The sequence below is a fragment of the Mustelus asterias genome, chromosome 6, assembly GCF_964213995.1.
Source record: "Mustelus asterias chromosome 6, sMusAst1.hap1.1, whole genome shotgun sequence".
Classification (NCBI taxonomy): domain Eukaryota; kingdom Metazoa; phylum Chordata; class Chondrichthyes; order Carcharhiniformes; family Triakidae; genus Mustelus; species Mustelus asterias.
In genome coordinates this window covers 7,008,430-7,269,864 of record NC_135806.1, presented here as the reverse complement: position 1 = coordinate 7,269,864, position 261,435 = coordinate 7,008,430, and the positions used below count along the sequence as shown (strand labels likewise).

The window sequence follows — 261,435 nt, the reverse complement described above, 5'->3', positions numbered from 1 at the left end:
CTGTGAGGGGGAGATTATTTTTCAAACGCAATAAACAAGCTCACAGAGTGGACTGCACTCAGAGCTGCTGCTTTTAAAGCACTTCCTCAACTCGGATCTGGCTTCTCCCAGGGACCAGGAATGCGAGTGAAGTATCTCGGCAGAGGAACTTCTCTGAAGATCACAAACACTTCCGTTATGAAAATCCACCCGGGGACCCCGCGTCGCTTGCACCTGCTATATAAGTGGACTCTTGACATTCTTGCACAGTGGATGTGAAGTTAGTGGAAGCTTTTCTATCTTGTGTGTATGTCTGTGTGTTTTCCCAATTCCAAAATGTCCAGCCTAGAAGGGGTGGGGTGCTGAGGAATTGGAGTTCAACAGCTATTTAATTTGCATAGCAACCTCCCAAGACCCTCCCTACCCCTGTAGCCTCCTCCAATGTCTCTGGCTGGGGGGGGGGGGGGGGGGTCGAGAATAAGGAGTCCCTGGGGTGGAATTTTCCCCTCCCGCCCACCATGGGAATCGTAGTGGGTTGGGGGCGGACCATGCAAAGGTCTGTTGACCTTCTGGTTTTGGGGCGAGCGCAGCCGGAAAATCCCACCCACACTCTCAGGATACAGTGGCATAGTGGTTAACACTGCTGCCTCACAGCGCCAGGGACCCGGGTTCGATTCCCAGCTTGCATCACTGTCTGTGTGGAGTCTGCACATTCTCCCTGTGTCTGCATGGGTTTCCTCCGGGTGCTCCGGTTCCCTCTCATAGTCCAAAAATGTGCTGGTTGGGTGGATTGGCCATGCTAAATTGTCTCTTAGAGTCTAAAGATGTGGATTAGCCACAGTAAATGTGTGGGGATACGGGAGTAGGGCAGGGGAAAGGGCCTAGGTAAGATTCTCTGTCATTGTAGACTCAATGGGCCAAATGGACTCTTCTGCACTGTAGGGATTCTATGATACAGGGTAGGCCATCTAGGACAAAGATGAGGAGAAACATCCTCACTCAAAAGGTAGTGAACCTGTGGAATTCTCTACCACAGAAGACTGTGGAAACCAAGACACTGAATATATTTAAGAAGGCAATAGATAGATTTCTCAACTCTAAAGACGTCAAAGGGTATGCGGAGAACATGTCGTTGAGATAAAGGGTCAGCCATGATCATGTTGAATGATGGAGCATAAGGGCCGAATAACCTCCTACTAGTTTCTATGTCTATGTCAATGCCACAACTCTGCGGTCTCAGTGCTCTTCCAATTCTGGTCTCTTCCACATCCCCAATTTTAATCACACCGCCACTGGTTGCCATCACCTGAGCCCTGAACTCTGGAATTCCCTCCCTAAACCTCTCCGACTCACTGCTTCTCTCTCTTTCCTCCTCTAAGACGCCCCCTCAAATCTGCCTCCTTGAACAAGCTTTCGGTCACTTGTCTTAATATCTCTTTAAGCGTGTAAATGTCAGGTGTTGTTTGATGACACGCCTGTCAAACCTCTTGGAATGTTGAAGGCATCAATGCAAGTTGTTGCTTTCTGTCTGTTGCACATTGTGCATCTTTGGTCTTTGGAGAGACCAAACCAGGAATAGGTGGAGGAGGAGGCAACCACAGCTGATGACACAGCTGGGTGCTAACAGTGATCCTGAAGATTTTCCCACTAAAGCACCAATAAAGCCAGGGAGAGTCACACCCCAGACTGCTGCAGTCAAGTCTTTGCCTAAAGGGCGCTTCCCAATACATGTAATAGTTCTGTCCAAATCTATGTGATGCACATCTTCACCATTACCCTCTGCACATTATAAATACTTCACATACCCATTCCTTTGATCCACACCTTTCTTCCTTTGCTGTGGCTCTGTGGGTTCATCTCGGAGTCAAATCATAGTATCACAGAATCCTACAGTGCGGAAGGAGACCATTGGGCCCATCGAGTCTGCACTGACCACATTCCCACTTAGACCCTATCCCCATGTATTTACCCTAGCTAGTCCCCCTGACACTAAGGGGCAATTTAGCATGGCCAATCCACTTAACCCGCATATTTTTGGACTGTGGGAGGAAACCGGAACACCCGGAGGAAACCCACGCAGACACAGGGAGAATGTGCAAACTCCACACAGATAGTGACCCAAGCCGGGAATTGAACCTGGGTCCCTGGCGCTGTGAGGCAGCAATGCTAACCACTGTGCCACCGTGCTGCCCTGTTGTGCGTTCATAACCCTGCTCCAGAAACCTGAGCATATAGTTCATGTTGATATTCTAGCACAGTCCTGAGGGAGTGCTACACTGTTGGAGGTGTTGCTGCCTTGAATGTGATGTTGAACCAAGGCCTTGTCTGCCCTCCCAGGTGGGCATCAAAGATCCCTCGGCCCACTTCTTTGAAGAAGAGTGGGAAACCCCTTACTGGAGTCCGGGCCAATATTCATCCCTCAACAGATTATCTGTTTATTAACACGCTACTGTTTGTGGGATCCTGCTGTGCACACACAGGCTGCCAGCGTTTCCTACCTTCAAGCGATGAATACACTTCAATAGTCCTAAAGTTGGCTGCAAAAGTAGTTTGGGATGATATAAGTTTGTGAAAAGTGCTACAGTAAATGCAAGGGTTTTGTTGGAAAATAGCAAATAAAATTTATGGACAAAGTTGGAATAAAATATGGTGAATCTTTTTCTATCTGAGTGATCTGTTTTTATGCTGTAACTATTTTGTACTCAGTTGCTTGTCCTTGGTGACCGAGTATAATCATCTAAAAAATATTCTCTTGTCTCTTCTAGGTACTTCTCCAGTGATGAGGGGTGAGTGAGTTAACTTGGGCGCCAATGGGAGTCTCCTGGGTTTCAGGTGCTCTGATACTTCTTGGGTCATGAGATGACCTTACAACTATCGTCCATCATATCTACTATATTAGTTAAGGAGAGAGAGAGTCTCCAGAATGTTGGGGTATAGAGGGATCTGGGTGTCCTAGTACATCAATCACAAAACGTTAGCATGCAGGTACAGCAAGTAATTAGGAAGGCAAAAGGGAATATTGGCCTTCATTGTAAGTGGGATGGAGTACATAAGTCTTGCTGCAACTGTGCAGGGCATTGGCATGACCCCATCTAAAGTTTGTATGTAAGGAGTTGTGTTTTCGTATTTTCGGAGTGGTTGACCCAATTAAATAATACCCAGCAACAATTTTTTTTGTCAGTTTAAAAAAAAAGAGACTATTTATTATCACGCACTTGTCCTGGAAGTTACAACACAACATTCCACTCACTCAACTCAACTCACACTATCACACGCATAAAGAGTAGATAAAGATGAAGTTAAAACAATACAAATATAATTTATGATTAAAGGGCGGCACGGTGGCACAGTGGTTAGCACTGCTGCCTCACAGCGCCAGGGACCCAGGTTCACTTCTGGCCTCGGGTCACTGTCTGTGCGGAGTCTGCATGTTCTCCCCGTGCCTGCGTAGGTTTCCTCCGGGTGCTTCAGTTTTCTCCCACACACCAAAGATGTGCGGGTTAGGTTGATTGGCCATGCTAAATTGCCCCTCAGTGTCAGGGGGACTAACAGGGTAAATATTTGGGGTTATGGGGATAGGGCCTGGGTGGGATTGTTGTCAGTGCAGGCTTGATGGGCCAAATGGCCTCCTTCTGTACTGTAGGAGTTCTATGATAATTCCATGATAAGTCAGTCTCTTTCGTGGCAGGCCTGTAGTTTCTTAGCTGAGTTGATGTTTTGTTTAAGTGAAGGTCTTGTAAAGTATGGGGATTCTTCGTAAGCTGCAAGGCTGCTTGTAGTCAAAATTTCAGCAGATTGGTTGTTAGGTGAGGTTAAAGTTGGAACAGGTTGGCGAAAGTCCTTCTCCACTTTCAAGGTATTGCTGTTTCTAACCTCCGCTGCTTGTATGGCTTGCAGCTGCTTCAATGGCTTCCTAATGGGAGAATAGTTCCTTGTTGTTTTTTAAAAGCCAACAGAGAGTATGGCTTCCTCACCATGTGACCTCCAGAATTTCCAAGTCTTTTTCCAAATCAGATGGATGGTTATGTAGATTATATATCCTATATAGTGGCTTACACACCTTGAGAGTTAGAGACAGCCAGTATCTGAATGACCCATTCAATTAAAAATTATCCTTTGAATTAATTTCAGGAAAAGGCCTTCGTTATTATCAGTCTGGAATGTTCTTTTTTCCCCTCTTGAGACAGGGGAGTCATACAGTCATTGACATCTAGAGCACAGAAAAGGCCCTTCAGCCCATTGTGTCTGCGCTGTCCAGAAACAACTACCTAACTATTCAAACCCCATTTTCCAGCACTTGGTCCATAGCGTTGTGTGCCTTGGCATCACAACCGCACATCTAGATTTGTCTTAAATGTTATGAAGGTCTCTGCCTCCACTACCCTTTCTGTAAGAAGTCTCACAACACCAGGTTAAAGTCCAACAGGTTTATTTAGTAGCTCGAGCTTTCGGAGTGCCGCTCCTTTGAAGGAGCAGTGCTCTGGAAGCTCGTGATTCCAAATAAACCTGTTGGACTTTAACCTGGTGTTGTGAGACTTCTTCATGTGCCCACTCCAGTCCAACGCCGGCATCTCCACATCATGGCTACCCTTTCAGGCAGTGAGTTCCAGACTCCCACCACCCTCTGGGTAAAAAGGTTTTTCCTCACATCCCGTCTAACCCTTCTGCCCCTTACCTTAAACCTATGCCCCCTGGTCATTGATCCCTCCACCCAGGGGAAAAGTTTCCTCCTGTCTACTCTATCTCTATTAAATCTCCTTTCAACCTTCTCTTTTCCGAGGAGAGCAGTTCCAGCTTCTCCAATCGATCTTTGTGAGTGAGGTCTCTCATCCCACGAACCTTTCCGGTAAACCTTTTCTAGACAAAGAACAAAGAACAATACAGCACAGGAACAGGCCCTTCGGCCCTCCAAGCTCCCTGGTCCAAACCAGACCATTCTTTTGTATCCCTCCATTCCCACTCCGTTCATGTGGCTATCTCGATAAGTCTTAAACGTTCCCAATGTGTCCACCTCCACCACCTTGCCCGGCAGCGCATTCCAGGCCCCCACCACCCTCTGTGTAAAATACATCCTTCTGATATCCATGTTAAACCTCCCCCCCCTCACCTTGAACCTATGACCCCTCGTGAACGTCACCACCGACCTGGGAAAAAGCTTCCCACCATTCACCCTATCTATGCCTTTCATAATTTTATACACCTCTATTAGGTAACCCCTCATCCTCCGTCTTTCCAGTGAGAACAACCCCAGTTTACCCAATCTCTTCTCATAACTAAGCCCTTCCATACCAGGCAACATCCTGGTAAACCTCCTCAGCACTCTCTCTAAAGCCTCCACGTCCTTCTGGTAGTGTGGCGACCAGAACTGGGCGCAGTATTCCAAATGCAGCCGAACCAACGTTCTATACAACCGCAACATCAGACCCCAACTTTTATACTCTATGCCCCGTCCTATAAAGGCAAGCATGCCATATGCCTTCTTCACTACCTTCTCCACCTGTGACGTCACCTTCAAGGATCTGTGGACTTGCACACCCAGGTCCCTCTGCGTATCTACACCCTTTATGGTTCTGCCATTTATCGTATAGCTCCCCCCTATGTTAGTTCTACCAAAATGCATCACTTCGCATTTATCTGGACTGAACTCCATCTGCCATTTCTTTGCCCAAATTTCCAACCTATCTATATCCTTCTGTAGCCTCTGACAATGCTCCTCACTATCTGCAAGTCCAGCCATTTTCGTGTTGTCCGCAAAGTTACTGATCACCCCAGTTACACCTTCTTCCAGATCGTTTATATAAATCACAAACAGCAGAGGTCCCAATACAGAGCCCTGCAGAACACCACTAGTCACAGGCCTCCAGCCGGAAAAAGACCCTTCCACTACCACCCTCTGTCTTCTGTGACCAAGCCAGTTCTCCACCCATCTAGCCACCTCCCCCTTTATCCCATGAGATCCAACCTTTTGCACCAACCTACCATGAGGGACTTTGTCAAACGCTTTACTAAAGTCCATATAGACGACAATGCCCTCACATCCGTTCCAAAGTGGCAAGCAAGGCCCATTTCTACGTTCATTAAACAGGTGGGGCTCAAACGCAGCTCGAGGCCGAAATCCTTTCTGCTCGCCGCGCTTTGATTGACACCATTAATGACTGCTGACAAGTGCAGGGATATTAAAAGTGCCAGTCTGCTGCTGCGGTAACCATTGTAGCTCCTGATGGGGGGCCACTTACTCCCTCTGTCTGCTGGCTTGCCCATTATTGGAGTGTCTGCACAGCTGATACTGAGGAGAATGGATTACTTCTCCCTTTTGAATTGAGTTGCTAATTGGGCTGCTTCTTGAGACAGGGCAGCCACCGCGCTAACCTGAACAGGCCAGTGATAATAGAATTACTCGGAAGGTTTGGCTGGGAATGTTCCGGATTGACAACACGGAGGCTGCACAGTTACAACAGCTTCCTTTGACAGGTGGATTCACGTATGCTGTAATGAAGCAGATACGATAGACAAGGGGTTCGATTTAGTTTGGTTCTTATTAAAGCAAAACTGCAATTAATTACTCAAGAAATGTATTTAAATCCATAGCCAGGCAACCTAAACATGTGGTGGGTTTTCCAGACCTTACTGCTGACTGGATCATCCAGCCCCACCGAAGATGACTCCTCGCGGCGGGTTCCCCGGCCGCAGGACGGGCGAGCCACACAAAGCACTGTAGGCCAATGGCATGACACCTCCGCTGCTGGAAAACATGCCTCGGAGCCGAGGGGGGGGGGGGGGGACAGGGGGACTGGAAAATCCCATCCCGCAGAATTAAGTTCCATTCTCTGCAGTACTTTTGATTTGATTTGATTTGATTTGATTTGATTTGATTTATTATAATCACATGTAAAAGTATACAGTGAAAAGTATTGCTTTTTGCGCACTATTTAGACAAAGCATACCGTTCATAGAGAGGGAAATGAGAGAGTGCGGAATGTAGTGTTACAGTCATAGCTAGGGTGTAGAGAAAGATCAACTTAACGCAAAGTAGGTCCATTCAGAAGTCTGATAGCAGCAGGGAAGAAACTGTTCTTGAGTCGGTTGATACGTGACCTCAGACTTTTGTATCTTTTTCCCGACGGAAGAAGGTGGAAGAGAGAATGTCCGGGGCGCGTGGGGTCCTTAATTATGCTGGCTGCTTTTCTGAGGCAGCGGGAAGTGTAGACAGAGTCAATGGATGGGAGGCTGGTTTGCGTGATGGATTGGTTCTTCATGGGAGTTTGCTGTGCACAAATTGGCTGTAGTGTCTTCCGTGTTATGAGAGTGGGTTAAGCATCAAAAGCACTTCATTGGCTGCAAAGCACTTTGGGACTCTCTGAGGTTATGAAAGGCGCTACATAAATGCCAGAGTGTGAGGCCTAGGAGATTTTAACTCTGGGACCCTGGTTCTGAGTCCTCAGGAATGAACCTGGCTGGTAGAAGTCGGAGCTCATGAGAGAACCGGGGACACATCATACTTGGGGATTGAGGGAGGTTACACAGAAACCATCTATGGCAAGATAAGTCAAGTTTGGAGTCGGGGTGGCGGGGGAGGGGGGGGTGGGGTGTGAAGGCCCATGGTATGCTTATAGGGCCAAGAGAAATGGAAGGAGCCTTTGGTGAACTGCTGGGCCTGCTGGGAGCAGGGAACCTGTCTGCAAACAGCTTTCTCTGGCAGGTTTACACTGCACAGGATTTTATTGGGCCCATTGCCATAATGGTGTGTCCAATGTCATCATCAAGAGGCGCCTTTGACAATTAAGTCATGGCCCCACTTTGCTGCATCTTTTTCTTAAATATTAAATAGAAATGAAGTTAATGTAAGTAGTGCAAGGATCAGATCATTTTTTAGTTAAAGCAAATCAAGGCACAATACTGCAGATGCTGGAAATCTGATATAAAAATCAGAAAACGCTGGAAAAACTCAGCAGGTCAGGCAGCATTTGTGGAGAGAGAAACAGAATTAACGTTTTGAGTCCATTGTGACTCTTGTTCCGATTCTTTTCTGAAACCTGTTCTTGACTGATAAAACCCAGGTCTAAGCTCTTACACATTAAGCTGATTAAGATCCTGAATTCAAACAAGGTTAAAATGGGTGCAATGGGCGGTAGAGGGGGGGGGGGGGGGGGGGGGGGGATTGAAACCACTCAGAATGCACACGTTTCCCTCCACCTCTCAGCCGTTTTAACTCTGGTCGGCACCATTTCTGGAGTCAAGAATCAAACCTGATTTGTTTGATAATCTCAGCAGGTCTGACAGCATCTGTGGAGAGAGAATGGAGCCAATGTTTTGAGTCTGGATGACCCTTCATCAGTGCTCTGACGGAGGGTCACCCAGACTCAAAACCTTTGCTCTATTCTCTCTCCACAGATGCTGTCAGACCTGCTGAGATTTTCCAGCATTTTCTGCCTTTGTTGCAGATTCCAGCATCCGCAGTATTTGGCTTTCACCTGATTTGTTTGATCTTGGGCTTAACACTGCAATGAAGTTATTGTAAAAATCCCCCAGTTGCCACACTCCGGCGCCTGTTTGGGTACACTGAGGGAGAATTTAGCACAGCCAATGCACCTAACCAGCACGTCTTTCAGACTGTGGGAAGAAACCGGAGCACCCGGAGGAAACCCACGCAGACACGGGGAGAATGTGCATACTGCACACAGACAGTTACCCAAGCCGGGAATTGAACCCGGGTCCCTGGCGCTGTGAGGCATGATGTGGAGATGCCGGCGTTGGACTGGGGTAAACACAGTAAGAAGTTTAACAACACCAGGTTAAAGTCCAACAGGTTTATTTGGTAGCAAAAGCCACACAAGCTTTCGAGGCTCTGAGCCCCTTCTTCAGGTGAGTGGGAATTCTGTTCACAAACAGAACTTATAAGACACAGACTCAATTTACATGAATAATGGTTGGAATGCGAATACTTACAACTAATCCAGTCTTTAAGAAACAAAACAATGGGAGTGGAGAGAGCATCAAGACAGGCTAAAAAGATGTGTATTGTCTCCAGACAAGACAGCCAGTGAAACTCTGCAGGTCCACGCAACTGTGGGAGTTACAAATAGTGTGACATAAATTCTGATTCTAGGATCGCATGATAAAGACTCAGGAGGAAAAAAGCAGAAATATTTATGTGAAATAGTGTGACATAAACCCAATATCCCGGTTGAGGCCGTCCTTGTGTGTGCGGAACCTGGCTATCAGTTTCTGCTCCGCGACTCTGCGCTGTCGTGTGTCGCGAAGGCCGCCTTGGAGAACGCTTACCCGAATATCAGAGGCCGAATGCCCGTGACCGCTGAAGTGCTCCCCAACAGGAAGAGAACAGTCTTGCCTGGTGATTGTCGAGCGGTGTTCATTCATCCGTTGTCGCAGCGTCTGCATAGTTTCCCCAATGTACCATGCCTCGGGACATCCTTTCTTGCAGCGTATCAGGTAGACAACGTTGGCCGAGTTGCAAGAGTATGTACCGTGTACCTGGTGGATGGTGTTCTCACGTGAGATGATGGCATCTGTGTCGATGATCCGGCACGTCTTGCAGAGGTTGCTGTGGCAGGGTTGTGTGGTGTCTTGGTCACTGTTCTCCTGAAGGCTGGGTAGTTTGCTGCGGACAATGGTCTGTTTGAGGTTGTGCGGTTGTTTGAAGGCAAGAAGTGGGGGTGTGGGGATGGCCTTGGCGAGATGTTCGTCTTCATCAATGACATGTTGAAGGCTCCGGAGGAGATGCCGTAGCTTCTCCGCTCCGGGGAAGTACTGGACAACGAAGGGTACTCTGTCCACTGTGTCCCGTGTTTGTCTTCTGAGGAGGTCGGTGCGGTTTTTCGCTGTGGCGCGTCGGAACTGTTGATCAATGAGTCTAGCGCCATATCCTGTTCTTATGAGGGCATCTTTCAGCGTCTGGAGGTGTCTGTTGCGATCCTCCTCATCCGAGCAGATCCTGTGTATACGGAGGGCTTGTCCGTAGGGGATGGCTTCTTTAACGTGTTTAGGGTGGAAGCTGGAGAAGTGGAGCATCGTGAGGTTATCCGTGGGCTTGCGGTACAGTGAGGTGCTGAGGTGACCGTCCTTAATGGAGATGCGCGTGTCCAAGAATGCAACCGATTCCGGAGAGTAGTCTATGGTGAGCCTGATGTCTTGATGCTCTCTCCACTCCCATTGTTTTGTTTCTTAAAGACTGGATTAGTTGTAAGTATTCGCATTCCAACCATTATTCATGTAAATTGAGTCTGTGTCTTATAAGTTCTGTTTGTGAACAGAATTCCCACTCACCTGAAGAAGGGGCTCAGAGCCTCGAAAGCTTGTGTGGCTTTTGCTACCAAATAAACCTGTTGGACTTTAACCTGGTGTTGTTAAACTTCTTGCTGTGAGGCAGCAGTGCTAACCACTGTGCCACCATGCTGCCCCAAAGATAATCAAGGAACACCATTCTGTGATAGCACCAACATACGGGATCTGGGCATTGCTGGCAAGGCCAGTATTTGTTGTATATCCTTAATTGCCCTTCAACTGATTGTCTTGTTAGGCCATTACCACATTGCTGTGAGTCTGGAGCCATGTGTAGACTGAATGACAGACTCCCCCTCCCTAAGGACAGCAGTGAGCCAGATTGGTTTCACAACAATTGTTTCATGGTCACCATCGCTGGGACTATGTTTTAATTCCGGATTTATTAATCGAACTTAAATTCCACCAGTTGCCGTGGTGGGATTTGAACCCATGTCCCCAGAGCATTAGCTGGAGCCTGTAGATTACTGGTCCAGTGATGTTACCACTAGGCTGCTGTATCCCCATTTGGGTTAGTGAAATGCAAGATAGGCACAGTGGTTAGCACTGCTGCCTCACAGCGCCTGGGACCCGGCTTCGATTCCCTGTTTGGGTCACTGTCTGTGTGGAGTTTGCACATTCTCCCCATGTCTGTGTGGGTTTCTTCCGGGTGCTCCAGTTTCCTCCTTTTATTAACCAAACACTTCCAAAGAAAAGACATTTAGGCAGGTACATGGATGGGAAAGGTTTAGAATCCCTGCAGTGCAGAAGGAGGCCATTCGGCCCATCGAGTCTTTCAGGCTGTGGAAGGAAACTAAAGCGCCCGGAGGAAAGCAATGCTAACCACTGTACCACCGTGCCGCCCGAGTTCTTTGGGAAAACTCTCTGGTGCCAAAGTTATATCTCACTTCCTTTCAGTGGGATCTCCTACAAATTCCATTGGCATGTGTTAAGATCAGTTAAGTCCGACTGGTTGAGAGATGAAAAGACCAGAGTAGGTTTCGGTGTTGAGTTATCTGACAGCTGCCATAGGAGATGTAAACTGAGTTCCCTTTCAGCAGCATCTGTTTTATCAGCACATGCGAGCCCCTGAGAATGTGTATCGGGTTCCTCCACGACCCTTTCAGTTCCTGAAATCAGATTAATTAGAGGGTATTCCTTCCTATCAGGGCTCTTCCAGAAACTGACATGTACCCAACAAAAGCAGGACAAAAAAAGGATCACCAAGTTCTCTGTATAGACTAATAGTAATTCTTGGCTATAGACCCCCTTCTGAGTTTCTAACCCATTGTCTGTCTTCCTTCTCCCATCTAAGTCTTCAGAATGGGGCTAAACGCTCATCATGTTGAAGATGTCGGAGGGAGTGGCGTCAGAAACGTTGGCGACTGATCCCGTTCAGTAATTAGCGCGAGTGGTTTCGTAATCAATCCTATCTCCCTTTAAATAGTCACTGCCAACAACAAGTTGCATTTATATAGAGCCGTTGACGTTGTAAAATATCACAAGGCACCAACAGAGGAGTGAACAGCAAATACAGTTTGACTTACAGGCGGCACGTTAGCAACGGGCAGCACGGTTTCTCAGTGGTTAGTACTGCTGCTTCCCGGCTTGGGTCACTGTCTGTGCGGAGTCTGCACGTTCTCCCCGTGTCTGCGTGGGTTTCCTCTGGGTGCTCTGGTTTCCTCCCACAGTCTGAAAGATGTGCTGGTTAGGTGCATTGACCCGAACGGGTGCCGGACTGTGGCGACTAGGAGAATTTCACAGTAACTTCATTGCAATGTTAATGTCAGCCTTATTTGTGACTAATAAATAAATAAATAAACATCGGTCCGTGTAAGGAGAGGTGAGGACAGGTGGCCAAAAGCCTGGTCAAAGAGGAAGATTTTAAGGATCATGTTATGGGAGAAAAGAGGGAGACATAGGGAGATTGAGGAAGGGAACTCCAGGGCTTAAGGCCTTGGCACCTGAAGGTACGGTTACCAATGGTGTAGCACTGTTCACAATCTCAGGACATCCTATAGAGCTTCACAGTCAATGACTCACTTTGGAAACTTAGTCACTTGTCATTTTGTCGGAAATTTACACAGTGTGATCCCACCAACATTGATGAGATGAATGGCCATATCAGTGCGCAATACCTTAGAATCGTACATCATGGAAGGAGTTATTTTGCCCATCGTTTCTGTGCCAGCTCTCTGAGAGAGATATCTAATTAGTCCCACTTCTTTGCTATTTCCCCACATGCCAGCATTTTTTTCCTTTTCAAGTATATATCCATTTTCCTTTTAAAAGTTACTGCTTCCATCCCCCTCTCTGGCATCACGTTTCAGGTCACAACAACTCACTGAGTAAAAATAAATCTCCTCATCCGTCTCCTGGCTTTTTTGCTAATTCTCTGAAATCTGTGCCCTCTGGTTACCGGACCTCCTGCCAACGGAAACCATTCCCCCAATCTACTCCATCAAAACCCCTTCTTGATACTAAATACCTCTGGTAAATCTCCCAGAACAATCCCATCTTCTCCAGTCTCTCCACACTGATTTCCCTCATTCCCGGTACCATTCCGGTAAATCTCCTCTGCATTCCCTCCGAGGCTGTTGACATCCATTCTTAAAGTACATGGGTGTTTTCAGATTACAAACTTAGTCAATTGTTTACAAAAGTCAGTCTAATTCCCTATCGTGCAAGGATTTGGGGTGTTGAAGTGTCAATATACAACTAATCACAGCGTGTGACGCTCGCTTTCTCATGGCCATTGCTAGTTAAACATGTGACATTGATTGTCCAATAAACAGAAACCACTGGAACACTTTGGGGGAGAGCTTCTTGTAGGTTAGTAACACTGAGGAAGTGTCTTACAATAAACCTGCTTGAACTTGAAAGACCTGACAGGATTGATTCTTCCAGCATAGCCCGTTATTGTGAGTGACAGAAGACGAGGTTGTCAAAGGACTAACATTTACCTTGCGCTGCTAACATATCCGCATTTCTGCTGTCCCTCCAAGGCTTGTGGTACTTCAAAGATACTGAATGAAAAAGGTTTCCAAAGAGCAGGAATGGTGGTTTAACAGTGTGTTCAATGTTCCTGCACACCCGGGTCACCACACAAAGAAAATCTATTGGTACCAAGCATTGAAAGAACTGGCCACACACTGACATTTTACAGTGAACCTTGGCTGTTATTTGACTAGTAATCCAGAGGTCTGGACAAATGATCTGCAGGCATGAGTTTGAATCCTACCATGGAGCCAGGGAACTTACACTCAGTTTGCACCTTCTCCCCGTGTCTGCGTGGGTTTCCTCCCTCAGTCCAAAGATGTGTAGGTTAGGTGGATTAGGGGTTACAGGGATAGGGCAGAGGGGAGAGCTTGGGTGGGATACTCAATGGGCTGAATGAGCCTCTTTCTGCATTGTAATTCTATGGTTCTTAATGAAATAAATTTGGAATTAAGAAGCTAGTACTGGTAATGATGACCCTGGATGGTTCTAACTCCTTCTAGTTTACAAATCTCCTTTGCCCCTCCTTACCTGGCCTTGCCTACATGTGACTCCAGACCTACAGCTCCTTGATGGTCAGAAAGGGAACTGCCCACCACTATCTCAAGGACATTTGGGAAGGGCAATAAATGCTGACTCCTCCAGTGACACCTACGCGCCACGAAAAAATAAAGCAAAACAAAAAAGAGGCATATTTAGTATTTTAATGTTTTATTGTTTTCGGGAAAACAATCTATTCAAGGATAACTTATTCACAGTAACTTCATTGCAGTGTGGGCAGTACGGTGGCACAGTGGTTAGCACTGCTAGCTCACAGTGCCAGAGACCTGGGTTCAATTCCATCATTGGGTGACTGTCTGTGTGGAGTTTGCACATTCTCCCCGTGTCTGCGTGGGTTTCCTCCGGGTGCTCCGGTTTCCTCCCATAGTACAAAGATGTGTGGTTTAGGTGGATTGGCCATGCTAAATTGCCCCTTCATGTCAAGGGACTAGCTAGGGTAAATGCATGGGGTTACGGGAATAGGGCCTGGGTGCGTTGGTGTTCAGTGCAGACTCAATGGGCCGAATGGCCTCCTTCTGCACTGTAGGGATTCTATGGTTCTATGTTAATGTAAGCCTACTTGTGACACTAATAAATAAACGTATTGATAAACTACTTTTGTTGTAAATAATGATTAATATTTGTATTATGACCATTCATACTCTAATGCAAGATATATAATTTAAAACCCATCTTCCTTCTTTGACATTCTATCTGATATCAGTACATCACGCTCACCTTTTACAGCTCAGGCCCTTTCAATAACAAACTGCGCTGCTGTGTATATTTAAATAAGGATTAATATTGACTGCAGAGAATGGGAAAGTATGTAATGGGTGACGCTGGACAGTGACTGGGTTCTCAGTCTCAGCGGACGTTGCACTATTTAGGAGCCAGAAAGTTCTGGAATGACTTTCCCAACGCAGCACCCAGGGAGTGCCACACTGTCTGAGGGTTGAGGCATTACCACAAGGCACCAACTTTCCTCTCAGGTAGGTGTAAAATATCCAACTACGCTACTTTTGGAGACACGAACAATGCTGGCTAAAATTCATCTCTCAGGCAACAGCATTAAAATGGTTTACGTGGTCATTATCACACCATGGGATCTTGCTGTGCACCACTTTATGTTTCCTACATTACAACTTTAAAGGTAATTAATTGGTTGTGATTTATTTTGGGGTGTTCTGAGGTCACACGAAGTGCTGTATTGGTGCAAATTTATATCAGCCAGACCACTTAGATCAAGAGTTTGCAGTGAATGTCACAACGCTATCTATTGCACCTTCAGACAGTATTTCATTTCAGTTGAAAGCACAATGTGTTAATCCATTAACCTGGATCTCTATCAGTTCACAAGCAATGACACATTCTGTGCACCTGTCTCTCAATTGTAGAAGTTCTTGTCAGACTAACTTTCCACGGTTAGCTCTGACCTATCCCACTTTTCACCTCGAGAGTACATAACACAAGAAGGTACTCACTGAATAAAGCTGCAATCCAGTAATCATTGCACTCTCCCCATTACCAATTTTGGCCTAAACTTTCTCTGCTAATTTCTTGACTCATCCTGGGCAACAGTTACTAGGCTTCGGCCACTGTCCAAGTCAATATAAATTACAGCTCAGGCGTGCATCCGGTCAGCAGGTATTTTACACAACTGTTCCAAATCTGAACCCTAGTCACATCCAGGGAAGTGACGCTTCCTACTCGTGGTCGCTGTATAATGATTGGAAATGGTTGCTCTGACGCTTACTATCCACATCCTCTAACTCAGGGCAATTACAGAGGCCGAGGCTTTGTGTTTCTACTCCCCTCCCCCTTTAAAAATAAAGACAGCCTTGCATTCATATAGCTTGATTCAAAGTGCTTTGTGGCCAATGAAGTACTTTTTGAAGTGTGGTCACTGCTGTAACATAGAAAGTGCTGCAGCCAATTTGCGCACAGTAAGTTCCCTCAAACAGCAACGTGAGAATGACCTGATCCTCTGATTTTGTGATGTCGATTGAGGGATAAATATTGAGCGCGACACCAGGGAGAACTCACCCTGCTCTTCTTGGAACCAGCCTCCCATCCATTGACTCTGTCCCGCTGCCTCGGGAAAGCAGCCTGCATAATTAAGGACCCCACACACCCCGAACGTTCTCTCTTTCACCTTCTTCCTTCAGGGAAAAGACACAAAAGTCTGACGTCACGTACCAACCGACACAAGAACAGCTTCTTCCCTGCTGCTGTCAGACTTTTGAATGGACCTACCTCGCATTAAGTTGATCTTTCTCTACACCCTAGCTATGACTGTAACACTACATTCTGCTTCCTTCCCTTCTCTATGAACGGTATGCTTTGTCTGTAAAGCGCGCAAGAAACAATACTTTTCACTGTACACTAATACATGTGACAATAATAAATCAAATCAAATCAAAAATCTGTGGGATATTCTACAGCCACTGAAGAGAGCAGACAGTTTATAATCTCATCCAAAAAGAAAGCATTTCCAACAGTGCAGCACTTCCTGCTGTGGAGCATCAGTCTCAACATGATACTCTAGAGGGAGATTTGAACCCATGACTTACATGAACCCATGACTTACCAACTGTGCTATGGTTGGCACACACACAGACACTGGAGAGCATGACAAGAACAGTGGGTGCTGAGCGATGTGATAGGTTTGGGAGAGATGATTGAGACTACATGGAAGAGGCTTTCGAGAATGGTTTGAGGGGAGTGTAGAGAGGTGGCAGAGTGAGTTGGAGAAGATCAAAGCAACCAAAGGTTTTGCCACCAATGATAGAATCATAGAATCCTACGGTGCAGAAGGAGGCCATTCAGCCCACTGGCCACAATGCCACCCAGGCCCTATCCCCATTACCCCATGCATTTAACCTAGCTAGTGCCCCTGACACTAAGGGGCAATTTAGCGTGGCCAATCCACCTGACCCGCACATCTTTGGAGTGTGGGAGAAAACCGGAGCACCCGGAGGAAACCCACACAGACATGGGGAGAACGTGCAAACTCCACAAAGACAGTGACCCAAGCCAGGAATTGAACCCGGGCCCCTGGCACTGTGAGGCAGCAGTGCTGACCACTGTGCTACCGTGCTGCCCTGTGCCGCCGTGCCGCCCATGATGGTGGTGATGCACAGGATATTTGGTGGGGGGAGGGGGGGTGGGGGGGGGGGGTGGGACAAATGATTGAAGAGTGGCACATGGTCATGAGATGTTGCAGAATTAGGGAGGTAGTAGAAGAATTAAAAGAAGAAAAATTAGGTTTACAGAGAGACAGAGCAAGGTTGGAATGAATGAATCGCAGCAACCTAGTACATTCTTAATAGGCCAGCTAATCTGATCAAGGATTCACTGGCATCTTTCTTCCTGAGTTCTTTGCCTGAAAGCAGGTCCAATCCACAGCCAAGACCTTCCCCCTGGGTAAGGCAAGGAGGCATGTTCCTGAATCCACCTCAGCAGAAAAGGTTTACCAGGATGTTGCCTGGTCTGGAGGGTATTAGCTATGAGGAGAGATTGAATAAACTGGGATTGTTCTCCCTGGAAAGACGGAGACTGAGGAGCAACCTGATAGAAGTTTATAAAATTATGAGGGGTATGGATAGGGTGAACAGTTGGAAGCTTTTTCCCAGGGCAAAACTGACAATTACAAGTGGGCACAAGTTCAAGGGGGGGGAAAGGTTCAGTGGAGATGTGCGGGGGAAGGTTTTACACAGAGGGTGGTAGGGGCCTGGAATGCACTGCCAAGTGAGGTGGTTGAGGCAGATATGTTAGCGACATTAAGACTTATCTGGATAGACATATGAACAGACTGGGAATAGAGGGATACAGGTGGTTGGTCTAGATAGGACAACACAGGCTTGGAGGGCCGAAGGGCCTGTTCCTGTGCTGTACTGTTCTTTGTTCTGCTTTGTTGTTCAAACCCCCTAATGCTGGCATCAATCTGATCCACATCAGCTGTCCACCCCCACAAGGAGGCTGAGTTGCTTTGGCAACATGTACTTTTACATGCATGTTGCTGTGCAGAGCTACGTGGAGTGCTGATAGAGGCTCCAATGTCCTTTCCGTCACACGGCTGACCAGGAGTCCCTCCTGCTTTTCCTGCCATTTGTGTGTGTTGGTAGAATTTACAGGTCAATATTCAATGTGCTCAGTCACATGACGAACGCACCTTCCTCGGCCATCAATCCTGGAGGGGGACTTGAACCCCAGAGCTTCCAGCTCAGAGACAGGGGCATTACCCATTGTGTCACATGACCTCCTCCTTTCTAGCCTAAGGAGGGCACAGTTAGAGGTTCAGTGACCCTCTGAACTGTCAGGATAAATGCGAAACCTATTTCCCTGATTTCTCAGTTTCCATATTCATAGAATCCCTACAGTGCAGAAGGAGGCCATTCAGCCCATCGAGTCTTCACCAACCACAATCCCACCCAGGCCCTGTAACCCCACATATTTACCCTGCTAATCCCCCTGACACTAAGGATCAATTTAGAATGGCCAATCAACCTAACCTGCACATCCTTGGAATGTGGGAGGAAACCGGAGCACCCGGAGGAAACCCACGCAGACACAGGGAGAATGTGCAAACTCCACACAGACAGTGACCCGAGGCCAGGAATTGAACCCGAGTCCCTGGCGCTGTGAGGCAGCAGTGCTAACCACTGCGCCACCGTGCCGCCCATTCTTGTAAAAGTTCCATCCTTCAGTGTTATACTGAGGGAGGAACGTTCATGCCTTCATTGCTGAGTGACCTTGTAAATGAATCTGAGAAAGAGTATGTTTACAATGTCACTGTACCATGAACAATTTTTCATCTATTGATATCAGTCCACAGGCATGGTCTCTCGGATAAATATAGACTTCAGATACAAAGCATCACAATTCCAGTCCTCGTCCCTGTCAGCAAGAAAAAATATGGATGTCTGTACTTACCAAATTTCTGAGTGAAGTCAGCAAGCTGAGAAAGGAAGGAAAGAGAATGGAATGGACAAATTAATTTACAACCTCAGGATGTCCCAAAGCACTTTACAGTGAATGGGATACTTTCACAGTGTGGTCGCTGTTGTAATATAGGACAGACAGCAGCCAATTTACACGCAGCAAGCTCCCACAAACAGCAATACAATAATTCTGGGCAGCACGGTGGCACAGTGGTTAGCACTGCTGCCTGAGGGTCCCAGGTTCAATTCCTGGCCTGGGGTCACTGTCTGTGCAGAGTCTACACGCTCTCCCCGTGTCTGCGTGGGTTTCCTCCGGGTGCTCCGGTTTCCTCCCACAGTCTGAAAGACGTGCACATTAGGTTGATTGGCCATGATAAATTGACCCTAGTGTCAGGAGGATTAGCTAGGGTAAATGCATGGGGCTTACGGGAATAGGGCCTGGGTGGGATTGTGGTCGGTACAGACTCGATGGGCCGAATGGCCTCCTTCTCAACTGTAGGGATTCTAGGATCTGTTATTTTAGTGATATTATTTAAAAGACGATTATTAGCCGGGAAGATTTGGGGAGAAAACTCCTCACCTTCTTCCCCATAGTGCCATGGGATCTTTTACATCCGCCTGAGAGGACAGGTGGAGCGTCGGTGTAACATCTCATCCGAAAGGCAGCACCTCCAACAGTGCAGCACCCCGCCCCCCCCCCACCACCCCACCACCCCCTCCCCCCACCCCACAGATTGGAGATCGTGTGCATAATTTTTTGAAACCGTGCTTGATTGAACCAGCATTTTGCCACATAATCTATAAAGGGCTAGCAAAAATTTTTCTAATTAGTGAGCTTTAAGCAAATAGAATGTGAAAATATATATTTGGTCAAGAGTCAATAATGTCCCTTTAAGAAAAATATTTCATTTTATACTTACTTGAAGCAGGACTATTTAAAAAGTTATTTGAAAAAAACTGGAGGGTCTCCAGTTGTCCTGTTTAGTTAATTAGAATCCGTGCTGTCTAAGTGTTGTGTTGTGATACTTCCTGAAAGGATCATGTTATACAGCATGCCAGCTATAAATTGTAACTCCAGGCACAAGTGCCAATGTTCAGCTCCCTGGTACAGAACACAGAGTTCCTGCACTGAGCTTGCTGTTTATTTTTTACTCTGCGTGGAGCCTTCAAGGCCACTCACTTTCTAATGTCGGAGTAGGTGGGAGGGGCACAGAGGCAGAGAAATTACATTCATATCAGAAATCACTGGCGAACAGTGTTGGGAGAGTTTGCCTGTCAGAATCAAAGCATGAAAACCATTCAATTATTTCTGCTGTTCTCATCAAAGGCTGTGTTTTGTTCCAGGGTAATTCTTGTTTGTCGCGCTTGCAAAACTGAAGTGAAGGGGAAATCTTGCAATATTCACAAGCTCACTTGTCATACACCCCCGTGATTCCACCACTGGCATCTATGTCTTAGGTTGTCCTGGCCCCAAGATCTGGAATCGCTTCCATCCCTCCAACATGGTGGCACAGTTGTTAGCACTGCTGCCTCACAGCGCCAGGGACCCAAGTTCGATTCCTGGCTTGGGTCACGTTCTGTGTGAAGTCTGCACGTTCTCCCCATGTCTGCATGGGTTTCCTCCGGGTGCTCCGGTTTCCTCCCACAGTCCGAAAGATGTGCTGGTTCAGTAGATTGGCCGTGCTAAATTCTCCCTCAGTGTACCCGAACTGGTGCTGGAGTGTGGCGACTAGGGGATTTTCACAGTAACTTTATTGCAGTGTTAATGTAAGCCTACTTGTGACACTAATAAATCAGCTTTAAACTTTGGTAAACCTTTCCATCTATCTCCCTCTCTGTCTCCCACTTGCATCTTTGACCAAGCCTTTGGTCACCTGTCCTATTGATTCTTTATTTGTCTCGATGTCAAATTTTGTTTGTTGATCGCTTCTGTGAAGTAAGTTGACAGGAATATCAGTAAAGGAGGAGGCCATTTCCCACCCTGAGCCCGTTTTGCCCTCCGTTCACTCAGTTCATAGCTGATCTGTGACCTAACTCCATGTGACCACCTTTGCCCCATATCCCTAAATACCTGCGGCTAATAAAGATCTATCCCTCAATCTATCCATTTGGAGCGGCACGGTGGCACAGTGGTTAGCACTGCTGCCTCACAGCGCCTGGGACCCGGGTTCGATTCCGGCCTTGGGTCACTGCCTGTGTGGAGTCTGCATGTTCTCCCCATGTCTGCGTGGGTTTCCTCCGGGTGCTCCAGTTTCCTCCCACAGTCTGAAAGATGTGCGGGTTAGGTGGATTGGCCGTGCTACATTGCCCCTTAGTGTCAGGGGGCCTAGCTGGGGTAAATGCATGGGGTTATGGGGATAGGGCCTGGGTATGATTGTGGTCAGTGTAGACTTGATGGGCCAAATGGCCTTCTTCTGCATTATAGGATTCTATAAGTTGCAGTTAATAATTGCTCTCATGTCAGTTGTCATTTGCGAAAGGGAATTAGAAACTTTTCCCACCCTTGGTGTGTAGAAGTGTTTCCTAATTTTGCTCCTGAAAGGGCTGGCTCTAATTTTTAGACTATTGGATACTCAATTCCATTTTAACTTGGGGTGAGTTAGGGTGCTAAGGGGAGAGGCAAACCATCTTCCCCTTGGACAGAGGGCAGCAGAGAGATTTTAGCGCAAGGGTTTAATCAGCATCGTTAGCCCAGTGTGGCTAATATGGCTCAGTCCCCAAACCAACATGGTTGATTCTTAACTGCTCCCCAAGGTGACGTTGGAAATTACCCAGTCACAGCAGTTGGAATGGGCAATTAAGGCCAACCTTTCCAACGATGCCCACATCCCAAGAATGAGATTTTTAACATTGCCATAAACTTGAATGTTGCTCAAAAGACAGGTGTTGCCAAAGCATTTCATCCTGCACTCATCAGGACAAACACAAGTATGCCAAATTTTTAAACAATCACAACAATTTAAACTACAGGAGAAAGGGGTGCTGATTGGTTGCAAGTTGAATTTGATTGGCTGAGATGTTGTCATGGAGAGAGCAATAGGGAACTATAAGCTCCCCAAATTTCCGGGTAATTGAAAAAAGGTGCAAGGCTTGAATATGTTCCTTTTTTTGGAGAGAATGGGCCCCAGCGTGTGAATGTATGTCACTTCGAGCAAGTATAAAAAAGCCATGTTATGAGTTCAACTGATTACCATAACCAGCCAATAAAATTGCATCAATCATGTTCATAGAGGTTTACAGCATGGAAACAGGCCCTTCGGCCCAACATGTCCATACCGTCCTTATTTTTTTTTTAAAACCCCTAAGCTAATCCCAATTTCCCGCATTTGGCCCATATCCCTCTATACCCATCGTACCCATGTAACTATCTAAATGCTTTTTAAAAGATAAAATTGTACCCGCCTCTACTACCACCTCTGGCAGCTTGTTCCAGGCACTCACCACCCTCTGTGTGAAACAATTGTCCCTCTGGACACTTTTGTATCTCTCCCCTCTCACCTTAAACCTATGCCCTCTAGTTTTAGACTCCTCTACCTTTGGGAAAAGATATTGACTATCTACCTTGTCTATGCCCCTCATTATTTTATAGACCTCTATTAGGTCACCACTCAGCCTCCTATGCTCCAAAAAAAAAAGTCCCAGTCTATTCAACCTCTCCTTATAACTCAATCCATCAAGTCCCGGTAGCATCCTAGTAAATCTTTTCTGCACTCTTTTTAGTTTAATAATATCCTTTCTATAATAGGGTGACCAGAATTGCCACAGTATTCCAAGTGTGGCCTTACCAATGTCTTGGACAACTTCAACAAGACGTCCCAACTCCTGTATTCAATGTTCTGACCGATGAAACCAAGCATGCCGAATGCCTTCTTCACCACTCTGTCCACCTGTGACTCCACTTTCAAGGAGCTATGAACATGTACCCCTAGATCTCTTTGTTCTGTAACTCTCCCCAACGCCCTACCATTAACTGAGTAAGTCCTGCCCTGGTTCAATCTACCAAAATGCATTACCTCCCATTTGTCTAAATTAAACTCCATCTGCCATTCGTCAGCCCACTGGCCCAATTGATCAAGAATTGTTAAGAAAGAATAAAGTAAAAACTTGGAGAAATAAAATATAAAAGCATATCGTGAAATGAGGGAGAAATTGGATCACAGCAGAAAGCTAATATGGAGCTAGCACCATGTCAGCTCAATGGGCTGACTGGTCCATTGCTATGCTGTAATATCTAGAATTATGTAGCTCAGAACTGGTCCAATAAACACATTGGGTGGAATTCACCAACCTGGGACCAAGGGAGTGTTTCCCTCTGCAGAGGCTGGTGGGAAACCATGCCGTATCTTCCGGCTCCAATCTCATTAATTATGCACCTGGGGGTTTAGCACCATATTCTCAGCTGGACCAGGGTTCGAATCCCGCCACGGCAGATGGTGGAATTTGAATTCAATAAAATAATCTGGAATTAGGAATCTACTGATGACCATAAAACCATTGTCGATTGTCGGAAAAACCCATCTGGTTCACTAATGTCCTTTAGGGAAGGAAATCTGCTGTACTTACCTGGTCTGGCCTTACCTAGTCTGGCTTACCTGGTTTGGCCTGCAGGGCAGCGCGGTGGCACAGTGGTTAGTGCCAGGGACCCAGGTTCTATTCCGGCACTGTCTGTGCAGAGTCTGCATGTTCTCCCCGTGTCTGCGTGGGTTTCCTCTGGGTGCTCCGGTTTCCTCCCACAGTCCAGAAGACGTGCTGGTTAGGTGCATTGGCCGTGCTAAATTCTCCCTCAGTGTACCCAAACAGGCGCGGAGTGTGGCGACCAGGGGATTTTCACAGTAACTTCATTGTGGTGTTAATGTAAGACTACTTGTGGCACTAATAAATAAACTTTATACTTTATGTGACTCCAGAGCCACAGCAATGTGGTTGACTCTCAGCTGCCCTCCAAGGGCAACTAGGGATGGGCAATAAATGCTGGCCAGCCAGTGATGCCGATGTCCCACGAATGAATAAATTCTGTGGCGGTATGATAGCACACTTCTCACCATCATATCTGGATGTCATATTTACAAGGCACCCAACAGCACTGACCCAGGTGGACCTCTTGAGGCTTGATGATGGGCCTCTTCGATGGCACTGAATCGGGTACATCAACCTGAGAGGTGCTTCCCCACCCACCTCTGTGGTGTTCCAGATCCAGCATCGCTGGCAGCCTCCATCCCGAACCCAAGCATTGCCCAGATGAGTCCCGACTTCTGCACACCACGTTAGCCCAGACATGATCCCGCTGGCGTTGCGGAGAATCGGGCACGGGGTGGGGGGGAAACATTCTGACTCTTTATCTGCATCCCAATAGTGGGATGAAAATCAGTTTCACACCTGCCTCCTGCGGGTTTCCTGATTGTGGAGATGCCGGTGTTGGACTGGGACGGGCACAGTAAGAAGTCTCACAACACCAGGTTAAAGTCCAACAGGTTTATTTGGTAGCAAAGAACAAAGAACAAAGAACAGTACAGCACAGGAAACAGGCCCTTCGGTCCTCCAAGCCTGTGCCGCTCCTTGGCCAACTAGACCAATCGTTTGTATCCCTCCATTCCCAGGCTGCTCATGTGACTATCCAGGTAAGTCTTAAACGATGTCAGCGTGCCTGCCTCCACCACCCTATTTGGCAGCGCATTCCAGGCCCCCACCACCCTCTGTGTAAAAAACATCCCTCTGATATCTGAGTTATACTTCGGCCATAAGTCAAATACCATAAGCTTTCGGAGCGCTGCTCCTTCGTCAGATGGAGTGGAAATTTCTGTTGGGCTTTTCTGTTGGACTTTAACCTGGTGTTGTGAGACTTCTTTCCGGTTTCCTGATTCACCATGGGGTGTGCCAGCGGACGATTCTGCGGGAAATTGGAGATTTTTGCACTCCTGTCGGATCAATTCCACCCCCTGCCCCCCCCCCCCCCCCCCCCGCCCCCTACCTGCCATTGGGGACTTGGGAGAATTCAACCAGTTGTGTTATGAGCCCTCTATTATTTGAAGTCCCTGATGTAATATAGCAAAAAGAGCAGCCATTTTATGCACTGCAAGATCCCACAAACAACAATGCAGTAATTGGTCATTTGTTTTAATGTTTAGTGAGGGACAGCACGGTGACACAGTGGTTAGCACTGCTGCCTCACAGCGCCAGGATCCCAGGTTCAATTCCGGCTTGGGTCACTGTCTGTGTGGAGTCTGCACATTCCCCCCGTGTCTGCGTGGGTTTCCTCCGGGTGCTCCGGTTTCCTCCCACAGTCCAAAGATGTGCGGGTTAGGTTGATTGGCCGTGCTAAATTGCCCCTCAGTGTCTGGGGGGTACGGGAATAGGGCCTGGGTGGGATTATGGTTGGTGCAGGCTTGATAGGCTAAATGGCCTCCTTCTGTATTGTTGGGATTCTATGAAATATTGACCAAGTCATTGGGAAGAACCCCCCTGACTTTCTTCAAAATAATACCATGGAATCTTGTACGTCCAGCTGCAGGGGGCAGACAAAGGCCAGAATTTTACCGCCTCGCCCGCCCCGCCACGCTTGCAGAACGGAATGATACGTTGGCCTCGGGTTGGATGTTATGAGTCTCGCCCGAGCGAGGTCATAAAATCCCGCCCAGGGTCTCAGTTCAACAGGTTCACCCGAAGGTTCACCTGAAAGATGGCACTCTGACAGTACAGCACTCCCTCAGTACTGCAGCAGAAACGTCAGCCTAGACATTGTGCCCCAGTCTCTCGGGGTGGGACCTGAGCCCATAACCTTCTGACTCAGAGACAAGAGTGCGACCCCCAAAACCCCCAAAACCCCCAAAACCCGGGAAAGTTTCCGTTCTAACCGTGGTGCTGACACGTATTCATCATTTTTTAGAAAACTGCCTTGGATCAAATTTCCTTATCGTTATCCGATAAGGAATAATGAATAAACAGGAATGATTACAAAACAGTAATGCTATCAGGAGACTCGAAAAACATCATTAGACCACGAGAGCCACGATTGCGACCTCAGCCTTGAAGTTATTCCAGGAATCAAATTATTTGGGATCTGTAGAATTTTAGCGGCAACTGGCCAAGGGACAAGGTTCTGTTTTTCTCAATGCTGGGAACAACTTACCGTGCCAGTGCCCACAGCCTGCTTCATGCTTGGTAGGATCCACACATAGAATTATGTCGAGTTTACAGACCATTTGACCGAATCATAGAATCCTACAGTGCAGAAGAAGGCCATTCAGCCCATCGACCACAATCACACCCAGGCTCTATCCCCATAACTCCATGCATTTACCCTAACTAGTCCCCCTGACACTAAGGGGCAATTTAGCATGGCCAATCCACCTAACCCGCACATCTTTCGGACTGTGGGAGGAAACCGGAGCACACGGAGGAAACCCACGCAGACACGGGGAGAATGTGCAAACTCCACACAGACAGTGACCCAAAGCCGGGAATCGAACCTGGGTCCCTGGCGCTGTGAGGCAGCCCTGCTAACCACTGTGCCGCCCAATAAACTCCACACGTCAATCTTCAGAATTGAGTCACTCTGTGGAAAGGTCGGGTACCGTTCTGTGGGACCGACCTCTGCACTGAGAAATTAACAGTTCATTCAAAGGAATTTTGCCCCAGCTTCTAATCCCTCTGTGCCTCACCTCTCCCGATCTCTGCAATCTCCTCCAGCCCCTGCAACCTTTCCCATCTCTGCGCCCCTCTAATTCTAGTGTCTTCAGCATCACAGGTTTTAATCGCTCTACCATTGGTAACTGTGCCCTCAGTGGCCAAGGCCCCAAGCTCTGGAATTCCCTTCCTAAATCTCGCAGCCTCACTACTTCACTTTTTCCTTTTGAGGTGCTGCTTGAAACCTAGCTCTCTGACCAATCTTCAGTCATCTGCCCTAATATCTATATATGTGGCCTGTGTCTAATTTTGTTTTCCAGTTGGTAAGTTCCAAATTCCAGTGAAGAACCTTGGGGCACTTAATATGTTAAAGTCACCATATAAATGCTTGTTAGATGTGACATGCATTGATTCACAGGGATTCGTTCTCCGCAAACAAAAGGAACATGTTCAAGCCTTGCATCCTTTTTGAAATACCTAAGAGTTTGAGCAGCCAATAGTTTCCCATTACATTTTCCATGGCAAGCACCTCAGTTGGGTGGCACGGTGGCACAGTGGTTAGCATTGCTGTCTCACAGCACCAGGGACTTGGGTTCAATTCCTGGCTTGGGTCACTGTCTGTGTGAAGGCTGCACGTTCTCCCCATGTCTGCGTGGGTTTCCTCCGGGTGCTCCAGTTTCCTCCCACAGTCTGAAAGATGTGCTGGTAGGTGCACTGGCCGTGCTAAATTCACCCTCAGTGTGCTCGAACAGGCGCCAGAGTGTGGCGACTAGGGATTTTCACAGTGACTTCATTGCAGTGTTAATGTAAGCCTACTTGTGTAAATAAATAAACTAATAAACTAATCAGAGTCGACTTACCAACCAATCAGCACCCTTTTCTCCTGTAGAATAATTACCATGATTGTTTGAAATTTTTGTGTTTGTCCTGATGAGTGCAGGATGAAAAACTTCAGCAACATGTCCCTCTTTTCAGCAATATTCAAGCACTGTATAAATATACAATGTTGTGTGTATATGTGCAATGGTTCATGATAATGGATACCATGCTTAAATCCTACAGAGGTCCATTGCCTTCAGGAAATGCTCACTAATTTATAAGAACATGTATTCCCTGATAACACAAGCCCTAAAGGCCAGCAGGTGTTTTTGGACATGTCTTTGGAATGACATTCGAACCAGGGAAAGTATTCAGACCCCACTGAGAATTACAGCTCAAACTTTTGCCAAGCTAAGTGACAACCAGGAGCCGAGGCTGCAAGACTGCTTGCTGTCACATTTAGAAAAGTGCATTTATTGCGTCAATGTCACAAGTATCCAGCAATGAGATACACAAAAATGTAATCAGTCATTTAGAATATGAGAAGGGCGTAAAAATAGCTTTGTTAGAAAAGGTGAGGCAGTTTCCAGTTACACATATCGCAGCGTTGTCTGATTTTGCTTTGGGGCTGCCTGGAACTTCTCAAAGTGCTGCATTTAATGCTAGGATCATGGATTTAGGCCTTTCTCATCTCATACACTATGGGGTCTCACTGATGACCAGCAATGAAAATGTCTCAAGTAAGGACGGCATGGTGGTTAGCACTGTTGTCTCACAACCCCCGCACTTTCTCAGTAGCCCACTCCCTTTCTTCTTTCCTCTCTTTTTCAAGTGTCTAAGTCATGCAGGAGCCAACTCCTCTCTCTCCCCAGTCACCATCGATACAAAGTGTGAGTGTTTGCTTTGCACGCACATTGATGGACCTCGGAGGAGGAGCAATGGTCACAGTGTGAACCAGAACTGGAGTTGGGAGGGAATGGGCCCTGTGACACAATGGTTAGCACTGCTGCCTCACAGCGCCAGGGACCCGGGTTCGATTCTGGCCTTGAGTGACTGTGTGGAATTTGCACATTCTCCCCGTGTCTGCATGGGTTTCCTCCGGGTGCTCCTCCCACACTCCAAAGATGTGCAGGTTAAGTGGATTGGCCATGCTAAATTGTCCTTAGTGTTCACAGTAACTTCATTGCAGTGTTAATGTAAGCCTACTTGTGACTAATAATAAATAACTTTAAACCAAGATGTGTAGGTTAGATGGATTTAGCCATGGTAAATGTGTGGGAGTCGAGGGTCAGGGCAGGGGAGATCGCCTGGGTAAGATACTCTGTCAGAAAGTCGATGCAGGTTTGATGGGCTGAATGGCTTCTTCTGCACTGTAGGTATTCTATGATTCTAAGAAGGTCAATAAGCAGAGTGGAAAAAAATCAGACTGAGGGGGGAGAATAGAACCCTATCCATCCAGTCAGGATGCGATAGGATAGGGTACAATGCTCATGCTATACCCCTCCATCCCAATGTTATTTCTCGTTGAAGTCAGTGGAAAGCAATAACTGAAGGGGTGCAGTGCTGTAGTTGTACCTGCTGCTGTGAGAGTCACGTCCGGAGAGTTAGCACACAAGAAGGAGGGAAAGGAACACTAAGGGAAGTTTGGTTATCTACCGATAATGATCATATCAGCTTGATTCTGCTGCGTTCACAAGCTGGTCAGCACACTTGCCTCTCAATCAGAAGGTTCAGGCCTGCTCCAGTGAGTTGAGTACAGAAATGTAGGTCCATGTTTGCAAGGCAGTACTGCGGGGGAGCTGAGCTGCCAGAGGTGAATGAGAGTCCAATCTCTCATAAAAGAGATCAAAAATGAACAAGGACTCTTCAGTGTCCTTCCTAATTTTTATTCTCCAGCCAAAACATCACCAAAAAATACATTTTGATCCGTTCATTATTAAATCGGTGTTGCTGGGAGCTTGCTTGGTGCAAATTGGTTTCCTGTTCCCTGTAACACGACAATGTAGCACATTGAGATAACCTGAGCAGGTTGGGGCCAGGGAGTGGTTTGAAAACCAGCGGGAGCAGTGGAGGTCAGTGAGCACAGGGGTGATGGCTGAAGGGAATGGTTTTAAGGTTGCATTAGGGAGGGGACCAGGGTTCAAGGCTGGAGATTTTCCAGCACTTTCTGTTTTTATTTCAGATTTCCCACATCCAGAGTGTTTTGCTTTCATTACAATAACCTGGGTTTACCTCACCTAAAGCACTGTGGCACATAGAGTGTGGGCACCCCTCACATTGTTGAGTTCTGTGGCCTGCTCCAGGACACATAATTGGTTAGCAGAGCCTTGAATCTCCATCGTCACGAGCCCCTGTTCCATTTATGGACCTTACTCTGGACTGAACAGGCTGGGCTCTTTACTCCTGGGAAGGGAGGTGACCTTATTGTGGTCTTTAAAGTTATAGAATCATATAGTGCAGAAAGAGGCCATTTGGCCCATTGCGTCTACACTGACCACAATCCTACCCAGGCCCTATCCCCACAAACTCATGCATTTACCCTAGCTAGTCCCCCTGACAATAAGGGGCAATTTAGCATGGCCAATCCACCTAACCCGCACATCTTTGGACTGTGGGAAGAAATCGGAGCACCCGGAGGAAACCCATGCAGACACGGGGAGAATGTGCAAATTCCACACAGAGATCCAAGCTGGGAATCGAACCTGGGTCCCTGGCGCTGTGAGGCAGCAGTGTTAACCACTGTGCCACCGTGCTGCCCCTTTTGAAATATAGGCATGGAGTAAAGCCAAGGGCCATGAATATAGAATACTCTCTAATAAGTCCAATCAGGAATTTGGGAGGCAATCTCCTTTAGTGATGAAAATGTGGAACTTGCTACTGCAGAGAGTAGCTGAGGCAAATCATATAGACGCATTTACGAAAGGCTAGGTAGATACTTGAGGCAGAATGGAACATGAAAGGATAGGCGGATAAGATTCAATGGGGGCGGCACAGTGGCACAATGATTAGTACTGCTGTCTCACAGCATCAGGGATCCGGGTTCGATTCCCGGCTTGGGTCACTGTCTGTATGGAGTCTGCACATTCTCCCCGTGTCTGCGTGGGTTTTCTCCGGGTGCTCCGGTTTCCTCCCACAGTCGGAAAGATGTGCAGGTTAGGTGCATAAGCCATGCTAAATTCTCCCTCGGTGTACCCAAACAGGCACCGCAGTGTGGCAGCTCGGTGATTTTCACAGTAACTTCATTGCAGTGTTAATGTAAGCAAACTTGTGACACTAATAAATAAACTTAAATTTAAACTTATAAGTTTGGTGGGCAGAGACCAGTGTGTGGGCCATAAACACCTCTTTAGGCCAGTTGAGCCGAATATTTTTGTGCAGTATATACTGTGTAATGCTGCACCTTTAATGTTTTCAGAGGGATTTGATCAGAATGAACCAGTCAGAGCAGTGCCGGGTAGAGATTTTTCTCATTGCTATCTGTGCAGGCATGGCTGGATCTGCGAGTTTGACATCGCACCCCACAGATATTAATCCAGGATGATATCCGCAGTACAACTGCAGCATTAGCAACTGGTTGGATGAATCATGAATGATATTTAATATTTAGGGTGTAAGGTAATACATATTGGTTCTAAAAATAGACACAATTGATGACAAAATGAATGGTTTAATATCAAACCAGACCAATCAGCAAATAATGGATCTGAGGGCCAATGTTGACGAAAAGTTAAAATTAATTTATTAGTCACAAGTAGGCTTACATTAACACTGCAATGAAGTTACTGTGAAAATCCCCTTGTTGCCACATTCCGGCACCTGTTCGGGTACACTGAGGGAGAATTTAGCATGGCCAATGCACCTAACCAGCACACCTTTGGAATATGGGAGGAAACCGGAGCAAACCCACGCAGACATGGGGAGAACGTGCAAACGCCACACAGACAGTGACCCGAGGCTGGAATCAAACCCAGGTCCCTGGCGCTGTGAGGCAGCAGTGCTACCCACTGTGCCGTCCTATATGACATTTGGAATATAGCAGCACATTGTGCGGGGTTGGTTGTGACAGCAAATAAGCTTCTGAAACTTCTAAATACATGTTTTGAATACTAACTCTGAAAAAGGCTAATGGAACAGTGGATGGATTTTTCCATTGTGGAGACAATGGCAGGCAGGGAAGTTGGAGTGACTCATGTTGGGGGCGGGTGATGGGTGCACCGCACGATCTTTCGCTTTCCAGCTCATTAACTATGCATCCATGAGGAGCTTGGTACGTTCCGTGGCGGGATTGGGCAGGAAGTTGCCTGCCCCGTCGTTACCTCATGGAGTTGAAGGTCCGTACTTAAAGGGCACCCGGACAGACGTTCACTCATTCCAGGACTGGAGCTCCACGCTGCTCCTCCTTGTGGCTGCTGCTCGTACTGGAGAAGCTGGTAGCTGTGAACAACCGCATTATGGGACATATGAGGGGGCCTCTGGCATCTCCTTTTGCTTATCCCTAGCCAAGAGCACTGCCAGTGGTACACCCAGGGTCAGGTCAATCCTTACCATTGCGGTGCTCCATGTTCGCCAGCCTCTTGACCATATAGAGGCCGCACTGCCTCTTGCTCATCAGACCCTGTGCCAACCTCCTCATCTGGATGAGAATCATTAACCAAGGCAGGGTTGACTGGAGCCTGCAGCATCGATGCCTCAGTGGGTCGGTGAGCCAAATGAAGTGATACATTTGGTGAGCATATTCTTTATAGGTTTCCCTGCACCACAAAGTACTTCCCCTGGCCTCCATCTAACATAGCATCCCTATCCCACCTTCTCCAGATAGAAGACATCATGGAGGACTAGAGCTCCAAAGATGTGCTGGTTAGGTGCATTGGCCATGTCTGGGGGATTAGCAGGGTAAATAGGTGGGGTTATGGGGATAGGGCCTGGGTGGGATTGTGGTTTGTGCAGACTCGATGGGCTTGAATGGCCTCCTTCTGCACTAATATGATTCTATGTGCAAGAAACTTTCAGTAGACAAGTTCGCACTGGCTTCCACTACCCTCAGAGCTCTATGCAGAGATCACCGCTTTGGAAGCATAGACCAGCTGCATGATACCTTGTCAGCCATGACCATTCACTCGGGAGGATGGAAGTTTGGGGTCGTGAGTTGGCTGCCGTCCACCAACTGTGCCTCTTTGAGGCATTCCCCTCCCTCCCTCCCTTCATCCCCGCCTCCAATGCAGCCAATAACAAAGGGCAGAGAATGGACGGCAGCTCCACCCCTTGCTGAGATCTTGATGTTATGAGACCCATGAGTTGGGAACAGCCTTGTGGGCTGTTGTCTAGTTTTGTCGTGATTATTAGGGGCTCCCTTCAGTCGGCCAATTGTATTGATCTTGGAACTCCACCCACTTAAAGAGACCCTCCTCCCACATTGAGGCTTCATGGTTTTACATGGATTGGACAGATAGTCCGCAGAGCTTTCCAGACACCCTTTGTCACCTCCTGCCCTGTCCCCGTCACCAATCAGCATCTCCGACAGTGTAGCTCTCCCACAGCACTGCGCTGGGGAAGGTCAGGCTGCAGTTCATGCTTGAAGCCTCTGCTGTGGGATTTGAACCCACAACTTTCTGCCTGAAAGGTCAGCTCATTTAGATCATAGAATCCTTACAGTACAGAAGGAGGCCATTCGACCCATTGAGTTTGCACTGACTCTCCAACAGAGCATCTTACTATCTTCTATGTTTCTATAGCACTTGGGGCGAATGGGATCAAAGGTTATGGGGAGAATGCAGGATTTGGCTATTGAGTCTGACGATCAGACATGATCATGATGAATGGCAAAGCAGGCTCGAAGGGCCGAATGGCCTCCTCCTGCTCCAATGTTTCTGTGTTACCTAGGCCTTATCCCCATATTTAGCCCAGTAATCCCCCTAACCTACACATCTCTGGACACCAAGGGGCAATTTAGCACGGCCAATCAACCTAACCTGCACATCTTTGGACTGGGAGGAAACCGGAGCACCCAGAGGAAACCCACGCAGACACGGGGAGAAGGTGCAAACTCCACATAGACAGTGACCCGAGGCCGGAATCGAACCCGGGTCCCTGGCACTGTGAGGTAGCAGTGCTAACCACTATGCCACCGTGCCCATCCCCTCCCAACTCCAGTTTTGGTTCACATTGTGGCCATTGCTCCTTCTCTGAGGTCCATCAATGTGCGTGCAAAGCAAACACTCTCACTTTGTATCGATGGTGACTGGGGAGAGAGAGGAGTGGGTTCCACTTGAAAAAGAGAGAAAAGAGGAAGGGGAGTGGGCTACTGAGAAAGTACGGGGGTGGAGATCAAATTGGACTGGCATGATCATAGCAGATGATAGGTAGGATTTTATAAAAAGATTTTCTAAAGCACGGTGGCACTGTGGTTAGCACTGCTGCCTCACAGCGCCAGGAACGCAGGTTCAATTCCAGCCTTGGGTGACTGTGTGGAGTCTGCACATTCTCCCCATGTCTGCGTGGGTTTCCTCCAGGTGCTCCAGTTTCCTTCCACACTCCAAAGATGTGCAGGTTAGGTGGATTGGCCATGCTAAATTGACCCTCAGTGTCCAAAGATGTGTATGTTAGGGGGACTAGCCATGGTAAATGTGCGTGGTTACAGGGATAGGACAGGGATAGGGCCTGGGAGGATACTCTGTCAGAGAGTCGGTGCAGACCCAATGTGCCGAATGACCTCTTCTGCATGGTAGGGATTATTTTCTATTCCACAAACTTCAGATGCGGCAATACCGTTTTTGCAAAGAGCTCTGACCTGTCCCTGTCAGAGAATAAATAAACCAATAAGGAGGTTTATAAACCTAACTGTGGGTTTTGATTGATTCGTAGAAACATAGAAGATAGGAGCAGGAGGAGGCCATTCAGCCCTTCGAGCCTGCTCCGCCATTCATCACCATCATGGCTGATCACCCAACTCAATAGCCTAATCCTGCTTTCTCCCCATAACCTTTGATCCCATTTGCCCCAAGTGCTATATCCAGCTGCCTCTTGAATACATTCAATGTTTTGGCACCAACTACTTCCTGTGGTAATGAATTCCACAGGCTCACCACTCTTTGGGTGAAGAAATGTCTCCTCATCTCCGTCCTAAATGATCTACCGTGAATCCTCAGACTGTGACCCCTGGTTCTGGACTCCCCCATCATCAGGAACATCTTCCCTGCACCTATCCAGTCTTGACCTGTTAGAATTTTATAAATCTCTGGGATCCCCCCTCATTCGTCTGAACTCCAGCGAAAACAATCCTAACCTGGTCAATCTCTCCTTGTACATCAGTCCCGCCAACCCCGGAATCGGCCTGGTAAACCTTCATGTTTAATGTTTGAAAAATAGGAAAACATGATTTTTGTTCCAAATCTCTTGATTCTGAAGAGTTTCCTCATGGGAAGACGGGGTTGTCAAGTCTCTGAATGGTTAATGCTGATGAGGAGGGGACAAGAAGCGGTGATTATTACGGCACTGCTGACAAGCAGAATTGTGAAGGTCCTGTCGAATGCGATGAATAATTTCCAGCATAATTAAACTCGTCAATCGACTGTTGGGGGGCCAATAAAAAGCGATATTTTACATCAAAATTTGAATCATCGTGCACCTGTCTCCAGGGCTCCTGGTTAATTATAAACCTGGTAGGCATATGAAAGGATTACTTAATTCCAATTCCAAGTCACTACAGTGGAGAGCCATTAGCAAAAGCTTTAGTTACAGATGAGGCCTGTTGTTATGGAGGGTATGCACTCAATAGCACATAAGGAGATGAGCAAGGCCTCAGTAATTACATATCCCCTCACCCCACCCCCCGCAGCATAACAAATACAGATTTTTTTGTTGCTGCCAATACTGTGATTTCAAAGTAAAATGTAAGACCCATGTCATTCAGGGTCGATGTTGAGAATGTGAGTGAATTGTGATCATAGAATCCTACAGTGCAGAAGGAGCCCATTCGGCCCATTGAGTCTGCACCTAATCTCCAAAAGAGCATCTTACCCAGGCCCACATCCCCCCCTATTCCCTTAACTCCATGCATTTACCCAACTAATCCACCTAACCTACAAATCCCTGGACACCCTGGGGCAATTTAGCATGGTAAGAAGTCTCACAACACCAGGTTAAAGTCCAACAGGTTTATTTGGTAGCAAATACCATAAGCTTTCAGAGCACTGCTCCTTCGTCAGATGGAGTGGAAATCTGCTCTCAAACAGTGCAAACAGACAGAATCAAGTTGCAGAATACTGATTAGAATGCGAATCCTACAGCCAGCCAAGTCTTAAATGTACAGACAATGTGGGTGGAGGGAACATTAAACACAGGTTAAAGAGATGTGTATTGTCTCCAGACAGAACAGCTAGTGAAATTCTGCAAGTCCAGGAGGCAAGCTGTGGGGGTTACTGATAATGTGACATAAATCCAACATCCCGGTTGAGGCCGTCCCCATGTGTGCGGAACTTAGCTATCAGTTTCTGCTCAGCGACTCTGCGCTGTCGTGTGTGGTGAAGGCCGCCTTGGAGAACGCTTACCTGAAGATCCAAGGCTGAATGCCCGTGACTGCTGAAGTGCTCCCCCACAGGAAGAGAACAGTCTTGCCTGGTGATTGTCGAGCGGTGTTCATTTATCCGTTGTCGTAGCGTCTGCATGGTTTCCCCAATGTACCATGCCTCGGGACATCCTTTCCTGCAGCGTATCAGGTAGACAACGTTGGCCGAGTTGCAAGAGTAGGTACCGTGTACCTGGTAGATGGTGTTCTCACGTGAGATGATGGCATCCCGCTCAACACACGACAGCGCAGAGTCGCTGAGCAGAAACTGATAGCCAAGTTCCGCACACATGAGGACGGCCTCAACCGGGATGTTGGATTTATGTCACATTATCAGTAACCCCCACAGCTTGCCTCCTGGACTTGCAGAATTTCACTAGCTGTTCTGTCTGGAGACAATACACATCTCTTTAACCTGTGTTTAATGTTCCCTCCACCCACATTGTCTGTACCTTTAAGACCTGGCTGGCTGTAGGATTCGCATTCTAATCAGTATTCTGCAACTTGATTCTGTCTGTTTGCACTGTTTGAGAGCAGATTTCCACTCCATCTGACGAAGGAGCAGTGCTCCGAAAGCTTATGGTATTTGCTACCAAATAAACCTGTTGGACTTTAACCTGGTGTTGTGAGACTTCTTACTGTGTTTACCCCAGTCCAACGCCGGCATCTCCACATCGTAATTTAGCATGGCCAATCCACCTAACCTGCACACCTTTGGAGTGTGGGAGGAAACCAGAGCACCCGGAGGAAACCCACGCAGACCCAGGGAGAACATGCAGACTCCACACAGATAGTTACCCAAGGCTGGAATCGAACCTGGGTCATTGGTGCTGTGAGGCAACAGTGTTAACCATTGTGCCACCATGCACTCTTGCACAATCCCAATCTTAATCGCTTCACCACTGGTTGTTGTGCTTTCAGCTACCTGGGCCCTAAGTCTGAAATTCCCTCCCTAAACATCTCCGCCTCTCTAGGAAAGGACGAAAGGAAGACTTGCATTTATATAGCGCCATAGTTGGGGGGAGGGGGTGGCACGGTGGCACAGTGGTTAACACTGCTGCCTCACAGCGCTAGGGACGCAGGTTCGATTTCCGGCTTGGGTCACTGTCTGTGTGGAGTCTGCACATTCTCCCCGTGTCTGCGTGGATTTCCTCCGGGTGCTCTGGTTTCCTCCCACATTCTGAAAGACGTGCTGGTTAGGGTACATTGACCCGAACAGGCGCCGGACTGTGGCGACTAGGGAAATTTCACAGTAACTTTATTGCAGTGTTAATGTAAGCCTTACTTGTGACTAATAAATAAACTTTACTTTTACTTTACCTTTCATGACCATCCGGACGTCTCAAAATGTTTTACGGCCAATGAAGCATTTTCTGCAGTGTAGATACTGTTGTAATGTAGGAAAGGAGATACCTAATTTGTGCACAGCAAGCTCTCATAACCAGCAATGTGGTAATGACTGGATAATCTTTTCTTGGGATGTTGATTGAGGGATGTACAATTGGCAGATGCCTGGGGAGAATTCTTCATCGAAATAATGGCTGTGGGACTTTTTACACCCACCCGAGCAGGAGGTGGGGGGGTGGGGCGGGGGGGCTTCCGATTGATGGCACCTCTGACAACGCAGTACTCCCCCTGTACTACACTGGAGTGTCAGCCCTGTACTCGAGCCCTGAGTTCCAGTTCGCTCTCCTCCTTGTTGAAAACTTTCCACTCGGGGAGAACGTGCAGACTCCACACAGACAGTTACCCAAGGCTGAAATCCTTGACCACCTTTCCTAGTGTTTCCTTCCATATATCAGTGTTAAATGTTGCCTGATAAAGCACCCCAAGATGTTTTTATGACAGCGAGATCAGGTTGGAAAAGAATTATAAAATGGCGCTGGTGTTAAATTCCCGCACTGTCACACTCACCCACTCCTTCCAGGGGCCAAGGAGTTCCTCAGCACAGGAAGATCATCCAAGGTCATTCTTTCACAAATCACAGGGCAGGGCTCAGTATCCAGGCAGCCTGTCGGTTTGCTACTACTCGGGTTTGACGGGTTCTGAGATGGTGGATAAATCCAATGCATGATCTGCAGATTCTGCCACGTATGGGCAGGTGGTGTTTGAAGAGTTGGGTAAATGGGTTGCTTGGAGGTTGGCCTGCTCTCTCCGATGCTTCAATGTTACCTCTGCATGTCATAAGACCATAAGACATAGGAGTAGCATCAGGCCATTTGGCCCATCGAGTCTGCTCCGCCATTCAATCACGGTTGATATTTTTCTCAACCCCATTCTCCCCCCTTTCCCCCATAACCATTGATCCCCTTACCAATCAAGAACCTACCTATCTCTGTCTTAAAAATATTCAATGACCTGGCCTCCTCTGTGGCAATGAATTCCACAGATTCACCACCCTCTGGCTGAAGAAATTCCTCCTCATCTTGGTTCTAATGAGAACCAAGGCTTTATTCTAAGGCTGTGCCCCTCAGATCCTAGCCTCTCCCACTAACGGAAACATCTTCCCCACATCCACTCTATCCAGGCCTTTCAGTATTCTGTAAGTTTCAATGAGATCACTCCCTCATCTTTCTAAACTCCATCAAATACAGACCCAAAGTTCTCAAACACTTCTCATACGTCAAGCTTTTTATTCCAGGAATCATTCTTGTGAACCTTCTCTGGATCCTCTCCAAGGCCAGCACATCCTTCCTTAGATACAGGGCCCAATGTTGCTCACAATGTCCTCGACAAGATCTCTCGCTTAGGATGGTAATGTTGAGGTGCCTGAATTCCCAAGCTATGATGGCGGTGTGGCACTCAGGTCCATCACTGTTGGGGTTGCCCATGAGAGTCTCGATGTTCCAGTTCCCAAATGGTGAGTCGAAGATACCCGTGTCTAATCTTTTTTAACGTGGGGTGGTCATTATACCTCGTGTACCACACTGTCCCGGAAACTGGAGCCTTGGCCCGATGGCAGGGGGGTTCGAAGGCAATTGGAGGCCAGACATTAGCAGGGCCTGTACATGATCATATACAGAAGCATATGGAACCCTGTATGGATGAAGTTTGACTGGTGATTATCCCCTGCCGTGGGACAAAATATCACTTAAAATGTGCAATCTCAACAAACAGAAAATAATAGTGTCAGTCAACCTGGATATGAGGGTTGCCTTTCCAGGGGTCTCCTATCAACTGGCAGCATGGTGGCACAGTGGTTAGCACTGCTGCCTCACAGCGCCAGGGACCTGGGTTCAATTCCCGGCTTGGGCCACTGTCTATGTGGAGTTTGCATGTCCTCCCTGTGTCTGCATGGGTTTCCTCCGGGTGCTCCGGTTTCCTCCCACAGTCCAAACATGTGCAGGTTAGGTTGATTGGCCATGCTAAATTGCCCCTTAGTGTCAGGAGATTAACAGGGTAAATACGTGAGATTACAGGGTTAGGTTGGGACTGTTGGCAGTACAGACTCGATGGGCTGAATGGCCTCCTTCTGCACTGTAGGGATTCTATGATTCCAACTGCATAGGAATAGGAGCAGTCCATTCAGCCCCTTGTGCCAACCCTACCACTCAATCAAGGCTGATCTGTGACCTAACTAATCTTCTCACCTGGTTTTTTTGGGGTCGAAATCCAGGAGAAAATACACGGAAGTCCATTGCTCTGCCCTTTCTCTGTGATTAATCCAAGAAACCAGAAGAAACTCTAGCCAGGCCTTGGCAGCAGAGAGCGAGAAATCTCAGAGGTAGAATTTCCAAATGAGTGCAAGCGGGAGGGAGTGGTTAACAGGCTGGAGGGGTGAAGCCATCTCTCAGGTACAAAACATGGAGTAGGAACATTGCACACACAGAGTTTACACTACATATTAGGGTCTGTAAGAAATAAAGAAATATTTTACATTTATACAGCGTCTTTCATAACCTCAAGACATCCCGACATGCTGTGGAGCCAATTAAGTATCATTGAGGTGTAGTCATTGTTGTAATGTAGGAAACCAAATTGTGCAGAGAAACCTCCCAATTATTGCCAAAGGGATAGAATATAAAAGTAGTGAAGTGTTGCTGCTACTGTGCAAAGCATTAGTGAGATCACACTTAGAATATTGCACACAGTTTTGGTCCCCTTACTTGAGGAGAGATGTAATTGCATTGGAGGTGGTTTACAGGAGGTTCACTAGATTGATTCCAGAAATGAGAGGTTTGTATAACAAAGAGAGATTGACCAGTTTAGGCCTATACTCTTTAGAATATAGAAGAATAAGAGGGGATCTAATTGAGGTATATCAGATGCTAAAGGGGATTGATAAAATAGACATGGAGAGGATGTTTCCTCCTGTAGGGCAATCCAGAACAAGGGGTCGTCATTTTAGGATAAGAGGTGGCAGATTTGAACAGAGATTAGGAGAAATTACTTCTCTCAAAGGGTGGTGAATCTGTGGAATTCACTAGCCCAGAGTGTGGTAGATGACGGGACATTGAGTAAATCTAAGAAGGAAATAGACAGATTTTTAATAGTAATGGGTTGACGGGCAGGAAAATGGAGTTGAGGCCAAGATGATCATATTGAATGGTGGTGTCGGCTCGAGGGGCTGAATGGCTTCTTCCTGCTCTTAGTTCTTATGTTTAAATAGCAGTGTGATTAATATAACCTGTTTTGGCAGTGTCACTTGAGGGGTAAATATTGATCCCTGGCACTGGAGAGAACTCTCCTCATCTTCAAAATAGTGCCATGGGAGGGTCTGAGAGTCATGATGTGGAGACACCAGCGTTGGACTGGGGTGAACACAGTAAGAAGTCTCACAACACCAGGTTAAAGTCCAACAGGTTTATTTGGTAGCAAATACCATAAGCTTTCGGAGCACTGCTCCGAAAGCTTATGGTATTTGCTACCAAATAAACCTGTTGGACTTTAACCTGGTGTTGTGAGACTTCTTACCAGGGTCTGAGAGGGCAGACCTCACCTCCAAATGCAGCCTTTCCTTCAGTACACTTCATTATGCTTTACGGTGATTTGGGATGCCCTAAGACTGGGATAAGTGCTGCACAAATGCAAGACTTTTCTATCTTGAGCTTTGCTGAAACTTGGTGGTATCCTGTGTTACATTTTGGAGTCATAGAATTATCGAATCCGGCAGTGCAGAAGGAGGCCATTCGGCCCATCGAGTCTGCACCAACCACAATCCCACCCAAGCCCTATCCCCATAACCCCATGCATTTACCCTAGCTAATCCCCCTGACACTAAGGAGCAATTTAGCATGGCCAATCCACTTAACCCGCACATCTTCGGACTGTGGGAGGAAACTGGAGGAAACCCACGCAGACACGGGGAGAACACGCAGACTCTGCACAGACAGTGACCCAAGACAGGAACCGAACCCGGTTCCATAGCGCGGCGAGGCAGCAGTGCAAACCAACTATGCCACCGTGCCTTGAACTTTCTATCTTCACCAACACAGCAGGGAACAGCCTCCTGTATCCTGATCAAAGAAAGAAAGAAATGTGTGTTTGTAAAGTCATGAACATGCCTTTGATACAAATGATGGATGCTGGGTGGAGGGGGGGAAGGTGTGGGGTTGGGGGGGAGAGCAGAACTAAGGAAGCAGGAACAAAAAAAATCAAAATGGGATCTGAAAGTTAGATTGTACTTGGACACACACAGGTGGCGACTCACCTGGCTCAACGCTTGATCCATTAAGAAAGGATTTGTCGCAGATGGGACTTCAGTCACTGTGATTCGAAAGGGCAATTTCAGCCGTCTTTAATCAGGAAATACAACACAGGATGTATTCTGTGAAACGTGAAGAGGAACATTTTAAAATCTCTTCTGTAGTGCATGAGACCGTTGCAGCACAGAAATAGGCCACTCGGCCCATTGTCCTGTTGAAAGACTTACCCAATTAGTCCCATTCCCTTCACTCTTTCACCATAGTCCTGCAACTTCTACTTTTTCACATCAAACAGGAGCAGGAGAAGACCATTCAGCCTCTTCAATAAGATTGTGTCTTACCTTCTTCCCCAACTCCACTCATCATAGAATCCCTACAGTGCAGAAGAGGCCATTCGGCCCATCGAGTCTGCACCGACTCTCTGACAAAGCATCTTACCCAGGCCCCCTCCTCCACATGTTTACTGTGACTAATCCATCTAACCAGCACAATTTTGGAGTGTGGGAGGAAACCAGAGCACCAGAAGGAAACCCATGCAGACACGGGGAGAACGTGCAAGCTCCATACAGACAGTTACCGAACTCTCATATATCCGCACTCCTCCAATTCTACTCTCAGCACAGAAGTGTTGCAACATAGGAGGCCTTTTGGCCCATCATGTCTGTACTGGCGCCCCAAATGAGCAATTCCCTTCGTGCCATTCCCCAACCCTCTCCCTTCCCCCCCCCCCCCCCCATGTTCTTCCTTTTCGGATCCCCGATTTTAATCGCTCACCATTTGGTGGCTTTGTCTTCAGCTGCCTATAGATTCCGAGCTCTGGAATACCCACCCTAAACCTTTCCCCCTTCCCAACTCTCCTTCTTCATTTCAGATGCTCCTTGAAACCGATCGGTTTGGCAAGACCTTTGTCATCTACCCTGATATGTGGCTTGGTGTCGAATTTCATTTGATAACTGAGGGGGTTAAAGTGAATTGTCTCTGTACGGACCAGACCCCGGGTCTGAAAGTAGAACTGAACACATTTGTGAAATACTTGTAACTTCATAACTTAGTGGAATTGTAGAAAGTGTGAAGCATATCCTGAGAGGGAAGTGTGGTTTTTAAAAAGATTTTCTTACTCCATTCTTCCAAAGCCAATGTTCAGAGTGGACCGGGTAAACTCAAATCCATTCCTTGCTCCAAAAACCGAATTCCAATTGAATCCAATTCAAGGTTCCCATAAGAGAGATAAACAAGATCCAAGCTGACAAGATGAGGCACTGCACCCTAATTTGGGCTTGATCTGAGGCTTGGTCTTAGTCAAAAGACAGAGAAGCGATGCAGAAACAAGACAGGTGCACGGAGTTAAGACATAGATCAGCCATGAATGATGGAACAGGCTCAAAGGACTGAATGGTCTCCTCCTGTTCCTATGTGTTAATGAGTTTAAAAAACCTGAGTGGTGTTGTTCCAGTAGCTGACTGAAATACTATCGGCTGTTGGTAAATTGCAGATTAAACAGGAGGGAGCTGGATGAATGATGCCTGATACACAGATGTCCGCTATGTTTATCTCCCAGAACATTTTCTCATGCAAATGATATGCGCAAGCAAAGCTCAAAGTATTGTTGTTCTCCCACAGCCACTCATATTATTACCATAACTAATCACAAGCATGAATATCTTCATTTCAGAAAATGCAGACCAAAGCATTGGTGACAAGGGGAACTGAAAGCAATATAGAAATAAGAATAATAGGTTTGTAAGAGAATAGTTTGGATAGGGTGGATAGAGAAAATAACTAGGGGCCTCGTTCCCTCCCTATCACCTCCAGCCCCTCCAAGATCTCCAATTCTGGCTTCTTTGTCTATCTCCAATTTTAATCATCCACCATTGGCTTCCAAACCCATGACCGCTACCATCTAGAAGGAGAAAGGCAGCAGACACATAAGACATAGGAGCAGAGTTAGGCCACTCAGCCCATCGAGTCTGCTCCGCCATTCAATCATGGCTGATATTTCTCTCATCCCCATTCTCCTGCCTTTTCCCCATAACCCCTGATCCCCTCATTAATCAAGAACCTATCTATCTCTGTCTTAAAGACACTCAATGACCCGGCCTCCACAGCCTTCTGCGGCAAAGAGTTCCACAGATTCACCACTCGCTGACTGAAGCAATTCCTCCTCATCTCTGTTTTAAAGGATCGTCCCTTTAGCCTGAGGTTGTGCCCTCTGGTTCTAGCTTTTCCTACTAGTGGAAACATCCTCTCTACGTCCACTCTATCCAGGCCTCGCAGTATCCTGTAAGTTTCAATAAGATTCCCCCCCCCCCCCCCCCTCAGTCTTCTAAACTCCAGAACTCCAGACCCAGAGTGCTCAATCGTTCCTCATACGACAAGCTCTTCATTCCAAGGATCATTCTTGTGAACCTCCACTGGAAAATAATCAAATATAAGGGAACACCACCACCTGGAGGTTCCACTGCAAGCCACACACCACCCTGACTTGAAATATATCGGCCATTCCTTCACTGTCGCTGGGTCAAAATCCTGGAACTCCCTCCCGAACAGAACTGTGGGTGTACCACAATTTAGTATGGCCAATCCACCTAACCTGCACGTCTTTGGACTTTTGCTATGCTAACGGAGCTAGATGAATGCAGGTTACTGTTGTTGTAATGCATAATCTTTCACTGGGCTACCTCTGCCCTGCTTTCACAAACCTGACCATGTTTTGCAAGGCGGGTGGGGTTAATCGTGACTCAGTGGTCCCACTCCAAAGACCTGAGTACGCAATCTAAAGTGAGACTCCAGCCCGCCTGTGTGGGAGTGCTGCACTGTCAGCAGAAGCAATAAACTGAGGACCTGTCTGTCCTCCTGGGCAGATGCTAAAGGTCACGGGACCCTATTCCAAAGAAATGCAAGAATTAGGGCGGCACCATGGCACAGTGGTTAGCACTGCTGCCTCACAGCGCCAGGGACCGGGGTTCAATTCCCAGCTTGGGTGACTGTGGAGTTTGCATGTTGTCCCCGTGTCTGCGTGGGTTTCCTCCGGGTGCTCCGGCTTCCTCCCACAGTCCAAAGATGTGCGGCTTAGGTACATTGGCCTTGCTAAATTGCCCCTTAGCATCCCAAGATGTGCAGGTTAGGGGGATTAGTGTAATAAGTTCACGGAAGCAGTCCCTCAACCAAAATCCCTTTATTTACAATTCCAACAGCAGTACACAGAGTGCTCGCAGTCAGCAGTCTACCTTTGGGAGTGCCAGAGGAACTGACACTCCCGGTTAAATACAAGGAAAAGACTCCCTGATTGGCCCATCAATTGGCCCTTTAATCAGGGAGCTCATATTCCAACTTCAATGGCCTGATTAAAGTCATTACAATTGGCAGAGTAAATACATGGGGCGATGGGGATAGGGCCTGGATAAGATACACTGTTGGAGAATTGGTGCAGACTCAATGGGTCGAATGACCTCCTTCTGCCCTGTAGGGATTCTGTGATTCTCTCTGGTGCCGCAGTCAATATTTATCTCTCAATCAAGATAGTGGTCCAGATTTTGCAGTCAGATAAACAGTGATGCTTTTAACAATTATCGTTAAGATGTAAGTCAGACGGAAACCTCCAGACATCGCACATGCATAATTAAAAGTGGAGGTCTGTAAATTATGCTCCATGTTGTCACGCTCCTGCACAGTTCAAGTTTCAAGTTTATTTGTTTCACAAGTAGGCTTATCTTAACACTGTGATGAAGTTACTGTGAAAATCCCCTGGTCGCCACACTCCGGTGCCTGTTCGGGTACACTGAGGGGGTATTTAGCATGGCCAATGCACCTAACCAGCATGTCTTTCGGACTGTGGGAGGAAATCCACACGGACACGGGGAGAACGTGCTAACTCCACACAGTCAGTGACCCAAGCCGGGAATCGAACCTGGGTCCCTGGCGCTGTGAGGCAGCAATGCTAACCACCATGCCGCCCCAGGCTGCAGTATAACAGAACCTTGCTGATAGATTTGGTTTTGAAAGCTGTTTAATGATGTGAAGTTGCTGTACTTACCTGCTACATACCCACTAAGTACACGAGAAAAGACTTACGCCTGGTGCATTGAGGGGCAAGTGAATTTTTAACAGCATGTCAGTCTTAATTCTATTTACAATAGTGGATTCTCATGCCTTCAGAATTTAATTATTGTTGGAGTTTTGAAATGATTTCTCCTCCTTTTATTTGTCTCTAAAACCAGTCATTCTTTAGTGTAGTCTAAAAAAAATGCTAATTTAGCAAATGGGTTACACTAACATTGTTATTCTTAATCTTTATTTTCTTTTGGATAATACTTATCTATAAAGAGAAATTGGATTAATAACTGAGGATGAAAGAAGTAGAAGGACATGTTGATAGGATTAGATGACATAGGGTGGGAGGAGGCTTATGTGGAGCACGAACACTGACAATGTTGGTCTGAATGTCCTGTGTCTGTGTAAAGTTCAATGTGATTCTATGATACAGAAGAGTACATGAGAGTTACAGAACAAAGAGATCTGAGGGTACATGTTCATAGCTCCTTGAAAGTGGAGTCACTGGTGGACAGAGTGGTGAAGAAGGCATTCGGCATGCTCGGTTTCATCGGTCAGAACATTGAATACAGGAGTTGGAATGTCTTGTTGAAGTTGTACAAGACATTGGTAAGGCCACACTTGGAATACTGTGTACAGTTCTGGTCACCCTATTATAGAAAGGATATTATTAAACTAGAAAGGGTGCAGGAAAGATTTACTAGGATGCTACCGGGACTTGATGGATTGAGTTATAAGAAGAGGCTGGATAGACTGGGACTTTTTTCTCTGGAGCGTAGGAGGCTGAGGGGTGATCTTATAGAGGTCTATAAAATAATGAGAGGCACAGATCAGCTAGATAGTCAATATCTTTTCCCAAAGATAGGAGAGTCTAAAACTAGAGGGCATAGGTTTAAGGTGAGAGGGGAGAGATACAAAAGTGTCCAGAGGGGCAATTTTTTCACACAGAGGGTGGTGAGTGTCTGGAACAAGCTGCCAGAGGTAGTAGTAGAGGCGGGTACAATGTTGTCTTTTAAAAAGCATTTAGACAGTTACATGGGTAAGATGGGTATAGAGGGATATGGGCCAAATGCGGGCAATTGGGATTAGCTTAGGGGTTTTAAAAAAAAAGGGTGGCATGGACAAGTTGGGCCGAAGGGCTTGTTTCCATGCTGTAAACCTCTATGATTCTATGTAATCTCATTGTGGTAATTGTTAGTGACTGCTGAAGGGATGTACCTACACTGCCATCTAGTGCCCATTTTACATATTCTGCTGTTTGCCCCTTTTAAAGTTTGTTTATTAGTGTCACAAGTAGGCTTACATTAACACTGCAGTGAAGTTACTGTGAAAATCCCCTAGTCGCCTCATTCCGGCACCTGTTTGGGTACACGGAGGGAGAATTTAGCACGGCCAATGCACCTAACCAGTCCAAAGATGTGCGAGTTAGGTTGATTGGCAAGGTTAAAAATTGCCCCTTAGAGTCCTGAGATGCGTAGGTTAGAGGGATTAGCGGGTAAAATATGTGTGGGGGTAGGGCCTGGGTGGGATTGTGGTCGGTGCAGACTTGATGGGCCGAATGGCCTCCTTTTGCACTGTAGGGTTTCTATGATTTCTTTCAGACTGGGAGGAAACCGGAGCACCCGGAGGAAACCCACACAGACATGGGGAGAACGCGCAAACTCTGCACAGACAGTGACCCAAGTCAGGAATCGAACCTGGGTCCCTGTCACTGAGAGGCAGCTAATCCCTCTGTCACTGAGCTGTCTACAATTTTCCTGTGAAGTTAGGTTTGGAGCACACTGTTGCGTTTCTTATATTTTTCAGAGTTTTACATTATATATGAAGTGAGAGATGGTGGCGCAGAGGAATGGAACTCAAGTCCAGTGTCACTATCAAGCAGCCGCAGATCAGTCTGAAAATAGATGTTGAGTTTGGAGAAAGAGACGATGTAGAGGGTTTTGGCAATCATCTTCAAATTTAACGCTCTTGACAGTAAAAAAGGTTCCTCCTTATTTACACCCTTTGTGATTTTGAACATCTCTATCGGAGTTCTCCTTCTCCTCCCTCTTCCTGGGTAGAAGAATTCCAACTTCTCCAGACTTACCAAATGTACAGAGTGCCTTTTTAAAATTCATTCATGGGACATGGGCGTCGCTGGCTGGGCCAGCATTTATTGCCCATCTCTAGTTGCCCTTAGAGGGCAGTTGAGAGTCAACCACATTGCTGTGGCTCTGGAGTCACATGTAGGCCAGATCAGGTAAGGACGGCAGATTTCCTTCCCTAAAGGACATTAGTGAACCAGATGGGTTTTTCTGACAATCGACAATGGGGCAGCACGGTGGCACAGTGGTTGGCACTGTTGCCTCACAGCGCCAGGGACCTGGATTTGATTCCTGGCTTTGGTCACTGTCTGTGTGGAGTTTGCACGTTCTCCCTGTGGCTGTGTGGGTTTCCTCCGGGTGCTCCAGTTTCCTCCCACAATCCGAAGATGTGCAGGCTAGGTGCATTGACCATGCTAAATTCTCCCTCAGTGTACCCAAACAGGTGCTGCCGGAATGTGCCAACTAGGGGATTTTCACAGTAACTTCATTACAGTGTGAATGTACGTCTACTTGTGGCTTATAAATAAACTTCAACTTTTTTCATGGTCATCAGTAGCTTCTTAATTCCAGATATTTTTTATTGAATTCAAATTCCACTATCTCTGTCATGGCAGGATTCGAACCCGGGTCCCCAGAACAGTTCAGCTCTACTTTCAAACCTGGGGACTGGTCCGCACAGAGACAATTCATTTTAACCACCTCAGTTATCAAATATAATTTGACACCAAGCCACATAAAGAGATATCAGGGCAGTTGGCAAAAATCTTGGCCAAACAGATTGGTTTTAAGGAGAATTTGAAATGAAGACGGAGAGTTGGCGAGGGGGAAAGGTTTAGGATGGGTATTCCAGAGCTCGGAATGTGTAGGCAGCTGAGGACAAAGCCACCAAATGGTGAGCGATTAAAATCGGGGATCCGAAAAGGAAGAACATGGGGGAAAAGGGGGAGAGGGTTGGGGAATGGCACGAAGGGAATTGCTCATTTGGGGAGCCAGTACAGACATGATGGGTCAAAAGGCCTCCCACATGATAACACTTCTGTGCTGAGACCAGAATTGGAGGACTGCGGATATATGGGAGTCGGGAGAAGGTCACAGACATGGAGGGATTGGAAAATAAAATGAACATTAAAATCGAGAAGTTGCTCAACTATCGAGCTCAGGGGGCCGGTGGTGATGGTGAACTGGACTTGGTGTGAGTTAGTATACAGGCAGTGGAGTTCTGGAAGAGTGGTGGACAAAATAACAGGGGAAATAAAATCAAACTACAGCTTGAATCATGGGAATTAATGACATATTTGACTGTGACTCAGGGGATCCTAGGATATGGAGAATGGGCTGGCATGGGGTGGCACGGTGGCATGGTGGTTAGCACTGCTGCCTCACAGCTCCAGGGACACAGGTTCAATTCCGCCCTTGGGTGACTGTATGTGTGGAGTTTGCATGTTCTCCCCTTGTCTGTGTGGGATTCCTCTGGGTGCTCCGGTTTCCTCCCACACTCCAAAGCTGTGCACGTTAGGTGCATTGGCCATGGTAAATTGACCCTTAGTGTCCCAAGATGTGCAGGTTAAATAGGTCAGCCATGGTAAAAGGGTGGGGTTAAATATATAGAACATGGGACGGGGTCTGGATCAGATGCTCTGTCAAAGAGTTAGTGCAGACTCAATGGGCTGAATGGCCTCATCTGCACTGTAGGGGTTCTATGATAAGTGGAGTTGGGGAAGAAGGAGAGCCACAATCTTTTTGAAGGGCCGAATGGTATTCTCCTGCTCCTGTTTGATGTGAAAAAGTAAAAGTTTCAGGTGAAACAGTGAAGGGATTGAGACTAATGGGGTAACTCTTTCAAAGATTTGGACAGGACAATGGGCCGAATGGCCTACATGATAGTGGGAATGATCCCGGGAATGAAAAACTTTACGTATGAGGAGTGTTTGAGGACTCTGGAACTGTACTCGACGGAGTTTAGAAGGATGAGGGGGGGGGGGGGTCGCATTCAAACTTACAGAATATTGAAAGGCCTGGATAGAGTGGACGTGGGGAAGATGTTTCCATTAGTGGGAGAGACTCGGATCCGAGGGCACAGCCTCAGAGTAAAGGGACGACCTTTTAGAACCGAGATGAGGAGGAATTTCTTCAGCCAGAGGGTGGTGAATCTGTGGAATTCATTACCACAGAAAGCTCATGGTGTGGAGGCCAGGTCATTGACTGTATTTAAGACAGAGATAGATAGGTTCTTGATTGATGAGGGGATCAAAGGTTACGGGGAAAAGGTTGGTGAATGTGGTTGAGAAACTTATAAGCCACGATTGACAGGTGGAGCAGACTCGATGGGCCAAATGGCCTCATTCTGCTTCCTTATCTAATGGTTTTATCGTCTTACTTAAAGGGTTGTGAATTTTTGCAAGTCTCTATGTCAATGGATTGTGAATGTTATATTGTTTGGTGTGTCTAAGGCTGAGGTGAATAGATTTATGTTCTCTCAGAAAATCAAGGGGTGAGGGGTGGAGGCAGATTAACCAAGAGCAGATTTATGAGGTCATGTGGTCTACTGCTGGTCCCATTTCATTTATTCTCCGTGTAAATAATTATACTGGTGTAAAGAGCACATGGTGGATAACTGAACTTCCCAAACGGGAGTTCATGTCACCTGCAAGGGGCAGGGTTGGGGCTGGAGAGGGTGGGTGGTGGCGAACAGAACTTTTCCTTTATTTTCTTAACGTGGAGATGCCGGCGTTTATTTTCTTAATTATTTGTTCTTGGGATGTGAGCACCTGTGGATAGGCCAGCCTTCATTGTCCATCCATAACTTCCCTTGAGAAGGTGGTGGTGAGCTGCCTTCTTAAACCACCGCAGTCCATGTGCTGTGGGTTGACCCACAATGCCGTTAGGGAGGGAGTTCCAGGATTTTGACCCAGCGACTGTGAAGGAACGGCGATATATTTCAAATTAGGATGGTGAGTGGCTTGGAGGGGTACATCCAGGTGGTGGTGTTCCCATATGTCTGCTGCCCTTGTCCTTCTAGATGGTAGAGGTGGCAGGTTTGGAAGGTGCTGCCTAAGGAACCTTGGTGAGTTCCTGCAGTGCCTCTTGTAGATGGTGCATACTGCTGCTACTGAGTGTTGGTGGTCGAGGGAGTGAATGTTTGTGAATGGGGGACCAATCAAGCGGGCTGTTTTGTCCTAGATGGTGTTGAGCTTCTTGAGTGTTGTTGGAACTGCACCCATCCAGGCAAGTGGGGAGTATTCCATCACACTCCTGACTTGTGCCTTGTAGATGGTAGACAGGCTTTGGGGAGTCAGGAGGTGAGTTATTCTCTACAGGATTCCCAGCCTCTGACCTGCTCTGGTACTCGCAGTAGTTATATGGCTGGGTCCAGTTCAGTTTCTGGTCAATGGTAACCCCCAGGATGTGGGGAGTTCAGCAATGGAAATGCTATTGAATGTCAATGGGCAATGGTTAGAGATGGAGTTGGAGATAGTCATTGCTTGGCACTGTAGTGGCACGAATGTTACCAACTTGGATGTTGCTGATTATCAGTTGAGAAATGTGGATTGAGGAGAAGAAGCATGGATGTGAGGGAACTTGGGGAAATAAATAGTGATGTTTTGAGGAGTGCACTTATAAAGGAGGAGGTGCTGGAAGTCTTAAAGTGCATCAAGGTAGATAAATCCCCGGGACCTGATGAAGTGTATCCCAGGACACTGTGGGAGGCTAGGGAGGAAATTGTGGGTCCCCGAGCAGAGATATTTGAATCATCGATAGTCACGGGTGAGGTGCCTAAAGATTGAAGGGTGGTAAATGTTGTGCCTTTTTTTAATAAGGGCTGCAGGGAAAAGCCTGGGAACTACAGGCCAGTGAGCCTCACATCTGTGGTGGGTAAATTGTTGGAAGATATTTTGAGAGACAGGATCTACAGGCATTTAGAGACGCAAGGACTGATTAGGGACAGTCAGCATGGCTTTGTGAGTGGAAAGTCATGTCTCACAAATTTGATTGTGTTTTTTGAAGGCCTTGATGACAGAAGCCAGAGGGTTGGTTGTAGAGAGTTGTTTTTCAAACTGGAGACCTGTGTGCATCAGGGATCGGTGCTAGGTCCACTGTTATTTGTCATTTAAATTAATGATTTGGATGAGAATATAGGAGGTTAGTAGGTTTGCAGATGACACCAAGGTTGGTGGCATAGTGGACAGTGAAGAAGGTTATCTAGGATTGTAACGGGATCTTGATCAACTGGGCCAGTGGGCTGACGAATGGCAAATGGAGTTTAATTTAGATAAATGCAAGGTGATGCATTTTGGTCGATCGAACCAGGGCAGGACTTAATCAGTTAATGGTAGGGCATTGAGGAAAGTTACAGAACAAAGAGATCTCGGGGTACAGGTTCATAGCTCCTTGAAAGTGGAGTCACAGGTGGACAGAGTGGTGAAGAAAGCATTCAGAACGCTTGTTTTCATTGGTCAGAACATTGAATACAGGAGTTGGGACGTCTTGTTGAAGTCGTACAAGACATTGGTAAGGCCACACTTGGAATACTGTGTACAGTTCTGGTCACCCTATTATAGAAAATATATGATTAAACTAGAAAGAGTGCAGAAAAGATTTACGAGGATGCTACCGGGACTTGATGGTTTGAGTTATAAGGAGAGGCTGGATAGACTGGGACTTTTTTCTCTGGAGAGTAGGAGGCTGAGGGGTGATATTATCGTGGTCTATAAAATAATGAGAGGCATAGACAAGGTAGATAGTCAATATCTTTTCCCAAAGGTAGGGGAATCTAAAACTAGAGGACATAGGTGAGAGAAGAGAGATACAAAAGGGTCCAGAGGGGCAATTTTTTCATACAGAGGGTGAGGAGTGTCTGGAACAAGCTGCCAGAGGAAGTAATAGAGGCGGGTACAATTTTGTCTTTTAAAAAGCGTTTAGACAGTTACATGGGTACGATGGGTATAGAGGCATATGGGCCAAATGCGGGTAATTGGGACGAGCTAAGGGGTTTTTAAAAAAAGGTGGCATGGACAAGTTGGGCCGAAGGGCCTGTTTCCATGCTGTAAACCTCTATGACTCTATGCATCCTCCTCCCAGTGTGACGCCATCACCTGATGAAGGAGTAGAGCTCCAAAAGCTCATGCTACCAAATAAACCTGTTGGACTTTAACCTGGTGTAGTGAGACTTATTACAGTGCCCACCCCAGTCCAATACCGACATCGCCACATCCTCCTCCCGGCCACAGGGAGCGCTGCAGTCTGCTCCTCCTGGCCACAGTGAGCGCTGCAGTCTGCTCCTCCCGGCCACAGGAAGCGCTCGAGTCTGCTCCTCCCGGCCACAGGGAGCGCTGCAGGCTCCTCCTCCCGGCCACAGGGAGTGCTGCAGTCTGCTCCTCCGGCCACAGGGAGCGCTGCAGTCTTCTCCTCCCGGCCACAGGGAGCGCTGCAGATTGCTCCTCCCGGCCACAGGGAGCGCTGCAGGCTGCTCCTCCCGACTGCTGCAGCTCGTGTGACGCCATCATCGTGCGCCGCGCTGTAACCCGGGCAGTGGGTGTCGCGCTGGTGTCCCGGTGCCTAGTGATCGTCCCGCCGCTCTCGCTGTGTGGCGGAGCCCGCTCGCCGCCATGCCGCTGGGTTACACGCCAGAGGAGAAGGCCCGCTTCCAGCAGCTGGTGAAGCTGCGGCGCCGCTGGCTGAAGGACCAGGAGCTCAGCCCGCGGGAACCCGTCCTTCCAGCCGGCAGCACAGGGGCGGTGAGCCGCTTCTGGGAGGGATTCCTGCAGCCCAAGAGTCTGTGGAGAGTTTATGTGAGTGAGTGGGAGGCGGGAGGGTGGAGACACTGAGCTGTCACTCAGCAATCATCACACACAGCAAATACTGGAAAATCCCAGCAGGTCTGACAGCATCTGTGGAGGGAGAGTAGAGCCAACGTTTCGATTCTGGATGACCTTTCGTCAGAGTCACTGTGACCCTGAGCCCATTGTGACCCCGTGCCTGTCATGACCCTATAACCCCGCACCCATTGTGTCCCTGCACCTGTGACCTTGTGCCTGTCGTGACCCCATAACCCCGCGCCCATTGTGTGTGTCCCGCACCTGTAACCCTGTGCCAGTCACGACCCTGCACTCATCCCAACCATTTGTCCATGGTGACTTTGTACAGACCATGACAATTTAGTATGTGTACCCCCTGCCCTTGGCCCTGATGGGTGTCTGAGTGTTCAAAGGAGGTATGTACCAAATCTCTCTCGCAATCTTTGAATGGCATTCCTAACATTCGTTCCAATTTTGACCCAATAGAGATATTTAAATTTATGAAAAGCTTTGATAGAGTGGACACAGGGAGAATGTTTTCTCTCCTGGGGAAGAGCACAACTAGAATCTATTGGTGTGAGCTCGCCACCAAGAAATCCAACAGGTAATTCAGAAAGAACCAGCCAAAGAGTGGTGGAAATATGGGAACTCGCTACCACAGGGAGTGGTTAAATTGAACAGTATAGATACATTTGAAGGAAGCTAGACAAGTGTAAGAGAGAGAAGGGAATAGAGGGTTACACTGATAGGTGGACATAAACATCAGCATGAACTGATTGGACTGAATGGTCTGTTTCTGTGCCATATATCCAATGTAATCATTTCTTGCATGTCAACTCATAAATTGCTAATCCCGTCTTTATGCACTTTCCTTAGCCCTGCAGGTCACAGCTCTTCAGACACAATGTGGAGTGCCTCTGCCATGCTTTCAGGCAGTGGTTTCCAGATCTCTCTGTAATTTTCTGATGGAAAAAATGTTTCTTCGTCTCCCCCTGTTAAGTTCATTTTCGTGAGACTCTTCCGTCCCTGATACAAAGGCAAACACCAACTGTTGTCCCGATTCAATAGTTCTTTATTTGTCTTACATATGCAAGCTGGCAAACCCTTGCTACGTAACTTCCACTCAGTGCTGGGAGTCAGTTAGCAAAAGCGCACAGAGCAAAAAAGCAGTCCCCTTTTGTACAATTTACAATTCCAGCAGGCAGATTTCAGCAAGCTCACGTCATCTGATACAATCAAGGACAAGCACAAGAAAGACCATTCTGTTCCTAGCAAAAACAGCACCCCAGCTGTCTTAAGAAAAAACAAGTATAGCTGCATGAGAAAGAACTTTTTTTTTTTAAACGCACCCTGGCTGTGCTCTGGAAGCTGGAGCCTGTGGGTATCTCGTTTGTCAGGTTGCTCTCATGAGCTGTTTTTCTGGTATTCTTGCAAACCCAATAGTTCCTCTGAGACTCTACAGTGGATATTAACTCTTTAATATCTCACCCCCCGATCCTTCTGTCATGTCCCCTAGTTTTTGATCCCTCTTCCCCTATTGGTACAGAAAAAGAAACTGTCTATTTTAACTGCAATCATGTTTTATGTTAATGAGCAGGCAATTCACAACTATTTAGAGTATTTTATAGTCTCCAGTTTGTCCTGTTTGAAATTCAGGGGCTGGAAGTTTTGCAAACAGCTGTTTTCAGCATTGTGATGATCTCATGAGTCTGAACATGATCTGTGAGAATCAGCAATCTGAAATATATCCAAATTAATGGAAACATTTAATAAACATTACCTGCAGTTACCTGCAGCCAGTGAGGGTAAGGATGTTGTTCCATGTCCTCTTTTATACATTTTAATGGGTTATGTTGTGGTGTTGAACATTCCTGAGTCAGGGATATCCCCAGATCAATGTGAGCATGTTTCGTTGCCTGCTCAATAGTTATTACAGAACCATACAGTGCAGAAGGAGGCCATTTGGCCCATCGAACCTGCACCAAAAAAGATCCCACCCAGACCCTATCACTGTAACCCCATATATTTACCCTGCTAATCCCCCTGACACTAATGGACAATTTACCATGGCCAATCCACCTAACTTGCACATCTTTGGACTGTGGGAGGAAACCAGTGCTCCTGGAGGAAACCCACGCAGACACAGGGAGAATGTGCAAACTCCACACAGACAGTGACCGAAGCCAGGAGTCGAAGCTGGGTCCCTGGCAGTATGAGACAGCAGTGCTAACCACTGTGCCACCGTGCCACCCACCATTGACCGCTCACCTCTTCCTCTTTCCCCACACTTCTTTCCTTCTATGTTTTCCTAACGATATTGAGTCCCTCACTGGGGTCTAGTTCTTTTAGTAGTCACAGTATATATGTGAAGAGTCTCTACTGGCAGTCCTGCTGGGGAGAGTATAATGATGCAGTTTTCACTCTTCCAGCTCTTGCCATCTGTCATAGATATGTTAGAAGGGTTGGCAGGACAATTATCGATCTGTTCAGCCATGTCATGAATGCTGTGAAGTGGAGTAAGAGTTTTTTCTTATTCTTTTATGGGGTGTGGGTGTCACTGGTAAGGCTACCATTTGTTCCCCGTCCCTAATTGCCCTTGAACTGTGGCTGGCTAGGTAATTTCAGGGTCAACCACATTGCTGTGGGTCTGGAGCCACATGTAGATAAGGATGGCAGATTTCCTTCCTCAAAGGGCATTAGTGAACCAGATGGGTTTTTACAACAATCGATGATAGTTACAGGTTCAGCATCACTGAGACGAGCTTTATATTCCAGATTTTATTAATTGAATTTAAATTCCACCAATTGCCGCTGTGGGATTTGAACTTGTATCCCCAGGACATTAGCCTGGGTCTCTGGATTACAATTTCAGTGACATTACCACAATATCACCATCTCCCAAGCATTCCTTAGAGAGTGCAGACAAAATTGAAAGGTGACAGGTGTCAATGGAAGCGATTGAACTGGTGGAAACATGGAATCGTACAACAGGGAAGGTGGCCATTCACCCCATTTTACCTGTACTGGCTCTCTGAAAGAGTCATCCAATTAGTCCCACTCCCCATAGCCCTACTGGTTTTTACCTTTCAAGTTTACAGGCAGTTTCCTTTTGAAGGTAGCTGTTGAGGCTGTTTCCACTGGATAGCTGGCTGAGATGAATGTGGTTTTACAATTTCTAACTCCAGGAATGAGCCCTGCAGAGGCTGAATTACCACAATAAAATATCAAATTAGGAGGGATTTGAGGGTTCTTGAGAGGTTGCAGTAGAGATTTACCAGAATGGTTCCGGGGATGAGGGAATTTAACTAGATGGTTAGGTTGGAAAGCTGGGGTTGTTCTTGAAGTGAAGGAGATTGAGGGAAGATTTGATAGAGGTGTACAAGATTATGGCAGGTTCAGGTAAGATAGACAAAGAAAAGCTGCTGCCATTAGCTGATAGCACAAGGACAAGGGCACACAGATTTCGGGCAAGAACCTCTGGGGGAGTGTGCAGGTGGGAGTGTGAGGAAGAACATTCTTAAACAGCAAGTGATAAACGACCTGGCACTTGTTGCCTATGAGGATGGTGGAAGTGAATGATTTCAAAAATAAATTGGATGGGCATGAGAGGGAAATCTAACTTGCAGGGACATGGGGACAGAGCAGGGGAATGGGACTGACTGGAGATCCAGCATGGACTCAATGGGTTGAATGGTCTCCTACTGTGCTGGAATGACTCTGCAATATTTACCTGGGACAAAAGCCAAAACCCTGTGGATGCTGGAAATCTGAACATGAGTCGAAATGCTGCAAATGCTAAGCAGCTACTGCCTGCGAGTGTCACCTGTTCAAATTTCTAGTGTCGTTTCTCAGAGTAAATGCACTCTATTCTTTCTGCGCATCGCATCAGCATCATTCACCCACATAATACAACTGCTTCCAGCCAAAAAATAATTATAGTGAAGCTAAGTCCAAAGATGTGCGGGTTAGGTTGATTGGCCATGCTAAAAATTGCTCTTCGTGTCCTGAGATGTGTAGGTTCGAGGGATTAGTGGGTAAATATATAGGGATATGGGGGTAGTGCCTGGGTGGGATTGTGGTTGGTGCAGACTCGATGGGCCGAATGGCCTCTTTCTGTACTACAGGGTTTCTATGATTTCTAATCAGACTCTAATTCTAAACCAATATTTTGAGTGGTCGTATCTAGACTCCCTCAATGCCATATCTTCTTAAACCATTTTGAATGCAGTCTTTCTACATTCTCCAATTGCTGCCAAGTCCTCATGTCGAAGCTTTATTTTGTAATTCTTCTTTATTTCAGACCTATAAGGTTTGCAATGCAGGCTGGTTCACTTTGACTCGGTTGTTGATTCCTGCCTGGCTCGTCCATTACTACGTGAAGTACCACGTTGAAGTAAGTATTGGTAATTGTTTTGCAATCTAGTTGAAGAGCTAAAGAAGGGAACTGCATGTTGTCTGTGGGCCTTTCAGATTGTCCCAAAGCACTTTACAGCTAATGAAGTATCTTTGAAGTGTAGTCACTGGTGTAATGTAGGAAACACGGCGGCTTATTTCCACAGATGTGGTTGAGGGATAAATATTCGCCAGCACAATGGAGAAAACTCACTTTTTCACCATCAAAATAGTGCTGGAGGTCTTTTATTTTCCCCAAGGGGAACATGAGGCTTCAGTTTAACATCTCGTTCAAAGGCAGCACTTCTCAGCACTGTAGGAGTCCCTCAGTACTGGTAAACCATCCCAAATTTACATGGGCTATGGGAAAAGGACAGGTAAATGGGACTCCTGTAGGGATCTAGCATGAACAAGATGGGCCAAATGGCCTTGTCCTGTGCTGTGTATGCACATCATAAGCACAGATAGGAAATGTTCAGAGATAGAAAGTGGTATCGTGGTAATGTCACTGGATTAGTAATCCAGAGGTCCTTGGGTTCAAATCCCACCACAGCAGCTAGAGGAATTTAAATTCAAATTAATAAATCTGAATATAAAGCTATCCTTGGTAAGGGTGACCATGAAACCATTGTCGATTGTTGTAAAATCCCATTTGGGTCACTAATGTTCTTTAGGGAAGAAAATCTGCCGTCCTTACTCGGTCTGGGCTACATGTGACTCCAGACCCACAGCAATGTGGTTGACTCTTAACTGCCCTCTGAAATGGCCTCGCAAGCCACTCAGTTCAAGGGCAATTAGGTATGGGCAACAAATGCTGGCATTGCCAGTGATGCCCACATCCTGTGAATAAAGAAAGAGAAAGGATGTTTCCGGATCCAAGTCTGTATTGTTCTCAAATCCCTCCGTGGCCTAAGCTTTCTCTATCACTCTGAACTCCTCCAGTCCATCTGCCATCTTCAGTATCCATGATTTTCATTGCTGTACCATTGGTGGGATGTGCCTTTAACTCTAGAATTATTTCCCTAAACCTCTATCTCTGCCTTTCTCTTCATTTTGAAGGCACTCCGTAAAACCTAAATATCTGATCAAGCATTAGGCTCCCTGTCCTAGTATCATCACAGTATTTTTATTCTTGGGTGGCACAGTGGTTAGCACTGCTGCCTCACAGTGCCAGGGTCCCAGATTTTATTCCAGCCTCGGGTGACTGTCTGTGTGGAGTTTGCACGTTCTCCCCGTGTCTGCGAGGGTTTCCCCCGGGTGCCCCGGTTTCCTCCCCCAGTGCAAAGATGTGCGGGTTAGGGAGATTGGTCGTGCTAAATTGACCCTTAGTGTCAGGGGGATTAACAGGATAAATAAGTAGGGTTACGGGGATAGGGCCTGGGTGGGATTGTTGTCGGTGCAGGCTTGATGGGCTGAATAGCCGCCGCCTCTGCACAGTAGGGATTCTATGGCACAGGAAGCCATTCGGTCCATCCTGTCTGCACCAGCTGTCCAACTGAACATTATGACTTAGTGATGTTTTCCCACCTTTTCCCCCATACCCTTACACATTGTTTCTATTCGAGTAATCATCTAATGCCCTCTTTAATGCCTCCATTGAATCGGCATCCACCACACTTCCAGACCATGCATTCCAGACCCCAACCACTTGCTGTGTGAAAAAGCTTTTACTCCCATCATGTTTGCTGTGATCATGTGGCCGTCAAATTCTGTATGATAATTCTTGTTGAGCACTTTGGGGTGTTTGACGACATTAGAGAAACTCTGTAATTGCAAGCTGATGTTGTTAATTGTATTCAGTATTTGCATCGAGTTAATTCTTTAATTTGTGCTTTCTGTTCCACAGACAAAACCGTACGGTGCAGTGAGTGTGAAGCCAAGAGTTTTCCCGGTAAGTTGTATGGTGGGGACCTGCACCGTATGCAATCGTGTAGCTTCAGTGTAATAAGATGGTGAGAAGAGATTTATAAAACAAAGAAAAAATGAGAATGATGGAAATCTGAAATCGGGAAATTCTGGTGTTTGTTGCATCAGTTTGATAATGAGTATATATTCATCGAACAGAAACTTGTGAGCTCCCTCCAATCCTGCAGCATGTAATCTGGGTGAGGCAAAGAGAGTTAATAAGAGAAAAGTGCTCTTGAAAATGTATTTCCAGTCAGGGTTTAACTACAGCACGTATGGGTGCCATTTTGAGAAATAGCATGCAGCATCTGAACTTCTCAGTCCTGCTTGGTGCACACGCTGCATCTTGTTGTCACATCTTCAACATTCCATATGTGTGAAAACTAACACAAAGGAAAGACAAATGAGATGTCCCCAGAACTAGCTAGGGAAATCCTGAATGGCGATTGTACTGGCATTTGTCTATGAAGATGGAATCCTGGTCCATTGCAAATATGTTGGATGCCCCCTTCTGAGCCCCCAGCAGCTGTCTCGTTGAGGTTGTGTGTGAGAGGTGGTGGTGTGTGTGGATGCACTGGCGGGAGCAAGGGAGTCCTCACAACATAGAGAATCTCTGGGCAAGTAGAAATTGTGAAGTATTTTCGGGAAAGGTGACTGGCTTTTTTTCCGACCCAGAAGATTGTGATGTGCATCACATTGTTTGTGAAAGTGAAGGTAAGCGTGTGCAGTTAGAATTTCATAGAATCCCTACAGTGCAGAAGGAGGCCGTTTGGCCCATCAAGCCTGCAACAACAACAATCCCACCCAGGCCCTATCCCTGTAACCCCATGCATTTACCTTGCTAATCCACCTGATGCTAAGGAACAATTTAGCATGGCCAATCCACCTAACCTGCACATCTTTCGGACTGTGGGAGGAAACCAGAGTACCCGGAGGAAACCCCCACAGACACAGGGAGAATGTGCGAACTTCACACAGTCACCCGAGACCGGAATTGAACCCGGGTCCCCGGAGCTGTGAGGCAGCAGTGCTAACCACTGTGCCACCATTTCCTCAGGAGTTCCCCAACCTTCTGTCATCGCTGTATCAGAAAATAGATGAAAAAAGGCTTTTTACGCCATTACCCCAGCATCTAAAGTATTGGCAGGAAATTGGGAGAATCCCATGAAAAGATAATGGCTGTGATCTCCACATTTTTAAAATTAATCTGGTACATTGTAAGGGTGTACACAGCAGCGTGAATGAGGAATTGTTAAAGGAATTGTGTTGGAGGATCTTTTTTGCTGGAATGTTGCCTGTGTAGAGTTTTTGTGGCAAAATGAGAGCGAGAGAAGATGGAACCTAGGGAGAAAGATTTCTGCGTGATCTGGTAGCTGAGAATCGGAAATAAGAAATAACCGATTGTCACAAAAACTCCATTCTTGAAACATTAAGGGGGAAGTAAACTGGCTGGATAAGACAGAAATGAGAAGCTCTGGGCTTTCAGACTGAGAGAATCTGTTGAGCTAATCATACGTCTGATTTCTATCTTACTGTTTGTTCCTTCAGGGTGACAGATTATTGGAGACGGGAGAAGTTATTCCACCAATGCAAGAGGATGAACAGAATGGGCACCATTAATCAGGGGATGTTATGGATGTCTTGCAGCAAAGGCTAAACATCTAAGTTCCAGATATAGTTGCTCATTTTGAAAGACTTATTTATCATTAAATGTTGATTTACCAAGATGCAGAAGGCTGTTCATTGTTCATACAGCAAATTATAAAACTCAATTGCCTGAATCCTAATTCTCACCAAGTTCCTTTCACCCATTACCTCCGAGCTTACCTGTCCAGTCCAGCGATGCCTCGCTTTTTAAAATTCTTGTCCGTGTTTTCAAACCCATCTGTGACTTTTTCCCCTTCCTATCTCTGTAACTTCAGCTTTTCCATCCTCTTGAGATGGGGCAGCTCGATGGCACAGTGGTTAGCACTGCTGCTTCACAGCACCAGGGACCCGGGTTCGATTCCTGGCTTGGGTCACTGTGTGGAGTTTGCACGTTTTCCCCATGTCTGCGTGGGTTTCTGCCAGGTGCTCCGGTTTCCTCCCACAGTCCAAAGATGTGCAGGTTAGGTTGATTGGCCATGCTAAATTGACCCTAGTGTCAGGGGGATTAGCAGGGTAAATATGTGGGGTTACGGGAATACAGCCTGGGTGGGTTTGTGGTCAGTGCAGACTTGATGGGCTGAACGGCCTCCTTCTGCACTGTAGGGATTCTGAGATCTCTGCACACCTCCAATTCTGGCCTCTTGTACAATCCCATTTTGATTGTTTCACCATTGGTGGACTTTTCTTCAACTGCCAAGGGCTTAATCTCTGAAATTCCCTTCCTTAACCTCTTTGCCTCTCTTTATGATTCTATGATTGATTCAATCTATGATTCCTCCTTTAAGAGGATCCTTAAATCTGACCTCGACGACCTGCTCCAATCTCTCCTCATGTGGCTGGGGGTCAAATTGTGTCTAATGATTGCTCGGTGGAGCACCTTGGCTACTTTAAAGGCCAAATTTGGACAAGCAGAGTGTTCTCATGGGGTTGTGGGGCTGAAGTTCCACAGAGATAGGGAAGAGCGAGGTTGTGGAAGAGTTGAAAGCAAGGATGAAAATGTTAAGATTGCCTGAGTAGCAGTCAGTGTATGTCACTGAGCACAGGGGGAATGCAGGCAGCAGATTTTTGATGACCTCAAGTTTACAGAGGGTAGAATGTGGGAGACCAGCCAACATGCATTAGAATACTCAAGTCCAAAGATAACAAAAGCGTTGACAGGAGTTTCAGCTGCAAATGAACCGAGGCAGGGACAGAGTTGGTGATATGGAGGTGGAAATCAGTTTCTGATGGTGCAGATAAGTGGTCAGAAACTCATATCAGGGTCAAATATGACACCAAGATTGTAAACAGTCTGGTCCAGCCTCAGACAATTACGAGGGAGTAGGATGAAATTCATTAGCTAGGGAAGGGGCTTTGCAATTGGGATAGAAGACAGTGGTTTCAGATTCCTAACGTTTAATTGGAGGGACATTTGTGCTCATCTAGATGTCAAACAGGCTGAGAATGTAGCAACAGAGCAGGTGGTGAGGAACAACTGGGTGTTGTCAGAGTACAAGTGAAAACTAACACTGTGCTTTTGGATGTATCACTGAGGGAAGCACGCAGATGAGTAATGGAGGGAGCCATGGATGGATCCTTAGGAGACTCCAGAGGTAATGGTGCAAGAGTACAAAGAACAAAGAAATTTACAACACAGGAACAGGCCCTTTGCTCCTCCAAGCCTGCACTGACCATGCTGCCCGACTGAACTAAAACCCCCTACCCTTCTGGGGACCATATCCCTCTATTCCAATCCTAATCACGTATTTGTCCAGATGCCCCTTAAAAATCACTATCTAATCGCGTCATAATTACCTCTCCCCCAATTATAAGCCTTGCCCTGCCGTATGACCCTATCCCTCTCCATTGCAATAATGAAAGACACCGAATTGTGGTCACTATCTCCAAAGTGCTCTCCCACAAACAAATCTAACACTTGGCCCGGTTCATTACCCAGTACCAAGTCCAATGTGGCCCCACCTCTTGGCGGCCTATCCACATATTGTGTCAGGAAACCCTCCTGCACACTGCACAAAAACTGCCCCATCCGAACTATTCAACCTATAAAGGTTCCAATCAATATTTGGAAAGTTAAAGTCACCCATGACAACTACCCTGTGACCTCCACAACTATCCATAATCTGCTTTGCAATTCTTTCCTCCACATCTCTATACCTATTTGGGGGCCTATAGAAAACTCAATATAGAAAAGCCTACCGCAGGTTATAAAAAAACAGCCAATCCACCCAAGAGGCCTACATGAGTAACAATGGTCTTAATTCTTTGTGCAAAATATCTTACATAAAATATATAACATAGAAAACAGGCCATTCGAGCTGACTAGCCCACATCTATGTGTGATGGCTTGCCCCTTTTTTCCATTCTTCCTCCTCTATCAGTATGATCCCATTTCTTTTTCCTTCACGTGCTTATCCAGCTTCTCTTACAATGCATCTAGGCTATTATATTTAAATGATCCCTCTGTTGGTGATCTCCACATTCATATGCAGTTTTAAGTGAATTAATAGAATCTACAGCGCAGAAGGAGGCCATTTGGCCCATCAAGCCTGCACCGACAACAATCCCACCCAATCCCATCCCCATAACCCCCACATATTTACACTCCTAATCCCCCTTCACTAAAGAGCAATTTACCATGGCCAATTAACCTAACCCGCACATCTTTGGACTGTGGGAGGAAACTGGAGCACCCGGAGGAAACCCACGCAGACATGGGAGGAATGTGTACACTCCACACAGACAGTCACCAAAGGCTGGAATGGAACCTGGTTCCCTGGCGCTGTGAGACAGCAGCGCTAGGCGCTGTGGCACCATGCCACCTCCTCTGTTGTTTCACTCAAAGTAAGAGGTTAAAGTCCAACAGGTTTATTTGGTAGCAAAAACCACTAGCTTTCGGAGCGCTGCTCCTTCGTCAGGTAAGTGGGAGTTCTGTTCACAAACAGGGCATATAAAAACACAAACTCAATTTACAAAATAATGGTTGGAATGCAAGTCTTTGCAGGTAATCAAGTCTTAAAGGTACAGACAATGTGAGTGGAGAGAGGGTTAAGCACAGGTTAAAGAGATGTGTATTGTCTCCAGACAGGACAGTTAGTGAGATTTTGCAAGCCCAGGCAAGTCGTGGGGGTTACAGATAGTGTGACATGAATCCAAGATCCCGGTTGAGGCCGTCCTCATGTGTGCGGAACTTGGCTATCAGTCTTTGCTCAGCGACTCTGTGTTGTCGTGTGTCGTGAAGGCCGCCTTGGAGAACGCTTACCCGAAGATCAGAGGCCGAATGCCCGTGACGGCTTAAGTGCTCCCCAACAGGAAGAGAACACTCTTGCCTGGTGATTGTCGAGCGGTGTTCATTCATCTGTTGTCGTAGCGTCTGCATGGTGAACCATGCATTCACTCAAATCCACACAACAACAAACGCAAGGTATTTTAAATTTCGATGGTGTTCTCAAGTGGAAAGAAAAATCAAAAACATAAAGAGCAAAAATGCTTTGGCGATGATGCTTGATTATTGAAAATATAAACAGGATTTTAAAGTGACATTTTACAATTAGAAGTAATTTAAAAACACTCATTTGCAATCTGGCACAGTCATTCTTTGCACATGAATTCAGTTTTGTTCGCACAGCTTACAAAAGATCTTGTGTGTAGCATTGACGGGTGTAATCTCACACAGTGCCTGACGTTGGTGCCAAATAATTTCCACCTCATCCTTAGTCTGTTAGTGATACCCAGGTGCCCTGACATCAGGGGACCTTAATGAAGGTCTAACTTTAGGAATAATTTTGGAAATTTCTTCGTCAGCTGCTCGAGAGCAGTAATCCTGGCTGCATAAATAACGAACCCCCAGGAAAGTAAGACAATGATCAGGAGTATCTGCACAAGATCAGAGATAAGACATCACATTAAATCAAAAAGCAACATAACGCGTATCTTGGAATTTTGAAATTAAAGAAAAGCTGAAAATGCTGGTCAGGCAGCGGTTCTGACGACACGGTCATCAACCTGAAACATTAACTCTTTCTCCGTAGATGCCTGATCTGCTGTGCATTTCCAGCATTTTGTTTTTATTACATTAAATTAACACTGTGAGAGCTAAGAGATCTCAAGCATTTCAGTTATGAGGTGGGGATGCCGGCGTTGGACTGGGGTAGGCATGGTTAGCAGTCTCACAACACCAGGTTAAAGTCCAACAGGTTTATTTGGAATCACAAGCTTTCGGAGCACTGCTCCTTCATCAGGTGAGTGAACATCAGGTGACACTTCTAACTAAGCATTTCACTTGCCATTTGTGCCCAATACACTCCCATGGATTTTAACAGAGCTTTGCTGCATTTTGTTTTGATATGCATAAGCTTTGATCCACCATTGTTCTCCAACTTGACAATGTTCCTCCCAAAAGGCTACTCATGAAGTTCAAAGCTATGGCTGCAAAGTACATGATTAAGAAATTGGCAGAAGGGTTATTAAAATGGCATCAAACTTTTGATTTACTTCTGAAGTCTGCTTTCCCACTTTAAATCTGGTTACTGCATCGTCTTTTTAACTCAGAACATTTTGTTTACTCTTCCTTGGATTCTTCCGAACAATGCCTTGGTCTCATCTCTTAACTTCAGTGACCTTCAGACATTCTTTCTGTCCCAATTCCTTGGTTATCTGGACTGTAAGTGGTCCCTTGGAAGACTTGCCTCTTTGCAGCTCCCTTATCCTTTCCAGTCTTTCTTTTGGCAGAGTTGAGAGATGTTCACACTCTGGTGTCCTGCCTCCAATTGCCATTAAATTCAACTAGACCAAGAACAAAAAAACCGTTTTCCCTTAAAAGGGCCTCCAGTTACTAAGCAATGCCTGCATATATCTGCTGTTCTATTTACTCCTCCCACCCTAGCCCTCTCTAAGCACAGTAGAATCACAATTGGAATTGAAACCAATCCCCATACATACAAATATCTTTATCCAGCATAAATCGAAATATAGATTTTACCCTTTCAGGCACAGAACCATTAAATTAAACCCACTTAAGACTATACCTTATTTCTGATACAAATTTACCAATACAAATATAAATCCCATAAAACTACCTTTGTTTTCCAAAAAGTGAGAGTGACAGCTCTTAACGCCAAGGCAGCCCTTTTTAAAATTCATTCATGGGTCATGGGCGTCGCTGGCTGGGCCAGCATTTATTGCCCATCCCTAGTTGCCTGAGGGCAGTTGAGAGTCAACCACATTGCTGTGGCTCTGGAGTCACATGTAGGCCAGACCAGGTAAGGACGGCAGATTTCCTTCCCTAAAGGACATTCGTGGTATTATCATTGGGTTTTTTCTGACAATCGACAATGGTTTCATGGTCGTCAGTAGATTCTTAATTCCAGATATTTTTTACTGAATTCAAATTCCACCATCTGCTGTGGCGGGATTCGAACCCGGGTCCCCAGAACATTAGCTGAGTTTCTGGATTAATAGTCTAGCGATAATACCACTAGGCCACCACCTCCCCTGACTGAGTATGGCACCGAGGAACCCTAGCAAAATGAATTAGGAATGGTTGGACTCATACCTAGCGCAAAGGAAAATGGTAGTCACTCCAGGCCATCACTGCAGGAGTTCCTCAGGGTAGTGTTGTCGGTCCAACCATCTTCAGCTGCTTCATCAATAACTTTCCTTCCATCATAAGGTCAGAAGTTGGGATGTTTGCTGATGATTGCACAATGTTCAGTACTATTCATGACGACTCAGATACTGAAGCAATCCAAATGCAGAAAGACCTCGACAATATCCAGACTTGGGCTAACAAGTGGCAAGTTAACATTCGTGCCACACAAGTGCCAGGCAATGACCCATCTCCAACAAGAGAGAATCTAACTATCGTCACCTTATCATTGCTGAATCCCACACTCTTAGCACCCTGAGGGTTAACATTTACTAGAAACTACGCTGGACTCGCCATATAAATATTGCAGTTACAAGAGCAGGTGAGAAGCTCACCTCCTGATCCCTTAAAGCCTGTTCACCATCTATAAGGCAGGAGTGTGATGGAATGCTCCACACTTGCCTGGATAAGCGCAGTTCCAACAACATTCAAAAAGCTCGACACCATCTGGGAAAAGCAGCCCACTTCCACAAAACATTCACTCCCTGCACCACGAACACACAGTAGCAGCAAGGTGCACTTCAGGAACTCGCAAAGGTTCATTTAGGCAACACCTTCCAAACCTACAACCACTCCAATCCAGAAGGACAAGGGCAAGATACCTGGGAACACCACCACCTGGAGGTTCCTTTCCAAGTCACTCACCATCCTGACTTAGAAATATATCACCGTTCCTTCACTTCGCTGGGTCAAAATCCTGGAACTTCCTCCCTAATAGCACTGTGGGTGTACTTACACCACAGGGACTGCAGCGATTTAAGAAGGCAACTCACCAACACCTTCTCAAGGGCAATTAAGAATGGGCAATAAATGCTGGTCAAGCCAGCGATTCCCACATCCTGTAAATGAATTTTAAGAAGTTAAAGAAGTCAGATTTGGGTGAGAGCCTCAACAATTGGTGTTGTGCTCACTACTAAATGGACGTCAAAACTCTGCCTTCACAAACCAAATGTTTAGATGTATAAACCAAACTGGATTAAGAAAGCCCACCAACACCTCTACTTTCTCAGGAGACTAAGGAAATTTGGTATGTCTGCTACGACTTTCACCAACTTTTACAGATGCACCATAGGAGTATTTAAAAACTCTGCAACCAGCCTGAATGAGTACGCCACTACAGTAACTGACTTCATCAGTAAGTGTGTAGAAGACTGTGTGCCAAAGAAGCAAATCCATGTGTTTCCCAACCGGAAACCATGGATGAACAGGGATATCCACTGCTTGCTGATGTCCTGGTCTGAGGCGTTCTAGTCAGGCGACCCTGACCTATGCAAGAAAGTACAGTGAGGAGTCTAACAACACCAGGTTAAAGTCCAACACCTGTTGGACTTTAACCTGGTGTTGTTAGACTCCTTACTGTGTTTACCCCAGTCCAACGCCGGCATCTCCACATCTATGCAAGAAAGTCAGATATGATCTATGGAGATCCATCAAAGATGCAAATAAAATGTACCGGACCAAGCTAGAGTCCCAAGCTAGCCACACCGACCCTGCCAACTCTGACAAGGTCTGCAAGACATAACAGATTACAAGATGTAGGCATGTAAAATCACCAGCATAAATGTACCTCTCCCCCTTGAGTTCAATGCATTCTATGCATGTTTTGACAAGAGGTCAATGAGAGCACACCCTCCACCCCAGAAGCCTCAGATGAACCTGTATCCAAAGTTACCATTGCAGACGTCAGAGCAGCCTTCTCAAAAGACAACCCACGGAAAGCTACTGGCCCGGACAAGCACTCAGATCCTGCGCGGACCAGCTGGCGGGGGTATTCACAGACATCTTCAACCTCACTTTACATCAATCTGAGGTCCCTATCTGCTTCAAGAAGACGACCATCATCCCGGTACCAAAGAAAAGCCAGGCAGTGTGTCTTAGTGACTATCGTCCGGTGGTTCTGACATCCATCATTATGAAGTGTTTCGAAAGGTTGGTCATGGCACAAATCAATTCCGGCCTCCCAGATTGCCTGGATCCATTACAGTTTGCCTACCACCGCAAGAGCAGACGCCACCTCCCTGGCCCTACACTTAACCCTAGAACACATGGATAACAAAGACACCTATGTATTGACTACAGCTCAGCCTTCAACACCATTATTCCTAAACTCATCTCCAAACTCCGTGGCCAGGGGCTCGGCATCTCCCTCTGTGACTGGATCCCAGACTTCCTAACCCACAGACCATAATCAGTAAGGATAGACAACAACACCTCTTCCACGATCATCCTCAACACCGGTGACCCACAAGGCTGTGTCCTCAGCCCCTTTTTATAATCCTTATACACCTTTGACTGTGTGGCCAAATTCCCCTCCAACTTGATTTTCGAGTTTGCTGATGACACCACCGTAGTGGGTCAGATCTCAAACAAAGTGTGGGCGGCAGGATGGCGCAGTGGTTAGCACTTCTGTCTCACAGCGCCAGCGACCTGGGTTCAATTCCAGCCTCAGGTGACTGTGTGAAGTTTTCCCCGTGTCTGCATGGGTTTCCTCCGGGTTCTCTGGTTTCCTCACACTCCAAAGATGTGTGGGTTAGGTTGATTGGCCATGGAAAATTACCCCTTAGTGTCAGGGGGACTAGCAGGGTAGATGTGTGTGGTTGAGGGGATAGGGTCTGGGTGGGATTGTAGTCGGTACAGACTCAATGGGCCAAATGGCCTCCTTCTGCATTGTAGGGATTCTAACACGAGACAAAGTACAGGAAAGAGATAGAGAATCCGGTGAACTGGTGCAATGACAATAATCTCTACCTCAATGTCAACAAAATGAAGGAGATTTTGATTTGCTTTGATTTATTATTGTCACATGTATTAACATAGTGAAAAATATCGTTTCTTGTGCGCTGTACAGACAAAACATACCGTTCATAGAGAAGGAAACAAGAGAGTGCAGAATGTAGTGTTACAGTCATAGCTAGGGTGTAGAGAAAGATCATCTTAATGCAAGATAGGTCCATTCGAAGTCTGACAGTAGCAGGGAAGAAGCTGTTCTTGAGTTGGTTGGCACGTGACCTCAGACTTTTGTATCTTCTTCCCGAAGGAAGAAGATAGAGGAGAGAATGTCCGGGATGCGTGGGGTCCTTAATTATGCTGGCTGCTTTCCCGAGGCAGCGGGAAGTGTAGACAGAGTCAATGGATGGGAGGCTGGTTTGCGTGATGGATTGGGCTACATTCACGACCTTTTGTAGATCCTTGCGGTCTTGGGCAGAGCAGGAACCACACCGAGCTGTGATTCAACCAGAAAGAATGCTTTCTATGGTGCATCTGTAAAGGTTGGTGAGAGTTGTAGATGACATGCCAAATTTCCTTAGTCTTCTGAGAACGTAGAGGCGTTGGTGGGCTTTCTTAACTATAGTGTCGGCATGGGGGACCAGGACAGGTTGTTGGTGATCTGGACACCTAAAGACTTGAAGCTCTCGACCCTTTCTACTTTGTCCCCATTGATGTAGACAGGGGCATGTTCTGCTTTACGCTTCCTGAAGTCTATGACAATCTCCTTTTTGTTGACATTGAGAGATTATTGTTGCTGCACCAGTTCCTCTATCTCATTCCTGTACTCTGTCTCGTCATTGTTTGAGATCCGACCCACTACAGTGGTGTCGTCAGCAAATTTGAAAATCGAATTGGAGGGGAATTTGGCCGCACAGTCAGAGGTGTATAAGTAGTACAGTAGGGGGCTGAGAACACAGCCCGGTGTTGAGGATGATCGTGGAGGAGGTGTTGTTGCCTATCCTTACTGATTGTGGTCTGTGAGTTAGGAAGTTCAGGATCCAGTCACAGAGGGAGGTGGGTCATCGACTTCAGGTAACGTAGTGGAGGACATTCCCCTGTCTACAACAATGGGGATGAAGTAGAAATGGTCGAGAGTTTCACGTTTTTCGGTGTCCAGATCACCAACAATCTGTCCTAGTCTCTCCATGCTGACGCTATAGTTAAAGCCCACCAACGACTCTACTTTCTCAGGTAACAAAGGAAATTTGGCATGTCCACTATGACTCTCACCAACTTTTATAGGTGCACCATAGAAAGCATCCTTTCCGGATGCATCACAGTTTGGTATGGCTCATACTCTATCCAAGACTGCAAGAAACTACAAAGGGCCCTGAATGAAGCCCAGTCCATACCCAAACCAACCTCCCATCCATTGACACTTCTACATTTCCCACTGTCTTGGTAAAGCAGCCAGCATAATCAAAGACCCCATGCACCCCAGACATGCTCTCTTCCACCTTCTTCCGTTGGGAAAAAGATACAAAAGTCTGCGGTCACGTACCAACCGACTCAAGGATAGCCTTTTCCCTGCTGCCATTAGACTTTTGCGTGGACCTACCTCATATTAAGTTGATCTTTCTCTACACCATAACTATGACTGTAATGCTACATTCTGAACTCTCTCCTTTCCTTCTCTATGAATGGTATGCTTTATATAGCGCGCAAGAAACAATACTTTTCACTGTATACTAATACATGTGACAATAATAAATCAAACGAAAAGAGATGTCTCAGATATTATACAGTGAGCTAGACAGAGGGCACAGCAATGCCAAAGTGAAATTTAATACAAGTAGTGCTGAGAGTGAGGCACATAAGAAATACAAAACGTACAGCATATTTCAGTTGCTGCCGACATCAAATGTGGCGTTGCCAACTCTCCGAGAGTGTCTCCAGAAATTAATGGTAATCTCCAGGACTATGTCCAGCCAGAGTTGGCAACACTGCTCCCCCTGCTGTTCACACCCGATACTTACAACAGAATAAATCCTGTCCAGCGCTCGGTAGCTCACACGGATCATGGCGGCCCCGGGCTGCCTTCACTATGGCAACCGGCCACGAATGGGAAGCTGCAATTACAAACAAAAGGATCGAGGAGCTCAAAAATGTCTCCCCTTTAACCCTAACGGTTGGTGTTGTGCATTTAAAGTGGCGCAAAATCCCGATCTCACACTCTGAGTCGTCTGGTGTTGGTTCCAGGAGAGAGGAGGGGGGGGGACAGGGGGAAGAGTGATGGTTTTGGTCCTCCAAAGTCCCGGCAGCCAACGCGCGGGAGAGTTGTTGGTCCTCCCACACATCCAGGGTCATGAGGGCGGGGTGGGAGGTCCACATTTGGTCCTCCGGCATCCCGGCGGCCAGCGGGGCGCGTTGGGTCCTCCGCCGTCCCGGCGGCCAGCGCGTCGCCGTCAATCATCGCGCTTGTGTGATGGTGTCACCCCCCATCATAGGCAGCGGCTTGTCCCGGTCTGAGGGCCACCCCGAGTGGGGGAAATAACGGGAGCAAATGTTCGTGGCCGGAGCAAGGAGGAGGAGGGGGAGGGGTGGGATACTATAGCTTTTTATAAAAAAGATAAAGAAGAGAAACGCGGTTAAGATAATAATTCGTGTGAGGAAGACCCAGGGGGAAGTGAGTGGCTGCAGCAGGTAAGAGAGCCTGGGGAATGGGATGGGGGGTGTTGGAGACTGAGCCCAACAGCAGGCCCAGGGCTGGCAGACAGGCCGGTCAGTGAGAATCACCACTGCCTTCAACCACTGAGGTGACAGGGCAGCAAAAAAAAAGGCCAGATTTTAAAATCAACACCATTAGCCATTGAACACAAATTCTAGGATAATTGATTATAATAATTGATCATAATATAACAATTTTATTATAAGATCATGACTGGTCTTCTGTGAGGCCTCAACTCCCCACCTTCTGTCATGTTGGGCTCAAAATTTCACAGTAACTTCATTGCAGTGTCTGTATAGGCCTTACTTGTGACTAATAAACTTTAACTTTAAGAAATGAAGTTTAACTTTAAAATGTTAACTCTTGTTTCAGTCTTTTGCTGCCAGGCCTGCTGAGTTTTTCCAGAAGTTTCCATTTTAAGATTTCCAGCAGTATTTTGCTTCCACGTCCCTGCCTTGCACCCAGAGCCCTTGGCTTTCTTCTTTTGATCAAAAATTCATCTTTCTTCAGCTTGACTACATTCAGTGTCCCAGCCTCCCCTGCCCACTGTGGAAGAGAATTCCATAGGTGGATGATCCTCTTGAGAGAAGGAATTCCTCCTCATCTCTATCCGCTATTTTTCAAATGATGTCCCTAGTTCCGCAAGGGGAAGACATTCTCTCGGTATCCACCCTGTCAGGTCTTCTCAGGAACTTGTATGCTTCATTAAGAGCACTTTTCATTCTCCTCAACTCTAATGGGTTATAGGCCCAACCTGCTCCACCATTCTTCATGAGGTTACCCCTTGATTCAGAGTTGGTTTAGTTTTTATGCCTCCTTTGGCTGTGGGAGGATCCAGCTTAACTTTAAAATCAGAGGAAACTATTCTTCACACAAAGTATGGCAGAAGTGTGGAACTTACATGAACGACATGGTAGCACAGTGGTTAGCACTGCTGCTTCACAGCTCCAGGGTCCCGGGTTCGATTCCCGGCTCGGGTCACTGTCTGTGTGGAGTTTGCACATTCTCCTCGTGTCTGCGTGGGTTTCCTCCGGGTGCTCCGGTTTCCTCCCACAGTCCAAAGATGTGCGGGTTAGGTTGATTGGCCAGGTTAAAAAATGTCCCTTAGAGTCCTGGGATGCGTAGGTTAGAGGGATTAGCGGGTAAAATATGTGGGGGTAGGGCCTGGGTGGGATTGTGGTCGGTGCAGACTCGATGGGCCGAATGGCCTCCTTCTGCACTGCAGGATTTCTATGTTTCTAAGTGACAGTACATGATAGTTCAATTCATTTATTTTAAATCTGGGTTAATGGTAAATTCTTTTGCTGGAGAAGACAAGGGATATGGAGGCCAATGTGGCCGGATGATCATATTAAGTGGCAGAACACCTTCGGAGGGCTGATTGACCACTTCCTGTTCTGTATTGTCAGCTGGAGTCTAAATAGAGTCATAGAGGTTTACAGCATGGAAACATGCTCTTCAGTCCAACTTGTTCATGCCGCCCAGTTTTTACCAATAAGCTAGTCCCAAGTGCCTGCATTCGGTCCATATCCCTCTAAACAGTCTTACCCATGTAATTGTCTAAATGATTCTTAAAAGTCAAAATTGTACCCACTTCTACTACTACCTCTTGCAGTTTGTTCCAGACACTCACCACCCTCTGAAAAAATTGCGCCTCTGGACCCTTTTGTATCTCTCCCCTCTCATAAATCTCTCAAATTTTAGACTCCCCTACCTTTGGGAAAAGATGTTGATTATCTAATTGACCTACGCCCCTCATTATTTTATAGACTTCTATAAGATCACCCCTAAGCCTCTTTCGCTTCAGGGAAAAAAGTCCCAGTCTATCCAGCCTCTCCTTATAACTCAAACCATCAATGATAAAATTGCTGAAGTAAACAAGCTAACCTATGTGTACATTTGAAGGTGTCAAGGCAAAATGATCATTTGCCCAACACTAATGTTGATTAGTCATTTTTTATATCCCAAGAAGAATACAATCCGGCCTCTCAATTCACCTCTCTGAGCTAGTGGCTACTTTTCAATTCTACCCCTCGAGAAATAAAACCATATGCTCGGTTTGACTTTTTTGATGGACTATCTAACATGTGGCACAACTTCTTGGTGTATTTGTTCTCTGGACCCTTTTCTTCCTTAACCCCACCTATGCATGCACTTTCTAATTAATAAGGGCAGTTCTTTTTGTGCTAAGTTGATAAAGTGATTCTTTGAAGAGAAGTGTTGCTAGTGTACTTTTTAAATGATATATGAAGTGATTTTAGTACGTATGTTTGTATACATGTTCATTAATGTGGGATTAGACAGTGTGATTTACTTCAAGATTGTGTGCTCAAACTGGATCGTGGCTTCTGTCCGCAGGCAGTGATCTTCCTTTAATATCTTAGGATTCCCTCAAATCAGAATACATGTATTCTGTAGATTTTTTTTCATTGCTGCTCCAACAGAAATCTCAATTTCTCTTTTGAATTAATCCATGTTTACAATTAGTGCAAATTAAACTTGGTAATAAAGTCACCTGTAATGTTATTTGGATAAATGGGACATATCCTTTTTATGTACTCAAATGTAGATGTTTCTTGCCTTTGTGTTCAAATCCATCCACAGCCTCGACCCTCCCTATCTTTGTACCCATCTGCAACTCCACAGCAATATCTCACTACTCTGCTACCCGCCTCCCCCAACAAAGGTTGTAACCTCTGTTACTCCCGGTGCACTTGAAGCATCATAGCATACAAAGCTGCAGGCCAAATGCAAGAAAATGGGATTAGAATAGGTAGGAGCTCGATGGCCGGCGCAGACACGGTGGACCATAAGCTGTATGACTCTGTGTCATCTCAATTCTGGCCTCTTTGTTCACCCCTCTATTGGTAGCCCTGTCTTCAGTTGCATCTATCCAATTACTTTGATTTGATTTATTATTGTCACATGTATTAGCATACAGTGAAAAGTATTGTTTCTTGCGTGCTATACAGACAAAACATACTGGACATGGAGAAGGAAACGAGAGAGTGCAGAATGTAGTGTTACAGTCATAGCTAAGGTGTAGAGAAAGATCAACTTAATGCAAGGTAGGTCCATTCAAAAGTCTGACAGCAGCAGGGAAGAAGCTGTTCTTGAGTCGGTTGCTATGTGACCTCAGACTTTTGTATCTTTTTCCCGAAGGAAGAAGGTGGAAGAGAGAATGTCCGGGGTGCGTGGGGTCCTTAATTATGCTGACTGCTTTTCTGAGGCAGCAGGAAGTGTCGACAGAGTCAATGGATGGGAGCCTGTCCCACCATTCAATTTGTTCTGTACTTTGACTGCATCTGCCTGTCTTGGTTCCGTAAGTAGTCTCACAACACCAGGTTAAAGTCCAACAGATTTATCTGGTAGCACGAGCTTTTGGAGCACTGCCCCTTCATCAGGTGAGTGCAGGATTTGTTTCACAAACAGGATATATATTGACACAAACTCAATTACAAGATAATGATTGGAATACGAGTCTTTACAGGTAATCAAGTCTTTACACATACAGACAATGTGAGTGGAGAGAGGGTTAAGCACAGGTTAAAGAGATGTGAGCTGTCTCCGACCAGGACAGTTAGTGAGATTTTCAAGCCCCAGCTAGTCGTGGGGGTTCCAAATAGTGTGACATGAACCCAAGATCCCGGTTGAGGCCGTCCTCATGCGTGCAGAATTTGGCTATCAGTTTCTGCTCAGCGATCCTGCGTTGTCGTGTGTTGTGAAGGCCGCCTTGGAGAACACTTACCCGAAGATCAGAGGCTGAATACCCATGACTGCTGAAGTGTTCCCCAACAGGAAGGAAACACTCCTGCCTGGTGATTGTCGAGCGGTGTCCATTCATCCGTTGTCGTAGTGTCTGCATGGTCTCGCCAATGTACCATGCCTCGGGACATCCTTTCCTGCAGCGTATCAGGTAGACAATGTTGGCTGAGTCACAAGAGTATGTACCGTGTATCTTGTGGATGGTGTTCTCATGAGATGATGGCATCCGTGTCGTTGATCCGGCACATCTTGCAGAGGTTGCTGTGGCAGAGTTGTGTGGTATCGTGGTCACTGTTCTCCTGAAGGCTGGACAGTTTGCTGCGTACAATGGTCTGTTTGAGGTTGCACTGTTGTTTGAAGGGGCGGCACGGTAGCACAGTGGTTAGCACTGCTGCTTCACAGCTCCAGGGATCTGGGTTCAATTCCCGGCTTGGGTCACTGTCTGTGTGGAGTTTGCACATTCTTCCTGTGTCTGCGTGGGTTTCCTCCGGGTGCTCCGGTTTCCTCCCACAGTCCAAAGATGTGCGGGTTAGGTTAATTGGCCATGCTAAATTGCCCCTTAGTGTCCCGGGATGCATAGGTTAGAGGGATTAGCGAGTAAATATGTGGGGATATGGGGATAGGGCCTGGGTGGGATTGTGGTCGGTGCAGACTCGATGGGCCGAATGGCCTCTTTCTGCACTGTAGGGTTTCTATGATTCTATGAAGTAGTGGGGATGGCCTTGGAGAGATGTTCGTCTTCATCGATGACATGTTGAAGGCTCCGGAGAAGATGTCGTAGATTTTCCACTCTGGGGAAGTACTGGATGATGAAGGGTACTCTGTCCGCCGTGTCCCGTGTTTGTCTTCTGAGGAGGTCAGTGCAGTTTGTCACTGTGGCGCGTCGGAATTGTCGATCGATGAGTTGAGCGCCATATCCTGTTCTTACGAGGGTGTCCTTCAGCGTCTGTAGGTGTCTGTTGCGATCCTCCTCATCTGAGCAGATCCTGTGTATACGGAGGGCTTGTCCGTAGGGGATGGCTTTTTTAACGTGTTTAGGGTGGAAGCTGGAGAAGTGGAGCATCGTGAAGTTATCCATGGGCTTGCGATACAGTGAAGTGCTGAGGTGACTGTCCTTGATAGAGATTCGTGTGTCCAAGAATGCAACCAATTCTGGAGAGTAGTCCATGGTAAGTCTGATGGTGGGATGGAACTTGTTGATGTCATCATGTAGCTGTTTCAGTGATTATTCGCCATGGAAGAAAATATTGATCGCCAACTTACGCTATATACTAGATACATCGGTGACATTTTCTTCCTACAATTACATGATGACATCAACAAGTTCCATCCCACCATCAGACTCACCATGGACTACTCTCCAGAATCGGTTGCATTCTTGGACATACACATCTCCATCAAGGACCGTCACCATAGCAGTTCACTGTACTGCAAGCCCATGGATAACCTCACGACGCTCCACTTTTCCAGCTTCCACCCTAATCATGTTAAACAAGCCATCCCCTCTGGACAAATCCTCCGTATACACAGGATCTGCTCAGATGAGGAGGATCGCAGCAGACACCTATAGACGCTGAAAGATGCCCTCATAAGAACAGGATATGGCACTCAACTCATCGATCGACAATTCTGACGTGCCACGGTGACAAACTGCACCGACCTCCTCAGAAGACAAACATGGGACACGGCGGCCAGAATACCCTTCGTCGGCCAGAATACCCTTCGTCGTCCAGTACTTCCCCGGAGCAGAGAAGCTGCGACATCTTCTCTGGCGCCTTCAACATGTCATCGATAAAGACGAACATCTCGCCAAAGACAACCCTACACCCCCACTACTTGCCTTCAAACAACCGCACAACCTCAAACAGACCATTGTCCGCAGCAAACCACCCAGCCTTCAGGAGAACAGTGACCACGACACCACACAAGTCTGCCATAGCAACCTCTGCAAGATGTGTCGGATCATCGACACAGGTGCCATCATCTCATGAGAGAACACCATCCACCCGGTACACGGTACATTGTCCACCTGATACGCTGTAGGAAAGGATGTCCCGAGGCATGGTACATTGGCGAGACCATGCAGACACTACGACAACGGATGAATGAACACTGCTCGACAATCCCCAGGCAGGAGTGTTCCCTTCCTGTTGGGGAGCACTTCAGCAGTCAAGGACATTCAGCCTCTGATCTTCGGTAAGCGTTCTCCAAGGCGGCCTTCGCGACACACGACAACGCAGGATCGCTGAGCAGAAACTGATAGCCAAATTCTGCACGCATGAGGACGGCCTCAACTGGGATCTTGGGTTCATGTCACACTATCTGTGACCCCCACGACTAGCTGGGGCTTGAAAATCTCACCAACTGTCCAGGCTGGAGACAATTCACATCTCTTTAACCTGTGCTTAACGCTCTCTCCACTCACATTGTCTGTATCTGTTAAGACTTGATTACCTGTAAAGACTCGCATTCTAACCATTATCTTGTAATTGAGTTTGTGTCAATATATGCCCTGTTTATGAAACAAATCCTGCACTCACCTGATGAAGGGGCAGTGCTCCAAAAGCTCGTGCTACCAAATAAACCTGTTGGACTTTAACCTGGTGTTGTGAGGCTACTTACTGTGCCCACCCCAGTCCAACGCCGGCATCTCCACATCATGTCTTGGTTCCATAACCATTAATATCCTTGTCTAACAAGAGTCTTATCAATCAGTCGCCTCTGTGTATAAATTGACTCTCAGCCTCAGCAGGAGAGTTTCCCAGATTTCCACTATGCTTTGTGTGAAGATGCAATTCCTGCTGTCACACAAGTTTTAAATTTATCCTTTTTGGCGGAATATGAAAGGTCTGATTTAAGTAATCAGCAATGCTTGTGCAATTGAACATCGTTTCTGATGAATTTGTGCATGTGCTAATCAAAACAATTTTCTTTTAAACTAAGGCAAAGTTGTATTCTTAATTTTCCAATCCAAAAAGATAAATTAAAACACTTCCTTTAATATGTTCAGAGGTTGTGGGCATCACTGGCTAGCCAGCATTTATTGCTCATCCCTAGTCTATGACTCCATAGTTCATAACCAAAAGATTACTGGCTAATCATATTAGATTCTATTACACTTCAAGTTCTTGTTAAGGTTACTGACGAATGATGCGAAATTCAAAAGTTGTTTGAGGAAAGGAAACGAGACACGATAGTCCTAGCTGGGTGATGCACAAATATTTTGCCATTCCTCATCTTCTTTCTAATGTTAAGACAATTTTTGTCAACTCCGTAAATTAGAGTTCTATATCTATGAATGCAGCTGGTTGGTAAGTTGCGTTTGGGCAGATTGTTTAGGGTGAGAGACAGCATTGCACAAAAGTAAGATTAAGTTTAGTGCTGTTTTCTCCACAATGTTTTTGAAGGGAAGCCAAGATTTGATTGCTTTCAATAAACCTCAGTAAGTCATAATGAGAGAATTGCAGCAACATGAAAAATATTCCCATTTGCAAGTCTGTGAAAGTGTTAGAATACCAGTTCTTATCTCTGTTTCAACAGGTAAAATACTTTTAGGGACGTGTGAAAGTAATGGATCTGTATGTCACGGCAAAGTATTAAAAATGGGCTGGTGCAGTGAGCAAATAAACACTTCTTTCAGTTCAGAAATCTTGTTTTGACTACAGTCCAGACTGAGGTGATGAAACTATCCTCTCTGCTACCGAGCAAAACTTTGCATCAAAAATGTGTGAACACTCATCCTCCAGCTTGACATCTCACTGAGAAAAAAATACACTCAGTTTATTAGTTAACAGCTGGGGTGAAGCCTTAGGTCAAAATGAAACTCTCATCTGCTGACGTTCAAATGTTTGATTGCAGTAAAATATTTCTGTAGTTGAGTTCTTACAAAGGCAGTAGCTATAGTGGCTTAGCTCTGAATTACCAGTTCAAAACCACTGCACAAACCCATAGTGTAGCATGTCTGTTTTCCAGATGAATCTGTATACAGTCAACTGTTGCCCTGTAGGAAAGCTCCAGCATAGTAGCATTAACACATTGAAAACTGGATGTATAACTGGGTGCTTTGTATTCGAAGTCTGGATTTCAGGTTCAATAGACCTTTTTGCAATTGCCATGCCTATCTTTACCTCCTTCCTATTGAACAGTGCTCCTTGTCCACCATACAGTGCATCCAGGTTAGCTGATCCTCTCCTATGCTGCTATTAGCACAGGGATTACTGAGACTCGCTTGTAATCGTGATGTGAAAAGACTAGAAAGGTGGCAGCCAGCAATCTGGTGCCTCAGCTATAAGATCCTGCATGTTGGTGAGGGTGAACAGGGCCATCAGCCCAACTAGTCTGTGCTGGTGTTTATGCACCACACAGATCTCCCATTCTACTTGGATTTCATCCTATCAGCATATCTTTATTTCTTTCTCCCGTGTTTAGCTAACGTCCCTAAAAAATATCTCCGCCTTTTGCCTCCATCACTCCCTGCGGTATCAAGTTGCACAATCTGACCATTCTCTAAGTAAATGGGTACAATCACACAACAGTTTCTGTTGAGATTTTTCATAAGTTATTGAAGCTTATAAAGGATTAGAAAACCAGTAAAGGCCAACCTTGGCAGTGAAAGTGCCTAGAGATGTTTACCTACATTATAGATACCATATATATGCAAAATGTTATATTGTGGACAGACTGATCAAATTCACGACCATACTAATATTATCAGAAAAGTTGGACTCTCAAAAGATCCAAATTTCAAATTCAGTGGACTGACCGTGGCATATTCTGAAACTGAATGCGTTAATTGGCCACTCTAGAGATAGTACTAATGGGGAACGGGCTTGGGGAAAGAGAAGGCTAGCAATTCAATCACTGGTTGTGTGTGCAGGCTGAAAAGAGCAGATTTGGAATGTTTTCTCATTTGTATGTGGTCCTCAGTGTTAATGTTTTGTATAATTTTTTTATATTAACGGAACTGGTTGCCTATTGCACTTGGGAGTGGCCTGGAATGGACTGAAGTTCACATTGCAGTTTTACTTGCTACATGCAATTGAAATCACTTTCATATCCATCCCTAGTGAAAACCCAAACATCTGTATGTCCCCCTAGGTACTGCCTTTTTGTACTCATTTCTTGATGTGGGCATCACTGGCAAGACCAGCATTCATTCCCCATAAAGTCAGTGGTGCGTCACCTTCTTGACTCTTGCAATCCATGTGATGCAGGTACTCCCACAGCGCTGTTAAATGGGGGCTCACAGAACTTTGAGTCACTAAGAGCAGCAATATATTTTCACATTGGGGTGGTATGTGACTCGGAGGGGAACTTGCAGGTGGCAGTATTCCTGTGCACATGCTATCCTGAGAAGACACACGTTTGGGCAGTACTGTCCAGCAACAAAGCTGCAAATCCCAGTCTCAGCCAAAAGCCATGCAGTTGTTGGAAATTTGGGAATGTGGGATGGGGAACCAGCTTGAAAGGCTAATCCGTCTGAAAATGTTTAGGTTTGTCTGGGTAATTATTTGGTCTGGACAGCTACAGAGTGTTGTGGGTTGTCTAGGATGATGCAGAACATACAACATTACACAATGGAGAAACGTGCAATTACGTAACAGCAAAATTCTTATTTAAAAAGCGGATTTTTTTTCAAATGTTTTAAAAAGCTGATCTTGTTTTTCGATCAAACTTTCTAATCCTAGATTATTTCAACTCACTTTACATGCAAAGAATTCCAAACAGCACAGAAACAGGCCATATTGATCTAATGCTCCATGCAAGCCTCTTTCCAAAAGAGAAAATGCTGGAAAATCTCAGCATGTCTGGCAGCATCTGTAAGGAGAGAAAAGAGCTGACGTTTCGAGTCCAGATGATCCTTTGTCAAAGCCTCTTTCCACCTTTATCTCATTCTGACAGCATTTCCTTCAAATTCTTCCTTCCTCGTGTTTATCTGCCTTCCCCTTAAATTTGTCTATGCGAGTCACCCCAACCACTCCCAGTGGCAAGTTTTGCATGTTACCACCCTGTGGCTCAAAAGATTTTTCCTGAATTCCCTATTAATAATAAATCTATCTTACATTGAAACTCTCCCACAGATGGACGCCTCTTCTCTACATTTTCCAGATCAAATCCCTTCCAGAGGAAACAAATCAGCCTGTTCAATCTTTCCTGATCTGTATAACCCCTCAGTTATAGTATCGTCCTTGTAAATCTTTGCACCTTCCCAGTGCCATTAGATTCTTATTATAACATGGATATATACATAATCCTTAACCAACCTATGCTGAAGATAGTGGTGTCTTAAATGGTACATTTGAGAAATGCAACCTGCCAGGTGGTGCAATGAAATCACTGTACGAGGACAAGACATGGTGCATCAAGATGCCTTCTATAAAGTACATGTTGTACTCTGGCTGTCTGTTTTAATGTGGAGATGCGGCGTTGGACTGGGGTAAACACAGTAAGAGTTTTAACAACAGGTTAAAGTCCAACAGGTTTATTTGGTAGCAAATACCATTAGCTTTCGGAGCGCTGCTCCTTCGTCAGATGGAGTGGAAATCTGCTCTCAAACAGGGCACAGAGACACCGATGTAGCACTCAGGCGTGAGTCCCGGACACGTCAGCGACCCAATATGCGTCGGATGATGCAGCGACTGGGAGCCCGGAGGAGAGCGCAGTCTGAGGGCAGATCCGCACGCCAGGTCCAAGAGAAAGAGATGAACCACTTTAGACAGGAATTATACCGGTCAGGTTTGCGCGTCAGGAATGTCCAGGATGGGGGTCGGTATCGAGTGTCTCTGTGCCCTGTTTGAGAGCAGATTTCCACTCCATCTGACAAAGGAGCAGCGCTCCAAAAGCTAATGGTATTTGCTACCAAATAAACCTGTTGGACTTTAACCTGGTGTTGTTAAAACTCTTACTGTGTCTGTTTTAAGCCAAATCCTTGTTCTGTTGTTGCATTTAAAAACAAGGATGTGGCACAAACTGGTTATGCATATGTTTACACCATAGTTCCTAAAAATCTGAACTGGTCAATCTCAACTGTACATTGGGTTCAGATATTTGCAGCAGGAGAGTAAACTGGAAAGTAACTTACACCAAACCCCCCTGATGAACCTCCTGATATAGCGTGGCAGAGGTCTGGGACCTGATATCCAGCCCATCTGTACAGTACAATACATGGCTAACTTTTACAGGGAAAAATGACATCTTTTCTCAGCCTTTTGTTTCTGTATGGGTTCAGAAGTACTTCATTCGGATTTTTACTTTTGGTTTTCAGATTATGGCGTCGGCAACAGAGGATTTGAACACAGAGAACCAATTTTCACCAGAGCCTGAAAGCAGCAAGATTCCACATGGGGTCCGGGCTGATGCATCACCAGATGCAAAATGCCCCATCTGCCTTGACAGATTTGACAACATGTCTTACATTGATCGCTGTTTTCATAAGTTCTGCTTTCGCTGCATTCAGGAATGGTCTCGAAACAAGGCTGAATGTCCCCTGTGCAAGCAACCATTCAACTCCATATTCCACAGTGTGCGAACCGAGAATGATTTTCAGGAATATGTACTGAAGGCAACAGAGAATGGCTCATTTGCCAGTCCGGGTGGGCAGAGGTTTAGGTACCGAACAACACTAACCCGGGAACGTCGCACAAGCATTCAGCCTCGGAGGTCCCCGGTTTTTCCCGTAACGCCGGACAACGGAGTGGTGTTCGAAGCACTCGGGCGGGAGCCCCGGACACGTCAGCGACCCAATTTGCGTCGGATGATGCAGCGACTGGGTGCCCGGAGGAGAGCGCAGTCTGAGGGCAGATCCGCACGCCAGGTCCAAGAGAAAGAGATGATCCACTTTAGACAGGAATTATACCGGTCAGGTTTGCGCGTCAGGAATGTCCAGGATGGGGGTCGGTATCGAGACATTTCTGCTGAATTCTTCCGCCGCAACGCAGCCTGTCTTCACCGGCTAATGCCGTGGTTGAAACGGGAACTCTGCGTCTTGTTTGGCTCCCATGGCTCTGTGGTCAATATTGTTCAACACATCATCATGTCAAACATCGTCCGATATGACATGGAAAGCCAGGCCTTTCAGGATGAACTCAGGCCCTTCTTACTAAGCCGCACAGAACATTTCTTGCATGAATTTATAAGCTTTGCACGGGCACCGTTCAACATGGAATCGTATGACCAGAGGGCCAACTATGACTGTCCAGCTCCATCCTACGAGGAAGAAAGTGACTCTGATTTATCTGTAATCACAATATCCCCTGACACCGCTAACATTCTGGAGGAAGATAGACCCACTCACAATGCATCAGAGTTAACTCTTGGCCTAAGTCAGGCAACATGGGATGATGAAACACCAGGTCCTTCCTACTCAGTGGCAGAGACCATGGAGTCTGTCAACTCACCTGGTGAAACCTCTGCTGTTTCCGAGGAGACGCCACCACAAGCTGGGTCCTCTTTACCTACGGTGTCAATAAAGTCTGATCCAGGGACAAATGAAGAGGGCTCAGCTCGTTCAGTTGACGACTGCTTAATAGTGGGTTACGTAAAACCATTAGCTGAAAGGACTCCTGAACTTATTGAGCTGAGCTCAGATTCTGAAGTTTCCATTCAGGCTACCAGCACCGAGGTTGTCCAGCAGCCTACGCATCTACGATTCCATAGCACCAGCAGTTTGTCCTCGTCGACTAGATCATCGTCACCTAGATCCTCCGTGTCCAGGGAGCGATTGAAAAGAAAGCAATTGAAACAGAAAAAGAGTAACAAATCAAAAAGAGATAAGCGCCATAGTCGTAAAAAGAGCTCCCATTCTCGGGGCGGTGCGTCACGTTCCAGCAGGCACAGGGAGAGGATGTCAAGCAGAGCTCGAGGCAGTTCAAAGGATCGATCAAGAATCCGATCACGTAGTAGAGACAGGCATGAACTTAGAAGGACCGAGAGATCAAGTACCAGGGACAAAGCTGTGGTGGCTTACTCTTACAGCAGAGATGAGCATCAGGCTAAAACCCGGAGCAGAAGAGGTGGCCGAGACAGATCTTCATCAAGAGAGGGGGCCAGATCAGGCAGCAGAGAACTTCGTGCTCATCAAACTCAAGGCAGGAGGCGATCGAGGAACCAAGAGCGAGTGCCATTCACCAGAAGCCGAACCAGGTCACAGAATAGTGACTGTGTTGTTTACAGGCATAGAGATAGGTCACGTTCTTGGAGCAGAGGCTATGCCACTCTTAGAGACAGAAGGAGGTCCCGAAGTCGGGAGAGGGCATATAGCTACATGAGGGAATACCAGGAAAGAAACAGGGGGTTCTCATATCAGTGGGAAAGATATAGTTACCACAGTAGAGCGAATGATGGCCATGATTCTGCATCCCGAACCAGAGCTCACCACAGAAGAGGATCACCCTGTTCAGATTATAGAATTCGATCTAGTTCTGAAAGTACAAGCTTCAGAAGCCCAAGTAGCCACAGGGATGATGTCTATTATCAATACAGAAGTTATCGATCAAGAAGCCCTTCCAGTACCAGATCTAGAACAACTTCTGGTAGGTCGGATAAAATGAGGCACGAGAAACCGGGGGGCAAACGTAAATATAAAACTCATTATTTAGAAAGTTCCTCCAGCAAAGAGAGCAAAAGCACAAGTCTGCAGCTTGCTCATTTATCATCAGAAATTCATGTATTGCCCAGACAGGAGGGTAGTTCTCCTGGCCCTCTTTCACAGTGTAGCAGTAACTCGAAAAGTGGCTCTGTATTACTTGAGAGTACACTGGGCAGCGGGCCAAAGGTGGAAAAGCACAAGGAGAAGAAACGAAGTTCAAGTGTGGAAATAGTATACGAGGGAAAGGTAACAGAGGCAAGTCGGCGCCATAAAAGGAAGAGGAAACACAAAAAGAAACAGAAATGGGAAAAGAACAATGAAGAGGCAGTTAGTCAATGTCATTCGCCCCTTGTCATAACCATTGAGAGTGACAGCGATGTAATTGTTACAAGCATGGAAGATGGCAACAGCACTATGGGCACAACCACTAACCTCCTCAATGATGACAATTTGGAACTTGTCGAGAAGTGTGTCCTTGAGACCCTGGATTCTCAGGATCTTCCTGATACAACACCGGATATTTACGTCAGGCACACAAGCACTGAGTCCTTGGATGTATGTGGACTGTCCGCAGATTCTCCTCCTAGTCCTCCAAATCCAAACAAACAGACTCACCTTGACCAGGGTGCTGCCAGTCCAGTGACCGATGCTGATCAGCAGCGGAATTTCAAAGGGGAAGAGCGAGACCATGGACAACACTGCTCTTCGCCAAGTAAAACTCTTCCTAAAAACTCTTCAGACAGGCCGCCTTTGATACTGAAAATCCCAAAGAGGTTCATTAATGGAGCCAGTTTATTTAATCGCCCAACGGAAAATGCATGAAAAATGTTTCTCGATAGAAAGTTGGCTTAAGATTGGAAATTACTCCGGCCCCCTCCCCCCGCCATTTTCCTCCATCCTCACCCTCCCACCAATTTCCCACCCATCCAGGGAATTTTATTAGATTCATACAGTAGCACCAAAAGAAGATTAAGAAGTATGTGGTCACCAAGCTGACATCAGATGTACAAGCACTTCTGATAAGATTAGTAACACTGTACAGATCAATCATGTGTGCAAGACGCTGCTTAACAGTGACTGAGAAGGTGTAGATTTCTATACCAAATCTTATCCATTGAAAATTTTATAAATGTGGTGTATTAAGGTGGGACTTAAAAATGTTGTGTGAGTCTATCTATTTAAACACGTTACAGGTTTCTTTTCATCTGACTTTGTTATTGCCAAAAGTGCATCTCACAAACTTGCATTTAACTGCTCCAAGTTGTCAATAATCACGTAATGCAGAGACCAGAAGACTCGGGAGAGATTAAAGGCACTTACACCTCTGTAAATAATCGTACCTGAATGTTCTAAAATAATTGCCAAATGCACAGAACAATCAAAATTGGCAATTGGTTTGGCAATAAAATGTCTTTTTAAAATAATTTTATGAGAATAATTTTGATAAAACTAAAGCTTGTGTGCGTCGCAGTGAGAGCTGTTTACACAGGGGCGTGCAATATTTTCAGGATCCTTTGATGACAGGGTTTTCTTTGCTGTTTTTGTACAGGATATTGATTTCCTTTGACTTTCTGTTATCCTGACCTTTGTCTGGGTCAATAGTTCTGATAACTCAATCTGTTAGAACAGTTTTTAAAGCATATATATTATACTAAACTGTGTGTGTGCACATATCCTGGATTTGCAGGAAATACATCTTTATGTTTGACAGATTTGTGAGGGAATGTTGTGAAATGCTGTCTGTAAATGGGCCATTAGATAAACTTGCCAGCAATGTAGATATAACTTCCGTTTGTCCAAATGATTCACCCTACTTTTAAGTGATTGCCTGCATGTCTCCCTACATTATAGGAACGACTTCAAAAGTGACAATACTATGTGAAATGCTCTTGCAGAGGACCAGCACCAACAAGGCAATTGTCATCATGTCACTTGGCTTAGACTAGTCACAAATCTAATTACTATGAAAAGGACAGACCAGCACTAGACTTGAACCATGTCGAACATGTTAGTTGAAAATCAGTGCAAACTGATACAGGGTGTAGCCGAGGATACAGCTGCTGAAGAAACCGAGGAAAATGGGGATATTGGATGGACTACGGTCGTAAGAAGTGATCGTAACAGTTATCAAGCACTCCAATAATGCTGACTAAAACTACCACTTGAAGTGTTTGAGGCATGTAACAAAGTGGATTTTAAAAGTTTATGACCAAGAAAGGAATAGAAGGATGTGTTTATCAGCTGAGAAGAAGCAGGAGGGGCAGCACGGTAGCACAGTGGGTTAGCACTGCTGTTTCACAGCTCCAGGGTCCCGGGTTTGATTCCCGGCTCGGGTCACTGTCTGTGTGGAGTTTGCACATTCTCCCCGTGTCTGCGTGGGTTTCCTCCGGGTGCTCCGGTTTCCTCCCACAGTTCAAAGATGTGCGGGTTAGGTTGATTGGCCAGGTTAAAAATTGCCCCTGAGATGCGTAGGTTAGCGGGATTAGCGGGTAAATATGTGGGGGTAGGGCCTGGGTGGGATTGTGGTCGGTGCAGACTCGATGGGCCGAATGGCCTCCTTCTGCACTGTAGGGTTTCTATGATTTCTTTCTTATGTGGAGTATAAACATTGGCATGACCCAGTTGAGCCAAAGGGCTTGTTTCCCTGCTATAAAATTTGAAGTAATTTTCTATGTTGAAGCAGGGAATAGAAGGTAACAAAGGCAAAGATGCAGACAAACAGGCACTGTTTGTGAGACTGCTCAGGAAGATGAACAGAGGCAGAGTCTGTAGGACAGTCAGTTCTGTACATGGAACTAGAGTAGGGGCACATTGAAGGAAGGTTGAAAGGAAAACAAGGGACGATAATGACAAATCCACGCAGGGCTGTGTACTTCCGGATAAATCACATCTGCTAGATTTACCTTAAAATGCAAAAATAGTGGATGCAAAATAACGTTCTCTGGTGTGGTTTCTATCCTGGAATTATTTAGAATATCTACAGCTCAGAAACATTTAATTTGATGTTTATGCTTCACATAAGCCCCTCGCTCTATTTCAATTATCATAACCCTAATCCTCCCTCCCTACCTTTAAGTGCAGTGACACTATTCAACTCGATCACTTCAAATGATACCGCATTCCACATTCTCATCACTCCAACTAAAGCTTCTCCTGAACTCTTTACCAGATTCATTTACTATCTTCTATTGATGGACCCCTAGTTTTAAACTCCACCACAGATGGAAACATCTTCTCTAAGTCTGCCCTATCGACCCCTTATAATTTTAAAGACTTTTGTCAAGTCACGCCTCAGCCTTCACTTTTCTATGTGGAGAATGTGTTCCAGCCTGTTCAGTCTTTCCCGACAATTACAACCTCTCAGTTCTGGTATCATCCTTGTAAATAGAAAAGAAATTGAGGGTGTTTATCAATGGCCAGCAATCTAATGCAAAAACAATGATACAAAGCTCAAAATAATTCCAAAACAGAAGTACGAGAATTGGAGAGGGATAAACTGCACAGAGCTGAACGTAGAAATAATGGTAACCTGGTGAAGAGCAGTGAATCAAGTAAATATTTAGGGTTAAATCGTAATTAGGTCCCAGACATGACTCACCAAAGTGTGGAGGGTGGGTATGTATACTGTTAGAGGAAAGTGGATAATGGGAGGAGCAGACTGCAGGGGTGTGGGAAGCAGGAAAGCTACATCGATAATAAAATATATAGAAATACCAAAGGGTTTTTAAAGAAGAATTTTCATGTCCTTGATGAATTTTTTTTACAGCCAATAAATTTGAAGTGTAAATTTATTAATCTTTCTCAATAAACATGGCAGATAGTTTACGCACAGCAGGCTCCCACAAACCACTAAAATAACGACCAGTCAGCCTTTTCTTTAGTTGGTATTGGTTGAAGAATAATTGTTGAGCATGAGAATTCAACTGCTCTTCAAATAAGTCTTTTATGTCCACTTCAGAGGGCAGTTGGGCTCTTGATTTAACATGTCACCTGGAAAATACTGTCCTGGATGATGCAGCACTCTCCAGGTACGTTAGAATCATCCACATGCTGGAAATTCCAGAAATACTACAAGTTTTATACTCCAAACAAGATCCTTTGCAATTCTCTGAGGATTGTGAACTTATCAGACATGCTCGAAAGTTAAATATGACCCAGAAAAGGAAGGAAAGCAACACACATTAAATCCAAATGCAGAGAGATTTTTTTAAAAACTTGAGCCAATAAGAACTATTTCCTTTTCCGTGGTGGCGTGTTTTTATTTCCATTCCAGCTTGAAACTCCGGCTTATGTCAGATCTAATCTGATGACAATATTATTTTGTGTTGGTGATGCTCTGCTAAGTAAGGTAGGCAGCTAGTTTCACAGCAGGACAACATTGACGGAAGGATCAAGAACCAAAAAGCTAAAAGGATACCTTTTTTTGTACAGCAGATATTTAGTATCTGGAATTCACCATGTTATGGCATGGCTGACTGAGCTGCCCCCAATCCCAGAACGGAAGCAGCTGCCAAAACCTTTTTGCAATTTGTATAGTACGAGGAGAGGTTCTGTACTCTTTGTGATAATTTTATTGTAAAGTAAGAAATAAAGGGAAAAATATAGAATTATATAAACACAAAAATGGCTTCACACAGTAACAGTACTTTAAAATTTATTTAAAGTTTATTCATTAGTAACAAGTAAGGCTTGCATTATTACTGCAATGAAGTTACTGTGAAATTCCCCTAGTCACCACAGTCCGGCGCCTGTTCCGGTCAATGCACCGAACCAGCACGTCTTTCCGAATGTGGGAAGAAATCGGAGCACCCGAAACGCAGACATGGAGAGAACGTGCAAACTCCACATGGACAGTGACCCAGGCCGGGAATCAAACCCGGGTCCCTGGCGCTGTGAAGCAGCAGTGCCAACCACTGTGCTACTGTGCCGCCCCAATTCTAAAAGATCTTATCAACCTTCAGAGTGAAAACCTTCCCCTTTTGTGTTCAGGAGCTCATAGATTTTAAGCTCTATAGAACCCTTGTAATTTCTGCCACACCGTGCCTTTATTTCCCTTGGGGTGTCCTCTGAGATTAACAGCAGTTAGTTCTTCAGGTTTGGTTTTGTTCATACTGCTTTCTGGGAGTTCTGACCAGCTAGTCCTGCTGTCTGCCTGGAGATCTAAACAACTAATCCCCCCCATATAGGTTTCAGTATCTCTTTAAATAGGTTATTTCTTTCCTTTTGATCTCACCATTGTCTAATCCAGTCTCTTCAGAAATGCTTTCTCCCAGAATTGATTAAATTCATTTCTTTAGCTCTTAGGATTTACCCTCACTTTTTTAACAACCTGTATACTCCTTTGAACCAAAACAACCTATTCAAATCTCTCTCTGTTTTGTCCTTCTTACATATCTGTTTGAAGTTCCACGAGGTGCATTGTCATAGCAATCATTTCTTATTGTTCATTTAGATTCTGACAGTCACCCTTTCTCCTACTCCAGTCACCATACTCACAAATCCCCAACATCTTAAGAAGTATGACATATCAACAGAAATTAATATTACAATTTTTTAATTTTCTTGACAACTGCCGGAGGTTTTTTATATATTCTTTCATAGGTATGGACGTTGCTGGTAAGGCCAGCATCTGTTGCTCATCCTTAAATGCACGGATTTCTAGGTCATTTCAGAGAGCAGTTAGGAGTCATAAAACATTGCTGTGAATCTTGAGTCATATGTAGGTCAGACCAGGTAAGGATGGCAAATTTACTCCCAAAAGGACATGAGTGAACATGATGGGTTTTTACAACAATAGATTTGCTTTATATTCCAAGTTTTATTAACTAAGTTCAAATTCCAAGAGGTGCTGTGATGGGATTTGAACCCAAGTCCTCAGAATATTTAGCCTGAATCTCTGGATTACCAGCCCAGCGACATTACCACCATAATACGTCACCCCGTCTAGATTCAATCGTGGTTTTCAACAGGGAATTGAATAACTGAAAAGAAAAAAAATTGCAGGACCACAAGGAAAGGGTGGGAGAATAGGATCAGCTGAGTTTCTCTTGCAGAGACTCAGAATATTTCCAACAGGCCAAATGGCCGCCTGTGCTGTAACCATTCTATGATTCTATGAATTTCTTGAGTGGGAGTTGTCAACCTTTAGACTAAATGCCCAGAAAATAAGTACCTGTTATGATCTGAGCTGATGCTACTACTGGATAAGTCAGATCCCAGGATGGAACCTTCTTTCAGTATTTCTCTGCCCTGGAACACCACATGCATTTAAACTTCCACACAATCTCTCAGGTACCCAGCCACACAGGCTGTATTAAGGTGTCAGCAACCCTTTGATCACCTTGGATATTTGGCTTTTCATATATCTGACTTTTAGTTTCCTCCCATAGTCCAAAGATGGCAGGTTAGGTTGATTGGCCATGCTAAATTGACCCTTGGTGCCAGAGGGATTAGCAAGGTAAATATGTGGGGTTATCGGAATTGCAGTCGGTGTAGACTCAATAGGCCGAATAGCCTCCTTCTGTGCAGTAGAGATTCTGTGATTCTAATTCAGAGCCCTTTCTCTGCTGTTTATTTCAGTTCCCCCGAACAGGACCGTGTTCAAATTCCTGAGTTTTTTAAACCCCCTTTTTTGACTTCACAGTCTTCCTGTAACTCTGCTTTGTCCCATTCCCTGGTTTCTGGAAATTTCTTTTGGGAAATCTGTCTTTCTGGAGTTCAGCTCCGCCTGGTACTCACTTACAATTAATTCAAAAGCTCTGGTTGTTTTAGTGTGATCCCTGGTTGCTAAGCACCGTCTAATTTTTCTTTGAACTCTGTTTTAGCATTGTAAACCCGCACTACAATGTAAGGACCTGAGTCAAAGAAATTATTAACCTTTCAAATGCAAAAACACAAAATTAAACTTAGTTAAAGCTCTGACAGAGTCATCCAGACTCGAAATGTTGGCTCTATTCTGTCTCCACAGATACTGTCAGACCTAAGATTTTCCAGCATTTCTGTTTTTGTTTCAGATCCCAGCATCTGCAGTAATTTATTTTTTACTTAAAGCTAGCGATACCTTATTTCTAATACCCACAAAAAACAAATATTACTTACTTAAAACTACTATTTCCTGACGCACTGCTGAACCAAGGCTGATGCCGAAGGATGATAAGTCAATACTGCATGATGATTGCAGGTGGGAGTTACAGTGCAGTAGAAATTTCAGAACAATGACCAATTCCAGAAGATAAATACAATCATAGAATCCCTACAGTGCAGAGAGGGGCCATTGGGCCCATCGATGTATGAAAATACAGAATGTGTAGGAAAGGAAAACAAAAACAAAGTTAAAGATATTAATCCTGTCAGGGGAGAAGGGGTGGAGGGTGGGAAGTTACAATGAACAACTCTAATTTGATATCTCTAATGTGAAAACCAAATTGGCTACAATCCCTATTGACCAGAATTACAAATTCGATAGTGTGACAGCACAGAAGGCCATTTGTCCCATTAGTGCCTTTGTTGGTTTCTGTATGAATCAAAGTACTACCACTCTCTGTTCTTTCTCCCACAGCCCTGTGATTTCTGCCCTCTCCCCAAGTATATACCCAAGTCACTATTGAAAGTGGCTATTGAATTTCCTCACCTAATAAGTAATGGTGCAATATGACACCACTGGATGGGAGGGTGAGCTGTGAGGAGGATGCAGAGACCCATCAATGTGATTTGGACAAGTTGAGTGAGTGGTCAAATGCAGATGCAGTATGATTAGGATAAATGTGAGGTTATCCACTTTGGTAGCAAAAATGGGAAAGCAGCTTACTATCTGAATGGTCATAAGTTATGAGAGGGGAATGTGCAACGAGATCTGGGTGTCCTCATATATCAATCACTGAAGGTAAACATGCATGTAGAATAGGCAGTAAGGAAGAGAAATTGTATGTTGGCCTTCATAGCAAAATGGTTTGAGTGCATGAGCAGAGATGTCTTGCTGCAATTATACAGGGCCTGGGCGAGGCCACACCTGGAATATTGGTCTCTTTATCTGAGAAAGGATGTTCTTGCTATGGAGCGAGTGCAGAAAAGTTTTACCAGACTGATTCCCGAGATGATGGGACGGATGTATGAGAAGAGACTGAGATGGTTAAGATTGTATTCTTTGGAGTTCAGAAGAATGAGCGGTGATGTCATAGAAATCTATAAAATTCTAACAGGATTTGATAGGGTGGTTGCAAGAAGAATGTTTCCGATGGTCACCAGAACCAGGGGTCACTGAGGATGCATGGTAGACTGTTTAGGACAGAGATGAGGAGAAATTTCTTCACCCAGAGAGTGGTAATGGAATTCGCTACCATAAAGGAGTTGAAGCCAAAACATTGAATATTTTCAAGAAGCAGTTAGATATAGCAATTGGGATGAAGAGAATCAAATGATATGGGGGCAAGGTGGGATCAGGCTATTGAGTTGGATGATCAGCCATAATAATGAATGGCGGAGCAGGCTCAAAGTGTCAAATGACCTCTTTCTGCACTGTAGGGATTCTATGACTCTAAGTAAGTTCAAGAGAGAAATAGGGGAATGAGACCATTCAGCCTGTGAGTCTTGCACCATTCAATCAGATCATGGTAGACCACCACAAAGGCAATAAGGGATGGACAACAAATGCTGACCTTGCTAGGGATACTGCCGTCCCATGAAATTTTTAAAAATCACTTGCGTATTGCTGGGAAAAAGAGTCATGCTATGGAAGCTCTTCATCTTGCACTCATCAGGACAGAATCCACCAATCAGAATTCACTTCCCAACCAATCAATCAGCAACCTTTTCTCATGTGGTATAAATTTGTTATTCCCTTGAAATTTGGTATTCTTGCAATTCTATCCTAATGAGTGCAAGATAAAAGATTCGGCAGTATGTCTCTTTCAGCAATATTTAAGATTTGTACTACCAAATGATTATTTTTAAAAATAACTCCTGTGGTTAGAAACACCAATTGAGGGTTTACCTACACAGTGAAAATATCATTTTTAATTTTGATTGAGCTATGGAATGGAGGAAGATTAAATACCACATATTCATTTATATGCAATGCACATTAATATGCCATTCCCATTGCTATGCTGAATCCTTGTTCATTTTACATTACATTTTTTACATGATACATACTTTTCCCCCTACACCTGTCATATGAATGAGCTTACAAGTAATCCCCAGACCATTATCCAAAATGAATTAAAACATATTTAATAAGCAGTATACATTTTTGCCATATGTGTTACCACTCATAACAGCTAACAGAGACCTTTTTATCCTATCCATTTGTGTTGGCAATTTTGAAGTGATTAAGAAAGACTATGCTGGATGAGGAACTGGTGACAAAGTCATCAATATAAAATTACCACAATGTGAATGAGAAGAAATGTCTTTGCCCGGATGGTTGTTGAAGACATGACAGGGTAGGGTCAGAACTCTCGAGTCACAATCCTAAATTGGCGCTGGAATGTGGTTACTTCTTGCAAGCTGTGCCCAGCATACCCTCTATCTTTTACTTTCGTTATATGCTTTTAAAACTCTATTCTAATCTTTCTCTACACCCTAGCTATGACTGTAACACTACATTCTGCACCCTCTCCTTCTCTGAATGGTATGCTTTGTCTGTATGGCACGCAAGAAACAATACTTTTCACTGTATACTAATATACGTGACAACAATAAATCAAATCAGATAAACACATTGGCCATTTAGGACTGAGATGAGGAGCAACCTCTTCACCAGGATGGTGAATCTTTGAAACTCTATAGCACATTCCCCCCTGACGCTGTGGATCCTTAGTCATTGAGTATATTCAAGGCTGGGCTGGATGGATGAACAGACAGGCAGATCGATTCTTGAACTCTAAGGAAATCAGGATATAGGAATGAGACTGGAAAGTGGTATTGAGGCCAAAGATCAACCATGATCTTATTAAACAGCAGAGCAGGCTTGAGGGACCTAATGGCCTACTCCTGTGCAATGATCACTCTATATAAGGAACTGTATACAACGATGCAGACTCCTTTTTCTTATTTACATGCCGCCCCTTGGCAACATTCACAGCATAAGGGAAGGTGATGGCCTAATGGTTTTATCGCGAGACTATTAATCTAGAAACTCGGCTAATGTCCTGGGGACCTGGGTTCAAATCCCACCACGGCAGATGATGAAATTTGAATTCAATGAAAAATATCTGGAATTAAGAATCTACTGATGACCATGAAACAATTGTCGGAAAAACTCATCTGGTTCACTAATGTCCTGCAGGGAAGGAAATCCGCCCTCCTTACCCGGTCTGGCCTACATGTGACTCCAGAGCCACAGCAATGTGGTTGACAATCAACTGCCCTGAGGCAACAAGGATGGGCGATAAATGCTGATGTAGAGATGCCGGTGTTGGACTGGGGTGAACACAGTAAGAAGTCTAACAACACCAGGTTCAAGGCCAACAGGTTTATTTGGTAGCAAACGCCACTAGCTTTCGGAGCGCTGCCCCTTCGTCAGGCGGAGTGGGAGATCTGCTCACAAACAGGGCATACAGAGACACAAACTCAATTTACAGAATAATGATTGGAATGCAAGTCTTTACAGCTAATCAAGTCTTAAAGGTACAGACAATGTGAGTGGAGAGAGCATTAAGACTTGATTAGCTGTAAAGACTCGCATTCCAATCGTTATTCTGTAAATTGAGTTTGTGTCTCTGTATGCCCTGTTTGTGAACAGATCTCCCACTCCACCTGACGAAGGAACAGCGCTCCGAAAGCTAGTGGCTTTTGCTACCAAATAAACCTGTTGGACTTTAACCTGGTGTTGTTAGACTTCTTACAATAAATGCTGGCCAGCCAGCAACACCCATGTCTCATGAATGAATAAAAATAAATAAATCTTCAAGTGGTACACTGACAGCACCCAACTCCAACTTCTCGCCCTCTCCAGTCATTCTAAGTTAACAGATGGCTTGTTCAATGTCTCGTGCTGGAATCTTTTCTCCAACCAATCTTATGGGAAGACGGAATTCATTGTCTTCAATCCTCTCTACAGACTCCATTCCTCTCTCATACCACTGTCTGAGGCTAACGAGACACCAGCAGCCACAGTATTTTGCTTTTATTTTAGCGTTTAATTCACTGTCACTTCTCTTCCAGGAATGCCTACCTTGAAGTACTTCTTTCCAACAGGATTTCGGTCTGTCTCTTTTACCATGTTTGCTTTCATTGCTTTCCATTTCCCCCTGGTGTTTGACAAGGTGTTTACCAAAACCACCTCTATCAGCACCTTCTTCAGTCCTCAACCCTACCATTAACACTTCCTTTGTCTTGTGCCCAAAACATTTTTGTCCAATTTCCCCTCCTCCCACCTTTCCCTGGCCTACTTTGCCCTACCTGCTCCACCCATCTTGAACAGTATAAAATCTATCACATTTCTCCCTCTGTGTTCATCGACCTACACTAGTTCTGAGATAAGCAACACCTTGATTTTAAAATTCTCATTCCTGTTTTCCGATCTCTCCGTGGCCTAGCTCCTCCAAACCTCTGTAATCTCCTCCAACCCCACAGCCCATTTTATTACATCTTATTATCTTAAAGGTGCTATCTGAATAGAAGTTGTAGTTGCTGATCTAGAGTGCATTGTCCGAAAGGGCAATGGAAGCAAATAGTACTATTAAACAGGGAACTGAGAAAATACTAGAAAGGAAGAAAGTTTAAGTTTTATTGATTGGTGTGACAAGTAGGCTTACATTAACACTGCAATGAAGTTACTGTGAAAATCCCCTAGTCGCCACACTCTGGCACCTCTTCGGGTACAGTGAGGGGGAATTTAGCATAGCCAATGCACCTAACCAGCACATCTTTCAGACTGTGGGAGGAAACCGGAGCACCCGGAGGAAACCCATGCAGACACGGGGAGAACATGCAGATTCATAGAATCACAGTGCAGAAGGAGGCCATGCAGCCCATTGAGTCTGCGGCAAACACAATCTCACCCAGTCCCTATTCCCGTAACCCCTCATATTTACCCTAGCTAATCCCCCTGACATTAGTCAATTTAGTATAGCCAATCCAGCTAACCCGCACATCTTTGGACTGTGGGAGGAAACCGGAGCATCCAGAGGAAACCCACGCAGACATGGGGAGAACGTGCAGACTCCACACAGACAGTGACCCAAGGCCGGATTTGAACCCGGATCCCTGGCGCTGTGAGGCAGCAGTGTTAACCACTGTGCCATCGTGCCTCCTCAAAAAAAAAAATCTAGTCGCCACATTCCGGCACCTGTTCGGGTACACTGAGGGAGAATTTAACATGGCCAATGCACCGAACCAGCACGTCTTTCGGACTGTGGGAGGAAACCAGAGCACCCGGAGATAACCCACGCAGACAGGGAGAATGTGCAGACTCCGCACAGACAGTGACCCAAGCCGGGTTCCTGGCGCTATGAGACAGCAGTGCTTACCACTGTGCCACCATGCTGCCCTATTTTTACCAGACGAGTTTTTCCAACAATTAACAATTGGTTTCATGGTCATCAGTGGATTCTTAATTCCAGATCCTTTTTACTGAATTCAAATTCCACAACCTGCCATGGTGGGATTTGATCCCGGGTCCCCAGAACCATTCGTTGGGTTTCTGGATTAATAGTCCAGCGATAATACCACTAGGCCATCACCTCCACACCCAGGCAGTAACCCAAGCTGGGAATCGAACCTGGGTCCCTGGTACTGTGAGGCAACAGTGCTAACCACTGTGCCACCGTGCCGCCCAGAGTTATGTGGAAAGTGGCAGGATTATGGGGAAAGAGCCAGGGGTGAACTAGATAGTCTCTCAAAGAGCCAGCATAGACACGATTGCCTAAATGGTCTCTGTTAGGGGAGTTCCACACAGCTATTCAGCTATTTTATACTTCACTTCCCTGAATGATCAGCCGACACTCCGAGTTCTGGTTTAAGACCTTCCTTCACTCCAGCTATAGCGGGGTGTTTCCCACCACATGGTCTAAAGTTCCCCGAACAAAGGAATACAATGGTAATTATACCCTTAGGCTCAACTACTGCCAGAGGAAATGGTTGAGGCAGGTTCGATAGCAACATTTAAAAAACATTTGGATAAGTACATGGATGGGAAAGGATTAGAGGGCAATTGGGACTAGCTGAGGAGGCATGGACTGATTGGGCCGAAGGGCCTGTTTCCGTGCTGTATTTCTCTTTGACTCTGCAAGTAATCTCCATACACCAATCGAAATGGTACACTTATTTGAAGGTAGCCAATATCCAATTCCAAATTCCAACTACTAGTTTTGATTTCTTCATTTGTTTCTATAAAAGTATTTAACTAACTCTATGCTTGCCTAATTACAATATCCAATTGCCCACATAGTCCACATATCTGTGGTCCATGTAGACTTGCAGCTTCTATCAAATCACCTGCTACCTGGAAAGCAGTGATATATGTAGTTGCAACCCTCTTGTCGTCTATCAAAGCCCCCCTTGTCCATCATTTTTGCAGCTGCACCTTGCAGTCCTAGCAGTTTCCCAGGAACTTTGTTGCACTCAATGATTTTTAACCCCTTCCTCCTGTTCTGCAAGATTCAGTGAGCCCATGTTTGAAACCAATGCAGGATGCTCATTAGTGTTATACAGTACCTGCCTCTTTTACAAGGTGACCTCCACCTCCCAGCCAGAAACAGGTCTACCTCTCGCTTTCTCTCACTGGCCCTTCAATTTGAACTCTGGCAGGGCAGGTCGGCCACAAGGCAGTGTGGCGACCAAGGCAACCTTGGCAAGTAAAAGTTCTTGACGGGCCAGTGAACCAGAGGGGTATAAACGACAGGTCAGGAACAACCTTGCTGCTCGAAAGCTGGCAAGCCGGGGAGTCATGATGTGGAGATGCCGGCGTTGGACTGGAGTAAGCACAGTAAGAAGTCTCACAACACCAGGTTAAAGTCCAACAGGTTTATTTGGTAGCAAATACCATAAGCTTTCGGAGCACAACTCCTTCGTCAGATGGAGTGGATATCTGTTCTCCAACAGTGCACAGAGACACAGAAATCAAGTTACAGAATACTAATTAGAATGCAAATCTCTACAGCCAGCCAGGTCTTAAAGGTACAGATAATGTGGGTGGAGGGAACATTAAACACAGGTTAAAGAGATGTGTATTGTCTCCAGACAGAACAGCTGGTAAGATTCTGCAAGATCAGGAGGCAAGCTGTGGGGGTTACTGATAATGTGACATAAATCCAACATCCCGGTTTAGGCCGTCCTCATGTGTGCGGAACTTGGCTATCAGTCTCTGCTCAGTGACTCTGCGCTGTCGTGTGTTGTGAAGGCCGCCTTGGAGAACGCTTACCTGAAGATCCAAGGCTGAATGCCCGTGACTGCTGAAGTGCTCCCCCACAGGAAGAGAACAGTCTTGCCTGGTGATGGTCGAGCGGTATTCATTCATCCGTTGTCGTAGCATCTGCATGGTTTCCCCAATGTACCATGCCTCGGGACATCCTTTCCTGCAGCGTATCAGGTAGACAACGTTGGCCGAGTTGCAAGAGTATATACCGTGTACCTGGTAGATGGTGTTCTCACGTGAGATGATGGCATCCGTGTTGATGATCCGGCATGTCTTGCAGAGGTTGCTGTGGCAGGGTTGTGTGGTGTCATGGTCACTGTTCTCCTGAAGGCTGGGTAGTTTGCTGCGGGCAATGGTCTGTTTGAGGTTGCGTGGTTGTTTGAAGGCAAGAAGTGGGGGTGTGGGGATGGCCTTGGCGAGATGTTCGTCTTCATCAATGACATGTTGAAGGCTCCGGAGGAGATGCCGTAGCTTCTCCACTCCGGGGAAGTACTGGACGACGAAGGGTACTCGGTCCATCGTGTCCCGTGTTTGTCTTCTGAGGAGGTCGGTGCGGTTTTTCGCTGTGGCGCGTCGGAACTGTTGATCGATGAGTCGAGCGCCATATCCTGTTCTTATGAAGCCGGGGAGCACAGGGTTCCTGAATGAACAGTTAAGCTGGGTAACGTTTTTGCACAACAATGGACAGGTGAACAGGGAGGTATTCAGGTGTAGGGAGCAAGGCAGTTAGCTCAGCGAAGGGGCTGAGTAACACTGATGCACATCAAACCAAGGTACAACATGCTGCATTTATATAGTGCCTTTAATGTGGCAAAATGTCCCAAAGCACTTCATAGGTTCATTAGCAGGCAAACGTTTTCATTGAGCCACATGAGATAAATATTAGGACAGATGATTTTCACAGTAACTTCATTGCAGTGTTTAGTAAGCCTTCTTGTGACACTAATAAACAAACTTTAAGCTTGGTCAAAGAATATCCTGAAGAAAGTGAGGTAGCGAGGCAGAGGTTTAGGGAGGGAATTCCAGAATTTGGAACCCCTGGCAGTGGAAGGCACAGCCACCAATGGTGGAGCCATTAAATCAGGAATGCTGAAGAAATCAGAATGAGGGGAGGGTAGATATCGGAGGGTTGTGGGGCTGCAGAGGTAGGGAATGGCAGGGGCTGCAGAGGTAGGGAATGGCAGGGGCTGCAGAGGTAGGGAATGGCAGGGGCTGCAGAGGTAGGGAATGGCAGGGGCTGCAGAGGTAGGGAATGGCAGGGGCTGCAGAGGTAGGGAATGGCAGGGGCTGCAGAGGTAGGGAATGGCAGGGGCTGCAGCGGTAGGGAATGGCAGGGGCTGCAGAGGTAGGGAATGGCAGGGGCTGCAGAGGTAGGGAATGGCAGGGGCTGCAGAGGTAGGGAATGGCAGGGGCTGCAGAGGTAGGGAATGGCAGGGGCTGCAGAGGTAGGGAATGGCAGGGGCTGCAGAGGTAGGGAATGGCAGGGGCTGCAGCGGTAGGGAATGGCAGGGGCTGCAGAGGTAGGGAATGGCAGGGGCTGCAGAGGTAGGGAATGGCAGGGGCTGCAGAGGTAGGGAATGGCAGGGGCTGCAGAGGTAGGGAATGGCAGGGGCTGCAGAGGTAGGGAATGGCAGGGGCTGCAGAGGTAGGGAATGGCAGGGGCTGCAGAGGTAGGGAATGGCAGGGGCTGCAGAGGTAGGGAATGGCAGGGGCTGCAGAGGTAGGGAATGGCAGGGGCTGCAGCGGTAGGGAATGGCAGGGCCATGGAAAGACTTGAAAACATGGGTGAGATTTTCTTCCTTTTAAAAAAAATTGGGCGAGGGTTTCCAGCCATACTCATTCTGAAACCGGAAAATCCTACCCATGGTCTACAGACCTTTCCATGGTCCGGGCCATTCCCTCTTCCACCTTCTTCCATCAGGAAAAAGATACAAAAGTCTGAGGTCACGTACCAACAGACTGAAGAGCAACTTCTTCCCTGCTGCCATCAGACTTTTGAATGGACCTACCTTGCATTAAGTTGATCTTTCTCTACACCCTAGCTATGACTGTAACACCACATTCTGCACCCTCTCAGGAGATTCTGGATATGTGCAGAAAAAATAGGGTTGTTGTAGTGGGAGACTTCAATTTCCCTGGTATAGACTGGAAAGTGCTTAGGGCTGGGGGTCTGGACGGGGAGGCATTTGTAAAATGCGTACTGGAAGGTTCTTTGGAACAGTATGTAGATAGCCCAACTAGAGAGGGGGCTATACTAGATCTAGTTCTGGCAAATGAGCCCGGTCAGGTAATCAAAGTTTCGGTAGGGGAACATGTGGCAAATAGTGACCACAACTCTGTTAACTTTAGGATAGTAATGGACAAGGATGAGTGTTGTCCTAAGGGTAGGGTGCTAAATTGGGGGAAGGCTAACTATAGCTAGATTAGGCAGGAATTGGTGGCTGTTGATTGGGAGAGGCTGTTCGGGGGTAAGTCCACGTCTGGCATGTGGGAGTCTTTTAAGGAACAGTTGATAAGGCTGCAGGACAGGCATGTGCCTGTAAATAGGAAGGATAGGAAAGGTAGGATTCGAGAGCCGTGGATAACTAGGGAAATTGAGGATCTGATTAAAAAGAAAAGAGAGGCTACGTTAGGTCCAGGCAACTGAAACAGATGGAGCTCTGGAGGAATACAGAGAGAGTAGGAAAGAACTCAAACGGGGAGTTAGAAGGGCAAAAAGAGGTCACGAAATGTTCTTGGCAGACAGGATTAAGGAGAATCCTAAGACATTTTATTCATATGTTGAGTGAGTGGGCGAGGATCTGGCAGATGGAGTATAACATTAACAAATGCGAGGTTATTCACTTTGGAAGAAATAATAGCAAATTGGATTATTATCTAAATGGAAAAAAATTACATCATGCTACTGTGCGAAGGGACCTGGGGGTCCTTGTGCATGAGACGCAAAAACCCAGTGTGCAGGTGCAACAGGTGATCAAGAAGGCAAATGGGATGTTGGCCTATATCGCAAGGGGGATAGAATATAAAAGCAGAGATGTCTTGCTGCATCTATACAGGGCATTGGTGTGGGCGCAGCTGGAATAGTGTGTGCAGTATTGGTCCCCTTATTTGCGGAAGGATATATTGGCCTTGGAGGGAGTGCAGAGAAGGTTCACCAGCTTGATACCAGCGATATGGGGTGTTGATTATGAGGAGAGACTGAGCAGATTGGGTTTGTATTCGTTGGAATTTAGAAGGCTGAGGGGGGATCTTATAGAGACCCATAAGATAATGAAGGGTCTGGATAGGGTAGAGATGGAGAGATTCTTTCCACTTAGAAAGGAAACTAGAACTAGAGGGCACAGCCTCAAAATAAAGGGGGGTCAGTTTAGGACAGAGTTGAGGAGGAACTTCTTCTCTCAGAGGGTGGTGAATCTCTGGAATTCTCTGCCCACTGAAGTGGTGGAGGCTACCTCGTTGAATATGTTTAAATCACGGATAGATGGATTCCTGATCGGTAAGGGAATTAGGGGTTATAGGGATCAGGCGGGTAAGTGGAACTGATCCACTTCAGATCAGCCATGATCTTATTGAATGGCGGGGCAGGCTCGAGGGGCTAGATGACCTACTCCTGCTCCTATTTCTTATGTTCTTATGTTAGGAACAAAAGAGTTGTCAGGGAAAACGTCGGACCTCTCAGGGACAAAGGAGGGGAATTATGCTTAGAACCCAAGGGAATAGGGGAGATCCTAAATGAATACTTTGCATTGGTATTCACAAAGGAGAGGGACTTGCTAACTGGGAGTGTCTCAGAGGGAGGTGTTGACCCATTAGAGAATCTCCATTACAAGGGAGGAAGTGTTTGGTTTTTTAGGTAACATTAAAACTGACAAATCCCCAGAGCCTGATGGCATCTATCCTCGACTGCTCAGAGAGACAAGAGATGTAATTGCTGGGCCCCCGACAGAAATCTTTGTCTCTTCATTGGACACAGGTGAGATCCCTGAGGATTGGAGGATAGCGAATGTGGTACCGTTATTTAAGAAGGGTAGCAGGGATTACCCGGGTAATTATAGGCCAGTGAGCTTGACGTCCATGGTAGGGAGGTTGTTGGAGAGGATTCTTAGAGACAGGATGTATGTGCATTTAGAACGGAACAATCTCATTAGTGACAGACAGCATGGTTTTGTAAGAGGGAGGTCGTGCCTTACAAATTTGGTGGAGTTTTTTGAGGAAGTGACAAAAACGGTTGACGAAGGAAGGGCCGTGGATGTCGTCCATATAGATTTCAGTAAGGCATTTGACAAAGTCCCTCATGGCAGGTTGGTTAAGAATGTTAAGGCTCATGGGATACAAGGAGAGGTGGCTAGATGGGTAGAAAACTGGCTTGGCCACAGAAGACAGGGTAGCAATCGAAGGGTCTTTTTCCGGCTGGAGGTCTGTGACCAGTGGTGTTCCGCAGGGCTCTGTACTGGGACCTCTGCTATTTGTGATATATATATAAATGATTTGGAAGAAGGTGTAACTGGTGTAATCAGCAAGTTTGCGGATGACACGAAGATGGCTGGACTTGCGGATAGCGATGAACATTGTCGGACAATACAGCAGGATATAGATAGGCTGGAAAATTGGGCAGAGAACTGGCAGATGGAATTTAATCCAGATAAATTCGAAGTGATGCATTTTGGAAGAAATAATGTAGGGGGGAGTTATACAATAAATGGCAGAGCCATCAGGAGTATAGAAACACAGAGGGACTGAGGTGTGCAAGTCCACAAATCCTTGAAGGTGGCAGCACAGGTGGAGAAGGTGGTGAAGAAGGCATATGGTACGCTTGCCTTTATAGGACGGGGTATAGAGTATAAAAGCTGGAGTCTGATGTTGCAGCTGTATTGAACGCTGGTTAGGCCACATTTGGAGTACTGCATCCAGTTCTGGTTGCCGCACTACCAGAAGGATGTGGAGGCTTTAGAGAGAGTGCAGAGAAGGTTTACCAGGATGTTGCCTGGTATGGAGGGTCTTAGCTATGAGGAGAGATTGGGTAAACTGGGCTTATTCTCCCTGGAAAGATGGAGAATGAGGGGAGACCTAATAGAGGTGTACAAAATTATGAAGGGCATAGATAGGTGAACAGTGGGAAGCTTTTTCCCAGGTCGGAGGTGACGATCACGAGGGGTCATGGGTTCAAGGTGAGAGGGGTGAGGTATAACTCAGATATCAGAGGGACGTTTTTTTACAAAGTGGTGGGGGCCTGGAATGCGCTGCCAAGTAGGGTGGTGGAGGCAGACACGCTGGCATCGTTTAAGATTTTACCTGGATAGTCACATGAGCAGCCTGGGAATGGAGGGATACAAACGAATAGTCTAGTTGGATCAATGAGCGGCACAGGCTTGGAGGGCCGAAGGGCCTGTTTCCTGTGCTGTACTGTTCTTTGTTCTCCTTTACTTCTTTATGAACGGTATGCTTTGTCTGTATAGCACGCAAGAAACAATACTTTTCACTGTATACGAATTCATGTGACAATAATAAATCAAATCAAATGATCCGCCCTTTGCCCGCTCCAATTCCCATGGCAGGTGGGACAGGAAAATTCCACCCATTGAGGCATTGCCAGACAGGGAATCGGTGTTGGTCAGTGGACATGCAGGAGGAAAGGTGAATGGGATTTGGCAATAATTAAGATTTGTGTACCAAAAGTGGGGACTAATTAGAGAGGGCATGCATTGGGAGAGTGGGTCAGCATGTAAGACTTTGCAGCTTCCTTGAGCTTAAGAGCAGATTTCGAAGGGAGGGTGGTAGCAGGTTGAAGAGACAGGGTCAAAACACAGCAAAAACATCAGCAGCTGAAAATGAAAGGAAGAAATCGAAACAGATCAAAATCGAAACCGATACTAATTGAGGGAGAGGGAGAAAAATTTAAACAAAGTTGTGCTGGTGACTCCCTGGTCAATTGCACGGAGTAAGAAGTTTAACAACACCAGGTTAAAGTCCAACAGGTTTATTTGGTAGCAAAAGCCACACAATTGCACGGAAGCAGAAAGTTACTGGCCGTTTTATAAAAGTTAATTTCTAACTTAAATGAGAAGCTGACGCCTAATAAACACTAAGTTTCTATATCCTCACAGCTCCCGGCTTGCCTGTCACATGATTTACTGGAAATTGCGCTGTTGTAGGCGGAGTCTTGGAACTGGTGTTCATTTAACTGGATGGGAAGAGGCTCGGCGAGAGAGAGAGAGGGAGAGAATTGCACAGACCAGAAGTGGCTGTTTCTCCTGAAGTAAAACAAGAGATCTTAAAATGACCGAGGCTGAGAAAAACAACTTGAGAGTCTGGAGAGGTTACATAAGCAGCATCTTGCGTCCAGCTTATATCCATGGATTCCTCTCTAGTTTTTTTACGCAAGGTATGGTTTATTGCTTTTGATTTATATACAAAGCTTAAGGTGTTGCATCTTTTTAACCCCCTCCACGCTAGTGTGATTTTCAACCTGCACCTGCCCGGCCCCAAGCTGACGTGTTGCCAGTTTTTAAAAACCCACTCCACCCCATTCTACTCTGGAGTGCAATCATGGGGAGGATGCAGAATTTACAAAGTCCACCCAGCAAATTCGGTTAAATTTGTCCCTCAGTTAAACTAAACAGTAAAGCCAACATTTTGAGTCTAGAAGACCCTTCGTCAGAGCTCTAACGAAAGGTCATCTAGACTTGAAACGTTGGCTCTATCTCTCTCCATAGATGCTGTAAAGAGTCATCAGGTGAAGGAGCAACGCTCCAAAAGCTCGTGATACCAAATAGACCTGTTGGATTTGAACCTGCTGTTGTGAGACTTCTTACCGTGCCCATCCCAGTCCAGTGCGGTATCTCCACATCATGGCTTCCACAGATGCTGCAGACCTGCTGAGATTTTCCAGAAATTTTCTTTTTTTGTTTCAGATTCCAGCGTCTGCAGTATTTTGTGTTGAAACTAAACGGCACAGTGGTTGGATGGCACGGTGGCACAGTGGTTAGCACTGCTGCCTCACAGCGCCAGGAATCCAGGTTCAATTCCAGCCTCGGGTCACTATCTGTGTGGAGTTTGCACATTCCCCCCCTGGATTTCCTCTGGATGCTCCGGTTTCCTCCCACAGTTCAAAGATGTGTGGGTTAGGTTGATTGGCCATGCTAAATTGAGCCTGGTGTCAGGGGATTAGCGGGGTAAATATGTGGGGTTACGGGGACAGGACCTGTGTAGGATTGTGGTCGGTGCATACTTGATGGGCTGAATGGCCTCCTTCTGCACTGTAGGGATTCTATGATCTATAAACGGTGTTGGAATGAGGTGCTGCTAGGGCTGAATATAAAGAAAGGTCCAAAGGACATGTCTGCTGGGCCATTTCACTCAATAAATACCATCTTATTTAATTTGTAGATCTATTACAGAAGATGGATTCAGGCTGCAGATACAGTTGTCCCTCTTTCAAACCTCATGGGGAAAACTATTTCTTGGTTGTAACAGGAGCCTAAAGACATTGACGTCATTGCCACATAGTCTGGATTATGTAGTTCCATGACAACCGAGCCTTTAATTGTCCAAATAAAAACATACAGGGCCGAATTCTGCCATCGGTGGCAAGTGGGGCAGCTTTTGGATTAAGAAGAGTCATAATGGACTCCAAATGTTAACTGTGTTTCTCTCTCCATAGATGCTGCTGGACCCATTGAGTGTTTCCAGCATTTTCAATTTTATTTCAGATTTTCAGCATCTGCAGTATTTTGCTTTTATCATAGAATAAAAGTGCAGAAGAGGCCATTCAGCCCATCGGGTCTGTACCGACTCTCTGACAGAGTATCTTATCCTGGCCCTCTCCCCTGCCCTATCCCCGTGACCCCATACATTTACCATGGCTAATCCATTTAACCTACACATCTGTGGACACTAAAGGACAATTTAGCATGGCCAATCCACCTAACTTGCATTTCTTTGGACACTTAAGGGACAATTTAGCATGGCCAATGCAGCACCCAGTGAATGTCGCAATGTTTGAAGATAGCACATCTCAGGTGAGATATTAAACCGGCCTCGCCGTTCCACTTGGAGAGCTGGGAATGATCCAGAGGAACTATCTCAAAGAAGACCTGGATTGTGGGAGGAAACCCGTGCAGACATGGAGAGAATGTGCAAACACCACAATTATCCAAGGCCAGAATTGAACCCGGGTCCCTGGAGCTGTGAGACAGCAGTGCTAACCACTGTGCCACCATTCTGCCTTATCTTTTGACAGCTTAAATTTTTTCTTGTAGGGGCTCCGTACAAGAAAAAGAGGCTCCGATTACAGAAAAGAAATGTCTTTGGATGCCAAGTGTTCTTTGATCAGCAATAAAATTGGCACTCATTAAACAGGAAAGGTTTTTGATTTGTCACTTGGGATTTTCCGGTCCCGCTGACAGCGAACTTGTACTGTGTATTTCCCGGCAGCTGGGGTAGGGGGCTGGAATTCATGCAATAGGAAACTGCATTGAACCAGAAAATCCGCTGGCCAATGATGGGCTACCTCCACCACCATGAAACACAGGGGGCATGGAATCTCCCATCCATGGCTCCCAAAAGTTTCCTCCCACGGGGGGGGGGGGGGGGGGGGGGGGGTTCCTCACCCCATGCCTGGTCTGTTGCAGACACACTGATAAAGATTGACAGCTGTGATTACTCATTACCCATTGTCGTTTTGCTATGCGACTGCCAGGATGGTAGAAGGCAAACCAGATGGGCTGAGCACATCCATTCAATCCACCAGCATGACCTGGAACTGCCAGTTCTTTCCCATTTTAATTCTCCGCTCCACTCTGACTCTGATCTTTCTCTCCTGGGCCTCCTTTGCTGCTCCAGTGAAGCTCAAGGCCTCATCGTTTCATTTTAGAGCCATCTAGCCTCAACACTGAATTTGACAATTTTCGATCATAACCACTTCTCCCATTTATTTTCCACTGTGTCTCGTGTGGACAGAATATGATGGCACAGGCTGGCTACCGATACCCATCTGCGCATGCGCACTGGTCCGTGCCTGCGTAGACATCGAATGATGTCACTGCTGCAGTCTGGAACTCTGAGTGGCAGCCAGGGGAAGAATGCGGAGAGGCAATATGGTCTAACACTCACAGCAACTGACAATCCACTTACATTACTGGGCCGATGAGACAGAGTTTAGAAATACTGACCAATATGAACTGCAGTCAAATATCCCACATGGAAAAGATAGTACTTCCTCGTCTGCAAATCCTACCTTCCCAAACCCGTATAAAAGGAATTTACAAAATCCATCACTGTCATTCCAGCGTAAACATTCACAACATTCTCTCCTCCTACTGCTAGGTCCAGTCCATGAGCCCTGCTGCATGTTGCCCCCAATAAAGATGGTGCCCATGTTTGCACCCTGCTGCATGTTGCCCCCAATAAAGATGGTGCCCATGTTTGCACCCTGCTGCATGTTGCCCCCAATAAAGATGGTGCCCATGTTTGCACCCTGCTGCATGTTGCCCCCAATAAAGATGGTGCCCGTGCTTGCACCCTGCTGCACATTTCTCCCAACATAGTGCCCAGCTTGCACCCTGCTGCACATTGCCCCTAATAAAAATGGTGCCCATGTTTGCACCCTGCTGCACATTGCCCCTGATAATGATGGCAGCCATGCTTGCATGTTGCCCCTATAAAAATGATAGCCGTTACTCTGAGCCTACTATCAGCATAAGAATGTGCATGTACCGCATTGGCATCAAACACCAGCCTTTTTTTGCAGCTTTTGGTGATGGTTCTGCTATTCCCATTTATACCTCCTCTAGACTGTCTTTGTTTCTATACTCATCCCATTACCATCTCCTTTTCCGTGCACCGTAACTCATTTTGGCATTCAATCTCTCCTGCTTTCGACGCTATCACAGAAATTTCCTTTGTTCTTTTCCTCCCTGTTCTTTTCCCTGCCTCTGTACTTGCTTAAAACATTGGAATTCCTAACACTTCCCAGTTCTGGTGAAGGATCATCGACCTGGAGCATTAACTCTGTTACTGTCTCCCAGGGTTTCCCAAACGTTTCCAGCCATGGAACTCTTTTGACCTCCCAAGAGTAATGATGGACCCCCTGGGAAATATTCTTATTCTGTTGAAAAGGCCAAACTACAAAAAAGTTGATTGTTTTTGCGCAATAGGTACAAACATACAAAAAGCTAATTTGTGGAATCATAGAATATCTATAGTGCAGAAGGAGGCCATTTTCCCATCGCGTCTGCACCAAACATAATCTCACCCAGCCCCTATCCCCATGTATTAACCCTGTTAGCTGCCCTGACACTAAGTGACAATTTAGCATGGCCAATCAACCTGACCCGCGCATCTTTGGACTGTGGGAGGAAACCGGAGCACCCGGAGGAAACCCACGCTGACACGGGGAGAACGTGCAAACTCCACACACACAGTGACCCAAGCCGGGATTTGAGCCCTGTCCCTGGCGCTGTGAGGCAGCAGTGCTAACCACTCTGTCACCGTGCCGCCCTGCCGACTTTCCTATTTCTTATACGTGTACATTTATTGTAATTTTAAAATTCTGTTACTTGAGCCTTACTTTTTTGTCATTTTTAATGGGAGGAGTGCTGCTAAAAAGCTGGATTCTGATATCAGACACACATGGCTGCGATTCTCCCATCCCGCTGCGGCAGTGCCAGGGGTGCGGTCAGCCTGCTTTGGGGGAGCGGGGTGGGGGGGGTGCGATCGGCACTGTGAAGTGGGGTTTAACTGTTGAGGGGTGGGGGGCTGGAGATTGGGACAGGCCGGGAGGGGGAGGGTTGGGCTGGGCCTGGGAATGTTCGGGGGGTGGGGGGGGGGGGGCAGCGATCAGGCTGTTTGGGGGGGGGGGGGGAGTGGTCGCGGGGCTGGCCAGTGATTGAGCTGGCCAGCAATCGCGAGGCCGTCAGTGCGGGGCCACTGTGCATGTGCCGATCTTGGCACTGACAATTAACACATGAAGTCTAACAACACCAGGTTCAAGTCCAACAGGTTTATTTGGTAGCAAATGCCACTAGCTTTCGGAGCGCTGCTCCTTCGTCAGGTGGAGTGGGAGATGTGCTCACAAACAGGGCATACAGAGACACAAACTCAATTTACAGAATAATGATTGGAATGCTAATCAATGCTAATACAGCTAATCAAGTCTTAAAGGTACATCATCTCAAGGATGCCATCATCTCACGTGAGAACACCATCCACCAGGTACACGGTACATACTCTTGCAACTCGGCCAACGTTGTCTACCTGATACACTGCAGGAAAGGATGTCCCGAGGCATGGTACATTGGGGAAACCATGCAGATGCTACGACAACGGATGAATGAACACCGCTCGACAATCACCAGGCAAGACTGTTCTCTTCCTGTTGGGGAGCACTTCAGCGGTCACGGGCATTCAGCCTCTGATCTTTGGGTAAGCGTTCTCCAAGGCGGCCTTCACCACACACGACACCGCAGGGTCGCTGAGCAGAAACTGATAGCCAAGTTCCGCGCACATGAGGACGACCTCAACCGGGACCTTGGGTTCATGTCACACTATCTGTAACCCCCACAACTTGCCTGGACTTGCAAAATCTCACTAGCTGTCCTGTCTGGAGACAATACACATCTCTTTAACCTGTGCTTAATGCTCTCTCCACTCACATTGTCTGTACCTTTAAGACTTGATTAGCTTGATTAGCATTCCAATCATTATTCTGTAAATTGAGTTTGTGTCTCTGTATGCCCTGTTTGTGAGCACATCTCCCACTCCACCTGACGAAGGAGCAGCACGCTCCGAAAGCTTATGGTATTTGCTACCAAATAAACCTGTTGGACTTTAACCTGGTGTTGTTAGACTTCTTACTGTGTTTACCCCAGTCCAACGCCGGCATTTCCACATCATAATTAGCACATGCACAGTAGCCCGCTCAGCGCGCTGATCTCAGCCTCTCCAGCGGGGATAGGCCCCGCCCCCTGAAATTTAATGATATTCACCCTGGTGGCCTCTGCAGTGCACAGAGTGTGGGGCATCCTTCTCTGAACTCCCACTGAAGAAAACAGCGTGAATTACTCCAGTTTTCACGCGAATTCGACACTTCGAATTTTTTTGGGAGAATTCTGGCCATGCTCTCCCCTCTCTCCCTCAGACACATGGGGCAGAATTTTCCCGCCACAGGAATCGTAGGCAAGAGACCAATGGGAAAGACGGGAGGTTATGTCCTGGAATCTCCAGAAGTATGTCCAACCAAAGATGGCAATCCTTCTACATTGGCATTGTTCTTCCTGGCCTGTATGTTTCATCCTGTTTGGTACTCATGTTGGCAACTTATTTATTTCATTTTGTTTAAGACCTGCAATGTTCTCTCTCCCCAGTTGATACTCAGCAGATTCTGTTATTGGAAGAGAAATCAGTCATAAAGTCTGCAGAGAGCTTTCTTGACTGTTTGCTCAAATTGGATGAAAAAGGATGGTATCGAGCATTTTTGGATCATCTAGAAGCAGAGGGTGAGTGAGTTGTAAAGAAGCCACGGTTCTATACTTCACAGGTTTTGGTCTCATCCAAGGACATTTCTATGATGCATCATCGCCATTTAGTTAAGTAAGATTCTTGGTAAATATGCCATGAACTTTACTGGTTATTAGTTTATCAATACCTCCGAATTAAAGTCAGACAAGGTACTGAATTGCTAATCAAATAATGGAGAATTAATGGATAAGGTTATTTTGTCAGCTAGAGAGACATGGGTGGCAGTTAGCACTGCAGCCTCACAGAGCCAGGGACCCAGGTTCAATTCTAGTCTCGGGTCACTGTCTGTGTGGAGTTTGCACGTTCTCCCCATGTCTGCGTGGGTTTCCTCCGGGTTCTCCGGTTTCCTCCCACAATCCAAAGATGTCCAGGTTAGGTTGGTTGACCATGCTAAATTGCACCTTAGTGTCAGGGGGATTAGCAAGGTAAATACATGGGGTTACAGAGATAGGGATTGTTGTCAGTGCAGGTTCAATGGGCCGAATGGCCTCCTTCTGCACTGTAGAGATTCTATGATTATTTGGACCTCTGCAGTTTATGGTTTCAGTGGAGGGTGATGGGATGGACAGAGAGAAATCGAGTTGGAAGGAAGTATTAAGGATTTTAAATGAACAGTGGGAAATATTGAGAGATTTATTCCTGGAAAGCTTTGCCTTTGAAATGATACCTCCTTTCGGTAGGTCAGTGCATCATTTGGAAAAATACTGAACTAATGCAGACCAGGGCAAGGAGTCGACCAATTAGGGCTGGAATGGGGAGAAATTGCTTCATTCAAGAAGGTTGTGAATCTTTGGAATTCTCTACCCCAGAGGGCTGTGAATGTTCAGCCGTTGAGTATGTTCAAGACTCCGACGCTGACTCCTGAGGGAATGGAAGAATATGAGGATAAGGTGGGATAGCTATTTTGGGGTAGAAAATCAACCATGTTCTTATTGGATGGCACAGCAGGCTTGAGGGGCCAAATGGCCTACTCCTTCTCTGATTTCTTATGTTGCTATGTAGAAGATACCAAGCATGATGTCTAAAATGTTTCATGTTAACATGCCATCTGTTCCGTTTGCAGGTTACACCGGTCTGAAGATGGCCATTGAAACTGCTGACTTCACTAAAATTGAGAAACTGCAAGAGCATAAAATTCTACTGGAACGCATTTCACAACCAATTGTTTCCAACATAAACCCGTGTGAAGTTATTACTTATATGCCATCGTGTCTCCATCGCAGGGAATGTGAAGAGATTAGACAGGTATTTCTTAAGGATTGAGTGACATGGGAAAGCAAGTGGGGTTGTCAACCCTCAATTTTTCATTTCACAAGAGCGCACGAAATAGAAGCGGAGTAGGCCCTCGGGCCTTTCAAGCCTGCCCCACCATCCAATACAATCATGACTGATTAATGCCAGCCTAAACTCCTTTTCTGTGCCCTTTCCCCAAAGCCCCCACATTCCTCAATCTATCAAATATTTATCCACCTCCACTTTAAATACTTCTAATGATCCAGACTTATTGTTTGGGATCCGACCTACTATGGTGGTGTCATCAGCAAACTTGAAAATCAAGTTGGGGGGAATTTGGCCGCATAGTCAGAGGTGTATAAGGAGTATAGTAAGGGGCTGAGGACACAGCCTTGTGGGACACCGATGTTGAGGATGATCGTGGAGGAGTTGTTGCCTATCTTTATTGATTGCGGCCTGTGGGTTAGGAAGTCTAGGATCCAGTCGCAGAGGTAGGAGCCAAGCCCCAGGCCACGGAGTTTGGCGATGAGTTTTGTAGGAATAATGGTGTTGAAGGCTGAGCTCTCGTCAATAAATAGGAACCAAAAGAGAAAATGTTGGAAAGTCTCAGCAGGTCTGGCAGCATCTGGAAGGAGAGAAAAGAGCTGACGTTTCGAGTCCAGATGCCCCTTTGTCAAAGCTAAAAGGCAAAAGAAAGTGGGAGATATTTGTACTGCAGGGTGAGGGAATGAAAGATGAGTCATAGCCACAGAAACCAGGGGAAAAGGCTGCTAATGGCAGTCCATAAAGAGAATAAAGGGTGTGAATGGCCAAACAGCAGAGAAGCTAAAATCAGAGGGTAAACTGTGACAGATGAAGATGTGGGGGGAGGAGGAGAGGGAATAGGTCAGAGAGGTAAAATTAGGAAAACGGGGGGAAAGGGGAAGCAAAGGGGGAGAAAAGGTAAGGAAAGGGGGGATCAAGTAGGGGAAATAGTGGGATTTGAGTCAATACATAGGAGTCTGACATGGGTGTCTTTGTTATCCAGGTGTTCCAGGGTTGAGTGTAGGGCCAGGGAGATGGCGTCTGCTGTGGATAGGCAAACTGTAGTGCATCCAGGCAATCTGGGAGGTCGGAATTGATTTGTGCCATGACTACTCTTTCAAAGCACTTCATAATGATGGATGTCAGAGCCACCGGACGATAGTCATGAAGGCACGCTACCTGGCTTTTCTTTGGTACCAGGATGATGGTCATCTTCTTGAAGCAGATAGGGACCTCAGATTATTGTAAAGAGAGGTTAAAGATGTCTACCCCCGGTTTTCAACAGGGTAACAGTTCCTTATAAGGCACTCTCTCAAATATCTTCTGGAAATTCACAAAAATAACATCCATAGCTGTTCCCCTGTCCAATACTGTGATCACCTCTGCAACAAATTCAATTAGCCTTGCCTGAAAGTACCAACGCTTTGCAAACGCTTGTTGGCTCTGTCTGAACAGCTGAAGAATGTCAGTGTTCAGTCATTCTATCCTTAGAGATTCTAACAATGTCCTGACAATAGATGTTCAGACTAGCTGCTCTGTTATTCCCTGGTTTCTCTTTCTCATCTTTCAATTGCAGAGCATCATGCGCAATTTTCCAGTCTAAAGGAATGATTCCCAAATCGGGATAACGTGGTAAGATGGGTGCTTTGTGCATCGGCAATGTTCTCACCAATTTCCTTCAGGACCCTGGGATGGGAACCCTCTGCTGCAGGGATTAAGCGAATCCAGAATGATGGGTTGAGGGGGAGGTGGCGTGCTGTGTGTGGCAGGCAGGAAAATGCAGTTGAGGCCATGATCCAGACCAGTGGTGATTTTGCTGAAGAGTGGAGCAGGCCCAAGGAGCTGAATGGTCTGCTCCTGCCCCTGTTATCTTTTAAAGGTGCCATATAAATGCAAGCAGTTGTTGTTGTTAAGGATGAATGGTCCAGAGTGGCAAGAAGGCCAATTTACCAAAATGGGTAGTAAGACAAATTCTGTTAACCCTCTGGAAGTCTTTCATGGTTATGTCTCGGCGTGAAGGACAGACAGGCGATTGATAAATTCTGAATAGAAAAATGTGGAGCGATAAATTAATAGAAGCAGGAAATCAACTTTAAACGGAACAGAGGGACATGGGTGTTCACATTTAAAGGTCATTAAAATGGCAGTAGCAGTAGGAAAGGTAATTTTAAAAAAAACAAATCTCCACTCCTCCGCCTGACCCATAAGATATAGGAGCAGAATTAGACCATTCGGCCCATCGAGTCCGCTCCGCCATTCGATCACGGCTGATATGCTGTTTATCTCCATTTTCTTGCCTTCTCCCCATAACCTTTCAACCCATTACCAATTAAAAATCTGTCCAGCTCCTCCTTAAATTTGCTCACTGTCCCAGCATCCACCGCACTTTGGGGCAGCGAATTTCACAGATTCACAACCCTTTGGGAGAAGTGGTTTCTTCTCGACTCTGAGAGACGATGACCTCTCGTCCTGGAATGCCCCACAAGAGGAAGCATCAGCTGCACATCTACTTTATCCATATTTTTTATCATCTTGTATACCTCAATTTGATCTTCCCTCATTCTTCTAAATACCAGAGAGTATCGGCCTAAACTGTTCAATCTCTCTTTATATGAGATACCCCATATCTCTGGAATCAATCTAGTGAACCTCCTCTGAACTGCCTCCAATGCCACTACATCTTTCCTCAAATACGGGGACCAAAACTGTGCACAATACTCCAGGTGCGGCCTCACCAATGCCTTGTATAGTTAATCTGTAATCTCCTGCGACCCCACCACTCATCTAAATGACCGGACGGAATGGAAAAAAACTCATTTTCTTAAATGTCTGCACAGGTTACAGAACTCAGAGGTTCTACAGCTGGAGCAATTAAACTACTCGAATGTTTACAGCGGTCAGACAAAGAAAACTTTTTCAAGGAATTTCAACTGGCTCTGGAGGAATGCAACTGTCGAGCTGTGACCAGCCTGTTAGATTCAGGTAAAAGCAAAGATAGCTGACACATTATAATTCATTGTCATACAATTAATGTAGGCCATGACTAATCGTGGAATGTAAAGTTTTAAAATTAAATTCCCTTAAGTATATCAGATTATACGGGTGACCTTAACTGAGATGCTTAAGATGGTTAAAATAAGCTGATAGGGCAGCAGGGTGGCACAGTGGTTAGCACTGTTGCCTCACAGCGCCAGGGACCCGGGTTCGATTGCTGCTTGGGTCACTCTCTGTGTGGAGTTTGCACGTTCTCCCCGTATCTGCATGGGTTTCCTCCGGATGCTCCGGTTTCCTCCCACACTCCAAAGATGTGCAGGTTAGGTGGATTTGCCATGCTAAATTGTCCCTTAGTGTTGGGGGATTAGCAAGGTAAGTGTGTGGGGTTACGGGGATAGGGCATCAGTGGGATTGTTGGCATGCAGACTGGATGGGCCGAACGGCCTCCTTCTGTACTGTAGGGACTCTATGACTCTAACGCAAATACCGCAGAGTAGATAGAGCAAAACTATATTTTCTCTGGTGGGAAAGTCCAGAACAGGGGGACTGCATGTTAAAATGGACATTTAGGGATGTTGCCAGGAATCATTTCTTCACGGAAGGGGTAGCGGAAATCTGTACCACTTTCTCCCTGATGCAGAACAACACCAACAGCAGGGGTTCAACACCAACAGCAGGGGTTCAATGCCCTTGCCGACTTCTTAGGCTTTCCTCTCCCACAGTGAAATCATGGCATCAGCTCTGATTAAGCCAACTTTCAGACAACCAAGGCGGGTAAATGGAGTTAAGATACAAATCAATTCTTGTTTTATTCATTTGTGGGACATGGGCGTCGCTGGCTGGCCACCATTTATTGCCCATCCCTAGTCGCCCTTGAACTGAGTGGCTTGCTGGGCCATTTCAGAGGGCCGTTAAGAGTCAACCACATTGCTGTGGTTCTGTAGGCACATGTAGGTCAGACCAGGTAAGGACGGCAGATTTCCTTCCCTAAATGGCATTAGTGAACTAGATGGATTTTCCGACAATCGGCAATGTTTTCATGGTCATCATTAATTCCAGATATTTTTTTTTATTGAATTCAAATTCCACCATCTGCTGTGGTGGGATTTGAACCCGGGTCCCCAGAACATTAGCTGAGTTTCTGGATTAAGAGTCAAGTGATAATACCACTAGGCCATCACCTCCCCTATTGTGATCTGATGGAACGGTGAAAGATACCTAACTCCTGTTGTTGGGCCAACTCCTGTCCCCATCTTCCCAATTAATTTTCAAATGTACTTTGAATGCTGTACGGATCGCACATCCGTATAAAAGTACATGTCCTAAGTTACTCACAAATCCCGCACTGACTGTTACCAGAGGTGATGTTACCAGTGGGGAATTGGCCTAAGTGTTAATATGGTGATAGCATTGCAAGTAACGTTACTGGCTATTATTTCATAATCTACTGCCCAGCTTTGCACAAAGCTCGAGGAAAAAGAGGTTAAAATATTTTTTTGGAACCTGAAATGAAAGCTGGCCATCAGTGATGGTAAACTCTAAATTCTTGTAAAAAACCATCTGGTTCACTAATGTCCCTCAGGGAAGGAAATCTGCTGTCCTTACCCAACCTGGCCTACACATGACCCCAGACCCGTAGCAAGGTGGTTCACTATTAACTGCCGCTCTGAAATGATTGAGCAAACCACTCCGATATATTTGGCACGGTAGCACAGTGGTTAGCACTGCTGCTTCACAGCTCCAGGGTCCCGGGTTCGATTCCCGGCTCGGGTCACTGTCTGTGTGGAGTTTGCACATTCTCCTCGTGTCTGCGTGGGTTTCCTCCGGGTGCTCCGGTTTCCTCCCACAGTCCAAAGATGTGCGGGTTAGGTTGATTGGCCAGGTTAAAAATTGCCCCTTAGAGTCCTGGGATGTGTAGGTTAGAGGGATTAGTGGGTAAATATGTGGGAGTAGGGCCTGGGTGGGATTGTGGTCGGTGCAGACTCGATGGGCCGAATGGCCTCCTTCTGCACTGTAGGGTTTCTATGATTCAAGAAGGCGGCTCTCCATCACCACCTTATGGACAGCTGTAAAAAAAAAGTTTATTTATTAGTCACAAGTGGGCTTACATTCACACTGCAATGAAGTTACTGTGAAAATCCCCGAGTCACCACACTCCGGTGCCTGTTCAGGTACACTGAGGGAGAATTTAGCATGGCTAATTCACCTCACCTGCACATCTTTTGAACTGTGGGAGGAAACTGGAGCACCCGAAGGAAACCCACGCAGACAAGGGGAGAACATGCAAACTCCACACAGTGACCCAAGATGGGAATCGAACCTGGTTAAATAGTTTCAGGGGAGAGTTTCACCCAAGCTGGGCGCTGAGGAAGGGGGAGGTAGGGAATGGGTGGAAAGGCATGCAAGAAAGTGAGTTCTTGCTGGTTCTGTCAGTGACCCAGACGTGGAGAAGTCACGGGAGATGCCACAACGAGGTGGGTGGGTGTGAACGTGTGTGGGGAGAGTTTATATGGCGACACAGTGGTTAGCGCTGTTGCCTCACAGCGCCAGGGACCCAGGTTCATTTCTGGCCTTGGGTGACTGTGTGGAGTTTGCACATTCTCCCTGTGTCTGCGTGGGTTTCTTCCAGGTGCTCCGGTTTCCTCCCGCACTCCAAAGCTGTGCGGGTTAGGTTGATTGGCCATGCTAAATTGCCCCTTAGTGTCAGGGGGATTAGCAGGGTAAATATATAGGGTTGCGGGGATAGGGGCTGGATGGGATTGTCGTCATGGGATTCTGCACTGTAGGGATTCTATGATTCTATAGAAAGGATTAAGGAAGACAAAGTCCTTGAATTCAGAGAAGAGAGGACAAGAAGAGATTTGATGGGGAATGAAATGGATCAGGAGTTGCTCATGATACAGATTGAGAGAGAAAGGTGGAGGGAGGTATCTCTGAGAGAAACTAGGGAGTGAGTTTGTGCTGGTGGACAACGTGGATTAAAGTATAGGCAAGAGGGGTGAAAGATGAGACGTGTAAAGAGGTGAGCGTCAGATATGTCCGAGGAATGACTGCCAGGTGTAATTTGCTAATATGAGCCACACAAGCTCTGCCTTACCTAATGTCCAGACGGGGAGCTTTGCTGAGGACCTAGGTGTTGGTATTGAACTGGAACTGTAATACGATTGTCTGTTTTATATTTTTTCCGTAGGCGACACAAAGGCAAGTTGGGAGAACAGCAGCGACTCTATGTGCCAGGAAATTAGTTATTCTGAGGAGCCAGAAAGAATGGATACTTGCAGTGCAGCAGTCAACAATACGGGTACGTAGGAACGGCGCTCCAACTGTAGGGGCTGCACACGCTGGTACGTTAGCTGCTGTCAAGAACTTTCCAGTAAAGTTCACTCAATACCATCAACCGCCACCCCCCCCCCCCAAGCACAGTAGTCAGGCCCTCTTGTAGTTCCAGATGACCATCACTGAGAGAAGAGAATGGGCTTTTCCACAAAGTACCAATCCAACACCAGGAGAAATCGATTGGAGATATAATGAAAAGATGTGTGGGCGCGATCTTAGCTGCCGTTTGCGCCACGCTCCCGCTGCAGCCAGCTCGGGGAATTTGATACCCAGCCACATCTCCGTTCACTGCAGCAGGATGGGAAAATCCCGCCGGCATAAAGAGTGGTAACATTCCAACTTGTGGGCCTAGCCTGGGTCTATTGGGCTCTTCTCCTGTTTGTTATTGTAAATTGGACTTGAGCTTTTAAGGTAACTGGCAAAGGACCCAGGAGTGAATCGGGATTTTTTTTTTTTGTTACACGACAAGTTGTACTGATCAGGAAGGCGCTGCCTGAAAGGATGGTGGAGGCAGATTCAATCATAGCTTTGGATAAATACTTGATGGGTAAAAAAGTTGCAAGGCTGTGGGGAAAGCACAAGAAGGAGTGGGGCAGCTTTTTCAAAGAGCTAGTAGTGGCACGATGGCCTGAATGTCCTCCTTCACTGCTTTAGGAATTGAGTTTCCTGGGCCTCAAAACTACTAAAGCCATATCAAGGATCCATTGTGCACTCAGCATCTTGTTGGAGCAATTCAATTGTTAATTTATCAATCCGACAGACTTGGCAAGTGATAAAGACCATTGATAAAAACAGGATGATGCAGTTGAATACAGTCAGAAAGGGACAGATTTGTTCAATTGAATAGATTTTTTTCCTGTTTCTCCCACCAGAAAACTGCACATTTTAGCATAGCAAACACATGGCAATGACTTTCTTTGCTTTCACTAGTTTTGATTCCTCAATGATTGATTCAGCGACCATTCTGTACTCAAGTGGTAGCCAGCTTAAAGTTTATAAGTTTATTCATCACAAGTAGGCTTACATTAACACTACAATGAAGTTACTGTGAAAATCCCCCAGTCGCCACACTCCGGCGCCTGTTCGGGTACACTGAGGGAGAATTTAGTATGGCCAATGCACCTAACCCGCATGTTTTTTGGACTGTGGGAGGAAACCGGAGCACCCAGAGGAAACCCACACAGATATGGGGAGAATGTGCAGACTCCGCACAAACAGTGACCCAAGCCAGGAATCAAACCCGGGTCCCTGGCGCTGTGAAGCAGCAGCGCTAACCACTGTGCTATTTGGCTACATGGGTAACATGCAATTAATCTCACAATATCACCTGTGTAATGCTACCTACAAGCATGCACAGGAACAGGAGGAGGCCATTCAGCCCCTCGAGCCTGTTTCACCATTCAATGAGATCATGGCTGATCTCTGAGCTAATTCCATAAAATTCCACCGTTGCCCTGGTATCCACTGATAACCTTGTCTAACATAAATCTATCAATCTCAGATTTAAAATTAACAATTCATCTAGCATTAATTGCCATTTGTGGAAGAGAATTCCAAATTTCTACCATCCTTTTGTGTGTAGAAGTGTCTCCCAATTTCACTCTTGAAAGGTCTGACTCCAATTCTTAGACTGTGCAAAATGAGGAATAACTGTTTCCTAGAGTGAGTGGTTAGGATCTGGAATGCACTGTCTGAGAGTGTGGTGGAGACAGATTCACACAGCGAGTGGTTAGGGTCTGGAATGCACTGTCTGAGAGTGTGGTGGAGACAGATTCACACAGCGAGTGGTTAGGATCTGGAATGCACTGTCTGAGAGTGTGGTGGAGACAGATTCACACAGCGAGTGGTTAGGATCTGGAATGCACTGTCTGAGAGTGAGGTGGAGACAGATTCACACAGCGAGTGGTTAGGATCTGGACTGCACTGTCTGAGAGTGTGGTGGAGACAGATTCACACAGCGAGTGGTTAGGATCTGGAATGTACTGTCTGAGAGTGTGGTGGAGGCACATTCAATCATTGCTTTCAAAGGGGAATTGCATTAATTATCTGAAGAGAGAACATTCACAGGGCTACGGGGAAAGGGTAGGTGAGGGGGACTAGCCAAGTTTTTTAAAAATTCGTTAATGGGATTTGGGCGTCGCTAGCTGGGCCAGCACATTTGTCCATCCCTGAGGGACTTTTAAAAGTCAGTCACACTGTTGTGGCTCTGGAGTCACATGTAGGCCAGACCGGGTAAGGACGGCAATTTGCCTTGCCTAGTCGAGATAGTTGGTGTAGAAGACAGCTGGAACAAATGCAATGCCTAGAATTTTCCAGTCCCGCTGGGGAGGGGGTTCACCCACAGCGGATGTAGTGAGCCATTCAAAGGTCCATTGGCTTCGATGGGACTGGAAGATCCTGCTGGCGGGTGGGGTCAGATCATTTTAACCAATGGGCTGAATGGCCTGCATCTGTTCTGTAATAATTCTATGAGATCTCCCAAGACAGCCATAAGGGACCAGAGGAAAGTAATTGCCTGTCAGCTCTTTAGCTGGTCAAATGGGAGGCACAGTGGTTAGCACTGCTGCCTCACAGCGCCAGGAATCCGGGTTCGATTCCGGTCTGTGTGGAGTTTGCACATTCTCCCCGTGTCTGCGTGGGTTTCCTCCGGGTGCTCCGGTTTCCTCCCACAGTCCAAAGATGTGCCGGTTAGGTGGATTTGCCATGCTAAATTACCCCTTAGTGTCAGGAGGACTAGCTAGGGGTAAATGCATGGAGTTATGGGGATAGGGCCTGGGTGGGATTGTGGCCGGTGCAGACTTGATGGGACGAATGGCCTCCTTCTGCACTGTAGGGATTCTATGAAATCCCATCCAGAAGACAGCTCTGATCCTGATTAATGTTACTTGTAACTGGATTTATGGGTCTTATGTAGATGGCCTTCATTGAAGGCATCTGGCAATGTTCTCAAACTGAAATAACACAACTTAGTAAATGACTATCTCCACAACCATTCAGATCGTTAACTGCTTTTTATGTTCCATTTTCACAGAAAAGTTCCAACAAAACTCCATTGCCGTTGAGAATCTACAATTGAGAAGCTATCAGGTGGAGCTGGCAGAACCTGTACTCGCTGGTGACAACACACTCGTTTGTGCTCCTACAGGTACTGCTTTCTGTTTGTTTGATTACTTGTGCTTCCTCTATTTTCATGGCTCCACCATTAGCGGCTGTCCCTTACGCCCTAAACAAGGAGAGGCGATGGCCTAGTGGTATTATCACTCGACTATTAATCTAGAATTAATCCAGAAACTCAGCTCATGTTCTGGGGACCCGGGTTTGAATCCTGCCACGGCAGATGGTGGAATTTGAATTCAATTAAAAAATATCTGGAATTAAGAATCTACTGATGACCATGAAACCTTTGTCGATTTTCGGGGAAAACCCATCTGGTTCACTAATGTCCTTCAGGGAAGGAAATCTGTCGTTCTTACCTGGCCTGGCCTACACGTGACTCCAGAGCCACAGCAATGGTTGATTCTCAACTGCCCTCAGGCAATTAGGGATGGGCAATAAATACTGGCCAGCCAGCGACACTCATGACCCACAAGTAAATTTTTTAAAACTCTGGAATTCCCTCCCCACACCTCTCCCTCTTCCTTTAAGACACTCATTAAAATCTACCTCTTTGACCAGATGTTTGGTTACCTGTCCTATTATTACCTAATAGAGCTCAATGTTGGGTTTCTTTGGTGAGGCGCTTTGTGCTGTTTCACTGCATTAAAGACATTGTATAAAAGCAAGTTGGCATTTTTTCTATCGCAGGCCGTTTTTATACGTTCCAATTCTAAACCTTATGAAAGCAAAAGAGTGCAGATGTTGAAAATCTGAAATAAAAACAGGAAATGCTGGAAAAACACAGCGGGTCAGGCAGCACCCGAGAGAAACAGAGTTGATGCTTCAGATCGATGACCCTTCAAAACATTCTAATTCTAAACCTGAAGTGTGTCTGCCAGAATTTCTATCACAACCCTCCCCAACATTGCTACTTAAGCTCACAACTCCCTTTCAAAAGGTGGAGATTATTTTATGTGATATCGTCAGTGGTTGTGACTAATGCTCCAGAGAATTGGTGTCCCAGACCAGGTGACCATTACTCTGGTATGTTGACAAGAAACTGACACCCTCACCCAAACAGCAATAGATCACTTGTGAACCGATTGATTGATTTTTTTTAAAAGACGCTGCAATGGTTCCATGGCCACTTTTACTATGGCTTCTCATTTCCAGATGTTTTTCTCAAGTTCTCAGACCGTCATGGTGGGATTCGAACTCCAATTCTCTGGAACATTTGTGTAGGCCTCTTGGTTACCAGTGAAATAATTTAATCACTGCACCACTAGATCCGCGTGGAATTGACTGCCGCCTTTGCTTCTTATCACTGGGAGGAAGAACCTGCTTCATAGTCTAGTATTCATGATGGAATCACTGGCATCATCCAAATGCTCTAATATGTTATTAGAATAGCAGCACACTGAGCCACTGGCAGCTATCTGTGACCCACAGGGTATGCTATCAAACAAACAAAATATTAATGCAATGTGATCGAGCTTAGCCACGCTGACAAGAATGTTTAATAAGTGTCTTTTCCCATTTCTGTCCCAAAATGTCAAACTTAGGATGTGGAAAAACCATCGTTGCCCTCCACATCAGTGAGACGCACCTTACCGAAGCACCCGAGGGGGAGAAAAGGAAGGTTGTCTTCATGGCTACTACAGTTCCTGTCTACGAACAGCAATATGACTTGTTCCTGAAACACTTCCAGAAAACCAGGTGCGCCCAGAAATGACGACACCTCAGTCCTTCGTAGAAGAACCGTGAGCTGGAATATCTCGCTATTGTTTCAGCTTTATTCTTTTGATTTGATTTATTATTGTCACATGTATTAGTATACAGTGAAAAGTATTGTTTCTTGCGCGCTATACAGACAAAGCATTCCGTTCATAGAGAAGGAAATGAGAGAGTGCAGAATATAGTGTTACAGTCATAGCTAGGGTGCAGAGAAAGATCAACTTAATATATGGTAGGTCCACTCAAAAGTCTGATGGCGGTGGGTCAACCTCCAGTTAAGTTGACATGGAGCTGCACAGAATGTATAGAATAGAAACAGGCCATTCGGCCCATTCAGTCTGTGATACAAAATGCTGGAAAACTGCAAGAGATTGTTTCAGATCGATGACCTTTCATCACAAAGCTTGTGCTGGTGTTTATATTCCACATGAGTCTCCTCCCATTACATCGGCCCTATCTCAGCCTTCCAGCATCTCTATTTCCAGTTCTCTCGTGCTCATCCAGTGTCGTTTGGAAAGTATCCCAGTCATTTATCTCAACCACTTCCTGTGGTATCAGGTTCCATATTCTCACCGTGCTCTGAGTAAAGAATTCTCCCTGTTCTTATTTAGTATCAACTCTCTCGTATTTATGCCCCCTGCTTTTGGTTCCCCCCCCCCCCCCCCCAAATGTTGAAACGTTCTCTCTGCATTTACTCTGTCCAACTGTTGGAACATGAGTCCAGGAGGAGGCTATTCAGCCCCTTGAGCTTCTTCCACCATTTAATGAGATCATGGCTGATCTGTAGTCTAACTCCTTTTCCACAGCATTGCCCCATATCCCCTAGTGCCTTCGACTAACAAAACTCAATCAATCTCTATTTTAAAATTGACAATTGACCTAACTCATTTTGCAGGAGAATGACTAACTTCTATCATCCTTTGTGTGTAGAATCATTAGAATCCCTACAATGCAGAAGGAGGTCATTGAGCCTGGACCGATAACATTCCCACCCAGGCCCTATCCCCATAACCCCACGTATTTACCCCGCAAATCCCCCTGGTACTAAGGGGCAATTTAGCATGGTCAATCCACCTAACCTGCACATCTTTGGAGTGTGGGAGGGAACCCACGCAGATACGGGGAGAACGTGCAAACTCCACACAGACAGTCACCCGAGGCCAATCCCTGGCGCTGTGAGGCAGCAGTGCCATAGAATTGTTTCCTAATTTCACTTCTGAAAGGACTTTCTCAAATTTTTATACTATGTCTCCTAATCCAATCCATTCCCCTTTTAAAAACTGAAAAAATTTGATCACTTTACTCCTTAACCTTTTAAGTACCAGGAAATATGATCCTAGTTTGTGTCATCTCTTCTCGTAGCTTCTCATAGGAGTCCACAGATCATTCTCGTAAATCTACACCATGCTCCCTACGAGGCCGTATATCTTTCTTAATTGTGATGCCTAGAACTGCTCACGGTAACTTTAAATGTGGTCTAACCAGGGCTTTCTTCAGCGGGGATTATAGAAGCTGGGGTTCTACCTCCTTGCAGCCTAGTCCTCTGGGTATAAAGGACAACATTCCATTCGCTTCTTTGATTATTTTCTGTGCCTGTTCATTGAAACATGCTGCAGCAAGGTGGCACAGTGGTTAGCACTGCTGCCTCACAGCACCAGGGACCTGGGTTCAATTCCCAGCTTGGGTGACTCTCTGTGTGGAGTTTGCACATTCTCCCAGTGTCTGCATGGGTTTCCTCCAGGTGCTCTGGTTTCCTCCCACAGTCCAAAATGTGCAGGTTGGGTTGATTGGCCATGCTAAATTGCTCCTTAGTGTTAGGGGGATTAGCGGGATAAATATGTGGGGTTACAGGAATAGGGCCTGGGTGGGATTGTTGTCGTTGCAGACTCGATGGGTCAAATGGCCTCCCTCTGCACTGTAGGTATTCTATTCTATGATGAGAGTGTGAGATTTATGCACGTAGATCCCCATATCTCTCTGGATCTCTGCTATTTCCAGGTTTTCACCAATTTTCTCAAGTATCTAGCGTGAGTCTTCAATGCATGAACCTTTGACTCAGGCTCAATTGCCTGTCCCCAGAACAAATCCTTTATTTATTTCTCGGCAATTTAGATTTCAATTCCTGATTCCTTCTGAAAGTAAAGACAAAACTGCTGGAAAAGCTTAACAGGCTTGGCAGCGTCTGTGAAGAGAGAAACAGAGTTGACGTTCCAAGTCTGTTTTGGGAGCTCTGACGAAGAGTCATATTGGACTCAGAACGCCATGGCAAATTGCCCCTTAGTGTTCCAATATGTGTAGGTTACGGCAATTAGTGGGGTAAATACATGGGGTTACAAGGTTAAGGCCTTGGTGGGATGCACTTTCAGAGAGTCAGTACAGGCTCGATGGGCCTAATGGCCTCCTTCTGCACTGTAGGGATTCTTTGGCTCTATGATATCAATAGCATCTATAAATAGTCCCACTCCACTATGTTAGTCACCCCTTCATAATATTCAATCTGGTTTCTCAGATGTGACCTTCCCTTTCACAAATCCACGCTGCCTCACTCCCGTTGGCCAAACACCTTCAAGATAACACATTCATAATTTTAAAAACTTCAACCAGGCCATTTTTGAACCATTTCAAAAGAAAGAAAAACAGAAACTCCGATCAGGCAATATCTGCGGAGAGAGACAATTTCCATCTTGAATTGAGCCATCTCTTCTCAATCTCTGCACTCCTTTTTGATAACTACAATCTCTCAGTTCTGGCACCATCTTGTGAGTATTTTTTGCATTTTCTCCCATGCCTGTACGTCATTTCTATCGCACGGATCATAAAACTGCACACAGTACTCTTTAACGCGACCCGACCATGGTGGTTAGCACTGCTGCCTCACAGCGCCAAGGACCCGGGTTCAATTCCTGTCTCAGGTCACTGTCTGTGTGGAGTCTGCACATTCTCCCCATGTCTACGTGGGTTTCCTCCGGGTGCTCCGGTTTCTTCCTACAGTCGGAAAGACGTGCTGGTTAGGTGCATTAGGCGTGTTAAATTCTCCTTCAGTGTACCCGAACAGGCACTGGAGTGGGGCAACTAATCCCCAAAATCTACACATCTTGGGATACTAAAGGGCAATTCAGCATGACCAATCAACCTAACCCACATCTTTGGAGTGTGGGAGGAAACCAGAGCATCTGGAGGAAACTCCAGGATGGTAGTTTGCCTCCCTGGTGCAAGGGTCCTGGATGTCTCTGAGCGGGTACAAAGCATCCTAAAATGGGAGGGAAATCAGATGTCATTGTCCACATTGGCACGAATGACTTGGGTAGAAAGAGTAGCGAGATCCTGCAACAGCAAGTTAGGGAGTTAGGCAGAAGATTAAAAAGCAGGACCTCTAGGGTAATAATCTCAGGGTTACTCCCCGTGCCACGTGCTAGTAAGGCTAGGAACAGGGAATTAGTACAGCTGAACACGTGGCTAAAGAACTGGTGTAAGAGGGAGGGTTTCAGATTTGTGGATCATTGAGATGTCTTCCAGGGAAGGTGGGGTTGTACAAGAAGGACGGGTTAGACCTGAACTGGAGGGGCACCAATAGCCTGGCTGGGAGGTTTGCTAGAATGGTTCATGTGGGTTTAAACCATGGAAAAAGACCAGGCTCCCGCCAGTGTCATGTTTGACTTATTTAGTGTGCCTGTGGAGTGGGATCATGATGATTCAGGAATTATAATCCAGATCACAGAGGAATGAATAAGGATTCGTTCAGTGGCTAGGTAATCGACTCCTGCTGAGCCAAAGTCAGAAGGTTCAGGGTTCAAGTCCCACTCCAGAGACTTGAGCACAAACCATCCAGGCTAAGGCTCCTGGTGCCATACTGAGGGAGTGCTGTCCTGTCAGAGGTGCCATCTTTCGAATTAGGCTTTAAACGGAGACCCGCTCTGTTAGACAGATGTAAAAGATCCCATGGATGGCACAAGAGCAGGAGAGTTCTCCTTTATGATCTGACTGACATTTATCCTTCAAGGGACATCGCTAAAAATAGATGATCACATTGCTGTTTCTGGGAGCTTGCTGTGTGCAAATTGGCTGCTGCGTTTCCATGGTTACAACAGTGACTACACTTCAAAAAGGGCTTAATTGGTTGTAAAATCATAGAGAGTCGCAAAAAGATACAGCACGGAAACAGGCACTTCAGCCCAATTCGTCTATGCCAACCAGGTTTCCTAAACTGAACTAGTCCCATTTGCCTGCGTTTGGCCCATATCCCTCTAAACCTTTCCCATCCATGTACCTGTCCAAATGTCTTTGAAATGTTGCAATTATACCTGCCTCTACTACCTCCTCTGGCAGCTCATTCCATATAGGCACCACTCCCTGTGTGAAAAAGTTGCCCCTCAGATCCCTTTTAAATCCTTCCCCTCTCACCTTAAACCTTTAGTTTTGGACTCCCCTACCCTAGGGAAAAGGCCTTGGCCATTCACCTTATCTCGGCCGCTCATGATTTTATAAACCTCTATAAGATCACCCCTCATCCTCCTACGCTCCAGGGAAAAAAATCCCAGCCTCTCCTTATAATTCAAACCTTCCGGTCCTGGTAACATCCTTGTAAATCATTTTTTGTGTCCTTTCCAGTTTAGTAATATCCTTCCTATAGCAGGTGACCAGAATTGTATGCAGTACTCCAAATGTGGCCTTACCAATGTCTTGTACAGTTGTAATATAATGTCCCAACTCCTGTACTCAATGCTCTGAAGGCAAGTGTGCCAAGTGCCTTCTTCACCACCTTGTCTACCTGTGACTCCACTTTCAAGGAACTATGTACCTGCACCCCTAGGTCTCTCTGTTTGACAACACTCCCCAGGGCCCGACCATTAACTGTGCAAGTTCTGCACATCTCCTGGAACATTGAGGTGGTGAAAGGTGGTATAAAGTAAGAGCCTGGTTTTACTTGGCGGGTGACGTTATATAACTCTCCACATGTAGACTGTGAGGAGTGGGGGGTTCACAGATTCATTCCTGCACCAGACCAATTTCCATCTACCCATTTATCTTTCAGCTTCAAGGTGTGTGGACTCTGTGGTGACAAAGTGGACAGCTCTCCCGTGCAAATGTTGGTTGAGGAAAATGATATCGTTGTCCTGACACCACAGATTCTGCTGAACTGTCTGAAAGATGGACGGATCCCATCCTTCTCTCTCTTCACTCTGCTGATCTTTGACGAATGCCACAAGACCACAAAGAATCACCCATACAACGTTTTAATGAAGAAGTACTTGGATATCAAACTGGGCCCAAGATCATGCATTTTACCTCAGGTTAAACTTCTGCCAATTGTGTTTTTATTTCTGATTTCTGTACCGGGTCCTTGGCTTTATTGGTAGACGCAGTGAGGAAGCCACCATAAATTCAGCTGGGGTATTGTGTCCAATTCGAAGCACCACACATTAGGAAGGTTGCCAAATCCTTAATGAAGGCGCAGAGAAGGTTTACTAGAATGCCAGCAGTTTCGCAAGATTGGAGAAGGTGCAACCTTCTTCTTTAGAGTGGAGAAGGATTAGGGAAATTTGATAGAGGTGTTCAACATCTTGAAGGATGAATAAATCAAATACGGAGAAGTTGACAAGTGAACTAGAGGCGACATGAATAAAAAGAAAATGTTGCAACAGGTTGTTGTGATCTGGTAGGCACTGAAAAGGTGGTGGAAGCAGATTCAATAAGAATTCTCAAAGGGAAATTGGATAGACAGAAGGGGAGGACATTTCCTGGGCTATGGGGGGGAAAGAACAAAAGAGTCAATGGCTTAATTAAAGATCAATAAGATGAACCAGGAGACCCCCTGTTAAATATCATTTTTATTATGTGATTTTGCATTGTACCATAAGACGTAGGACACACGAAGGCCATTCAGCTCATCGGGTCTGCTCTGCCATTCAATGAGATCATGACTGATCAATGATAATCCTCAACTACACTTTCTCACCTTATCCCCATTACCCTCGATTCCCTTACTGATTAAAACCCTGTCTGTCTCAGCCTTGAACACACTTAATGACCCAGCCTCTACAGCCCTCTGCGATAAAGGATTCCACAGATTTACTCCCCTCTGAGAGAGGAAATTCCTCCTCATCTCTGTCTTAAATGGGCGACCCCCTGACTCTGAGATTATGGCCTCTGGTCCTAGACTCTCCCACAAGGGGAAACAACCTTTCAGTATCTAGCCTCTCAAGCCCTCCCTGAGAATCCTTTATGTCTCAATAAGGTCACCTCTCATTCTTCTCCAGTGAATTCAGGCCCAACCTCGCCTCATAAGGAAATGTCTCCATACCCGAGAGTAAACTAGTGGACCTTCATAGAATCCTTACAGTGCAGAAGGAGGCCATTCAGCCCATCAAGTCTGCACTGACAACAATCCCACCTCGGCCCAATCCCCGTAACCCGACATATTTACCCCATAATCCCTCCAGCCTATGCATCTCGGGACTGCTAAGGAGCAATTTAGCATGGCCAATGCACCTAACCTGCACATCTTTGGACTGTGGGAGAAAACCCACACAGACGTGGGGGAGAATGTACAAACTCCACACAGACAGTGACCCAAGCCGAGAATCGAACCCAAGTCCCTGGAGCTGTGAGGCAGCAGTGCTAACCACTGTGCCATCGTGCCATCCTTCTCTGGACTGCTTCCAACATTAGTATATCTTGCCTTAGATAAGGGGACCAAAACTATTCACAGTATTCCAGGAGTGGTCAAACAATGCTTTTTATTGTCCTAGCAAGACTTCCCTATTTTTACACTCTTTGAAATAAAGGCCTTTATCCCTTTTGCATGCTATCATAGACGTTCCTTCCCTTATGTCCTTTCCTCTGTTCCCTTCCTTCCCTGTTATCTCTTTCTCTCTGTGGAGTTTTCAGCATTTTCTGTTTATATTTTTCATAATCAAAATATTTGATATTTTTCAAAATCAACTGGAAGATGTTTGAGGGTGAAGGGAAGGAGATATGAGGTTTGTCTGAGATCACACCTCTCTGTATAGTATGAAAGATCTCTGTTTGTTTCTCAATAGATTGTTGGATTGACAGCGTCGCTTGGAGTTGGTGATGCCTGCTCAGTCAATGATGCAATGAGTTATATTGTCCAAGTCTGTGCCAATCTTAATGCTGAAGCCATATCAACTGTGGAAAGGAACAAGGAGGAACTGGACAAATACGTCTTTGTTTCAGCAAAACGTAAGACTTCAAACGGCATCAGAATCTCAGCAGCTTAGCAGAGTAGCACTGAAATTTTTATTTCTGCCCAGCGCCCAATGATGTTCTTAAACCTGCTGGAAATCGACTGCTTCTTACCACTTGCCCATTGAGTTTTTAAGAGTATGGGCGGTTCTTTAAAAGTAATGAAAGGGTTTAATAATATAAATGTAAAAGTGATGTTTCCACTTGTGGGAGAGTTCAGAGCTAGAAGCCATGAGTGTAGGATAACGACCAACAATGTTCCCTCTAATTTCCTTTCTATGTGAGCAGCCTGTCTATTACACTCTGCTGTCCTTAAAGATTTAAGAAGTGGCTGTGCATGCACACATTTTGAAGGGAATGATTCTCACAGCCTGTTTGGTCCCTGGCAACACATTCCTAGTTGATCACGAATAAATCCAATTTGGAATTCAGGACCCGGGTTCGAATCCCACCACAGCAGATGGTGAAATTTTAATTCAATATAAATCTGAAACCATGGTCGGTTATTGTCAAAACTAATTTGATTCACAAATGTTCTTTAGGGAAGGAAATCTGCCATCATAATCGCTCTGGCCTACTTGCGACTCCAGCCCCACAGCAATGTGGGAGACTCTTAAATGCCCTCGGAAATGGTCCAGCAAGGTACTCGGTACAAGGGCAATTAGGGATGGGCAGAAAATGCTGGCCCAGCCAGCAATGCCCACATCCCCTGAATAAATTTTTAAAAAGGGGAAGCTGGTAAACATACAAGAGAAAAAGAGTAAGATATGCTAACAGGGTGAGATGAAGTAAGCTGGAAGGAGCACAATGGTTAGCACTGCTGCCTGACAATGCCAGGGACCCAGGTTCAATTCCCCGTTTGGGTCACTGTCTGTGTGGATTTCCTCTGGGTGCTCCGGTTTCCTCCCACACTCCAAAGATGTGCGGGTTAGGTGGACTGGTCATGCTAAATTGACCCTTAGTGTCAGGGGGACTACTAGGGTAGATGCATGGGGATAAGGCCTGGGTGGAATTGTGGTCGGTGCAGACTCAATGGGTCGAATGGCCTCCTCCTGCACTGTAAGATCTCTATAATTCTATGGGCAGCATGGACCAGCTGTGTCAAATGGCCTGTTTCTGTGATGTGACATTCTACATAATTCTATCCCTTCTGAATCTGTCATTAATGTTGCTCAAAGACATTACAAACTAGACATTGATCCAAACAAATACTTTATTTGATGTATGCAAACCAAAATGGAGTGTGAATAGATACCCGATCCCAATTATAGCAGATTTATCTCTGATCCAGATGCCATCATTGAAACGTTGGGACTTCCATTCCACTTAACGCAAAGTTACAGCATCAGTACAGGGTCGGCTCTGAGGCAGTTCCTGGTGCTGTTCGTTCACAAGCTGTAGAGTTGAGCTGGCAGTCAGAGGGGCCATTGCTGTTCCCAGCTGCTGCTGCTAATGAAACCATGCAAATAAATGCATCAGGTGCAATGAGAAAGTGGAAACCTTCTGACATAGAGCCAGGGGCAATGGAGATAGTTGTGTGTTTCTGTGAAGATAATAAAGGTAAATAAAAGAGTAGTGCTGAAGTTTGTTCTTAACTGTGAAACTTCCTGAGATGTACTCTAAACTTGTTTTTTTTTAATGTTTGTTATTCCTTGACAGACACTCGAGAAACTGCCAAACGTATAAAAGATCCATTTGCAGACATTATCTCTGAAATGATGGCTCAAGTAGAGGCAATGGCCAAGAACATTTACAACATTGGTAAACGGCAATGCTTTTATGCAGTGAGATTTCTACTTTTGCAGAAGCATAGAGTTTATTTATTAGTCACAAGTAGGCTTACATTAACACTGCAATGAAGTTAATGTGAAAATCCCCTCGTCGCCACACTCCGGCGCCTGTTCGGGTACACTGAGGGGCAATTTAGCATGGCCAGAACACCTAACCAGCACGTCTTTGGACTGTGGAAGGAAACCAGAACACCCGGAGGAAACCCACGCAGACACGGAGAGAACGTGCAAACTCCACACAGACAGTGACCGAAGCCGGGAATCGAACCCGGGTCCCTGGCACTGTGAGGCGGCAGTGCTAACCACTGTGCCTCCCATGGTTGGATCTGGCCCATTCGTGCTGAGTGGTCTGTATTCTGGATTAAAGATTTCCATTTTTTTCACTAATTGTAGATAATTCTAAATGTGCTTGGGTGTCATTGTTCATGGTCAATGGAGGAAATCTCTCTCTCAATGTTTAATTTCATCCTTGCAGATGGTCTATCGCAAATCCAGATCATAAACCGCGGGACGCAGAAGTATGAGCAATGGATCATTGAAGTGCAGAAGAAATGCAAAATTCTCCGAATGCCTGACGCAGAAAAAGAGAAGGCAGTCTGCCGGGCACTTTTCACTTACACTGAGCACTTGCGGGTGAGGAGACCTTGTCTGTATTGCTGTCACTGCCTGGATATCAATTGGGTTTTGAGTGTGTGCATTTGATGCATTTCCACTTACTTTCATTTCAAACTCAACTATTTGCACATCCTTTAACTTGAGGACAAAATGCTTTACTGTACAATATTATACTCAAGAAGCTCGACACCATCCAGGACAAAGCAGCCCCGCTTCATTGGCACCACATCTACAAACGTCCACTCCCTCCACCACCGACGCTCAGTAGCAGCAGTGTGTACTATCTGCAAGATGCACTGCAGCAATTCACCAAAGTTCCTTGGACAGCACCTTCCAAACCCATGACCACTTCCACCTAGAAGGGCAGCAGATACATGGGAACACCACCACCTGCAAGTTCCCCTCCAAGCCACGCACCATCCTGACTTGGAAATATATCGCCGTTCCTTCGCAGTCGCTGGGTCAAAATCCTGGAATTCCCTCCCTAACGGCATTGTGGGTCAACCCACAGCACGGGGTCTGCAGCGATTCAAGAAGGCAGCTCATCACCACCTTCTCGAGGACAACTAGGGATGGGTAATAAATGCTGGCCAGCCAACATTTCTTGCCCTTGAGAAGGTGGTGGTGAGCTGCCTTCTTGAATTGCTGCAGTCCACATGCTGTGGGTTGATCCACAGTGTCCCACAAAAAAATCTACACTAATTTTAAACTAAACATCTAATAGGAACTGAAATGTTTGGATATATGATTCATATCTGCTCATTACATCAGCTCTGATTACACTACTGTCAGCTGTTGATGCCCTGAGCTCTGAACTTGCCTCCCTACATCCCACCCCATCTCTCTCCTGCTTTAAGACACTCCTTCAAAAAAAAAAACCTCCCTCTTTTAAACAAGCTTTTGGTCATGTTGTAAAATCAAAATACTGCAGATACTGGATATCCAAAATAAAAACAGAAGATGCTGGGAATACTCAGCAGGTCTGGTAGAATCTGTGGAGAGAGAAACAGAATTAATGGCCAGAATTCTCCGGCCGTTCACACCCTGCCACCGTTGCCAGCCAGGATGGAGAATTTGGTGCTCAGCTAAAACTCCATTCACTGCAGCAGGACGGGAGAATCCGGCCCAATGTGACTTCAGAACTGCAGCTTTTAGTCATCTGTCAATAATCTTAAGTGGCCCGGTGATACGTTTTACCATAACCATTCCTTGGGGTGTTTTACTATATTACAAGCGCTATACAAATGCAATTTGTTATAGTTTATTTATATATTAGAATCCATTTTGTTGTATAATTTCAGAATCACTGTATACGGTGGCACAGTGGTTAGCGCTGCTGCCTCACAGCGCCAGGGAGCCGGGTTCAATTCCGGCCTCGGGTCACTGTCTGTGCAGTCTGCACTTTCTCCCCGTGTCTGCGTGGGTTTCCTCCGGGTGCTCCGGTTTCCTTCCACAGTCCAAAAATGTGCGGGTTCGGTTGATTAGCTATGCTAAATTGATCCTTAGTGTCAGGAAGATTAGCAGGGTAAGTGAGGGTTATGGGAATAGGGCTTGGGTGGGATTGTGGTCGGTACAGATTCGATGGGCTGAATTGCCTCCTGTACTGTGGTGATTCTATGATTCTTAATCATCTCTTAATAGCCACACAATGAATTCCCCATTTTATTGGTTTATTGCACGTTATTAACTATTGTTCTCCTATATCGGTTTAATTGTAACCTCTCTTTCCCCTTAGAAATACAACGACGCTCTGATTATCAATGATGATGCCCGCACCAAAGATGCAATAGACTATCTGGAGGAATTTTTTGATAATGTGCAAAGAGGCGGATACGATGTGACAGAACAAACGCTTACTACTTTATTTGAAGGTGAGAATCTCTTGCCAGTTTGTGGAGGTTGCCTCCTTATCTCTGGAATTGTTCACACTGTTTCTTTACAGTGATGACGTTACTCTTGTTGTGCTAGAGTTATAGATAAAGCTTTGCATCACTCATGTTCATAAAGCTTTAGGAAAAACTTTATCTTTCATCTCTTTTTATATTCTGGCTCCAGAGGTGGGCTTTCTGATTTTAATGGTATTAACCTTAAATCAGCTTCAGTTTTTAGATTCTTATCTCTGTTTTCAAATCCCTCCATGACCTTACCCCTACATATTCCTATAACCTCTACCATCCCTCCATCTCAGCGCTCCTTCAATTCTGGCCTCCTACGATCCCCAATTTTCATCCCTGGCCGTACCCTCAGCTTTCCCGCCTAAACTCTGGAATTCCCTCCCTATATCTCTCCGTCGAGGGCAGCACGGTGGCACAGTGGTTAGCACTGCTACCTCACAGCGCCAGGGACCCGGGTTTGATTCCTGGCTTGGGTCACTGTCTGTGCAGAGTCCGCACGTTCTTCCTGTGGCTGTGTGGGTTTCCTCCGGGTGCTCTGGTTTCCTCCCACGGTCCAAAGATGTGCTGGTTAGGTTGATTGGCTATGCTAAATTGCCCCTCAGAGTCCCAGGATGTGAAGGTTAGAGGGATTAGCAAGGTAAATATGTGGAGTTGTGGGATAGGGCCTGGGTGGGATTGTTGTTGGTGTAGACTCAATGGGCCAAATGGCCTCCTTCTGCACTGTAGGGATTATATAATTATAGGTGGACTGGTTCTATGATTCTATGACTCTCCTTCTTTAATACCTAACTTTTTGACAAAATGTTTGGTCATTTGTCTTAATAACTCCCCTTAACAACATGGCTCAATGTCAACTTGTGTTTGTTAAAACTCCTGTCCAGTGTCTACCATGTTAAAGGTGCTATGTAAATGCAGGTTGTCAAAGAAAGTTGATTTATGCTTGATGATGTGCACTACCTGTTGTCCACGTCGCTCTTTTGCTACCTCCGCTGAATCCCAGTTTGGTGCTTTGTGTCCTATTAGAAAAGAAACAGCAACTGATGCAAATCGAAGCTGATCCAAGAAATGAGAATCCCAAGCTTTCTGCAGTGAAGGACATTCTGAAAGAAGAGTACGACAGCAATCCAAAGACCAAAACTATCCTGTTTGTCCAAACTCGGGCACTTGCAGATGTAAGCTGCTGCATTAATAAGAACGCATTTGTCCACAGAGCAAGTGTTAACAGCAAAGTGTACTGAAAGCTCATAAGACCGTAAGATAGAGGAGCAGAATTAGGCCATTCGGCCCATCAAGTCTGCTCTGCCATTCAATAATGGCTGATTGTTTTTCAACTCCATTTTCCCACCTTCTCCCCATAACCTTTGATCCCGTTACCAATCAAGAATCTATCTCTCTGTTTTAAATACACTCAATGACCTGGCCTTCACAGCCTTCTGTGGCAAAGAATTCCATAGATTCACCACCCTCTGGTTGAAAAAATTCCTCCTCATCTCGGTTCTAAAGGCTTTACTCTGAGGCTGTGCCCTCGGATTCTAGTATCTCCCACTAATGGAAACATTTTCCCTACCTCCACTCTATCCAGGCCTTTCGGTATTCTGTAAGTTTCAATGAGATCCCCCCTCATCCTTCTAAACTCCATTGAGTATAGGCCCAGAGTCCTCAAACACTCCTCATACGTCAAGCTTTTCATTCCTGGGATCATTCTCATGAACCTCCTCTGGATCCTCTCCAAGGCCAGCATATCCTTCCTTAGATACAGGGCAAAACTCATGACTAAAACTACAACAAAGTGTCCTGATACAAGCAGGATTATTTCTCCATCAAACATGCAATGAATGGAGGATAGTTACACAATACATGTGAGTAAAAGAATCCCTATCATTTACAGCAGTGCATGTCCACAGACATGATTACGTAATTTGACCCATCAGTTACCAGCATTCTGATTGGGACTTGTGCTGTCACTATACAGACTTTATTATTCAGCAGAAATAACTAGTTTGTCCAGAATAAGTTCCACAGTTGTGGTTCTGCTGAAAACTCTTGCAGAACGAGCTGTGGTTTCCATTGTAAAACCTGATTAATTAATAGACGTCAAAGAATGTTTTACCAGTTTGTAGAGCTTACCTTGTTATCTCTGTTCACACAAAGGCTCCTGGCTAACACAAAAATGTTTCTCTCTCTCTCAGCGTTCTGGACAATATAAAATGGAATCATAGAATAGTACACCACTGACGGACCATTCAATCCATCGAGTCTGTGCTCTCTCTTGTGGAAGCAACCCACTTAGTCCCACTCCCTGGCTCTTTCCCCATATCACTGAAGGTTTTCCTCCTTCAAGTCTTTATCCAGTGACTTTTGTAAGTTGCCATTGAATCTGTTTCCAACACACTATCAGGCAGTGCATTCCAGATCCCAACCACTCATTGCATAACAAAAAACTTCCGTTCATTGAATCAAAGAGTCCTCCAGGGCAGTAGAATCATAGAATCATAGAATGCTACAGTGCAGAAGGAGGCCATTCGGTCCATCGTGTCTGCACAGACCACAATCCCACCCAGGCCCTGTCCCCAAAACGCCATGCATTTACTCTAGCTAGTCCCCCTGACACTAAGGGGCAATTTAGCATGGCACATCTTTGGAGTGTGGGAGGAAACCGGAGCACCCGGAGGAAACCCACGCAGACACGGGAGAATGTGCAAACTCCACACAGACAGTGACCCAAGCCAGGAATCAAACCCAGGTCCCTGGCGCTGTGAGGCAGCAGTGCTAACCACTGTGCCAAGGTTCTTTTATCTCGCCTTAAATCCATGCCCCCTGGTTATTGAACTGTCACCCCTTGAAAACAGTGTCCCATTATTCATGATTTTGAACAGCTCTAGCAAATTCTCTGTTTTCCCTGCTCTTAATAAGAACAATTCCAACTTCTCCTGTTTAAAGTTTATTTATTAGTGTCACAAGAAGGCTTGCATTAACATTGCAACCCCCTAGTCGTCACAGTCCGGCGCCTGTTCAGGTACACTTAGGGAGAATTTAGCATGGCCAACGCACCTAACCAGCATGTCTTTTGGACTGTGGGAGGAAACCCGAGCACCCGGAGGAAACCCACACCGACACGGAGAGAACATGCAGACTCCACGCAGACAGTGACTCAAGCTGGGAATCGAACCCGGGTCCCTGGCGCTGTGAGGCAGCAGTGCTAACCACTGCACTCCATCTATCCACATAACTGAAATATCTCAGCTCTGAAACTATTCTGGTAAATCTCTTCTATACCCTCTCCAAAGCCTCCACGTCCTTCCTAAATTATGGTATCCAGAATATGCATCTGGACTTGGGTCAAATTATCAACCAATATTCTTTACGAAGAAAGTAAGGGTTCCATTCAAAGCCATTATGTTGGTCGCCCTAAGAACAAGTAGCAAAAGTCCCAAATTTTTCAATGGATTAGCTTAAAGACAACAAGATTTCCTTCTGTCCCTCCACTTTGATCATATTTCTTTCCGAATATATTCCCAAATTTCTGCCCTCCATCCAGCATTCTCCAGGGGAGGCGATGGCCTAGTGGTATTATCACTAGACTATTAATCCAGAAACTCAGTTAAAGCACATGGGGTTACCTGGATAAGGCCTGGTGGGATTGTGGTCGGTGCAGGCTTGGTGGGCTGAATTGCCTCTCTCTGCACTGTAGGGATTCTATGATATAATAGAATAGGCTCAAGGGTCTGAATGGCCTCCTCCTGTTCTTCCAATACAGGCAATAGAAAGTAAATGTTTTCTTAAATGTCTGAATTAAGAAAAACCTTACTTGAAATCAGGTTGAGCAAATCATGAAATCTATCAAAATGAGGTTCTGATGTTAGGTTAAGCTATTCTTTGCTCGAGGCACCTTTATATTAATTTAAAAGTGTACATTATTTTCCATTTTCTAAATATTTACAGGCTTTGAAGAAATGGTTACAAGATTGTGAGGCATTGGCGTTCTTAAAGCCGGAAATGTTGTTGGGAAGATCAAAGAGCTCAGGTAATATGCTGAGTGCAACTGTTATAGACTTTAACATGATAAAGCTGTACTCCTCACTAAGATGTTATTTAAGTATGAGATGTTAAAATTAGCAAGGATGTTGATATAAATAAGTAGAAATTGTTTCCACTGGCAGAAAGATCAGTAACCCACTAAAGGCAGCACTGTGGCACAGTGGTTAGCCCTGCTGCCTCACAGCGCCAGGGTCCCAGGTTCAATTCCGGCCTCGGGTCACTGTCTGTGTGGAGTTTGATGTGGAGATGCTGGCGTTGGACTGGGGTGGGCACAGTTAGAAGTCCCTCTCTCCACTCGCACTGTCTGTACCTGTGAAGACTTGATTACCTGAAAAAACTCGCATTCCAACCATTATCTTGCAATTGTGTCTTTGCCTATATATGCCGTGTTTGTGAAACCTAACTATCCATTCACCTGATGAAGGAGCAGTGCTCCGAAAGTTCATGATTCCAAATAAACCTGTTGGACTTTAACCTGGTGTTGTGAAACTTCTAACGTGTGGAGTTTGCACATTCTCCCTGTATCTGCGTGGGTTTCCTCCCACAGTCCAAAGATGTGCAGGTTAGGTGCTTGGCCAAACTAAATTGCCCCTCAGTGTCAGGGGGATTAGCAGGGTAAATGCGTGGGGTTGCAGGAATAGGGCCTGGGGTGGAATTGTGGTTGGTACAGACTCAATGGGCCGAATGGCCTCCTTCTGCACTGTAGGATTCTATGACTCTAACAAAGAATTAGGATAATTTGGAAAAAGAACCAGAGTGAAGTTTTGTTTTTACACAGCGAGTGGTTGTGAACTGGAATGTGCTGCCTGAAAAACTAAAGGAGGTAGATTCAGCAGAACTTTTCTAAAAAGGATTGGGTAAATCCCCAGGGCCTGATAATCTAGATCCTTGGGTACTAAAGGAGGTGGCCATGGAAATAGTTGATGCCTTGGTTTCATCTTCCAAAATGATTCTGGAACAGTCCCGGCAGAGTGGAGGGTGGGAAATGTAACCCCGCTATTTAAAAACGAGGGAAGGAGGAAACAGACCAATTAGCCTCGCATCAGTAGTAGGGAAAACACTAACAGGACACTTAGAAAATATCAACAGGATTAGACAAAGTCAACATGGATTTATGAAAGGGAAATCATGTCTGACAAACCTATTGGAGTTTTTTGAGGATGTAACTAGCAGAATAGACAAGGGTGAACCAATGGATGTGGTGTATTTGAACTCTTGGAAAGCTTTTGATAAAAGTCCCTCATAAGGTTCGTGTGTAAAATTAAAGCGTACAGGATTGGGGTAATCTATTGGCATGGTTGAGATTTGGTTAGCAGACGGGAAACAGAGAGTAGAATAAATGGGTCCCTTTTGATGCGGCAGGCTATTTTTAAAATATCATCCCTTTTGGATTTTATTACTGAATCTATTTCTATCACAAGCAGGGTGTTCCAGATCTCAACTCGCTGCATAGAAACTAAAATTCCCTCATGTGGCCTCTGCTTCCTTTCACCCATCACTTCAAATCAAATGTGTGTGGCACGGTGCCTCAGTGGTTAGCACTGCTGCCTCACAGCGCCAGGGACCCGGGTTCGATTCCCGGCTTGGGTCACTGTCTGTGCGGAATCTGCACGTTCTTCCCATCTGTGTGGATTTTCTCCCAGTCTGAAAGACGCGCTGGTTAGATGCATGCTAAAGTCTCCCTCAGTGTACCCGAACAGGCGCTGGAGTGTGGCGACGAGGGGATTTTCGCAGTAACTTCATTGCAGTGTTAATGTAAGCATTACTTGTGACTAATAAATAAACTTTTCAAATGTGTACCTTCTGGTTACCGAAGTTCCTACCACTGGGAACAGTTCTTGGCCGTCTCATTATATTTTAGCAGTGTTGAACTGTTCAAAGTGCGAGATTCTGTGGACTAATCTTCACTTGGATTCAATGCTGCATGGGAAGAGGTTGCACTATTTTACACAGAATTATGACCACACTCAACAGTTTGTCCTCATGCACGGCCTTTATAAAACTGTTAGGTACGACCTGTAAAGATAATATTTGAAACTATGAGGAACTACAGCCACAGTGTGAAAAAGAGGAAGCATTCAGGTGGTATGTGGATTTGAAAAGTTGACTTATTCTAAACAAGTTACCACAGTGTAAAACAATAACAATGTGTTTAGGAAGAGCTCTTAACATAGTGAAATATCCAAAGGCAAGGAGTGTTCTCAAACAATATTTAACACTAAGTCACACACAACATGATTAGGACAGTCCATAAGACATAAGAGAAGTAGGCCATTTGGCCCATTTCAAGTGTGGCCTTACCAATGTCTTGTACAACTTTGAATACAGGAGTTGGGATGTCTTGTTAATGTTCTGACCGATGAAACCAAGCATGCCGATTGCAAAGATATTGATGGAGCCTCATTAAACCTAATTGCTTTAGCAATTCATATATTGTGTTTTGCAGGAATGACTCTGCCCTCCCAGAAACATGTACTGACTTCATTTAAAGACAATTCTGGAAGCAAAATCCTTGTAGCAACCTCTGTTGCTGATGAAGGAATCGACATTGCTCAGTGTAACCTTGTACTGTTGTACGAATATGTGGGCAATGTTATAAAGATGATCCAAACAAGAGGTAAGATCGTTGAAGATAGATATGAATAACTGATCTATCCTCCTCCACATGTGCCATTGTTTTGTAACAAATGTGTTGCTCGAGTAATGTTTAGGCCTGGTTAACAAGTGGCTGAATGCAAAGTGCTTTTGGGTCCTTCAACAGTACTGAAATAAATGTAGTGAAAATGGGATTGGTTCTTAGTTTAGGCGGTGAGTGACCTATTCAATTCTGTGATAGTGAGGATTGAAATTTAATCCTGTCCCCACTGAAATTTCTTGATGGCCATGACTCTTCAGCTGAACAAGATTCTTAACTGGGGTCATGAAGTTCAGAGGAGGTTGAGCTGACCTTTCTACCCACAGCCGGTAGACCATGTTTGCACGCGACAAAATTCAATCTGGACGCTAAACTGAAACTAACAGGTTGAATTTGTTTTAAACTGGCACCTATTGCTCAAGCAGCTCCACTCCTTGCTGGTGTGAATAGAATCGATGATGATTTATTTTGCTTTCCCAGTCCCTCTTTTACTGGTATGGCTGGTTAATGTCTGGGCGAGAGTTCCTCACAGCAAGTACCATTGCCATTCATTTTCCGATGAAATCCCATTCCATCGGGATTGGTTCTTAGGACAGGCAGTGATCTGTCTTTATCAAGGAAGTGAGAATGGAAATTACAGGGGCACAGGCCATAATCTTAGTCTCTGCTGGACTCAGAGGCGTCAGAGGACTGGACAATTGCAGACATTAGGCCCTTGTTTGAAAAAGGTTTTAAGGCTACGTGCAGCATTAACAGACCAGCCGGTTTAACTTCAGTGGTGGGGAAGCTTCTAGAAACAATTAGTAGTCACACAGAAAAATGTGGGTCGATTGGGAAGATCACTAGATCAGGGATGCCTGTGGAATTTAACATGCCATGGGAAAAGTGTAGTGTTGCTACAAGAATAGTTACCAAGTGGGATATGGAGGACTTTGGTAAAACGGTCTGATACACCTACCAACCTCAATTAATATCGATATTACTTTTCACAGTATGTACGTGTTACGTTAAATGTTCTCCACACAAAGCCGTCCACATGCTTTGCTTTGGTTTTGTCTGCATAGCGTAGGCACAGCAAGTTGTTTTATGACAATTCTGAAATGACATTTCTGTCCATTCCTGTCAAGGGTTAATGTAATCTATTGTTGTTGTTACAGGCCGTGGCAGAGCACAAAATAGCAAGTGCATCCTTATTACCAGCAAGAAAGAGCAGGTTGAGAAAGAAAAGCTCAATTTTATGCAGGAGAAGATGATGTACGAGGCTATTCGTAAAGTGCAGGAGTTGGACAAAGCCGTCCTGCTCGAGGAGGTAATGATGAACATGTGGATTAAACGCTTATGGCTTTCTGAATCTAATTCTTGGTCAAACTGCAATACTCTCTACCTAGATCCCCTGGAACCTTGTGACCTTTTATTTTCTAATCCGGCGTCCGGTGGCATTTCTTCAGAATAGGTGTAGTGGAAATTTGGAACTCTCTCCGTCTCTCATCAGAAAAAACTTGAGGTGGGGTGAAAGGAAAATTAACATTGATACGTTTAAGGTTTTAAGACTTAATGCCAATTACTTTTTACAGCCAAAGTCCCAACTGTGTACTGGATGTAAAATAGACAATAACAATTGGGCGGCACCGTAGCACAGTGGTTAGCACTGCTGCTTCACAGCTCCAGGGTCCCGGGTTCGATTCCCGGCTCGGGTCACTGTCTGTGTGGAGTTTGCACATTCTCCTCGTGTCTGCGTGGGTTTCCTCCGGGTGCTCCGGTTTCCTCCCACAGTCCAAAGATGTGCGGGTTAGGTTGATTGGCCAGGTTAAAAATTGCCCCTTAGAGTCCTGGGATGCGTGGATTAGCGGGTAAATTAGCGGGTAAAATAAAAGGGATTAGCGGGTAGGGCCTGGGTGGGATTGTGGTCGGTGCAGACTCGATGGGCCGAATGGCCTCCTTCTGCACTGTAGGGTTTCTATGATTTCTATTTCTATGTAATCTTCTCAAAGAAATATTAGAATCAGTTTAGAATGGTGCAGTTCGGCTGATTTCCCCATTTGGGTGAGGGTTGTGCCTAGAGTAGGGTTTGAATAGAATGGGTCTATGTTCTCTCGAGAGTAAGAAGTGACCTCATAGAATTATATTTGTTTCAAAGAGGGCTTGAGGGGGTAGACACTGAAAGACTGTTTCTCCTGGCTGGAACCTCTAGAATTAGAGGTGATAGCCTCAGGATAAGAGGGGAATTGGCTACCTCGGACTTATGAGGCTATTAACATACAGAATGATCTGAGCGTGCAGGTCCACAGTGGCAAAATAGGTAGCCACGGTGATTAAGAAAGCATATGGCATGCTTACTTTCAGTCAGGGCATTGAGTACAAGAGTTGGGAAATCATGTTGCAGCTATATAGAGCCTTGGTTAGGCCGCATTTGGAGTATTGCGTTCAGTTCTGGTCACCACACTACCAGAAGGACGTGGAAGCTTTGGAGAGAGTACAAAGAAGGTTCATCAGGATGTTGCCTGGTCTTGAGGGTGTTGGCTATGAGAAGAGATTGAATAAACTTGGATTGTTTTCACTGAAAAGACAAGAGGCCTACAAAATTATGAGGCATAGACAGGGTGGATAGTCAGAGGCTTTTTCCCAGGATGGAAATGTCAATTACAAGGGGGCACAGGTTCAAGGTGAGAGGGAGAAAGTTTAAGGGAGATGTGCGCGGGGAGTTTTTCATACAGAGAGTGGTGGATGCCTGGAAAGCGCTGCCAGATGAGGTGGTGGAAGCAGGCAAATTAGCAACATTTAAGAGGCATCTGAATGGGTCCATGAATAGGGAAGGTATCGAGGGATACAGACCGAGTAAGGGCAGACTTTTTTTTTAGTTAAGGAATCACGATCAGCACAGGCTTGGAGGGCCGAAGGGCCTGTTCCTGTGCTGTACTTTTCTTCGAGGAATTCCTTCAATCAGATGGTTCACAATCTTTGTAGCTCTCTCCGCCAGGGAGCTGGAAAAGCGGAGTCGTTTGGATAATTTAAAAACAGGGGTAGATTTTCTGGACTCTCTGGGAATTAAGGCAGAGTGGGAAAGTGGATTTGATGCCATGATCTTAATGAGTGGCAGAGCAGACTCGGAATGGTACCTGGTCCCACTTCTCATGTTCACTAACTTGTACTGCCATTCCTGAAAGTACTGGCGAAACACGATAGGCGCTGTGATAAAAGACGATGAACCATTTTGACTTTCCTATTTGACTGCTAACAGTTAAAATAAATTATTTACTGTATTGTTTTAAAAAATGTTAAGTGTTTCAGCAGTCATGTATTTGAAGATTGCTGATTAAGCAACAGTAACCTTATTTTTAACCACACAATTCTCTTCTCCAAGATTAACATCATTCAGGTAAATGACAAGAAAATGAGGGAATGCACCGTCAGTACTCCAAGTGTGGACAGACCAGATGCCAGTTACAAGTTACTTTGTGGAAAATGCAAAAATTATGCATGTCACTCTGGTGACATAAGAGTCATTGAGGTAAGTCCCAAAATCAAACAGTCTACCACTGACTATTAACAGATTGAAATCATTCAATCTCTAGTTAAACAACTGTTTGATTTTAAACAGTGAGGATTTTTATAGAACCACAGAATCCCTACAGTGCACTGACTCTCTGCAACAGTCCCCCTCCACCCTATCCCTGCCCAACACATAGGGTGGCATGATGGCACAGTGGTTAGCATTGCTGCCTCTCAGCGCCAGGGACCTGGGTTCAATTCCCGGCTTGAGTCATTGTCTGTGTAGAGTTTGCACATTCTCCCCATGTCTGCATGGGTTTCCTCCCACAGTCTGAAAGACGTGCTGGTTAGGTTCATTGGCCATGATAAATTGCCCCTTAATGTCAGGGGGATGAGGAGGGTAAACATGTGGATTTATGGGGATAGGACAGGACCTGGGTGGGATTGTTGTTGGTGCAGATTCAATGGGCCAAATGGCCTCCTCCTGCATTGTAGATTCTATGAATAGTGTTCAACTGGCTGTATGCACAATAAACACTATAGCTGGTGCATTATAAAGTATTTCATAAAGAGACACTGCTCTCTGTTAAACCATGGTCTGGGGACAAGCTCCTTCCAGAGAATGCAAAGTACATTGTGGAGATATTTTAACCGGATTCACTTAATCAGAAACCTCTGGGATGAGGTAGAGCATATCAACCAAATTTCACTTCCTACACTAGCTTTTTTTATAATTTATGAATGAAATTGCCAACTTTATTCCAGTGACCTGTTCAGAGCGAGGATCTGAAGACATTTCACATATGAACATCAAACCAATCTGGATTGAATTCCAAATTTGGCCATCCCAATGTACTTTACAGCCAGTGAAATACTTTCTGACAATCAGTCACTGTTTGTAACGTGGGTAGCGTGCAGGCGGCCAATTTTCATGCAGTATGATCTCAGTTTTACTGATGTTGGTTGAGGGATAAATATTGTCCAAGATACCCATGTTCACTACAATGGACAGATAATGCAATACTGTAGAGTTACTTGATCCTATGGTGTAATTTGGTAGACCACCTGGCTCAAAACTCTCCCCCTTTCCCTTCAGGAATGTCACCACACGGTGATCGACGACTCCTTCAAGGACCGCTATTCAACCCGACCTCACAAGAAGCCAAAATCCTTCAACAACTTTCAGAAAAGACAAAAATTGTATTGCAAAGAATGTAACCATGATTGGGGAATCACTGCAAACTACAAGGTGTTTAATGATATCCCAGTGATTAAAATAGAGAGCTTTATTCTCAAGAACGTGACATCATCTGATTTAACCCCTGGGAGTAAATGGAAGAACATCCCATTTTCAATTCAACTGTTTGATGGTGCAGAACTTGCCAATAAATAATGGGGAGTGGGGGGCGGGGGGGGGGGGGAAGAATCCCATAAATATCAATTTCCTTAGTCAAAGACACTCCACACTAGAAAGAAGAATTGCTGAAACTACACAGCAACTTCAACAGCATCTGACCAGACCACTCATCATTTAGGATCCTGGGCCCACCCTCAGAATGGTTCTGCGATTTTAATTGAATGTTTTCACTAATAGTAATTTTTAACAACTGTTTTTTAAGCAAAATTTGCATATTTAAACCTCTCACCCAATAATCTAACAGTATATTTCTTTCTGAATCACCCCTTCTCCTGAAAAATGCATCAATAAATACATAGATGTGCAGTTATGCAAATATGGTTCAGCAATTTTGGCAAAGTCTGTCCAAAACCATTTACTGTTGATCAATAGAGACAATGTTTCCTCTTCTAGAGATCAAAATGTGGGGGTCAGAAAAACAAACGGTAGTCATTAATAAATCCAGTAACTATTTTTCACTGGATAGCAATTTTCACATTCTAATCACAATGTTAAATAAAGGAGGAGCTATTAAGGGGAAGCTGGATAAACATGTGAAGGCAAATGGAATAGAAGATTATTCCGAGAATTTGAGATGAAGTAGAGTGGGAAGAGACACATGTGACATGTCACAATATCAGTACGGACCTATTTCTGTGCAATATGTTCTATGTAGACTAGTGAAGTGCTTTGAGTTTTAAATATTGTTTACTGTGTACATAAACTTACCATGCTTTCATTAAATAATTAATACTGCATTAATTAATTACTGTGTTGTTCCTTGATGAAGATAGTAAATACCAGAGTGAGTGGGATGTTAGGACCATTATAGCACTATCTGACAAGTTTCAGAGAATTTTATCCCTTGAACCAGTACAGTCCAGTGTTAGACCATTAAACTCAATGAGGTCAGCACATTTCTGTAATGTTGCTGTCACCAATGACAGACCTCCTTATTCATGCCAAGGACAGAGCAATCAATCCAAAAAGTTAAGAGAATAACAGCAGCGAAGGTTCGTGCACTGCTTCTCCCACCAGTGGAACTCTCCAACTGCCAGACAGTGGCACTGTTCGGAACTGTGCCCCTTATCAGGAAAAGTTCAAAGCCAGAGTTGGCTGTCACTTTTCAAACAAAGGTTTCCAGGGGAGGCAAACACCTATAGGAAATTAGTAGCAATAGATGCGAGATCTTTTTTACATTGTTGATTATCCCAGTACAAATAGCTGCTTCGAGTTGTTGGATGTTCCAGATAGCTTGCTGATACAATTCACACAACATTAGATACTTGCCTCACACATACTTGTAAAATGAATGGACAGAAAATCCTGCAGATGCTGCTGCCTTCTTTATCCAGTAATTATTCACACACGCTTTGTGCAAAGACACCAAGCAGCATAAATTTGAAAACTTACCAGAGAGGCTACTGAAGACTGGCAAATCCCCAGGGCCTGATGGAATCTATCCAAGGCTGCTCAGGGAGACGAGAGGTGAAATCGTTGGGCCTCTGACGCAAATCTTTGTCTCGTCACTGGACACAGGTGAGGTCCCAGAGGATTGGAGGATAGCCAATGTGGTCCTGTTATTTAAGAAGGGTAGGAAGGATAACCCGGGTAATTATAGGCCGGTGAGCTTGACGTCCGTGGTGGGGAAGTTGTTGGAGAAGATTCTTAAAGATAGGATGTATGCGCATTTAGAAAGGAATAAACTCATTAACGATAGTCAACATGGTTTTGTGAGAGGGAGGTCATGCCTCACTAACCTGGTGGTGTTTTTTGAAGAAGTGACCAAAATGGTTGAGGAAGGAAGGGCCGTGGATGTTGTCTATATGGACTTTAGTAAAGCGTTTGACAAAGTCCCTCATGGTAGGCTAGTGAAAAAGGTTGGATCCCATGGGATAAAGGGGGAGGTGGCTAGATGGGTGGAGAACTGGCTTGGTCATAGAAGACAGAGGGTGGTAGTGGAAGGGTCTTTTTCCGGCTGGAGGCCTGTGACTAGTGGTGTACCGCAGGGCTCTGTATTGGGACCTCTGCTGTTTGTGATTTATATAAATGATCTGGAAGAAGGAGTATCTGGGGTGATCAGTAAGTTTGCAGACGACACAAAACTGGCAGGACTTGCAGACAGTGAGGAACATAGTCAGAGGCTACAGAAGGATATAGATAGGCTGGAAATTTGGGCAAGGAAATGGCAGATGGAGTTCAATCCTGATAAATGCGAAGTGATGCATTTTGGTGGGAATAATGTAGGGAGGAGCTACACGATAAATGGAAGAACCATAAAGGGTGTAGAGACGCAGAGGGACCTGGGTGTGCAAGTCCACAGATCTTTGAAGGTGACGTCACAGGTGGAGAAGGTGGTGAAGAAGGCATATGGCATGCTTGCCTTTATAGGACGGGGCATAGAGTATAAAAGTTGGGGTCTGATGTTGCAGATGTATAGAACGTTGGTTCGGCCGCATTTGGAATACTGCGTCCAGTTCTGGTCGCCACACTACCAGAAGGACGTGGAGGCTTTGGAGAGAGTACAGAGGAGGTTTACCAGGATGTTGCCTGGTATGGAGGGGCTTGGTTATGAGGAGAGATTGGGGAAACTGGGGTTGTTCTCCTTGGAAAGACGGAGGATGAGGGGAGACTTAATAGAGGTGTATAAAATTATGAAAGGCATGGATAGGGTGAACGGTGGGAAGCTTTTCCCCGGGTCGGTGGTGACGTTCACGAGGGGTCATAGGTTCAAGGTGAAGGGGGGGAGGTTTAACACAGATATCAGAAGGACATATTTCACACAGAGGGTCGTGGGGGCCTGGAATGTGTTGCCGGGCAAGGTGGTGGAGGCGGACACACTGGGAACGTTTAAGACTTATCTAGACAGCTATATGAACGGAGTGGGAATGGAGGGATACAAAAGAGTGGTCTAGTTTGGACCAGGGAGCGGCGCGGGCTAATTGTTCCTTGTTTCTCGTTTCAAGGCTTCATTCTATGATCATCTTGCTGGTGCCAGTACAGAGCGAGACTGCGGATAGTTGGGAACCTGTCTCGGGGGCAGGGAATTCATATGGTGTTCGTGGAAGTGGAAATGACTAGGGTTGGGAAGCATTTTCCGATCAGGGCCATTGTGATATCCTGGACTCGTTTCGATCGCCTCAGGGGGTCGGAGAGGAATTTCCCAGATTTTTTTTTTCCCCATATTGGCCCTGGGGTTTTTCACTCTGGGTTTTCGCCTCTCCCTGGAGATCACATGGTCTGGAATGGGGGGGTGGGGGTGAGTTAATAGGTTGTAATGAACAAAGCATCGTAGCTGTGAGGGACAGCTCGGTGGATAGGATATTGGTATGTAGATAGGCTGGAAAATTGGGCGGGGATCCTGGATTCAGGATTCAATCCTGGACCGGGGAGCGGCGCGGGCTTGGAGGGCCGAAGGGCCTGTTCCTGTGCTGTATTGTTCTTTGAAGCAAATATCATAAAATAGTTTAAAAGAATCACAGAATCCCTACAGTGCAGAAGAAAGCCATTCGGCCCATTGATTCTGTACCAACAACAATCCCACCCAGGCCCTATCCCCTTAACTCCGCATATTTCCCCTGCTGGACCCCTGACACCAAGGGGCAATTTAGCATGGCCAATCCACCTAACCTCCACATCTTTGGACTGCGGGAGGAAACCCACGTAGACACGGGGAGAATGTGCAAACTGCACATTGACAGTGACCCGAGGCCGGAATTGAACCCGAGTCCCTGACGCTGTGAGGCAGCAGTGCTAACCACAGTGCCACTGTACTGTCCAAAGAAAACAAAGCAATATCAACCTGCATCAAGTTCCATCAGAGGGCATGAACAGTCACTCTCATGAGAGAGACTGGAGTCCACAATCAGCCCCTCAACACAAAGCTCAAGAAAAGGAGCTCCACACTCTCCAAACTTGTTGCCAAAACAAAAAAATGTTGTCAACGTTAATAAGGAGTTTCTTATTTTAAAATATATTTCATATTATTCATAAAAGCAAAGATAGGACACCAAACTGGAAAAATAATCAAACCAGATGTTTTTGTAGGAGTACAAATCATGCACATAAAGTTATACGTCAAAGAATGCTCGCAAGTTTTCACGTCATTTTTAATGATATTGCAAAGGTGTGTAGCTTTCAAAAATAGATTTCATTAGAGCTGCAGCAGAGAACTCAGCTTGCAAACATTTCAAGGGATTGTAGTTAAAAATTAGTTTAGAAAATGGCTATTACAGAGACACTGATAAATCTTTTACCCATTATAAAACCCAGTCAGAATCATTTCACTGCTCCAACTTAAAGGGGAATAAAACAGGATTATATCAAAATTTACTTTTGATAATTAGTGCTTTAAATCTGTGCGTTTTCTGACATGATTATTCTCATCTCCTTCGCCGACCTCCACCACCCACTTCCCCAATCAAAAAAATGTCCAGCTAATTTGATATCATCTTTCGGATCATATAGTTTAGGATACCACCATGGTGAAAATAGGCGAGCTCTACATCTGTATCGAATCTCATGGTGGCTTGGAAGGACTTGCCAGTGTCAAGCTAGGAGGTAAAAAAATTAATAAAGTCAGTTAAATATTTGTACACACATTCAGACACACTCACTGAAAAGAGGGAACAAAGTTCGATCACAGCCCAAACATTGACGTTTTCCCCCACTTACTCGCTGTCTCAACGAGTAATTTCAAAATCAAGTTACAGGGGAAATGCAAATACTAAGCAATGGATCATAGAATCCTACAGTGCAGAAGGAGGCCATTCAGCCCATCAAGTCTGCACTGACCAGAATCCCACCTATCCCCATAACCCCATATATTTACCCTATCTTGTTCCCCTGACACTAAGGGGCAATTTAGCATGCCCAATCAACCTGGTTAGGTGCATTGACTCAAACAGGTGCCGGACTGTGGTGACTAGGGGAATTTCATAGTAACTTCATTGTAGTGTTAATGTAAGCCATACTTGTGACTAACAAATAAACTTTAAAATAAACTTTAACCTAACCTGCACGTCTTCGGACTGTGATGATGATGAACACTATCACAAACCATAAGTGACACCACTAAAAAGTGGATAGTATAACAAGACCACTCTGTATGGCTGCACTACTGCTATTAAAATAAAACAATTCAAACAATGAAACAAAAGCAATCGTGTTGAACCTTTTTAATGCAGCAAGTTGCGATCTGGATACAATATCCGAAAGGATGGTGGTTGTAGATTCTGTGGCAAGTTTCAATGGGGAACTCGATGTATAATTAGAGGAGAGAAAACTTACAGGCCACAGGAAGAGATCAGTGAATGAGGATTGATTGGCTAGCTTCAGCTGCCAAAGGGCCAGCACAGGTACAGTGGACTGAATGGCCTACTGTGCTGTAAAGAGCTGGTACATGTACAATGGGCTGAATGACCTTCTGTGCGGCATCATTCTTTGATAAATGCTCGTTAAGAACTAGTGAAGTCCCAGCAGCTGGAAACAAAGGGACGGAAAGAGAGGGCAAGCTCTTAACGTTGCAATTTTTTTTAGTTTTAAGATTAGTGTATTATTTAGTACTTTGGACGGCCTGCTGTAGGATGGATGGTAACGCTCTGGGGAAAGTATAAAAAGCATCTTGGATCAGCACCAGATGCCAACAGGATGGGGGAGGTAGAAACAAAAGCAGCAGAGTTGAAAAGTTAGTTGACAGATTTTATAGGAATAGGAGGCCATTCAGCCCCTTGAGCCTGTTCCGACATTCAATAAGACCATCGCTGATCTGTACCTTAACTCCCATCCACCTGCCTTGGCTCCCCATTACCACATGAACTCCAGCTAATGCAAAACTGTTCAATCCCACAGACACATTCCAAAATACTGCTCAAAGTCCAGGAGCCACCTAACATGTCAGCAGCAGGTCAGTCTAAAAAGAATTTGCGTTGTATTTCTAAACATTTGGTGGTGGGCGTTAATTCACTGAATATCCACCCGGCAAAGAAAGAAGCTGGGACCAGTCTGTCCTCAAAATACATTAATACTGGCCTTTGTGAATTAATCTAAGAGTTGACTTTTTTTTCCCTTCTGCACAGTTTCTCCCCCACACAAATGGAAACTCGTTCACACATACACTATATATACAAAATGTATAATTTTTATAGGGCATCGCCCACATCCCATAAACAAATGTTTATAAAATTAACATGGGTATTCACTATAATAAAAGTTAAGAATTCACCTTTATCTCCACATTCATCCTGGGCTTCAGCACATTGGGAATGGAGATGGTGTAGCGCTCATGGCCTGTAAGTCCCAAACTGTCAGCAGTCTGTCCTGGTAGATACTCCAAAGGAATTATCCCCATCCCTACAAGATTGCTGCGGTGAATGCGTTCATAGCTCTCGGCAAGGACAGCTTTGATGCCCTGGTAAGAAGACCAGGTTAGTCAATTCCTCCGAAGTTCACAAGCTTAACTCTTTAAAAAAACAACTTAAAACATGATCGCAGGACACTGTCAGTTCAGTTGCTGCATGCCATGAAGCCCAGAATCTAGCAGAAGATCATTCACACCCAATCAGGGACAAGCAGAGGCAGAGTTTCCACTTTGGGCGCCAGTGGCTATTGGGACACAAATTGCATTATTTTTCCAAAGTGAAGCTATGGTTCAAATGTTTGCTCACATACATTTGATTATTGACAAACATAAAATCTTCTCTGAAGCAGCGAAATCAGGCAGCACGATAGAAAGTAACTGTTTCTCATTGTAAAAATGCTCTGTGATATATTTAGGAATGGTAACCTGGTACACTTCTATTACTGCAGAACAAAATGGGTTTATTAGCGAAAAAAGCATTTGACAAAGTGCTTCGTGCACCATCTGGGAATAACCTGATTTTAACCCAAATTTTAAGACACTATACTGAATCCCTTACTAGCTACGTTGGTGTGTACTAGTTAATTCCTCAGTAAATTAAATATTTAGTATTTCAGAATGCTGAAAAAAACGTGCCTACTAATGCATTTGCCCCTTTAAAAAAGTCAATTTTAAGACATTTCTCGAACACCAGAAACTCGCCATCTCGATCTGAGTGCACGGCCAGTATTCTGAGGGGAGGGTGGGCAGGGGCTAGTTTTCCGTCATGAGTTCAGAGGAGGTTCACTGGATTGATTCCAGAGATATGGGGTTTGTCTGATAGAGGGATTGAGCGGTTTGGGCCAATAGGGGAGATCTAATTGAGGTATATAAAATTCAGGGATTGACAGGGTAAATGGAGAGAGGGTATTTCCTCTTGTCAGGCAATCTAGAACAAGAGGTTTTAGGATCAGGGGTGGCAGATTTAAAACGGAGATGAGGAGAAACTACTTCTCTCTAAGGTTTGTGAATCTGTGGAATTCACTATCCCAGAGTGCGGTGGATTTCAGAACATTGAGTAAATTTGAGAAGGAGATAGATAGATTTTTTAATTACTAATGGGTTGAAGGGTTATGAAGAAAGGCAGGAAAGTGGAGTTGAGGCCTAGACAGAATCAGCCATGATCATACTGAATGGTGGAGCAGACTCGAGGGGTTGAATTGCCCACTCCTAGTTCTTAAGTTCTTATGACTTTTCTGAAACCAATACAAAAGATTGGGATAACAATTTATGCCAGATACCCTGTGTACTCATCATTAATAGATCAGTGTCGGCAGGCATGCAGCAAAGTGCATTTAGGCCACAATCAAATCACGACCTTATTGAGAGGCTGAGCAAGGTCAAGGGGTCAAATGGCTAACTCCTGCTCCTATTTCCTGTGCTCTTATATAACACTGCATTGGCAGATTTTGGGTGAATTGCACATAACCGAAACTCCATGCCAAATATTTTACATGTTGATGTGGTAAGTGCCTGTTGAGATGTTAACTTGTCAGTTGCTAGGAAAAAAATTTCTAGACCTGCTGTAACCCCTAACCTTCCTGCTTCATACATGTTGCATGAATGAATTTTGGGGTTGGGGGGGGGGGGGGGGGGGGGGGGGGGCGGCGGGTGGAGGGGGAGAGTGGGGCAGCCTTGCATTGTTCAAAAGTGATCTCACCAGATGTTCATTGTCATTTAAGTGACGGTCATTTCATGGAAAAACAATGTTTTTCTTGGTGTAACATAATGTGCAATGCTTTGTCCCAATTCAGACCACCTCCATTTTGGGATCTTTGCAAAGTGGCTAACCCTATGTTGATACCATTATGATTTGTTAGTTAACAGAACAATCCACATCAGGCTATAGAATCCCTACAGTCCAGGAGGAAGCCATTCGACCCCATCGAGTCTGCACCGACCCTCTGACATAGCATCCTACCCAGGACCAACCTCCCCCCAACCCTATCACCATAATCCCACACATTTACCCCGCTAATCCCCTAACCTACACATTTTTGGACACTAAGGGGCAATTTCACATGGCCAATCAACCTAACCCGCACGTGTTGAATGTGGAAGGAAACCGGAGCACCTGGAGGAAGCCCATGCAGACACGGGGAGAACATGCAAACTCTATGTAACTTCAGTGGGTCATTTGATTCCTTCATGGAAGATACAGAGTTGAGGAGGAACTTCTTCTCCCAGAGGGTGGTGAATCTCTGGAATTCTCTGCCCACTGAGGTGGTGGAGGCTACCTCGCTGAATATGTTTAAAGCGCGGATGGATGGATTCCTGATCGGTAAGGGAATTAAGGGTTATGGGGATCAGGCGGGTAAGTGGTACTGATCCACGTCAGATCAGCCATGATCTTATTGAATGGCGGGGCAGGCTCGAGGGGCTAGATGGCCTACTCCTGCTCCTATTTCTTATTATGTTTTTATGCAGGCTGTGATCTTTCTGGCCAAAGCAAAGCTGCTCTCACATTTGTCCACTCTCGTCTTTTTGCTTTCAGCTGTCAGAAAGAACGCAGTGGAAGACAAGCCTTTGCGTTACTCAGTCTTCAGCTCCCATTTCAGTCACTGGGGATTAGCATTTGCAGCTGACGTTCAACTTTTGCTTCCAAGCTCTGATACTCAAAAATTCAAACAGTGCCGTTTCCCCTGTTTTGAAATTCCCATCCTTGTTTTCAAATCCCTTTGCCTTCTCCCTCCCCATTACTATAACCTCCTCTAGGCCAAGAGCCTTCCCAAGATCTCGGCGCTCCTCCAGAGGTTCCTATGAAAGGTCATCAACCTGAAACAGGAACTCTCGTTTCTCCCTGACTCGATGTCTTTTCCACCATTTTCTGTTTCTCATCACAGAATCTGCTGTAGGTTGATCTTTCATAGAATCCCAACAGTGCAGAAGGAGGCTATTTGGCCCATCAAGTATGTACCGATTCGTCAACAGAGCATCTTACCCAGGCATCCTCCCCTGCCCCCAATTCCCTTAACCCCATATATTTACCCCGCTAATCTCCCTAACATACATATCCTGGGACACGAAGGGGCAGTTTAGCATGGTCAATCCATCTAACCTGCACATCTTTGCACTGAGGGAGGAAACTGGAGCACCCAGAGGAAACTCACACAGACACGAGGAGAGCGTGCAAACTTTACACAGGCACCCAAGGCCAGAATTGAACCCGGGTCCCTGGCACTGTGAGGCACGGTAAGAAGTCTCACAACAACAGGTTGAAGTCCAGCAGGGTTATTTGGAATTACGAGCTTTCGGAGGGCTGCTCCTTCATCGGGTGAGTCAGCAGTGCTAACCATCACAATTGCCATTACAATTATCCTAATGGATTCTGCCAGTACAGAGGTTAATCTGGAACACGCTGCCTGAAAGAGCAGAGAAAGCAGATCGGGGAGCAGCTTTTGAAAGGGAATGGAGTACATACTTGAAAAGGGAAAAAAAAAAAGGACTATGGGGAAAGAGCAAGTGAGAGTGGAACTAATTGTATCGCTCTTTTAAAGAGTCCATATAGGCACGATGGGCTGAATGGCCTCTTTGTGTGCTGTATCATTCTATAATTCTATGTTATTGTACACTAATTATCCTTCAGATGTAGCTACAAATCAGGACCTGTACATATTCCAAAAGAGAAAATGCTGGAAAATCTCAGCGGGTCTGGCAGCATCTGTAAGGAGAGAAAAGAGCTGACATTTCGAGTCCAGGCGGCCCTTTGTCAAAGCAGTAATTTGCTTGTATATGTACATATTCCACCCTGTGCAAAGAACTCACCTGTAAGTACGGACCCTTTGCAGCCCAGTCTCTGGAGCTGCCTGATCCATATTCCTTACCAGCCAAAATAATCAGGGGCTGAGCATGTTGTTGATAGCGTTCTGCGGCATCGAACACATCAAGCTGCCAACAATGGAGAAACACAAATGCATATTAGAGTTTCTTTCAATGCTGCAACTTGGAACTGGAACAAATTATATCGATTTCCATACACTCTCAGTTAGGGTTTAACTTAACACATCTCAACTGTTTCTGAATAGAAACAACTGGCTTTATTCACATCTGCCCTGATGTGGCGGAATAATATATTGAAGGAGAGGGGACACCTTTTCCCCCTAAATACATGCCACATCGCTCTGACAGTCGCGGGGCAGCGTTGAAGTAGTGCCATCTTGTAGGTTAACTTTCTTACTGCTCAAATGCAAAAGCAGCACAGTTCACTTATCCTCAGATCAGACAGGATGAAAGAGAACCCTGACAGACCATTTAACTAAAATGGCATCCTGTGCCGATTGCCAAGGCAATAGTCCGTTTATTTCCATGTTTAATAAAAGAACAGAACACTTATGCTCAATGTTCTACGAGGGCCTGATTGAAAACAGGAACTTAGCACAGACAGGGCCACAGATAGGACCTTATCCTAGCATGTACCAACTCACTGAGGCACCATACACGTGTAGCTCTTGGTGAATAGAAGCATTTGATTTCTCACTTACTGTTTCTGCACTGGGGAAGTGGATAGTCTGCGGTCCCTGCTTGTTGAGGAATTTATTGAACAATCGGATGTTTGCAAATGTCCCTCTCGCCATGACTGCGTCATTTCCCCGACGGGATCCGTAGGAGTTGAATTGTCGAGGAGTTAAACTAAAAGGAAAATTTTTTAACATTAGTACAAGCAGGGTCGGTGCACAGCTGGTTGAGTCATCCTTCTTCACCAATTCTCCGCTGCCAAAACCACCCCATGATCACTTAAGACAAAGATGTTTTATCCTCTCTTACTCCTGTCTATTTAAATCCTTTTACCTTTCCCCCTCCATCCTCACTAATTTCAAGAACAAGAAACTCAAACTTCTTCCTCACCAAGGTAACTGTCTCTGTTCTCCCCCTTTCCCACCCGATTATTCCTCCTCTTCCCTGGGCCCTGAACTCTCACCTTTCTCTAGTTTCTTCCCTATTTCCTCCCATGTTGTCTCCAAGCCAAACCTGTCGGTGAGATCCATCTCCCACTCACTTGGCCCAATTCTCACTAACCTGTTGACCAGCTGGTTTTCCTGCCCACCCTCAGTGTTACCTGCCATTACAAATGGTTCACTCCACTCGGGACCTGTTCCTTAAATCCATCACCATCATTTCCACCACTCACTCCCTCCCCGCCCCCCCCCCAATAAAACGCACACACAACATCTCTATCCTTGCAAACTCCTGCCCCATTTCCAACTCCCTAATGTCAGTCAATTCTTTGAATACCTCTCAAACGTGTGCACATTTCTCTCAACCCTCCGAAACCGGTTTTCTACACATCTCGGGATCAAAACTGCCCTAATTGCAAATAATAATCTTTGTGACAACCAAATGCTGCACAATATCTCTTGGTCCTCTTCGCTCCCTTTGACACCTTAGACAATTAGGGTGGCACGGTGGCACAGTGGTTAGCACTGCTGCCTCACAGTGCCAGGGTCTCAGGTTCGATTCCCGGCTTGGGTCACTGTCTGTGTGGAGTTTGCACGTTCTCCCCATGTTTGCGTGGGTTTCCTCCGGGTGCTCCGCTTTCCTCCCACAGTCCAAAGATGTGTGGGTTTGGTTGATTGGCCATGCTAAATTGACCCTAGTTTCGGGTGGATTAGCAGGGTAAATATTTGGGGTTATGGGGATAGGGTGGGATTGTTGTCAGTGCAGACTCGATGGGCCGAATGGTCTCCTTCTGTACTGTAGGGATTCCATGACACAGCTGACCAAACAATCCTTTTTCAATCCTCTCCTCTGCCATACAAATCAGTGCCACCGTTACTCATCAGAGGCATTCCAATAGCATCTTAGTCCATTCATGAGTTGAACATGCATCCATCCTTTGTCCCTTCCGCTTCCTCATCTGCAGCCTGCACCTTGCCAACATCATTTGTACTCTTCCACAGCAAGCTAACAATACCCAGCTCTCTCCCTCTTCATCACCTCTCATGTGCTCTCCACTGCTTTTATACTGACAGACCACTTGTCTGACTTCCAGTCCTGGATGACTTGAAATTCCTTCCAGTTAAGTAACTGGAAAGACTGACAACATTCCCTTTGGGTCCTGTCCCACACTCATCTTGCCATCTCGAAGTGTGATTCTTAAAATATTCTGGCCAGTGTCCTATCTTCCATCTGTTTCAACTCATGCCAACCTCTCCTGTCTGTATTCTATCCCCCATTAGGTACTGCTCACTCTATTACCTCTATCCTCAATCATACACACTGGCTCCTGGTCCCAAAACACCAGAAATGTAAAATTCTCATCCTTATGTTTATTTGATTTGATTTATTATTGTCACATGTATTAACATAGTGAAAAGTATTGTTTCTTGCGCGCTATACAGACAAAACATACCGTTCATAGAGAAGGAAACAAGAGAGTGCAGAATGTGGTGTTACAGTCATAGCTAAGGCGTAGAGAAAGATCAACTTAATGCAAGGTAAGTCCATTCAAAAGTCTGACAGCAGCAGGGAAGAAGCTGTTCTTGAGTCAGTTGGTACATGACCTCAGACTTTTGTATTTTTTTCCCAATGGAAGAAGGTGGAAGAGAGAATGTCCGGGGTGCGTGGGGTCCTTAATTATGCTGGCTGCTTTGCCGAGGCAGTGGGAAGTATAGACAGAGTCAATCGATGGAAGATTCTACAATCCGATCTCTAACATCCTTCTGCATCATACCTCCTCCCAGATTTGACTTCAGCCCCTTGCAAGTCCTTCCTCCATCCATCTCCCTCCAGTTCGGAGGTGTCCAGACCCACCACAGATTCTGAAATTCCCTCCTGAACCGGAATGCCTCTCCCTCCTCATTAAAACCATCTTTAAAATCCAACTCTTTAGTATCTTAATCACCTCTTCTAACACTCAGTATGCAGTCTTTTCCTTGTCTTTCAATTCATTCTGGGATGAGGGTGCCGCAGGCTGGGTCAGCATTTGTTGCAAATCCCTAATTGCCCCTGAACTGAGTGGTTTGCTCGGCCATTTCAGAGGGTAGTTAGGAGGCAACCACATTGCTGTGGGTCTGGTGTCACATGTAGGCCAGACCGGGTAAGGATGGCAGATTTCCCTCCCTAAAAGACATGAGTGAACCAGATGGGTTTTTCCGACAATTGACAACACTTTCATGATGGCACAGTGGTCAGCACTGCTGCTCCACAGCGCCAGGGACCTGGGTTCGATTCCCAGCTTGGGTCACTGCCTGTGTGCAGTTTGCACGTTCTCCCCGTGTCTGCGTGGGTTTCCTCCGGGTGCTCCGGTTTCTTCCCACAGTCTGAAAGACGTGCTGGTTAGGTTCATTGACCCGAACAGGTGCCGGACTGTGGCGACTAGGGAATTTCACAGTAACTTCATTGCAATGTTAATGTAAGTCTCACTTGTGACTAATAAACTTCAACTTTAATTACTGGGACTAGCTTTATATTCCAGATTTTGGTGGCATTTGAACCCATATTGTCAGCCTGGGCCTCTGGATTACTAGTCCAGTGACATTGCCACTATGTCACCATCTCACTCTCTATCCCCCGACTCCACCCCCCACCGCCAAACACCCCCACATGCAAATCAAATCCATTCATACAAAGTACACTATAAAAAACAGGCACAGGGTAGGTCAAATGGCTCTTTAAGCTTACTTCACCATTCAATAAGATCATCCACCTCAAATCCACTTGAATTTCTTGGGTGTTCAAAAATCTAAAAAATGAACCTACTCAGCAGCAGCGCTCTCTGGGGTAGAGAATTCCAAAGATTCATGGTCTTTCACTATCAGTTCTAAAGACCTGATCCTTTATCCCGAGACTAGAACCCCCAAAACAGGATTTCCCCATATTTTCCAGCCATAGAAACCCTAGTGACCTCCCAAAGAGCCTCAGCAAACCCCAAATAGTCTCAATGTCAGTGTACTTTTTGCAGTGAAACAGGTGTGAACCCAGAAATCAAATGTAAACTAGCCTTTTCCAGCTGTATCTATGCATTTATTAGGAATTATGTAGAGGCACACAGTCACAAATACATTTGCCAGCTCCATGACCTCCTCACATCACTCCTCCCCATAACCCTTAATGTACAACATGGTAATCACCCTCTAGACTGACTGGTAATGACTATAAACAAATCACAGAATTGTTAGAGTACAGAAGGAGGCCATTTGGTCCATCGTGTCTGCACCCGCTCTCCAAACAAGCATCATGACCTAGTGTCTTTTTCCCATACCCCTGTACACTGTTTCTTTTCAAATAATCATTCGTCATAGAAACCCTACAGTACAGAAAGAGGCCATTCGGCCCATCGAGTCTGCACCGACCACAATCCCACCCAGGCCCTACCTCCATATTTACCCACTAATCCCTCTAACCTAGGCATCTCAGGACACTAAGGGGCAATTTTAGCATGGCCAATCAACCTAACCAGCACATCTTTGGACTGTGGGAGGAAACCGGAGCACCCGGAGGAAACCCACGCAGACACGAGGAGAATGTGCAAACCCGACACAGACAGTGACCCAAGACGGGAATCGAACCCAGGTCCCTGGAGCTGTGAAGCAGCAGTGCTAACCACTGTGCTACTGTGCCGTCCTAATCATCTAATACCCTTAGGTGGATTAGCTATTTACCATGACTAATCCACCTAATCCACACATTCTTGGACCCCCTGGGAAGCCTTTGTAGAATCCCTGAGGTCCATGGACCCCAGTTTGGGAAGCCCTGCCCTAAAGCTAGGCTCTCCAGCCAGAAGAAACAGCCTCTCAGCATCTAGCCTGCCTAACCTTCAACAAACTTCATACTGCAATAAAATCATCTTGCATTTTTCTAACTTCCATTCTATTCAATCTCTTTTATCAGAATTAACCCTTTCATCCCAGGAAGGAGTAAACCTTCATTGCACCCTCTTCGAAAGCAAGTGCATCCTTCCTTAGGCCAGGAAACCAAAATCAAACTTCAGATAAAGAGGCTTTATTTCTTGCTAAAAACACAATAGTGGTTTGCACAGATTGCAAATTTGTTAGAATAGAATAGAATCCCTACAGTGCAGAAGGAGGCCATTCGGCCCATTGAGTCTGCACCGACCACAATCCCACCCAGCCCCTATCCCTATAACCCCACATATTTACCCCGTTAATCCCTCTAACCTACACATCTTAGACACAAAGGGGCAATTTATCACGGCCAATCAACCTAACCCGCGCATCTTTGGACTGTGGGAGGAAACCAGAGCACCCGGAGGAAACCCACGCAGACACAATGAGAATGTGCAGACTCCAAACAGACAGTGGCCTGAGGCCAAAATTGAATCCGCGTCCCTGGCGCTGAGAGGCAGCAGTGCTAACCACTGTGCCTCTGTGCCGCCCCGGTCCTGTCATCAGTTTCAATTATAAACGATTTGCAGTAAATCTGTAACAGGACACAGTGTAAATTTGGACATGAATAAAAACCATTAAGGCTTATACTCACCCTCGATCAGTTAAATACCGTGCAGCTGGGCTGTTTCTTGCAATGTTCCCTGCTGGAGAGATATGATCAGTTGTCACCGAATCACCCAAGTTCAAAAGGACAAAGGCATCTTCGATAGATTTAGGAGTCTGAAGATCTATAGTCTGCACAAAAAAAATCAGTTTTTAAAAAAAATTTACACTTTTTGTACAATGTGGTAATCACCCTCCAGACTGACTGATAATTACTATAAATAGATCACAGAATTGTTACAGTACAGGAGGCGGCCATTTGGCCCATTGTGTCTGCACCCGCTCTCCAAACAAACATCATGACCTTTTCCCTGTACTCCTGCTCACTGTTTCTGTTCAAATAAACATCTAATGCCTTCTGGAACGCCTCAGTTGAACCTGTCTCCACCACACCTCCAGACCGTGCACTCCAGACTAAACACTCACCGTGTGAAAAAGGACTTCCTCACCGCATTTGCTTCTGTTGCAAATCAACTCCTATTTATTGACTACAGCTCACGAAACTCATCTCCAAACTCCGTGGCCTGGGCCTCAGCACCTCGCTCTGTAACTGGATCCTGAACTTCCTAACTCACAGACCACAATCAGTAAGGATAGGCAACAACATCTCCTCCACGATCATCCTCAGCACCGGTGCCCCACAAGGCTGTGTTCTCAGCCCCCTACTATACTTACATACATATGACTGTGCGGCCAAATTCCCCTCCAATTCGATTTTCAAGTTTGCCGACGACACCACCGTAGTGGGTCGCACCTCAAACAATGACGAGACAGAGTACAGGAATGAGATAGAGAATCTGGTGAACTGGTGCAGCAACAATAATCTCTTCCTTAATGTCAACAAAACAAAGGAGATTGTCATCGACTTCAGGAAGCATAAAATGGGGACGAAGTAGAAAGGGTCGAGAGCTTCAAGTTTTTAGGTAGTCCAGATCACCAACAACCTGTCCTGGTCCCCCCATGCCGACACTATAGTTAAGAAAGCCCACCAACATCTCTACTTTCTCAGAAGACTAAGGAAATTTGGCATGTCAGTTACGACTCTCACCAATGTTTACAGGTCACCACAGAAAGCATTCTTTCTGGTTGTATCACAGCTTGGTATGGCTCCTGCTCTGCCCAAGACCGCAACGAATTACGAAAGATCGTGAATGTAGCCCAATCCATCACGCAAACCAGCCTCCCATCCATTGACTCTGTCTACACTTCCCGCTGCCTCGGCAAAGCAGCCAGCATAATTAAGGACCCCATGCACCCCGGACATTCTCTCTTCCACCTTCTTTCTTCCTTCAGGAAAAAGATACAAAAGTCTGAGGCCACGTACCAACCGACTCACGAACAGCTTCTTCCCTGCTGCTGTCAGACTTTTGAATGGACCTACCTTGCATTAAGTTGATCTTTCCCTACACCCTAGCTATGACTGTAACACTGCATTCTGCACACTCTTGTCTCCTTGTCTATGAACGATATGTTTTGTCTGTATAGCGCGCAAGAAACAATACTTTTCACTGTATGTTAATATATGTGACAATAATAAATCAAATCAAATCAATTCAAATTTGTGCCCTCTCATTCTCGGTCCTTTTACGAGTGGGAACAGTTTCTCCCAATCTACCCTGTCCAGCCCCTTCATGATCTCCTTAGAAATCTTAGAAACAGAAAGAGGCCATTCGGCCCATCGAGTCTGCACCGACCACAATCCCACCCAGGCCCTACCCCCATATCCCTACATATTTACCCACTAATCCCTCTAACCTACGCATCCCAGGACACAAAGGGCAATCTTATCATGGCCAATCAACCTAACCCGCACATCTTTGGACTGTGGGAGGAAACCGGAGCACCCCTCTCCAAGGAGAATAGTCCCAGCCTCTTCAATCTATTCTCTCAACTGAATTTCTCATCCCTGGAACCATTCTTGTAAACCTCTTCTGCACTCTCTCCAACACGTTCACATCCTTCCTATAGTGTGATGCCTAGAACTGTGCACAATATTCCAGCTGAGGTCTAACTGGTGTATTGCACAAGTTCAGCACAACCTCCTTGTTCTTGTACTCGATGCCCCTATTTATAAAGCCTAGGACACTCTATTCTTCAATAACTGCTCTCTCCACCTATCCTGCCACCTTTAATGATAGTTCATCCATTTCTTTCAATTTTACAAGGTGCTGGAAAAACAGGACAGCACTTCAACCTAACGGTTCAAGGAGATTTAAATGCAAGACTGAGGCTCAATTGGTACATCTGCTGAGCTTTAGATTAAGACATCTAGACATCCGACTATCCGTGACTGGGATTCTCCGGTCCCGCTGCGGTGAATGGCGTTTTGGCCGAGTACCAAATTCTCCATTCTCCCTGGCAGCAGTGGCGGGTCCAACATTGGAGATCCCGGCCCTAGTTTTGTTTGTTATAATAAAGTCTGCTGCCCTACAGTTATAATCCTGTCCTGAAGCTATCAACTCATATCTTGGTGATTAGCCATCCTTTGCTGCCTCATTCCCAATGACTGTTCTTCATAAACTCTAACTATAGCTTGTAATAATAGAGCACCTTTAATGTGCGAGTCCTAATGTATTTCAAAGTGAATATTGAGCAAAATTCGACACAAAGATACACAAGATACTAGGACAGGTCACCAAAAGTTTTGTCAGAGGTAGTTTTAGGATGCGCCTTAGAAGAGAGAGATTTCAGAAGTAAATCCCTCAGCTTGGGCCACAGCAACTTTTTTTTCCATTCATTTGTGGGACATGGGCGTCGCTGGCTCGGCCAGCATTTATTACCCATCCCTAGTCACCCTTGGAGGGCAGTTGAGAGTCAACCACATTGCTGTGGCTCTGGAGTCACATGTCGGCCAGACCTGGTAAGAACGGCAGATTTCCTTCCCTAAAGGACATTAGTGAACCAGATGGGATTTTCCAACACGTTGACAACGGTTTCATGATCATCAGTAGAATCTTAATTCCAGATTTTTTTTTATTGAGTTCAAATTCCACCATTTGCTGTGGCGGGATTCGAACTCGTGTCCCCAGAACATTAGTTGAATTTCTGAATAAATAGTCTAGCGATAATACCACTGGGCCATCGCCTCCCCACTGAATGCATGGCTGCTAAAGGCCGTGCAATGAAAATCATAGATGCGCAAGGGGCTGGAAATGGAGAAGTGCAGATTTCAGGGAATCACGCTGAGCAGCAAGTACTGAGATTAAACCTCGGGTAATCACGCTGAAGGTGTGGACAATCTGAGCCAGGCCTGAACTTCTCCTCATTTGACATCCATAAATTCAGGCTTCCAAGAGTGGCAGCTGGATACAATGAGAACCATGAACTCTTGCAAGTTCTTCCCTTGTCTGGAATTTGAGGATTATTAGGAAGGCGGCCATTCAACCCCTCCCACCTGTTCTACTATTCAATGAGGGCATGGCTGATATCCAACCTAGTTCTGTAATCCTCAGTACCCTTGTCTAACAAAATATCGTATCAATCCCAGTTTTGAAATGTTCAATTCATCCCTCAGCCTCAACATCCTTTTGAGGACAGAGTTCCAGATTTCCACAACACTCCGTGTGAAGTGATGCTTCTTGACATTGCCCCTGCTGCTGCCCTGCCTGAACAACCTCATTCAAAAGGAATAAAGGCCTTATCTCCTGCCTTTTCATGCATCTTAAAACATAAACCATTTGAAAATACTTCAAAAACAATAAATTACTTTGAAATGTATTGTCTTATGAGGACAACCTGTTCGCCCATTTTGCCCTTCTGTACCAAAATCAGAGATGAATGGTCAGTCAGAGATGAATTGCACGGGTACACAGCACAGAGCCACGCCATTCAGCTCAATCTTTGCATGCCAGTGTTTATATTCCACTCAAGCCGCTTTAGAAGTTTCCAGAAATTATGTTCATTTGTGATGTTTTTGATCACATTTGCAAAATGCTGTGGCGTATCATTAAGCCATGAATAGCTTTAATTGATCAGAATCTGATCTGGGTAACTGTCCAGAGTGAAGTGCAAACATAAGCCAGGGAAGTGTTCAAAGCCAGTAAGGCTAATGCTAAAGCTCAAGCTCAGCCATCTCTACTACATTGTTAGCCAGGGCTCAGCGTGTATCACTCTCACCTGGGAGGCAAATGGCAGTGGGTTCAAGCCTCACTCCAGAGACTTGAGGCCAACCGTCTGGGCTGACACTCCCACGTGGTGCTGTGGGAGTGCCACACTGTCAGAGTTAGAATCAGAGAATCCCTACAGTGCAGGAGGCGGCCATTTGGCCCATCGAGTCTGCATCGACCACAATTCCACCCAGGCCCTATACCCATAACCCCATGTATTTACACTAGCTAGTCCCCCTGACACTAGGGTTAATTTAGCATGGCCAATCCACCTAACCTACACATCTTTGGACTGTGGGAGGAAACCAGAGCACCCGGAGGAAACCCATGCAGACGCGAGGAGAATGTGCAAACTCCGCACAGACAGTGACCCAAGCCGGGAATCGAACCCGGGTCCTTGGCGCTGTGCTAACCACTGTGTCACCGTGCCCGAAGTTGCCATCTTTCAGATGAGATGCTAAACGGGGGACCCCACCTGTTCTCTCAGGTGGATGCAAATGCTCCCACAGGGCTACCTTGAAGAAGAACAGGGGGAGTTCCCCTGGTTTTCTGACCAATATTTATCCTTCAACCTAAAATCACTAAAAAGTATCTGGCACATTCCTGCTCGAGAGCCTTTACTGAGTGCAAATTGGCTACTCCATTTCCTGCATTACAACTGTGAGTAGTCTTCAAAATTTCTTCATTGGCTGCAAAATGCTTCACCATCTGAGACTGTGGAGGGTGCTATAAAAATGCAAGCACTTTCATTAGAGCACCTACCACTCTGTTTCAAGCACATGGAATTCCTCGCAATTTTTAGCGCTTTGAGGATTAGTGATCTAAATATCAGAGGTGGACTGCATCAAGAAATATTACGACTCCCCAACCCTCCCATCCTAGACATTGAAAACACCGACACAGGTTCATACCAGGTTTTCAAAAAATGGCGGAGACTTGATATACGTTGACTTGGGATCCCAAGTGTAGAGTTTGTCACTGGGAGCACTCAGAGAATTCCAGCATTCATTTCCTTTCTGAGAGAAAACACATGAAAAAAATAAATTATATTATGGTTCTCGTCTATAACTTCTGAATTTCTAATCTACTGAAGGGCAACCTGGGGGTGATGTGTACACCAATTATTATGCTAATACTTGCACTGAATACTATATACAACAGACCACGTCTGCTAAACGGGCATGCTTTGAACTAAATTTTGACAGTGGCTCAAAATGTCATAATTAAATATTGGTTAAAAAACAAGAGGCAGATTACTACCTGAATGACTGTAAATTGGGAGAGGGAAGTGTGCAGAGGGACCTGGGTGTCCTTGTGCACCAGTCGCTGAAGGTAAGCATGCAGGTGCAGCAGGCGGTAAAGAAGGCAAATGGTATGTTGGCCTTCATTGCGAGAGGTTTCGAGTACAGGAGCAGGGATGTGTTGTTGCAACTATAAAGGGCCTTGGTGAGGCCACACCTAGAGTATTGTGTGCAATTTTGGTCTCCTTTTCTGAGGAAGGATGTTCTTGCTCGAGGGAGTGCAGTGAAGGTTTACCAGGTTGATTCCAGTGATGGCGGGACTGATGTATGAGAATTGACTAGGTTAGGATAGTTTTCGCTGGAGTTCAGATGAATGAGGGGGGATCTCATAGAGATTTATAACATTCTAATGGGACTAAGACAGGGTAGATGCAGGGAGGATGTTCCCGATGGTAGGGAGTCCAGAACCAGGGGTCACAGTCTGATGATTCGGGGCAGACCACTTAGAATGCAGGTGAGGAAACATTTCTTCACCCAAAGAGTGGTGAGCCTGTGGAATTCATTACCACAGGAAGTAGTTGATGCCAAAACATTGAATGTATTCAAGAGGCGGCTGGATATAGCACTTGGGGCGAATGGGATCAAAGGTTATGGGGAGAAAGCAGGATTAGGCTATTGAGTTGGACGATCAGCCATGATCGTAATAAATGGCAGAGCAGACTCAAAGGGCCAAATGGCCTCCTCCTGCTCCTATCGTCTATGTTTCTATGGTTACAATTTATTATTAAGGCTTCCCACTGACACTGCTGCAAGTTTAAAACAGCAGTGGGCAACCTGCAGTCTGTGGGCTGTATGTGATCCATCAGGGTTTGAAGTGCGACCTGCGAGATATTTTGATGCCTGTTGCCCATGTGCAGGGTTGCCAGATTCCGTTAGTTTCCTGCTGCTTGGTTTCTTTCCTACTGGTATGACTAAAGTGACATGTACGCAAAGCAGGGCAGTGAAACAAGGCATGTGTTAATCACTCACAGCATTGACTGAGAGAGCCATGCACTCCCTCTGCATCCAAAGTTTAAATATTTCTTTCGCTTTTACCATTTTGCATTGATGACAATTCTATTAATATATAAACAATTAAGCATTTTATGTAACTCATGAAGTATTGTGGGCGGCACGGTAGCACAGTGGCTAGCACTGCTGCCTCACAGCTCCAGGGACCCGGGTTCGATTCCCAGCTCGGGTCACTGTCTGTGTGGAGTTTGCACATTCTCCCCGTGTCTGCGTGGGTTTCCTCCGGGTGCTCCGGTTTCCTCCCACAGTCCAAAGATGTGCAGGCTAGGTTGATTGGCCATTCTAAATTGTCCCTTAGTGTCCCGGGATGCGTAGGTTAGAGAGATTAGTGGGTAAATATGTAGGGATATGGGGATAGGACCTGGGTGGGATTGTGGTTGGTGCAGACCCGATGGGCCGAATGGCCTCTTTCTGCACTGTAGGATTCCATGATTTGGCACGTATTAAATGCATTTAATCTTATTCATGGGGTGACGGTTAGTGAACAAGCCCGATTTCAATCTTGCGGCCTACTGAGATGAAGGAGGGTCACCCATGCAGCCCATTCACTAGCCAAGGTTGCCTATTGCTGGCTTAACATTAGCTAGGCTTTGAATTTCCCCGAGTAAAGTCCACCTCATTTACCTCGATTTTCTCATAAACCTCCTTGAACATGGCAGGAATGACAAATTTTCTCTCAATTTCTTGCAGTTCTTCCCTGGTTGGCCAAATGTCCCTCAGAAAGATTTCTTTTCCCTCCGCGCTGACACCTGAAAGGGTAAAGGCAGAACGGGCCAGCTGTAAGTATGAAATCGCACTGAACTGCATGATATTCTGGAGAAGAAAAAGACTAATCACAACTTGGTCATAACTCAGGTAGCTTGCTCTTAAAATGAACATTTATATCAACAAAAAGTCCAGGTTGTTCATGTGCAAACTTGATTTGTACTTTTCATGGTTGCTTAAAAATGTCGAAACTACAAGAGATTTATCTACCGTTCTCCACTGAACAGCTGCTGTTCCTGTGTCAAAAGTACAGCACAGGAACAGGCCCTTCAGTGTCAGTCGTGGCTCAGTGATAGTGCTCTCAGTCCGGAGTCACAGGTTCAAATGTTTGACATTGGGAACCCCATTAAAGTAAATTTAAAGCGAATCACCAGGCGCAATAACCCTGATAATCTCTCCCCTCTCCCCACCACCACCACCCCACAGTTATATTCATTCACATTGGTGTGCTGTGAATTACTCCTGTTCCTCCACTGTCCCTGACACTGCCAGCAGGAAACGGGAATGGGGTGGGAGAGACTGCGTATTTTGTTTTAAAAAAGGCGGCCCAATCTTAAAAAAAAACTAAGTTGCCAGCGGGTTCGATGTTGTGGGAATTGTTTCTATCGGGTTAAAGGTAAAGCAGAGAAATACGTCACTGGGGCCAGCGGCTTCAAGACTTCTGTTCTCGTCCGCCGCAACACCCTGCAGAGAAACGGAAAAATTTCATCCAAAGATTTTAATCCTTGAACATAACAGAAACGAAACAAGGGCGAAAAGAACAATAGCAATGGAATGTCCAAAGTCTCCAAGCCATGAACCAGGTTTTCTACTGTTGCACAGGACAGAAACTGACAGGTCTACCAAAATATTCAACCAAGCCGCAGAACAAACTGAAATTAAACTGCGCTTGTATTTGTTCTGGAAATCCTTCTTTCGCAATTCAAAGCTGAAATAATGCAAAGAGTCTGCTCACCCAACGGTTCCACTTCGAAGTTGGTTCGGATACTCCCAGCGATGGCATATGCAATAACCAGTGGAGGTGAAGCCAAGTAGTTCGCACGCGTGTTGGGATGTACACGACCTTCAAAGTTTCTATTCCCAGACAATACTCCGACTGCAACAAGGTCACTCTGAACAAACAAGCATTGCATCACTTACATTGCCTGATGCTGGTAAGCATTTATTTTCATTCAAATTCTCCTTTGGACTAAGTACGTTAGAACCAATGAAAAACTGCAGAACAGGAGGCAGCTATTTGACCCATCTTACCCATGCTAGCCCAAGGACAACCAGGTGCCCTATCTAATCCCTCCTTCCTGCATCCATGATCATAGAAATATAGAAACTAGAAGCAGGAGTAGGCCCATCGGGCTCCACCATTTATTTTGATCGTGTCTGATCATCGAATTCAATATCCTGATCCCCCCCCCTCAATCTCCCCATCTATGAGCAAGTATTTTTTGCTAGATTTTCAGTTCCCTGAAAATAATTGCAAGCTAACTTCCTCTCTTCTTGAACAGTAGACCTCAGGAAAAAGTTCAAACTTGCAGCCTAATCACCGTGTGCTTTAAGTTTTTTTTAAAATTGATTCATGGGAAGTGAGGCATGGCAATGGGCACTTATTGCCCGTCTCTATCTGCCCTTGAGGAGGTGGTGGTGAGCCTCCTTCTTGAACCGCTGCAGTCCAGATGTCCAAGAACAGCCACAGCGCTGTTAGGAAGGGAGTTCCAGAATACCGACCCAGCATCAGTAAAGGAACAGAGCTATATTTCCAAGTCAGAATGCTGTGTGGCTGAAAGGAACCTTGCACGCGCCTGCTGCCCTTGTTCTTCCATGTGGTAGATGTTGAGAGTTTGCAAGGAGCCTTGAGTTGCCGCAATGTGTCTTATAGATGGTAACTTATCACAGTTTCACCCTTCAAAAGGATCATAATGCACGAATCCTCTGGCGGCAACAAAGAGTCAAAGCTAACAAAGGGCAGTTCGGCTCTACATTTTGAACTCCAGCACACATACTCAAGAAGACAGTTCAAGCTCTATTAGGGTATTAATAGCACTTTACCTTATTAATGGCTTCCACCACAGGCTCTGGGAGAGGACCGCTGTTACCAATGCACGTCATGCACCCGTAGCCAACAACCTCAAACCTACAGTACACAAGAACAAAACTATTGAAATCTCAAATAACTAGATGTGCGCAAATCCCACTCTACCTGCCCGCATCTTCCAATATGGGGAAAAAACATGGCAACTTGTGCTGAACTTGGAGCTGTAAAGTTCCTTTCACAATCTCAAGCTTTCTGACTTAGGGGAGTTACATGATCTACTTCGTGCATGATGTGGAGATGCTGTTGTTGGACTGGGGTGGGCACAGTAGGAAGTCTCACAACACCGGGTTAAAGTCCAACAGGTTTATTTGGAATCACAAGATTTCGGAGCACTGCCCCTGACTCAGCTGACAAAGGAGCAGCGCTCCGAAAGCACGTGATTCCAAATAAACCTGCTGGATTTTAACCTGGTGTTGAGAGACTTCTTACAGTTCTCCAGACAGTTCAACCAACTTCTTCAGCTCAACTCAAACAATAGATCCAGCCACTTAAACCAATGTCCACTGTTGACTTTTTTGGATTTTTCCAAAGCATTCCACTATACATACACATGAACAAATCTTCTTGTGCGTGTTTGATTAAACTTGGCTTAGCTCCTCCTCACAAGTCTACAGATTGAAAACCAGAATAAAACACCCTTCCAACATGTGTATTAAAATAAGCAGAGATCTGAACTGCAGCTCTTTTTGTTTAAAATATAATCTCCCAATGTGCAGCAACTGTATTTTAAGATAGCCAAGCACAAACCAAGACAAGAAATGCATCATTTCTGTCACAAACAATAGCTCTTTCACATCATAACTGCACTCCGTGGGGACACGAGTTTTAAACAAGTATTAAAGAAAGTTGAAAGATGACTAATTTGTGTACAGCGTTAATGAGAAAATCAGTCGCTGTACAGAACCCCAGCACAGGGCAAGGCTGCCAATAAAAACTATGGAAAGGTTCTGGACTAACCCGAGCTTGGCGAGATAGGGCATGACTCCACTCGCTTTTAAGTAGTAGGTAACTACACCACTTCCTGGAGATAAGCTGGTTTTGATATAGGGTTTAACATCGAGCCCAGCTTCTACTGCTTTCTTCGCCAACAACCCTGCAGAGTACAGAAGAAAAAGGTATTAAATGTGTTTCCTGAATGAAGCTCTATGACAGCCAAGTACAAAGCAATGAGTGGCTTCTCAATATTCCTTATACTAGCCATCCTGACTTAGAAATATATCGGCCGTTCCTTCGCAGTCGCTGGGTCAAAATCCTGGAATTCCCTCCCTAACGGCATTGTGGGTCAACCCACAGCACGTGGACTCAAGAAGGCAGCTCACCACCACCTTCTCAAGGGCAACTAGGGATGGGCAATAAATGCTGGCCAGCCAGCGACGCCCATGTTCCATGAATGAATAAAAAAAAGCTGTCTCCTCAAACGGAGGCGTTTCCTCTACACCACCCACACCATTTTAAGATCAGCAAGGTGGTGGAATCAGATTCCATGAGAACTTTTCAAGGCAACTGACATGCACTCACGGAGGATTATAATTTGCCGGGTTGTGGGGAACAAGGTGGGTCGGTTGGATTAAAATGGACAGCTCTTTCAAAAGGTGGACGCTGGCATCACGGGCTGAATGGCCTCCTCTGCGCTGCAAGGATCTAGGATTCATATGTGTATAAGACATGAAAGAAGGTTCACCTTCCTGACTAAAAAATATTGGTCACCATCAAATGAAGTGAAAAAGGCTTTGCCAAGTGAAGCAGCCTGGAAAGCTTATCATAGAATCCTACAGTACAGAAGCCCATCGAGTCTGTACCGACCACAATCCCACCCAAGCCCTATTCCTGTAACCCTCATTTACTCTGCTAATCCGCCTGATACTAGGGTCAATTTAGCACAGCCAAATCAACCTAACCCGCACATCTTTGGACTGTGGGAGGAAACCAGAGCACCCGGAGGAAATCCACACAGACACATGGATAAAGTGCAAACTCCACACCGACAGTGACCCAAGGCTGGAATTGAACCCGGGTCCTTGGCGCTGTGAGGCAGCAGTGCTAACCACTGCGCCACCGTGCCGCCCTTTATTAAACGAAGTGTTACCCATTTGCTTAGAATCATAGTCATAGAATCCCTACAGTACAGGAGGTGGTCATTTGGCCCATTGAGCCTGCATCGACAATAATCCCACCCTGGCCCTATTCCTGTAACTCCACATATTTACCCTAGCTAGCCTTCCCGACGCTATGGGGCAATTTAGCATGGCCAATCCACCTAACCTGCACATCTTTCAAGTGTGGGAGGAAACCGGAGCACCCAGAGGAAACCCACACAGACACGGGGAGAACGTGCAAACTCCACACAGACGGTCACCCAAGGCTGGAATTGAACCCAGTTCCTTGGCGCTGTGAGGCAGCAGTACTAACCACTGTGCCACCATTATTAAGGCAAATAATTGCTACTTAACCCACCTATTTTTAATAGGTCTATAAAGGACAGCTAGAAAAATCCATTTTATTTTGTTGCGAAATACCACCGTACTTATCAACCAGAGCGAATGCACAACTTGGATTCTGATCAAACACAATTGTTCCGTGATAAAATACTTTGCACTCGCGGGTGATTTGAAAGATCCTATTAAGATACATATAGCAGACACAATATCTGAAAGATGCATCAGCTCCTTAACCAGAACATAAATGATTCCTGTAAATAGGAATCATTTCAAAATTCTCAATCAAAATTCAACATGAAAACCCAAATTTCAGGTACCTGTAGATAGGCAGCTGAGTGCAACAGTAGGTACCATACCTGCTCCTAACATTACAGATGGATTGCTGGTGTTAGTACAGCTGGTGATGGCAGCAATTACCACTGAACCGTGGCACAGCTCGTAGTCCTGTTCATTGTATTTAAACTTCACTTTGTCACCTTGACGAACTGACGGAATCTGAAAACCTTTAAATCCTTGCTAAAAGGGGCAAAGTCAGAAAGAGAACAATCTTCAGAAAACCTATTTTCCGGATAGTTAATCCTTCATCTTCGATTATCCGACATTTTACTACAACTCCACTGGTTAAACTCTGACCAAAATGGAAAGTCATGATGTGGAGATGCCGGCGTTGGACTGGGGTGAACACAGTAAGAAGTCTCACAACACCAGGTTAAAGTCCAACAGGTTTATTTGGTAGCAAATACCATAAGCTTTCGGAGCACTGCTCCTTCGTCAGATGGAGTGGAAATCTGCTCTCAAACAGTGCAAACAGACAAAATCAAGTTGCAGAATACGGATTAGAATGCGAATCCTACAGCCAGCCAGGTCTCAATGGAAAGCACAGAGACAGCACTTGCAGCAGTCATTATGTCCCTCTGCACTCGTCTGAAATTGCTCGAAAAGAAACTGATGTAACTTTCATTCCTTCCATTATTTTGATCCTCCACTTTCATAGAATCCCTATAGTACAGAAGGAGGCCATTTGGCCCATCGAGTCTGTACCAACCACAATCCCACCCAGGCCCACTTCCCGTAACCCCACACATTTACCCTGCTGATCGCCCTGACACTAAGGGGCAATATTTAGCATGGCCAATCCACCTACCCGCACATCTTTGGACTGTGGGAGGAAACCAGAGCACCCGTAAGAAACCCACACAGACACGGGGCGAATGTGCAAACTCCGCACAGACAGTGACCCAAGCCGGAATCGAACCTGGGTCCCTGGCGCTGTGAAGCAGCAGTGCTAACCACTGTGCCACCGTGCCACTCACTTTCAGTAAATGATAGAATACATATGCACTCCTATTAAATTTCGGTGATGGATCATGAGCAAGTTGTGTGTGTTAAGGGGCTGTATAAATGTAAGTCATCTACTTCACCTCCCCTATGCATTTGACTTTTCCAGGCATTTACGAAAGTTGTATCCACCATTGTCCTTCCCATTTTCATAACATGCCCAAAATATTCTGTTGATTCACAAACACTTTTGCCAGTTCCACTGGCTGACTTAGTTTGATAGCATCCAGGCATCTACCCACGTTGCGTGGGGTCTCAGAAGCATTAGAAACAGAGACAGCCCCAGCATTAAATCAGTATTCCTCACCCGGATATAACCCCTCAAACACACACTCGTTGTTTCAGTCAGTTTATGCCCAACCTTTCACCCTTTTGCATTCCCATGCCAGACAGATCCTGCTCCCATGCCCACATGTCTGTCCTTGGCCTGCTGCAATGTTCCAGTGAAGCTCAATGCAAACTGCAGGAACAGCATCCCATCTTGCGGCTAGGCACATTACAACCTTCCAGTCTCAACATTGAATTCAACAACTTCAGATGATTAGCTCTACCCCACCCCAAACCTTTTGTTTTCATTTCATTTAATTTTAAACTGTTCTCTACCTTTTATTTCTTTATTGTCTTTATTTATTTTTCTTCCCCCCCCCCCCCACTCTTTCCCCTTACTTTATCCCCTCTTTTGCTTCCCCTTTCCTTCTTTGTCTCAATTTCACCTCTCTCCCACCCATTCCCGCTCCCCCCACATCTTCATGTGTCACAGTTCACCCTCTGATTTCAGCTTCTCTGCCGTTTGGCCATTCACACCCTTTATTCTCTCTCTGGACTGCCATTAGCAGCCTTTCCCCTGGTTTCTGTGGCTATGACTCATCTTTCATTCCCTCACCCGGCAGTATAAATATCTCCCACTTTCTGTGCCTTTTAGCTTTGACAAAGGGTCACCTGGGCTCGAAACATCAGCTTTTTTCTCTCCTTACAGATGCTGCCAGACCTGCTGAGATTTTCGAGCATTTTCTCTTTTGGTTCCGGGCAGCGTACGTATAGCTCACCTTTGCACTCAAACAACTTTCAAAGTCTTGCTTCATATTGGACATGGCCACTTTGTCCTGAGGTCGCTTGGGTCCGCTGCAGCACGATACCACAGTGCTGAGATCTAGTTCAACAATCTACGTAGAACAAAAAACATTTCACTCTGAGAAAACACAAGAGCCGGAATCCTCAGGTCTCGTTCACCCCACCACTGCTTGCCAGCGAGAATGGAGAACTTGGTGTTCAGCCAAAACTCCATTCACAGCAGCGGGACCGGAGAATCCCAGCCGTACGCAAGGTCGGAGAATTCCAGGCAAGGACAGAATACAAACTACATAAAATCAGCAGGTCTGAACTCAAAACATTTATTTTAAAAAATATAGTTGGCAGTGGAAGGTGAACTTAATATATACCAACATCTGAAAACTTTTTTCACATTTAAAACTGTACGCACAGAATCCATTACAATAGTCTACATGATTTAGAATCATAGAATCCATGCACTGCAGAAGGAGGCCATTCAGCCCATCGAGTCTGCACTGACCACAATCCCACCCAGGCCCTATCCCTGTAAACCCCACATATTTACCCTTCTAGTCCCCCTGACACTAAGGAGCAATTTTGCATGGCAAAATCAACCTAACCTACACATCTTGAGGGCATGAGAGGAAACCGGAGCACCCGGAGGAAACCCACGCAGCCATTAAGTGGCATTATTAAATGAATCCATTTACTTTTCAATGCATCTGCGGTGGTATACAAGGACATTTACTGGAGTTAATCTTTCTGGTTGTATCACAGCTTGGTATGGCTTCTGCTCTGCCCAAGACCACAAGAAACTACAAAAGGTCGTGAATGTAGCCCAATCTATCACGCAAACCAGCCTCCCCTCCATTGACTCTGTCTACACTTCCCGCTGCCTCAGAAAAGCAGCCAGCATAATTGAGGACCCCACATACCCCGGACCTTCTCTCTTCCACCTTCTTCCATTGGGAAAAAGATATAAAAGTCTGAGATCACGTACCAACCGATTCAAGAACAGCTTCTTCCCTGCTGCCATCAGACTTTTGAATGGACCTACCTCGCATTAAGTTGATCTTTCTTTACACCCTAGCTATGACTGTAACACTACATTTTGCACTCTCGTTTCCTTCTCTATGAATGGCATGCTTTGTCTGTATAGCGCGCAAGAAACAATACTTTTCACTGTATGTTAATACACGTGACAATAATAAATCAAATCAAAGTTCATCTGAGCAAAGGAATCCTTTCTATAGGACATTTATTTACATGACAATCAAAGCACATTTAGATGGTCAATAAGACCATAAGACCATAAGACATAGGAGCGGAAGTAAGGCCATTCGGCCCATCGAGTCCACTCCACCATTCAATCATGGTTGATTTCAACTCCATTTACCCGCTCTCTCCCCATAGCCCTTAATTCCTCGAGAAATCAAGAATTTATCAATTTCTGTCTTGAAGACGCTCAACGTCTCGGCCTCCACAGCCCTCTGTGGCAATGAATTCCACAGACCCACCACTCTCTGGCTGAAGAAATTTCTCCTCATCTCTGTTCTAAAGTGACTCCCTTTTATTCTAAGGCTGTGCCCCCGCGTCCTAGTCTCCCCTGTTAATGGAAACAACTTCCCTACGTCCATCCTATCTAAGCCGTTCATTATCTTGTAAGTTTCTATCAGATCTCCCCTCAACCTCCTAAACTCCAATGAATATAATCCCACGATCCTCAGACGTTCATCGTATGTCAGGCCTACCATTCCTGGGATCATCCGTGTGAATCTCCGCTGGACCCGCTCCAGTGCCAGTATGTCCTTCCTGAGGTGTGGGGCCCAAAATTGCTCACAGTACTCCAAATGGGGCCTAACCAGTGCTTTATAAAGCCTCAGAAGTACATCCCTGCTTTTGTATTCCAAGCCTCTTGAGATAAATGACAACATTACATTTGCTTTCTTAATTACGGACTCAACCTGCAAGTTTACCTTTAGAGAATCCTGGACTAGGACTCCCAAGTCCCTTTGCACTTTAGCATTATGAATTTTGTCACCGTTTAGAAAATAGTCCATGCCTCTATTCTTTTTTCCAAAGTGTACAACCTCGCACTTGCCCACGTTGAATTTCATCAGCCACTTCTTGGACCACTCTCCTAAACTGTCTAAATCTTTCTGCAGCCTCCCCACCTCCTCAATACTACCTGCCCCTCCACCTATCTTTGTATCATCGGCAAACTTGTAACCGGTCAGTCAACCTTTAGAATGCTGCCTTATTGCAAATTTAGTGCATTGTCAGAGCTACTTTTGCTGCAGAGGGGAACAATTTCCATTTGATGTCCAAACGTTAAAGCTCTCTCAAGGGCAGATTTAAACATAAACACACCCCATGGTCCTAAAGTAGAGCTACCCCCAAAACCGATCATTTATTTGTAAGGCATTGAACCGATATCAGTGAAGATTAAGCTGTTGGCTAATCTCACTATAATTGGGATTTTAGGTGGAGGTCAAGGCACCGGTCCCTGATCATTCTCTTCCTTGCTCCTGCTATTGACAGAATGGAGGGGCTGTGAAGAGTTACGCACATCTACAGCATCCCACTCCTGGACAGGTTTACTTGACAATAAGGTATATGAATTATGCCAGGGCTGCCCAAGGAAGAGTCATACAGGCTCTCAACGTTAACTCTGTTTTTCTCTCTACAGATCACCATCCTGACTTGGAAATATATCACTGTTCCTTCACCATTGCTGGGTCAAAATGATGGAACTCCCTCCCTAACAGTACTGTGGATGTAATTACACCACATAGAATCATACACACCCTACAGTGAAGAAGGAGGCCATTCGGCCCATCAAGTCTGCACCAATTACAATCCCACCTAGGCTCTAGCCCCATAACCCCACATATTTACCTTGCCAATCCCTCTAACCTACGTATCCCAGGACAATTTAGCATGGCCAATGCACCTAACCCGCACATCTTTGAACTGTGGGAGGAAACTGGAGCACCCGGAGGAAACCCACAAAGACATGGGGAGAACATGCAAACTCCACACAGACAGTGACCCAAGCCAGGAATCGAACCCGGGTCCCTGGAGCTGTGAGGCAGCAGTGCTAACCACTGTGCCACCGTGCCGCCCATGGACTGCAGTGGTTCAAGAAAACAGCTTATCACCTTCTCAAGGGCAATTAGGGATGAGCAATGAATGCTGGCCTATCCAGCGAAACCCACATCCCTTAAATGAATTTAAAAACATTGTCAGATCTAATGAGTTTTCCTGGGATTTTTTTATTTTCAACAGAACTGTACGTCAGCAAGAATCACTGCTTTGAGAGCAGCAGACTGTTTCCAGCAGCTCAGACGGGCACTCCTCCACCCTTATCCCTGCAGTCTCCTCCTCATCAAGGACTTCACTAAATGTGAGGCACTTTGAGACATCCTGGGTTACGAAAGGCACTATATAAAAGTAAGTTCTTTCTTTTCCTTCTTTGATCACTCCAAACCTGTACCTTATTTCCAAACCTTGCAAGACTTCCATCTATTTCCTCCCTCCCCTTTCCCCCCCCACCCCACCGTCCCCTCCGCCCACCCAGTTCAGACATCAACATTTAGTGGCAATGTTGTAAACATATACTCAAAAAGCTCAGGATTCGTGTCCCATATTTTTAAAACGTGTACAGTTTGGCATTATAAGGTCTCTCAGAACCCTGAGGTTTTACCTGAGCACACAGGTATTCTCTTACCTGAGTAAACTCTGGATCCTGAGATGGATCACTGAAATCTCTGTACATTCCAACAGCTTTGAGATATCTTTCTATGTAGTTCAGCTTGTTTTCCTCTCGACCTTACAACAAGGAACAGCAAGAGCATCGTAAATGACTCTGGTTTTCTTGAAACAGAATATCTTTTAACAGTTAAAATAAATTTTGGTATCAAAACACAAGAGGTGACCGTGGCTTTAATAAGCAAACAAGTTCTGCAACAGGAACCTATATGTAGTTAGCCTGCAACTATAGAAAGGCAAACTGTCAAATGCTCCCATTACAGTTGATATGTCTGTGATTAAGAACCTTCACTAATGCATCAAAAACAGAAAATGCTGGAAACACTCAGCAGGTCTGACAGTATCTGTGGAGAGAGAATAGAGCCAACGTTTCAAGTCTGGGTGACCCTTTGACAGAGCCATACAGACGAAGGGTCATCAAGACTCGAAACGTTGGCTCTATTCTCCCCCCACAGATGCTGTTAGACCTGTTGAGATTTTCCAGCATTTCCTGTTTTTGTTTCAGATTCCAGCATCCGCAGTACTTTGCTTTTCACTAATACATAATCACTTCCCCAACGCCATCTAAATTACTCCGTTTCCCCACATTCAAGCTGCATTGAGCCACAAACCTTCCCTGTGGCTGCAGGGTCCCCCGCCAAAATGTTCCCAAGCTTCTGCGAGTACAACACCTTAACCAGCTACCAAGGAATGCAAACATGCACACCGAGCCCACCCAATTACTCTACCGGGAGTCGGAAAGTGAAGGAATTATTCTGCTGTGGAACATTCAATCCACCAACATGTAAATCAACTCAATGACCCATCAGACCTCCACCATGACAAGGGGAGGGATCACTCTTCCCGCCCCTCCTCCCCCCACAACCCCATGTTTTCTGAGGACAGAGGCAGCCCACCACTGGAGAGACCTTCTGGTCCCACCGATATCTGCGGCGTTCAGCATTCTTCACCGTCCACACCACCACAGAACCTATCACGTGGGGGTCACCATCGGTGGGGCCGGAAGATTTTGCCGGCACAAAATTCAGCCCAAGGTGTTTTAATCTTCAGTTACGGACATCTGAAACAATGTGTTTCAGATGCCATTCACACGAGATATCTGTCCAGTCCTCTGGGATAACATTCGTCCCTCTAACAATGTTACTAAAACAGATTTTTTCTCCAACTGTGGTTTGCGGGAGCTTACCTGCTGTGTTTCCTCCTATTACCATGGTGACCAATTCTTCAAAAACAATTCACCGCCTGTAAAATGCTTCAGAGCATCCAGAGATTGCGAAAAGTGCTACAAAAATGTATGTCCATTTTTTTCCCCCACCATTGATGCTTCTTGTTTTTAAGACGAGCTCCAGAATAGAACTTCCATTGGAGGCAGTTCAGAAAAGGTTCACTAGGATGATGCCCGGTATGGAGGGATTGTCTTACGATGAAGGGTTAAACAGGTTGGGACTCTACTCATTGGAATTGAGAAGAATGAGGAATGATCTCATTGAAATATTATAGGATTCTTAAGGGGCTTGACAGAGTAAATAAATGCTGAGAGGATGTTTCTCCTCGTGGGAGGGTTTAGGCATAGTCTCAGAATAAAGGCGCACCAATTTAAAACAGAGATGAGGATGAATTTCTTCTCTCAGAGGATTGAGAGTCTTTGGAACTCCTTGCCACAGAGAGCTGTGGGAGCAGTATTCTTGTGTATATTTAAGGCTGAGATCGATAGATTTTTGACCAGTAAGGAGTGCAAGGGTTAGGGGGAAAAGGCAGGAAAATGGACATGAGGATTGTCAGATCAGCCACGATCTCATTGAATGGTGATGCAAGCTCGAGGGGCCGAACAACCTACTCCTATTTCTTATGGTCTTTATACATCTGGAGAGTTCAAGTTATAGTCCATGAGCTATTGGGATCTAGAGGCCAATTAATTGGCCCATGAGGCCACAGAAGCTCTTTTCATTGGCGCTTTATTTTTTACTCCATTAGTTCCTCACTGGTTACATTTTCTGGGAAATAACAATGGTCTGGTCTCATCTCTACTCCCAGGTAAGCCTTCATTAACGTGCAAATTAGTGATGAATGCTCTATCAACGTGAAAAATATAACTCCTAGATTAGTGCAATAGGGGAGGCTGTGGCGTAGTGGGTTTTTATTCCATTGTACTCGTAATCCAGAGACCCAGGGCAATGCTCTGGGGACCCGGGTTCAAATCCCACCATCGTAGATAGTGAAATTTGATAAAAATATTTGGTGTTAAAAGTCTCATGATGATCATGAAACCATTATCGATTGTCATAAAAACAATCTGGTTCACTAACGTGCTTTAGGGAAGGAAATCTGCCTTCCTGACCTTTGCAGCTTTGACAAAAGGGTCACCTGGACTCAAAACGTCAGCTCTTTTCTCTCCTTACAGATGCTGCCAGACCTGCTGAGATTTTCCAGCATTTTCTCTTTTGGTTTCAGATTCCAGCATCCGCAGTAATTTGCTTATATGCCTTCCCTACCTGCTCTGGCCTACACGTGACTCCAGACCCACAGCAATGTGGCTGATTCTTAACTGCTCCTCTGTAATGGCCTAGCGAGCCACTCAGTTCAAGGGCAATTAGGGATGGGCGACAAATGCTGCCCTTGTCAGTGACGCCTACACCCAATGAATGATATAAAAAAATAGAATGAACACTACAATTTCAATGTGCTGCCCAAAAGAATTTTGGAAGCAGATGCAATTATGGCTTTCAGGAGGGAATGGAATAAATGCTTGAAGGGGAGAACATTTACCGGCGCTGTGGAGAAAAGATCAAGCCAGCATAGGGACCATGGGTTCAATGGCCTCCCTCTGTAGATTCTATGGTTTGGTACACAACAGTACTTTGGCAGTAGGTATACCTTCTCTATTAAAATAAGGTTGGTAAATAAGTAGAAACATATCCAGATTACTGCAATGTGCATTTTAAAAATTAGTTACCACATTCATACCAGTTTGTTCCAGGTACTTTATGCTTATTTTATCGACAGGAAAGAAAGCTGCTGTTGCCCCATACTCCGGACACATGTTGGAAATGGTTGCTCGATCAGCGATGGATAGTTGCACCACACCCGGGCCGAAGAATTCAACAAATTTTCCCACAACCCCAACCTGGCGAAGATGCTTTAAAGGAAACAAAAGCTGTTTCACTACTTAAATTAATAAGTTTGGTTTACAATTTTTTAATTGCTCTGAAATTGGTGTTTAAGTTTATTTAGTGTCACAAATAGGCTTACATTAACACTGCAATGAAGTTACTGTGAAAATCCCCTAGTCGCCACACTCCGGCGCCTGTTCGGGTACATTGAGGGAGAATTCAGCACGGCCAATGCACCTAACCAGCACGTCTTTCAGACTGTGGAAGGAAACTGGAGCACCCGGAGGAAACCCATGCAGACATGGGGAGAGCGTGCAGACTCCACACAGACAGTGACCCAAGCCGGGAATTGAACCTGGGTCCTTGGCGCTGTGAGGCAGCAGTGCTAACCACTGTGCTGATGCTGTGAAGAGTCAGATTAAGAATTTATGGGGGGGTTAAAAAAATATAAAACACAATTTTAATTTTATAGAAATACAATGCAAGCGAGTTGAATTCTAACATTGAGCTTGAAATACTTTATACCAAAATAGCAACTCAAGGATCCTCAACAACTTTCAAGGATACTGTGTACTTACCTTTGTGACTGTGAGGACTATATCTGTTGATGTTACCAAGGAGTCTGGGGTTCCTACCAATTTATAGCCGACTACTTCTGGAAGAACCATGCTGATAGGCTGACCCAACATCACTGCCTCAGCCTCAATGCCACCCACACCTGCAAAGGAAGAAGTATTCGCACCATCAGCGATGTCTCAGAGGTCTTGGGTTCAGGTCCACTCCAGAAAGCTAAATCCAGGCTTACATACTGAATACAGAACTGAGGGAGTGCTGCAGCCAGAGCTGCCAGCATTCGGGTAAGAATCAAACTGAGGCACCAGCAGTTATCTCAGTCGGTTATCAAATACCCCATGGCCTTATTTTGAAGAGCAGCAAGGGAGTGATCATAGAATCCCTACAGTGCTGAAGGAGGCCATTCAGCCCATCGAGTCTGCACCGACCACAATCCCACCCAAGCCCTATTCCTGTAACCCTTCATATTTACCCTGCGAGTCCCCCTGACACTAGGGTTAATTTAGCATGGCCAATCAACCTAACCCACACATCTTTGAACTGTGGGGGGATACCGAAGCACCCAGAGGAAACCCACGCAGACACGGGGAGAACGTGCAAACTCCACACAGACAGTGACCTGAGGCTGGAATTGAACCCGGGTCCCTGGTGCTCGAGGAAGGAATGCTAACCACTGTGCCACCCCAAGATCGCCCTCTTGTCATGCTCAATAGCTTTCCCTCAAGCAATAGCTTTCCCTCAAGCAAAGCCAATAAGGGGAGCACACAGGTGCAGGAGGTAATCAGGAAGGCTAATAGAAAATTGGTCCTTATTTCAAAGGAGTCGGAGTATAAGAGTAGGGAAGTCTTGCTGCAACTATACAAGGTACTGATGAGGCACATCTGGAGCACTGTGAGCAGTTTTGGTCCTCTTATTTAAGGAAAGGTATTATTTCATTGGAGGCAGTCCAGAGAAGGTTCACTAGGATGATGCCCAGTATGGAGGAATTATCTTATGAGGAAAGGTTAAACAGGTTGGGACTCTACTCATTGAAGTTTAGAAGAATGAGAGGTGATCTCATTGAAACATACAGGATTCTTAATGAGCTTGACAGAGTAAATAAATGCTGAGCGGATGTATCCCCTCATGGGAGAGTCTAGGACCAGAGGGCAGAGTCTCAGAATAAAAGGACACCAATTTAAGACTGAGATGAGGAGAAATTTCTTCTCTCTGAGGGTTGAGAGTCTTTGGAACTCCTTGCCACAGAGAGCCATGGGGCAGAGTCCTTGTGTATATTTAAGGCTGAGGTTGATAGATTTCCGATCAGTAATGGAATCAAGCGTTACGTGGGGAAAGTGGACGTGAGGTATGTTGGATCAGCCATGATCCTATTGAATGGCGGAGTAGGCTCAAGGGGCCGAACGGCCTACTCCTGCTCTTATTGCTTATGGTCAAATAAAATAGTATCTTTCTTTCTAAGAACCAGTGGGGCTGCCCCACACTAATCCAAGGTTCCAGCTGCTATTAATATCACTGCAGCCACAGAGGAACACACATGGCATGCCCTAGTAATTTCCATCTCAGGTCTCATTTAGGTTGATACCATGCTCTTGAAGCGAGGATCCTGCCTGAAAGGAGTGTATGGGATGTTCCCCCTCCTCCCAGCCACTCCAAAAGGGACCGATTTTCCCCTTTCCCCCCCACCCTGAGGGAGACAGAAATGGGGCTGGTGCTATGCACTCCCCTAGCTTTTCTGGCTCTTTTATGTGGTTTTAAATGCCACTGAACAATGTAGGTCGCTTAAGTTTAAGAGGAGCATAACTATCCAAACATATAAGCATTGATTGACCCGCCCTCCATCTTGGTTGAGTTTATGTAAGACTGTCTTCAGAATGTTTGGTGCAAAGTTCGTACAGCTGCAATGCAACTAGATTTGACTGTAAGTTCTGACTATGACACCACAGAAATCAATACATAGAACAGAAGCGAACATTAATGAGGTCACTAATCACCAAGAGTAGATTTGTGAATGTCATGTGTGCTCTGCTCAAAGACAGATCACTGCCTGCTGATGCTTCATCCCAAGCCCTTTCCTTGGCAGTTCTTTTTGGCAGTGGAGGTTTGCCTTTGCCTTCCACTCTCAGGGATAGAGCAAGGAGGCAGGTCCCAAAGTTTAACTCAGCCGGAACGGGAATCGAACCCGCGCTATTGGCATTATTCTGAACCACACGCTAGTCACCTGGTCAACTCAACTGTCAGTGCAGACACAATGGGCCGAATGGCTTCCTTCCGCACTTGGTAGGGATTCTATGGACTAATAAACCCCTGTTGGAAATATTTCCAGAGTGCACTATAAAATTAGGACAGTAAGATCAGGGCAGTTAACAAAACAATGTGACTTAGAAAGACAAGAAGTGAAAGTGTAGTGATTGGAAGTAGAAGAGATCCTCAGTAGCACACGAGAAATGTAATAATCTGCAACCACGGTGTACTACAGCACGTGATTTCCTGGTGTGGCCCCAGCAGGCAAGAGGCTTCACAGCAAGTGGACAATATATTTCGCAACCAAATATGTGGATTGAATGGATTGGCCCAACACTTTATTCTGCAGGATGATTGAGAGTTACGGACCCTTGCAAAAAAAAAAATCAAAGCACAAACAAGCTGTCAATTCATGAATGCTGGCTGCATTTTCCATCGAACCCCTACAGTGCAGAAGCAGGCCGTTCGTCCTATCGTGTCTGCACCAACCACAATCCTACCCAGGCCCTATTCCCGTAATCCCACATACTTACCCTTCTAATCCCCCTGACACTAGGGTGAATTTAGCATGGCCAATCCACCTAACCTGCGCATCTTTGGACTGTGGGAGGAAACCGGAGCACCCGGAGGAAACCCACGCAGACACAGGGAGAACGTGCAAACTCCGCACAGACCCAAGCCGGGAATCGAACCCGGGTCCCTGGTGCTGTGAGGCAGCAGTGCTAACCACTGTCCCGCCCCATTTTGGAAACCAGAAACTTGAAGTACACAGAATAGAATCCATAGAACCCCTACAGTGCAGAAGGAGGCCGTTCAGCCTATCGAGTCTGCACCGACAACAATCCCACCCAGGCCCTATCCCCGTAATCCCACATAATTACCCCGCTAATCCCTCTAACCTACACATCCCGGGACACTATGGGGCAATTTATCATGGCCAATCAACCTAACCCGCACATCTTGGGTATGGAGAATGTGCAAACTCCACACATTCCCCATACCTAAGCATTTGAGATTTTACATCAAGGAACACATGCTCGTATAAGGAAACTAAATACTTAACCAACAATCAAGCACAAGGTACATTATAAGCCTGTGTAAAAACCTTGTCATGACATTTGCATACCTGCAAATGGAAGTTTCATTGTCACAGGTTTTTAGGTTTACTTCTTTTCAGCGTAGCAGCCTCAGTCTATGCCTCTTTCATTCAGGTGTGCACCTGTATCTGGTATTTACTTTTTTTAAACTTGGAATTTTACTGCATAGGAACAGATTGTTTGGCCCAACGAGTCAGTTCTGCTGTTCATGTGGCACACCAACCTCTTCTAACACTACTTTTTCTATGCCTCACACGTTATCCAGTTTCTCCATAAATACATCTATGCTATTCACCTCAGCATTTACAAAGCAGTTCTAACACAGCGAACCCCATGAGTTCATAGAAGAAGTGTCATTGAACAAAATTTGACACAGAGTCACATGAAGAGCTACGAGGGATAGAGGAAGGAGGGAGGTTTTTAGGGAACATCTTAAAGGAATCATAGAATCCCTACAGTGCAGGAGGAGGCCATTCGGCCTATCGAGTCTGCACCGACTACAATCCCACCCAACCCCTATCCCTGTAACCTCACGTATTCACCCTGCTAGTCCTCCTGACACTAAGTGGCAATTTCGCATGGCCAATCAACCTAACCTGCACATCTCCGGACTGTGGGAGGAAACCGGGACACCCGGAGGAAACCCTCGCAGACATGGGGAGAATGTGCAAACTCCACACAGACAGTGACCCAAGCCAGGAATTGAACCCGGGTCCCTGGAGCTGTGAGGCAGCAGTGCTAACCACTGTGCCACCATGACTTTGGACTGTGGGAGGAAACCCATGCAGACATGGGGACAACGTGCAGACTCCACACAGACAGTGACCCAAGCTGGGAATCGAACCCAGGTCCCTGGCTCTGTGAGGCAGCAGTGTTAACTACTGAGCTACCATGCCGTCCTAGGAGAACTGAGAGGTAGTGATGCAGAGAAGTTTAGGGGAAGAAATTCCAGAGCTTAGGGATTGAAGGCATAGCTGCTAATAGTGGGGCAAAGAAAATCAGGAATAACCTGCAAATCAACATTAGTACGGGCGGCACGGTAGCACAGTGGTTAGCACTGCTGCTTCACAGCACCAGGGACCTGGGTTCGATTCCCGGCTTGGGTCACTGTCTGTGTGGAGTTTGCACGTTCTCCCTGTGTCTGCGTGGGTTTTCTCCGGGTGCTCCGGTTTCCTCCCGCAATCCAAAGATGTGCGGGTTAGGTTGATTGGCCATGCTAAAATTGCCCCTTAGTGTCCTGAGATGCATAGGTTAGAGGGATTAGTGGGTAAAATATGTAGGATATAGGGGTAGGGCCTGGGTGGGATTGTGGTCGGTGCAGACTTGATGGGCCAAATGGCCTCTTTCTGTACTGTAGGGTTTCTATGATTTCTACTCCAGCCTCTGTGATCTGAACTGGATATTATATTTCTCATGCATGCCTTAGTGCACAATTTTTCTCTCTAATCTTGCCTCTCAGAATCCCGAGTGCAGAAGAGGTAATTTGGCCCATCGAGTCTGCACCGACTCTCTGACAATAATATCTTACCTAGGCCCTATCCATGTAACCCACACATCTTTGGAGTGTGGGAGGAAACTGGAGCACCCAGAGGAAACCCATGCAGACACGGGGAGAACGTGCAGACTTCACACTGGCACCCAAGGCCAAAACTGCATCCCTGACGCTGCGAGGCAGCAGGGCTAACCACTGTGCCACCGTTACACATTGTTAGTGTTTATTTTACTGACACCAGTAAGGTGAGCAGCTGCAAACAAACCTTTCTCACTTTACTCAAACTTCGATTCTTTGCTTGATAAATGTGAAAATGTGCATGAACCACGTAGTCTGTTCATTCAGTGAGCTGCTTGTTTGTTATCTTTCTGGATAACTACACTAAGCAAGAACTTAACTGTAACTTTGCTTCCAGCTCCAGGTCTAAACCTCACGGTTTCCTCTTTCAAAGCCTGTCTGCCTGCCAATGTGGTCCTTTTCACCTACTCTTTTTGCTCCCACACAAAGTCGTCGGGACATCAATAAAACTGGCGACCTCCCTCGTCCAAATAGAACATCTCAGCAGACATCACAATGAATAGGTCACCCCCATAACACTCTCAGCAACATCTAAACAAGCTCTGGTTCAAATACATTGTCTGAATCCTAATCTAAATTTTCTAGCTCTCCTGTGAACTTATCCCTTGAGAGTTACAATTAACTTGCTAATGGCGCTTTTAAGTAACTGCATATATCTAGATCCTCCCATGAAAGAACAGTCATGAATCCTAAAAGATATCAGGTGAGATTCTCTGACTCCCCTCCGCGTTTTTCTCAGCGGCAGGAGGCAGTTAGCTGGCTGTTCGATCTTTTGGTCCCACTGCTGTCAGTGGGAATTCCCATTGAAACCACCCCATGCCACCGGGAAACCCAAGGTATTGACTACCGTGTCGCCCGTACTAATGTTGATTTGCAGGTTATTCCTGATTTTCTTTGCCCCACTATTAGCAGCTATGCCTTCAATCCCTAAGCTCTGGAATTTCTTCCCTAAACTTCTCTGCATCACTACCTCTCAGTTCTCCTAGGACGGCATGGTAGCTCAGTAGTTAACACTGCTGCCTCACAGAGCCAGGGACCTGGGTTCGATTCCCAGCTTGGGTCACTGTCTGGGTGGAGTCTGCACGTTGTCCCCATGTCTGTATGGGTTTCCTCCCACAGTCCAAAGTCATGGTGGCACAGTGGTTAGCACTGCTGCCAGCGGGATCAATGTATCCCACCAACATTAACAGCTGGAGAATACCAGCCAGTGTCATGAAGTTTTACAGCACAGAGAGAGGCCCTTTGGCCCATCGTGTCTGCACCGGCCATAAGACAGGAGTACCTAACATTTTTCAGGATTGTTCTCTGTAAAACTACTCCAAGACATTTACTGTAAATGGCTTTGTGCCATGACTGATAGAATTTAGATTAAAATACTCTTAAATGTTCAGATTTCTTTTCAGAAAATGGTGAAGATTTAAAACATTTTTAAAGCAACATTAAATCTGAAAAGCCGTTAGACGAACATGGAGAGTTAATCACTTTCCTGGAAGAATAATAATTAAATCCCAAGAATAATCCTTCAATGAGGCAAGTGTCTATCCAGCAGGTTGCTTACCCCAGCCAAGGACACCAAGGCCATCGATCATTGTTGTGTGTGAATCCGTACCCACAAGGCTGTCGGGATAGTAGCATCCATCCTGATCAAACACCACTCGTGCTAAATATTCCAAATTCACCTGGTGGATGATCCCAGAGCCAGGGGGAATAATCCTCATATTTCGAAAAGCTTTAGAGCCCCACTTGAGGAATGAAATGCAAAACATTATTTTATAGTTAACGCAGCATCATACAAAAAAAAGAGCTAAATAAATGCTTACAATCCTTATCCCTTTAAATTTACTACTGCTGTTATTAAGTTCTCTTGTGGGGCATTTGGAGGTTCAAATTACTGTTTACTCAAGCATTGTTCTATTGGCGATTTTCCTTCTCCTAGTTATCATCTCCTGCTGCGTGGCCACCTCTTCAGTTATGAGCACCGACACAGGTTGGGCAAACTACTTGACTGTGAGAAGGCATCTCAGCTGCACCCAATTCGTTCCTCGTTGACAACCACACGCGCATTCCCAACAGACGCTGATGGATAGCAAGAGCGAGCAGGAATCGCGTCAGATTTTCTCCCCCGCACTCCCAGCACAAGAGGGCGGCTCAAGGCAATTTTAGCCTCCTGAATGTCAAACTGGCTGGGATTTTGGCCAAATCAAAAGTCTAGGAAACCGACTCCGGTGCTTCCTGGCTTATACAGTTCAGCTGCGTGTCGCCAGTTAAACCACTGTACAAGCAGGACAGCCTGTTGCAAAAGTACTTTATCAAATATCAGTATCGACTATCTGACCCAAACACCGGGAAGCAGGAAGGAAATTCTAGTATTACTGGAGATTATCAAAAATTTATAAGATGGGTCTTTTTCCCAAGCTTTTACATTCTGATGTAAACACACTTGAGCACAGTTCATGAGATTTTCTATTATCTCTGCTTACTCTCCATCGTGGGCGGAACTGGAAGTGTTTCAGAACTCCAGTTCTCTCCCCTCCCTTTCGTGGAGGAATCTTTATATTTCAGGTCATAAGGTCAAGACCATAACTCACTGGAAGCTTCTTCCCCAGCACACAAAACAGTAAACATACAACTTATTTCAGAACAGTTCAATGAAACCCCCGCACAAATCGCAATACCTTCAAAAATTCAAATCTTTCTTTGTTTCTTTCAAATTCAATCTCTTGGTTTTTTTGCAAACTGTCCGGCCTGCAAGGGAAACAAAATCAGAACTCGATGAGGGCTCGGCAACAAACCATTTGGTGCACAGTATTAGGGTGAGCACAGCACTGAATATATCCAATAATGTTACCAAAATAGGAAGGAGGAAACATTTATTACAATATTCTAAAGGGTGCAAGAAATAGTCACCGATCATCACTGGCAGATTGCCTTCCATGTGGTTTTACATGGGAGGAGGCAGTTAGCTGGCTGTTGGATCTTTTGGTCAAATAAGGGTCAAAGATAGATTCCATCTAGCCCAGATGCAGCACCATCTACAACACTCCATTCTGAGAACCTCGATATATATTTTATTTCTGATTAACCGGAAGCAAAAAGAGAGCAAACAGTATATAAAGGGCAGCACGGTGGCACAGTGGTTAGCACTGCTGCCTCACAGTGTCAGGAACCTGGGTTCGATTCCTGGTTCAGGTCACTGTCTGCATGGGTTTCCTCCGGGTGCTCCGGTTTCCTCCCACAGTCTGAAAGACATGCTGGTTAGGTGCATTGACCCGAACAGGCACCAGAGTGTGGCGACTAGGGAAATTTCACAGTAACTTCATTGCAGTGTTAATGTAAGCCTTACTTGTGACTAATAAATAAACTTTAACTTTACTTTATGGCATTCCAATGAATGCAGGTTATTAAAGTACTCAATTTCACACCATGATCCTCAAGCAACAATCTACTATGGTTTTAAAAAATCAGTTTAACCTTACGAATACTTAATATTCTATTAAAATTATCAAGACTAAAAGGGTTAAATTATCAGGACAAGTCACATAGATTAGGCCTCTATCCTTTGAATGAAGATTGAGCTTTATAAACGTGGAACGGATGCTTCCTCTTGTGGGGCACTCTAGGACAAGAGGTCATAGTCTTAGGATAAGGAGTAGCAAATTTAAAACAGAGTTGAGGAGAAACTACTTCTCCCAAAGGGTTGTGAATCTGTGGAATTTGCTACCCCAAAGTGCGGTGGATGCTGGGACAGTGAGTAAATTTAAGGAGGAGTTGGACAGATTTTTAATTGGTAATGGGTTGAAGGGTTATGGGGAGAAGGCAGGAAAATGGGGATGAGGAGCATATCAGCCATGGTGGCAGACTCGATGGACCAAATGGCCAAATTCTGCTCCTATATCTGATGAACGTATGTTGATTAAAGGATTTGGTAGGCTTGATAGGGCAGATAAAGAGAAACTATTTCCTCTGCTGGGGATTGTCCAGAACAAGACAGCATGACCTTCAAAATTAAGCCTGGTTGTTCACTGGTGATAGGGGAAACACTTCCTTGTACAAAAGGTGGTGGAAATCTGGAACACTCTTCCCCCAGAAACCATCTGAGGCTGGAGGCCAAATGAAAATTTCATAACTGAGATTGGCAAGATTGTTAGGTATTGGTACTAATGGCTTCAGAACCAAGGCACGTAGGAAGGAGTTAAGATCAAACTCATAACCTGATTGAATGGCAGAACAGACTCGAGGATCTGAATCACCTCCTCTGGTCCTTAGATGGACAACTGAAGTTACAAAAAGGTAATGCAGTAAAAATGCGCATAGCTCACTAGAAAAACAAGTGTGCTCTCAGTGGCTTAATATCAGAAAACAAATTCCATTGTGTTATGTTGGGGTGTGTAGCCCTTTAAGGGAGTGGGTCATGTGACCCATGGGGTTTTGGAGATCTGCCCATGGACCACCCTGGAGGAATCGAAGGAGGTGGAGTAAGTGAGGCCTGCAAGCAAATACCTGTGTTCCCTGATATCGGCCGGTGGAGTCAGTTCTTGGGATACATCACAGCAACAGAATACACAACACACAGGGCACTGGATGCCTCGCCTGCAACTTGCACCTTGAGGGAATAATGCAGGTGACTGGGAAGGAATGCTCCCAACGTAAAAATGTCATTCATAAAATGACTTCATTTCCAGAATTCCAACGTTTTTGGAAAACTGGATTTTCCTGATCTTAAAATGTGTTGTCAGATTACACGCTCCCTCCTCTAGCCCTTAGAGCACACAGACCAGTTCGTAGGTCCACCAGCTTGTGTACACAATGCTACCTCATGCAATGATGCAAGCATACCAAGTGTACAGAACCGACACCTTGTCCATTCCTAAATAGACTTGATGTATGTTTTTATTGACATAATTGAGTGTGAGCAGGACCAAGCGCTAAAATGAAAATCAAGTTCTGTCCCCTTGTCTGATATTTACTGGGTTCCTGCTGATCTGGCTCGGTCTCACTGTGAAATCTCTACCATAGTTTATTTATTAGTGTTACAAGTAGGCTTACATTAACACTGCAATGAAGTTACTGAAAATCCCCTAGTCGCCGCACTCTAGCGCCTGTTCGGGTACACTGAGGGAGAATTTAGCATGGCCAATGCACCTAACCAGCACATCTTTCGGATTGTGGGAGAAAACCGGAGCACCTGGAGAAAACCCACGCAGACACGGGGAGAACGTGCAGACTCCGCCCAGACAGTGACCCAAGCCGGGAATCGAACCCGGGTCCCAGGTGCTGAGAGGCAGCAGTGCTAACCACTGTGCTCCCCCATCTTTATTTGATGGTCTAGTACTTATGGCATCAAACCCAAGCTGCACGTGTACTGTCAGGATGGTTTAGCTAACCTACTGCCAGCTTTGATGGTTTCCGTTCAAACACAATTCCATCCTCTTCCTCTGTTGTCACATGATGCTGTCTTTGATCCTTCACAGAATACAGCATCTCGATGTAAACAGTAAAAGGCCTTTGTCCATAAGCCCACTTTTTAAGCTTTTTATTAATATTTAACAGTTCATTTTAGCACATCAAAATCTAGGATTCAAAAGAGGCTGCATAATTTCCACATCACAAGAATTGGTCCTTCAATAGGTACCCAAACCAGCAAGGCGCTTATTGTGCACAAGCCACCTGAAAACTACATGCAAACACTAAATCATTTAAAATGTCGGGGCGAAAAAAACGTTGATTTCAGAAAGAAGGCTGCATACGTCATTCAAACAAGTTCTCGGATGTGATCATAAATATAGATTAGCAGCATTCAATTTAGCCTATCAGCAGCATTCCGCAGCTAAATATACACATTATCCTATTTTTCCGCTTCCCCAAGGAACCATTTGTACTTCAATACATCAAAGTGGGCCCATTATCTGAAAAAAACCCAGCAAGTGCATAGATTAAGTCTATATTAAAGAAAGCAAAACAAGTCACGCAAATCCAAACTTAAAACCACTATAAATAGATTAATGGTTTTAGGAAACTAGCCACATTTACATGAACACAAAACAGATGGCCTTTTTCTGAAAATAAAGAAAACAAACAGCAAGGGTTAGAAGAGAACAAGCACTCTATTAATCTTCAATAAAGAGGTAATGCCCTGGACTACTTTTAGAAACAGGGTGCTAACCCTCTGGCGACCACCAGTACAGAATCGTCAGATCAACACACAACTGGAGTAAAAGTGCCTCAAAAATCAAAGGACATTTCTTCCATGGGTTATACATACAGCAAATAACTTGCTGCCCCTCAGAAACATGCATTTTCACTGCTTAGAATCATAGAATCCCTACAGTGCCGAAGGAGGCCATTTGGCCCATCGAGCCTGCACCGACCAGAATACCAGCCACGTCCTAATCCCCGTGACCCCACATATTTACTCTGCTAATCTCCCTGACACTAAGGGGCAATTGATCATGGCCAATCAACCTAACCTTCACCTCTTTGGAGTGTAGGAGCACCCGGAGGAAAGCCATGCAGACAAGAGGAGAACGTGCAAACTCCACACAGACAGTGACCCGAAGCCGGAATCGAACCCAGGTCCCTGGTGCTGTGAGACAGCAGTGCTGACCACTGTGCCATCATGCTTCTGGAACTCCTCATGCAAATCTGCGACACTCGGCCAGAAGCTAATGGTACACACAGTAACTATAATTGTTGCAAGACACAGTGCCATACCAAACTGCCCTGAAAGTATTCAAGTTGTTTCCTACACTGATTCATTAGCAGGGCACCTAGATTTCAGTTCAATGTAAAGTTAACTATCTGCAGGTATTTAGCATGCAATCGAATCAATGGGTAATTGAGTTATACAACTGCTGTCATTTATTGCCCAGTAACTTGAAATACAACACTAGATCTGAAATTTTAAAACCTCCTCTCAAACCGGAATTAAGTAATCATTTCACATCGATAGCGGAATCCTGCTCTATACACTCAGCACACAACTTGTAATGGGATTGCTGTTATGCAAGGAAGAAGAAAGGAGTCGAGGTAGCCCTCGGGAACGGTGTCCATGTATCAGCTCGGAAGAATCATTTTCAATCAAAATCAGCACTATGCCTATCTGAACTGGATTTAACTGTTTGCTGACTCCTCAACTTCAATAAACATGGGTTCAAGTAATATTAGCACATTACATACAGAAAGAGAAACCATTTCCCTCGAGACGGTTCCACCATTCAGATCATGGCTGACCTTCTACATCAGCTTCCCCTCCTTATTCTATACCATTATCCCTCGATTCCCTTAGAATCTTTCGATCGCTACCTTGAATATACTGAACTGAACAACCACCAGAACAGAAACTTCCAAAGATTAGTAACTCTAAGTGAAGACATTTCCCAGTTCCAGTTCTAAATGGCCAAGTCCTTATGCCGAGACTATGACTCCCAGCTCTGAACTCACCAGCCGGGGGAAACAGCCACTCGGTTATCTACCCTGGTAAATTCTCAAGTAACTATCGAAGTTAATTTAAAAAGTCTTGAACCTGCTCACACTTGGTGACAACAGGAAGATGAGCTGTGCAATGTGTTAGCTTATTCCTTGTCAATATAATTTCCAATGTCCACATTTAAATTTAAACTTGTCCTGGCATTAGGGCAGCACAGTGGTTAGCACTGCTGCCTCACAGCATCAGGGGCCCAGTTTCAATTCCGGTCTCGGGTGACTGTCTGTGTGGAGTTCTCCCCGTGTCTGCATGAGTTTCCTCCGGCTGCTCCGGTTTCCTCCCACAGTCCAAAGATGTGCGGGTTAGGTGGATTGGCCATGCTAAATTGCCCCTTAGTGTCAGGGGGCATAGATAGGGTAAATACATGGGGTTATGGGGATGGGATGGATGGGATGCCTGGATGGGATTGCTGTTGGTGCAGACTCGATGTGCAATTTTCAGAGTTTATAACCACCGCTTTGCATTTTCAGCAACCACGTGTTTTAGCCATTTCTTCAGGGCAATTTCTTATTTTATATTAGAACTTGATATATTCATCAACCTTATCCTTGCTCTCCACTCTTAAATGCAGTGTTAAATAATCAGATTTTACACTCTCTCTCTCTCCACATTTCACTTTTTGGTCACTATTTCCAAACCTAAGACTGATCATCTTGGGTAGACTCCCTGAAAGCACATTCAGTCAGAAGGACCATCTCTTTAGAAAGGTGTTCGCCACTGCTTTAGTTCCAGGCCAACATCTGAGGGTGCAGTGGAATATCAGATCACGGGCGGGATTTTCCAGCCTCGCCTGCATGCCGGGATCATCCAGTCCTGCCGAAGGTCAAGGGGCTTTTGCCTGACCCGCCACAAAACTCATGACAGAGCTGGAAAATTCCAGCCTACATTTTCTTTTACATATTGTAGTGTCAGTACTGTCAGAGGCCAACCTGTAAGGAATAATTTATAAATGAAGAAGGACGTGACTGCTTTGGAAGTAGTGCAGCAAAGGGTTACTCGACTCATTCCCAGGAGGAAGGCCTTATCCTACGAAGAAAGGTTGGTGGACATTGGCCATTGATGTCCAAAGATGTGCAGGGTAGGTGGATTGGCTATGCTAAATTGCCCCTGTGTGTCAGGGGGACTAGCTTAGGGTAAATGCATGGGGTTATGGGGATAGTGCCTGGGGGGGATAGTGGTTGGTGCAGACTCAATCGGCTGAATGGCCTCCTTCTGCACTGTAGGATTCTATGATTGGAATTTAGGAGAATGAGGGATCTTATGGAAACAGATAAGATCTTGACTTCATAGGATAGATCCCAGGAGGATGTTCCCACTTGTGGGGGAGACTAACACCAGGGGACACAGTATAAGAATAAAAAGTCTCCCTTTTAAGATAGAGATGAGAATATTTTTTTCTCTCAGGAGAATTGTTGGTACATTGAATTCTCTTCCCTAAAACAAAAAAAATCAGGCTTTATGTCTATTGTACAAATGACAATATTTAAAGGTAGTGTAATCAAATGAATTATTCCCATAATAAACACCAACATTTCATCAAAATGGAAACCAAACTAGATAAAATTAGACAATTAAAATCACTTTCGCCCACTTGGTAGTATTAACATATCTTGCTATTTGGAAGTTGACAAAGTAATTCAAAATCCTTTATAAACCGGTCTGGAACAGGCGGTGCAAGAATCTGAGCATTGCAGCTTACCACCTGTTGAAATCCACTTGTATGGAGTGATCTATAACCAGGTCTGCAGGACAAATTGGATTGATCTTCTCCGGATCTCCGCCCAGTTTTTTCACGGCATCTCGCATCGCGGCAAAGTCTACCACAGCTGGCACACCACTGCAGACAAAGTGAATATTCACAGGGGTCAGGTTATTTTCACAGAGCTCGCGCCTGTTACTCAAAAGGGCTGTGAACCTTTTGGATTCTCTACAGCAGGGAGCTGCGGATGCTCAGGTTTCTCAGTGTATTCAAGTCCAAGGGATGGACAGAATTTTAGATACCATGGGGATGGTGGAGAAAGGCAGATGATCAGCCATGACCTTGCTGAACAACAGGGCGGGCTTGAAGGTTCGAGTGGCCTATTGATGCTGCTCATAATCTTAACCATTGCTCAACCTTTCCTTTCTCTTCAAAACTGGGAAATAAATTAATTGTCATTTAGAATGTCTCTAAGGTCCAGAGTTTAGGGCCTGCTTTTACAAAGCAGTTTCTGCAAAATAAATTTTCATAAAGATCACAGGGCTTAGAGGGAAAGGGAATTGCCAGACTGCTCTTTATAGACAGGACTCTACGTGAGGCTCACTGCTGTCTTCTCATAGCAGAAGCTAACTACCTCATAACTAGGATGCCAAATGGACAGAAGAATTATACAAAACTTCTTTTACCTCTGGAACCTGGTCTAAATCCAACCCAGACTGAAGGAATGAATTGCCCCACAGCACCAGGGACTTGGGTTCAATTCCAGCTTCGGGACACTGTCTGTGTGGAGTCTGCACGTTCTCCCCGTGTCTGTGTGGGTTTCCTCCCACAGTCCGAAAGACAAGCTGGTTTGATGCATTGGCCATGCTAAATTATCCCTCAGGTGTACCCGAACAGATGCCAGAGTGTGGCGACTAGGGGATTTTCACAGTAACTTCATTGTAGTGTTAATGTAAGCCTACTTCATAGAATCCCTAAAGTGCAGGAGGCCGCCATTTGGCCCATCGAGTCTGCACCGACCACAATCCTACCCAGGCCCTTTCCCCATAACCCCACTTATTTACCCTGATACGAAGGGGCAACTTAGCAAGGCCCATCAACCTAATCCGCACAGCCTTGGACTGTGGGAGGAAACCGGAGCACCTGGAGGAAACCCATGCAGACACGGGAAGAACATGTAAACTCCACACAGACAGTGACCCGAAGTCGAAATAGAACCCAAGTACCTGGTGCTGTGAGGCAGCAATGCTAACCACTGTACCACCCAAGACTTGACACTAATAAATAAATTTTTAAAAATTAAAATTTGTTCAGCTTGATGGCCAGCGCAGACACGATGGGCCAAAGGGCTCTTGCTGTGTTGTAAAACTCTATGACGCTATGCACATGATTTATCTCCAAATATTGGCTGTTATGCTCTCAAGCATCTTACGTGTTTCAGGTAATCAGCATTCAGAACCTCGGAATCCAGTGCTCAGAGTTAGACACGAGTCAACATGGATTCCCCAGCCTCAGACAAACCCTGTGTCCCAAATTCCTTACCGGGGCTTGAATTCCTGACAAGTGTTCATCGGCCCACCCCGTTCCACATTAGCTTGGTAAATAGTCTGCCTCCTAGCAAACTAGATCATGTGCCCATGACCTCATTCTGGATGACTGCATCCAAATTCTACACCTTACTGAAACTTAAGAGCACTAACGGCAACTTTATCTTTCCCCAAAGTCATTCCAGGCTGCATGTTTCACCAGGCCTTCCATTTGGATTTAGGCCGCTTTCTCACCATGGCTCATTCTTATGCACCTAGCAATTCCCCACCCAATGCATAATCGCAAATGAGTACATCTGAAAGGGAACTAGGCACTGAGGGAAGACTGATCTATACAGTACCACCAACACCCCACCCCCACTCACACTGAAAATAAAACTGTGGGTCTCTAATCTGTTACTTCCATTTTATTTAAATTTATGCTCAAAACAGAAACATGTCTTGTGTTATAAACCACCCAACATGCAAAACTATCCAGAAAACACAACGAACAAGCCAACATGTCAGTGACTTAACTTATGGGCAGCACAGTGGTTAACACTGCTGCCTCACAACGCCAGGGACCCGGGTTCGATTCCCGGCTTGGATCACTGTCTGTGTGGAGTTTGCACGTTCTCCCCGTGTCTGTATAGATTTCCTCCGGGTGCTCCGGTTTCCTCCTACAGTCCGATAGACGTACTGGTTGGGTGCATTGGCCATGCTAAATTCTCCCTCAATGTACCCGAACAGGCGCCGGAATGTGGCAACCAGGGGATTTTCACAGTAACTTCTTTGCAGTGCTAATGTAAGCCTACTTGTGACACTAATAGAGGAACTTAAATCTATAAACTTAAACTTTACATCAGTGAACTGGAACACTCCAAGTATTAGGGAAAAGCCTTGTTACATTAGGAAGTGGTTGGACAGAAAAGGATTGATTAGATATGAAGAAAGGTACATAGAATAGGGTTTCAGTCAATTATAGATACAACTGGGACTAACACGAACATAGAAAAGTCTTGCCAGGTAGAATCCTCACAGTACAAAAAAGAGGCCATTTGGCCCATCAAGTCTGCACCAACTCTCCGAAACAATATCCCATTTAGGCCCTCCCCTCTGCCCTATCCCTGTAATCACAGTAAGAAGTTTAACAACACCAGGTTAAAGTCCAACAGGTTTATTTGGTAGCAAAAGCCACACAAGCTTTCGAGGCTCTGAGCCCCTTCTTCAGGTGAGTGGGAATTCTGTTCACAAACAGAACTTATAAGACACAGACTCAATTTACATGAATAATGGTTGGAATGCGAATACTTACAACTAATCCAGTCTTTAAGAAACAAAACAATGGGAGTGGAGAGAGCATCAAGACAGGCTAAAAAGATGTGTATTGTCTCCAGACAAGACAGCCAGTGAAACTCTGCAGGTCCACGCAACTGTGGGAGTTACAAATAGTGTGACATAAATTCTGATTCTAGGATCGCATGATAAAGACTCAGGAGGAAAAAAGCAGAAATATTTATGTGAAATAGTGTGACATAAACCCAATATCCCGGTTGAGGCCGTCCTTGTGTGTGCGGAACCTGGCTATCAGTTTCTGCTCCGCGACTCTGCGCTGTCGTGTGTCGCGAAGGCCGCCTTGGAGAACGCTTACCCGAATATCAGAGGCCGAATGCCCGTGACCGCTGAAGTGCTCCCCAACAGGAAGAGAACAGTCTTGCCTGGTGATTGTCGAGCGGTGTTCATTCATCCGTTGTCGCAGCGTCTGCATAGTTTCCCCAATGTACCATGCCTCGGGACATCCTTTCTTGCAGCGTATCAGGTAGACAACGTTGGCCGAGTTGCAAGAGTATGTACCGTGTACCTGGTGGATGGTGTTCTCACGTGAGATGATGGCATCTGTGTCGATGATCCGGCACGTCTTGCAGAGGTTGCTGTGGCAGGGTTGTGTGGTGTCTTGGTCACTGTTCTCCTGAAGGCTGGGTAGTTTGCTGCGGACAATGGTCTGTTTGAGGTTGTGCGGTTGTTTGAAGGCAAGAAGTGGGGGTGTGGGGATGGCCTTGGCGAGATGTTCGTCTTCATCAATGACATGTTGAAGGCTCCGGAGGAGATGCCGTAGCTTCTCCGCTCCGGGGAAGTACTGGACAACGAAGGGTACTCTGTCCACTGTGTCCCGTGTTTGTCTTCTGAGGAGGTCGGTGCGGTTTTTCGCTGTGGCGCGTTGGAACTGTTGATCAATGAGTCTAGCGCCATATCCTGTTCTTATGAGGGCATCTTTCAGCGTCTGGAGGTGTCTGTTGCGATCCTCCTCATCCGAGCAGATCCTGTGTATACGGAGGGCTTGTCCGTAGGGGATGGCTTCTTTAACGTGTTTAGGGTGGAAGCTGGAGAAGTGGAGCATCGTGAGGTTATCCGTGGGCTTGCGGTACTCTTGATGCTCTCTCCACTCCCATTGTTTTGTTTCTTAAAGACTGGATTAGTTGTAAGTATTCGCATTCCAACCATTATTCATGTAAATTGAGTCTGTGTCTTATAAGTTCTGTTTGTGAACAGAATTCCCACTCACCTGAAGAAGGGGCTCAGAGCCTCGAAAGCTTGTGTGGCTTTTGCTACCAAATAAACCTGTTGGACTTTAACCTGGTGTTGTTAAACTTCTTACTGTGTTTACCCCAGTCCAACGCCGGCATCTCCACATCATGATTATCCCTGTAATCCCATGCCGTTACCGTCGTTAATCCATCCATCCTGCACATCTTTGGAGTGTGGGATGAAGCACCCAGAGTAAGCCCACACAGACACGGTGGGAATGTGCAAACTCCACACAGACAGTCACTGAAGGCTGGAATCAAGCCCGGGCCCCTGATGCTGTGAGGCAGAGTGTTAACCACCGTTGGTGCTAACCAGTGCTAAACAACTTTATCTTTTATCATTTTTCTTCTTTCCAATTGTAATTTGTGGCTTATCAGAGCAAAGTTATGGTACATTTTAGTCCTGAAGTGGACTTGACTCTCTCCACAGACCTGCCCTGAATCTTTCCACCACTTTCTGTTATTATTTAAAATGACTGAAAACTCGAGTTGGATTTTATGCTCCGTCCTTGTTCTTTTTGCAAGCAATATTCTGTGCGTTTCAGGTGTGGGTTGCTTGATGGTGAAGCCACACTTACGTGAAGTCCTGCAAGATGACACGAGCGGGTTTAAAAGGTACTTCAACATTCTGGTGTTGCGTCACCTTCCAGTTCAATATGTTTTCAACATCATCTTTCTTCACAAGGAAACAGTCACAGTTTCTGATTGCTGCTTCCAGGAGCACTCGGATGGAGAATGGCAAACGCGCTATTGAAGGAAAGAGAAAAATAACTTAACGCAACCATCACAGGCTATAAATTACATGAGCAGAAGAATAAGCTTTTGAGAAACTGATGATGGTTAGGCAGGTAAGCAGCAGAATTAGTAAAGAAATAGTGGGATGGGAAATGGTGGAACAACAGTAACTTGTATTCATATAGCACCTTTACCCAAATAAAAGATTTGATTGGATTTATTGTCACATGTATTGGGATACAGTGAAAAATATTGTTTCTTGCGCGCTATATAGACAAAGCATACTGTTGGTTCACAGAGAAGGAAGGGAGAGGGTGCAGAATGTAGCGTTACAATCATAGCTAGGCTGTAGAGAAAGATCAACTTAGTGCGAGGTAGGACGATTCAAAAGTCTGATGGCAAAAGGAAAGATTCCAGAGGGAAAAGGAGCTGCGTTCAGTTCTCGAGTACATCCCGCGTCCCCGGAAACAAAGTTTAACACCAAGTTACATGAGGAGATGATAGGACGCATAACCAAAAGAATGTTTGAAAAGGTAAGTTTTCACCGTGTCTTAATGGAAGAGAGAAAGGTGTGGATACAGAGAGCTTTAGGGAGGGAATTCCAAAGCTGAGAGCCTTGACAGTTGAACCACATTGAAATGGTGAGGAATCTGATGGGGTTGGACAGCCAATGTGCCAATCCATCAGTAAGTAGATGCTCTGGCAATTACATTAAGCTAATTCTTCATTAAAGACAGATGATGGCTATTGGTTCAATCTCCAACAGAGTATAAATGGACGCAGCTGGAGTCGGAAAACGATAAGGAGTTTGTATCTCTGCTAAGCTAGATGGAGAATAAACTTGCTGAAGGTAAAAGACAAGTTTCCTCAATCACACACTGACAGTTAATATTAACAGAGTTGCGTCAAAAATATGTCTGCACCCACTAGATTGTCATCAGACTACCAACCAGCAGATGCAGGAAAACCTGTCTAATTCACTATATTTCCTCAGGTCTGTGGGCTAATCACTTTGCTGCCAAATCAACAGCTTTTTCCTGTATTTGCCACTGATGTAACTTGCGAATAACAGGCAGATTAGGAATTACATATTATAAATAGTGGATGTTCCTTTTTCACAAAAAAGCATTTTTGCTACTTTGCACCACCATGCATCACTATTTAACTTTAGGGAAGGCAATGGACAAGTGTTTTTATCGCTAAACTATTAATCCAGGAACTCAGCTAATGTTCTGGGGACTCAGGCTCGAATCCCACCACAGCAGACGGTGGAGTTTGAATTCAATAATAAAAAAAAGAAATCTGGAAGAATTTACAGAATACAAAATAGAGCAGAAGAATCTACTGATGACCATGAAACCACTGTCGATTGTTGGGAAAACCCATCTGGTTCACTAACGTCCTTCAGGGAAGGAAATCTGTCGTCTTTACCTGGTCTGGCCTACATGTGACTCCAGAACCGCAGCAGTGTGGCTTACTCCCAACTGGCCCTCGAGCAACTAGGGATGGGCAATAAATGCTGGCAAGCCAACGCGCCCATGTCCCATGAATAAATAGAAAAAAAATGTTTTCCAGTTTTATATTTTGCTGTCTTTTTTTTGTATGGTGGTAAAAACTCAAATATGAATATTGAAACCAGCTTCTGGCGAATTCAGTTCTGACATCTGCACAAAGCAAAACAGAACTGAAAATAAACCATATTATAACAAATTATTGTTAATAGTCTGCTGGTTGAGGATTTACTTGTATTCAGGTGGTGGGCATTAACTAGGGATTCATATGTGTTCCTATCGGAACAGACTGAAACTGGTTGTTGGATTTGGAGGTGCACGCTCGTAATGTGCATCTCCGTAAATAAAATCTTATGTGTGTAGAGACTGGGCTCCAGTTCCATCCTTCACTGCCTGTTTTTCTTAACTAGAACCAACAGTGCCCTCCCGCTGTTACACGGTGGCACAGTGGTTAGCATTGCTGCCTCACAGCGCCAGGGACCCAGGTTCGATTCCCGGCTTGGGTCACTGTCAGTGTGGGATCTGCACGTTCTCCCAGTGTCTACGTGGGTTTCCTCCGGGTGCTCCAGTTTCCTCCCACAGTCCAAAGATGTGCAGGTTAGGTGAATTGGCCATGCTAAATTCTCCCTCAGTGTACCCGAACAGGCGCCAGAATATGGCGACGAGGGGATTTTCACAGAAACTTCATTGCAGTGTGAATGTAAGTGACTAATAAATAATATTTACTTCAACTTTAGCAATTTACACTTCTTAATCTCACAATAAATGCAAAAAGGATCCGACAAGCACTATTGAACAACATTTCAAGTTAAAAGGACAACACTGCCGGTTCATTTACCTATCTTCATATAAAAACACTGCAGTCTTTTCACTGTCACAAGTTGCAAAGTGCACAGCAGAAGCATCATAATTCCTCAGATGTCAAGACTAATACTTAAGGAAGGGTAGCACTGCCTCTTTTACGCAGTCTTAAGAGGGGCTTGTACCATTAGTCCCCAAAGCGCACATCCAGTGACAATCCAACTTAAAATTGCTGGATTCACCAAGATTGGCACGCGACCATTGAACAATCTAAATATCTCCTCCGCTCAATGGATAAATTGTGATACACTTTCGTGGAAAGTTCAATGAGTTTTCCTCACCATATCTGTCATCTTCCAATTTGGTCAGATTGTAGAACTTCTTTTCTTTCCAATTAGGATCAAGGGGTTCCAAGAGATTGACGTAGGGATTTTTCACCATCGTTAACATGCCCAATGGACAAAACCTAAGATATACAAACATTCCACACATTACAAAGTGACAACTGAGTTGGAGGACTTAGTGATTTACATAATGATTTGGTTTTGGCCAATTTTTGCGACAGAAATACTGTCCAAATAGTTGCCAGATATTGTTTAACAATACTTTTGATGGTAAAGTGGATAAGATGAAAATTAGTCAACAGTATAGCTTACTTTGTCAAGAGAAAATAAAGGAATTAAAATTTGAGCAAAACTGGTTATAAATCGAAACCATCATCAATACAAAAGGCGTGTATTATGCCATCAAGTTCTACCCAGTGTTCAGTTCCGTTCCTCAGATAGTGAAACAACCCGTGTCTACATGCAGCAAGGAGGCCTGGACAATATCCAGTCTTAGGCTGATAAGTGGCAAGTAACACAAAGAAAAGAGTCATGAATAGTAAGCTGGTATCGTCAGTAAACATATCGCAGGTCCAAATTATAGGCACATAGAAGAGGGGAAAAAGGGCAAAACGCTGCCTCATCAGTAAGCACATCTCACTGGGCAACTTGACTACTTACCATCCTCTTTTAGTTTATCAAGATATTATACAAAGCACTAAACATGTATTATAAACTGTACTTTCACAGGTACATAGAACATAGGGGACATTCGACCCCTCAAACCTGTTCCATCATTCATTTAGATCATAGCTGATCTGTACCTGTGACACCATCAACCCACCTCAGTTTCACAACTCTCAATATCCTTGCCTGACAAATATCTGTTAAGAAAGAACAGAAAACGCTGAAAAAATTCAGTTGGTCTCGCAGCGATTGTGGCGAGAGAAACAAGAGTTAAGGGCCTGAATTTTTCAGATGGCATCCTTTCCCAGCATCCAAAGAGGCAGCGAGGAAATCAGCCCCTTGCTCGAGAGGATGTCCCAGCTTAGCGAGCCACCAGCCAATCAGCAAGAGCTCCAGTGGACAGACAAGGAAGCACTTGAAGATATCTGAACCTAAATCCTGGCACAGAGGACAAGGTAAGTTTTGCCGGGGGTGGTCCCAAGGTGGGGAAGGTAAGAAAGGCCTGGGGGGGCCAGAAGGGGGCGATCGGGGTGTCTGGAGAAAGGCCAGTGGCGGGGTGGGGGGAGGTGGAGCAAGATCCAGCAGCCAGTGGTCTTGAAGTGCCCCGTCAGATGGGGGCTTCTGAGGGAGAGGCATTAGGTGCGCATGTCGCTTCCCCACCCCTCCCCAAAATCTAGGACCAGTCTTTTACAGAATTCCCAGTTACATCCTCCTGTCAGCCTAAAAATTGAGGTTGTAAGGGAGACAGCCCTCGAGTGTCCAGTTAAGTGCCTCAATTGAGGCAAGAGCAGGCTTCTTGTGCAAAGCCTTGCCCACCCCAATATAAAACCACTTGGCGACTTCCAACAAGACATCCCAATTAACCAACTGCAATGGAACATCCATGGTTATGTTAGACTTGTACAGAATCTTAGACCACACTAGGTAAATCAAACTCGTATAGAATCTCACGTAGACAACACTAGTTAAATCAATTTGTGTAGCATCTCAGACTACACTAGTGAAGTCAAACTTTTGCAGGACCTTAATTAGACCACATTTGGGAGTACTATGAACATTTCTGAACATTATAAAAAGATGTGGAGATGCCAGCGTTGGACTGGGGTAAACACAGTAAGAAGTCTCACAACACCAGGTTGGACTTTAACCTGGTGTTGTGAGACTTCTTACTGTTATTACATTATAGAAAGGACAGAGACACTGGAGAAGGTGGAAACTAGATTTACAGAATGATCCCAAAAGTGAGGTTAAACCGATTAGGAAAGATTGAACTGGCTGCATCGTTTTTCTCTGAAAAGGTAAAGATTGAGTGGCCAGTCAGAAGTCTTCGCGATTATAAAGGAGTTTGACACAATAGGCAGAGGGAGGATATTTGGACTTATGGATGAAACCATAACCAGGACTATCAATCTACAATAATCCTCAATAAATCCAGCAGAGAATTCTGGAGAAATCTCTGTACACAGGGAGTATTTAGAATGTGGAACTTGCTATCACTTGGAGGACCTGTGGCAAAACCATAGATACCTGTTTAACAGGAAACTAGATAAGTACACGAGGTAGAAAGGGATAGAAGGATATGCCTTCTATTCTCACCAGGGTGGGAAGAGGCTTGTGTGGGACATAAATTGCCAGAATACACCAGGTGGGTCTGTTTGCTCTTTTCCTCTCAGCTCTGATGAAGGGTCATCTAGACTCGAAACGTTAGCTCTATTCTCTCGCCATACAGATGCTGTCAGACCTGCTGAGATTTTCCAACATTTTTCTGTTTTCGTTTCAGATTCCAGCATCCGCAGTATTTTGTGTTTATCTGGGTCCATTTCTGGGCTGTAAGTCCTATAGAATTCAATACCTCATCAACTTCTTCAGTTAACTTAAACACTTCAATTATAATCCTCTTAATACTCTCCTCAAGGGAAGCCTAATTAATGAAATATCTACCTCTCTCTTTCATACTAGCATCCAAATATACACATTAGGAACGGACTATGCATCAAACCTCAAATACAGCTACTATCTGATGTTGGGGGTGGGACTAACATTTTAAATTTTAACCTGCCTTGCACAACATTAAGGACGGCACTGTCGCCTCACACCACCAGGGACCCGGGTTCGATTCCCGGCTTGGGTCACCGTCTCTGCAGAGTCTGCACGTTATCTCCGTGTCTGTGTGTTTCCACTGGGTGCTCCAGTTTCCTCCCACAGTCTGAAAGACGCGCTGGTTAGGTGCATTGGCCATGCTAAATTCTCCCTCAGTGTACCCGAACAGGCGCCAGAGTGTGGTGACTAGGGGATTTTCACAGTAACTTCATTGCAGTGTTAATGTAAGCCTACTTGTGACACTAATAAATAAACTTATTAATGAATCAATTCAAAGAAAAGTATAACTTCTCCAAGTCAGACCAGAAAATTAACACAGTGAATAGCGTACTGCACTAAACTTTCATAAACCGCTAAGCTGCACTAAATCCCAATTCCCATACCTCCTGAAAGAAAATAATGGAAGGAAAGAAATTAAAACATCAGAAATCATTGCAAAAGTTTCAATAATCTGTGCTGTACCAAAACCAAAAGTTGCAAACTTTAGTATCACAATACTTTCCAAACTGATGCCCATGAGATCTGCAGTTATATTGGTGTGTCTCGAGCCAGACATAACACACACTTCCAACAGTGTCTCAAGCTCTGTGCAGTACATTTGTCGACTTACTCACATGAAACAACTTGCACTGATATTGTGCCTTATCACCAGCTAAAAATGTGTTCAAGGCATCTCACAAGCCAATGACGTACTTTTTTCTGTGTAATCACCTTTTACTAAGCAACCCAAATGCACCCAACACGTTCCCAAAAACAGCAAGTGAAGTTAATTACTTTTTGCTGCCTTTGAAAAAAAATATTTAAGGGACAAAGGCATCACTGGCAAGGCCAGCTTTTATCATCCATTGCAAAGTGTCCTTGAGAAGGCGGCAATGAGTCACTTTCTTTACCTACAACTAGTCTGTGTGCGGGTGTGCCCACAGTGCTGTCAGGGAGGAAGTTTCAGATTTTCACCCACAACAACACTGGTTGAGATGATTGGGAAAACACTCTCCTTTTTTTGAGGAGCACAGTGCCTGCAGCAGTGCAGCACCCCCTGGGGACAACATCTGAAATGTGACCTTCCATAATGTGAACAGTGAGACTTTGAACAAACATAGAGGAGAGATTGTACCAATCAACAGTTTTCCAATGAGTTCCCCCACACACTAACAGCCCAAGAAAGCAGAATCCTGCACCACTAAAGTTTATTTATTTATTAGTGTCACAAGTAGGCTTACATTAACACTGCAATGAAGTTACTGTGAAAATCCCCTAGTCATCACACTCCGGCGTCTGTTCGGGTACACTGAGGGAGAATTTAGCATGGCCAATGCACCTAACCAGCACGTCTTTCAGACTGTGGGAGGAAACCGGAGCACCCAGAGAAAACCCGCGCAGACATGAGGAGAACCTGCAGGCTCCGCACAGACAGTGACCCAAGCCGGGAATTGAACCCAGTTCCTTGGCGCTGTGAGGCAGCAGTGCTAACCCACTGTGCCACAAAACATTTTGATTGTGGCCAGCCGACTTCAAACTCTTAGCATCACTGCAAGTTTCAAATGGAGAAAATGTAAAAACCAATGATCGGGAGACACAAGTTCAAATTCCATCACAGCAGCTGGGCAGCTTAAATTTAGATAAATAAATCTGGAATAAAAATTGCATCAGTAATGATGACCATGAAACTATTTGATTGTCATACAGAAACCACCTAGTCCACTAATGCCCTTTAGGGAAGGGAATGCTGTCCTTGCACGGTCTGAACTATGACTTGAGACTGAGTAGCGCGGTTGGCTATTTAACTGCCCTCTGAAATGGCCTAGCAAGTCACTCAGTCGCGCCAAATGGCAATGACAAATTATAATAAGCACGGCACAAACAGCAGCAGGTCAAGAAGGCTGACTTCTCAAGAGCAATTTGTGGCAGGCAGCAAATTCCAGTCTCGCCGTCGATGCCCACATTCCACAAACGAATATAACGAGAGACACAGCCACAAATCCAAAACACACTTTGAACATTTTCTTAAGAGCTTCAAGTTTCTTGGTGTTCAGATCACCAACCACCTGTCCTGGTCCCTCCACGTCGACACTACAGTGAAGAAAGCCCACCAGCGCCTCTACCTTCCCAGGAGGCTAAGGAAATTTGGCATGTCCACTACAACTCTTCCCAACTTTTACAGATGCACCATAGAAAGCATTCTTTTTGGTTATATCACAGCTTGGTATGGCTCTTGCTTTGTCCAAGACCGCAAGGAACTAGAAAAGGTCGTGAATGTAGCCCAATCCATCACACAAAACCAGCCTCCCATCCATTGACTCGGTCTACACTTCCCGCTGCCTCAGAAAAGCTGCCAGCATAATCAAGGACCCCACGCACCCCAGACATAATCTCTTCCACTTTATTCTGTCGGGAAAAAGATACAAAAGTCTGAGGTCACATATCAACTGACTAAAAAACAGCTTCTTCCCTGCTGCCGTCAGACTTTTGAATGGACCTACCTTGCACTAAGTTGATCTTTCTCTACTCCCTGCATTACATTCTGCACTCTCTCATTTCCTTCTCTATGAACGGTATGTTTTGTCTGTATAGCGCGCAAGAAACAATACTTTTCACTGTATGCTAATACATGTACCAATAATAAATCAAATCAAATATGGTTTATACACACAAACTTGCAGCACGCGAATCCTAGCACTTAAAGAAAACATTTAGTAATCACCTCTCGAGATCTGTTGGAATGACAAACCAGAAGTCAATGGAATCCATATCACATACTGTTCTGCAATACTGTTAGAGAACTCTGAGGATTTGTTTGTTTAAGAAAGTGAGATGTCAGATTTACTATGCTGCAAGAAGGTAACACATCGAAAAGCACAGATAGTTTATCTCCAGCTTAAACCTGTGGGTGTGTTGCTGATTCCTAACACATTCCTGTGCTTTATCATATGCACAGACATTGAAGATTACTATGTCAACTGTCTACATTTTTCTCAGCAGAGGTGTCAATGCAGGCGAGTGATTGATTCAAACTGAGCAAACATGGTATTGTACTGAACTCTGAGTAGCAATTAAAACAGGTCTGTTTCACCGTGAAGGGGATTGTACATTAACAGATAGGCAGATTTCTTTCCACATTTCAGCGTGTGATCACCAAATTGAGAAAACTGTCATAACAACACTGTTGATAAACAGGTTGCAAAGTGATTTCCATTTAATTGGTAAAACTTGTTCTGGAGGTTCTAGCAGGGCTGAGTAACATTATGGTGCAATACATATCTTAACTGTTGACATCGTGACAAAGCGCGCGGACTTTATTAATGTCCTTTTGAACTCTTTAAGTAATGTCTAAACCGGCAGTAAATAGCCTTTATTAGATGTCAGAGTTTAGCAAGCAATCATTCCCAGTCGTGTTTCACTATTTAAATATAGAGCTAACAGCTACACTACCTACCAATTTAAGATAGTCAATTGAGCGCATAGCGTGACTAATTTATACTGCCTGAAGTGACATACATTCAAATACAGGAATCTGTTCTTTGCACAAGGAACAGGTTTTAGCCTGCCACCTTTTTAGTTACTCGGGTGCCTATAGTTCCCTATTACACTCTGACCAAAGCATCACCATGCAGAAAGTATATCAAATCAATCAACACCCTTTTCTCCTGTCAAATAAATTGTTGTGATAGTTTGAAATTTGGTTTTCTTGTGTTTGCCCTGATGAGCCCCAGATGAAAAGCTTCAGCAGCACGTCTCTCTTCTCAGTAATATTTAAACACGAGTAAAGATCAGTAAAAATTAGTCGTTGCACTCTCTCCCTGTCCTGCTCTCAGGGAGCACATCTCAATGTCAACAAAACGAAGGACATGGTCATCAAATTCAGGAAGTGTAGCAGAGGACATGCCCTGTCTACATCAATGGGGGTGAAGGGGAAATGGTCGAGAGCTACAAGTTTCTAGGTGACCAGTTCGCCAACAACCTATCCTTGACCCTCCATGCTGATGCTATAGTTAAGAAAGCCCACCAATGCTTCTACTTTCTCAAAGACTAAGGAAATTTGGTACGTCTGCTACAACTCTCATCAACTTTTACAGATGCACCATAGAAAGCATTCTTTCTGTTTGTATCACAGCTTGGTATGGCTCCTGCTCTGCCCAAGACCGCAAAAAACTACAAAGGGTCGTGAACGAAGCCCAGTGCATCATGTCAACCAGCCTCCCATCCACTGACTCTGTCTACACTTACTGCTGCCATGGCAAAGCAGCCAGCATAATCAAAGATCCCATGCACCTTGGAAATAATTTTTTCCATCTTCTTCCGTCAGGAAAAAGATACAAAAGTGAGGTCACATACCAACCGACTCAAGAACAGCTTCTTCCCTGCTGCCATCAAACTTTTGAATGGACCGACCACGCATTAAGTTGATCTTCTGCACTCTCTCATTTCCTTCCCTATGTATGGTATGCTTTGTCTGCAATAGCTCGCCAGAAACAATACTTTTCACTGTATCCCAATACATGTGACAATAATAAATCAAATCCAAAATAAGGTATTAATAAACAAGAAATGTTCCACCTGCATTCCTGGACATTCATACCAACCAGCACAGGACCGATTATACAAACTCAATGGAATATGACTGAAACAAACCAGCAAGCCTGATCCACCTAGCTAATGCTCCCTGGCAGGAAGGTTTGATTTACATAGAACGAACATTTGGAACTAACACCATCGCAACTCTATCCCCACCTTCTGCATGGACAGTGGCACTTTCCCAAAGCTCCATCTGACCAAGGTCACAACACAGGCCTTGCACAGGTACAGTTTGGCCAGTCCCCAAAACTCTGTTCCTGCATCATGGCTCAAGCTTTGCCTGTAATATTGCCATTATACAGGAACATGCACTCCCCAGGCCCTGCTGTAGGGCTGTCTGCACTGCTGCCATTGCATGGGGTCCTGCACTTTACCCCAGCCCTGTCTGCATTGCTGCCACTGCATGGGGTCCTGCACTTTACCCCAGCCCTGTCTGCATTGCTGCCATTGCATGGGAACCTGCACTTTACCCCAGCCCTGTCTGCATTGCTGCCATTGCATGGGAACCTGCACTTTACCCCAGCCCTGTCTGCATTGCTGCCACTGCACAGGATCCTGCACTTTACCCCAGCCCTGTCTGCATTGCTGCCACTGCACAGGACCCTGCACTTTACCCCCAGCCCTGTCTGCATTGCTGCCATTGTACAGGATCCTGCACTTTACCCCAGCCCTGTCTGCATTGCTGCCACTGCACAGGACCCTGCACTTTACCCCCAGCCCTGTCTGCATTGCTGCCATTGCATGGGATCCTGCACTTTACCCCCAGCCCTGTCTGCATTGCTGCCATTGTACAGGATCCTGCACTTTACCCCAGCCCTGTCTGCATTGCTGCCACTGCACAGGATCCTGCACTTTACCCCAGCCCTGTCTGCATTGCTGCCACTGCACAGGACCCTGCACTTTACCCCCAGCCCTGTCTGCATTGCTGCCATTGTACAGGATCCTGCACTTTACCCCAGCCCTGTCTGCATTGCTGCCACTGCACAGGACCCTGCACTTTACCCCCAGCCCTGTCTGCATTGCTGCCATTGCATGGGATCCTGCACTTTACCCCAGCCCTGTCTGCATTGCTGCCACTGCACAGGACCTTGCACTTTACCCCAGCCCTGTCTGCATTGCTGCCACTGCACAGGACCCTGCACTTTACCCCAGCCCTGTCTGCATTGCTGCCACTGCACAGGACCCTGCACTTTACCCCCAGCCCTGTCTGCATTGCTGCCATTGTACATTTGCCCGGGGTCTTTCCTGCCGCCCCGCGAGCGGGCTCGCAAGGAGAGAAGGAAAAGTTTAAAAGGGGTATTCCTCGACGCGCCCAGCCCCGAGGACAGTCAGTGTAACCGGTTCATTACCTCCTGAGGTGCGGGAGCGCCGGTCGCAGCTTCACCGACAACTATCCCTCACCCAGCCGGCCCCCTGCGCGCATGCGTCTCGGCGGTGGCCGCGCATGCGCCACGCACACAGACCCCGCCCACTCTTCGGCGTGGATCGCGTCACCCCTGACCCCCTGAGCACGCCCCTTTTCGCGCATCACCAGCCCTGGCACGTGGACCAGTGTTCCCAACGCTCCCGGATTGCCCGGGAGCCTCCAGGAATCCCTGTGGCATCATCAGTTCTGTCAGTGATTTCAAGGGGAGGCAGTGCCATAGTGGTATCACTGGGCTAGTAATCCAGAGACCCAGGCCAATGCTCTGGGGGCTCAGGTTCAAATCCCACCGTGGCAGATGGTGAAATTTGAACTCAGTAAAAAACTGGAATTAAAAGTCACAGTGGCACTGCTACCTCACAGCGCCAGGGGCCCCAGTTTGATTCCCAGTTTGGGTCACTGTCACGAGCTTTCAGAGTGCTGCTCCTTCATTGACTCACCTGATGAAGGGGCAGGGCTCCGAAACCTCGTGCTACCAAATAAACCTGTTGGACTTTAACCTGGTGTTGTGAAACCTCTTACTGATTTCAAGAAGAAATTAGATGTAGCTCTTGGGGCTAAAGGGATCAAGGGATTTCGGGGGGAAGGGGGCATCAGGATATTGAATTTAATGGTCAGCCATGATCAAAATGAATGGTGGAGCAGACTCAAAGGACTGAATGGCCTACTTCTGCTTCTAGTTTCTATATTAAGATGTGAATGTTAGGGGGCTTAGTGGGGTAAATACATGGGGTTACAGGAATAGGGTCTGGCTGTTATATAGTGACACTCAAGCGTCCTCAAGACACTCCAGGCTTTGTTAGGAGTATGTTGGAATAGTCAAATCTAGACATGACAAGGACATTGGGGAGGGTTTCATAACAAATGAGGTGAGGCAGAAGGGGTGTGACAGAGATGGACAGAGATGGTGTGGATATGTGGTCGGAAGCCCACCTCAGGGTCAAATATGAAACCTGACTATTCCAACATACTCCTGGCTGGCCCCCCACCTTCTACCCTCCATAAACATGAGTTCATCCAAAGCACCCATCACCCTGCGCTCACTGCGCTTACAAAGGCTCCCAATTAAGCAACACCTTGTTTAAAAATTCTCAACCTGGTTTTCAAATCCCTCCACAGCCTCAACACTCCCTATCTTTGTAATCTCCTCCAGTCCCACAAACCCCCTGAGATATATGTTCATCTAATTCGGGTGTACTGCTGATCTTAATCGCTCCATCATTGGTGGCTCTGCCTTTGGAGTTTGTCGTGGTTTTTGTTTTCCCAATATTTAGTTGGCGGAAATACTTGCTCATCCAGTAGAGGACATTGGATGGAAGTCTGACAAGGATTGGGAAAAGATTTGGGAGAGTAGACTGCTTGCAAGGAGAGGCATGATAGGAAGAGAATGGGTTCAATGGAGGATAAAGAGAAAAGAAAGTGTAAAAGGGAGAAAAAGTGGAATGATCAAAGGCTGGGAATCCTGTGGCGAGTAACTCACCTCCTGACTCCCAAATCTTGTCCACCAAGCACAAGTCAAGAGTGTGATGAAATACCCTCCACTTGCCTGGATAAGTGCAGCTCTGACAACACTCAAGAAACTCAACACCATCCAGGACAAAGCAGCCCGTATGATCAGTGTACCATTGGCTACATTCAACCTTTTCAGTCTCCACCACTGATGCTGAGGAGAAAGAACTTGACCAACATTATTCAGATTCGTTTTCTCCACCATTCAGTAGTTTCAGTTTGACTTGATTTGATTTGATTTATTAGCATACAGTGAAAAGTATTGTATCTTACGCGCTATACAGACTCAGCATACCATTCATAGAGAAGGAAAGGAGAGAGTGCAGAATGTAGTGTTACAGTCATACCTAGGGTGTAGAGAAAGATCAACTTAATGTGAGGTAGGTCCATTCAAAAGTCTGACGGCGGCACGGTGGCACAGTGGTTAGCACTTCTGCCTCGCAGACTCAGGGACTCAGTTCAATTCCAAACTCGGGTCACTGTCTGTGCGGAGTTTGCACTTTCTCCCCGTGTCTGTATGGGTTTCCTCCGGGTGCTCTGCTTTCCTCCCACACTCCAAAGATGTGCGGGTTAGGTTGCACCGACCACAATCCCACCCAGGCCCTATCCCCATGACTCCATGCATTTACCCTAGCTAGCCCCCCGAAACTAAGAGACAATTTTGCATGGCCAATCCACCTAACCCGCACATCTTTGGAGTGTGGGAGGAAACCGGAGCACTCAGAAGAAACCCATGCAAACACGGGGAGAATGTGCAAACTCCACACAGACAGCGACCCAAGCTGGGAATCGAACCCGGGTCCCTGGCGCCATGAGGCAGCAGTGCTAACCACTGTGCCGCAGTGAGAGTAGGTTTGGCTGGGAGAATTACAATGGCAGACATCCGGAATCTTGGGGTCACGCTAAATGACCCTAGTGTCAGGGGGTAAATGTGTTGGGTTATGGGGGTAGGGCCTGGGTGGGATTGTAGTCGGTACAGACTTAATGGGCTGAATGACCTCCTTCTGCACTGTAGGGATTCTATGTACAGGAGCAATGTACCTTTAAATCAAGAAAGAAATGCCTGTTTGAGCTATTTCTTACACAAAGTCATTACCCTTGGCAGGCAGCCAACATAGAAAGCACAATACGTGCAGACTGGAAGTTGTGCGTCCTGCGATTTCAAAATATATCTAAAAAAATAACCCCACTGGCAGCTTCTTATCAGTGCTATTTATTTAAGTTCTATTTGTTTGTGTCACAATCGGATTTCATTTCAAGATTCGGAGTTCGAGAGTGTCAAATCGTTTTGGAAATTGTTTATCCTGACATTTCACAGAAAGGATGAGACGCAGGAATCTTTGAAAAAAAATTTTTCCATCACCTGACGGCACAATTTTTTTTGTCCCTTTCAACCCACAGACATTTCTCACCGTCTAAATCACCCGGTCTTCCTTCAGGTCGGGCTATTGGACTTGTCTCCTGCCTGTCCCAACACATGCCAAGGGAAGCAATCTGTTCATATCCATCAAATAAACCAAAATACAGCGGATGCTGGAAATCTGAAATAAAAATAGAAAATGCTGGATAAGCCCAGCGGGTCTGGCAGCATCTGGGGAGCGAGAAACAGAGTTAATGCTTCAAGTCCAGTATGACCCTCCATCAGAACAGCCCTGAAGAAGGATCATACAGACTCGAAAAATTAACTCTGTATCTCTCCACAGGTACTGCCAGACCCACTGATCTTATCCAGCATTTTCCATTTTTTATTTTTGTTCATATGCCTCAGACGGCAAGCGTGAACCCAAGATCCTGGATGTTTGCCATTATAATTTTCCCAGCCAAACCCACATTCACTGCGACACGGTGGCACAGTGGTTACCACTGCTGCCTCACAGTGCCCCAGGGATCTGGGTTTGATTCCCGGCTTGGGCCGCTGTCTGTGCGGAGTTTGCACGTTCTCCTCATGTCTGCGTGGGTTTCCTCCGGGTGCTCCAGTTTCTTCCCACAGTCCAAAGATGTGCAGGTTAGGTGGATTGGCCATGGTAAATTTCCCCTTAGTGTCGGCGGTCTAGCTAGGGTAAATACACGGGATTATGGGGATAGTGTTTGGGTAGGATTATGGTCGGTGCAGACTTGATGGGCCAAATGGCCTCCTTCTGCACTGTAGGATTCTATGATTCTTTGTCCTCAGCCTCCCATGTTCCTTCAATGAAGCTCTAAGAGACAGCACCACTTCTTTTGATTCAGCGCTTTATAGCCTTCCGGACTCAAAATTGGGTTCAACAATTTCACACCATAACCAGTTTTCACATAGCAGTTGTTGGTGGTGATTCCATTGTTGCCATTGTTAGTGTCCTGGACCAGAACCCCAAGTTACACAATGAAGCCAGACTAGACCCCAACAATTTTCTATTTTGGCATAAATATGAGGAGAGGGCTTTCCACTCCAGGAGTAATTCCACTGACAAATTGGGGATCTTTTATAGTAAAACAAACTTAATTTAATAACAATTTAACCATAATGCTAATAAATGAAGCAGCTTAACCATTAACAGTTGAACTATATTTAAAAATGAAAGGAAGCAACTTTAGTTTCTAGCTTATTTTATTTATTAGTCACAAGTAGGCTTACATTAACACTGCAATGAAGTTACTGTGAAATTCCCTTAGTCACCACACTCCGGTGCCTGTTCAGGTCAATGCACCTAATCAGCATGTCTTTCAGACAGTGGGAGGAAACTGGAACACATGGAGGAAACCCATGCAGACATGGGGAGGACATACAAACTCCACACAGACAGTGACCCAAGCCGGGAATCGAACCCGTGTCCCTGCGCTGTGAGGCAGCAGTGCTAACCATTGTGCCACCATACTGCCCCATGACTGTTCCAGTTCCAAATATGCCCCATTCATGCGTAGATCAAAACCGTTTTCAAACAAATACAGTTAGCAAACCCAGGCATACTTGCTATAAATCATGTTAACAGTCTTGAAGCTTTCAGAGAGAGATCATGTACTAGAAGCATAAAAAATCCTTCAAACTTCAAGCAGGCTTCAGCTGCAAGTAACTGCTTTCTGCAAAAGTTTTTTCCCCCTCTGCTACGGACCCAGCTCTTCATCTTAACCACATCATTACATGACCTTGTCAGTCACTGTAATCAGAATTCCCAGGGGAAGTTAAGTAAATGAAAGTCCATTAACTCTAATTAAAATAGCCACTTGAAAAGCTAAAATAAGTAATTATCCTGTTTTCCCAGCCTCTGAATTGCATTCCTCCCAGACATACCGACTACCTGTAGAATACATTTTTAAACATTCCTCTTAAACATAATATATATATCTGGAACAATGACACTACCATCATCACACCATTCACACCTCCTCTAAACCCATGTTTTATTTCTTTACTTGCCTCATTGTCATCCCCTTGCATCTTGCACCATCATCCTTTTTGTCTTTCAATCTCCATGGCAAGCTACATAAAATGTTATCATTTATTATGAGGTGAGTTGAAAACAAAAATAGAGAGGTCATCTTTCAGTTATACAGGGAATTGCTGAGTACTATGTATAGTATTTCTCATTCAATGAAGGATGTAAATGCATTAGAAGCAGTTCAAGAAAGTTTACTAGAATCTTAACTGGAATGTTACAAGAAAAGATTGGATAGCTAGACTTGCTGGTGTTTAGAAGCATAGGAGGTGACTTCATTGAAATAAATAAGGTCCTGGGGGGGTCTTGGCAAGGCAGATGTGGAGAGGATGGGTCCTCTTGTGGGAGAATCTAGAACAAGGAGTCATTGTTTCAAAATAAGGGGTTGCTCATTTAGGACAGAAATGATGAGAATTTTTTTCTTTCGGAGTCTTTGGAACTCTCTGCCAATGTACTATTAAGCACAGCTTAGGGAATTGCTAGTTAAACATGTTGCATCGGTTGTCCTAAAAAGACAACTAAAAGGAGACTGCTGGAACACTTTGGGGCAAGAGCTTCTTGTAGGTAAGCAGCACTGAGGAAGTGTCTTATAATAAATTGGCTTGAACCTAAAAGACCAGTCTGGATTGATTCTTCCATCACAACCATTGCGAGTAACACTCTCTTCCTCAAAAGGCAGTGGAAACAGAGCATTTGAATACTCTTAGGGCAGAGCCAGATGGCTTCTGGATAAGCAAGGGGGTGAAAGATTATCGGGGTATACGGGAATGTGTAGCTGAGGTTACAATCAGATCCATTCAAGCTTGACCTGAGCTTCTGGTCTGCAGCCATTTTAATTTTTTCATTCTGCTCTTTCTATCCTTGGCCTGCTGCACTTCTCCTGTGAAGCTCACAGTGTGCCCGGGGAATGTCACCTCAACTTTAGACTTGGCACTTTGCAACTTTTCGTATTGAACCCTGAGTTCAATAACCGCAGACCATAACCTCTGCCCCAGTGTTTTGGTTGGCAACTGTTTGTCATTATACTGCTTTTTCTACTTACATCTCATAGAATCATAGAATCCTACAGTGCAGAAGGAGGCCATTTGGCCCATTGAGTCCACACTGACGACAATCCCACCCAGGCCCTATCCCCATAACCCCATGCATTTACTCTAGCTAGTCTCCCTGAAGCTAAGGGGCAATTTATCATGGCCGATCCACCTAACCTGCACTTCTTTGGACTGTGGAGGAAACCGGAGCACCTGAAGGAAACCCAAGTGGACATGGGGAGAACGTCCAAACTCCACACAGTCAGTGACCCAAGTCGGGAATCGAACCTGGGTCCCTGGTGCTGTGAGGCAGCAGTGCTAACCACTGTGCCACCGTGCTGCCCTAGACTTAACTTCTGCTTCTTGTCCCACCACCAGTCCCCTTTGCCTTACATCTTTTAACATTTAATCTCTCTTGGCTTCCAGCCTATCACCCTTTCCTTTTGCTCTTTCCTTCCCTCCCCCCTTCTGCTGTCTCTGTATTTGCTTCAAACCTGCTACACCTCTAACTTACTCTATTTCTGATAGACGATCATCACCTTGAAACATTAGCTCTGCTTCTTCCTCTACAGAAGCTGTCTGGCCCGTTGAATATTCTTTGCTGCCCACACCATGCATGCGCAGTTGTACGCTGATGATAAGCCCAGGTTAGCAGCCACCATTTTTCTAGGGGACTATATGTAGTGGGACTCATTCATGGTCATATAAGTTATTCTTTCTACATTTTCCATTTTGGTTGTTTCATTGTTAAGCTTTCAGCGTTACAATCAGATTCATCATGAAATCCACAGCTTTATTTTTTGTCGTTGGTTTTATCACCGTCAGAGCCTCTGGAGGAGGCTCATAACACAATCAGGTTTTTGCTGGCACTGTGTCTGCTGCCAATAATATGATTGGTTTCTGCACATGGATGATAAGTGCACAGACCGGTATCAGTGGCCATCTTGCTTTGGCAGGAGACACATGTTGAATATGTCCAACACTTTCTATTTTCATTTCACCAAAACAAATTTTCTGCGCATTACTCCATTACTGCTTGTGGGATCTTGCTGTGAACAAATTGGCTGCTACATTTCTTGCATTAAAACAGTGACTACACTTCAACAGTACTTCATTGACTGTAAGATACATTTGGACATCTTGAGTTTGTGAAAGGTACGATAGAAATGTAAGTCTTTCTTTCTCAATTAGATGTTATTTTGTTATCTGATAAAGTGGTTGTGTAAGAGGGGGATTAAACTAGATTCTAATTTCTTAAAGGAAAACTTCTCTCTTATATATGATTTCCAACGTCCTTTCCTTCCGATACTGCTGCCATTGTTTGAGAGATTGTGTAAGGTGTATGTTTGTGTTGGGGAGGGGAGTACGAGGTCAGAAATTCCAAGATATATTGTGAAGTTAGACGAGACCAACTATTTTCTATTTTGGCATCAGTGTGGGGATACAGTGTTTCACTCTGGGTGTGATTCCATTGACACGCTCGGAAGCTTTTATCAAAACAAACTTTATTTAACAATACAGTTTAATTATTAAAGAAATGAATTAGCTTAACATTTACCAATTGAACAATACTTAAGCATGACAAGATACAGTTCTTAACTGCTAACCCATTTCAATTGGTTCCAATTCAAGCAGCATTCCTCTTATAAACTCAAACACCTCTTCAAAATCAGATAGTAACACACAGGCTTACGTGCTTGGACTTGTTAACAGTCCTAGAGCCTTTTGAACACCTCTGGAGAGAGAGAGAGAGAGACCTGTCTTCTGAGAGCCCAAAATAGCAGCCTCCAGAGAGAGACACCTCCTGCCTTGTTCAGAACCAGGCAGCAACTGCTGCGTTTCCCTGTAAGCTTGGCTCCTCCCTTTATCGCAATAACTGTCTCTGTCAATCAACCTGATCAAAACCCAACTCTGAAACCCCTGGGGATAAACAAATAAACAACAAATGCATTAACTCAGATTAAAACAAACACACCTCTGGCTAAAATCAATCATTCGGCTGAATTCTCAGCATATGAGCTGCCTGGTTTGCAGACAAATCAGCACCATGTAAAACAGAGCTGAATTTTAAACATACCCCTCACACAAAACATGATACGAATACATTTCTTAAAAGTATCATCACATTTCTTGCATTCATTTTGGTTTATTTTTTTAAAAGCATTTGTAATCTCATTATCATGCACCATTCTCCAGCCAAGAATGTGACTCATCCTGTAGTCTCTACCAACAGTATTTAATAGAATTGTTAAAAATTGAGAGATATCGATAGCGCAATTAAGGAGAAACTGTTTACAGTGACGGGGAAGTGGGGAGTTTTGGGGGGGGAGGGGGGTGGAGGTGGCTATGTAGTAACCAGAAGATACTAATTCAAGATAATAGGTAAAAAGAACCAGAGGAAAAGTGAGAATTTTTCTTACACGGCGAATTGTGATCTGGTACACACTGCCTGAAAGGACGTTGGAGACCCATTCAATAGGATCTTGCAAAAGGGAACTGGGTCTCTACTTTAAAAAAAAATGCTTTGCAGGACTATGGGGAACAGGCAGGGGAATAAGCAGATAACTCATTCAAACGTGACACAGGAGCAATGGGCCGAATGGCCACCTGCAATGCTGTCTTATTCTAGGAATCAAATGTCAAGATTAGTAGGGAGGGACAGAAAATCAGAGTAACAGTCGTGTCGCCTTATCTTCAAGGCTCCTTATAATCCTTGGCTAAGGCTCAGAGGTTAATTATCTGTCCTCTCCACCAGAGACAGTTTATGACAAAGAGTCCAAACTTGGAAGAAGAACTTAACTGAGAGAAAAATAAATACGTACTATAAAAAGAATATTCTAATAATATATGATAAATATAGGCACATAAATCACAGTTTCTCAGAGTGAATTTGGAACATTTGACCCAAACATTTTAAGGGTTATTATGGAACAAATAGTACTTATGGTAAAAAAAGACATTAAACTCAGTTTTCCTACTGTGTGAGAACATGTTGAAGCAGAGTACATAAAGACCACCCACCTAGTGCCCACATTCCTGCTGGAGTTAGTTTAGAATTGTGAAGACTTTGCAGCAAATAAACAGGTCATTCGGCTCAGAGATCTGCATTGGTGTGATGTAGGTCTGAAGTAGTGCAAAGATATAGATCTTTCCTGGTTGGTGGCGGCACGGTGGCAAGCACTGCTGCCTCACAGCCCCAGGGACCCAGGTTCGATTCCCGGCTTGGGTCACTGTCTGTACAGAGTCTACACGTGTTTGGATGTGTTTCCTCCGGGTGCTCCGGTTTCCCCCCACAATCTGAAAAATGTGCTGTTCAGGTGGATTGGCCATGCTAAATTCTCCCCCAGTGTACCCGAACAGGCGCCGGAGTGTGGCGACTAGGGGATATTCACAGTAACTTCATTGCAGTGTTAATGTAAGCCTACTTGTGACATCAATAAATAAACTTTAACTTTGGTGTTTATGTGCCACACATTCTTCCCACCCCTATTTCATCTCACTCCATCAACATTCTTTTTCTATTCTTTTCTCCCTCATATATTTATCTAGTTTCCTCTTAAACACATCTCTGCTATTCGCTTCAACTACTCCCTGCGATAGTGAGTTCCACATTCCAACTATTCTCTAGATAAAGAGATTTCTGCAGGATTTTAGTCCCCTATCTTAATACCGCTCCGTGTGGCCCAGTGTCAAATTCTGTCTCTGAAGTCGCTTGGGACGTTTTGTTAAATGCTGTATGAATGCAAGTTAGAACATAGAACAGTACAGCACAGGTCGCACAGGCCCATGATGATGTGCCAAACATGATGCCAAATTCAACTAATCCCTTCTGCCTGCCCTTGGTCCGTATCCCTCTATTCCTTGCATATTCATGTGCTTATCTAAAAGCCCTTTAAACACCCCTATTGTATCTGCCTGCATCACCACCCCCTAGCAGTGCGTTCCAGACACCTACCACTCGCTGTGCAAAAAAACTTGCCCCTCACATCTCCTTTGAACTTTCCCCCTCTCACCTTAAGTGCATTGCCCCCTAGCATTAGACATTTCAACTCTGGGAAAAAGATTCTGACTGTCAACCCTATCGATGCCTCTCATAATTTAATAGACTTCTATGTTGTTGTAATGCTATAACTCATTTGATAAGTTTACTGAGGTGGTAAAGCAAAATATTCCAACTCTTCTAATTTAGTGAACCAAATTAGTATCTAGCATGGGGCCACGAAAAGCACTTATTGGATTAGAAATTCACTTTTGGCAGGAATACGGAACGGGCTGTATTTATGTTCCACCTGAAGCATTTCGTGCCAAACCACAACTGCTGCTTTCATGGGATGTGGGCATTTCTGCAAGGCCAGCATTTGCTGCCCATCCCTAATTGCTCTTGAACTAAGAGACTTGCTGAGCCATTTCAGAGGGCAGTTAAGAGTCAACCACATTGCTGTGGCTCTGGAGGCGCATGTAGGCCAGACCAGGTAAGGATGGCAGATTTCTTTCCCTGAAGGGCATCAGTGAACCAGATGGGTTTTTACGACAATCGATTATAGTTTCATGGTCATCATTAACATAGAATCCTACAGTGTAGAAGGAGGCCATTCAGCCCATCAAGTCTGCAGCAACTCTCTGATAGAGCATTTTACCCAGCCCCTATCCCCGTAACCCGATATATTCACCCACATATTTACCCTGCTAATCCCTTCTCTCTTCATATTACTAGCTTTATATCCAGAATTATTTATTTAAATTCTACCAGCTCCCATGGAGGCCCCAGAGGATTAACCTGTGGCTGCAGGATCTGTGTGTAGTAAACCTGTTCCTTCCGGTTCCACATAAAGGTAATCTTTTCTTTAAAAAAATGTGCCAATTTTGAGTCAGAATCTAGAACCAATTTCATTGTAAAGTTCTGAAACAGGTATTCACAAATTTAGCAGTGGGACCAATCCTTGAGTCGATTGGATACAGGTCCCACTGTTACAATGCTGAGACTTGTACCCATTTTATGCCCTCACAGATGGTGCATATCTGCACCAGCTTCCACACCTGGTTGCTGAACTTGAAATGGGGGTTTACCAGACTCTAAAATGTTTCGGATAAACCCAAAGATTCTCTAAGCGCATTTACCGATGTAGCCTCTGCAATATACAATTTCATTCTTTGAATTTGAAACACTATAAAGAACGCACCTTAAATAGCTGTCAGATGGAGGAGTAGACTGAGACCCAGAGTGCGCAGTCCCGTGTTCGTGGCACATACACTTTTTATAAAGTCAGCTCAGAGGAATTTGGCCCTTTCTTAACAAATCGGTGATAGTGCCATCAGCTCACGTCACTGGAGCTTTGCTTAGATTGGCTATGAGCTAAACGGGACATGGTCAGATGAGTTGACCATTCTGTCAGCCTCTTCCTGTATGAATGAACTAAAGTACTTTTGGAGCAGGCTGCCTGGACCACAGCCAATGGAATGACTGCAGCTTTTCACATACAAACAACGCTACAGCAGATACCTTTCTTGTTCGCAGTCTCGGGAGGTTGAAGGACTCTTGTGTTGTAGTTTTTCTCTGCACTTAAAGGGAGCTACACATACAGGGGCAGCCAAATAAATCCTTAAAGGGCCTTTATTAAACTGTTTTGTTTAATTGCTTCTATATGTTTGAGAAAGTGTGTGTGGATCATAAGTTGAAGTAAAGTAAAGTTTATTTATTAGTTACAAGTAAGGCTTACATTAACACTGCAATGAAGTTACTCTGAAATTCCTCTAGTCGCCACACTCCGGCGCCTGTTCAGGTCAATGCACCCAACCAGCACGTCTTTCAGACTGTGGGAGGGAACCGGAGCACCCGGAGAAAACCCACGCAGACACGGGGAGAACACGCAAACTCCACACCGACAGTGACCCAACCCGGGAATCAAACCCGGCTCCCTGGTGCTGTGAGACAGCAGTGTGAACCACTGTGCCACCGTGCTGCCCTCGTGTGATTTTGTGGTTCCTCACCGACAACAAGGAAAGGAAGGAAGGTAGGAAAGACAAAAGGAGAGGGGGACAGGGGTGACTGGCTCACATTTCCACAGCACCATGCACAACCTCAGATCCTTACAGCCAATGCAGCACTTTTGAACTGTAGTCACTGTTGTAATGTAGGGGGTGGTTTGCACACAGCAAATTCCTACAAACAACAATGTGATATAAGAATATAATAACGTAAGAACTAGGAGCTGGAATAGGCCATTTGGTCCTTCAAGACTCCTTTGCTATTTAGTGAGACCCTGTCTGATCCTCTACCTTAACTCCGCCTTCCCATGCTATCCTGTATCCCTCAATTCCCTTTGTATCCAAAAATCCGACCACCTCTGTCTTGAAAATATACTCAATGGCCTGAATTTCTTTGCCTGTTGGGGGTGGGTACTCTGTGGGCCCTGAAGCGGGCGCAAAATGCACTCCAGGTCGTGGTCGGCCCTGGCATGTGATTTCAGCCTGATACACGCACTGTGAAAGTCTGAGCACTGCCGGAGAGGGCAGGAAGAGGGCGGATGCCAAGGAAAAGGGAGGATGTGGGCTGACGTTTCCAATCTGCTCCCTCGGGGGACAGCCACTTGCGGAGCTGTCTCAGTGAGCTGTGTCCTGTGAAAAATAAATATCAAAGGGAAAAACTACGTCATGTGTGTCTGGGTGGCACAATCATAGACAGACTTCTGTCTGTCTATGATTGTGCCACCCAGACACACATGACGTTAGGGGCGGCACGGTAGCACAGTGGTTAGCACTGCTGCTTCACAGCTCCAGGGACCTGGGTTCGATTCCCGGCTTGGGTCACTGTCTGTGTGGAGTTTGCACATTCTCCTCGTGTCTGCGTGGGTTTCCTCCGGGTGCTCCGGTTTCCTCCCACAGTCCAAAGATGTGCGGATTAGGTTGATTGGCCATGCTAAAATTGCCCTTAGTGTCCTGGGATGCGTAGGTTAGAGGGATTAGTGGGTAAATATGTAGGGATATGGGGGTAGGGTCTGGGTGGGATTGTGGTCGGTGCAGACTCGATGGGCCGAATGGCCTTTCTCTGTGCTGTAGGGTTTCTAAGATTTCTAAGATTTCTAAGACTTCAATCCCCAGACACATTCGTTAATTTTCTTTGAGCCCTGACATTTTATTCCGAAATAGATCGAGGTTGAGGCTTAAACATAAAGGCCGCCTGGCCAACCAGTTCTACCATTCAGTAAGATCATGGCTGATCTGATTGTGGTCTCAGCTGCACTCACCAGTCTGTTCCTCACATAATCCTTGACTCCCGTGTCGATTAAAAATCTGTCTAACTCAACCTATAAGGAAAAAAAAATCTCCTCGTCTCCATCTTCAGGGAGACCTCTTATTTTAAAATGTATGTGTCCCCTAGTTCTGGTCTCTCCATAGTAGGAAACATCCTCCACCCTGTCAAACCCCCTCAGGATCTTATACATTTCAATAAGATCCCTCTCATCCTTCTAAACTCCAGTGGATATAGGCCCAACTTGTTCAACTTTTCTTCATAAGCATTTAAGGAATGAAGTGGGTCAGCCTTCTCTGAACATTTTTTCTTGAATCATAGAATCCCTACAGTGCAGAAGGAGGCCATTCAGCCCATTGAGCCTGCCCTGACCACAATCCCACCCAGGGCCTATCGCCAAAATCCCATGCATTTATCCTAGCTCATCTCCCTAACACTAAGGGGCAATTTAGCATGATCAATCCACTTAACCCGCACGTCTTTGGACTGTGGGAGGAAACCGAAACACCTGGAGAAAACCCACGCAGACACGAGGGGAATCTGCAAACTCCACACAGACAGTGGCCCAACCCGGGTCCCTGGCATTGTGAGGTAGCAGTGCTAACCACTGCGCCACCGTGTCGCCCTATCACAATTATAACCTTTTTCAAAACAGGAGAGCAAAACTCTACCAGCACGGTGGCACAGTGGTTAGCATTGCTGCTTCACAGTGCCAGGGACCTGGGTTCGATTCCTGACTCAGGGTGGGTGTCCTCCGGGTGCTCCAGTTTCCTCCCACATTCTGAAAGACGTGCTGGTTGAGTGCATTGACCCGAACAGGTACCATACTGTGGCGACTAGGGGAATTTCACAGTAACTTCATTGCGGTGTTAATGTAAACCAATGTGACTAATGTGACTAATGTAAAGCAATGTGACTAATAAATAAATAAAGTTTATACGCAGTATTCCAGTTTCAATTCTCTCGTTCTTCTAACCTCCATGGAAAACAGATCAGATTTTCTCAATCTCTCCTCAAAGGTCATGCCAGGAACCAGTCTAATGAGTCTTCACAGCTCTCTCAATCTAGGACAAGTATGTCCTTCCTTAGGTAAGGAGACCAAAACTGCACGGTGCTCCAGATGTGGTCTCACCAACACTGCCTATAAATGTAATGAAACTTCTTCACATATCTATTTCCATCCTGTTGTAACAATAGCTAATTCACCATTTGTCTTCCTAATTGCTTTCTGCAATTACAGGTTAAGTGTCTGAGATTCAATTGCCTCGGAACGCAAATAGTTTGAGAATGAGCAGGGATTAGTTCTGTTGGTTAAGGGATAAATGTGGGCCCGAACATGAAGGGAAATACTGGCTTTGGGATCTTTTACATCCACCTGAGATGGTAGATGATGCCTCAGATTAACGTCTCATCTGAAAGAGGGCTCCTCTGACAGTGCAGCACTCCCTCCCGCTCATGCACTTTTAACCCTCCAGTAAGGACTGTAAGTTGCGGAGCTTTTACTGCTGGGTTTGTTGCTACTTTATTCATGGTATTGGCAGAATTATTTTTGATTGAAGGTCAATAACTTGTACGTTATTTAGAGAAGATTTGTGCAAGATATTTAGAAAATCACTCTATGTTCCCAACACTCTGTGTTCTTCTGTGTGTAACAACATTTAATCCTCTCTGGTTTAGACAGACTATTTGTGTTATTATTTGTCATCATGCATTTCTGATCATTGACAATACTTACATTAGCATTTGTTTAAAGGAGCAGATAGTTTATAAATCTAACCCTTTGTCAAATCTAAAAGATAAGCAAACATTTTTGTATATTGTCAAAAAGGAATTATACACATTAAGAAAGGTTGAACAAGTTGGGACTCTTGTCTCTAAAGGAGAAAAAGAACTTGCATCTATATAGCACCTTTCACAACGTCAGGACCTTCCAAAGTGTTTCACAGTGTGCAGAACATTGAAATAAGGGTAGGTCATTCGGCCCATCGAGCCCATTCAGCCACTGTAATGTAGGAAACTGGCACACAGCAAGCTCCCACAAACAGCAATGTGATAATGAAGAAGAGTCACGCGGACTCGAAACGTTAACTCTGTTTCTCTCTCCACAGATGCTGACCTGCTGAGTCTTCCCAGCATTTCCTGTTTTTTATTCTTGCACACCCAGGTCCCTCTGCGTATCTACACCCTTTATGGTTCTGCCATTTATCGTATAGCTCCTCCCTACATTAGTTCTACCAAAATGCATCAGTTCACATTTATCAGGATTGAACTCCATCTGCCATTTCTTTGCCCAAATTTCCAGCCTATCTATATCCTTCTGTAGCTTCTGACAATGCTCCTCACTATCTGCAAGTCCTGCCAATTTTGTGTCGTCCGCAAACTTACTGATCACCCCAGTTACACCTTCTTCCAGATCGTTTATATAAATCACAAACAGCAGAGGTCCCAATACAGAGCCCTGTGGAACACCACTAGTCACAGGCCTCCAGCCGGAAAAAGACCCTTCCACTACCACCCTCTGTCTTCTGTGACCAAGCCAGTTCTCCACCCATCTAGCCACCTTCCCCTTTATCCCATGAGATCCAACCTTTTTCACCAGCCTACCATGAGGGACTTTGTCAAACGCTTTACTAAAGTCCATATAGACGACATTCACGGCCCTTCCCTCATCAACCATTCTGGTCACTTCTTCAAAAAACTCCACCAGGTTAGTGAGGCATGACCTCCCTCTCACAAAACCATGCTGGCTATCGTTAATGAGTTTATTCCTTTCTAAATGCGCATACATCCTATTTCTAAGAATCTTCTCCAACAACTTCCCCACCACGGACGTCAAGCTCACCGGCCTATAATTACCCGGGTTATCCTTCCTACCCTTCTTAAATAACGGGACCACATTAGCTATCCTCCAATCCTCTGGGACCTCACCTACGTCCAGTGACGAGACAAAGATTTGCGTCAGAGGCCCAGCGATTTCATCTCTCGTCTCCCTGAGCAGCCTTGGATAGATTCCATCAGGCCCTGGGGATTTGTCAGTCTTTATATTCTCTAACAAACCTAACCTAACATTCTCTAACAAACCTAACCTAACACAAACCTAACCTCCTCTGAACTGCCTCCAATGCCACTACATCTTTCCTCAAATACGGGGACCAAAACTGTGCACAAAACTCCAGGTGCGGCCTCACCAATGCCTTGTATATTTGCAATACTTCCTAACCTTTACATTATATTCCTTTAGCTATAAATGCCAACATTCCATTCACTTTCTTTATTATCTGCTGGACCTGCATGCTAGTTTTCTGTGACTCATGAACGAGGACACCCAGATCCCTCTGCACCGGAGCACCCCAAAGTATCTCCCCATTTAGATAATAAGTCGCATTCCCATTTTTCCGACCAAAATGCATGACGTTTCTTCTGAAAAACATTTGACAGAGGCCTTTAAAGTTATGAAAAGATTTGAGTGGGTAGATATAGAGAAAATATGGGTCCACTTGTCCAAAATGAGGAGCGTTCAAAATAAGACAGTCACTAATAACTCTAGTAGGGAACTGAGGTGAAATGCCTTTACTCAGAGCATGGTGAAAATGTAGAACTTGCTACCATGTGCAGTAGCTGAGGAAATAGAACAGACACATTTAAGGGGTTAGAAATGATGGACATACTCAGCAGATCAGGCAGCATCCGTAGAGACCTGAAATGCTACCTCTGTACCTCTCCACAGATGCTGCCTTACCTGTTGAGGATATCTGGCACCTTTCTGTTTTTATTTCAGATTTTCAGTATTTTTCGTTTGTACATTAGAGGGGAAGCTAGATAAATAGACGAGGGAAAAGGCAAGCAAGGGAAATATTGAAAGGTGAGATGAATGGGGAGCTGGAAGGATTGTGTGGAGTATAAACTCTGTCATAGACCAGCCGGGACACACGGAATCCTTGGAAGCATTCTTTCTTAAAGTGTACAAACTTCCTGTTTACCTAATAACCACTCATTGACAATGAAGTGCTGACATATGAGATTTTGTACAATGCAATGTCCTTCAAGGAAGGAAATCTGCTGCCCTTACTGTCTATACATGGCTCCAGTCCCACAAAAAACAGGGCTGACTCCAATTAACCTCAGGGGAAAAGAAAGCATAACTGGCATTTCTGTATCACCCTTCACTACTTCAGGATGTCCCAACCCTTTATTGCCAATTAAATACTTTTGAAGGGTGGTCACTGTTGCATTGTGGAAAACGACCTCTAGGAGCCATTCAGTTAAATTGATATCACCTTCTCGAGGGCAACTAGAGGTGAGCAATAAATGCTACTCTTGGATTAGCACCCACACCTTGAGAATCCTGGGGCAGCTTAGTGGCACAGTGGTTAGCACTGCTGCCTCACAGAGCCAGGGACCCAGGTTCAATTCCCAGCTTGGTCATTATCCGTGCAGAGTCTGCATGTGTCTACATGTGTTTCCTCCAGGTGCTCCAGTTTTCTCCTACAGTCCAAATGATGTGCGGATTAGGTGCATTGGCCATGCTAAATTCTCCCTCAGTGTACCCAAACAGGCGGCGGGGATTTTCCCCGTAACTTCATTGCAGTGTTAATGTAGGCCGACTTGTGACACTAAGAAATAAATTTTAGAATGAATATATTTAATAAAAACTAAAAAACAGATTACCTGCTCAATATCACATTGTTGTTTATGGATGTTTACTGTGTATATATTGGCTTCCATGTTCCCTACATTATAACAGTGACCTTATTTCAAAATTACTTCTTAATGAAACATTTCGGACATAATTAGATCATGAAAGGTGCTATATAAATACAAGTAGCATGATTACTATTGACCAAGACAGCAGATTGGATTGAAATTCTGATGGTGAGGCCACTATTTGCAGACAGAATGGAGATTATTGGGTGGCTGCACCTGTCAATCACACCTACCGGCTGCAATGGGATTGATTCTATGCTCCAATGGAATTTTCCCATATTTTCCTAAAGTGTCAGGCTCTGACTGAAAACCAGTGTGCAGCTCTCCAGCTGCACTGCACAGTTTTATTCCAGATCTTGAGCCTCTCTGATAATTAAACATCAGTATTATTCTGGTGGGGCGGGACCTGGTGGAGCTGGCAAGGACAACTCCACAGAGATCGGGGGCACCATTGTTAAAGGGAGCCCAGATCAGCACAGAAACTGAACTGCCCCACGCTACATCCACCCCCCCCATCCCCATGTACACATTAGGACCCCTCTTGCAAGTGACAGGGCTCCCCCTCTCCCACCAATCCTAGCAACCCCCCCATTCCCCACAACTACTGGCACCCGAAACCCACCACCACAGTCTCAGTGGCACTCTTCCCCCTCGCAGGCATCAGTCCTCCCCAACATATAAGGGGAACCCTCCCATGAGGCTGCCCAGAGGGCCTGCCCATGGCACTGGCCCCAGCACAGGTTGGCACTGCAAATCCAGCAGTGCCAACCTGTGCTAAGGGGCATTGCCAGGGCACTACCAGGTACGTTCCTCTCCCCCTGGGGGCTATACTTACCTTTGCAACCCTGGGAGATCCTTTCGACTAAATCACATTTTTCAATAGTCAGGTCGGTGAGGTTTGCATATTCAGTGAGGGGGGGGTATCATGTGGCAGGGGGGCTGGCTAATGACATTAAAATGTATGCCAAACCATCAAAATGAGGTGCTCTCCTTTTGTGCGTGTGAACCTTGTGACTTCACCAGTGAGGGTCGGGGAAAATTAGGAATCTCGACCTCGCCAGTGAGACTTACACTTCCCGATTCTTTCCGTATTTTCCACCCACGTCAGCGATCCCACGCACCGCTAACACGGGCTCAAAATCACCCTCTTAACTTGTAGAATATAACTATCCTCCACTCACTGCATTTGCTGGAGAAATCAGCCTGCTTTAATTGGGAGAATTTACTGCAGTTCCAATCATGAGTTCTGTTTGCTGTAGTTTGTACAGATGCTTCTTAAATAAGACTTTAGGTAAATAGACTTGGTTTTCTTTGCTGTTTTCTATAACATGCAACATTTGTCGTAAGTCCTGCCTCCACTTTCAAATCATCATCTGACAGGATGGTGTCAGTGAGTCTCCCTTTTGCTACTGCCGTTGATACTGAGTTACGGAAATCCCTAACCCACTCCACATAGCAAAATTGGACCACAATGAGATTCAACCATTGTTTCTTCCCAAAATACAATGGGTGGGATTTTCCGCGCAATCCACCACATGTTTCGCGGAGGCAGCCTGCCATTGGCCGACGGCGGGATCTTCTGATCCCGCCGTGTTGAATACACCGCTCGCCGCTGGGAAACCTATGGCAGGTGTACGTCATCAGCGGGACCATAGATCCCGCCAACATGAACAACTGGAAAATTCTGGCTATAGCATTCAAAATGTTATAAGTGGGAACTTTATATTTGACTAGAATGGAAATGACAAATAGTTTGCTCTTTATGGCAACATATTAATTTCTTTGGTCAGTGTACACATTAAGAAGTCTCACAACACCAGGTCCAACAGGTTTTTTTGTAATCACGAGCTTTCAGAGTGCTGCTCCTTCATCACTCACCTGATGAAGGAGCAGTGCTCTGAAAGCTTATGAATTCAAATAAACCTGTTGGACTTTACCCTGGTGTTGTGAGACTTCTTACTGTGCCCACCCCAGTCCAATGCCGGCACCTCAGCATTAAGGAACACAGTCAGACACTAATTCCAGGCAGATTTTTGTAAAGGTATCAGTGATAGAATATTTTTTTGGTGGTTATTAACATAAGCAAATCTCGTTTATCTCTATTAGCTCCCCTTTCCTCTTCACATTAAAAAATTCTAATAACCAATAAATTGTGCTTAACTCTCATTTGTAAATGATGTGCCACTTTCAGAGTAATAGGCACCTTTGCTTTTGAATGCCACCTTCTTAATTCATGGCACTGAGTAAACTGATTTGGAGATGTGATGGTCCTATATTAATATGTTAATTTGATTTTTAACCATGACATCCCAATTACTTAACTGTAAAGATATTGTGGAGCATCTGTGGTCACGTCAGACCACACTAGTTATGTTAGACAAGTGTAGAACCTTGGTTAGACCACACTAGTTCAGTCAAAGTTGTGGAGGATCTTGGTTAGACCACACGTGGAGCACTGTGAGCAGTTCCTCTCACCATATTATAAAAAGCAGACAGAAGCACCGGAGAAGGTTCAAAAAAGATTTACTAGAATGGTAGCAGAACTGAGAGGATATATCCATCAGGGAAGATTAAACAGTCTTCAGCTCTGTTCTCTAGATAAGTGAAAATTGAGGAGTAACCTGATAGAAGGTTTTAAAATTATGAAGTGGTTTGACAGGGTGGATGTAGAAAAGATTGCAGGTGAGGCCAAAACTAGAGAACATAAATATAACATAGTCCATAATAAATTCAATCGGGAAGTCTACGATCCAGCGGAGGGCAGCAGAGTGGCAAAGCTGATTGGCTGTTGGCATGGAAAAAAGGGAGGCGATGGCCGAGTAGTATTGTATTAATCCCGAAACTCAGGTAATGTTTGAGGGATCCGGGTTCAAATCCCGCTATGGTAGATGGTGGAATTTGAAATCAATAAAAAAAAATCTGAAATTAAGAACCTACTGATGACCACGAAACCATTGTCAGTTGTCAGAAAAGCCCATCTGGTTCACTAATGGGTGACATGGTGACACAGTGGTTAGCACTGCTGCCTCACAGTGCCAGGGACCTGGGTTCGATTCCCAGCTTGGGGCATCGTCTGTGTGGAGTTTGCACATTCTCCCCATGTCTGTGTGAGTTTCCTCCGGGTGCTCCGATTTCCTCCCACAGTCCAAAGATGTGCGGGTTAGGTGGATTGGCCATGTTAAATTGCCCCTTAGTTTCAGGGGGACTAGCTAGGGTAAATGCATGGTGTCATGGGGCTAGTGCCGGGTGGGATTGTGGTCGTGAAGACTCGATGGGCTGAATGGCATAGAGCTATTATAGAATTCTATGATAAGCTCTATGATAAGCTAATTCAGGAGAAATATCTTTTACCCAGGGAATGGTTGGAACATAGAACTCGCTGTCACAAGGAATGGTTGAGGTGAATTTTTTTTAATTCATTCATGGGATTTGGGCATTGCTAGCTGGGCCAGCATTTATTGCCCATCACTAATTGTCCTTGAACTGAGGGATTTGCTCGGCTATTAAAGAGTCAACTACATTGCAGTGTGTCTGGTGTCACATGTAGGCCAGACTAGGTAAGGACGGCAGATTTCCTCCTCTAAAGGACATTAGTGAACCAGATAGGATTTTACAATAATCGGCAATTATTTAATGGTCATCATTAGACTTAAATTCCACCTGCCATGTTGGGATTCGAACTAGGGTCTCAGCGCATTAAGCTGGGTCTCTGGATTACTAGTCCAGTGACAATTCCACTATGCCATCACCTCCTCCTATAGATGCATATATGGGGAAGCGAGATAGGCACGTAAGGGATTATAAGGATATGTTGGTGAAATTAGGTGCAGTAGGGTGGAAGAGGAATCTTTCAAACAAACACTAACATGGGCCTATCAAGTCAAAACGCCTGTTCCTGTGCTGCAAACACAGTTCAATACATTCAAGTGACTGGTCTCTTGAAGAGAGTTTTGCATTATGAGGAAAGATTGGGTTGACTGGACCTGTATTCACTGGAATTCAGAGGAATGAGAAGGGGGTCTCATTGAAACATATAAAATTCTGACTGGGCTGGATAGACAGAATTCAGAGATGATGGACCCTATTTTACCATTTTGATTCTAAGTGCTGGGCAGACTTTTAGACCTGTTCTCAGGCGCCCCCATACGCACTCTGCCTGAAAAAATATCAGCAATTCCAAATCGCGCTGCAGAAGCCTGTGGGCGGGGCTTAACGTGCCTGAAATCCTGCAGCTCCGATCGGCGCCACCAACTGCACATGCACAGAAAACAAAATTATAGAATGCGGCTTCCCTGCCACATAGCTCCCGGGCCGGATAATGCCTCCCCCTGGTCCCCACAGACAATGCCCTACACCCACAACATTACTGACCACCTTAACCCCTCCCACCCCCCAGACCGATTACGGCCCCCTCCCCCCGACTTATCTCAGGCAGAGTGGCAGCGGACACCTCCTTCCCCCTCACTGATCACAGGCAGAGTGGCAGCGGATCCCCCCTTCCACCTCTCCCCCCTACCGTTCTCAAGCAGAGAGACATCGGACCCACGTTCCCCCCCCATTCCCCCCCCCAACCACTGATCTCAAGCAGAGAGCCATCGGACGCTCGGCACTTACCTCCTCACCAGCTGGAGCGCCCGAATCAGACTTTTGTGGAGCATGTCTATTTCACGCCGAATCTGAATGGGTGAACTCGGTGATAAAAGGGGAAGTGCCGGTAAGGTCGGCTGTGCAGCCCATTAAGTCAATTTAAATGCATGCAAATGCATTTAAATGGCCATTGGGCATGGTCCTGATCATGGCCATTTTCGGGCCTTGGTAAAAGGGGAACAGGCGCGGAGGTGGGCGCGGATTGCGCCTCTCGCCTCATGCCCGACTTTACCAAGTTTTTGCTCCCAAAAACGGGCGCAACTTGATGGTAAATTTGAGCCCGATGTTTCCTCTGACTTGGGTGGGGTCACAGTCTCAGGATATGGGGTACTCCATTTAGGACTGAATGAGAGTGGTGAACTGTGGGATTCTCTACCATAGAAGGCTGAGGAGGCCAAGTCACTCAATATATTTAAGAAGGAAATGGATAGATTTCTCAACTCTAAAGGTATCAAGGGGTATGGGGAGAGCATTGGAATGTGGTGTTGAGATAAAGGATCGGATATGGTCATATTGATTGGCAAAGCAGGCTTGACAGGTTGAATGACTTACTCCTGCTCCTATTTTCTATGTTTCTGTAAGTTGAAATAGCAATCTGTAATAATTCCTGTTTACCTGTTAGGTAAATAGCAACTGCATTACATTTTTACGTATAACTATAATACAGAGGCTTGCAGCCTCATGGTTGCCAGTCAGCTCCGAAGAAGGTTCTGGAACAGAAACCTGAGCTCACTGAGGTGATCCCCCATCTTGTTCTCCGATTGGCTCGCCAGGGCATGTGGCCCTTACTCTGATGATGGATCCTTTAAAGGGACAATCACCACACTGTGATTGTGGTGAAGTGACACAGCATTAGCTTGGAAGGATAAATCATCTTTTCAGTGGCCGGATATTCCAACATTCCCGGTTTTATGGTTGTAAGTTTTTGAACTATTTGATGCAGAGTTTGGAGCATGCATATGCTATGCATTATACGCATTGGAAATGTTCTCCTTAGCTCCTTTACTTTTTGATGTGCCCTTTGAATATTTGGGTCGATAGATTCGTTCTGCCTCCATTCGCTCCTCGAGCATTATTTCTTTGTCATCCAGCACTTTCAGTGTAGGTATTTGGCTAACAACATAATGCCTGAATAAAGCAGAAAGTACAATGTTAACTGATTGTACATTGATGGACCCTTGCCTTGCAATGTGCAACATCTGAGAACTTTTTACTATTATCATTTGAACTGATTGGTGTTTAAACAATTTTGTATTTTTCAGAAGGTACAACTTCAATTTCAAAACAAGAGCAGTGTTTGAGTTTACTCAACCTCACAAATGCAATAAGAACAGAAAATGCTGGAAATATCCATCAGGTCAGTCAGCCTCCGTGGACAGTGAAACAGAGTTAACATTTCAGGTCTTTCAACAGAATCTCTAATATAAATGTGGAGTTAGTACAATGGCACTTTATTCTACCACTGTGGCAATGTCTCACATCTAGGGTCGTGAGGGAAGGCCTGTGGCCTAAATGTCAGTGTGGAATTTCCTTTGAGTGCTATATATAAACCAACATACCCGATCAAGCCCTGGATTCAGACACACATACACCTACACGAGGCACACAAGTTCCAGTGGGCATTTACAGGCTTGTTTGAAGTGGGGATATATTTTGAAAGGATACATAATCACGCAGTTTAAAAATCACATCGGCTGCTTTGAGAGAAATCAGAGGTCTTTATTAAAGTCGATCCAGATAAGCGTCAAAGCCTAGTTACAAGGGAGGAAACAATAGAAAAGAGATTCATTTATTTAACAAAGGCCCTTAGTCTGAGAGAATTCATTAAATCAGACATCTGGACATGGAAGGGGTGGTTGAAATTCACAAACCCAGACACAAGCTGGGATGTCAAGGATACCTGTAACAATAATGAATTAAGTCAGCTAACATGATTAAGTTTTCATGCTGATTGGATATTATAATTAAGCAAGCGCGCGATGCTAGTGATTGGTGTTTAACATTTGTATCTTATGTATGATGTAACCTTAATCAATAATTGTGAGTGGTCAAAGATAACTCCTATACCTTGATTGGTACATTGCTTGTAATCAAATTTGAAACTATAGCTGCTTGTGCATTCCTGAATTCTGGACTCTGACTGTCCACTAGCTGGCTCCCCAGAATCCTATACTTACAGCTCGAATAAACAGTTGTTGTGAAAACACCATGACTTGGTCTGGCGTGCCTTATATGGCTTAACACATAAGAGAGAGGAGAGAACCAAGACCAGGGAGGAGTAGCTAATATTATATTGCTCATAGCAGAGGTAAGAAGCCCTGATTAATAGCTCAAGCATAGCCAGGAGCATTGGAGAAGGTGAGGCTCACAGCTATCTGCATCTTACCTTTAGCCCATTATTCACCTCAGCAAGTATTCAGTAATTTCAATCTTAAGCTGCATTCATGAGATTGTCACTAACTCAGCGCTGACCTGATTCCTGTCCCCGTTCTCTTTCCTCTATTCCCTTCCTGACTCCAGAGGCTGCTACATGAGGCATCTCAGAAGAGGACAATCCTCCTGAGGGTGTACTGTCACTCTCCTCCATGTAACAGCAGGGCCACTGGCACTCTGCAGGGGAGTAAGGGTCTTTGTGCTGTGAGACACCCAGTGTGAGTGAGCAGGAACAGGTGGTGGCAGGCACAGCCCGGGAGAGAGAGCTCACTATAGAGAAGGCCCGTTTCAAACTCTGCAAGTCAAGACAGAGATGGAAACCTACAGATTACAGCCAAAAAAAGGAAACTCTGAGAAATTTAAGCACAATAAAAAGAAAGAAACATTTCAAAAACAACTTATATTTACGTAGCATCTTTAATAAAATGTCCCAAGGCATTTCACAGAAGCATTAAAAGACAAGTATGGCACTGAGTACATTCCAAAGATGTGTGGGTTAGGTGGGATTGGCCATGCTAAATTACCCCTTAGTGTCAGGGGGACTAGCAGGTAAATGCATGGGGTTGTGGGGATAGGGTCTGGGTGGGATTGTGGTCAGTGTAGGCTCGATGGGCTGAATGACCTCCTTCTGCACTGTAGGGTTCTATGACTCTATAAGGAGATATTTAGTCAAAAGCTTGGTCAAAGAGGTGGGATTTAAGGAGTGTCTTATAGGAGGAAAGCGAGGTCAGGAGGTGAGAGGTTTCAGGAGGGAGGTCCAGAGCTTAGGGCTGAGGTAAATGAAGCCATGGCCGCAATTATAATTATGAATGCTCAAGAGTCCAAAATTAAAGGGGCGCAGATATCTAGAAGTGTTGTGAGGCTGGAGGAGATGACAGAGATAAGAAGGAGCTGGTCTATGGAGGAATTTGAAAAGGAGGATAATTTTAAAGTAAAGATGCTGCTTTACTTGGAGCCAGTGTAGGTCAGCAAGCAGAGGGGTGATAGCGGAATGGGACTTGCTGCGAGTTATGACAGGGTTGATGCACCATTGATACACGCAAAAACTAGAGGTTGCGGAACAACAGGCTTTTATTAACAAGAACAGAAGCACTCCCAAAACGATGGCCAACTCGAACTGAGGCAAAGGGGCGGAGAGCAGCCACCTTTATACCCCGAGGAGGGTGGAGCCCTGGACCAAGGCAGCAGGGGCGTGCCCAGGCACATCCCACACACAGACAGTGTTACAGTGGTTCACCACAAGGGTGTTTTCAGTGATTCCAAGTTTACTGAGTGAAGCATGTGGAAGAGCAGACAGCCAATGGAATAGTTCTACAGGTAACAAAGGCAGGGATGAGGCTTTCAGCACTAGATGAGCTGAGACAGGTGCAAAGTTGGGCGATGTTATGGGGGTGGACAGTCTTTGTGATGGCAGTGATATGAAGTCAGAAGCTCATCTCGGGATTAAATGTGACACTAAGGTTGTGAACCAGTTGGCTTAATCTCAAACTGTTGCTCGGGAGAGGAATGGAATCAGTAGCTACGAAGCAGAGCTTAGAGTGGGGTCCAAAAACAATGGCTTCAGTCTTTGCAATATTTGATTGCAGCAAGTTTCTGTTCATCCAGTATTGAAAGCTGGATAAGCATCAAATAATTTAACAGCTTGAATATATAGTGACCCAAAGTACATTCCAAAGCACTTTACAGCCAATGAAGTACTTTTGAAGTGTAGTCACTGTTGTGATGCTCTAGCTGAAGTGTTGGGGGAGTCAGAATGAGAACATGGCCAAAACAGTTACGTTGTGAGTACAGGTTTTCTAGGATTCCCTTGTTTATGATGTGGAGATGCTGGCGTTGGACTGGGATGGGCACAATAAGAAGTCTCACAACACCAGATTAAAGTTCAACAGATTTATTTGGAATCACGAGCTTTCGGAGCGCCGCTCCTTCATCAGATTCACCTGATGAAGGAGCAGCGCTCTGAAAGCTCATGATTCCAAATAAACCTGTTGAACTTTAATCTGGTGTTGTGAGACTTCTTATTGTTCTTTGTTTAAGGAAGATTAAGAAGCGGTGATCTAATTGATGTGTTTAAAATGATTGAAGGAGTTGATAGGATAGATAGGGAGAAATATTTATTTTGATAGGGAGAAATCAGGACAAGGGAATGTAACCTTAGAGCTGGGCTGCTCAGGGCAATGTCAAGAAGCACTTGTTCACACAAAAGGTAGGGAAATCTGGAATTCTCTTCCAAAAAAACAGTTGAGATTGTGGGGTGAAAATATCAAAACTGGGATTGATAGATTTTTGCTAGGTAAGGGGGATATTGAACTGAGATAAGATACCGATCAGCCATGACTTAACTGTGGTGGAACAAGTATGAGGGGCTGAATGGCCTCCATCTGTTCCTATGGAACTTCTGAGTAATTGCTCAGCCACTCCAGAGAGGTCCTTCCAGTCTCCTCTTCTTCATCAACACTGAAAGCAACCTGATTTTACACATTGGGATATTAAGCATGAGGCTACGATGATTCTTCAGATAGATTGCAAGGTTCCAACAGATTTATCCAAAACCTAAAATCGGGGATTCAAAATATGTAAATTCTGCTTCACCACACCTATTGTGGTTGTGCATGTCTCATTCTTTTCATTGTCCTGTCTGCCGAATGAAGGGTTACTACTCACCTATAATCCATGTAGTCCTGTAGGCTTCCGCCATTAAAATAACTCGGTGCAGCCCCGTTGTTCATCATGCTCAGAATCCTAAAGTTCCATGTGCAAAATAACGAGTCATTAAACTGGTCGCACCCGTACTCAAATACTACAGCAAGCAGACAGCTAAAGAAATACCCAACAAAGCATTCATAAAAAGACAACTATAATATTTGTCCTGCTATTGAAACTGAAAGCAAATTGACATAATCCGATGTCTTTCTGTCTGTTCTATATTTTATATTCCCCTCTGGGTGGATCTTTAATATTTAGGAGCCTGCAGCAACTGCATTGCTCCCACTTTCATTTGCAAAATGCTGCTATGCCCCGAATGACATAATTAATCATTCAGACCATTTTAATAATGTTAATCGACTCACGGCAACAGATTGGTCAGTGGAAAAGGAGGACTCTGTTCTGGCAAGTTGACACCAGCTCTTTGTACGTTGCTGCTTGCAGGCAATGCAGAGCTGCACACTGAAGATGTTTAAAGGATTGCTCTTCTTTCAGCACGATGTTCAGGAGTTTCTTATCCCAAAAGAAGCGCTCTCCCCGACATGACAATGGTGACTACTCTTCAACATCACATCATTGGCTGACAAGGGCTTTTGGGACGTCCTGAGGTCATGAAAGGCAACATAGATATTTTCTCCTCCCTCCCTTCTTGCTCCCTTCCATTCTCCCTGGCACTTTGAGTACGGTGTAAAAAATAATTTTTCCTCACGTTGCTTTCAGTCCTTTACTCTGACGTTTGTTTTCTTTTACGTTTCAATTATATCTTCTAAATTCCAGAGAATTTAGACCCACTTGGGAGCAATTTTAAACCAATTGCACCCATCGGAACTGACGGGTGTAAAATCGAGGTTCTATCAAACCCATGGGTTTTCATGTAGTTTAAAACTCCACTGTGCTGCAAAATACAGCAAAAACTCTTGTCTGGTTTCAACATGACGAGAGATTGGATTGAAAGAATCATGCTTCATTTAGATGAGCACTTGAAGGGCCATATCATTCATAGAATCATAGAAACACTACAGTGCAGAAGGAGGCCATCCAGCCCATTGAGTCTGCACCAACAACAATCCCAACCTATCCCCAGAACCCCACATATTTACCCTGCTAATCCCTCTAACCTACGCATCCTGGGACACTAAGGGGCAATTTAGCATGGCCAATCAACCTAACCCGCACATCTTTGGACTGTGGGAAGAAACCGGAGCACCCAGAGGAAATCCACGCAGACACGGGGAGAATGTGCAGACTCCGCACAGACAGTGACCCAAGCCGGGGAATCGAACCCAGGTCCCTGGAGCTGTGAGGCAGCAGTGCTAGCCACTGTGCCACCCTCTGTGCTACCATGCCACCCTCAAGGCTACAGACCTAGTGCTGGAAAATGGGATTAGAACAGATAGGTGCTTGATGGCTGGTGCAGGCATGGCGGGCTGAAGGGCCTCTTTCCGTGCTGTAAACTCTATGTCTATGACTGATCATCCCGAGTGCTGGTTAATGGTTGTCTCCCACCTAAATCAGTGGCACGGGCGGCACGGTAGCACAGTGGTCAGCACTGCTGCTTCACAGCTCCAGGGACCCGAGTTCGATTCCCGGCTTGGGTCACTGTCTGTGTGGAGTTTGCACATTCTCCTCGTGTCTGCGTGGGTTTCCTCCGGCTGCTCCGGTTTCCTCCCACAGTCCAAAGATGTGCGGGTTAGGTTGATTGGCCATGCTAAAATTGTCCTTAGTGTCCTGAGATGCGTAGGTTAGAGGGATTAGTGGATAGATATGGGGGTAGGGCCTGGGTGACTTGATGGGCCGAATGGCCTCTTTCTGTACTTTTTCAAATCAAGTCCAATTCAGAGTCTCAACAAGTTGAGACATTTCCGATCCAGGCTGACAAGACAGGGCATGCAATCCTCGACCCTGTCTTGGGCCTGATCTACATGAGCCAAGCTGATTGGAGTAGGTAGACATCTCCGCCCCCTCAGGCTTGATCTCATTTGCATCTGAAGCTCAAATGCAACCCAATGGCTTACTGTACTGTAGGGATTCTATTCTATGATAAATCAGTGGGCACACAAGGGCAGTTAACAACAGCAGAAGACCAGTAGGAATTGACACAATGTTCAAAGGACACCTGAAGGAAAGTTAGAGACAACAGTAATAATTAGACTTTTACAGCACAGAAGCAGGCTATTTGTCACTTAGCCATAAGAGCCTCCTTGCACCCTATTTCATCTCACCCAATCGTACAGATTGTCCCATTCCAGTGTAAACGGCTAAAATCGCTCACCCTGACCAGTGATCTGAGGACAGCTTTCCATAAGATCTGGAGTCTGCTGACACCTGCTGGTTTGTTTTAGTTTTGCACCAGAATTTGTGAAACGCAGCGCACAACATTGCCGCAGTGTTCTTCAGATTTAGATGTGAGCTAGAACCAGAGATGCAAATTATCCCATTCAATTGTATATATATTTCTGTGGCAATCACAGAATAGTAACAGTGACGAGGTTTTTTGGGGGATTGTGGGGGGCAGACCCCCTAAGGTATAACCCCTGTGGTTTTTGCTTTTGGGGCCCCTTCCATGACATTCCACCCCTTGTGTCTTAACAGAAATAGACCATGGGTTGGCTGTGACAGTGGGTACCACCACTCTTGCCTCCGGGTCAGAAGCCTGTGGCCTCACGTCCTAGTGTGGAGACTTGTGTGCTAAAATCTCAGCTGACATACCTATGCACTACTGGAGGACTGCTGCACTAGTAGAGCTACTGTCTTTTGGATGAAATGTTAAATCAAGGCCCCACCTGACATTTCAAGTGTATGTCAAAGCTCCATTTTGACAAAAAGCAGAAGAGTTCTCTCTGAGATCCTGACCAATATTTATCCCTCAAATCAACATCACTGAAAAACAGATTATCTTGTCATTATTTTGGTGCTGTTTGTGAGGTTTCGTTGTGCAGAAATTGTTCGCAGTGTAACAGCAATGACTTCACTTCAGTCAGATTTTTAATTGCTGGCGAAGGGTTGAGTCCGGCAGCGATTTAAAAATTACGTTCTCGGAGATCATCTTGACGCCTCCAAGAGGCAACCATGATTTTCAAATGGAGGGCGGTGGGAGGGGAGGCAGAACTTGTGCCTCCAGTTAATGGCTCAGTAAGCTCTTTGAGGAGTTTGTTTACAGGCCGTGCCGCGGTGGGGGGGGGGTGGGAAGGTCGGGATTTTGTGGCCAATTCGACAAACTGGAACAGTTTGGTACACATTAATGTCCGGGGCTCATTGTGGATAGAACCAAAAGTTTGTTTCTAATAGGTTTGTGGTGGACCTCAGTTGTGCCTTTGTCCTATGTGGACCACCGTTGTGTGTGTTTGTCATGCCTGGACACATCCCCTTCCAGTTTGGTTCCTCCCCTCAGCACCTAGTGTGGGGGTGGCTGTCTCCTCCCCCTTGTTCAGTCCAGGTCGGTTGGTTGTTGGGATCTGCTCCTGATTCTGTTGTGAATAAAAGCCTACACTTATATTGGCATATCGGTAGTCTTTCGCCTTATTGATAGCGCATCAATTTTATTCACAACAGAATCAGGAGCAGATCCCAACAACCAACCGACCTGGACTGAACAAGGGGGAGGAGACAGCCACCCCCACACTAGGTGCTGAGGGGAGGAACCAAACTGGAAGGGGATGTGTCCAGGCATGACAAACACACACAACGGTGGTCCACATAGGACAAAGGCACAACTGAGGTCCACCACAAGGTTCAAAATGTTTGTTTATGCAACATCTTGCACTGGGTCAAGAGCATTATCTTTATCTTGGCGGCGTGGTCATTTTCCTTGGCTTAAAGCTGTCTGCTCTATCCTAAAAGACAGCGGCAGGCTCCATCTTGGCACATGCTTTGCAGGCAGCTCCCGCCTCCCGGTAATGCTCAGTTGTGTGTCTAGTATGCCTCCTGCCTAATTAGGGCATTCGCATTTCAAAATGCTGTGGAGTCAGGCCCCAGAATGTATTTGAGCATCAGGTTCCCAATCCTGAAAGTCTGGCACTACATAAATGCAAGTCTTTCTTTTGTTTACAATTCTCAGTTTTGAAATTTTCAAATTGACCTCTGTGAATGTCTTTGGCCCAGAAGCGTTGCAATAAGGATAATGTGGGGGTTTTTTTGAATCTGTAATTGTTTTAAAGGATGTTTGAAAATAATTTATAAGAGTTTACACCAGTTATAAAGGGAGCAATTGTGGTCTTCTTGAATTGTAAGAACTACTGGTTCATTAGGCTTGGCAACCTTTGACCTGGAAGCTGTACCAGAGGACGGAACTTAAGAAAGAAGCTGAGAGGTTGGCTGACACAAAGGAGAGCTGCAGGCACAAAGGAGTTAGAGGGTGAAGGTGACCAGCGCGCAGATGCAGATGGAAAGAGAAAGCAGACAGGGACAGAAAGAGGAACCAGAGAATTCTTATGAGCAGAAGAAGCAAATCACTCTCAGGAAGAGCTCAGTTTTTCTGCTTGGCAGGAAAGGAGACAGGAGTTCTTGGAGATACAGTGCGAGCTGGCTAAAAAGGTTTAAAATCTGAAAAGCTGTGTGAATAACTTGGGAGACTTTAAAAAGCTCAGTGTTCTCCCAGAAGTGGCAAAACCATAAACCGGGATATTATTGGTTGGTCGGCTGAAATGGAACTCGAGAAAACTACACCATCAGCCCTGTTGTGACCCAAGGGGGAGAGAGTTTGTAGAACTGTGACATGCTGATGATAGTCATACCCACAAAGCTGCTGTTGGATAGGACACCTGACCCACCCTGTGTGAATAAATAGCAGAATATTGTGGAACTATGTAACTATCTAGGGGGCCATTCTCCCCTCCCGCTGCGCTGCTTTTTTAGCGCAGTGGGCTGGGAGACACTGGCGGAGGCTGTTTCGTGGGCTCACTGCTGGGCGCCACGGCCTCTGCACGTTTCCCAGCACCGGATTTCCAGCATCATCAGCTCTGTACCAGAAATCGGCACGGCGCTGCCTAATGCATTCAGCAGCACATTTTAATATAATTTAAATACTATTAATGGGCCAGTACTGAAATCTCCGGGCCCGCTGGCCTCTCCCCGCCCCACCAGGAATATTTCACTCTAACGGGGTTTAGTATAGCTTCCGCATGTGGGGAGTTGGTGGCCCAACCCTGTTGGAATGAAGTGGGGGGGCCAATTGAGACCCCCCAGAGGGTTGGGCGCGGGGTGGGGGGGGGGGGCCTGGGCATTGCGACCTTGGCATTGCCAGTCTGGGCCCCCCGGGAGTTGGGGCTGCTGGTGCAGGGTGCTCGGGAGATCGGAGCTGTGGGGTTGGGGGGCTGTTGGTGCGGGAGATCCGGGCGGGCCAGAGGGTAGGGGGGTAGGGGCTGGGTCTGTACATGTCCGGGGGCCAGCGGTCGGGCCGTGTTGGGGGTGGGCGGTCTCAGGGCTGACCAGCAATCGGGAGGCCGACAGTGAGGACTACTGCGCATGCGCCAATCTCGGCGCTGACTGATCGGTGCATGAGCAATGGCTCACTCAGCACTATGCTGCCGGCCTCTCCAGGGGGGCAGTAGGCCTAACCCACTGATTACTGGTGTGATTCAAGCTATTGCACTCTGCAGTGCACAGAATGTGGGAGATTCACTTTGAAACTCTGGCTGAAAAAACCAGTGTGATTCAATCAGTTTTTACATGAATTCGATACTTAGAATTTTTTTGAGGGAATCCTAGTATCACATTTGTGTATGGAGTGAGATGAATGTTTGAGATTGCTGAAGACGTATCTTTGTTGTATGGACAATTTAAAGTGAAATTTACCTTCTTTATATTTGAAGTATCATTTGCCTGTTAAATGTGATTTGCATTGGTTCTGCTTCATGTTAAACAAACATCTACAAAAGGTGTAATCTTCATGGTCATTTCTTCATGTGTGGGTCATTTGGTTATTTTGATTTATGGTTCCCCCACGAGAATTGTACCATTCAACCTCAAGAGTTTTTGTTCTTGTTCTTGAATTTACTGCTGATCAATCATCAAATGCTTTATCCTCTGAAATTCAGGTTGCCACAATCAGGACATCAAAATGTCTGAACAAAAAAATAACTCTTTCAGTATGTGTATACCTCACCTGATTCGAGGAAGGCTTTTAGCTATCTCTGCAATGAAAATAGCCAAATTAGTAATTTTGTTTTTATTTATCCACAAGGTGGTGAGACTCGGCATGTAAGCAAACTTAACATGAGAGGTGAAATTGTTGCCATCCAAAATCAATGTAGTTAATTTTTTCAGCTCCCCAAGCTGTGAAAGGTTTCTGAAATACCAGAGCTAAGGAACACAAATGTCACCAGTGGATAAGCTGAATAACACAAACTGACCAATTGACAATGCGAGACATGGATACGTGCATAATGAAATTGCGCTGTCCTGAAATAGTCACAGTATCATCAATATTCCGGCAGGTTCCAAGTAGACACTGGGGCATGGAGAGACACTTAAAGCTTCAGGAAATGCTTTTCATTTCTCAATTCAGGATAAGAGGAACATCCATTATTATAAAATCACCCTCCCTTTCCAGTTATTAGAGTTTATATATAAACGTCAAACAGTGGGCAATTTGACTAATATCTTAAGTGGTAAGACTAAATTGCTGGAGATTGCTATGGCAACACGGTGGCACAGTGGGTAGCACTGCTGCCTCACGTGCCAAGGACCTGGCTTCAATTCTAGCTGTTGTGGAGTTTGCACGTTCTTGCATGTGTCTGCATGGGTTTCCTCCGGGTGCTCCAGTTTCCTCCCACAGTCCAAAGATGTGCAGGTTAGGTAGATTAGCCATGCTAAATTGTCCCTCCGTGTCCCAAGATGTGTAGGTTAGGGGGATTAGTGGGGTAAATATGTGGGGATATGGGAACAGGACGTGGATGGGATGCTCTGTCGGAGAGTCGGTACAGACTGGATGGACCGAATGGCCTCTTTCCACGCTGTTATGATTCTATGAAATCTGCCTTGTGGGGTGGATCCAATACTGCTCAATTACTACGCTGTCTTTAACACATGTTTCCTTTCTTGGGTCATCAAGTGCATTGTCCCAGTATCCTGGGTCAGAAATTTACTGTCTCCATGGCAATCCATCCCATCACTGTCATTGGGCTGGTAAATATTAGTGAGGCCACTGGTGCCTCAGCACAGGGGAAAATTAAAAGCGCAGAACATTAAAACAGAAATGGGAGCAGGAGTAGGTATGAGTAGGTAAGATGGTCTCTTGAGCCTGCTCCACCACTCAGTAAAATCATGGCAGTACCTCCACCTCAATGCCACATTCCTATCCTATCCCCATATCTCCTGATTTCCTTAATGCCCAGAAGGTTATTAATCTCAGTCTTGAACATACTAAATGACAAAGCATCCACCGCCCTCTGGGGAAGAAAATTCCAAAGATTCACAACCCTCTGCAAAGAGATTCCTCCTCATCTCTGTCCTAAATGACCTCTTCTCCTGAGACTACCAGTCCTTGGCCGGGATTTTCCAGTCCTATTCACTGCAGGATTGGATACTCCTGTCCAATGTTAACGGACCTTTGTCTGGTCTATTACATTTTCCATCCTGCCTGTGACAATTCCCTTCAGTTTCGTCGTTCTGGACTCTCCGGCCAGAGGAGTCATAAATATTAAAGATCTGAAACTCAGTGGGCATGTTTCCCACCAGCGGGACGTGGCGCGTTGTTTGCTAGCGGCGGGATTCTCTGGTCCCGCCTCTGTCAATGGGAATTCCCATTGATGTCACTGCATACCAGCAGGAAACCCACGGACAATGGTGCGCTGCCGGTGGAACCGGAGAATCCCCCTGGATTGAACAGCCGGAGAATTCCAGCAGTGTCTTTGGCATAGGTCTGCACAAGAGATTAAGTAGCGGTCTAGAACCATGGCATGGTTGCCAGGCTAACCCTTGGAAGTGGAGGTAACCAAGGCTGACTGGACAGAATTGCATTTACTCAAATCTAATTTACCATCAAATTTTATTGACAGGGAGATATAGCTTCAAGTATCAGTGAATGGAGGTGTATTTGTAACTTCTTTTCCTCCCATTTTAATGTTGATTTTGTCTTTCCTTTATATTCTTTCTCCTTCCCCCTCCCTTTCACGTGCACTTTTTTAAAGTCACACAGCAACCCACCTAGAGTGGTTGTGAGGTCCCCACTCTTGAAGCTGCAGCTGAGTGGTGCATTCTTGTTCCTATGTTCCGAATGCTGCTTCATAATTGAGAAAATCATTTTGTCCATAAAGTTCTCACCTAATTCTCTGGGAAAAACTCTTGGTACTCTCTGCTGATATCATAACAGGAATCAGTATCCCCTATTCAAACTCTCCACAGGGCAATAACCTGCTGCAGTTTCAAGCATAGAACCTTACAGCAAGAAACAGGCCATTGGGCCGACTGGCCAGTGCTGGTGTTTTATGCTGCACACTAGCCTCCTCCCACCAACCTAATTTCATCCTATCAGAATATCTTTCTATTCCTTTCTCCCTTACGTGCTTACTCAGCTTCCCCTTAAATGCATCATTAACACATGCAAAGTGAAGACATGCTCTAAGAGATATCACACAACTTAATAAGTCAAGGAGAAAAAAGTATTTTCACAAACCTACAAGTTTTGCAGTTACCGCCTTCGTAATGGTTAACAGTCAAAATAATAAACAAAAAATAGTTAAAGGATACTCATCAAGACAGTTGTGGCTGAGGTCAAGTTCTTCAAGACTATCTGTATGTCGGAGTATTTTGATGAAAGGCATTTCTTGGAGATTTTGATGAGCGAAAGACAATCTTCTTATTTGCATCATTAAAATACTGGGATAGAGGGTACCTATCACAAAATTACTTTCTATCAATGCCTTTAATCTGGTTCTGCAATCACCCCAAGTATGGAAAGAAGTTCAGAATCACAGAGTGCAGAAGAGGCCCTTCGGCCCATCGAGTCTGCACCGACATGTGAGAAACATCTGACCTACCTACCTAATCCCATGTACCAACACTTGGTCCACAGCCTTGAATGTTATGATGTGGCAAATGCTTATCCAGGTACTTTTTAAAGGATGTGAGGCAACCCGCCTCCACCACCCCTCCAGGCAGCACATTCCAGACCGTCACCACCCTCTGTGTAAAATAATCTTTCCTCATATCCCCCTAAACCTCCTGCCCATCACCTTGAACTTGAATTCCCTTATAACTGACCATTCAACTGAGGGTAACAGCTGCTCCCTATCCACTCTTTCCATGCCCCTCATTATCTTGAACACCTCAATCAGGTTGCCCTCAGTCTTCTCTGCTCCAACAAAAACAACCCAAGTCTATCCAACCTCTCTTCATAACTTTATGAAGTTTCCAATGCTTTTCATTTGAATCATCAAACTAGATTACTTTGCACATCAGTAATTTTTTGAAATGGTTTGAAGGTCTACCTCATTTGTTGCAATGTTGCAAGAACTAGTCATGACACAAAGAGTGACTGGGTGATTAACAGTGAGGTTGAGTGTCTTTGGCTACAGGGAGACATATGGCCAAATGGACAGATAAGTGGCTGATGGAATTTAACACTGAAAGGTTCCATTCCAGGCAACATCCTGGTGAATCTCTTCTGCACCCCCTCCAGTGCAATCACATCCATCCTATAATGTGGCGACCAGAACTGCACACAGTACTCTCCACCTGTAGCCTCACCAAAGTTCTATACAATCCAACATAACCTCTCTGCTTTTGTAATCTATGTCTTGATTGATAAAGACAAGTGCACCATTTGCCTTTTTAACAACCCCACTAACTAGCCCTTTTGCTTTCAGAGATCTATGGACAAACACTCCAAGGTCCCTTTGTTCCTCAGAACATCCTGGTGTCATGATGTTCATTGAATACTTCCTTGTCAAATTACTCAGACCTTTCAGGGTTAAATTCCATCAGCCACTTATCTGTCCATTTGGCCATAAGTCTTCCTGTAGCTAAAGACACTCAACCTCAGTGTTAATCACCCAGTCATTCTTTGTGTCATGACTAGTTCTTGCAACATTGCAACAAATGAGGTAGATTATCAAACCATTTCAAAAAATTACTGATGTGCAAAGTAATCTAGTTTGATGATTCAAATGAAAAGCATTTGGAAAATGCATACAGAAACAGAAAGCTCAACTGACTGAGAAGAAGACCCAAAGAAAACAGAGGCCAGAGGATCGTGCACCTTCTTGGCCCACTGTCTTTCCTGCAGCAAATGTGGCAGGGACTGTGTGCCAGAGTGGATTGCTGAACCCCGCCAGGTGATGTTTGACACAGAGGTGACCCATCGTGTAAACCGTGACTTACAAGACGGGCGACCAAATGATAATTAAGGCACAGCTATCAACAAAAAAACCCCAAAAACTAAGTCGTACCTTTTGCTGCAGCTGCTGAAATGTTTCCGGATGAAGGGCCAGTCTGCGTATCAGTGAAAGCAGATCTACTATCATGTGCTTTTGCAATCTGTCACACTGCTCTTCAGCAGAAAACATCACGTGACTGTTATCCTCCAGACTCAATCAAGTGTCACAAGACTGGCAGAGGGGAAATTATCTGGCAAATTGTGTGAGTGGGAGTCAACTCACAGAATCGGGACAACTGAAGCGCATCCAGAACTCTACATTCCAAGCTTTGTACTCCAATACAATGGGGGGAAAATTACCCGTCTGGGGCTCCTTTCCCTGGAAAAGAGAAATCTGAGAGGTGGCCCATTAGAGGTTTGATTGGGTAGACACAGGGAAGATGTTTCTGAATGTTGAGGGAGTCCAAACTAGTGTCATCAGTATAAGATAGTCACTAATACATCCAGTAAGGAATTCAGGAGAGAGAATTCACTACCATGTGGAGGAGCTGTGCCCAATATGTTTGATGCATTTAAGAGGAAGCTCTGCAAATGCATGAGAGTAAGAGGAATGGGGTATGCTGATAGGGTGAGATGAAGGAGATGGAGGAGGCTCATGTGGACCATAATCACTGGCATGCAGACAAGTTGAGCCAAGTGGCCTATTTCTGTGCAGTAAAAGTCTTTGTAATTTGATGTAATTATATTTACTAGCTAATGCATATATATGAAATGTTTTATATCTGTGAGGATTGTGGTCCTTAAACTTTACTACAGAGCAATAAAAATCAAATAGTGGTAGAAGCCTCTGATTTAGTTCTGTCACTTTACCATCAGTTTTCCAATTGCCACTGGCCCACCTTCATCTTCTAAAAGCAGAAACCCAAACCCCTATACATGGTGTGCCAAAAAATTATTAATTGCATTTTTACTGAGAAGCCATTTTACTGCTCCATCTGTCTCCCATTTTGATCTCACTGGTCGCCTATACTGTTCCAGTAAAGCTCATCACGAGCTCAAAGAACACCTCAACCACATTCACCCTGAAACCGGAAAATCCCACCTGAGGTCAATGGACCTTTCCATGGTCCGCCCATCACCCGCTATGATCCCTGTGGTGGGCACAATGGGAAAATTCACCCTCTCATTTCTCAGTTAGCCACTTAATAGTTTTCTGGTGTCAGCGCTGAGTTCAACAAGTAAAATAAAAGCAAAATACTGTGGATGCTGGAAATCTGAAATAAAAACAGAAAATGCTGGAAAATCTTTGCAGGTCTGGCAACATCTGTGGAGAGAGAAATGGAGTTAATGTGTCGAGTCTGAATGACTCTCCAGAGTTAAACAGAGGGAGAAATGTGATGGATTTTACTGTATAAAGGGGTGGGGCAAGTCGAGTAAAATAAAAGGTCAGGGATAGGTGAGAGCTCAGAAGAGATTTGACAAAGATGTCAGGAGCACAAGACAAAGGGAGTGTTAATAGTAGTGTTAAAAACTAAAGAAGGTGTTGATAGTGGCATAAAGATAAGAGCAAAACGTGTTAATCACTCACCAGATGAAGGAGCAGCACTCTGAAAGCTCGTGCTATCAAATAAATCTGTTGGACTTTAACCTGGTGTTGTGAGACTACTTACTGTGCCCACCCCAGTCCAATGCCAGCATCTCCACATCATGTTAATAATAGAACAAGGGTCAGTGATCTCTGAAAGCAAGACTTAAGAAAAATGACAGATGGTCCTGTGGGAGAATGTGGGGAGAGGTGTTAGGACAAAAAATTGAATTATAAAAGGGAGTTAAGGTTAAGGTGGAGGATGTTCTTAAATGTCACTTAAGGGTAGGAAAGACTCGTGCAGAGCTGAAACACTGGACATGCTAGGTCAAATGACCTGTTTCAGTCTTGTGTGTTCTGCATTATTTTAAAATGTCCTCTGCAAATTTAAATATTATTATTGTCACATGAGAAAAATGGCAAACCTTGATGAGTGATAGGTTAAATGCTGAATACCCAAACATTATATTCAATTGTAAAGCTTATTATCAAAAAATATCTATTTAAGCAGTCTATGTTCTAGGTTCTAGTTTTAGTCTAGATTCTCGTGGAGTAGTTGGGCTGAAAGGCCAGTTTCCATGCTGTAGTTTCTATATAATTGTGTGTAATTTATTTTCCTGCTGCACTGGAATTTTACAACCAATGCTCTTGTACTATGTAAAAGTCCAGTTCAACCCTTTCCATTTGCATTGAGCTGGCTGATTACGACATTTCAACTTGTGATCTCTAGTTATGGATACAGCGCACGATCTAATGACATATTTTGATAGTTCTCGTTTCCTACCCTTTGAACGACCCTGATTTAACAGTGCTGGCCATTTTAGTGACAAAATTGAATAGGTTAATAATTCACCCAACATTTTTTTAATGTCAAGGGCAAAAAGATTTTCGCCAGGAATTTCCTCGGAGCTGCTCCCCTGTCACTGCTATAACTTTGCTAGAAGCTAGAGTGGGAATTTTATATTCGACACTTCCAAGGAAGTTACAGCTATGAAGTGAGAGAACTCTGAAGGAATTTCTAAGCTTTCCTTATTTCCATTTGCTTGACTATTAGGATTTGAGACCAAGTGGTCCTTTTAGGTAAGGCAGCGTTAGAAGGCAGAGGATAATTAGACCAGGCCACATGGAGGTCGTGGCCTCAATTTAAAATCATTGGGGAGGCTTCTGCTGATCATCTGCCACAACCCCCGTGGACGATCCACTTCTTCAACTTATCTCTGTCATCAGTATTTGCCCTGCTTCGTGAAGCATTCTGGATCTTTCAACATGAACTTATAATGTCAGTGTCGCAGTGACTTAGTGGGTAGCAGTCTTGCCTCAAATCCCACTCGAGAAGCTTGAGTGCATAATCTAGGCTGACATGCCCTGTGCAGTGCTGAGGATGTGCAGCACTGTTGGAGGCGTCATCTTTTGGATGTGACATTAATCTGAAGCCCTCTGCACGGATGCCGAAGATCGGATGAAGTAAAACAGGAGAGTTCTCCTGCTATGCAAAGTCACTAATCATCAAACATTGGAAATCAGGATGTCAGTTTCAATATGTACATTATTGACAAACAGTTCTATTTGTTCTCTAGCTCAGTTAACCCCTGCTCTGTGTATAAATTAAAGGATGACTTGTCCAATATCCAGTATTGATGAGCAGAAATTGCTTGGGAAGACCAAAACTATTGTCTTCTGTCCCCAAGACTGACTCCACCCATCTCCCATTCTGAGACAGAACCAGACTCTTTGTAACATTGGTTGGTATTATATTTGACTCCAAGGTGAGATTTCTACCACAGCATGGCTAAGATGGTATATTGCCATCTCCATAACATTTCCTGACTGCACCCTTGCCTCGGTTTATCTGCTGCCGAAACCCTCATCCTCGCCTTCATTGCCTCTCGACTTGACTGTTTCCAATGAATACCTGGCCAGCCTCCCACGCTGTACCCCCCTCCCCATACACTAGATTTCATCTAAACCTCTGCTGACCATGTCCTAACTCACGCTAGATCCTACTTACTCACCACTCCTGTGCTCACTGGTCTACATTGGTTCCTGGTCATACAATGCTCATCTTATTATCCAAATCCCTCCATGGCTTTATGCTCCCTAACTTCCTCCAGCCCATAATCCTCTAAGATCTCTGTGCTCCGTCACTTCTGGCCTCTTGAGCATTCCCTATTTTAATCACTCCATCATTGACTGTCAAGCTTTCAATTGTCTAATCCCCAAACTCTGGAATTCCATTCCTATATCTCTCTACCTCACATTCCTTCTTTAAGACACGCCTTAAAACCTATCTATTTGACCATGCTTTTGTCATCTGCCCTAATATTTTCTTTTAAAGCTTGTGTGAAGATTTGCTCCGTAATGATCCTCTGAGCTGCCTTGGGACATTTTATTATGTTAAAACTTGTTTTGTTGTCTTTTTTTGTTACCAATATTTATCCCGCAACCAACATTACTAAAAACAAGAGTATCTGGTCATTATTGCTTTGCTGTTTGTGGAAGCTTGCTGTGCATAAATTGGCTGCCACGTTTACGAGAGTGCTATATTTTACAACTATTTAATTGGATGTAAAGTGCTTTGGAACAACCTGAGGCCATGCAACAGAAATGCTGCTTTTAAGAGATAGAATAGAGAGCTGTTAAACTTCATCAAAGTCAGGCAACACGTTGGGTGGTTTGATTAAGTTCAAAAGCTTTCATATTATTGCTCTGGATTGTTGATGACTAATCAAGACTTCATATACCTTCATAGAGATTAGGGACAATGTTAAAGATAATCACTCTGCCTGACTAGACCAAGTAACATTGTGAGAAAACATCATAAACATCAAAAGCTGTCTTTGCATTGGCAAGAGGCAGTAGTATTGTCACTGGATTAGTAATCCAGAGACCCAGGGCAAGATCTGGGGATCCGGGTTCAAATCCCACCACGACAATCAAAAATCTAATAATGAAACCATTGTCGTTTGTCATAAAAACCCACCCTTCAGGGATGAAAATTTGCCATCCTTACCTTGTCTGGCCTACATGTGACCACAGCAATGTGATTGACTCTGAAATGGAGGACAGTTAGGGAGGCGATGGCCTAGTGGTATTATCGCTAGACTATTAATCCAGAAACTCAGCTGATGTTCTGAGGACCTGGATTTGAATCCCACCATGGAACTTAAATTCAATAAAAAATATCTGGAATTAAGAATCTACTGATGATCATGAAACCATTGTCGATTGTCAGAAAAACCCCATCTGGTTCACTAATGCCCTTTAGGGAAGGAAATCTGTCATCCTTACCTGGTCTGGCCTACATGTGACTTCAGAGCCACAGCAATCATAGAATCATAGAAACCCTACAGTGCAGAAAGAGGCCATTTGGCCCATCGAGTCTGCATCGACCACAATCCCACCCAGGCCCTACCCCCATATCCCTACATATTTACCCGCTAATCCCTCTAACCTACGCATCTCAGGACACTAAGGGGCAATTTTAGCATGGCCAATCAACCTAACCCGCACATCATTGGACTGTGGTTGACTCTCAACTGCCCTCTAAGCCCAGCCAGCGACACCCATGTCCCATGAATTAATTTTTTAAAATCTCATGGAGAATGACCAGAAGCAGAGACCAGGAGAGATGTCAATAGAAGATTAACCCCTCAGTAACCCAAAGCAGAAGAATTTGACCATTCTGAGTTTTGAATGGACTAAGTTTGTAAGCATTTCCTCTCCCTCAGCAAAACTGTTGTGTTTTAATGTCTGTAAAGCCAATTATTTAGACAGCTTTTCAGTCTCCCTGATCCTAAAGCAATAGGAGAGCGTCAAAAAATCCTACATCCTAACCTATCATTCAGGCAGCCAAGTCCCTTTCACTGTGCACATATCAGAGATGAGGGACTTCAAATAAAAATAGAAAATAAGCAGAGAAATAGAGTTAACATTCAGGGCAGAATCTCATCACCGTTCACGCCAGTGGGATTTTCTGGTCCCACTGCAGTGAATGGAGATTTGGCTGGGTACCAAATTCTCCATCCTTGCTGCAGTGGCAGCAGGATGTGAATGGCCAGTAAGATTCCACCCTAAGAGTCCATTGGGACTCTTCAGAATTGAATACTCAACTAATTTTTTTAATTCATTCTTGGGACATGGGTGTTGCTGGTTGGCCAGCATTTATTGCCCATCCCTACTCGTCCTTGGAGGGCAGTTGAGAGTCAATCACATTGCTGTGGCTCTGGAGTCACATGTAGGCCAGGTCAGGTAAGGACAACAGATTTCCTTCCCACAAGGACATCAGTGAACCAAATGGGTTTCTCCAACAATCGATAATGATTTCATGATTATCAGTAGATTCTTAATTCCAGATTTTATTGAATTCAAATTCCACTATCTGCCATCTGGCAGGATTCGAACCCGGGTCCCCAGAGCATTAGCTGAGTTTGTGGATTAATATAGTCTAGCAACAATACCACTAGGCCATCACCTCCCCCTACCTTTAATGATCCAATTTCCTTAAATTTATTCTTCAATAGTTGTTCCCCTCTAAAAAGAAAGTTTTTTGTTTTGTTTTGCAGACACAGTGGCTGGGATTTTACCGCCCCACCCACATGGGAATCGTAGTGGGCGGGCAGGGGGGGAACCATGTAAAGGTCCGTTGACCTCGGGTGGGATTTTAGGGCTTTGGGCCGAGCGCAGCCGGTAAATCGCGCCCAGTGTCTTCCCTATGACCTATTTTGAAATGGCTACATTGGACATGGGTCGTTGTGGTTTGGACATGGATGATCTTTATTATTTAAGTTCCCTCTGTTTTATGCTTTGGTGTAATTAGAACATAGAACATTACAGCACAGTACAGGCCCTTCGGCCCTCGATGTTGCGCCGACCAGTGAAACCAATCTAAAGCCCCGCTAATCTACACTATTCCAATATCATCCATATGTTTATCCAATAACCATTTGAATGCTCTTAATGTTGACGAGTCCACTACTGCTGCAGGCAGGGCATTCCACACCCTTACTACTCTCTGAGTAAAGAACCTACCTCTGACATCTGTCCTATATCTCTCACCCCTCAATTTAAAGCTATGTCCCCTCGTGTTAGCCATCACCATCCGAGGAAAAAGGCTCTCACTGTCCACCCTATCTAATCCTCTGATCATCTTGTATGCCTCTATTAAGTCACCTCTTAACCTTCTTCTCTCTAATGAAAACAACCTCAAGTCCCTCAGCCTTGCCTCATACGATCTTCCCACCATACCAGGCAACATCCTGGTAAATCTCCTCTGCATCCTTTCCAACGCTTCCACATCTTTCCTATAATGCGGCGACCAGAACTGTACGCAATACTCCAAGTGCAGCCGCACCAGAGTTTTGTACAATTGCAGCATGACCTCGTGGCTCCGAAACTCAATCCCTCTACCAATAAAATCTAACGCTCCATACGCCTTCTTAACAATCCTATCAACCTGGGTGCCAACTTTCAGGGATCTGTGCACATGGACACCCAGATCCCTCTGTTCATCCACACTACCAAGTATCTTACCATTAGCCCAGTACTCTGTATTCCTGTTACTCCTTCCAAAGTGAATCACCTCACACTTTTCCGCATTAAACTCCATTTGCCACCTCTCAGCCCAGCTCTGCAGCTTATCTATGTCCCTTTGTAACCTGCCACTTCCCTCCGCACTGTCTACAACTCCACCGACTTTAGTGTCATCCGCAAATTTACTAATCCATCCTTCTATGCCCTCATCCAGGTCATTTATAAAAATGACAAACAGCAGTGGCCCCAAAACAGATCCTTGCGGTACATCACTAGTAACTGAACTCCAGGATGAACATTTCCCATCAACCACCACCCTCTGTTTTCTTACAGCTAGCCAATTCCTGATCCAAACCACTAAATCACCCTCAATCCCATGTGTCCGTATTTTCTGCAATAGCTTACCATGGGGAACCTTATCAAATGCTTTGCTGAAATCCATATACACCACATCAACTGCTTTACCCTCATCCACCTCTTTGGTCACCTTCTCAAAGAACTCAATAAGGTTTGTGAGG

The 261,435-nt window shown here is 45.3% G+C and overlaps 5 protein-coding genes across 6 annotated transcripts; 2 read left to right on the top strand and 3 right to left on the bottom strand.

The window, feature by feature from the left end:
- The first annotated feature begins 53,015 nt into the window (after positions 1-53,015).
- ndufb6 (NADH:ubiquinone oxidoreductase subunit B) lies at positions 53,016-61,340 on the top strand. Its single transcript, XM_078215320.1, has 4 exons — positions 53,016-53,310; positions 57,617-57,709; positions 59,555-59,599; positions 61,162-61,340. The coding sequence occupies exons 1-4, from the start codon at positions 53,128-53,130 to the stop codon at positions 61,231-61,233; spliced, it is 393 nt and encodes a 130-aa protein (XP_078071446.1). The 5' UTR covers positions 53,016-53,127; the 3' UTR covers positions 61,234-61,340.
- Positions 61,341-64,118: 2,778 nt separating this feature from the next.
- LOC144495252 (small integral membrane protein 27-like) lies at positions 64,119-71,843 on the bottom strand. The gene is made up of 2 exons (XM_078215319.1): positions 71,650-71,843; positions 64,119-65,133 (listed from the first exon to the last, which is right to left on the bottom strand). The coding sequence occupies exons 1-2, from the start codon at positions 71,692-71,694 to the stop codon at positions 65,014-65,016; spliced, it is 165 nt and encodes a 54-aa protein (XP_078071445.1). The 5' UTR covers positions 71,695-71,843; the 3' UTR covers positions 64,119-65,013.
- A 231-nt stretch (positions 71,844-72,074) lies between these two features.
- On the top strand, positions 72,075-148,812 carry LOC144494750 (antiviral innate immune response receptor RIG-I-like). 2 transcript variants are annotated; one of them, XM_078214038.1, is made up of 19 exons: positions 72,085-72,316; positions 106,153-106,430; positions 112,411-112,542; positions 113,628-113,809; positions 116,659-116,803; positions 120,006-120,116; positions 123,183-123,296; positions 124,810-124,963; positions 130,014-130,272; positions 132,022-132,184; positions 133,847-133,948; positions 134,453-134,610; positions 136,328-136,463; positions 137,511-137,659; positions 140,430-140,511; positions 142,972-143,142; positions 144,318-144,469; positions 146,522-146,668; positions 147,746-148,812. In XM_078214038.1, exons 2-19 carry the CDS (start codon positions 106,325-106,327, stop codon positions 148,040-148,042), a joined length of 2,760 nt encoding a protein of 919 aa, XP_078070164.1. In that variant the 5' UTR covers positions 72,085-72,316; positions 106,153-106,324; the 3' UTR covers positions 148,043-148,812. The 2 variants fall into 2 exon arrangements, with proteins under 2 accessions (XP_078070163.1, XP_078070164.1); XM_078214037.1 differs by lacking the exons at positions 106,153-106,430; positions 112,411-112,542; positions 113,628-113,809; ... (13 more) ...; positions 146,522-146,668; positions 147,746-148,812 and adding an exon at positions 83,371-88,614 and having other exon boundaries at positions 72,075-72,316.
- Positions 148,813-152,137: 3,325 nt separating this feature from the next.
- Positions 152,138-215,875, bottom strand: aco1 (aconitase 1, soluble). Its single transcript, XM_078214034.1, has 21 exons — positions 215,723-215,875; positions 207,033-207,157; positions 204,223-204,391; positions 199,534-199,671; positions 193,027-193,096; positions 191,910-192,093; positions 185,449-185,588; positions 184,725-184,896; positions 181,720-181,820; positions 177,986-178,102; positions 175,958-176,117; positions 174,121-174,256; positions 173,118-173,202; positions 172,030-172,186; positions 170,934-171,058; positions 168,909-169,013; positions 163,881-164,023; positions 158,924-159,071; positions 158,208-158,330; positions 154,269-154,454; positions 152,138-152,598 (listed from the first exon to the last, which is right to left on the bottom strand). Exons 2-21 carry the CDS (start codon positions 207,139-207,141, stop codon positions 152,482-152,484), a joined length of 2,685 nt encoding a protein of 894 aa, XP_078070160.1. The 5' UTR covers positions 207,142-207,157; positions 215,723-215,875; the 3' UTR covers positions 152,138-152,481.
- A 7,359-nt stretch (positions 215,876-223,234) lies between these two features.
- Positions 223,235-253,925, bottom strand: LOC144494748 (leucine-rich melanocyte differentiation-associated protein). The gene is made up of 6 exons (XM_078214033.1): positions 253,877-253,925; positions 252,177-252,321; positions 249,592-249,774; positions 243,447-243,524; positions 239,356-239,477; positions 223,235-223,669 (listed from the first exon to the last, which is right to left on the bottom strand). Exons 2-6 carry the CDS (start codon positions 252,296-252,298, stop codon positions 223,635-223,637), a joined length of 540 nt encoding a protein of 179 aa, XP_078070159.1. The 5' UTR covers positions 252,299-252,321; positions 253,877-253,925; the 3' UTR covers positions 223,235-223,634.
- Between the last annotated feature and the right edge of the window lie 7,510 nt (positions 253,926-261,435).

What these genes read in the sequence shown, in the direction of transcription:
- ndufb6 (XM_078215320.1), top strand. Translation starts at nt 53,128, where the DNA reads ATGCCGCTGGGTTACACGCCAGAGGAGAAGGCCCGCTTCCAGCAGCTG. An exon ending in AGAGTCTGTGGAGAGTTTAT is followed by an intron (nt 53,311 to 57,616) that starts GTGAGTGAGTGG and finishes TCTTTATTTCAG; the next exon opens with ACCTATAAGGTTTGCAATGC. An exon ending in ACGTGAAGTACCACGTTGAA is followed by an intron (nt 57,710 to 59,554) that starts GTAAGTATTGGT and finishes TCTGTTCCACAG; the next exon opens with ACAAAACCGTACGGTGCAGT.
- LOC144495252 (XM_078215319.1), bottom strand. Translation starts at nt 71,694, where the DNA reads ATGATCCGTGTGAGCTACCGAGCGCTGGACAGGATTTATTCTGTT. An exon ending in TGGACAGGATTTATTCTGTT is followed by an intron (nt 65,134 to 71,649) that starts GTAAGTATCGGG and finishes GATCTTGTGCAG; the next exon opens with ATACTCCTGATCATTGTCTT.
- LOC144494750 (XM_078214037.1), top strand. Translation starts at nt 83,374, where the DNA reads ATGGCGTCGGCAACAGAGGATTTGAACACAGAGAACCAATTTTCACCA.
- aco1 (XM_078214034.1), bottom strand. Translation starts at nt 207,141, where the DNA reads ATGTTAACGATGGTGAAAAATCCCTACGTCAATCTCTTGGAACCCCTT. An exon ending in CCTTGGTGTCCTTGGCTGGG is followed by an intron (nt 185,589 to 191,909) that starts GTAAGCAACCTG and finishes CTTCCTTTGCAG; the next exon opens with GTGTGGGTGGCATTGAGGCT. An exon ending in CAAAGGGTCCGTACTTACAG is followed by an intron (nt 154,455 to 158,207) that starts GTGAGTTCTTTG and finishes TCTTCTTACCAG; the next exon opens with GGCATCAAAGCTGTCCTTGC.
- LOC144494748 (XM_078214033.1), bottom strand. Translation starts at nt 252,298, where the DNA reads ATGATGCAAATAAGAAGATTGTCTTTCGCTCATCAAAATCTCCAAGAA. An exon ending in AAAAGCCTTCCTCGAATCAG is followed by an intron (nt 243,525 to 249,591) that starts GTGAGGTATACA and finishes ATGGAACTTTAG; the next exon opens with GATTCTGAGCATGATGAACA. An exon ending in TTCAAAGGGCACATCAAAAA is followed by an intron (nt 223,670 to 239,355) that starts GTAAAGGAGCTA and finishes GTTTATCCCCAG; the next exon opens with GGGTTTCAGAGTTGGGTTTT.